Source organism: Tripterygium wilfordii, chromosome 1 (genome assembly GCF_013401445.1).
Source record: "Tripterygium wilfordii isolate XIE 37 chromosome 1, ASM1340144v1, whole genome shotgun sequence".
In the NCBI taxonomy this organism is placed as follows: Eukaryota; Viridiplantae; Streptophyta; class Magnoliopsida; order Celastrales; family Celastraceae; genus Tripterygium; species Tripterygium wilfordii.
The window spans coordinates 9506943-9786063 of record NC_052232.1 but is presented as its reverse complement, the minus strand read 5'-3'; the positions used below and the strand labels follow the sequence as shown (position 1 = coordinate 9786063).

The following is a 279121-nucleotide window of genomic DNA, read 5'->3' as shown; positions in this document are numbered from 1 at the left end:
CGCAAACCCCCTAATGAGAATAGAAATTTGGACCTCAAAGTCCTGAGTAGATAATCTGATCAACCAGACTATCTCCCATTCTCCATGCACATTAACTTTTGTTTATACACTAAATAACTTGGATCTTTATTTTTTTCGATTAAAGGAGAGGTGACTCTCAATTCGACGATGATGTGCCGAACAACCCTCCAAGGCTTTAACAGATGTACTTTGTCGGCCCAATTATATATCGTCCTGGTTGTATAAGATGTCTCCACCAGAGGTAAGGTCCAAAGGCTTGGCCCGTATCCCAATATGAGTTTGAATTTCTCAACTCAGATCAATTTGTTGCTCTGGTGAATTTGTTATTGTTGACTTGTACGTATAAAATTTCATGTGCATTATGTGAGATATGTGAAACCCAAAAATTCACTTGAATCATATGTATTTATCTCAGTAATTGGGATAATTGGAATTAAAACTGTCAAAAAAGTCGTGTCAAACCGAATCAACTACCAAACTGATCAATTAGTCGGTTATTGTCAAATATATATTAGTGAAGACAGATTGAAAAATTAAAAAAAAAAAAAAAAACTGACTAAAGCAAAAATAACCGACCGATTGGTTAAACTGAATTAATTTATACCATGAACTGAACCAGGATCCAATCTTGCAACTTGTTCATTTATTTGTGGTTATGCAATGCTTGCAACTTGTTAGGCTTGCAAGATTACTCCATATAGTGTTGCTCACCAAGGTTTATGTAGACCTTATGGTAATTACTAGTATTACACCGTCGGATCATCACAAAAGTAGTCCAAGAGCTAGACAATCACAAAGTTTCTGGGTCTTGGAATTCATAGCCATGTGATCTGCACCCTCGATCTCCAGTATGTCTTGAACTGGGTTTTTTTGGATCATCCAACGTTGGAACTCTATTGGATGTCATTAGTCAACTTTGATGGCTGCCAACCTTCAACCTTGATGGCTGCCAACTTTGAATGTGTTCATTAGTCATTAGTCAACTTTGATGGTTGCCAATCTTCAACCTTGATGGCTGCCAACTTTGAATGTGTTCATTAGTATTGGATGTCATTAGTCAACTTTGATGGCTGCCAACCTTCAACCTTGATGGCTGCCAACTTTGAATGTGTTCATTAGTCATTAGTCAACTTTGATGGTTGCCAATCTTCAACCTTGATGGCTGCCAACTTTGAATGTGTTCATTAGTCATTAATTGTGTTCACATATCATTAGTCAGTAACATAGCTAGAAGTGCGGAGATGCATATGATCTTGTTACTATATATACTAGGGTTGTAATTCCATAAATGTTAAGAATACAAAAACACTTATTCTTCCATATCTTCCTTTTCTTCATGGTATCAGAGGAGGTCTTTTTTATTCTTCGTTTTGTTTTCTAAATGGCCGAAATCACTCCAATCATGTCCGACTCAGGCAGTCCCTCGGCCTCTCTACCTTCAAATACTTTTGATGTTCATACAAACCAACGATTATGTTCCGTTTTGTTGAATGAGTTCAATTATCTTCCTTGGTCAAGATCTGTGCAGTTAGCTCTTGGTGGAAGATCAAAGCTTGAGTTTATTGACAAAAGTACTGTTGTTCCTGATGTCAATTCTTCTCAGTATAAATCTTGGATTGCCCAAGATAAGATGGTGCAGACATGGCTACTTAATTCTATGGAATTACATGTTGCTGAAATTTTCAGTTATTATGAATCTTCTGCAGATTTATGGGATGCTGTTAAAGAGATGTATGGAAATCAAAATAACGCGGCACGAGTTTTTCAACTCAAAAGAGACATTGCATGTCTTCAACAGGAAGGTAAACCATTTATTCAATTTCTTGGTAGCATGAAAAGTATGTGGAATGAGTTGTCTGTTTATCGTCCACATACTACTGATTCTGCTGTCTTGCTAAAACGGGCTGAAGAGGATAAAATATTTCAGCTTTTGGCTAATCTTGCTCCTGATTACGAAGATCTTCGTAGTCATATACTTATGAATTCTGAGCTTCCTTCTCTAGGGAGTGTTTGTGCTACTATTCAACGGGAAGAAGTCCGAAGAAAGGTCATGAATTGTAACCTCAAAACTGAGGTATCTGAAGCCCGAGCATATATGTTCAATCATAAACGATCTGAAGAAAGAAGTTACAAGGGAAAGAGACCTGAGTTGAAGTGCAATCATTGTCATAATCTTGGTCATACAGTGGACCGATGTTGGGTACTTCATCCTGAATTGAAGCCTAAGTTTCCGAGAGAGAAAATGCCTCAGAAACGGACTCAACCTTCGGGATATAAGGCTAATCATGTTACAACCATGGCTGGAGATGGATTGTCAAGGTTCTCCTCAAGTCCAATAACTCTTATTAATGAGTTTGCTTCTTATCTTCAAGCAAAGCAAGGTGAATCTGATAACAATGGGAAGTCAGCTGCCTTACTTGGTCAATTTGCTGGATTTCTATCTGAAGATAAAAATGGTGCAACTGATGACACATCAGGTATTTTGAAAGCTTTCTCAATTGCGCTGAATTTAAGTAATGTGCATGATTTTTGGGTCATAGATTCAGGTGCCACTGATCACATCACAAATAATCCTACAAATCTGTTTGAGTTTAAGTTCTTATCTCCACCTTCCCAAATATGTGTTGCTAATGGTAATACTGTATCTGTTGTTGGACAGGGAAAGGTAAACTTACTTTCTAAGCACATTGCATCACCAGCTTTGTGTGTTCCTTCTTTTCCTTTTCAACTTCTTTCGGTTGGCAAACTCGTAACTCAACTAAATTGTTGTGCTATTTTCTCTCCTCACAATGTTGTATTCCAGGATTTGGTCACCAAGAAGACGATTGGTGAGGGATTTTTTTTTCAAGGCTTATATTATCTTCTCAAAGATTTTCACAAGGGATTTCATGTAAATGCCTGTTTAGCTTCCAAACACAAATTATGGCATCAACGTCTAGCACATCCCTCTGAGTCAATTTTGGCAAAGATTTTTCCAAATATTAATAAAAATTCAGTTGATTGTGACATTTGTCACTTGTCAAAATCTACACGATTATCATTTCCTTCTTCTAATTCTCGTTCAAATAAATTATTTGAATTGGTACATTCGGATGTCTGGGGTCCTGTTCTTGAGTCCTTTGATGGTTACAAATATTTTGTCACCTTTGTTGATGACTTTTCTAGATTCACCTGGTTGTATCTCTTGAGATCAAAAAGTGAGGTTGCTAGTGTTTTTCAAGATTTTCATAGTCTGATCAACACTCAATTCTCTTCTAAAATTAAGATTCTTCGATCAGATAATGGCACAGAATATATGTCTCATATCATGACACAATACTTGAGCATGCATGGCATCATTCATCAAACTAGCTGTGTTGGTACTCCACAACAAAATGGTATTGCTGAAAGAAAAAATCGCGACTTGCTTGAGAAAACAAGATCTCTAATGTTTCAAATGAATGTTCCCAAACAATTTTGGTCCCAAGGTGTACTCACCGCTACTTATCTCATAAATCGCTTGCCTAGTAGAATTTTGAATTTCACTTCTCCATCTGAGTTGTTGACAGGAAAGCAGCCGAATTTATCTCATCTTAAAATCTTTGGGTGTACTTGTTATGTGCATATTCAAGCAATTCACCGTGACAAGTTAGATCCAAGGGCAGCCAAGTGTGTTTTCTTGGGATATTCATCTACAAAGAAGGGATACAAGTGTTATGATCCCATCTCTAAAAAGCTCATTGTAACAAGGGATGTTAGGTTCGACGAAAACACTCCATATTATTCTCAGTCTCGTGGCAGTTCAAGTCAGGGGGAGTCAACTTTAATTCCACTACCAACTCTGGATATGTCTCATGATTGGTTATCTATTGTTCCACGGGTGGATTTTGTTGATCCACATGCAACATCTGACAGTGAACAAATATCCACTCCAACACCAGTCGTAGTAACTCCCACTGAGTCGGTTCTAGAGACTAATGTGGAAACTGATATGCAAAATTCTGATCTGTCTATTCGACGTAATCCTACTCGTGACCGACGACCACCATCAAAGCTTCAGGACTATGTGTCATACTCGGTAAGACACCCAGTCACTAATGTTCTTGGCTATCATAAACTGTCCTCTTCTCATGCAGCCTATCTTAGCAACATCCTTGACAAAACTGAACCTCAAAGCTTTTCTGAAGCTAATCAAAAAGAGGTTTGGCAAAAGGCAATGCAAGAGGAGCTTCAGGCTCTAGCTGATAATCATACTTGGAGTATTGTTCAACTTCCAAAGAATAAGAAAGTTGTCGGCAGTCGTTGGGTATACAAAACCAAATTCAAATCCGATGGTTCTATTGAAAGGCATAAGGCAAGATTGGTTGCACAAGGCTTTACCCAAACTTATGGAGTCGACTACACGGAGACTTTTGCACCGGTGGCAAAAATGACAACTGTTCGTACTTTGCTATCGATTGCTATAAATCATGGCTGGTCTTTATCTCAAATGGACGTGAAAAACGCATTCTTACATGGCAATCTCCTCGAGGAAGTTTATATGAAACTACCGCCGGGTCACCCTCAAAGCAGTAATCGACAATTGGTTTGTAAGCTTCATAAATCCATCTATGGATTGAAACAGTCACCCCGTGCCTGGTATGCCAAGTTGAGTATGGTACTTGAGGAACTTGAGTTCAAAAGGAGTAACGCTGATCACTCTTTGTTTGTTCTCATCAAGAATGGGGTACGATTAGTAGTTTTAATTTATGTTGATGACCTTATTATTACTGGTGATAATATTGCAGCCATCTCCAATATTAAAAAAGTTCTTCATCAAAAGTTTGCCATTAAAGATCTTGGGGTCCTTAAATATTTTTTGGGAATCGAAATGGCTACATCTCACAAAGGTCTTGTTTTGAATCAAAGAAAGTATGTGTTAGATTTGTTGTGTGAAGTTGACATGCTCGATTGCAAGCCTGCAAATACACCGTTGGACAGTAAACTAAACTTGGCTGTAGATGGTGAATCTCTTCGGTCGCCTCAAATTTATCAAAGGTTGGTAGGTAAGCTTATTTACCTCACCATTACTCGACCCGATATTAGTCATGCAGTCAGTATTGTGAGTCAATTTATGCACTCTCCAACCATTGTTCATATGGGAATTGTTAAACGAATTCTTAGATATTTGAAGGGGTCTATTGGTCGTGGTCTACTTATGAAGAACAATGGTCATACACAAATAATCGGCTACACCGACGCTGATTGGGCCGGCAACTCTCTTGATCGTAAATCCACTACTGGCTATTGTATATTTGTTGGTGGCAATCTTGTTTCGTGGAAGAGTAAAAAACAGCTCGTGGTTGCTCGTTCTAGCGCTGAAGCCGAATATCGTGCAATGGCTTCCACTGCTTCTGAACTTATCTGGCTAAAGGCATTGTTGGTCGATCTTGGTTTTCTTCATCCTCAACCAATGACTCTCTGCTGCGATAATCAAGCCGCCATGCATATTGCCTCCAATCCAGTATTTCATGAGAGAACCAAACATATTGAAGTCGATTGTCATTACGTCCGCGAAAAAGTTCAGTCTCAGTTAATTTCTACCAAATATACTCGAAGTCAAGACCAACTTGCGGACATGTTCACTAAGGCTCTTTCTTCAGCTCAATTTCATTGGTTACTTTCCAAGCTTGGATCAATCAATATCCTTGCTCCAGCTTGAGGGGGAGTATTGGATGTCATTAGTCAACTTTGATGGCTGCCAACCTTCAACCTTGATGGCTGCCAACTTTGAATGTGTTCATTAGTCATTAGTCAACTTTGATGGTTGCCAATCTTCAACCTTGATGGCTGCCAACTTTGAATGTGTTCATTAGTATTGGATGTCATTAGTCAACTTTGATGGCTGCCAACCTTCAACCTTGATGGCTGCCAACTTTGAATGTGTTCATTAGTCATTAGTCAACTTTGATGGTTGCCAATCTTCAACCTTGATGGCTGCCAACTTTGAATGTGTTCATTAGTCATTAATTGTGTTCACATATCATTAGTCAGTAACATAGCTAGAAGTGCGGAGATGCATATGATCTTGTTACTATATATACTAGGGTTGTAATTCCATAAATGTTAAGAATACAAAAACACTTATTCTTCCATATCTTCCTTTTCTTCAAACTCTATTGGTATTGTTTTATCTTCCCCGCACAGGACATATACTCTTTTCACTGCCCCATAACCTTCATTCGAGAACTTATTTGCCTTGGCCAAATCTGGTAGAAATAGTGATGATGGCCTCAACATTGCCAACTCGAGATCCTATGCAAATGACCAAAAAAAGAGAGGGTAAAGTGTGCAGTTAACTTATCAGTGTCGGGACTATGCCCCGCACGGATTTGTTCATGGGTTTCTACCCAAAAAGCTTCATACTAATGGAGATTTTGTCTACATTTATAAACCCACAATCTTTCCTAGGTTTGGCCGATGTGAGATTTTGATTTACACCTAACAATCAGAATAGATGAATTGGAGATGTACCTCAACAGGGGTTAGCTGATAGAGCTTCAATGACATGAACTTGGGCCCGAAAAGCATTGTCATGAGACCATGCCCCATGGCATGACCCATGCACTAGAACAAAATGCTTTTGTTTCATGACGTCTACCATTTGTTTTCATATGCGGTCTCTCCTGCGCCTGTGTGCACTTAACATATATACACCCAGAGACAGTTCTACTGTACTTTGTCTGGTGCTGGTGCATAGACCAAAAGGTTTTACAGTGGGCCCAAAATATGGTCAAGATTTCGAATTTTCAACTTTTGTATACTTGAGTGTCAGCGCATGTTACTGTGTGTATACTGTACACCCGGTTGGAGTGGGTTGGGCCACACGCTTCTACAATGCAAGTTTGATGGTATCGGACGAGCTATCAACTGGCGAAGATGTTAAGTCGCTTGTCGCACATCGTTTAGGAGAAGATGTAAAGTACAATATATAATAGGCTAAACTTCATAACTAGTAACAAACGTTTTTCCTACTCTCAAACTAGTATGAGTTGGTGTTGGGCTTGGGCATGGGAATACAAAGTTATGCGTGTCCGTATAGGCTGACCTAAAACGGACAAATTATTACTAATGCAAAGGGGTGGGCTGTCACCAATGATATTGGAGTTGAGGCCTCATGGTTTAAGGTGTGGCCACACACGGGCATGTGTGGGCCGCACAAGGACATGGGCCCTTAAGGAGAACACCTAGCTCGAGTGTGCGGGATCACAAGTCTCTGCAGTGTAACTTTGGTGGTGTTTGAAGAGCTACCGAGTTTGCGTGTCCTTTGTTTCTCGACTTCAACCATTTGTTAATTTTCCTTATGTGGTACTGCCTTTGGTATGCACCTAAATTACATACAAGATGGTATTTAAAGACACCAATGATGTGAAAGAAACCGACTTTGTTGAAGAAAACAGCATGTGAAGCTGCGCCTAGAATTATCGGGGGGACATGTAATTTGATGCGGGTAGGATTTGAACACTTGGACCGACCTCAATTAAGTGGGATGAATTTTACTACTTTAGATGTAAATTGAATCAGGTCAGGGATGTCCAAATTTGATTAGAATTGTCAAAGCAAGTTTGTTCCAACTTCCAAACATGTCACAGACGTCTACGGAAGGTTACAAATGTGCTTATCCAAAAAAAAAAGAAAAAAATAGGTTGCAAATGGTAGGGTCAAGAGTACCCTTCAATTACTTCCTGAGGAAATTCATTTCAAAGAGAGATAACATGTTGTATGTGTAGATTTGTCCACCACTAGCTAAAATTTGGTACTAGTATAGTTGGTGAATTTTTTTAGGATCAAATTTTATAGATTTGGAAGGTTCTGAGTTCGATTGGATTTTTGATCAATTTACCCCATTATCAAGTGAGAAACTTTTGTGTGTATGGATCGACAACCCAAGTTTAGGTCCATATCAAATGTTCAAAGATCAAATTTGTGAAAAATATGAGACGGATCGAATTTATATCCACATTAAATGTCCAAAAGGACAAATTTGTATGACACAACTATCAAAAACATGATTTTTTTTCCCGTTTCCTTGTATTGATATTTTCTACAATCAAACATGCCTAGTAGGCCAGTAGTTGAGGCTTTTTGTCCATAATTGAGATGGTAATGTAATCAACATTAATGAAGAAGAGCGAGAGACGTTTTTGTAAATGGAGCCAGCAGTCATGGTGCATGGTTTAAGCAGAATTTATTTATTTTTTTTTTATTTAAAAATGATACTGTTTATTCATATGACACTTATGTATGTAGTATCTCATAGAGGTAACTTAATAAAAAAAGGACATGTTTCTTACATGGGCTCTCAGTATGCTGGGCCATAGCCCAATTAGGAACACTTATGGGCTATCTCTAAGAGGTGACGAGAGAGTTGTTTTGGCTTGGAATTCATAGCCATATGATCTGCACCATTGATCTCCCTCACTTCTCTGACTGGATAATTCTGGATCATCCAGCGCTGGAAATCCACAGGAATTACTTTGTCTTCATCGCATACCACATACACCCTTGTTACTGCCCCATAACCTTCATTAGAATACTTGTCCCCCTTCGCAAAACCTGTTTGAAACGATGGTCCTGGCCTTACCAAAACCTTTGCCAATTCAAGATCCTGCATATATATCAGAATAAAAAATTACAAATAATTGAAGTACCTACCTCGACAGGGGAGAGCTGATAGAGGTTGGATGCCAAGAACTTAGGCCCAAAAAGTAATGACATGAGAGGTGGATCAGAGTTGCTGTAGTTTACAAATTGGGTGTCCTGCCAGAAATCTGCTGGGTCTGCTGGAGCCGTCTCCGCCAGCTTAATTAATAAAAAGAGGAAAACGTGACCATAAGAATTTCTGAAATAGAATTATGACCCTTTTTAATTTGCTTGATAGCACATTTTTTGTTATATCTCTAAGCTTAGAGCAGACACATGTCGCTAAGCATAGGAGTTTGAACTAGCTAGGAGTATTTTTTTAGGGTTTTCATGGTCTCGTAAACTTTTAGCCTACTTTCAGAGAGGGGTTAGCAACCTCATTTTCACCTGAATGGGCTTCAGCCTAATCTTATCAACGTGGTGTGAGCTATCCAAGATTCCAAAGTACATACTGGCTGGGTGATTCCTCAATTATTAAAAAAATAAAATAAAATTGCGAACTGAATATGAAATTAAGGCTACATGTAGTGTTTGACATACCTTATCCAAAACATATGAAGACTGATGTGTGGTATCAGGCATGAAGGCTGAAACAAACACAGCCACTGAGATCTTATGAGGGAAATAGTCCATGCCTAGAGCCACATTTAGACCTCCAAGGCTGTGTCCAACTAGTATAACCTTCTCGTCACTAGGAATTGATGCCAAGATCTCCAGCAAAGGCTTACTGTACTCATGAAACGAACCAACATCCTCGATTGACTGATTGTTTATGCCAGAGGCGGCGAGGTCGAAGGCGGTGACACGGTGGCCGGCAGCCTCTAGTTGTGGTTTCACCTTGTACCAACTCCAAGCTCCATGGCATACACCGTGCACTAGAACAAAATGGAACACAACACTTGCTGTATTCGCCATTAATTTGTTTTTCCAGCTTATCAATTTGTTTATCTATGCGTCTGTCTTTCGTTGTTGATATATAGAACTAGAGGTTCTACTTGGTCAAAACTGGCTATTGACTTTCAAAGAGTTTGAAATTTTGGATGGTGGTGTGACTTTGTGAGGTGATTACTTGTTCAGATTTGATTTGAATTCTTTAATTTTCGTCCAATCGTTTATTTACACAACAGATAATGATCAATTATTCCCGACCTCGATTAATAAATAGTAGTGAACATAAATTACATCCTAGCCGAACACTCCAAAATAGGTTTATGATATGTTCGGCTGAAACTCCCTTGAATACTTGATGTTCTAACCTTAAAAACGACAAAGATCAATGAGTTTATGGTCAATATTGGCTATCATTGACTTTTAAAGAGTTTGATATTTTCGACGGTGGTGTGACTTTGCGAGTTTATTTAGATTTGATTTGAACTCTCTAAATTTTCGTAAAATCATTTATTTACAACAAATAATGATCGATAATTCCCAACTACGGTTAATAAATAGTAGTGAACAAAAATTACATCCTAATCGAACACTCCAAAGTAGGTACCTGGTCGGTATATTCAACTAGAACTTCCTTAGATTCTTGATGTTCTAACCCTGAAAAATGACAAAGGTCAGTGAACCTGACGATTGTGGTTTAGCCGCAACACACCGACGCTCACGTTATTCTGAAGATTATGACCTACCAAATAATCATAAAGTATTACTTAAAAAATCACTTCAAGTATCTCACTTCCTTTCAAAATGAGTGGGTTAAATGTCAATCCCCCTTAATCCGGCCGGTCAATACAACTTTCTTACCAATAAAGACTTGACATCTGTCATGCGTAAAGGCACTCCCCACATAAATGAAAACTCATATCCATTGACTTTGGGCTCGTAGATCTTGACCAGAAAACAACGTAAGTTGGCAAATTCTATGACGTGTAAGAAGGGGGTACGATATTACAATGTATAGGACAAAAACCCATAGCTAATAATGTGCACAGTGCACTATGGAAAATGTAGGCTCCAGGGGATAATAGTTTTGGGCCTACAATTTCAAACGGCCCAAAATTGTCCTATTGTAGCTTCAGTTTGTACTACATCAAGATCCATGTGAAGGTCAATGGACCCAAACTAACTACCCAAAATACAAAGACAATGTAGAGCCCATTTGGAAGCCCAATGATTTGAATTTCAATTCATTATTCTTATGTAATTTGTCGACAAATATTGCAGAAATATATTAAGCTTCATAAGTTCATTTCAATATAAAAAGTTGCACGAAAAAATATGTCTATGACTAATTCAAATAGGATATAAAAGACACCATAAAAATAACAACCGTGGAATATTATTGGAAAATAAATCACTTAAGAATCCATTGCAGTTATGTGTTGATATCTCAGTTATCCCCGCTGCTAATTTGTACTCATAGGATTTGACATGTGAAACTTACAAATTCACTTGAATCTTGTGCATTCAACTCAACAGTTGAGATGACTAAAACAGATGTATGAGCCAAAAACCGTTGACCTGAATTACTTCGACATAAGTCGAAAGGCCCAATGAGACCTATGGTTAGATCGGCCAAAAATCCGTCAGAAAGTATGACTGGCCCAAGTTCAAGCGAAAGCCCAAGGCCCACGATTAGAATTGGTGCAATACCAGATATCTAAGGCCCAAGGCTTTAGGTGCCAAATGAGTCCTAGATTGGGCCACATACCCCATTACAGCCCAACGAAGAAGCTTGTTCTTACGGTCAACACGTGCTGACCACGTGATCTCAAACACTATAAATAGAGGAGGACACATTCTCATTTACTCTCTCAACTATCTGGTATCTCTCCCTCTCTCTCTAAAAGTCATTCGCTTCTCTCACTTAAATATTTCCCACCGTTGATTGACTTGACCGTCAGAGTTTGTTCAGTCGACACCACACCGATGTTCAAGTTTGGCGGTCAACCTTCCTTTGATCTTACAAGGTTGTCATAGGTCTCGCTCGACGATAACAAATTGATTACAGATTTTAAGATCTACAACAGAGATACCAACTGCTAAGATCTTAATCATTTTCGAATCCATCAACATTAAAAAATGAAGTAGCTAGCTCCCTTATATAAAAACAGAGCCTTGAAGACTCGCTCACATACAGGGCGGTAACCCTCTTTTATTTTTGGGTGGGTTAGACCCATCTTACAAGTGCACTCTTACGTGATATTTATAAGCTTACTTGCTCAGATGTTTTCTATAGTTTTCTACATCTTAGAACTAGCCACATATGCAACACACACGAGGCTCCGACAGATATCATATCACGATGCATTAGGAATACTTATGGGCTATCTCCAGGAGGTGACGGGAGAGTTGTTTTGGCTTAGAATTCATAGCCATATGATCTGCTCCTTTAATCTCCCTCACTTCCTTAGCTGGGTAATTTTCGATCATCCAGCGCTGGAAATCCACAGGAATTGCTTTGTCTTCATCGCATACCACATACACCCTTGTTACTGCCCCGTAACCTGCATTAGAATACTTGTCCCCCTTCGCAAAACCTTTTTGAAACAATGGTCCTGGCCTAACCAAAACCTTTGCCAATTCAAGATCCTGCATATTATTGGGAAAAAAATTACCAGGATCCTCCTCCACATAGATATCAAGAACAATAGAGAAAATAGAAATGGAGAATAGCACCACAATCACGACACAAAAATTTACGTGGAAACTCTTAAACCCGAGAAAAAACCACAATTGTTGTTGTCAGAGACAATCAAGAAAATTATCACTATGTGAAAAATTATTACAATCACACTCCCAGTATTTTCTCTCAGCCAGACTCTCTCTCTCTCTCTCTCTCGCCTGCTCTCCTTGTTCTATGTCTTGTTCTACATATCTTCTATGCAAATAACTCAGCCTATTTATGGAGTTTTTCAAACCGTGATACATCCCACTTTGGTCCACATATTAGGCTCCATCTCAAGGCAAATCCTTGCGCATGATTTGTATTAAATCTTATTCGCCCCATTAGCCGAATAAGCCTTCTTCTTTTTCAACAATATTGACTTACCCTAGCGCTCAAGCGTGGTAGCTATTCAATGCATGTTTTTTTTTCTTTCTTTGATCAATACTAACACCTATATGCATATGTATATATATAATTATAAATAATTAAAGACTTGAAGTACGTACCTCAACAGGGGAGAGCTGATAGAGCTTGGATGCCAAGATCTTAGGCCCAAGAAGTGCTGACATGAGAGGTGGATCAGAGTTGCTGTAGTTTGCAAATTGAGTGTCTTGCCAGTAGTCTGCTGAAGTCCTCTCCGTCAGCTTAATTATTTAACAGAGGACAATGTGACCATAAGAATTATGACCCTTTTTAATGAACTTGATAGCACAGTTTTTGTGAACTGAACCACAGAACAATACCTCAATTGGTCAGGGCAGATGCATGCAGAGCCGGACCTATAGTTGTTTCACTAGGAACCTAGGCCTCCAGTGAAATCATGTAAATATATTGTATGCATTGGGTAAAATATATCAGCCCCAATGAAAAATGTTCTAGGCCTCGTAAAAAATGTACCAAGCGAGTCAAAAAAAAAAGTACCAGGCGCCAAGACCCCATAAAAAATGTATCAAGCCAATGTTGAGCTTAATACTAACTCTTTTCAAAAGGTCGATTTTCCTGAAACCTAAATCACTTTAGTTCTTAAAACAATTTGAATTTGACTCTTTTTCCTGAGAAGCTCGCTTCGTAATTGTGATCCCTTTCAATTCGTGCCCTACATTCATTGGTAAAATTCACGCATCTCGATATCATTACTAATGCTATTGTAACAAAGCGTTTTTAGAATATAAAAACTTGTAGAGAACAATTATAATAAATCAAGATGTAATGTTTTATTTATCAAAAAAAGATGTAATGTTTTATTGCTTAAAACTATTACTAGTGATTATTTTATCTCATATAAATAATCCGAAAATTTTTTTCCGACATTACTGCTCCTGGACACCACTACTTAGTTGTGCCCCCAGTGAGTTTCGATCCTAATCCTCTTGGATACATGCCGCCAAGACCAAGAGTTCGAACCAGCTATGAGTATTTCTCTAGGGATTTCCTGGCCTCGTGGGCTTCAGTCCACTTCTGGAAAGGGTTAGTAGCCCAATTTTCACCCGCATGAGCTTCGACCTAGTCTTATCTGTCACCAACATGGTGTAAACTATTCTGACTGTTCGAGGTTTACGCCCACTCGGGTGATTCCTTCATTTCCCAAAAACAAAATATTTTTTGCTAACTGGATATGAAATTAAGGCTACAGGTAGTGTTTGACATACCTTCTCAGCAACATATAAAGACAGATGTGTGGTATCAGGCATGAGGGCTGAAACAAACACAGCAACTGAGATCTTATGAGGGAAATAGTCCATGCCTAAAGCCACACTTAGACCTCCTAGGCTGTGCCCAACTAGTATAACCTTCTCATGATCACTAGGACTTGATGCCAAAATCTCCAGCAAAGGCTTACTGTACTCATGAAACGATCGAACCTCCTCGATTGATTTATTGTTTATACCAGAGGCGGCGAGGTCGAAGGCGGTGACACGGTGGCCGGCAGCCTCTAGTTGTGGTTTCACCTTGTACCAACTCCAAGCTCCATGGCATGCACCGTGCACTAGAACAAAATGGAACACAACACTTGCTATATCCGCCATTAATTTGTTTTTCCAGCTTATCAATTTGTTTATCTATGCGTCTGTCTTTCGTTGTTGATTTATAGAATTAGAGTTTCTACTTGGTCAATACTGGCTACCATCGTCTTTCAAAAAGTTTGAAGTTGTGCATAATGGTGTGACTTTGTGAGTTGATTTAGATGTGATTTGAACTCTCTAAATTTTCGTCCATTCGTTTATTTACACAACATATAATGATCGATAATTCCCTACAGCGATTAATAAATAGTAGTGAACATAAATTACATCCTAGCCGAACACTCCAAAATAAGAATTTGGTATGTTCGACTGGAACTCCCTTGGATTTTTTATGTTCTAACCCTGAAAATGACAAAAGGTCTGTGAACTTAATGATCGTGGTTTAGCCGCGACACTCTGACGCTTAAGTTATTCTCAAGATTATTACCTATCAAATAATCATAAAGTATTACTTAAAAAATTACCTCAAGTATCTCTCTTCTTTTTAAAATGAGTGGATTAAATGTCAATCCCCTTAATCCGGCCGATCTTTCAGGATTACTTTGCCCATAGCTAATAATGTGCACTATGAAAAATGTAGGCTCCATGGGATGATAGGTAGGGGCCGAGTTATTGATGTTAGATGGGTCCCGAACAATAATAGTTTGAAGTCCAATGATTTGAATTTCAATTAATTAATCTTATGTAATTTGCCTCCAAATATTGCAGAAATATATTAAGCTTCATAAGTTCAATTCAATATAAAAAAGTTGTAAGAAAAATATGTCCATGACCAATTCAAATAGGATATAAAAGACACCATAAAAAGAACATCCGTGGAATATTATTGGAAAATAAAACACTTAAGAATCCATTGGAAAATGAAACACTTCATTCTCACACACTATACCAGGGCCGAAACCCTCTTATTTTATTTTGGGTGGGTTAGACCCATCTTACAAGTGCACTCTTACATGATATTTATAAGCTTAGATGTTTTCTATAGTCCACATATGCAACACACACGTGGCTCCGACAGATATCATATCACAAAGGCATTAGGAATACTTATGGGCAATCTCCAAAAGGTGACGAGAGAGTTGTTTTGGCTTGGAATTCATACACATATGATCCGCGCCTTTGATCTCCCTCACTTCTTTAGCTGGGTAATTTTTTATCATCCAGCGCTGGAAATCCACAGGAATTACTTTGTCTTCATTGCATATTACATACGCCCTTGTTACTGCCCCGTAACCTTGATTAGAATACTTGTCCCCCCTCGCAAAACCCGTTTGAAGCCTTGGTCCTGGTCTTACCAAAACCTTTGCCAATTCAAGGTCCTGCTTGATCATATGGCTCCACTAATTAATCATCAAAAAGAAAAGAAAACAAAAGATCAGCGTAGATTATAAACAATTCCAGTACCTCAACAGGGGAGAGCTGATAGAGGCTGGATGCCAAGAACTTTGGCCCAAAAAGTAATGACACGAGAGGTGGATCAGAATTGCTGTAGTTTGCAAATTGAGTGTCTTGCCACGAGTCTGCTGCAGTCCTCTCATTCAGCTAATTAATTCAAAGAGGAAGATGTGACTGTCAGAATTTCTTATTAATCAAAAATATTAATATTTCAATACTATATGTTGGAAAAAATGTCCCACATCGGTCAAAGAACTGGCAAAGTGCCTGTATATAGGAGCAAGCCTCATCTCCCCTCAATAAGGCCTTTTGGGAGGAGTTGGATAGGACCTAGAATTATTTACATGGTATCGGAGTAGGTGTGCACTCGTCCTCGATAAAAAGTCCACTCGTTGGGCCTTGGGCAGAGATACCCAGTCCACGAGTGAGGGGGGTGTTGGACAAAATGTCCCACATCGGTCAAAGACCAGGCAAAGTACCTGTATATAGGAGCAAGCCTCCTCTCCTCTCAATAAGGCCTTTTGGGGGGAGTTGGATAGGGCCCAGAATTATTTACACTATATGACATACCTTCTCCACAACGTATGAAGATTGGTGTCTGGTGTCTGGCATGTAGGCTGACACAAACAAGGCAACAGAGATCTTATGAGGGAAATAATCCATGCCTAAAGCCACATTCAGACCTCCTAGGCTGTGCCCAACTAGTATAACCTTCTCATCACTAGGAATTGATGCCAAAATCTCCAGCAAAGGCTTACTGTAGTCATGAAACGATCGAACATCCTCGATTGACTTGTTGTTTATGCCAGAGGCGGTGAGGTCCAAGGTGGTGACACGGTGGCCGGCAGCCTCTAGTTGTGGTGTCACCTTGTACCAACTCCAAGCTCCATGGCATATACCGTGCACCAGAACAAAGTGGAACACAACACTTGCTATATCTGCCATTAAATTTATTTTTTTTTTCTCTAGCTTATCAATTTGTTTATCAATGCGTCTGTCTTTCGTTGTTGATATATAGAATTAGAGGTTCTACACTTCTACTTGGTCAATACTAAAGACTTTGAAATTTTGGATGTTGGTCTTGTATGTTAACTCAAATTTGATACGAACTCTTTAATTTTCATCCACTAATATACTTACAAACAGATAATATATAATACTAACATACATCAACTCTTAGCGCATCCACAATAGCTAGCTATTGTACGTTCACCCTGTATCTTATTTTACAGGACGAAACGTCAAAAACTTCAATGAAAGCAGCCACAACAATCCCTCCATATTACAAGAAGGGGCCCATTTTTTTCCCATGACGCTACAGTGCTTGGCTAAAGATAACGGAGCACTGTAGCTCTAATAAGAAATTTTTTAATATTAAACTTTTTGACAGGTAATTTTTTTTAACATTAAATGAAAGGAGACGTTGCCTAATTGTATTCTATCCAATTTTTTTTCCTTTTATTTGACTTAGATTTATTTAATTATAAATATTTATTTAAATGGCCCTCAAACTTTAATAAATGGGTTGATTGAGCCCCTAAACTTTTTTTTGGGTCATTTGAGCCCTTCAACTTACAATTTTGATGCCCGTTAGCCCTTATAACAAATTTATGTTAAAAAAACACCTATATGGCAATTTTTTGCCCTTAAGTTTGTGGTGCGGCTTTTTATTTATCTTTTAACATTATCTGACGTGGAAATAATGTGGTAGTGACCATTTAGATTATGACATGTGACTTTTTATTTATCTTTTTACATTATCAGACGTGGAAATAATGTGATAAGAACACTCTACAGTTGGGAATGAACTTCTCTATCTAATTTGAAAAGGTACAAATTACGGTTCACTATAATTTTGAGAATAATATTCCACAATAGCTCTTGTATAAAATATAGTTGGAAAAAATTAAAGAAGAAAATATATTAAAAGTGATTGGAAAAAATGAATATTTTAAGGTATAGAAGATGGTTTAGAAGAGTTATTCTGGAGTGCTGTTGAATTGTAATTATGTGAAACCATAAAAAGACACATTTTTCTGTATTTTAGAGAATCTGTTAAGAGGAGCTGATGTGGATGCTCTTGCATCTTGAAAAGAAAACAACGAAAATTAATAGATTGTATAACGTGTAAGAAGGGGCCTAACTGCGATTAATAAATAATACTAACACTTTGATTCTGGTCTCTTAGATCTTGACAAGAAAACAAAGAAAATTGATATAGTCTATAACAAATAAGAATGGGCACATTTGGCCTATATGTTCATCATCATAAATAAATAAAAAGTACTTGGACAGAGACAAGATCATGAACAAGCCGTGTTTATATATGCAGAACTTATCATATCGTCAAGTGAGAAATTTTAATACGCGTAGAATTGACGGTCCGAAATTAAACTCATATCAAATGTTTAAATGATAAACTCGCATGATGTCGATATCAAGTTAAAAAATAATCACATTCAACATACATATATATATTGAGTTCCACGACAGTCCAATGAGAAACAAGTCTCATGCATGCAACTTTGTCCAGACATGATCTCCAGCAGGAAGGATCCTGTCTAACTTTGGTTTTGTCAGGTTTGAACCCCTCCCGCCATTGCAGCTACACACATTTCTCTAATTTGGCATTTACGGTAATTCACAAAACCCTAAGTGAAATTGAACTCCTGTATATATATATTACATTATTGTCACCGACACACTGCATCAGTCAATTGATTTTTGGTTTGGACAAGAAAATTTGTTTCGAGTGTGAAAAGATGACACACGTTAATTTGTCGCGTTTGAATGACAGTTTTAAGAATACTATATATTATATTTACGTCCAGTCAAATAATGGATTTTGGGTCCACCCTTCACAACTAATCTGAAATTCTACTTGTATAAAAAATTTCCATGATCAATTAGGTTTGTTCAAAATGAGTGAAAATTATAATCTTGAATGCAATACCATTATACATTATTATTTTTTTATTCGCGGTAATAATGTTTTTGTATAGAAAAAAAATGTCATTCGATAACTTTTGGGTACTGTTGAAATTCTCATAATCTTAACCTAAACACGTCAACAATATTATTCGCTTTTGATTTACCTATTCACTTTGGATACATCGATTCAGCACGACTTAATTCTTCCGGATCATCTCACTTAATAGTACTTGAGTTCAGAAAAGACCTTGTAATGTGTGAGGAGATGAACTTTACTTCTAAACCACTCGGTAGGATTATGCGAGACCAATTTGGAATTCTATTCTTGACACATACAAGCAAGACAAAACAACTAGAGTTAGTCATCTAGCCATTTTAATTCCATACTCAATCTATTAGAATTTTCAGCCCAATACACAATAACAATATTGTTCGTTTTATGTTGTTCATTTTCCGTAGATACATCAGGCCCGCACGGCTTTGCCTTTCCAAGAGGTCACCCATCACAATAGTGCTCTCGCAAAAGCACACTTAACTGCAGGATTGAAATTATTTATATATGTTAACACTCCATCGCACTTGTGGGTTGGGTATAGCAGACCCAACAAGTGGACTGTACAGGTTAGGATTACTTGTGGATGGTTCATCCATTGGACATTCGAAAGGCCCTACAAGTATCTCTCACTTGTAGGTGATCCGTCCATAAAGAAATCCGAAAGGCCCAACAGGTTACCCAAACTGGAGGAGCTAGCTCTGATACCATATTAGAATTTTCAGCTCAATACACATCAACAATATTGTTCGGTTTCCGTGGATACATAGGTCTGCACGACTTTACCTTCTCAGGAGGACACATATCCCATTAATACTCTCGCAGAAACACGTTTAATTGCGGAGTTACTACAATCAATTATTGATGGTTAGTAACTTGATTTATCTTATGTTAACACAATCAGTTATTGGAATAGTAGTTATAAATTCCATTGCGACAACTCATATATGTATAGATATGAAGGATAAGAGATATATATTCGACCATAGTTGATGACATAAAGTAATATACATATATAGTGGGAAACCGTACCCATGACATTATTGAATTGTCCAGCAAATTAAAGAAGACGTACCAACCCCACTAAGGAGAAAAAAAAGGCAATTGATGCTGGCTGGGTTAGTAGGTATGTTTTCAAAGAAATCATGGAGCAGTAGTGAATTGGCAAATGCCGCGTAAAGGAGGGACATTTGGGAGGGGTTATCACTTTCACATTCCAATCCATGCATGGTTGTCATGTCATATCATCCCCATCCCCACTACTACTCAATCACATTTTGTATACGATTTTTAATATATATATATATTGTTGCAAAACCGGTTCCCTCACTCGACTGGTACACTATGCTCCCCTCTCACATAACTTTTCATTTCCTCAGAGCTTTTAGGTACTAGATAATACTTCTAATATGAGTCATTATTTAACATATATATATATATATATATATTATTTTCTCTTGTTGAACCTCTGTTGCCGTATATATATATATTCTGTATATTCTCATGTCATATCATCCCATCCCCATTATTTCTAAATCACATATTGACCGATATCATATAAATTTGTTCTTTGAATTACTGATATAGACCTAAACTCGAAATGTCAAACTTTCCCACGCACACATATATCCTTATGGCCTAGCTCATGACAACAATTATTAATTAAGGATATATTCTTTTCTCTTGTCGGACCTATGTTGCCGTATATATATAATATTATGTATATTATTTGTTAGAGAACTTGGGCATAATATCGGTGAAAGAGTCCGCACACACTCCTTTGGATCACTCGTGACTAATTGTGAAGAATGGTCATGTCCATCTAAACTCATTGCTCTCTCTCTCTCTTCAATGTATCTCACATCCTGCTGTAAACCCTTTTCTTCCTCTACTAAAAATATAAATTCTTTGAAATTTTTTTTCCTATTTTAAAAATATCTCCGACATTTTTAAGTCAAAAAAGAACAAGAAAACTGTTTGTAGTTTGTACTGTGGTGAATTGTACACTAGGTTTTAGGTTTTCAGTATATGTGAAAAACCACCTGTGTTGACCAGTATTAAGACAAAAGAAAATACGATGAAGATAAGAGTCTAGAGAGAGAGAGAGAGGGAGAGAGAGAGAAAAGAAAGAGCCCGAAGATCGAGGGAGAGAGCGTTGATGGCGACTAGAAGGGGCCGGGCCTGCCGGGTGCCTTCCCAATCTGCCCAAGATTCGCACGAAAACAAACACGATAAGCTCCAGTCGCTGTCTTTGTTGCCCCACACAGTCACTTGCTCGTTCGGACCACAAATAGACCCAGTATCGGTCCACGGACAGGCACGCGCGGTCAGATGTATACGGTGTACCTTGGTACTACATATTTCACTGCAGTTTTCAAGAGAACAGAAAAATCAAGGAACCTACGTGAATGAAAGGGATCCCAAGTGTTTCAATTGCTTGCTGTACACTTATAATCTCATATCGGATTGGTATAATTTAATGTCTTGCACACATCAAACACATTTTCTAGATCTAAGTATTATGAAGATCGCGCAAGAAAACAAATCCGTACGAATCCATGGCACAGAGCAGACAATATTTACTTATGTGTGTTTGGCCTTGGATTCCTAACAATTGCGAGTTTGCAACCACCATTTGAGTGTTCCACCACCTAAAACATGAATGATTTTTATGTTGCTTCAAATTTCCTTTTAGCATTCATATTTCATTTTCATGCACATATATATCTCTGGGTCAAACCGTATGTACTCGAGAGGTTCTGAGTTCAATTTTCACTATTGAGGCAATTCATTGAATTTTGGCCCAACTAACCCTGTTATCAACTGAGAAACTTCTATACGTGTGAGTCTGATGATCCGAGTTTGGATCCGTATCGAATGACCAAAGAATTAGCTCGTATATATGTTGTGGTTCTCGGTTAACCAAAAAGACAAAATATAATGAAGCTTCCATTGATTTTTTATGGTACACGGAAAACCAATTGAGTGTGGTCTTCGGTTTCAACTTTCAAATGAAATTGTGGTATATGTTTATGATGATTAGCATGAAACCATTTGGATGATAGCCTATCGACGAATTTTTTAGGGGCCAAATCACATGAACTCGAAAGTTATTAAATTTGATTTTCACTTGGAGCAATATTCTTATGGTCATATAATGGGTTATGACCCAACTTACCTTGTCGTCAAGTAGAAAACTTATGTACGTGCAAACTTGACGGTCCGAGTTTAGACTCATATAGGATATGCATATATAGAACAAATTTGTATGATGTAGTGGTGTTAAAAAAGACACTAGCATGAATAAAATCATTTTGTTCGATTATGGTACACCCATAACTGGGTCCGCAATGTATGTATATCAGTATATATGATATAATTAGTTTATCCATCTAACTAGTCATCATGATTTATGAGTTGGTGAGATTCGAGTTGCCTAGAATTTCAATGATGAGGACGGAGTCATTAAACGTTATTCACCACATATTAATCTTATACTAATTGATATTAGTTTATTAATTAGTCTCCATATGCTGATGAAAATTGACTATTTGTTCCACATATTTGAGACGTGTGGACCCACATATATTCCTGACCCTATCCTTTATCTTTTCTCTTTTCTTTTTCTCACTTCCTTAATCTTTTTTTACCTCGCTAGTTAATTAGTTCCCATTATAGACCACAACAAGTTCATACTTTATTGTATTTGGATGGATTTTAATTTATAATATTTTTCTAAATTTTCTAGTATTTTCTAATAATTTACAAGTTTTATAATTTATTATGAATTTTCAAAATTTTTAATTAATTAAATCAAACCAACCGACAGGTTATCGATGGTCTAACGGAACGATTTAAAATCCGACATTTAAAACATTGGTTCACACTCATATTATTAAATTTTTTACTATTACAGTCTTAGTCAATTCGTCCGTCATTAAAAAAAAACAATGAGAGAGAGAGAGGAGTTGGATGATATTGACAAGCCCTAATCGATGCTTAAATAGCCAATAAAGTTTCCATAGTGGACGTCAATTTGTAATTTGTCTGATATGTGTAGTGCATGGTTATTAGGTGAAACGACAGTTCAAAATCATACCGTCTTAATTAGGTAGCTAATAATTTCTAAGATCAATGGATTAGGGAGGTCTGCAATTCATTTGAAATTATAGAATCTACAATTTCAATCTAATGGTTTGGAAGTATGCCACATCATATAATTTTTTTTGTTTTTTCATTTTTAAAATTTGTCTGACTTTTTTTCCACCATTAGACGTAAATTGTATACTCTAAAAAATTGCATAACCTCCAAATTGGAGATTCAATGGCCTAGCTAGGTCAATGAAATTCCTTAATAGTTAAAAAGTGCCTATCAAGTGTGACCAAATTAAGGTAATTAAGGAATCAAATCATATATGGGACCAATACATATATTCCATTGAGACCTTTCTTTCTTCTTCCAAAGTAGGCAGTGCATGCACTAATTTTTCCAATTCATCTAAGTGTGTCGGGAGTAGGTAACTTTTTTTGGTTTAACCGATAAGTCTTACCCTTACTTTTTGAGTCTTAATATTCTGGTGATGCCTGTGTTGGTTAAGAAAAAAAAAAGAATTCCAACGATGCAATCGTGCAAGTCTCCCTTGAATATTTTACATTTGTTGAGTTTTCAAACTAAACTACTTTAGGTGATAGTCTAGTCGTGAATCTCTATATGGTCAAACTGAATTTGATTCTCATATGTAACAATACTTTTGTGGTCATGCACTAAATTTTAACCTAGTTTATCCTATTGTCAGGAGAAAAACTTCTATGCACGCGAACCTAACAGTTCAAATATAGGTTTATATCGGATGTCCAAAAGGAGAGTGGTAGAATTGTTGATTAAAAGAGTTTTCAAAGTAAGTAAGAGGGACATATACCACTCACACGTGTTAAGATCATCATAACCTAAAATTTTCAAAATGACTAAATGTGTTACACACACGTGTGCATATACCACTCACACGTGTTAAGATCATCATAACCTAAATTTTTCAAAATGACTAAATGTGTTACACACGATGGCTATCATATCACATCTATGCAAATCCTACCAACTTTGATATAATTATGGGATGACCATTGACTGTTGTGGTGATTTAGGGTCACAAGTTTTTTAAAAAAAAAATTATGAATGTGTTTTAATTGGGTTTACGAATTTATTGTATATGTTTGTGAATTCAAAGCCATGAGTCTTGCTGGGACTATAATTTTGTTGTTGAGACGAGAAGATAGTAGGGACATTGGCTTTACACGTATTTCGACGCGATTAGTGTTTGCTTTGACGAGTAATGATTATTTTGAAACAGCATCTTCCAAAAGCCTCCAACAAAGATTTCTCTTTTGGAATACTTGATTGCTATTATCATTGTAAATTCTATGTGCTTTAGTGTACCAACACTTTTATTTAAGGTATAATTAATTACCTATAGGAACCAATTAATTCAATACCATTTCAAGAGTTGTTTAGGAGGCTCTTCTAGCTAGAGTGGCTGGGCTATAACTTTTCTATAAAAAAAAAGTTTCTAATTCTTCATTTGAAAAAGCTATGCAATTATAGAAATTGACCACTCACGTTTGAAATTTAAATTAAAGTAGGCAGGAGTAGGGGCTCGAACTTGAATATCACACCATTCAAGTATATGTCTTAATTAACTCGATTGAGAAGTCATATTGTTGGCCATCCTGGAATCCACTCTAACATGATTAACTCAGGAGCAGCAATTAATTTATGTTTCAAGTAATTTAACCCTCCCATGAGATTTCAACTTGAGACTGACTAACCATATGCACTTATGTATATGTGATTAGCTAGTTTAGAATGCCTTGACTAAAATGAAGTCATGAATAATGGCCAAAAATTAAAATAGTGTGGCTGAAAGGGAAAAAAAAAAAAAGAAGAAGATATTCATTTGAGTACTATTATATATGAAAATCAATATATCATTAGGGTAACAATAACAAGAGTTCACATCGAATATTAATTTGGACCTTATAATAAGAAGGGTAAACTAAGAAAAAACATATATTATATATTCTCTTCTCTCAACACAAATGGACTTGGGTCGGATTGAAGAACACCTTTCGCACAAGGAATGATCAAAACTGTGCCGGGATGTAACCGTACAGAAACAAACATGAGAAGTCAGAGGAAGCTAGAATTGAAAACAAGAAGGTTGGAGCTAGCACTCATCTTCAAACCAATATTGCCCTCAACAAACCACTTACATCCAAATTCTATATCGAAAACCACTTGTTTTTTTTTAATTTTATTTTACATTTGATAAAGTTGGATGCTTTATAACTTTAAAAATATTTAATTTTTATTATATGTTTTCCATTTTTTTCATTTTTTTCATTTTTTTATATGTCTAAACCCCATAAGAAACCTGGCCTACAAAGAAACCATTCAACCCCAACTCATCATCTTCTCTCTCAAGCACATTCTCTCTACTACAATAATACATACAACAAATCCTACTTTCTCGATCTCTTTAGCTAGCTTTTCGATCCACTAACTCAAAAAATACTTTGTTTTGCTTTTCTTGTTTTTGGATTGTTGTTAGATCAAAAAAGAAGATGATCCAAGAACTCTTTGGAGGTCATGCAGCAGCCCTAATTGGTGGAGAGAGGAAAATCTCCATTAATGGATCAACCCTTTTAGAACCCACTCCTTCTCCTTCTCCTTCACCCTCTCCATCTTCTTCTACTAAACCAACAAATACCACTACTACTACCACTACCACAACTTCATCTGATCAGAAAGAGAATTTGAGATGTCCACGATGCGATTCTTCAAACACAAAGTTCTGTTACTACAACAACTACAACCTCACGCAGCCTCGCCACTTCTGCAAAACTTGTCGTCGGTACTGGACCAAAGGCGGCGCCCTCAGAAATGTTCCGATTGGAGGTGGATGCAGGAAGAACAAGAACACAACTATCTCAACATCAATTTCAAAATCAAGTGCTAATGAGATAAAAACTTTAGCAACTGATTTCGGAATTGGATCATCGAGCTTTCGAGGGTTTGATTATCATCATGAGCTTGCTTCAAATCCAATTTCATTCTCTTCGCCGCAGAGTTCTCATCATCTTTTGAGCTTGTTAAGGCCAAACCCTAACCCTAACCCTAATTTTGTGAAGGGGGAGGGTGTAATGATTGGATCTCATATGATGTCTTCAGAGCCTGCACTCCTAAATGGTCAAACCCTAAGTTTGGATTCTCTTGGCCAGGCTCCTTCTCTTGGTCTTTGTAGCCCTTATTGGAAAAACAATAGCCAACAACAAAATGGGGTTATAGTTGGTCAAGAAGCTCAAGATAATAGTACTGGACTTCAAGAGCTTTATCAAAGGCTTCGGTCATCAACTAGTACTGGTTATTATACAGGTCAATCAGTCCCAGGTGTTCCAAGCAATGTGGGATCGTCGTCGGCATCTTCTTATTCATCCATCTTGGAGCCAAATCCGGCGGCAACTGGAAACCAATTAGGTTACTGGAGTAATAATCCAGCATTTTCCTCATCGTGGTCTGATCTTCCAACAACAAATGGTGCATATCCTTGAGTAACCTTAATTTGAGTTTTTTCTTTCTCAATCAATGTTCTACTGTTAAGTTGTTTCTATTGTGGGTGTTTGGGTTTGTGGAATATGGATATGGATATGGGAGTAGGATCACCATGTTCTTTCTTTTTCTTTTTTGCATGTGTGGTTGAAGTGTGTTATGACGATGTACCAATTAAGACCAAGAAGTGGTCGAAATCGAAACTGTACTAATGTTTGTTTTCTTAGTATATATTTGGGTTTACTTTTTTTAGTCAAAACGATTGAAAACTTTATTCAGAAACCATTATGGGGTAGGCAACCCCTACAATATTAGTCGTGATAAGATCATTACAAGAAGAAGGAGGAGTTAAAGAAATGATGGATACCCATAGGTAAACTAGAAGCAAGAGAAGCAAGATTGTCTGCACATTGCTTTTGTCAGACTTCTAATTCTACATCGCTTAGATAACACCAAAAGATGTCGTTTATAAAAAAATAATTCAAGCATCTCTCATTCAACGAGGTCCCATAATAAGGACAAGCTGTTAGGGTAATCCGATGTATTCACAATGAACCGAAACCCAATGAACCGAAACCCAGAGCAGCCAATATTGTTGCATGAGATGGTCAAATCTTCAATCTCCAACAAGACCTTTTTTGAGCCTTACATACCACATACGGAACGATCCAGAAGAACAAAGTCACGCATGCTAAGGCCCAAAGTGGACAATATATTGTTTGTAATGTTTCGGGTCGATTTTCTAACATCTTCTAGCTAGTACTTTATCAAACATGAAGGAGGTAAAATATATATGTGAAAGAATAAACTTAAAGCCAGAGAGATTGAGTATATCATCTCGGTCAATTCAACAACTTTAGTTAGAGTTTCTTTTTCATAAATTAAGTAGTGGTGCTAGTGGTGGTGGTGGTGGTAGTTGCTATATATATGTATGTAACTTGGTTGTGGGTGGCACATGAAGAAGATTCGTTATCAGTTTATGTTACGAGAAAGTAGTAAAGATTGAAGCTTTAAAGCAGCAGCAGCAGCAGCCTTTTATAAAGATGTTACTCAAACAGAGAATTTCACACGCAGTTTGAACAAGGATTCCATTTGCAGCTTTAATATGCCATTGCCTCTCTCTGGAACTAAAGCTTTGGTTTATTTCTTTTCATGGTATACTGCAAAATTTTTAAATTCTCACCACCTTTCTCTTTCTCTCACTAGTCACTAGTACTACGTACACTGACTACAGTGCTTTTTCGGGAGTCTCTTTTGCTAATGGGAGCCAGAATGCTTGAATGAACGTTAGAGCCAATGAAAAGGAAGCTTGGGGAATACTAAAAACAATGGTATCTCTAATGTTTGTGGAACTATATCATTTATAGATTTGAGCATATGCAGATTGCTGGATATATAAGATTTAATGAATTTCTCACATTCTACCCAAAGATAAATAGAAGAATACGAGGACTTATGGGGTTAATTGATAGAAAACTCAATCCAAACACTACATACAAATATTGTGTTCTTTGGCCAAAAACTCACATGGTTTTATTCTTCTTGGGTCGTCGGGCCTCGTCGCCTTTGGTTTGTAGGCCTGGAAAACGTGTTGGTCGCCATTGGTTTTTAGGCATAGAAAACGCATTAATTGTGTGAGAAAGATTGTATCTTTGCATATATATTACTGGGTTAGGTTATGCCAATCGGATATATATAGGAGAAAGTCTTGATATTTTTCCGCACTTGTAGACTCGATTATGCCAGACTCCAAAAGTGAAAAGGTAGAGGTCATGGCCAAACAAACCGAATTTTTACTCGGATCAAAAGGCTTGCAAAACTTTTTTTCTTAAGTCGTCGCGATTGATTCTTAAAAACCTAAATCCTAAATTTCTCAATTTAATGATTTTAACGCTGGTGCTCTAGAGCCAAGTTTGGATGCCCTCAAGTAGAACCTAGAAGAGCCAACTTTTAAATGGGCTTTAAAGCAGGCCATGAACTTCTGCTCGAACAGCACATTACATCCCAAATAGCGAGTGGGCCGAACTTGGGCCTTGCAATAGCCCATAATTACTATAACAAAACGGAAGGACATTATAAAATCCGTGGCCCACACTTGTAACTAATCTCATAATGGATGAGGGAACTCTAGAATTCTCCAGACTTGTAACTCTCTCGGAACAAATAAGAGAACTCTAGAATTCACCGTTTCTTGAATACCCACTATGTTAGAATATTCGTGTGGTATTTTTTCAGATTTTGCACGTGTGATAGAGGTTCCTTCTATTTGAGGAAAAATTGCAGGAAATTTCTTTCCTTGGCCCACGTGCCAATGGACCAAGTAAATCAATTTGTTTGAAGTTGACCCATTAGTTGCTTTTTGGTCATTGGACCATAAATTATTGATTGATATTATGGCAAATCTATATTAACTGGTATATATGTATAGGTGATTGTGGTGACTCCATAGAAGCGTTGCTAGATTTTGCGTTGGTATCGAGGTAGTGGTGCTGATCTCTTTGGCATCTTATACCCGGTCTGTTTGTAATTGATCTAAGAACGGACAAAGAAACTCTAGAATTCTCCAAAATCTACGATTCACATCCAAATAGAGAATTGCATAGCCCTGATCAACTTAAAGCATCACAAAAAAGCAAAACATGAACGTGAACGTTCGGTAATGATTCGACAAACATAAAGTAATTTTGTGTTCATTATCAATCAAATCAAACTGTAAAGAAATCTCACATAATAACACATGATAAATACTTATCCTATGCATATTTCCCCCTCTTTCTTTTTCCCAACAGTCACACCTTCGTAACTGATACTCCACTAAGAATAACAAATTCTAATCAGATGTTTAGATAATACAAGTAAATCAAACACAATAAATCCTATCCAGTCTTGGCCTTTCCGCACAGCAATGCATTGTCAGGGATTTCAAACTCTGTGAACGGACTCTGTTCATTGTTCGCAACTCTCACATACACTTGTTGTCCTAGATACCTTCTCTCCCAGATCGCAGACCTCAAGTTCCACATTCCCTTGTTGTCCAATGATACCAAGATTGCACTCCATGAATATGGATATACCTGCATTCAACAAGCTCATGATTTAGTATACAACACACAACTGAATTGATTTTCTGTTCTTTCCTGTCGCCAGCATGGAGCGGGCTGGATTGATTGCTCAGTTTAAAACTGGTACAGCTTGGGCATGTTACCTGAACAGTGTGTCTGAAAACTCCATCAACCAGATTGTATCGTCTCTTCATATCCGGTATCCAAGTACCAGAACCATATCTGGGGGAAAAAATGGTACAGTTCAGATACCAAGTAGTTAATTTATGGTTGATCTAGAACAGGAGAAACTGGATACAGAGTCCTACCCGACGACGAAGAAGCTAGTTCCATCAAAATGCCAAGATTGGACCGATCCCTCATTGTTCTGGAAGACAATTTCGACGTAATCATGAAGGGTTATTCCAAATACAGATGTGCCATATGCTGCTGGAACTGAAATTGGCTTGTCCTTGATGCTGTTCAAGGTAAATACTCCAGGGATGCTGAACCAGTCAGCGAGCTTTAATGGAGTGGATGGATCAACGTAGGAAATGTTGTTCACAGCGTACTGTAGCTTGCCATCAATCCTAGTCTCTGAATTTCCTAAAATGATTGTCCTCACAACAGGAATGGTACCGTAGTGGAACGATCCTTGAGGATTCGGTCTTGCTGCATTTGCTGTCAAATTCAGTCTTCCCAATCACAAAAACAAAAAACTAGTTAGTACCAGTGCCCAAAAAACTCAGATTCTGCAAAAATGATCGCTAGATACCTGATAGTCCTGGCTTGTTTCATGGACCAGTGAATATGATAGGTTTTCCCAGGAGGAATAGGCAAAGAGGGAGGGGTGTTAGAGCCAGCATAATGAAGAATGGCAGTAGCATTCAGAACAGTCCTCCTAGTGAACCGGGAAGAAGCAACGATGAAGTAGTCGCTGATCGATTGTTGTAAAGTAACCAGGACAGCAACAGATTGACCGACATGAACATCAAGTGAGTCATACACCTCTTGCAAAGTATGAGATCCTTCAACTTCCACAAGAGTCATGGTATGGTTCTGGATCCTGAAGTTGATTGAGGTTGCAATGCCCACATTTGTCACCCTGAACTTGTAAGTTTTCCCTTCAAAAACCACCAGACAGACAGGACTCAATATTTCTACATTCATACACTTTCAATACACAGTTGGTGGGGAAACATCAAACATACCTTTTTCACCAGTAAATGTAGCAGAGGTAGGAAGTCCATTTATAAGAATGCCATCAGGGAAACCGAGAGGACTACTTTGGTCCAATTTTTTCTGTAAATCCTGTGAACATAAAATATGATTGCTTGTCATGTTTGCCTATATCACAAGAAACACGTACACAGATTGAAAAGAGGTATGGCTAACCTTGTGATCAGCATTGTACCAATCACTAACGAGGAGCGTAAACTCTTTGTCCGGGATCGGGTATGGGATCGGTATCACAGACCTTGAGCTAATAGTTAGAGCCCCAAAACCCCCAGCAGCTCTATGCATTATTGTTGATGGGAAATATGAGAAAGTTCCAATCTGGTCCTTTGTTTGAAAATGGTATGTCCAGTTTTTCCCTGGAGGGATTGGACAATTAGTCCCCAGAACACCATCTTGCCATGATGTCTTTCTCTGTTGAATACCATTCCTAAAGTCCAAAACAAGCTGATTAGGTTCCGAGTTCTGGTCGAAATCAAAGAAACTAATAAATCAGGGATTCAAGAGTTAAATACACTAACCAAGTAATGAGAAAAGGCTCGTCAAGCTCATTAAAGACATTGACAATAATGTTGTCATTGGTCACACTGTCAATTGTTGGACCTGGAAACTGTCCATTGATGAGGATCCCCTGCATGGACCAAAAAGAAAGCTTAATCACTGAGCCTCTAAAATGGGATCATCAGTAAGTTAATTAATCTGAAACATGAAAATTAACAAACCCTTTTAGGGACACCAAGAGGAGAGATGGTTCCATATGTGACATTCCATGTATAAAATCTATATGCGTCCTCTGCTTCCACCAATACCCCACTCAGCAACACCAAGACTCCAAGAACAAATTGCAGAATCTTGGCACTTCTCATCTTCTCTTACTACTTACTCTCCGATATCCGATTATCTACATTAGAACCAAATAAGTAAGCTTCAAAATAAATTGTAAACAAAGCAACATGAAAACTCAAAATGAGCTGATGATCATTCATAAACTTTGAACCAAAATGGACAGAGATAAGAGTGTATGTACCAGACAGGGTACCGGATTGATTTCGGAGAGAAGTACGAGGGAATGATGAAGTTTATGTACTACTTATACAAGTGAAGATCCCAAAGTTGAATAGATTAAGCATATGAAGCTGGTTTGCGGCACACTTTATGCTCAATTCACAACTCAATTTGGGTTCTCTTAGATCATTAAACCCCCCCCCCCCACCACATGCATCATCGTGCCTATTTGACTATATATTTATTTTTTTTCCTGTTATTAAACCCCTGCAAGTAAATTTGAATCCATGGATATGTGTTTGTTTATTTTGTTGAAGTTTGGATATGTATCTGGTGATGGCGGGAAGGAAGGAAGGAAGAAATATCTTAAAGAAGTGAGAGCGGCTGCGTGGATGACGGATCACCGTTAGATTTGAAAATTCTATTATGGGTTGACTTTTTTATAAAATCTTAAATTTTTTTAAGATAAATCTACACAAAACGCGTATAGAGTGAATCTCAGATAAAAAAACATAGAGATAAATACTAGCCTGGTTAATAGGGTTTTTTTTTTTTTAATATTTGTTACTTTCTCATTCAACCAAGTATGTCAATACTATTGTGTGGGCTAGACAATACCAGTCCAACATAATACTAGGGTTTCTCGAGCTTATCCCTGATTAGATTCTCTGCATCACTTGGGCAAAGAAGCATCGCATTCGCTCCTATTTTCGTAGTCAACCATGTCCAATTCAATCAATTGCAAAGAAATAAATACGGGATACACCCCAACAAATAAGCGTTTAAATTGCGGAAGTTAAAGTTTGAAACTAAGATGTCTCAGTACGATAACATGTTAATATTCATTACTTTGTCATTCAATCCAATAAATTAATAAATCTTTAAAATATTTACATTGGACTCTACATAAGCTCGCAAATCAAATCAAAGAGATGCATGAAACAATACCATCGAAGAAAAATTATGTCGAGTCCAATCGATCAATCAAAATCAGCTTCCCAATAGTTAAAAAAATCACAGACACAAACACAAATAATACGCACATACACTATCAGGTTAACTCCCGAGAAACAAATCAAGATCAGCTTGGTAATCCAAAACATGATGAAAGCACATACCTGATTTTATCTTTTTTCCCAGACTGTTGTCATAAAAATATACAAGGGTTCTTCTTATATATATATATATGATTAGCTTCATAGTAATATAGAATCATTATTTATTTAAAATAGCTTTGTAAATCAGTTGTGGTAGAAATCTACCAGTTAACCTCTACGAAATTATCTTAAATTAATATATAGTAGTAGAGTCCTTATCAAATCATTATCAGTTTTCTTTTTCTTTTTCTTTTTTAAATTATTTTTAGCTAAATGTTTTTTTTTATGGTATGAGAATACATGCATGGATCAAAATGAGATTTGTTGAACTTGACTCTACAGTTTTATATCTGAAATTTGTATCCACCAGTTTATTTAGAAGGTGTTCCATATCACACTATCATATTTTTTCTATACCACATCATTCCGTCATCATATTATTTCTATTTCTGCATAGTACGTACTGTTAGATGCGAATTTCAGAATATCGAATTGGATAGTTAATAATTACTATCACATCCCTAAATTTGTGTCGTGTATGGTACGAGGTCGTAGAAGTAATTGCTGCCAATAACTTTGGCTATTATTTAGTCAATTAATTATAGCAATTAATTCGAAAAGAGTTTTGGTCAACTAAGAAGTGTTAGTTGACACACAAGTTTATAAGGTTACTTAAAAGTTTCATCCCCTAAATGCATCCCAAGAATAGATCTCCTAGTCATAGAGATACCAAGTAGAAACTACATAAGCATGTGCTACATGTGCAATACGGCAAGTCTTCATTCCAAAGCACGTGACATTAAATTCTCCTCATATGCTTCATCTCTTCAAGTCAATATTAATATCTCACATTGAATTTGTATAACCTAACCGAATTTTATATATATATGTATATATAAAGGCCTCGCATCTCTCACACTATCACGCGTTTTATGGGTTTAAGAGGCGACAGCCTATAAAAAAAACAATATAGCCGAAAGCAAACAATGTTATTAATGTGTTGGATTTTCAATAGTAGTTACAAGAAATGTTAAATGAGTTAGTTATATTCTTTATTGAAAGTGATTGCTCGAAAAAAGTTGATTACACTAACATAATTAGTGATTTTACATTTTAAAATGTTACAAGATTCATATTTTTAAGTAATATGCGACAACAATTTTTTTTCAGATGGCCCATTTTTAAAAGTCTGCCTGAGACCCCGGAGGACTCAGATACGCCATTGCGCGTGGATAGCCGATTCTAGTTAGGGCCAAGTTGCAGACATGAATCATGTCAATTAGTTAGGTACGTAATTCTTGTTAAACTCTCTACATATAATCATTCTAGAGGATTTAGGATTTCAGGTTCAACTCTCCACATCAACATTGTACTTGGAAAGATTGGACGATTTAAGTATCCGAGATTTACGTACACCAAATACTCATGGTTTCTCATCATAAAAAAATAAAAAAAAAATTCAATCGTGGCATAAACGATTAATCAATCCTCGCATAAAACGATTAATCATATTGGCATCTGGGTGTTTATTCTCTGTACAGCTAATCCTGAGTTGGATGAGTCGTCGTCGTGGTCTAGTGGCTTGGCCGCTTGGCTACCAAAAAAAATCCTACTGTGAGCTCCAAAGTGGGCTGAACTTAAGTAGGCCGAACTGAGATAATACTGGGCCTAGTTTTACATTCGACTTGGGCTTTCGCTGATTTGCACTTACATTACCACACTTATTGGGCCACTTTTTGGATTCTTTGGTGGGCTTTAAAGGTCAGCTTCTTTGTATTGATTTGGCTACTGAATCATAGATATGAGGCACAAGAAGTCCAGGTTGCAGGCTATTGTGAATGTCCAACAATAAGCCTAGGGACGAAAATGGGCCAGGCCGAGCCAGGTTTGACAGGCCCTAGGCTCTGGCGCTCAGCCCTTTCCAATTAAATGAGGCCCAAGCCTTAAAGGACTCTAAACACTCGAGCTCAGGCTTATTAGACCACCCACAGCAGTGACTGGGTATTGAAACTGGACTGCAAATGTAGAGTTTTTGATAGAGTTTTTGATAAAAAATGGACTCCATCAGCAACTGGAAAGGAAACGGTAGATGAACAAATGCTACAGGAAGACGGTACATGCACCGGTCTCCTGTAGCAACTGGTGACTATTTTAATAATAAAATATTCAGTATTTATTTTTTCTTTTGATTAAAATAATCATCGCGATTTCTTTCCGCTCTCTCGTCATCGCGATTTCTTTCCAAGTCCGCTCTCTCGTCATCGCGATTTCCTTCCAAATCTATTTCTTCTCCGCTCTCAACGTCGAACGAAAGCTATTGCCGCGATTCCTCCTCCTCTCTATCTCGGTGGCTGCCTAGAATAGCTCAAAATCTCCGGCATTGATAGTATGTCTTCTTCTGTTTGCTTCTCAATTTTGATATGTTGTGTGAAAATCGTCAGATTAAGCTAACGAGTTTTGGATTCCAGATTGAACGGTCGGTTCCTTCGTTATTGTTTCATAGTTTTTGTTAATCTGGTGTATCAGTTGATGAACTGAACGGAGATTCAATCTCTGTCTTCTACCCTAATCTCTGCTATGGCTGAATCAATGAAATTGTTACTGCTTAATAGGTTGTTTGTATATCCTTTGCTTTGATTCTATTTCTTTCTTCAATTGTTGATTTATAATGCTTTTGTAATTTTAATGCTCATCCCTGCATCATGTGCTCTGAACGTTTTCACTGGATATCAGGTTCTTCTCTAATTTTATGCTAATTAGGAAGTTAATTTGACAGTGATGAGGAAATCTCATCTCTGAATCGTCGATGATTCAGCTATTTGGTTTACTTCCTTGTGTCCTTGATCATATTATTTTCATACTTCCAGTGCAATGATGCTTATTTCAACAAGCTTAAGGTTTATGGATCGATCAAGATAAAACATTTCCTTTTGTAATTTCAAGGGAGTGATGTTTGGTTTTTGTCGTTCATATTCGTGCTAACAAGAAGAAAATAGAAATTACTGTAAAGAAGATGAATGTACGATATGAAATTATGAAATTATCGAACAAGCTTACCTATCTCTGCCATGGTGAGATATATCAGAATTTTAAATATTGCTCTGGTCCATGACAAAAGTTGGATGCTGATGGGTCATATCTTGTTTGATGACCAATTTCTTGTAGATTTTGTATTGTTGCTGTTGATTTTGATTGCTTGAGGATTTAAGAGAAGAAAATGTTGCCGGGGCATTGTCTGTGTCTGCGTGTGTGTTAAGTCCTTCAAATTTAATAAGTCCCTGCAAACATGCTCTATGATTTGATTATATTGAATTGGTTAGATAACTAGGGAATTGATTATTTTGCCAATTATCCATGCATTTGAAATGTTAATTTCTTGAATATATCTGTATGTGATGTGAATAAAAGAGAACCCATTTCTGTAATCTGGAATCTGTGGGCTCTCTGTTTTATTATATATCCAGACTTTGTAAAGTATATTTAGAGACTGCAGCTCAATAATTTTTTTAGGAATGGAAGCTGTGATTTAAATTTCAATATGTATCTTCAAATGATGAAACAGGAATGGAAGCCCAATTTGAAGATTTTGAGCCATTCCCTGATGGAGAATCATACACTTCCCAGAATGTTCAAAATATGAGTTGTTGTGAAGAAGCACCAGTTCCTAAAAAGAGACGGCTAGCTGGCGTCAATCGTGGAGGTAACTTCTCAATTGAGGAGGATAAAAATATTGTCTCAGCTTGGCTAAATACAAGCATAGACTCAGTGCAAGGTACAGATCAAAAGGCCAAGACGTTTTGGCAAAGAATTGGAGCAACATACAATGCGAATAAAGGCCCTAATCATATCGAGCGAACTGACCGATCGTTAAGTAGCCGATGGGGAGCCATTCAACTTGCTGTCAACAAGTTCTGTGGATTCCTATCACAAATAGAGGATTCCCGACCATCCGGTACCACCGAGATTGACAAGGTAAAGGATTCCTATCTTTTAATTGGAAGCTTGGAGTTTATTACATTGAATATGTTAGAGGTATGCATGTATTCTCTTTATTTGCCACTAAGTTTTGTGTTCTTTTTGCAGATACAAATGGCTAAAGAAATGTACCATGAGATGACAAATACACACTTCGTGTTTGATCATTGCTGGAATTTATTGAGGCATCAACCAAAGTGGAACTTGCATATGGGACAATCTTCATCAAAAAGAAAACAACCTGGTGGCAGCTCAAACAAGGTCCATGATACAATAAATTTGGATGCTGATAACATCTCATGTTCTTTTTCTGTTGATATAGAGAGACCAATTGGTCGAAATGCTGAAAAAGAACGACGAAAGAAAGGGAAGGTAGATCACAAAGACCTTACGGAGATCGTTGAACAATTGACAATCAATAAAAAACAAGAGCACGTAGAGAGAATGGCATTGGCTGAAGTTGAGAGGGTTAGAGCTGAAAAAGAGTGGCAAGATCATTTAGCCATTGAAAATGAGAGGCTTAGAGTTGAGAAACTCAGAGCAGAGGCTGAGATACAGAGAGCAGAAGCTGAGAAACATAGAGCATGTGCAGAGATGGAGAAGGTGGAGCAACAAAAGAAGGAGAAGGAAAACAATTCAACCACCAATAAGGTCAAAAAGAGTTGAAGATTTTTAGCCACTCAACCCAACAACCACAAAATAACCACACAATTCAACCACCAATTCATAACCATACAACCCAACAACCATATTTTTAGCCCTTCAACCCACCAACCACAAAATAGCCACACAATTCATCAATTTTTTTTTTGAAAATTCAACAATCATATATTATTAAAATAATTATTATAACTATTAAAATTAATGTCAATCAATTATAATTTAATATAGTAATTTATTATGTTATTATAATTGTAAAAGGTATTAACTTTAAATTAATAAAAATTGATTGTATAAATGAATATTTAAATGATTTAGAGTGTTTGTTGTGTGAATTTAGAGTGTCTGCTGTGTGGTGGTACTGTAAAAGAAACTGTAAATCTGTGAAAAGTGTACTTTTACTGTAAATTTAGAGTTTTTGTTAAGAGTTTCTGATGTGGATGACCTTAGAACGAAAATGATTAAGAGCCCTGCATCCCAACTGTTGAGTTAAATACACAAGATTCGAGTGAATTCATGTGTTCACCAACTGGGATAAATGAGATACCAACGGGCTCCTATGTGCGATCTCTATCATAACTGTAGAGATTAACGTGTATACAAAACATTTCACCATAGACGACTGTCATATAGATCATACAAGGCAATAAAAATATAATTAAGAAACTTTTCAAATGTACACAACCATCTACGCCAAACAATCAATAATGCTCTCTCTTTTCCTATTCTTTTGTCATCTCATCAATAATGCAGTCATACCGTCATGACTGAAAAATTGGCCTGTAACATTAATGTCCCGCTGCTTTGCCACAAAGAAGGGCATTAGAAGGAATGTCGTATTCATTAGCGAGGTTTTTGACGGGGTTCCAGACCCTGAGATAGAATTGCTGCCCAAGATACTGCCTTTCCCATATTGCAGACCTCACATTCCACATACCTTGGTTGTCCAGTGAAACCAGTATCGCAGTCCAAGAGTTTGGATATACCTGCAAGAAAATTCCACACATTTAGATGACGATTTTAAAAACAGATCGATAGATGGAATGAACGAAGCATGCTGCTATCGTTAGATTTTTTTGCCCACGGACTTGAACAAAATGGTGATATGGACTTATGTGACAGAAGCAAATTGAAAGGTGTGGTAGCATAAAATGATGAGCAGTTTGTTTAAAGTTCAAGAGAAGTGATTATCTTAGGCACGCCAGAAATCAAGACGCGACAGATTAAATCAGTGAATATGGGAACTTGGGAAGACCAGAATTGCTTTGAAGAAATCCAACCAGATACAGTATAACACAGTAACAGCAAACTATCTGAATTTCCTTGAATGATATATGATTTTCCTTTTACGATCTTAGGTTATTCGTGTTACCTGAGCAGTGTGTCTAGTAAGCGCGTCAACTAGATTGTAACTTCCTCTCTTCTCTCGTGCCCATTGGCCAGAACCATAACTGTACAAGTTACAAAAGAATGTTAGAAACTAATCAACTTCCAAAAGTTAGATACAGCCAAGTATAATGACTTACCCAGCAACCCAAAAATCATAACCATCAAGATGCCAAGATTGCATAGTGTTTTCATTGTTTTGGAAAACAACTTCAATAAAATCATGGAGGGACGCCGGTATGACGGAGCTAGCTATAGTTGCAGCACCTCCAGAGGGAACGCTTTCAATGGAATTTAAGCTGAAAACTCCAGAGATGTTGAAATAATCAGCAAGCTTTAGCGGGGTATCAGCATTGACATAGGAGACCCCGTTAACTGCATAACGCCTCTTTCCATTTATCAGAGTTGCGGAATTGGCCAGCTCAATAAACTTAGTTGGTGTTATCTTTCCGTAGTGGAATGAGCCCTGAGGATTCGGTCTGGCTGCATTTGATGTCAAATTCCACCTTCGAGGAAAGGTAAATTAATCGATATGAATCAGTTGCAAGAACTTAGAAGCAAAAATCCAAGGCCTAATCATTTTAGCATGGAAAACAATGTCAAAAGAACCAAATCTCTGAGAGGCTTATGACATTTAGAAGTCATTGCACTTTGTAGAACGCATAGAAGAGCCGACATTCTGCTTTCAAAGACATTGCAGGTGTGGTTTCATATGAACTATAATCTGTCTGTTGAAAGATTAATATTCAAAAACAATCTATACCTGTAAGTTCTGGCTTGCTGCATTGACCAGTGAAATTGTAAAGCGGGAGGTGGAGGCAATGGTCCAGACAAGGGGGTGTGCGAGTTTGTGTAGTGTAACACTGCAGTTGCTGAAAGAACCTGCTTTGTAAAACGTGTCGATGCAACAATGTAGTAGTCCTTTGGAGCCTGATTTAAGGTTACTAGTACAGTCACGGATTGGCCAACATGCACGTCAAGGGTATCATAAATGTTCTGAATGGTGTGTGATCCTTCAACCTCGACAAGCTTCATTGTATGGCCCTGGATCCTAAAGTTCAATGTGGTTGATAGACCAACATTTGAGATTCTGAACATGTACGTTTTACCTGAAAGGAAAATAAAAAAAACATTGTCGATTAAAGCAATTTTCTTCGGGAGCAACATTGGTCATAACGGAATAAATCTATATTGAATATCGGAAGAACCTTGGTCGCCGCTGAAGGTGGCGTGAGCTTGGCCGTTTATAAGAACTCCGTGAGGAAATGGAAGAGATCTCCCTGAGTCCAAAGTCTGCTGTAAAATCTGCAGGAACATTTATAAATCATGCTCTTATGAATGAAGTCATCATCATCGAATGACATTTAAAGCATAAATGGAAGAGTAAAATGCTCTCTAAGGTCTGAACAATGTTCTGGTGTATTAGTGGCAAACTATGGTTTAACTTTATGAATTCTCTATTTAATTGCCAAGATACATACTCAAAACACTCAACAATTTGTTCTCAAATACGCCTTATATAGGATTTGAAGTCCACATATAAGTGATATATTTTGGTCAAAAATGGAGTGCAAAGGCACAAAAGAAAAGCAACAGCAGATAAAGATAATTTGCTACACATCCCACTGCTTTGGCTTATGAAATGGAATTATGAACATCTAAAAGCGGACATATGGCCCGGTGATAGAGTTGCAAGGGTGCAACCTAGATATAGGTTCAATTCTTGGAAACTTCTCTACATAATTTGTGGGGTTAAGGTCTGCATATATCTTCCATGTCACCGATCCCGTCCACTACAGGAGCCTCGTGGAAGGGTGTTGTTTACCTTTTTACCTATAGTAAAAAGCTCAACCAAATTTTCTTACTATCAACACTATGCAATTATTCATGTCACCTATAATAAGATCTAAGCTAAAAATAACAACAATAACAATGGTGAAAGAAGCCTCAAAGAATAAAGAACAGGACATTTCTTGCTCACCTTATGACTGGTATTATACCAATCACCAACAAGTAATGTGAAATCACCATCAGGGTTCGGATAAGGAATCGGGATGCGAGGCCTCGAGTAGACATTGAATGCACCATACCCTCCAGCAGCCTTGTGGAATAGAGTTGATGGGAAATATGTGTATGAGCCTATTTGGTCCTTGGGTTGAAAATGGTAAGTGTAGTTAGAGTTTGGTGGGATGGGGCAATTGGTTCCTAGCACTCCATCTTGCCATGAGTTTTTCCTCTGTTTAATTCCATTCCTAGTATTAACAGAACAAATTATTACCAGATCTCAAGTCTACGAGCCACAATCAAATTAACATGTATTGAAGAAAAGAAAACCCCATATACCCAATACACATGAGCAAGTTTATAATCCATTTCACAACCTTTGACAAGATCCAGAAGCTTAGATTTCTCACAAGAATCAACCGGAAAATGACAGATTTAGAAACTAACCAGGTCAGCAGAAAAGGCTGGTCCAGCTTGTTGATTAAGTTAAGGACGATGTTGTCATTAGTCACCACATCAAGACTAGGACCAGGAAATTGACCATTGATGAGAATCACCTTCCAAAATAAAAGCAAAGGCTCAGTCTTTGGAGAGACCCACAACAGTAACAATGCCAAAAATGATGAATAAAGGAAAATGTGAGATTTTTCTAACCTGTTGGGGCACACCCAGAGGAGAAAGAGTTCCATAAGTCACAGTCCATGTATAATACCTATATGGGTTATCTGCTTTCACCTCATAGCCACTCAAAACAGCCAAAGCTACGCAAATCAAGTGAAGCAAAGATGGCTTCACCATTGGATCTGGAAATGCAGTGAAGCCAACACCGAGAGAGTAGTAGATTTTTCTCTTTAGGCGCAATGTGGGATAGAATTGACAGTCTGGTGAGCCTTTAAGTAAGGATAGGGCGGGAAAGAGAAACTTGTTGGTTGGGGGAGGTCTATCCAGTAAAAGCTTCTTGAGAAACTAAAAATTGTTAATTGTTGTAAATCTTAAAGGTTTTGATGATAATATCCGGCGCTAATCACGCATCATCATAATTTCTTTAAACCGAAGGTTTTTTTCATCTTTTGACCAAAAAAAAAGTGCAGCTGTTATCGCTTCTCTTTTCTTTTATAGTACTTTGTTTTCTCTTTTTTCTTTTTTCTTGATCGTGGGATTAGGTATGTGTAATAATGAAGAGTGCTCTAATTATGGAGGAACTAACTATCATCTCTAGCTACCACTTGCAGGACAGAAAACCCAGTTTATCTACTTGCAAATTTGGGTTATTTATTTATTGAAAGCCGTGGTAATGCCAGTTGTTAAAAATATCCGTTATAATAGGGATCAAAACAGTTGGTATATCTCAATTATCTGGTTAGTGTGTGCATTATGTAGTTGATATATCTCAGTTATCTGTTGAGTTGTGTACATTATGTGAGATATGTGTAGTTTATCTATTGAGTCGTGTGTATTATGTGAGATATGTAGAGCTCACGAATTCATATGAGTATTGTGCGTCCAACTCAACAGTTGAAATAACTGAGATACTAACTACTATTGGGATTGGGATTGGGATTGGGATTTTTAATCTTTTATCATTTCCTATAAAATATTTATGTTTTTGCATTCTTTAGAGACGTATTTGGATCCAGCTAGAATGTGGTGGAGGCAGTGTTTGGTGGAGCTAGTGCTGATTATGACTTGTTTCACAAGTCAAAGTGATAAGTACTGGTTTTTAGGCACAATTTGTGTAAAAAACAGCATGATACTGTTGTTCAATAACATGCCTTGTTGACATAATGAGGTGGATAATGCCAATGATGGGAAACCACATGATGAGCGGTTGGGGAATGGGAGAGCTTTAGACTTCCACACAAGTAGTGGGTACCACACGGATTGCCAATGCGCGTGAACACAGTTGTGATTGCCATCAATGAATGAACGAAGACACGTAAATCTTTCATCTCTGCGGTGAATTATGTGGTGCAATAGATTTTTTTAAAAAAATATTTTTTCAATATGAATTTGAAGAATTATATCAAAAACTATATTCATGTTGGATTGACGTCAGATGTTGTTCTCGATGTTAAAGATGATGGCCTCCATAAGATAACATGTAAGTTAAGAGGACTTTTGAGTAGGGATGGCAATTTGTGTCCGACTTGTCCCGCCTCATCCCTCGCAGATTTTCTCTGATCTGAGGTTTGTGAGGGAAGGGACGGAGGTTATGGGTTGTAACGGGGTGGGTATGGGATTAAATGTTACCCCATTGCCATGCCTACTTTCGAGTGTATGCTCGGGAGATCTCTTCGATGCTCAAATAAATAGCAGCTATCAATTGGGAGTGTTTGGAACTCTCTAATAAAGTGCAGGTATCAATTGGGAGGTTCCCTTTTAACAATCTTATGGGCCGAATTATGGTCTTGAGCCCAAAATTTGTACCGAATATCAAGCCACTAACGAAATGGTCCAACTTGCAAAAAGCCCAAGTGTAGATGACTAGCGACAAGCCGACAAAGCAGGCCTTTTTACTTTTTAGTCCCACATGAATGGCCTTTTATGCTTGAGAGGCGCACGGTATCCATTCCGTCCAATATCATGGGCAGAGGGCAAATTCTGGAGCCCGAAAAGCTCACCAAGTCACTAACGATCAAAGGCCAACGCACGGCTTGTTATCGTACTGGACCGAATATGGGCCGCTCTGGTTTGGCGGTGCCAGGACGGCCCATAATTAATTTTGTTTCCAGTGGAGCTGTGGAGATTGATACATGAATTGAAGGTTTAATTCCGTGGGTGTAATTTATTTTGGTTCCTGCAGAGATCCGCCAGACTTGTATAGACTACAAATTACAGAGGAACAAGCTATGGTGCTAGCGAATTCAAGTCGAGAATCGATTGAATAATTTGTGAGAAGGAAGTTTAGAGTGAATGCTGAGGGAGATTGGTTTGAATTTGCTAACACAGTAGCTGGGTGGTTGTTATCTCCTATGTGGGCAGTTTCTCTGATCTCCTCACACTTCTTTACATAGGTATTTCTAAAGGAATATAAATTAGGTGCTACATAGGGGTCAAACTATATGAATTCGAGAGATCCTGAAATCGTTTATCTCCCGAGTTTGATTTTTCAATGGTTGTAATATTCTCGTGGAGTCCGATAGACAAACTTGTATGATAGTTGTTTTCTATTAAAGAAGTAATAATCATGTATGCGTCTTTCCCTGCATGCAGGATGCAGCAACAAAGCCACAAAGGTACTAGGATTCAACATAAATATAGAGAAACGTACAGAAGCAGAGGTCATAGTATACATACATGCTTATGTCCAACCAGAACCAACACTGACAGACAGAACAGAACTAACTCAAAAATTATACATAAATAGGGAATGTATTACAACCGACTCTCTACCAGTCACTAAACAAATTCCTCTAGTCTAGGGTATAAATCCTGCAAACTGTTACACCACATATTTTCAAAGAAGCATATGCCGCTCTCAGCAATCAGCCAGATACTCCACCACACGTCCTGTGAGCTACAAAGATGCATGTCCTCTGATGAGTATCACAGTGCATATACTATCTCCCCACTGCTGTCCACATCCAGATCGGATTCAGAATCAAAGTCGTCCATGTCATCGTCCATGTCAAGATTGTCTGTCAAGTAATGGTCAAGAGTGTGGATTCCAGCTGCTGGTATGGTAGCCTCCGCAACAATCTGCATGACCAAGTCATCACTCTGCATGGGTTGATCAGGCTCTTGAAAGTTGTTACTCATCATATTTTCATCCATTAAGTCTGCTGGAAGATTCCTCAGAAACCACGGATGGTTCTTGATTTCAGGCATTGTAATCCTCTGTTTCATTCATACATTCAAAGGCTTACAAAATAATCATACTGGTAAACGAATGAGGGTGAGGGTGAGGGTGAGGGTGAGAGTGAGAGTGAGAGAGAGAGAGAGAGAATTTACTCACAGCAGCGGGATCAGCAACAAAAATCCTTGAAATCAGTTGGCGACACTCCTCAGATATTTGAATACCATCTGGAATGGAATACTGAACACTGAGAACTCTCTGGCATAGAAATAACAACAGAACGTTGATTATTAAGCATTTTAAGTACATAAATGGAAATTGACAACAAAGATAATTTGTTTACTTGTATTGTCCTCCGGAAGTCCCTTGGTTCATCAGGATCCTCGAAAGGATATGATCCCACAAGCATCACATACAATGTCACTCCACATGACCACACGTCTGCAGTCTGTAAGTAAGAAATATCAAAGGTTAAAATGACAAAAGCGGCATATCCTTTCAATAGTGATATAGAATTACCATATATTTTTTATTGTACAACAAGGGTGGAAGGGATTGGAACCCTCGCCCTAGGACATGGTGCTAAGGATCTTGACCACTCAAACTAGTGGTGCTCTTCAAAAGCAAAATATAATTGAAGTTATTAAACTAAGACACGGAATGCAGCAAGGATCGACCCCCTTCTCAGGTTACTAATAATAACTATAAAAGAATGACTTATCAAGAAAAAAGAAAGAAAGAAAAGAGACAAGGCAGGCAGCTAAATAAAAAGTGATAAAAAAATGTTAAGACACACAACAATAAAGATGCTGATCAACTAGGTGAAAAAAAAAACAGAAATTTTAAGACTCGAATTTATATATGGCTTCAAACACTCACAATGTAAGAGAAAGTTTTAGGAGAACAAAGCGAATCAACAGTGTGAATCACTAATTAACAATGCGTCTTTTTCAATTTTCTTTTCCACATTGCAGAGGACTATAATTCACTTGAAGTATTCGATGTGCTACTACTAGGCAAAAAACAACATATGTTCCGACTTACGATAACAGAACTTAAATGATTTAGTGAGCTGGAAAGAAATGACCAGCTATAGTCTTTTGTGTCATTGCATTTTCAAAGAAGGTTAACAGCTTGCCAAAACTAGGGACAAAAAAAAAAAAGAATTTAGCGATCATCGACTAAGAAGAACAAAGAGACAGTATGCCCGCAACCTACAAACTCACATCCTCGCTTCAACCAATCAAAAGCATAACATGTAAGTATGTAACAAGTGCTAATGTAAAATTGTATGAAGAATTCAAATATGCATGAAGGGAAACTGAATGAATTAACTAGACTTCCAATCAAAATACCATGTACATGTAAGCCATGTATAATTACCTTGCCATCATACTCTTGTCTCAATAATACTTCTGGAGCAATGTATGCAGGAGTTCCCACAGTAGATTTTGGTTGTGAATGAAGCAATGAAGACTAAGAAAACAACCATAATCAGAAAATGAATAGTGATAATAGAAAATGTTTAGATAGTGGATTACTAAAAGTGCAATGATGAAATTAAATCAAATTTTTTTTGTAAACCAAAATAGGCAAGAAAATAACATTAACAGCACATTCAAGATTATACCATAACTAAGACAAGAAAACAATAGACACCACCTAGATCTTGCATATGCAGAAGACAGAAACAGAAGTGAAAACATGTCCAATAAAGGAGATAATAACTTCATGAAAATCTACGCAATGAATGGCTGTCATATTAACTCTCTAGAACTCTTATAGTTAGTATGTCCCTAGAACTGCAAGCTCATTTTTCAAAATTCTCACTCCAGATAAAAGATGTGAGAAACTTAAGAACTTCAATTTCTCGTCTATTTCAAAAACTATTGCAAATATATTCATTTTCTTCTATATCATCACAAATTATACAGTATCCCAGATGAGGATAGTAGACTCATAGGTCTAAAATGGAAGCAGCAACTATATGCCATGTCGTAAATTAAACAATTCACACCAGAATTTTATTGCTTCTAACCAACTCAACCAACATATTGCTGACTCTTGAACCCAAAAGCAGGGCAGGGTGTGGCGGAAACTTATCTTCAACAATAATAAAATCATGAACTGACAACTAGAAAGGTAAAGAAAGATAACCAGTACCTTGGAGTACCCAAAATCACAAATTTTCAACCGAGGAGCTGGGCTTCCATCCAACAACGTGTTTTCCAGCTTTAAATCCCGGTGACATACTTGCTTCATCAAGTAAGAAAATATCAGAAATAAATCATTAAATAAACCAGATACTGAGAAATTTTCCGTTTTGAATGGAAATGAATTGCTTTCCAACAGCCCCAGGAAAGAAACTTCTGATGACTGAAAATTGTCAATTACCATTGCGTGGCAGTAGCTGACTCCAGATATAAGTTGTTGAAAGAAGAAACGAGTCTGCAACACACATCATAGTCAAGATACCATAAAATTACATGCCTAGGAGAAAAAGGAACTCAAGAATCAAGATGCTTAAGTCATACCTCATTTTCACTGAAATGCCCAGCATTGCTTATTCGCTCAAAAAGCTCTCCTCCAGATGCATATTCCATGACTATGGCCAAGTGAGTAGGTGTTAAAATGACCTAGAGTAGGAAGATAGAACTAAATTAGAACATCCGGGAATTAGGGGTGGGTCCTTCGTCCTTCCCCTTCAAACGAAATAAAATCTCAGAAAAGGTTAACAATCATCGAACCTCTTTAAATCTAACAATATTTGGGTGCCTTAACGACCTGTGATTAATAATTTCTCTTCGAACATTTTCATCTATCTGCAGCATTTGGGACAGAAAAAAGGAGATCAGAAGTGCATCAAACTCCTACTGCTCTCATTCTCAACCTACTTATGCAAATGCCAAAGAGAATACAAATATAAAGGGTCATATGTGATTCTTGTAAGTTACAGTTTCAACCCGGAAAAACTACTTTTAATTCTTTTTCATCTTTTAGAGTCACTTACAAGACACTGGGCAAAAATAAACTTCTTGATGAGTCACCTTCTACAAACGAGCACCATAGTATACACAATTTCATATTTGAAATTCGCCATCCTTTGCTACTCAGATTAACATTACAGCTTAAACGGTCATCTATGCTATCCATGAGCAAAAGTGAATATATGAGTACATCAATAAATAAACCAAGAACCTCAGAAGACAAATAAGCAAATACTTATTGTCCTAAACTCATGAACAATTTTCTTTTTCTATCCCTTGGGCATTTAGGGGTGAGCCGGTGGGGGAAGCTGAAGTCATGTTCCTGTAATTTTTTCGGCAACCAAGTAAACAGATAATTCTTGAATTCCAAAACTGATAATCAATCTGCATTTACCGAAGGTAATTAATCGGTGAATTCTGTAATCTGTAGTATTAGTAAAAGTTCCCAAATACATAACACTAAAAAATCTAAAATGCTGATGATAAACAACATAATTAGCAAGCATCTTCCCAGCAAACAAGATATTAGCAAAGCTAAACATTAATGATTATTCAAACAACATTTATACCTAAAAATACGAATTTAATATCAAAAAACGATACCAAATTCGGTAAACTACAGCAATAAGAGAACCATCAACAAACTAAAAAAAGGCCAATTAATAATTTCCATAAATAGACCACATAAGAGCAGTAATTATATTTTTTTAAACTGACCCTATCGCCTCTCTCGATATACTTTACAGCAACAAGCTCCTTGGTGACCTTGTCTCTCATGAGCCTCGCTACACCAAAATTTCCCGCTCCGATATCGCGAACGAAGTCATACCGGTCGCCATCGTGCATAATCGGCATGTCCATACCAGACCCACCAGTAATCGGCGCCCGATCCATTTTCACTATCCGAATATCCTTCAGCAAAAACTCGATGTCAACAATAGAGCTATAACGACACCATTTCTTCACTCAAATCTCATATCAACGCAGGACGCTAAACACAGGCCCCTCTGACCGCCGTATTGAACTCAGGTGGGCCTCTCTCTTTCTGATCGCCGACGGATTAATATCTTCAACAGTGAATGTGGACGACTTTGGGGGGGGAGGAACTGAAGAAGTGATATTGCCAAGGAAGATGCTCGCTTAATAGAATATTAGTAGAAGCCAGAAGGTGAATAGGACAAATGCGGCGTCGTTGCATGCGGTTGCTTTCCGTGCAACAGCTCTGAATTGTTTGGTCGTCTATCTGTATTTGTCGATTATTGACCTTTAAATCTGCCAGAATGACTGAAATAGCCCTACTTTGGATAATTTTAGTTGCCACGTTATTTGGGAGGGTGTTTTTTTTAAAAAAATGACACATTAGAGTTTAAGAGTTATAAATTAATATTTAATATTTACGACTTAATTTTTAATGTTTAAGGTTTAAAATTTAAAATTTAATATTGATAATTTTTAGATCATGAACATTAAAATACTTAATCATATATTGAAAATTCTTAATTTGGTTAGGTTTTGATTTTGGAATTTTGAAAACGATTATTTGTCATTTCAAAATAAAGCAATGAATTATATATTTTGTAAAATAAAGTAATTTGTATGTTTTACGGTTTCAACCCGAAAATAGTATGTTATCAGTGTCAATTTCACACAATTTTATGAATTTGACAAGTTATTGTAGTGACTTCTAGTGCATGGAACAGCCGAACACGGTCCTCGTCCGGAATTCAGTGCTCCAAAATATATTCGAATAAGGGGACCTATCAATTGATTGACGGTCACCAATCGTGGATCAGACATTGACTCTGCGGTAGGTGGAAACTTACTTTATACGTTAGGATGGGATGAGCGAGTGCTATTGTTTTACACGGAATTAGGGGGCAGTTCGGTCATTTGAGACTGATGATACCGTCCGATAATTGACAGAGCCTTGTGAACAAAGGCAAGTTTCTGACTGGCAAACAGTATTTTAACCAATAAATAAATGAGCACATGATGCGGAGATGATTCCAAATATTTTAAAGCACAAATATGAGCCGTCGATTGGATTTAATTAAATCATCACTTTTTAGGTCATAGGATTCACTCGAGTGCGCTTACGACATCTTTGTCATCATCACCGCGCATTGCATTGTGGTCATCTTCTTCTTTTGCTCTACTACTATTGGCTAAATGTGAAAGGAAGAAAACGACATCATTTTGAATGGACTCATATTTGCAATAATAATTGGTCAATGTTCGGGAAGTAACCTATGACAAACTCTTAGAAAAAGTTATCTTCAAGAACAAAAAAAAAAAAGGATCTATACTCATCGAGATAAGTGGATAAGTAGAAAATACGTAGGGGAGCGAGATAACCCTCTTTAAGAAACATGTCAAAATAGTTCTGTAACTTTAAGAGAATGGGTGCCTCTTCACAAAAGATTTGTAATAACTAAGCAGTTGGGCGATCGTTTATGAGAGACATTTTTCAACGAAATTGTAAGATCATGTATGGGGATTGATGTTTGCCTAGTGCATAAAGGTCCGGATTATAATCTCTAATAAAAAAAGATAGTTGCATGAGCAAAAACCACTTGTCATGATGAATCATGCAATATACTAGTGATGAGTATGTAATGCAACTTGAAGACTAATGTATTGCGCTAAAAAGGCATATGCAAGTAAAAGGTACATGTGTTAAGTTATCAAAGAAGTAATATTCCCTAACGAAGTTAGACTAAGGCCTAATTGAGTCATTGTATGGGAACCATCTTGATCCAGTCAAATAGGTATGACTAAAGCTTGATAAGTTAAAATTGATTAAGATGCCCACGACCTTATAATTAACATACGGGGATCTGATCACCTTGAATTGGGTCACAGCCCGTATCAGGTACTATAACTAAATTATCATACTTTTACATATTCATCATGACATGCACGTGCATTGATCCACTGCCTCAAAGACAGCTCACGTTTGTCACATCACAACTTGATATGCTCTTTTTGCCTCGACCTTAAAGTCACCTCCACTTACAATTCGACCTCACAAGCGAGCCAATCACTGGCAAACCTTAGGCCTTACACCTATTCCGTCCCCACAACTTGGTCCTTTCTTAAGCCGGATTCGTCAATTGTGCGGTGCACCTTTCTTTTGGCGATGAGCCGCACTTTTGGACATTCTTTTCGCCAACCAATCACCAACTCTCCTTTTAGTCGGGACCTCTGACCCACTTTGAAATCTAAGACCTACCTTAAGACCTACATATGTCTCATATAAGAGGGCGAGTTGCAATTCCATGTTTTTACTTTACCAATCAATCACGTCAGACTTACCATTGACCTATCTCCTGAGTCATCCTCGAAACTTGTTCCCTCATAACTGATGGTCTCTCCTAAAGATCTTTTCACTTATTTATAAATACCCGATTTTCTTCTTGAAGATGGTAAATCCATTACTCATACGAAAATCCAAGCTCTTGCTTTTGTTACCCTTGCTAAAACAAACTAGATCAAAGTTGTCCCCATCGGACTTTCGATCCCCAAACACTATCTTCCGCAAAGCCTTCAACCAAGGTCAAACCCCCCACGTGCACTCCCGCACATCTTTTGATCTTCAATTTTACTAACTTGACCGTTGAAAACTCTTTGGCCGACACCCTCCCAGTATCAAGAGATTTCCAATCATCCTTGCTCACGTATCATACAAGTCGATGATGACCTACTTTGATTTTTCTTCTATTATAGTTTGACCACCTACAGTGATATTGATTAGTAATTCACCAAATAAAGTCGTATGTGTATTTTCTGTAGAAAAAAATTCGCTGGAATGTTCGTTTCGTAGAAATACAGGTACGATATTATGCTCTCATTAGCCTTTTGCTTCACTTCAAACCTTTTTGGTTCGCTTTTCTTTTGGCAATAAATGCAATTAATTATCTTAATACGTAGAGTAGTAGTTGGTATTTGACAGAGACATGTATATAAAGGCGTATTTATAAGCAATTTTTGTGGGTAGACAATTTTGATTGGGCCACGCTCCCAAGCCCAAATAAATCGCAAATATATGAACCAATTTCGTCTCGTTTTAGAAGCGTTGGGCCCGGTCGACCGACCCAATTGAGTAAGCCACCAATAATAATAGATAAAGGTGCTCGATGTTCTGTTGCGGACGCAATCGTGAATCGTGTCGCGTGGCGTATACAGTGCTCGTCATACGATTCTCTCTATCTTTTAAGCACGCGAGGCAAACCCACATGTAACGTCAATCACATTCGGTAGGTGAACGGCCATCCGTCATTGAGAAGATTTTTTTTTAACGCGAATATATTGCCAGATGCGGGGATCTACTGTAGTGACATTCATTGTATTTTGGAGTCGGATCTACTGTAATCTATAGTACAATCATTTGGTGGGAAAAAATGTTGTAAAGCAAGAGATTACGTGCCTTGAAACACCACTGATATGGATGTCTGGTGGTCTAACTCTCAAGTCTTTTTGGTCTTTGGTTTTTAGTCATTGGTCCAAGCCCATCCATTTTATTATCCGCACTCAATCGTATTTCAATTTTCAAATCATCCATCAAACAGCTAACCTAAAATTCTTAAAAAATATATTAATATTTATATAAGTTCCACATGCACTAAACCGAGCATCATCACCTTGAAAACTCTTGGTCATTGAACACAAAACGAAACCAATAAGCCTGAAGGAGTCCGATTCATATCATGAAAAGAACTAGGATGGGATGTATCATCTTGAAAATCCGTCTAAGAATGATGAAGGGAGAGATCTTCCCCCACCATAACTCGAATACTCAAGTCACTATAAATAGGAGTTTCCACGTCAGATAATTATAACTTTTGCCTCGTACATTTTTTATTTGCTAGTCTTGAGAGAGAACTCTGAACACTCCCAAAGTCCCAATTAATAACATTTCAAATTGAATAGAACGTCTGAGAGACCTCCCGAGGATCACCTCATGCCCCCTAGCTCACATTTCCTCATGTGTAAGAAGTCAAGGATAGCTGAGCAATCACCTCTGACAACTAGTCTGACCACCTAACATGTTACTAAAACCGAACTAGTTTTGGACGTCATCAACAACGGACAATTACAACTATAACCCACAAATAGGCCAAGAAATGGTCTCAATTTAATTTTGTAGTTTTCGGTTTGAGACAATTTAGCAAGAGCCCAACCCAATTAACCCCTAACAGTAACTATATTTTCAAAAGATACACACAAATCGAACGTGGATAAGAAGGTGGGCTCGAAGCATGGGCCCAGCCCGATCTGGCCTTTCATTACCTCTGGTACTATGGGAGTATAGGGATTGATTCATTTCTGAAGCGGACGAGTGACTCCTGTGGGGCCTTCACTTTCACTCTAACGAGGAACGAGAAACAGGTGAGAGAATCTTTCCTTTCATTTCCGCATTTGTCCCTTCACCTCCTTCACTCCCCTAATCCTCACCAGGATTTGATTCTCTTTCCCTCGCAGTCGCTCGACTCATTGAGCCCAGCCGACTTCCGCTAAATCGAACCCTAACGATACTATAGAGACGAAGCATCGGCGACGAGGAAGGAAACAATGGTGTCGGACTCGGAGCTTATTGACCGGCTTCGGGAGTTTCTTCGAAATTCGGACTTGAACACCACGACGAATGCTATCGTGCGCCGAAAGCTGGAAGAGGATTTCGGTATTGATTTATCCGATAAGAAGGCGTTTATTAGGGAGCAGGTGGACTTATTCCTCCAAAACGAGCTCGAGAATGCCGAAGAAGAAAACGAAGAAAGTGGCAATGATGGTGATGATGATAATAAGAAGGAGAAGGTTAAATCAGAGGAAACCGGCGGCCCTGAATCCATGGAGGAGGTTATTGACGATGAGGAAAAAGATGAAGGCGATGAGGAAGAAGCAGATGAAGCTGGTGAAGAAGAATCGAGTGACGGAAAACCTGCAAGAAAAAGACGGTCAGTTATAGCTAATTATAGTATATGCAAATCGTTCGTGAATTGATTGTGCTTTTATGTATTTCTGCTTATTTTGTACGTTTTATTGAATCTACTATGCATCTGCACATGCTAGTATAGTATATGCACATGCTACTTCTGTTCTAATTTCCACCCGAGGGCAGTAAAACTATAATGGAATTCACGTACATTTCCTATAGTATATGCACATGCTACTTCTGTTCTAATTTCCACCCGAGGGCAGTAAAACTATAATGGAATTCACGTACATTTCCTTTATACGCTCATTTATATACGTATTTCTTTCCTGAATTTATTGGTTTATTTCCCTTACGGCTTTTAAGCTTTGCAGCATCATTTAGCTTTCTGGTAAAACTTGCCTTTTGTCTTGATATTACCAGGTCAGGAAATCAATTTTAGTAATTTGATGATACTTTTGGAGAAAGTGATGTAATATTTATGTCCATATAACCATATGTGTTTTGTAAGTTACTGGTAAAGTGACGTGCATTAGCGGTTTCGTGGAGGCCTGCAACAGTCATTTTGGCTTAATTTGCCCATTCATGTTATTCTTTGCTTTAGCATACAGCAGATTCTAAGGCACTTTGTGTTCTGTTTTATATTTTTGCAAGTGGAATTGTTTAATTTGATGATCTATCTAAATAAAATGCTGAGGCTTTTGCCTTCATCCTAAATGCAGGGATGGAGCTTTTGAATAACACGCATTGAGATTCTATTTCAATTTGAACAGGTCTCAGTTCAAACAACTTATTGTCTATCAGTGTTTTGGAAAAGATTTCTGTTTACTTAACTGCTAATCTTAAGAAAACACAATTTGGTCAATTAAAGTTGCTTCTCTTTTCTAATTTCCTCTCTTATAGTTTTCATATTTGGCTCAATGATTTTAAAATATGGTATAGTGGTAAATTTGATAGTTTGTGGAAGGTGAAGATTTCTTCCAAATGTACAGTTTCTTGTGATTTCATTACGGGAAACATTGCTCATGTTTCTTCAACTAGCGTTGGTCTTTTCATTCTTCCAGTCTTCCTCTTTTTCAGGGATATTCTTTTGCTTGAGGACTTGTTTGTCTTTGTACACCCAAAGCTTATGTTATCTAGAAAATAATCATGTTGATATATATATATATATATATATATCTGTTTGAAAGGGGGCGTTTTCTTGCCTTGTGGTTGTAGGTAATTCGATGTTTAGACTTGTGAGTTGTTGTATTGCAAAATCTCCTAAATATGTATTTCTGATTCGTCTAGTTAATATTTTGAGATCTTTACCAGTGATGTGCTTAATACGAGCATGTTTTCTGATCTTTGTTTGTGGCTACGAGTTGTATTGTGTTGTCAGAGGGCATATTGGTCCAACTTCCTAGGTGGTTGATGAAAACTTCATGTAATTATGGTATTCCCTGATTGCTCTCAATATATATACATATAACTGCATGGCTTATCAAAAAAATCCTCCAACTGCTCTCAAATGCGGTTCCTTAAGGAAAAACTACAACATCCTATGTTCTTGTGCTCATCGAGGATCTGGCTACTTAGGTATTAGACTATTAATTATCTACTTCATTTTGTGATCGTTGTGAAGCACAAATCCTTCAATGATACGTTTGTCCCTAATTCCGGATGAAGCAGACGGATCATTATCATCATCATAGCCTGCATCACCAAAAAAAATTTGGCTACTTGAATCCATAAGAGAAGTTAGTTGAAGTTAGACGTGACTGTAGGAATCCTCATCTACTATTCTTTCCTATTCTAAGAGCTTAATTTACACGATTGCTGAAGATTTTGGTACTGCATTATAATTAATCGTTACTTTGAAGTTGCATTGTTCCTACTTTCTTTCTGTAGTTAATTTTACTCGTGTTTAACCCAATAAATTGTATGTATTATGTAAGAAAACAGTAACTCTTTGTAATAAGAAAAGACTTCCCTATTTCAAACGTTGAAGTGATTGTATTTGAGGTATTTTCATGCTCTTCTCTTACTTTAATCAAGAACATTTGCCAATAATAACTAAACCATTACTTCACTCTGTCTAGTTGTAATCCTGCAAATTATTTTCAATTGATTTTCATGCTTGTCTCTTACTTCATCTCATATGCTGCAACAACCCTTCTACGTTTCATTGTTTTTGTATCTTTAAGGCAGGATCTTCCAAGATATTTTTGATAATTCACATTCGTTTTGCTTGTAAGGATTTATGGACTTCTGGTTATAGGCTGCAGGCTGGACTTAGTCATGCATATAATTGATCTATCTTGCAATTCAGGTCTGGGAAGCTCAATAATGAGCCAAAGAAAAGAGGGGGTGGTTTTTGCAAATTATGTAGCCTTTCTCCACAACTTCAGGAATTTCTTGGGGTGCCTGAAATGGCTAGAACTGAGGTATGTATAGTCTAGAAAGTTCTGGAGAACTTATATTTTATTAATTTAAGAACCAAGGAATTGTTTTAATTTATGATTCTTTATATCTTGGTTTTAGGTTGTCAAACAATTATGGAATCATATCAAAGAGAAAAGTTTGCAAGACCCAAGCAATAGGCAAAATATACTTTGTGATGAACCACTGCAAGCCCTTTTTCGTGTTGACTCTATCAACATGTTTCAGATGAATAAGGCCCTATCAAAGCATATCTGGCCGTTGGGTTCAGATACTGGTATACATCTACCATGTTCCCTTTGCTGTGTATTTCTTGTTATCAGTGGTTTTGTTGTCAATATGGTGCAAACACCTCCAGTGACTTAATTTTGCATTGTTTTAAAGGGTGAAATAGAATGAAGTACACATTTTAATTTCATTTTTTTAATTGTACAGTTATTCCAGTCAAGTCAATACAGAAGGAAGAGCAACAGAAACATGAGAAAGAAGAAGGTAGAAGACTCAGTTCAATGTCGAAAATTATTTTCTAGTGTATTACAGAACTTGTTTCTGTTAAAACATGGATGACATTTGCGCTTGTCCTCACCCTTTGCATGCTGATGACCTGTGAGAAGCTTAATCTTAGCTCTTGTATTTTGGTTAAGATTCAGATTTATGCTTCTCAATTTCTGTACTCATTTTCATATGGGTTTGACAAGGTTTTTCACTGGCTGTTTACTTGACACAATATCCTCTCTTACCTCGAGGTGAGCTTGACCTTAGCCTTCTATCTGGATTTAGATTTGAAACTCTATGTCTCCGTTTTCAAGACTCTTTATTTCACACTCATTAACCTGGGTGTTTTACTTGTAGTTTGCTTTACATATTCTCGTCTTGTAAGACAGAGACTTCCTGGACTAGCTGTTAACATAATGACGATGTGTCACCAATATGCACTTATTGGTTCATTATATGAGACTCCCATCAGCTTTTTGGCAAGCAGATGTTATTACTTGATTGAATTTCTTCATTCAAAAAAGTGTGTTGAATTTCTAATTAAAATATCTTAAAAATCATTTCAGATCCAGATGAGCCAAAGAAAAAGGAAAAGCGGCAGAAAGGTGAAAAATCTGGCTTTCTTGCTCCCCTTCAACTTTCGGATGCCCTAATAACATTCCTTGGTACTGGAGAAAGTGAACTATCACGTACTGATGTTGTAAAGAGAATGTGGGAATACATAAAGGAAAACAACCTCCAGGTTTGTTGTCACTCCTCTCATTGTCTGTCTAATTTCATTCCGACTTTAGTTTCCTCCTTTTTTTTGCTAAAAATTGTAATGAGGAATTATTTTTAATCCTAAAATAACTCCGATAATATTCTTCTCTAGGATTTTGAGATTATATGTCTCGTTTAAGTGATTAGATTTCATAATAGCTGAGCTCAAAACCGTTTTAAGAACATGCAGAGGCAGTTACATGAAATTCTTGTAAGGCTGCATTTCATCTGGAGGAAGGAGAACACTTGGAAATGATGAGAGCATTTTTCTTTCATTAAGGCTCCATTTGTTTCGTGGAAAATCAAACTAACATATAGTGAAGCTTTTTTTTGAAAAATCTACTATTGTGATAGGGCTTGGCGTTTGGAATTAATCCAGGTGATTAATGAACTTAATGGTATTTTATGAAGATTCTAAAGTTATATAAAGATTCTGTAGACTGCATTATCTATATACTGGCTATACTAGCATGCAGCTAATTAGTCATCTCTCAATGGCCTTTTTTAACAAGTTTACTTTGTGCATGAAGGATCCATCTGACAAGAGGAGAATAATATGTGATGAGAAGCTGAAAGACCTCTTTGATGTAGAATCCTTCGTTGGCTTCACTGTGACAAAACTGCTAGCTGCTCATTTTTCAAAGACCTAACGTGAGATGCTCGTTCTGTCGTTCTTGTTAAGCCCAAGAGGAATTGGTGTTTTGTCTGCAACCAAAGACCTAACATGAGACACATTCTGTCGTTCTGGTTAAGCCCAAGAGTAATGGGGTTTTTGTCTGCAACCCTCGGTCTAGATTTCTTACTTCTTCCTCTTCCGGTTCCGGTCTGTGTTGAATCTATCCTTTTGGTCCTCTTTTTACGTATGTTTTTGTCACACTCTACTAACAGTTGAATAGAGAACTGAAAAAAAAAAATTCCTTCCTTTTCTTAGCATTTCAATGCAACTCTTCTTTTAAGACTTTATCTTTTTTTCTCGCCACAATGATGTTTAGGATGGCCTTCTTTGGTTTAAGAATAATAATTGCAGCCACTGCAATACATACCCCGACACCGCTCAAGTATACGACTGAAGGTACTGAACTTTCCTTCTTTTATCTTGCCTTTGTTCTTCTATTCAAAGGAACCGATCTACCATGATCTATTCGCACTAGTTTTTCTCTCTACATAAATCCCCGTGTTGATTTCTCTTGTTTTCCTGTGCTTTTATTCTATTGTTGTTTGCATCATGTTTCACTGCAAGACTCCAATTGGCATCTTATCGGGTATGTTAATGAAGTTTTTGTGGAATTTGGCTCATTTAAGGGTGTTGTCCGGACAGCATGAAAGCTAGTCCGGACAGCATGCGTGCATTTGGAGACAGATTAGAATGTGTCTGGACAGGCTTGAGAGCTGTCCGGACAGATTAGCAGATCTGCACTTATCGGGACAGCCATTTAAATAAGATTTGTGGGATTTTTGATACCCAACTTGGAGAGACTAGAGAGCTTTCTTCTGAGAGAGAAGCGAGAGAGCGCACTACTCAAGGGTAAACACTTGTGAGAGAGTGAGGGGATCCAAGAGATAGGCGAGCGAGCGGTTCTTGGGATTCCGATTGTCATGTGTGGGTTGGATTCTTGTCTTTGTAATATTCTCCTTTTGATTTCTTGTAGAGAGAGCTTAAGAGAACAAAATAGCATCTATAGTGAGCTTGTTCTCCTTGTATTGGTGAGTCTCTCAACTTGTAACTTCTCCAAATATAGTGGATACTGGATCTCTGCTGCCCGTGGACGTGGGTTTTTTGTCAAACCACGTATATCGTTTGTGTTTTTTTACCATTTTGATTCATTGATTCTCCGCATTATTTAGCTTGGATTGTTTGATTCATTCAATTGATTTGGTGCTTAGTCTGTGGGTTTGGTGATTTTAGTACAGCTGTTTGAATAGAACTACGAGCTGAAAACATTTGGAACGTGACGACTCAATGGGGTCGGATTTAGATTCCCAAATCAAAGAGAATATTTAGATTTCCAAACCATGTATATCGTTTGTGTTCTTTACCGTTTTGATTCATTGATTCTCCGCATTATTTAGCATGGATTGTTTGATATATTCAATTGATTTGGTGCTTAGTATGTGGGTTTGGTGATTTTAGTACAACTGTTTGAATAGAATTACGAGCTGAAAACATTTGGAACGGGATGACTCAATGGGGTCGGATTTAGATTTCCAAATCAAAGAAAAGATTTAGATTATTTGAATTAGTACTTTCCATTCTGATTTGATTCCTCACGAACAAAGCAGGGTCCTACTATGATTGTTAGTCATGACTGTTGGGAATCAGAACCCCTGTTTCCTTGTATCCTGCGAGGTTACTTTCCTAGCCTCCATTGCCACATTGTAAACATATCCTCACCACCAGCTATATTATGAGCCTTAAAATGTCTTGATCAGCAATGTGTGATAGGACAGCACCATGACAAATGATGTTTTGCATCGATGGGTCGCACGAGAATCTGATGTCTTTACATAAAAGCTAAACGTCTTAACCTCTGGATCACGATAAAGGGAGATATGCTTATCAAGTATGTTCCACTAACTACACTACAAGTTTGAGAATCACAGTAGTTCAGAGGATCTTTATGTGTGTGGTATCTCGTCATTTGTGTAGTGTCTCGTTGAGAGTTAAATGTCTGACAATATTTTTTTTGGGGTGGTAGCTTAGGAGAAATTCCAAGTAGGGTTTGAATGCACAATGAAACGTCATCATGCTATTTGGATGTCCAAGAGAATAAGTCAATTTGCCTTGAAACTTGTGGCAAATGAGGGGAGAAAACGCAATTTTAATATTAATTATCATTTCATAATATCTAGTATGACTGTTTGAGTGTGCCTCACTCTAATCTTACTTGCCTTTAAACATCGAATATACGTCTAAATTCATGAAGTCTGCTCTGAAAGATCTCCCTTTTGCTAGATTATCCTAAAGTAATCATAAAAAAGTTAAACCTTTCAGGAATTTTAGACCAAACTTTGGATAAACTTTGATTCTCAGCTAATCCAAACTCTTCAATATATTTATTGTTAGAAATATCCCTAATCTCATTGATAACAAGTGGGACCAAATAATTCAATCGAAGTAGTTGTTGAACCATGCCATACCACATAGCTCCAACAACAACAACAAAAACTGCAAATGTTTAGGAATTTCTCAAATAATGAGGGGGTAAATTGGGTCGAAATTCAGCGAATAAAAAAGAGTCAAGTCGGTTCCTAAAGTTGTGATAAAGAGACACCCAACCAACGGTTGTAAATAGTTGTCATTGAGCACTAAAAGCATCTTTGGCTGTTCCAAACTTGATCAAATTAAGACTAAGACAAAAGGAATCCTTATCTCTAACCAATACTCATCGGGTTGTATGTGGAAACCCGATTGCTTAATTAACACGTGTCAGACAATGACAGAAGGAATCTGGGTTATTTTTTTGAAGTCAACAATTGTGTAGAAGAAACTATTCTTAGTTGTAACGGACGACTCTAATAATACCAAGAATCTAACCATTCATTAAAAAAAAAATGTCCCCACCACGTGTCACAGCATGGTGGGAGAAGACAAAAACCCATTTCGTATTTTTTTTTCCTGAGAGATTCCTCATCCGAGATTGTACATGCCAAGAAACAAATCTGAACCATTCATCAAAGTTGTCAGCTTTTGCTGTCTGGAATCTTTTACCTGTTGCATGATCTGCACATTGACCATTCTGCCCTTGCTTCCTAGTGGTGAATTGTTTCTTTTCTTTTTTTGAGTGAATCTTATATGGTATTTATATTTTTGTCACTTTTTAAATATCCATTTTAATATAAACTGTAGGAGATATTTTGGTAAAAAAAAACGTTACCCTTTTGTTAGCTAATATTGCCATTATTCCTACTTCTGCAACGATAGATTTGCACTTTTATCCAATTTAAGAAGTTGTATCCATTGATGAATGGTTATACAATGGTCGTATTATGAGCTAATTGTTTCACTTCTTACTTGGCCTAGCTTGTTACATAGGTCGTAAGTGAACTTGGTTTCCCGTTTTGATATGCGATTTTGGATTGTTGTTGCATATTCAACTCTTGTTGCAATTGTTACTCTTGTTTTCTTAATCTATCCAATACTAATAGACCAAGGAAGTTTTTTATGATGATATGCATTTAGGAATAAAAAATGTTAGGGATCTCAGTAAAAAGCATCACAATCATCCTAGTAGTGGATCTTGTCCCTTGATTGATGTAAGTGTAGGGGCTCATAAAACATTGTGATTGAATTAATGAGTGACACATCCAGTATTAGGATGACTGAAATGTTTTTTTATTGTAATCCCTATCACTTCTGTTTAATCTCTTGTACTTTCAACTATATGTAAAGTTGAACACAAGATTCTATGCACCCATTTCACATGTTAGGCCTAATTTTATATTTATATATATATATATATATATATATATATATCATGTTACATGCAAATGTGAATCACTTTTTGAGAATATAGATGAGTGAAACGATAAGTGAAACCTATTATTTTGAATCTTATATATTTTAAATTAATGGTGAAAACATTAGTTGGTATTTTAAGTGGACATAGAAAAATTCATGATATATATAATTATGTCAGAATTGAATCTATGGCCCACCTTTGGATGAGAAATTGAGAATCGCATAATTACAGTTGAAAATACCATATTATCCCTACTCTATAACTGGAAGTAATCGTTACTAAAAGTCTCATCCATCTTATATTTACCTACCGAAAATCTGGAAAAGGAGAAAAAAGGAAATTTTATATAATTCCTAGATAAGGAGGAAAAAAATTCAACTCGCCGCAAGAGCACGGAATCCCAAGAGATTCCGAACGTGTAGACTCGCCGATTAATATACGATTCACCGAGTTGTCTCAAATACGCGACTACCCGAACGCGAGTCTACGAATCCTCGCGTCCCCTGAATCTGATTTCTTTCCTCTTCTATATATATATTCACACCTACGAGACTCACTCTCCATTTTTTCCTGCACAATTTCAGTTTCTATGCTCAAGATACAGAGAGAGTAAACACAAACCAGTGGAGAGAAAATGGACCTGAACTTGGATTTGTCTCTGGGTTATGTTCCCAGAACCATCAGTGATCTTCTCAGGGAAGTTTCAGCTACAACAGAGATTTCGCACAAATTGTCAAGGCTTGATACGTATGTGACAGGATTGGAAGATGAATTGAGAAAGATCGAAGCTTTTAAGCGTGAGCTTCCTCTTAGTATGATCCTCTTAAACGATGGTATGCTATCTGTTTTATCTGTTAGAATAATCTGAATGAGATCTTGAATATTTTATACCCATTTTTTTGATTTGATTTTGTGGGTTTTGTAGCTATTGTGAGATTGAAGGAGGAGGCAATGCAGTGGAGGGAATTGAATGATCCGCCTCCTTTGACGGAGGAGATTCGGCCATTGAAAGGTAAACCAGTTGAAGATGGAGGGGTAATTTTGGAAAAGAAGGATCAGAAGAACTGGATGAGCTCTGTTCAGCTATGGAGCACTGACATCAACTTCGATCAGAGAAAACTTGCACTGGTAAAACCCAAAGTTTTTGTTTTTCTTCTTTCTTTTGGTCTTTGCCTTTTCATCGTGGCCACAGTTGATGTGAATTTCATTTTCGTGGACAGAGAAGCGAAGATGACGATCAGTTAGGTGCTGGGAAGGTGACCCAGTTATGTAATAATGGAAGCAAGGGAGGGGCTTTTGTGGATTTTCAAGGGATTGGGAAGGCGATTGCTCCACAAGTTCCTGCTCGTTCTCTCATGCCACCATTGTCTTCTCCACTTGTTCCAGTGAAGATACAAAGTAAACAACAAGACCCCCAAGAGACACGGAGGAAGCAGAGGCGGTGCTGGTCACCGGAACTTCATCGCCGATTTGTCGATGCACTTCAACAACTTGGAGGTTCTCAAGGTTAGACCTTATTATCAAAATTAATTGATGCATTGAAAGAAGTTTGGAGTTTGTGAAATTCTGATATTTTAGATGGTATCGGAAATTTGCAAAAATCTTAGCTAGACAGTGAGCAAAAATGTGCAAAAATCGAATTGTTTGAATCAAAGATGTGTTAATTATTAGTTGATTGGTTTAATTTGTGTTGCAGTAGCCACTCCTAAACAGATAAGGGACCTTATGCAAGTGGATGGATTAACCAATGATGAAGTTAAAAGCCATCTACAAGTAAGTGTTTGATGAAAGTCCTCCTATTACATTCTATCTTTCTGATCTTTCTTTTCCTATGGATATTTGTGCTAAATGCTTCTACTACTTGTGCAGAAATATCGACTTCATGTTCGGAAACTTCCATCTTCTGTATCTGGTCCTGAAAATGGCTCATCAATGGAACAAAGCCTATGCAAAGACCACTCAGAAACAAATGGCTCTCCACAGGGTCCCCTCAATGCAGGTGGCTCTGGCTCTGGAGGAGACAGTATGGAAGGGGAGGAGGACGAGAGATCGGATGGACGAAGTTGGCGAGGTGTGTTACTCAAATTGGAATAAATTGATGTACACTGCGAAGTACTGATCCCCCATGAGTTTTGCAGATAAGAAATGCATGGGGAATCGAACTGTAAACATGAAATTCATCTAACAGATGGAATTAAGACTGGAGTTGGTTCTTTTTTCGAAAGTGGAGCTTAACAGACTAGATAGGTTGTGAGATTTTGCAGAACAACATATATTAGGCTTTGTTATCTATGACAATAAGATTATGTGATGATGCCCATTTCTCATCTATAAAATCAACATAACATTTTTGGTTTATGAAGTTGTTCTGTTTCGTTTTCGATATGAGCCTTGGTTTGTCATTTTTGTTCATTGTTTGCTCTGCTGCAGTTTACACAGTCTCTTTCTGTCAAAGAATTTGAGAGAGGGGAGGGGAGGGGAGGTTGCATTTATAGGGTCTATGTTTGTTCATGTTCTATGACTTCTTTTGATCTTATTTGCAGCTCTCTTTGTGCAGGGAAGATGTTGAATAGGAAATTTGGATAGTAATCCCAAATCACTTGTGTCACTGTTAAGACTAAAGCATTCCACTAATAATAGATATCTGAAGCTCCCATCATACATGCCTTATTGACCCAAAAACAAAGATAGATAGATAGATAATATTAAATACTTGACGTTAGCTAAGGAATTGGAATCTGACCTATGAATTTGTAAGAGTTTATACGTATAGCTGACTGTCTTTGTTTATCTTATCCATTTGTACTCCATTAAAATGTGAGAATTCTTATGTGTGTGTGTGTGTGTGTGTGTGTGTCAAAGCAGTCGCTTTCCTTGTGAAAAAACTAAAAGCTGTGAATTTCAATTCAGGGGATATGGTGAGCCCACCTGAAGATTTTGTTTGGAAAAAATGGATGAACCTAAGCCAAAGCGTTTGGTTTTTTCTTTTTCATGTTTAGAACTGTTTAGCATCTTCAATTATCTTCTATAGTGCAAGCATCAAATCCCTGGTGCATGTTTTACGGAAGGACTCAGAATGGGCTTAAACTCGGTCTGTCATATCCGCGTATACAAAAGTTTCTCACATAATGATAATGTAAGTTCAAACAGATTCGCCAACAAGGTTGTCACCCAAATGATTCCGATGTCGATTATGTGGGAGATACGATTGGCTAGGAATGCAGCTAAGTATAACGTGGGGCATGGTGCAACCTAATTGTGTGGTTCTCAAGGTAAACACGTTTGCTTAATGAAATTACAGTTCCGTTACTCATTCCAGCAATTAGGATCCCAGTTGCTGAGGTGTATGGAGGAGATTAAAAATGCAAGTGGGGTCCATCACTTGCACTTTTAATCTCCTCCATACACCTCAGCAACTGGGATCATTGGGATCCTAGTTGCTGGGACAAATAGCTTTTCGATGAAATTAATTCCATCATTAAGCCCTCCAAAAAGCCATTAACTTTGGTGGTTCAATTGCCTTACCATGCCTTTACATATTCCCTTTACTTCTGTTAGTGTAAAAAAAACCTGTTCTTATTAAATGGCTAGCCCCTCCTAGTGAAAGCCTGAAGTTCAATGTAGATGAATATTCTCTTGGTAATCCAGGATCATCTGGTTGTGGTAAAAATCTTCAAACAGATTTGGGGAGCCTAATTTTTGGACTTTCCTTTTCATATTGGGAATGGATCAAATAATTTGACAGATATTAAGTACTCGTTTGGTTTGCGGATTTGAAGATGAGAATGGAAAGAGGATCATAGTGTTATTCCTTGCCAAGGTCGGAATCATAGCGTCATATTACTTTTCTGACATCATTGGTTTCATTTGTTATGTTTGGTAATATTTTTAGATTATCGAAATAAAATTTAAAAACTAAAAAATGAATTTTTTTTATTTTTATGTAATTATATTTAATCAATGAGAAATGAAATGATATAAAAATGACATATGTAAAATACAAATCCTAGAATCTGTGGATTATAATTGTAGAATATTGTCAAAATTAAGTATTTTTCTAAAGGATATTATATTTATTTAATTAAAAATAAGTGAAGATTCTATTTTTAGGAGGAAAGGAGAATCCTTTATTTGGGATGAATCCAATTTTTCTTGAACTTTTTAGATTCCAAGTATTCCACCAAACAAATATAAGAATTATTGACAAAAGAAAAAATTAAAGGAGAACTCTTTATGTGGAAGGAATCCAGCTTTACTTGAAATTTTAGATTTCAAGGATTCCACCAACCAAACATAAGAATTATTGGGCAAAGGAAAAAAAGTGAAAGGAGAATTATTTATTTGGGAGGAATCCAACTTTCCTTGAAATTTGAGATTTCAAGAATTCCACCAACTAAACATAAAAATTATTCAGAAAAGGAAAAATGAAAGGATAATTCTTTATATGGGAGGAATCTAGTGTTCCTTGAAATTTTAAATTCTAAAGATTTCACCAACCAAACATAAGAATTATTGGGAAAAGAAAAAATGTTATTCGTAAGAAAATGGATTCCGCGAATGAAATCAACCCTAAAGATTTCATCATGGCTTGCAAGTCAATGGTGTTAACTGTTCAACTCTGAAGCCCAATTCTGCTGGCACAAGGTCAAAGAACCGTTTGGGCCCAATATGGGCCTAGTCGTAACTAATCTGCGGGACAATCTAAAAGGTGGAAGCAAAAGCCCAGCCCAACCTATTAGGAAACATAGACAAACAAATATGGGCTTGGTGCAGAGAGTTACACTTACTAATCAATGGGCTGATCAAAATTCTGAGCCCAGCCCAACCTCAATAGATTCTTATCGGGTCTCCAGCCCTATCCAAATCATTTACAAGTAAACCCAGCCGGTTTTTTTATTTTTATTTTTATTTTTATATTTTTTTTGGCTGAATGGTAGATGGATGCGATTGCTAACATGAGGCCCTGACGTGATGATAGGAATATTCATTATTCATTCCCACAGCCCACCAAAGTGCATAATTGACAGAAGCCTCATCCCAACAGCATTTAGTTAATGAAATTGGGGCAAGCCAAAAGATAATCCGTGATCTTATGGCACTAGATAAAGGTGAAAATATGTACTGAAATCTGAAAAAAAATATATTAAGAGCTATAACCTACCAGTGTTTGAAACTTTTTTTTTTCTCTGTATAACAAACAATTTCTTCAAACAAACAACTTGCAGATGTATTGTAAAGTTTCGACTTTAAAACCTGCACGAGTTTGTTATTTAAAGTATCCACTATAATTTAGAAGAGTTGGGTATTTACATAGAAAACACTCTTATCTTAACGCTCCCCTCACTTTCGAAAGCCCAATAAGCAAAATATTTTTGCGAGTTGGTTAATCCTTCGACCCATCATGTCATTAGGGACAGGAGAGGTAAGTAAACGCGACATCTTAGTTGAAACTACTCTATACCATGATTAAAATCAAAATCTAACCCAAACTAACATGGTACGGTTTGGGTCTTAAAGCCCGCATGAGATTGTCCTTAAAAAGCCAGCTAAATCTAAATAACAATTAATCTAAGTCTAAATAACAATTAATATTCTTACTTTTTGTCTACGGGATTTATTGACCAATTCAGTCCAAATAGCATTAATATTCTTACATTTTGTCCCTACTTAGACACACCAATGTTGAGAAGAGACAGAACTCCACATGAGGCACAATCAATTCTAAACATCTGATGACTTTAATTACGACAGTATTTGCTTGCTTTTTAAAAAAATTATGAGTATTTAATAACAGTAATAAATAGCTTTTTTTTTTTTGATTTTAGTAAAAAATAGCATTAATATAATGGTTTCCAGTATAAAAATGATATATACTTGATGAGTGCACATGATCATCAAAGCCATTCCATGAAATCTATGAGCTCTTATGCCAAGACAAAAAAATAAAATAAAATATTGAAATTAATCCAGGATGATGAGTCAACAAGATCCAAGGATTATTCAAGGATGATGAGTGTTGTAAAGCTAGTCAACTCTGAATTTATAATAAATACATAAAAAAAACCCAAATGCTTGTCTTGAAATAACTTAAAATACAAACTAAAATGTCAATCAATCACAACCATCATCCTTGAATAACTCCAAGACCTGGGCACTGTTGAACTACGAAATTCCAACGACAAAAACAAAAATAACAAAAATAATCATATATATAGAACCAATTAATGTCATTTACCAAGCCAATAATGATGATTCTAAGTGCAATTGAAACGAGGAAGCCAATGTGAAAGACTAAAAGAACGGTTCAGATTTTTACAAGTAAAATAATCAGATTCAAGCGCAAAACGTTACTCAAAAATAAATATTTTAAAATGAATCTCCCAATAAAGTCTCTTCTCAAAACCCCAAAAACTGTGCTGGCTTTCAATCTCTATTATCTTCTTTAACTAGTATCAGATGTGAGCTGCAAAAAAAGAAGGAAGAAATAAAAGGCTTAAGAAAATTTGACCATGTATATAATAGTGTTTTCAAGAGTTCTGGTGTGATTAAGATATATGAAGATAAAATTATAAAAATCTCAGCAGTTGGTATCTCAATTATCTCAGCTGTTAAGTTGGGCGCACATGATCCAAATAAATTCATGGACTCCATATATTCCACATAATACATCTAACTCAACCTCTAGGATAACTAGGCCAAATGACAATTGCTTAGATTCTTATCATAATTGAAATTATACATCGAGTAAAACTGAGTACTTCAGGTTTCTTTGATATTGAACAAGTAATTACATCAAAAAGTGCAAGATACGTACACTATTACCACAGAAATCAAGAAATAAATTAATATAACAAAATTCCAATGACACCTACTATAGCTATTTACCTAACTCTATGTGAGCCATTATCTGCAAATATAGTGATTTCTAATTTTTAAGAATCTTTTAGGAACAATTATCAAACATATCGCCTAAAGGTGGTGGGGGCTAAAAATCGGTACTAGCCGTCTTGGCTCAATAAAAGAACATGCCAGTCCAACCACTAGTTGCCAGAGAAACACAGTAAAAATTAGATAGAGAGAAAAGAAGAGGAAGGATCATGAGTCCCAGAGGATAGTATTTGTAAGCAAATCCTGTTACTTACGATGAAAAGGGTTAGCCATTCCAATGAAAAGACAGTAATTCTCTTAAATAGCCCTATCGCTACGACCACTCCGATTTTGCCCAATCAATGAAAAACCCAAGATACATTACACGGAAATGGCATAAAAGCATTCATAAATCCAATCCTCTCTAGTCTCTTGCAGCAGCCAGGGACACTCATTTCACACACATAAGCAAAAAATAGCAAATAAAACCAAGAGGCAATGGGAAAAGGAATCCATACCTAGAATGGAAATTTCTGCTTCAATGGACATGTAAGGAGGGAAAATTAGCTGTAATATTACTTCAAGACAGTCCGCCAGTACTTCTACCCTCATCACTTCCAGACCTCTGTTGTTGCGGTGGTTGTAGTGTTTGTTGTGGTTGTTGTTGCTGTGGCTGAGGAGGCTGCTGTGTCTGAAACAAGAGTTGTTCTTGGAGTGGATGATGCTGATGCTCTGGCTGCTGCGGCTGAATCTGATATCGGTTATCAAATGTCCCTAGAGCCAGAGAAGGAGACATGGTGGCAGCATTCATCTGATTAAAGCCAGTGGCGGTAACTGAACCTGCTGCACCCTCAAACCCACTTTCATTAAACCCAATAAGTTCCTGGTTTTGTTGCTGATGCTGGTGCCGTTGCTGCTGTTGTTGCGCCTCATAAACCCTTAACATCTCCTGCTCTCTTGCTGCAACCACAGCCGCCAATTGTTGAGCTTCATACATCTGCTGTTGTGGATGTAGGTGCTGCTGCTGGGGCTCCCTAATCACCAACGGAGCACCATGTGTTTGAGCAGTAGGAATCCCCATCATGGGCGCATTCATCACATTCATGAAATTATTCGACGAAGATGGATTGCCTAAATGTTGTTGCGGCATAAAAGCATGATTTGGTTGTATCATAGGAAGAAGCATTGCCTGGGGCCCTATATAGGTTGCAAGTTCTTTCTTAGCATTGAAGAGATCACTCTGCACTTGCCTAAGTTTGTGTTGAAGGACCGAGATTAATCCCACACATCCATAAACCGGATCTCGAAGACGCGCTTCAGCTTCGTACGCCAATGACTCCACCGCATCCTTCCGCTGCGCCACATTGAGTTCATTAAGCAGTTTTGCGACGTTACTTGCACCAAACACCTTATGAACACTCACGAATTTGTGCGGATCATCGGACGGGAAATAGGGAGCGAAAACACACTCGAGAGTACACTTTCGCCTCAGAAACTTGCACGCGGCACACGGTGAATTAGAGGAGGACATTGTTTTAGCAATCTGTGCTCTGAACCAGAAAATCAGAAACTTGAGAATATATTTAAAACAAGGAACGAGAGGAGCAGAATCAGAAGTGAAAAAGGCAAAAATCATTGGCGAAAAATATTTCCATTATTGTAAATTCAAAAAACTTTTGTAGCCTAATTTATCTTCTGTAGAGAGAGAATGAGCAGAGGGAGACTGTATAGCAGATAACAGTGATGCCGCAACTAACCTGTGTAATTTAGCACAAGCAAGAACCAATAGAAATGTTAACAAGAAGTACCTCCTCTTGTTCCTCTCTCTCTCACACTTCACCGACTTCGTGAAATGCAAGAAACTCTAACGAATCAAAAGATCCTTCTAGATCTGTTTTCTCTTCATGAAAATCTTTTGTTTTTGGCAATAAAAATCAAAGGAAAATTTTCTCATCTCCCAAACAACAAAATCTCGAGATTTTCTCGGAATCAAAACCAAAAGAAAAGTAACACAGAAACACACGCAGTTTCGAGATGAAGCAATACCAACCTCCAAATCTCATCGGAAGATTATCTACGAGTAGTACTCGTTCAGATCACAGTCTCGATCTCTTTCCTCCTCGCCGGTGTCTTCTACGTCCATACAACAGCACCTGCAACAAAACGTCTGCGAGAAACGACAACGTCTGGATTGGAAGAAGATTATTGCATTGGATATGGCGTGACGGACCTTTTAGAAAGAGCGGTCGATCGGATCTTCGAATTTCACAATATCCCAAACACAGATTGAAGAACGAGTAGTGTTGAATATGAAAAACAGAAGATCAGTAACAGAATTGATAGAGGAGGCACAACTATATCTATATATATATACACACACACCGTTCAAAGCATTTTCTATACACACTGTAATGCCTGCCGTTAAGATTTAGAGGGAGATATTGTAGCCGTCCGATTATTATTGAAAAGGTAAGTATATCACTTTGAAGAGAGACGTCCCCTCTGATTTCTGAATTTCTGAGCTGCAAATTGAATGCGTCTCTGAGTTACCCCTTTGTTCCTTGATTGTTTCCCTGTAATGCCGAAACTACCCTTTAAGTGTTGTCATTACTGTGCTGCCCTCCACTTTGTTTCCAAAATTAACATATAATTTATTTGATTAACATATCGCTGACACCATACAATCTTATTCTTTGAATATCCGATATGAATTTAAACAGGGCCATTAAGCCATGCACATGGAAATTTTACAATTGACGAGAGGGTAAATTGGACAAAGACAATTGATGCTAATGTGTTTAATTGTGATTTATAGACTGATTCTTCCTTATATTGAGATTACCATAAATAATCAATCATTGATCAGTTAATAAGTCAACAAGAACAAATGATGATCAAGTAGTGAGAGATTTTGTTTTTTTTCGATAAATCACTCGAAATCTGGTGATTGATTTGTTATCCACACAATCAATCTGTCAACCAGAGGTAATATCATAATTTCACAAATTGATATCCAATTTGTGAGGATGCAAGTATCATTAAGTTATTAGGTTAATTCAAAAATCATAACAAATCGGGCATTTGAATGGTAAGATTTTGCTTGTTATTTAAATGGTGAAAATAAATATGGTTTGTAAAATTATTAATTTCCTTTCCAGTAGTAGGTAGATTTTCAAGAATCTCAATAAAAAAAATTATAGTGAGATTGATTCGTATCATTTTTTTGTCTTATAAACATCCATCCAATTTGAGTTTAAGTATTATAAACGACGGTTCCAAAGAATAAAATTGTACGTTCTCATGCTCAAAGTGGTTAATATTAATATAAGAATGATAAGGGCATATCCGTACTTGTGCAAAGACTCAGTCAGGGCTAAGGGCATGCTCATTAAGTACTGTACAGTGTACAGCAGTTTCAGCTGTTAAGTTCCTCTGCAAGAGTGTGGACGAGTACGAGAGACGAAGGAAGAAGAGAGCTTTTGGGAATGGATGTGACCTGTTATTCCCGGTCGGACTGCATACGGAAGGCTGACCACAGTCGTTTTGAAGTGACTTAACCTTAAGCTTACATCAACAAACTGATGGGTCCCAATACCGGCAAGTCACTTCACCGGTTAACTTATCAGCTTATTTAATACTTCTGACTTTGCCGGTTTGTAATTTCGAGGAATTCCAAAAAAATAAATTGTAGTTGAGTTGCAAAGCAACAAGTCAGGCATGTGAACCAAGTAACCAACGTGGTTCCAAGTACAACTTTGTACGTGCTGTTATGATTTATATATACATCTGGCAGGATGACAAAATTATGTCTGGTTTGAATGATCGAATTTGTCCGATTCATATTAGACCAAGTTTGAATATAAGTTATATCTCTGAAATTTGGGTCTAAACACAAATTTTGTCCGTTTAAAATCGAGTCCAAGTACAAACACATAAATCTTGTCCGGACCCTAATTCAGATTAAATTATTGTTCGATTTACTTGTCTGGATTCAAATCAATCCGGGTATTGTTAATTAAGTACGTTCGAAATTAAATCCGGATTAGGGTTCAGACATGTATATATTTTGTAAACAAGTGAAGTTGTCCAACCCGAAACCGATATTTTGTCACCCCTATATCTAGGTAAACAAAGTTCGTATTTTCTCTGAGCACAGATTCATACGGATTTGTTCTTCATGATCTGTCGTCATTGATTTTTAGACCCAAAAAATACTCTTTTTTTGTGAGTGGTACAAGGCTTTCGATTGAGTTTATGTCAATCCAAGGTGAGATAGTATTGAAGCTATTATTATTAACATAATTATAATACATTATAATAATGGTGTCCAATTTAGTGTAATGTTTCATTGGCTGCTTCGAGAAGTGTTCAATTTTTTTTCAAATTTAGGGTGCTAACACGTCAATTACTTATCAAGATTGGCTTAAGAAAATAATAAAATATTATTTGAGAAGATCATATGTACATTTTTGCACACAATATATCTTGACCATGATAGGAAACTTCTTATATTTTACCTACTCAGAGGGCCTACGGTGCAAATTCTACAAAATCTAATTAATTTGCATGAATTTTGAGAAAAGTTCTTTTCCCACTATAAAATAATATTGGAGGGCAAAAAGGACAACTTAAGAGTACAGATGTTAGCCAAGGGAGAAGACAGGTGGAAGAGGAGAGACAGTTCTCTTTTCTTTAACGGGACGCGAGGAGGTGGGACGTGAGCCACAAGCGACGGTGGCGTGGAGGAAAAAGAAAGCGTGCGTGGGGGACCACAGGAGACAAGAAGTGAATTGAGGATCAAAGGAGTGAGTGCGTACGTGTGCTTGTCATTTATTTTCTCTGTCACTGCGTGGTCTGTCCGTGCGTGTGGTATGGTCTGTGCGCGGTGTTACGGCCACTGACTACCAGAACAGAGATGCAGCGTCTCATTGTGTTGGCTCGCAATTGCGTGTGCAGTGGTTCATTCCATTTATTGTGTCTCCTCCTTGACTAGACGAGTACATTTTCTCTCAAGCTCGTCTTTGGATAAAATAGTGAACCACTAACTGGAGTGATTAATTGATCCGTTTGGGAATCCGTTGTGTTTTAACCTTCAGTAATAAATTGAGATGAGTTTCGAAACTATAGTGAGGTGAAGTGAGTTGTGATTGGTGGTGGCAAAAAATCAATTATGGATCGGACAACACAATATTTATATATCTGAACCCTGATCCGGATTGTATTTTTGATGTATTTAATTGATCAAATCTGAATTGGTTTAAATCCGAACAAGTAAATTGAATAAAAACCTAATCCGGATTAGGGTCCAGACAAGTAAATTGAACGAAACTTTTATCTTGGACTCGATTTTAAACCGGACGACCTGAATTTCGAACATACGTGTTTTGATGTTGTAAATACGGTCAATCTCATTGTGTCTAAAGTGAAAGCAATTCCCTACAACCTCAGCTTCGAATCATCCTTGTGAAGTGATATCCTAACACGCGGCTGGCCTACTAATGTAAAAAAAAGGGTTTAATGTGATCTTTATTTCTTGATCGATTTATATTAGGCAGGCCCAGGTGACGCACTGACGCTGCATGCAAATCACAATTTTGTTTCATTTGGCAACGCTTTTTCCAAAGTAACTATCTGCAGTTGACTTTAAATGATTCATCACGTGCATGGATTTGACAAACGACCCCCCCATCTAACCTTTTCAACATGTAATTATTATATACTATATTAATTAGTGGATCCATATGAATATTCTGATACCCCCCAGGCCCCCACTTTTGTGATTCAACATTGAAATGTTCACCACCTGTGAAAACTGAAAAGGAGGGAGGGGAAGAAATCGAAACTGTTTTGGTAAAAGGGTGGAACAGTTTATGGTTATTATACACAGTCAAATGAGATACTAAATCTGGATAAGGGGTTTGAACAGGATTGGTGATTTTACAGAGTCAATGGATCTTGAATTCTTGATGCTTGGCCACAGTAGGCTATTGCGTGGCACTTTAAAAAAAACAGAACAGACAAAAGAGTGTGTTGCATTTGGCAAACATTGCAATGCCGTTGAGGATTCTGTTTGATATTTGTTAGGTAATTGATTAAGTCAGCTTGAAGAAGATTTAGCAGTTGCTTCAAGGATTATAGTGAAAATGGCTTATTTTGATTTTCACTTATCAAATTAGTTCATTTACTACAATAGCACGTTTTCTATTCTTGTTGAGAGGAAACTTTATCAACAGACCAAGTAAGCAACATCTAAGCCATTAATTGAAGTGGTAAGGATAGTGTGTATCATCCTCGTGATCAAGGTTCGAATCCCCCCTCTCCCGTTTAAAAAAAAAGACTACTTAAACAGTATTTAATTCAACTAATTATGAGCTGTGAAAAAAGAGTTATGAGATGGGTTTTTGGTTTTGACATTCATTAGTGATTTACCAAACATAAACCTAAAGACTGACATGTGAAAAATTTCCGTGCATGGTTGTGTCAAAACTCATTTTTAAAACACTGTCCCAAACACAATTTGCCAAACTCATTAATTTCTTTGGTCGACTGGCCATGGATTATCGACAAGAGAGGAGCCGTAGTGGTCTCTCGGACTGCTGGGATCCCACGAGTGAATAGAAAAACCAACGTTCCTTTAAAGGTTTTATAAGCGACCTTTGCGCCCAAAAAATTCCTACATTTTGGCCCATTAAAACTTGAAATAGAAAACTGTGGACAAAACTTTACATGTCGGGAACCCAATGGGTATTACTTTAGAGAAAGATGGGGATTCATCATGACTGCACAAGTCGATTGGGTTGGGCCCTAAAATGTGTAGGCCGAAAAATATTCGCAACTTTGAAACCCATGGCCCAAGTGTTATGGACCATATTAGGCCCAATCTATTTAAAACCCGGGCAATAAACGAACCTTTCAAAACCCTCGCTGTGCGTTTTGCGTAATTTCGCAACCCGTTTAGCACGGAGCAGACCACTAAAAGTATGCCGAAGCGGTGGTGCGGCCTGAGAGCGGTGGTGCACGGGGCCAGGTTTCCTCCTCCGGCATCCCATTCTCAAACTTCAAAGTTACCACACCGTCCAAGCAATACCAAGAGAGTGCACGGGCAACCGGGTCTCGGCCCGGGATCGGGCTCAGGGGAGAATTCCCGCCGTCGTTTTTGCTCAAATCCTCCTCGACAAAAACCCTAGCTCCCGCTCCCTCTCCAGGAAGCAGCTATTAACGTCGGAGAGAAAGCAGATTCAGTGTATTCTCAAGTCTGTCGATCTCCCTTTCTTCTGCTCGACCACATTCCCGCTCCAGATACGCGCTGGGTCTGGGTCATCCGTTCTCCTTGAACCCGGAAATGTCCTCCCTGTCAAGGAAATTTTTTTTATCATCATTATTTTAAAGGTTCTTGTTTCTATTTGAGTGAAGGGGAATGTGTGGTTTTACTAATTTTTATTTGTGCTTGTTATAGATTCATAGGGATGCAGAGACAGGGAAGATACTGAATTTGGTGTTTGTTTGGGCGGATGAGGGAACAGAGTTGAAGGTTGATGTCCCTGTTGTATTCAGAGGACAAGAGGATTGTCCTGGTCTAAAGAAAGGTATTTTGAATTGCTTATCTACATTTTTTAATGTCATTTCTTTGTTTTTGCTCTTTTTATTTTTTATTTTTTTATCCTTACTGCATTTGATTGCCTTATTAGAGTTGTTAATAATGTCTTGCACCCTTGGGGGTGGAGGTGGGGATTCACTTTCTCAAAAATAATGTTTTGCAACCCCAGCCACTATGAGTACGAATGAAGTAGCTTTTGTCTCTGTATTCAATATTCAAACAGTGAATTTACTTATTGTGAAATTCATTAAAGATGCCTATGATAAAGGAAGATAGTCGTGATGTAAAACATGTTCATAGTCTACGATCTGAGTACATGGTAAGATAATTGAACAGAAGTAAGGTTCTTTGTGTTCACAAGATTTTGAACTCACATGGTTAATTTCTCACATTTGTTCCTACTTTTACGTAAGTTGTACTATATTCAGAAGCTTATTTGAAGCTATGATTAAACTCACTTTATGTGCAGTATTTTAAATCTTAGGTTATTTTGAAACGTAACCTTAAATGAGTGCCCCTTGCAACTTCTTGAGTTTTACAAGCAAAAATGTATGTTCTGTTACTCTCTGGGGATCTCTTTGTTGACACCTAATGTTTTATGGCTACCAATCTATTTGCATTCTGTTTATTATTTGGATTTTTTAGCGGGTTCTTTAAATTATAACGGAGTTTGCAAATCTATTTTGGTTTTGCATATACAAAACAAAGGATGATGTTGACTTGCAAAATCTCTGAAATAGAAAAGTTGGAACTGAAGAAGAATGGTTTACTAGGTTGTGCTTGAATTTCTTATTCATCATTGATAAGACTCCTGGAGAAACGCAAATTAAGTGAAGATGGCCTGAAAGTGTGTATATTCTTTTCTAGTCGATAATTATGTTGACTTATAACAGGAAGAATCGATGTATTATCCATATGTGTGTGTACTTATAATTGAAGTTGGCGATAATCAAAATGAAAATTGTTACAGAGGTCTATGCGTTTAGGATGGGTGACCGATTTTTGAAGGAGAACTATTCAAGGCCAGGGTTTTTGTGAATGCTTGGTAGACATGCTCTGGCCAGTCATATCTAATATGAAAGATATGGAGGAATTCATGTTAATTGGGGTATGGTATTGATCTAGCTGCAATTCCAAGCAGAAAGCTGTTTCTTGTAAAGGATTGAAGTATATTCTGAAACTGGAAAGCTTTGTTCAGTTGGATGAAAATAACTGTTTCAGTCTGAATTGATATGTAGGATAAATAGACATGCTTTTCTAGCCATTTCTACTCTATAAATTGGGGCAAGATGTGGATGAAGTTTTCCGGCAACAAATCCAAGTGGAATTCCTTATTTTCTTAGCTGCATGCTTTTCAATTTCACGTCTCCTTTTTTCTGAATCCTCATAACTTTTGCTTTGGTGATTACTGATTAATTAGACTAATTCTGCTTTCATGGTGAATCAGGGGGTGCTCTGAACATGATAAGAACTAGTCTAAGATTCCTTTGCCCAGCGGAGTATATTCCTCAAAAAATTGAAGTGGATGTCAGTAACTTAGACGTTGGAGACAGAATATTCATGCGTGATATTGAGATTCATACATCTTTGAAGCTTCTGAGTAAAAATGAGAACATGCCTGTTTGTAAGATTGTGCCAACAACTTTAAAAAATGCCGAACCTGCAATTGAAGAGGAACTAAAGCATGATGCTGGTAACACTCTGGCAAATTTCGTGTGCGACTCAAATCTTGTAGCGACCTTATTAAGGGACTGCTAAGGTTTGGGAAGCATAAGCAGACGAAGGGAACTGATGTTTTAAGGTAGTAAAAAATACGTCGAGCCCTCTTTGTAGTGTGCTGGTGCAGTATTGAGTATATCCCTCCATCTGCATTACTTTAGCAGGCAGAAAAAATGTTACAAATATCTATATTTTTGTTTTTCTTCATGGTTGTATTTGGTGGATGTGATAAAACTTTGTCAATATTTTGTTTGCTAGAAATTCGTGAACTCTTTAGGGTTGCTCTTGATTTTCATTAGCAATGAAGAGGATTATGCTTATAACATCTGTTTTAGCATTTCTAGAGGTGGTCGCATTTCATTGTCAAAATCATATTTTTTTTCCATTGAGGCGACGTGAGATGGAGGAATGACCAATCACCTTTTACTAGAGGACTTTAAGCTATCTCTCCTCCTCAAAGACACACATCCTCGCATGATTCCTCATACATCTCCATATGTTCTCTGTGACTCTACGTACATCTAACCCGAGACGAACTCTACATGCATCTCACTCGGGTATTAGTTTTGATATCAAACTGATGCAAACTCAGGCTATTAACACGTTGTCCGTTTTGAATCTCACACCTGTACGACTTTAAAATGGGTCATGCTAAGGGAATGAGTGGACTTTGACCCTTTGACTTCATGTTAATGTCAAGGACTCAAGGGTGTGAGGAACTAGAAGCATAATTTTCCCTCATACTTTTTTTTTCCTTTCCCTTTTTAAACTTTCCTTCATACTCGATCTATCCTTGAAAGCTCTACTGAATATTCTTTCCAGTGTTGATGCATAAAAATGGATGGTCAGTCAGTCAATTGTGGTGGGCTAAATTAATATGTCTATATCCCTTTAGTGGGTCACATCTGGGGGCAGTTGTCTTGGGAGCCTGGAAATGATGGGCCGCTAAGAGAATATGATGCTGGACAGGCAGACACCCTGATTCGGTGCACCTGATTCCAGCGGAATATTTCTGATTGGCAGTTGAAAGCGGAAATGAGCTCATTGCGCAGCTGGTGCATAAAAGAGCAGTTGCGCCTTCCTTGTTGCTCTTCTTCCTGGTCCCTTCCCAGTAACTTCTTGCATGTATGCTCCAAATTTTGTATTAAGAAGGTAAGACATAGAGGAGCTCAGATCTCAAACTCCACTCGTCGCCCAACTCAGCAACTCAAAATGACTGACTCGTCTTCCTCCATCGCTGATTTCGATTCCAGGTCCGTCTCTCCTTCGTATCTCATCTTTGATTCTTTTGTTCTTATTAATATTGTTGATTGAATTTAGATTGTCGAATTTGTATTGGACTTATTATCCAACCTAACAAGTGTTGTATCACAATTTGATTTGACTTTTTTAATCGGATGCAGCTACTACGTCGATCCAATGTGTGCTGAGATTATTGTGGTACGTCACGGGGAAACCGAGTGGAATGCTGATGGAAGAATTCAGGTTTCAGTGTTGGTCTTTTTAAATTTTTTTTTTACTGTTCTGTTCTAAGAGATTATTCAGCTAACCTCTTGAAATTCTCTATTAGTTCAGTTATGGCATAGAATTCCAATACTAGAAGTCCTAGATTTATGTTGGAATTCTAAAATTGTTTAAATTATGTCCACATATATGAAAAATATGCCATATCAAACTTAGATCATAAACGTAGACGTTACATCATATAATATGTGGAGATGCCGTTTCTAGGAATTAAACTTGTGATATTTAGGTTGCACTCTATAACTTTACCATTGGGCCACAACCTTGTCTATTGTAAACAATTCCCGTGCACAAGACTCCCGCAGTGGGCGGAATCAGGGATAGACAAGATGTATGCAGGCCTTATCCTCACATATATGTGGATAGACATGATGTATGTATATCTTACCCCCGTATTATATGTTAGAAAGCAAAATACAAAATTGCTGTGAGTACTATGCCCTCCAATTTTGCAATTAAATACCCTTAATAGTTGAATTATCTCTATATAATTTATTCAGAGTTTTTATGGTTAAATTTCTGCTTTTTGTTCATTTAATATATATGTTTAAGCAGGGGCATCTGGATGTTGAATTGAATGAAGTTGGGAAGCAGCAAGCAGCCTCGGTATGTTCTGATGTGGATTACATGCTTATAAGTTATATGCCTTTTCTCATCAAGTGCCTGAACTTTGCCTTTTTCTTCCTTTTTAATATCGTTTAAAGGTGGCTGATCGGTTATCCAAGGAGCCTAAGATATCTGCTGTATATTCTTCTGACTTGAAGCGAGCTCTTGTGACTGCAGAGATAATCGCAGCCAGTTGTGGTGGGCTAGAGGTGTGCCTCCTTAAGCAAAATTTCCATAGGTTGCATAGATATTTTACTTGGTTTTTCTACATTGAAATGTATCCTCCAAGAAGTCGTGCATATAGAAGCAATTCAAAAGATTATTTCCTCCTGGTAAACAAATATACTTTAAGTGGGTAGTAATGTTGGCTATAAAGTCGAGTGAACATACATATCTGCTGCTTGGCTATCATCCATTTGGCGGGGAGATTCTGATATTGAACCCCTGAGCATCTCCCATCATAGAAAATAAAGAAGATTAAGATTTTGATATGGCATAACACAAAAGTACTTGATTTCATTTCATGTTGTTTGGAACTCCCAGGTAGAGGTTCAATTCTTTGAGCTCTTAAATTATTTTCTTCATAAAGGTAAATGAACACAATTCCAAATTCTTCTCTGGCACAACGTGGTGGCTATAACCTTGCACTGTTTGTTCTACCTATGGTTCGATACACAATGGAAGGGGATACTCTCTTTTTGTCTCTTAGACATGTTGCTATTGCTGCATCCTTTCTTTGTTCTCTTTGTTTTTTTTTCCTGCCACCTGTTGTTGCAAGCAACCTTAACAAAGTAGATGAGATGCATGGGTCCTAATATGAGATGGATACAACATGATACAAAGGAGCTTTTGCATTATCTAGAAGCAATTTCAATGATCATGGCTTAAGTGTTCGTTTTAGTCTATCGTCTAAAAAACTTAAACATATTTGCATACAGTTGAATACATTTTGTACCGAATTTAAATTTCAGGTTATCAAAGATCCGGAACTGCGGGAAAGACATTTAGGGGATCTTCAAGGCCTTGTGTATCGTGAAGCAGCAAAACTTAGCCCAAAAGCTTACCAGGCCTTTACATCTCACAAGACAGATCAAGATATCCCAGTGAGTTGATGTTAATTTTTGACTTACTGAGGAATAATAAAACTCATTTTCTTGGAAGGGCAATGTTTGAATTTCTTGCAGTGGACCCATAGAAAGGGTAGTTCGACGCCACCTGAGAAAAACTTGTTTAACTCTTTTGATGGGAACCCCAAGCCCTATGCAACTTCTTGTTAAAGTGGATTTTAGTGTAAGATTAATTGCACAAGTTAAATAAGATGGAAATGTTGAGGCAGACCTCTCATTTGCTTCCAGTTAAGTTGGTTCTAAACAATTACCAAGTGGCTGTAGGTCTCAAACAAAATGCTGAGTGGTAGTCACTTTGGCAAGTTTAGGGGCATTTATTCAGGTCTCACATTTTGAGGAAAGCAGGTTCTTAAGTAGTATTTAATTTAAATAATAAGAAGAAAAGGAAGAAGAAGTAGAAGAACTCATGATTATACTTGATTTTCCAGCTAGCCTTTGTCTGTGAGGAAGGGCTTTTGACAGCGACTTTGTAATGCTCTGGTTGAAAAACAGCTTAGATTAATAATGTAACTGCCAAGCTCTCTTCAATTTCATGAGTAAAATGATTACCCTGCCTAGCTATTCAATTGTAGTCTCTTTCTATGCATCGGGCTTTTGGTCTCTCAGTAACCTCTGGTGGCCTGTTTTTGTGCTGGGTGATGGATTTTCTGGCTGACTACTTTAGTTTTTCTAACCTCTGGGCTGCTGTCCGCATATGCCTGCAATCTAGCTCGGGCTTTGGCTCTTGACAAATACAAAAGATGGCCTCTGCACGTATGTGTGCACTCACGCCCATGCCCGTGTATGTCAAGGATTTGATATAATATTAGATAATTGAAATACTATACTATTTCTGTTTGTTGTCATGTTCATAGTTGTTTAATTCACACTGTCTGTTAATTATCCATTCGTTAGCTTAACCTTTGGCTACTTTTTGAGGGGAAAAAAACAGAATAAGAAAAGAGAACAATATGATGCTAATTCTGCTTTCATTCACATATTCAGGGTGGTGGAGAAAGTCTCGATCAACTTTATCAAAGATGTACATCGTCATTGCAGAGAATTGCTAGGAAGCACAAAGGTATTATTTTTACTGTCCTATCTGTTACTGTCAGAGATCAGCTTAAACTTCCACCGGTTGACGTAGCTTGTAAACCCAAGGCTTACAGGATACCAGTGTGAATTCGAGTGTTTCAAATATGCTAGTTGCTATAATGTCTTCCAGTCAATATGGTCATCGATTTTTTTTTCTTCCTCCAACAGGAGAGCGAGTTGTCGTGGCCACTCATGGAGGTGTAATCAGAGCACTCTACAAGCGGGCTTGCCCGAATGGAAGACCTCTAGGGAGGGTACTGAATACATCTGTCAACATATTTCACCTGTTTAATGGGGACAAATGGACCATAAAAACGTGGGGTGATGTTAGTCATCTCAAACAAACAGGATATCTGGAATCAGGTTTTGGTGGGAGTGCGACTTCTGGTTAGTTCACATGATGTTAGGCACCATTTTTAGCGATTCTTGATCTGATTTGGCATCCAGGGGGTCGAGAATTTCGCGAGCTATCTCAACATTGGCTCAAATTCTGTCTTCATTATCGAAATGAGTAAATATGACCAGTACAAATGGTTCGTGTGATTGATGAATGATTTGGTTTCGCTAACTTTATATTCTCACATGCATAGTTAAATTTTCAGAAGCATAGTGAGTAAAGTTGCTCACCATTGAATGGTAAGATCTGGTGGACTCAGCATCTATTGCTTCGTTTGAAGTTTGTTTGAGATCAAATATCATTGCCTGTAACTGTAAGGCATGGTCCCTGGAAAGAGAATTCCTGGAGAGAGTTGGCATAAAATGACGCATACCATAATGAGGATAGGAATGCTAGCAATCAAGGATGTGATATGTACTTGAATTATTTCCCTTATTAAATGATTCATTCATACTATCTTCTGCACTTGTGTCTTTCTTTATCTTTGGATTTACAGAGCTGATGCTGAGTGTACTGCCACGAATATTATACAAATGTCCAGTCGCATTCGCCAACAGATTGGATCAGGTTCACCAGCTTTAGTGGCATCAAATTGGTCCAGAAACGAGGATGGTATACAGTTTATGCATTGCATACTACATACTACTTGTCTAACTTAGTTGGAAGCCTTATGTACAAATTGTAATCAACTACTTGGGGTGATAGCGTGGTGAATTTCTCTGGAGTAAAACCGTAAGTTCAATACCCTTGTGGCTACATGTCGGTTTGGGTCCAACTTATCATGTCATTAGGAGAAACTCCTGTACGTGCGGGTGTGACAATCCGATTTTAGTCACGCATCAAATGTCTAAAGAGTAAAATGTAAGGGATAATGAAATTGATTTGCAGTTTGAGTTGAGGAATTATGAGTAGTTGTTTTAATGGTCTCTCACGCATGGGGGACCAAATTGAAGAAAAGACCCACTGCACCTAACTTAGTGCGGAACTATGAAATAGTTTACCAAAACAAATTCATATTGTTTGCCACTCCCCAAACATAATGCATGCACCATCATAACAAAGCCCAAATTCATGAATATATTCATTGCACTTTGTGTCTTTAATAAGTTCTATGTTTGGTTATAATAAACATATAGAGATCTCAATACAAAATGATAAGGTTCCCAACAATAGTATATTTGTTCACTACAAGCCACCCTTTTTGGTTGAACTTATTCCTGTTTGCACTCAATTTTAATTTGGTTGACCATTCCATATTATTTTCCCTATTCAAGTAGGCACTACTAGTCCACTCCTACATCATTCATTGATTAGGCAACCATATTTGGTGGTAGTTGGTTCACTTCATTTGAAATAATTATCAAACCTAATAAGTGCAATCTAAAGTGGACAAGACATGTAGTGAACTTAGTTGAGTATACAAACCATTAATTCAATCATTTATGGAAAAAATAAACTAAGATTTATTTTGAAAGAATAACACTAATCAAACTAAGATTATAATAAGCTAAGGCATTAGCCGCTCTATTACACACACCGACGGTACAAACAAATATTAACAGAATCGTGCCATGTGGAAAATCGGCTGTACTATTAATGGACCACAAGCATTGGGCCTATACCCTAACCCAACCCAAGAAAAGCTGACACATCGTTTTCATTTTAATCTATAATTAATTAATAAATATTAATCTTTTCCATCGCCGTTCCCTTTTTTTTTTATCTCCATCTGTAGATGAAGATCCCCTCCTGAACCTTTTCATACATTTTTTTTTCCCTTCACAGAAGACGAACTTGGCATTTTCTTACTAATCGAATTCGAGAAGTTGGAACCCTACATTTTCAAATCCATGATAAGGATGCTTTGATTTTCGTAATTGAAATCCCAAACACGATCTGTTTGGGGAGGAAGGTTTAACAAACGATGGGTATCTGCACCTCCAAACCCTCCTCCCCAAGCTCACCCAATCTTTCCCCTCCTAACCCTATATCAGCCAAGAGTGACGACAATGTGAATAATACAGTCCCGGTTAAGGATAGCCGTAAACCGCAATCGAGTAATGTTAACGTTAGTGGCGGGAACTCCGGCGACGCAGATGATGAGGACAGCAAAGATCTTAGTAAAGATTTGGAGAATGTAAAGAAATCTCCCTTTTTTCCATTCTACAGCCCCAGTCCAGCGCACTACTTCTTCTCGAAGAAATCGTCGCCGGCGAGATCTCCGGCCACGGGGAATGCGAGCGCCAACTCGACGCCTAAGAGATTCTTTAAGAGGCCATTCCCGCCGCCTTCTCCGGCGAAGCACATAAGGGCTGTGCTAGCGCGAAGACATGGAACGGTCAAGCCGAATGAGGTGGCAATACCGGAGGGAAGTGCGGTGGAGGGTACGGGGCTTGACAAGAACTTTGGGTTCCCGAAGAACTTTGGGAGTAAGTATGAGCTCGGTGAGGAGGTTGGAAGAGGGCATTTTGGGTATACGTGCAAAGCGAGTTTTAAGAAGGGAGAGCTCAAGGGGCAAGAGGTAGCGGTGAAGATTATTCCAAAAGCTAAGGTGTGTACAGTTTCAAGACGAATTTAGTTAATTTTGGAGAGTTAATCACTTGATCTGTACAAACATGTGCATTTTTTATGATTAATTGATGTTGAAGATATCTAGAGACTGCAACCTCGTGATGGCTAATTTTCAGTTTTAAGTAACGATGGGCTTCTATGAGGCCATGCAAGAATTCATATAATTGAGCAGACATTTGTACCTTTGGGAATACGTGTGTCAGGGACGAAAGTGTGTAGAGGTTTTGGGATGATACCGTTTGGTTGAAGTTTGAGTTATTAAAGGAATCTAGCTGTATGAGTTTAGTTGACATTTTTTATCTGTCTAATTGTTATATTGCAATTCTGAATTGGGCTTTTTTGTTTTCATATGTAGTTATATAGTTGCCTCATTTCATTAGGATTCAATTCTGATCATTCACAGTAGTTATGTATTCTGCGGTTCTTTTCTTCGAACATCTGTATTGATGTGAGAGTCATTTGTGAAGGACAAACTCATATGTTGCATACTTGCATTTGATGGCATAGGCAGATGTTTTGTCTATTGTCTTGTGCTCTCTCTTTACTTTCATGAAACCTACCAGTTAATTCACAGGTTAGGAACATGAATACCGTGATGAGGGAATGGCGGCAAGACAGATAGTTAGCTTGAATTTATTGAATGGGACTTTTCGATTTTGTTCTTTGTTTTAATTACTTAATTGTTTCCGTACATTGGTTGATTTTTTTTTTCCGGACGCTAGCGCAGTGCATAGATTCAGTGTTGTTTTGAAGATTCCTTTTGTATCATGGACCTTTCTTAATATTGTTTTATATGTTTCTTTATTTCCTTGATTTGTTGCGTAAACTAGTTTATTTAGCATGCTTCCTGAATTTTTTGTCCTTTTGTATGCTTTATTCACAATTTGGTTACGTGTTTTGGCTAAGATGATGTTTTAGCTGCTGACTTTTCTTTTCCCATTTTGTTGCTTTCTGTTAGATGACCACTGCTATTGCCATAGAGGATGTGAGAAGAGAAGTCAAGATATTAAGAGCTTTGACTGGACATAATAATCTTGTACAATTCTACGATGCATATGAAGATCATGATAATGTCTATATAATAATGGAGTAAGCTCTGGTCAAGGCTTTTACTTTTTAATTTTGGAATGAAGTGCTGTTCTAATCGTTAGTTTACTAGATGGATCATATTCTCATTTATCTTTTTATGGATTTCATATGTCATATTTCTTCTAATTATTTTGATGAGAATTGTTCAGGTTGTGTGAAGGAGGAGAACTCTTGGACAGAATACTGTCTAGGTATTTTTTTTCCTATTAGTCTTATTTTGGGGATGGAGGACATTCGTTGACAAGTTATTACATCAGCTGCTAGTTTCCATGAGGTGATTCTTTTCTATCTTTGCAGGGGTGGAAAATACACAGAAATCGATGCAAAGGCTGTCTTGATCCAGATTTTGAACGTTGTTGCATTTTTCCATCTTCAGGGTGTGGTGCACCGTGATCTAAAACCAGAAGTAAAATCTCTCTCCCTCTCTCTCACTCGCTCGCCCACTCACAAATGCTCGACCGCGCATGCGCACACACACACATGAAAGTGCATCATGTTGGAATCTGCCAATACCTCACTAGCATGCTTTGATATTGATTCTAGATTGAGATTAAGGTTATTTATCTTTGACATCTAGAATCATGCATTCGGGGGAGTAATGATCCCAAAGTCTGTATTTGCCTTGAGCCTGAATGCCAAAGTTCCTGATTGAGTCTGCGTATATGAGAATTCAGCATGTGCATGAATGCTATTGCTTCATCATTGATTTTCAGTCACTATTTTAGACCTTTATAATTTTTACAGCTGATGAACTCCAATATTGCTCAACAAACCTGTGATGGAGTATTTAGTAAGAGTAGTCTTCTTTGTCAGAGCCAAAAGTGTGAATCTGCACTAATTTATTGAGTCGCTTCTCCTAAAAGGTGATTAGTTTCTTTGGTCTTGGGAAGTAGGATTTAGGTGTGATATGGCTAATGTTTCCATTCATTTGTTTGGATCAATGACTCTTTCAACAAAAACCTGTACAGTTACACTCAGCAGCCAATACGCCATTGTCACTCATTACTTCTGTAGCTATCTAAATCATCTGGCCATTTTACCAAAACATTTTCCTTTCTATTTTGTTCAGGGGAATTTATAATGCTCCTAATCACCAAACATCTGTTTTCTTTAGAAGTATGAGTAGTTGTTTTCTTGCTGCGTGTACTACTAGGAATTATTGATAGTTTTATTCATATGTTCTTATCAAGTGTAGCTCATTGCTGGATCAGAATTTTTTGTTCATGTCGAAGGACGAGAACTCGCATTTGAAGGCCATCGATTTTGGCTTGTCAGATTTTGTGAAACCTGGTTTGTCTGAACTTTTTACCTTAAGCTGCATTGCTCTCTCTCTCTCTCTCTCGACTTGTCTCCTTGGGTTTGGTTTTTAATTTCTCATTTTCTACTTGGTTTTGTAGATGAAAGGCTCAATGACATTGTTGGTAGTGCATACTATGTGGCGCCGGAAGTTCTACATAGATCTTACAGTACAGAAGCTGATGTATGGAGCATTGGTGTGATTGCATATATTTTGTTGTGTGGCAGCCGTCCATTTTGGGCCCGCACTGAGTCTGGCATCTTTCGGGCTGTTCTAAAAGCTGATCCAAGTTTTGAAGAGGCACCATGGCCTTCTCTATCATCTGAGGCAAAAGACTTTGTTAAGCGCTTGCTAAATAAAGATCCAAGAAAAAGATTGACTGCTGGTCAAGCTTTAAGTGAGTTTCGTTTATGTTGTCATAAGCTCTCTGTTATTATATTCCTGAACTGCTAATGAATAATGATGCCTCATGAATTATTTGCAGGTCATCCATGGATAAAGAATTCTAATGATGTAAAAGTGCCTCTGGATATACTGATATTCAAGCTCATGAAGGCTTATATGCGTTCTTCAGCTCTTCGGAAGGCTGCCTTAAGGGTATGTGATATGTATATGCTTTTTTTGAAGTGCGAGCATGAATGAGTCATGCAGAGGGTTCATTCTCTAAAGTAAAATGTGGCTTCTCAGCATGGATTCAATGACAATGTGTTGACCTGTTACGAAGAATTCTCTCCAATTGTTAATGCCTACAAGATTGATGTTTCTTAGTTTATATATATTTTATTTTTTTATGATGAGGAATCATGGGCCCTTGGCCCAGGTAAACATCGCCCCACTCACCCCAACTACTTTGGCATGTCGCGATGTCCAATTGCAAGAGAGTTGAAACGTGGTTTTCCCAATTGGAAGAATTCATTATTGCTATTGAAAACTTTAAAATCTAGTGATGGGTTCTGGAGATTTACCTAGTAGTTCCTCAATAATTGGGTTGTAGCACTTGTGTCACTAAGTGATAAATTATTAGTTCCTTTGAACTTATTACATTTGGTTTGAAGTTTTGGTGAGTGAGCACGGAAATTGCATTTGGTGTTTCCTTTTTCAGTGGTTTGGTTAACTTGTGATTTCAGTGATTTATTGAAATCTGTGTCATTTTCGCTTGGGCCTTTATCCCCCAATTAGATAGGCTCCTTTCTTTTACTTAGCTTTGTGCACTTGTAACTTAATGTTTCTCATCGCGATTGTGACAGGCTCTATCTAAAACATTGACGGTAGATGAGCTATTTTATTTGAAGGAGCAGTTTTCATTATTGGAGCCAAACAAAAATGGAACTATAAGCTTAGAAAACATTAAAGCGGTTGGTTTTAAAATCATCAGTCCAAATTTTCCCACCTATATTGCTCTTAGTAGTTTTCTGAACACTTTTGTTCTTGTCAGGCCTTGATGAAACATGCAACAGCAGATGCAACGAAAGATTCTCACATTCCTGATTTTTTCGCTTCAGTATGTGCTTTGACTCTGGTTCAAGTTTTAAAGTTTGGGGAATTATCCAATTTACTTATTCTGGAAACTATGCCTGTTGTAGCTTAATGCACTTCAACACAGGAGAATGGGTTTTGAAGAATTTTGTGCAGCAGCACTAAGTGTCCATCAGCTGGAAGCACTTGATCGATGGGAGCACCATGCTCGTTGTGCATATGAGCTTTTTGAGAAGGACGGAAACAGGGCCATTGTCATCGAGGAACTAGCTTCTGTATGTATCTCTCCTGTTCTTAGTCTTTGTGTGTTCCATTTTGCTCGTGTTTTTGGTTGAAGTATGTTAGTGATTAAAATTTTACCGCGAGAAAATAGAATTTAGATGGAAAGGACAGAACATTTGGTGGACTGGAAGACAGAAAATATGTTTCCTTTACCAGTGACCCGAAAAATATGAAAATACTTATCTGCGTAACGATCAAACATTTTTTTTTCCTAATTAGACTTTTGGAGATTTAAGATGTTTTAAAAATATTGTGATTTCCCTATATGGATAATGTGTACCTTTTACTAGTGGCAAGGTCGCTTCACCACATCCTAGAAGCCGCAACTCGCAAATTTAAATCCTGGAATTGAAAACATCATTTCTACCTGGTGGCTATGTACATTTAATACTATGTACAAATTACATTTTCCTGACCCCGCCTCTATTAAGGGAGTCTTTATGCCTCAGAGTTGTTTACCTATATACATGTGCTTCCATATGTGGTGGTATAAATGTAGGGGAGATTTTCTGTGTTCACACTAGTGTTGGATTTCATTGCTATTGGGCAAGTTAATGTCCTAGTATTCTGTCACGTGGAAAGTACTAGTCAATTATCATGTGGTTAGAGTTCTTTAGTTGCAAGGATTGGGATTAAGAAGTATGCTGTTAATTTATTATCAGCTATCCTTGCGTTACTGCATTCATGCCACCGAGGGTTACATGTTTATTCACAATGTTAATGCATTTGATATCAAGTTATGTGCTTGCAGAGGTGCAATCTATAGGTCACATGTTCAATTTCTGGAAACAGCGTATCCACATATTATGTGAGAGTAACTGTGTACAGTGTGCATGTTGTATGTCCCCGACCCCGCCCATTGCGAGAGCATTGTGCATGGGTGTTGTTTACCTTACTCTTTCAATAAGTAAATTTGATTTTCATGTGCATTGGGGCAACGTCTTGTTATTTTGTAGATGGTAGTTTAATTTGGTGAACATTGTTTCAGGAGCTTAGTCTAAGCCCTTCTGTACCTGTTCACGCTGTTCTACACGATTGGATTAGGCACACTGATGGGAAGCTGAGTTTCCTTGGGTTTGTCAAATTGTTACATGGTGTCTCCAGCCGTAATCTCGCTAAAACTCAATGAAGGTTAGAGAATCATCGAGATGAGTTGGTCAATCTTAATCTGTTTTGGCAAATAGAACTGCTGGCTAGGGATGGCTTATAAAACTTGCGGACAACGGACGCAATTTCCCTTGGACATTCATGCCCACCTTAACGAGTATAATCTGGCAGCATTTTCCTCATTCGCGGCGTCAACTTCATACACGTATAATTGGAATTATGTAAACCTTGTCTTCTCGACTTGATAAAGCTCCATCACTCTTTGTTCCCATTGCAAAGCTTTATCTAGATGTCATAGATGCAGTGAGAAGGTTTATTAATCTGAGAGGAGCTGTTTACTGGACACTTGGATTTTCTGACCTTCTGTACTTGTTTGGATACTTTCTACATTGATTGTATCATATATGTTCTATGGTCTAGTGAAAGTTCTTGTGTTCTTCCTTGATAGTACGTAGTGGCTTTCCAAGTTACTAGAGTTTCTTCCAAGTTCGTAGGGACTCGATCTGATTTTCTTTCGTTCAAGGTACAATATGGGAGGGTAAGAATACAAGGTGAATTATGAGGTATGGCATATGCTGATGACAAAAAAAAAAAAAAAAAAAAATCGGTTTTGTTAGGAAAATATCATGTGTTTACAAAATATTTACATGTTTAGATTTTTAATTGGATTTGATTCCTAACCTAATTGAGTTAGGGTTCGGATAGGTCAATCGGATAAGATTGTTGTGTTTGAAAATGAAATTGGTTTTAAATCAGACAAAAATTTTGTAGTTGGACTCGGATTTTGGACATATGACTTATATACCTTGGTTTAATTCAGATGAAAAAAACATCTTGATTGGATAGAGTTTTGCTACCTCTAAATCTAACCCTAACCCTCCCAGGGCCTCCCTGTTGCCAACACTAGGGAGCACCATTTTTTTTTCTACAGGATTATTATTTTGGCCCAAACGAAAAAGAAGAACTAACAAAAGCCGTGTCAAAATATTTTCATTTTTATTTTCCCTCTCTGCCTGGTTTATGCTAGAATTACATGGCCGATCGTGGAGAACTCACTTTGATTTGTCTCTCTTCCTCGTCTGATGAAGAAGAAGAAGAAACTGAAATGGAAGTCGATCGTGGAAAACGTACTTTGATTTGTCTCTCTTCCTCTTCTGATGAAGAAGAAGATACTGAAATCGAAGCCGATCATGGAAAACGTACTTTGATTTGTCTCTCTTCCTCGTCTGATGAAGAAGAAGAAGAAACTGAAATGGAGGAAGACGACGACGACGAAGATGAGAAATATGAAGAAATCGACGAGGAAGATCGTAGGGATTCGAATTACAGGTATATGCCAATATAAAATTGTCGCCAATTTCATTTTTCTGGTTTAATTGTTCGCCACTATTGCGTTGGTCGTTGTTTCTGCTATCAGTGGTGGTGGGAGCGATTGTAATGATGATGGTGATAGAGAGATGGAGGATGACGATGATTGTGATGATGGCCATGATGCCGGGGATGACGATGAATCTATTTGCCACAGAGTCATATGCCTTCTCAAAGGTCCTTTTCTTTCCAGTTTTTGTTTTTAGGGTTTCTTTGCTTAATTTTTTTGCGGTATATACCTTATCGGTTCTATTGATTTTTGGAAATGCATCATAAAGAATAGTTCTGTGTAGGAGGTTTTTCTTTCGTTCCTTATATCTTTTGATTCCTTAAAATGAACAAAATTATGGAAGAATTGATGCAATCACTCAACTGAAGATAATGTACTTAACATCTAGACATTACTAGTAAGTATTATGATTATTGATAGGAATTTTTGATTTTTGATATTTCTAGTGTGACCATTGATAAACTTTTCCTACGTATCTATTGCTCTGGCATTTAAGATATCTCTGTGCCTTGTGCCAAAATTTCTAGTTTTTTATCTGCCTTTTCAATCTTCTAACTCCTGTCAAATATTGTTTGGTTAATTATTAATTTTCTTTCTCACTTACCTGGAAAACAATGCGAAAGGAAAGATGAACTGCATTTGACTGTTAAAAAGACTCACTGCTAAAAGAAGAAAGAAATTTTAGACTCATTAGGATCTTCATCATAAGCTTAAGCTTTTGGCACATTTGGTGATTTAACATTGATTTTATTGCTAAGTAACTGCCATCTTCTAATCATTTGATGAATTCTATGTGCAAATTCTTAATTATGGTATTGTTTGCTCCTTTATGTGTAGCTCTTGAATTTCATGTTGTTACTCGTGATCTGCAGATGGGAGTGACTTAGAAGTTTTAAATCTTAAAGAGTGCAAAGTGTATTTACGGAAGCATGGTCTTAGGTTATCAGAGCCAAAGGAAGTGTGTATACAGAGAATTAAGGAGCATTGGAGGTATATGGTCTTAACAACCAAACAGGTTTCTGGGTTCAGTTGGTAGAATAGATACTGTTTTTTTTCCATCTACCAATACATTTAGTTTCTTTGGGGACATCCGATAAAATCTACTTGTACATTTAAATGGAGATTCCTGGTTCGGTATTTGGGATTGATAATTCCAAAGAAGATATGTTTTCTTCTTTTTTTTTTACTGTTTTCTTGGTAGAATGTGGCCAAGGGACATAGTGTCATTCGTAGAGGCACTCGTAAGGGTCATGAACTCGTTAACAACAATTGTACCCTATGGGAGCTTTTTTAAAGAAAAAGTGGGTTTATTGAGAACTAAATTCTGATACTTGAGATTATGCAGTTGTGCTAAGCATTCAAGGTCAACCTTTAATTTAATTAACCCAACTGGCCCTAGAAATCATGTTCTAAGCTGTTTATTCTCATTAGAAGTTTCAATTGAAATTAATTCAGAATATTCATGCTTTAAGAACGGTAATTATTCCTGTGGTTTGTAACTTTGTATGGTAGTTGTCCTGTGGAAATCAGTGGTTTATTTATTTCTTATTGTCAGGTTAAAAGATAGAAATGGTGAAGTCCTTTATCCTAGATCATCCTTCGTCATCAATTGCACAGGTAGTTTTTCTGTGCCGGGTTCATCTATTTTGTTAATTTTGTAGCACTGCCACTAAACATTTCATAGCTTAAAACAGGTGATGCCTGCAAGGGAGATGTTGTGTTGTTCACTCAGTAAGTTTGTCAGAAGTACACACTTCTCTTGGTTCTTTCAAGTCTCTTGTTTATGGTGTTAATTGTTCTTGCTTTGTAAACTGATTTTGGGCCTTAAATGCTTTTGCTTTGTAAATTGTGGATTCAATTTCAAATATAGGTTTCATAAAGTGACTAGGCATGGGGGGCTTTTAGGGAAAAGAACTATAGCTGGGAGGGTTGTTAACGAAAGCTATGGTGGAGCCAAACAACAACATACATTTACAGTAAGTCTGAGAAATGAGGACACTATGTGGGATTTTTTTCCTTTTTTTTTTCCTGCATTTTTAATATTAATAGAGGGGGTCTACAAGCATCAATTTAACACTGTCAGAACCGTGAACAGAGTATGCTGCTTAATGTATCTGATTCGTCTGATCAGTGTCTCTGGTGTTTAAGGTTGAAGTGCTGTGGAGCAAGAGCAAGGGACTTGGAACATTGCCTCCCCTTTTTCCTTTACTTGTGAAGGGTCGTAACCTTTACAGATTCAAAACTTACAGACAGGTAACTGGTTGCTCAGCTAGGATGTGGACATTCCTGGTATTGTGTCATAAGAATGTTGGTTATCTTATGGACTCTCTTGTTATCGTTTTAGCGTTGGGACGATGAAGCTGAAAGACTCAAAGTGCTTTCTGAGAAGCACAAACGGGGTGCAGAAGCAAGACATAAAAGAGCAATGAAGAGAACCAGGATGAGGCCTTATTCAAAAGGTAAGGAGAGGGATATTTTGCTTCTGATTTTCATACTTCCAAGCATGTCGTATTTAAGTCATGCTTCATCCTGGATGAATTAGGAGCCAAGAGACAGAAATATTCTAATCATACAGTACCGACCACAAAGGGAAAGGCAATTGAAACTAGAAAGACTAAACATTTAAGTATGCTTGGAAAAGCTATACCACAACATCATCAAAGATCAAGACAACTGAACTTCAAAAGAGCCCCAAGATCATACGCCACCAATTTTTCTGGGAGAAGTCAGAGATTCAAACATCACAACATAAATGATCGTCCAACTTTTCAGCCATATTTTAGATGTCCCAAGCCTCACCAATCTCAGATGAGGTTCTATGACGGCAGGGCACCATTTTACTTTTCTAGTCATGACATGGCCTCCAATTCAACTATGATGAGATTGCCACCTTTAAGGTCTGATGCAGATCCATTGCCCACTTTATTCTATAATTTGTACAATGGAAATCATTCTCGTCATGCAGGCAAGTTTAGGATGGGACTGCATCCGAAAGTAGTGGGAAAATTCGCCACCACTAAGACTACATCTTATAGAGAGGTTATGGAGTGCGCACGGATGACAGAAAAGAGCAACATGGACACAAAGAAATATTATGCAGCGACTAGGCCACAAAAGAGGGGTGAATCTTCTTCCTCTAGATCTGGAGGAGAAAAGAAGAGGAAGACGGCTCAGAGTTCAGAACAGATGCCTGAGCAGAGGATTGATAGGAGGCCTGATCGGAGGGACGATCGGGATTATCGAGCATGTGGCTGTAGGGGTAAGGGATTTTGGAGAGGAGATAGAGATAGGAATCCTAGACAGCCAATAGTGGCGTGTTTCAACTGCGGTCAACTGGGACATCGCTCCAATGAGTGCATTGATTGGAATCGCGGCGTGTGTTTCTGGTGTGGTCAGCTAGGGCATCAACTTAAGGATTGTCTGGTTAGGAGAGGTTTTGGACATCAGGCACAACAGGAGCAGCATACCCTATTACCAGCTCTACAACAGCAGAGAGCGCTACATCTTGCGATTGTGGGACGTATGCATGCACTACATGCGCCAGCGCCACCAGTTCAGCAGCACGGCGCACCAGGCAGAGTTTTTGTTTTGGGTTATGAGGCAGCTCCCGCGGATCAGCAGGGCATCGGAGGTACTTAGTTTCTTTTCGTTTTAATTTTTTTGAACTTGAGTAGTGATTGATTTGTCGATTTGCATTTGGATAATGTCGTTCTTTTTGTTTGAGCGCTACCCTATCGGGGAATTGTTTATTGTCGAGTCCCTGTAGGGATGAAATTGTTTGTTAGTAATGGTCATTATAGTATGATTTGCTTCATAGATGGGGAGTTCGAAGTCGATTTTTAGCGATAGAGTTTGGTAGTTTTAACGTCTTCCACGGGATGCACTAGGTATTCAAGGTTCGGAAAGTATCAGAACGCTGTGAGAAAAGAGTCGTTTTGGTGACATCTCAGAGACTAGTTGTTCGAGTTAGAAGGATCGATGTGTGTTATAGCATTGTTCCAATTAGACTACCTAGGAGTTGGAGTTGGAGTTAGAGTTGGAGACACGGGAGTAATAAATGACTCTTGTTGACGTATTGAGGACGGTTTAAATTTCAAGGATGAAATTTTATTTAAGGGGGGTAAAACCCCAACTTTTAGTGTGGGGACGTACTTGAACAAACAAGAAAGTCAAGCTGGAGAAAAATGAATAAATAAGGAATTATAAGGTTAGAAAAATGGAATTTCATAGGAATACCTAAACATGCATGTATAAATACCTCTCATTCCTCCTCCACTATTTTGCGTATCTAAAAAAATATACAACCCTAAACACCAGCTGCATAACGTAGTTAGTCTCCAGTCAGTAGGATATTGTCACTGGATAGGTAAAGCTATTTCTCTTTCCCTTCTTTGAATTCTGGTTGTGTATCAACTAGGGGATCTAACATGAAACTTGTTTCATGCACCGACTAGGGCTTTGATTGGAGTTGAATGGTTACCTAAATCCAAAATCTAGGGGTGACAACCATTAACAGAGGAAAGACACATTAAGTTTTCTCTCTCTACAATCTCTCTAGTGCTTCGGTTGCCATGGCAACTCTGTGTAGACCACCAACAGACCACTGGGACATCACCATCATGATGACCAAACCAGCAGACAAACGGCCACTCTCCTTTGCCGGAATGGAGCCGAAATAAGGTGAGAGAGAGCCTTGCGACTGGCAACCACCACCATCATGGTCGCAGCCCCATCTGCGACGGCGCGGCTCGTCGCCATCGGGTGTGGCTCTCGCCAAGTCACATATGTTGAGGTTTTGCGAATTGTTGTTTGATAGTAGTTAGATGTAGTGGTTGGCTACTTACAGTGGTTGTGCTAGGCTACACACCACTATGAGAGTGATCACGGTCTGAAATTATTTCCCCTTGTTTGTTGCTACTCGCGTGATGGTACGGGGTATTGGTTGACCCTTGGGGTATACTTTTTTGTGACTTGGCATGATCTTACATATTGTTTCGTGCTGATTGGTTATTATATCTGTAGACTTTTGTTTCATAGGTATCTGGCTTCTTGACGGGTATATTTACCCTTATTAGACTATTTAGCTCACCCTATTCTTTTGCTTCCCTTTTCAGGTGAGTTCGTAGAGGACTACCAGCGGCGTGAGCGTGATATGCCATGGATATTTCAATTGTGAGTTTATGGGTAGCGTAGTTAGGGTTTATTTATTGCTTTGAAACTTTCGCATGTTTTCTTTGTAGAAACATATTTAACTATGGCTTATTTGTTACTAGTTGAATTTGATGTAGTGTTAGATTGAAATAAATGATTTTGGAGAATTTTGCATGGAATTTTTGCAGTTGGGGTTATTTTAGTAGTTTTGCAGACCCTTCCAACACGGGTCGTTACATACTTAGCCGTTGCCGTCTCTCAGCAATTGGTTACCATCTCTGTGGGGCGAAATTTTCAGTCTTTCAGCTTGTGGTATGGTAAGCATTAAAAGGTCATGTGCGCTTGCAGGGCCTGTTCGGCTATTCCTTCACCATTTGACTGAGGTCTAAGCATGGACTAATTTGCTGGCATAACTTACTTGTTCCCTATTACCCTGATGATGCCGCAATATTGAGTATTCTGTAATCCCTCCAAGAATGCTCAACCCATGCGTGTCAGATGCAAATTTAGTGCCTAGTAGGTACGTAGTGTTATTATTATTTCGTTTGCAACTGTATATATGAGTTTTGTCATCTTTTTTTTTCCCTCCATTTTTTTTTTCAGTTTTTCTTCTCAATTGCCATCCACAGTCAATATCTCAATGGCTGAGTTGGACGCGCATGATTCAAATGAATTCGTGAGCTCTAAATTCTCACATAATACGTATGAAATCTTATGCATACAACTCAGTTGTTGGAATAATTGGGATAGATGATGTGTATCATACGCTCTTTTTTTTGCATGAAGGTCTGATAAATCCTGTTTCTGGATGTTCTGGTATTAATTGAAGCAATGATTGCTTTCAGCAGTATATACATCATTCTCGAGAGAATTTTGTTGCCTCGGTGATTGTTTAAATTGTTGAACACTCATCTGAACCAACATTTTAAGCACTTGATGCTGATTGTAGAGCAACCTACTTTCCTGTACCTCAAGTAAGAACATCCCTGACCATGGTACAAGTCTAATCCGTCATCAATGTGGTGCGGACTGTTCTGACGGTCCGAGATTTGCACCCACTCAATTGTTCGAAGGGAATGTTAGGTTGGGTGATCCTCGGCTATTAAAAAAAGATGTCATTGATATAATTGAAAGAAATCGTCAATACTATCCCAAAACTGATTTAGTCAAACAAGGATAATGTTACATACCTTCAAAATGTGACCCTCAAATTTATTTGGTATGAAAATGGTCAATGATTAAAAATATACATGTAGGATCCACTTAACATTCGACATTCCACATTAATCAAGGGTTTTTGGGAGTTGCTCTTTGATGGTGACTAGATATATTTGCGCTATTATATCTATAAAGTTATAAGTAACTCTAAAGTGGATGGAACAATGCCTTAAATGACAACTTTTCGGTGGTGTAAAAGCATCCTCAAACTAGATGAAGAACATTTTTGACGATCGTGAACGTTTTCTGATCATGGGATGAAGCCCGTGTTTTTTTTGGTTGATGATGAATGTATATAGTAGGGGTAGTGATGTAACTGATATTTTTATGGGTATTTATGTGTTCATATATTTTTTAAATGTATCTAGATGCCCAAAAATCTCCTTTGGGTACCGGTTTGGAATTGTCCCTAAAAAATAAATGTAAACTAAATTTAAGCTAACCCAATTCTGATGGGCCATTAAAGTGCAAAAAAGATAAAGTAGCGGTGATCTTTGGGTACCTTTCTTTGTTGGGCTAGCTTTTAGGCCCAATATTGAGCTTTGGGTTCTATTGGTTCAAAGGAAGAAAGCCCCATAGTTATAAGATCCATGACGCTATGAATAACTGAATAAGTTCCAAACCAGAACGCATGAGTAAGTTGGGCTCGTTTCAGGCCCACTGATTTTTTTGGCCCATGCCTTTTGAATTTATTAGCACCAATGAGTTTCCTTTTAAGAAAAAAATTGACTTCCTATTTTTTATTTTAAAATCAACTGTTTTTCAAACATTTAACATTGGTTAAATATTTTTTTTTAACACGCGAATATAGTTGGAAACCAAAAAATAGTGGTTACTTTCAATTAATAGCATATGGAATTGTAGAGTACTAATACTGCAAATTGTGAGGAGGTTAGGTGAGATTATCGTGATCTAATTTATGCAAGTGCTACATATTACACCTAATATACAACCATCGATCGATCTCAAATATATCCTCCACCAGAATTAGCATATTCCCCATAATGATATATGTTTACATCATGACTAAAATCAATTAGTCAATTGTAAAGCACTATATATATATATATAGTGAGTATATTTGACTTGAACTACTTTTAAGTGATCAGCATATTAAAAAGTGTGATCATTTCAATAGGACGTACAAAGAGTAGCCTTTAAATTATTAGCTAATTAAGTATTTGTATATTCGCATGCTTCAACTTAGGCAACTTTTTATTAATTTATATAATTGAATCCACGAGCCATTGTCTCTCTATGATACTAAATCCCAAAATAGAAAATAATTTTTTGAGGCCTTACCAAATCACCTTTTATATAGAATCATATATATATAATTAAAATCTTCCTTTTAATTAATGATCACGGCACGACGTTTTATATATCTTTGTCGTCATTAAAAAATCCAAAAGAAGCAATCAAAGTGGGTGGTGTCAATTTTTCCTGGATCTTCTTCTCCCATGACCTTAAAATTAACTAACTTAACGACCACTATCACACTATCATGCATGTCTTAGTGCTTGTGGGACCACACAAAGTTCTATTTTCATTTTTGATTTTCTTTCCATAAACAAAAATGATGGGCATCCCAAATTTTTGGTATTCTAAATGTCCCAAATATGATGTGTCAAACAATGAGTAAATTTGTGTTGACCCCTTGCATCTAAGTTGATAATAAAGTAAATAATTTATTGTATGATACATCATATTTAGGATACTTGGGGTACTAATTTTTGGGATCGCTATCGCTATTGATTTTGTGAGTCTGAAATCAGCCACATTTCAACCTTACTCGTCCGAACCGGTTTAGTGATTTGCTCCATTTAAGGTGTTCTTGTGATGATAACTCTTGCATTTCTTGCACAAATGAGGCTTCAAATGCCTTCCCTCAACGTGCACCACTACATGGAACAAAATCAAGACTAGAAGGAAAGCAAAAGCACATACTTGCCTCGCCATGTCTATGGAAGAAAATGAGTTAAAGAGGCGTGTGGGAAGACTATTGCATATGAGGGAGTCCTAGTGAAGTTGACTGTGGTAACTCCTTGTAAATGTTGGAGGTCGTAAGTTCAACTTCCACACTCAGCAGTTTCAGCGTTATTTCCCGAGTAGACTTCGATCCGGTCTTACCTGTTGTCAGCGTGGAGCAAGCTGGGTTGGCGGCCCAAGTTTATAGCTGGTCCAATTGTCCAATGAACATGTTGGATTGAAAAATTCTCGATTATCTAAAAGAAGATCCTCACTAGTGGAAAGATTCCACACCATTAGAGTAGGAAAAAGAAAACATTGGACGGCTTACAGTGAGGGTTTAAGGCCAACCTCTCATGCAAACCAAAAAAGCAATATTGTGCAAACCGTCCAAAATCAGTTCATAGTTGTTCATATTCTCTTTGTCCCCATAGCACCTAATAAAACAAAGCTTCTACAAAACATTCATAGATATTTAATTATAATATCATGTAATAACCGCATGCATGGCCTTTCAATCCATCTTTGACAGTAGTCCTAATGTTTAAGGGCCTTTCGAGGAACTCAAAGGATTGTAGGTTTAATTTAAAAATGAAAGGGAGTGTAGGTACAAATCCTAGGCACTTTTCATGCCCACCAGTACTACCACACACCCCGGCCACTAACCATAATAACGTGAGAACAGTTTTAGTGTTAAATTACAAACCTATCTTTACAACCAGCCAGAGAGAGCTAGATAATATAATTATAAACATACATGATTATTAGCTTCCAAAAGAACTAATATTCTTTTGCATTTAATGGAAAGACATTAAAAGAATAAAACAGATGGATGGTGGTCTCTCTAGGTTAGGGAGGTCCCGGACGGTCAGGCCCTTAATACTTCTTAGACAAAATTTAGTGGAGCTCGATCGGTTAGGTAGTCACTCCTGTCCATATTTTGTTGAAAGAGACACTATATATTGATAATATCAAAATACCTTCCACTCAACAAAGGACACGCGGCAGTCATATTACATTCCTTACGAAGACTACCTTAGTGAGATCCGAGCTAAAGAACACTTCAATGTCCATACCTTGGATCACTTATCTCGGAATATCCAGCAGGGCTATCTCGGATAAAATCAAGAGGAGCACAATAAGTCCAAAAGGAATGGAAAACCTTAGGAGGAATCCTTCTCCAATTCAAAGACCAAAAAATGTTTTTTCTTAGCAGAGCTAGAACTTCCTTAAAACAAGAATCGTACCCTACAAACGAAATAGGATTTATTCTACCTCTATAGAAGGCACCTCCAAACAACTATAATTTACGTACTTGATAGTTCCGACCTATGAATTCTCAATATCATGCTTTCTCATGATTTGATTTAAGTATCAGAGCATCTTTCTCGATGAACACACTTCGGGGGATTTCTTAACTTAGGTTCGTTTCTCTCACTGGAAAACATTCAGTGTCAGCGGCATTCGAAGAACCTAGTTTAACCATCGTGATACGTTAGCAAACCAAGCAAGATTTGCACATCATTATATATATATATATATATGTATATATATATATATATATATATATATATATATATAATATGTATATATAATTTAATTAATATCTTTATATATTGTGGACTAGGTGAAGATTTTTATTGACTGACATATCAATTGAATTAAAATTAGACGGGTTCTACCTTCGAGAGTTCCTTTATAACTAGGGTTTAGGACCACTAAATTTTCCATTTAACTTTATATATATATACATATTTCAAATTAATTATTGTAGCCTTATATTTTTAACAATATAGAACTGATATTTGAGCAAATATATACGATTTCATATTTATTATAGCTAACTCTTTTTTTACTAACATGGATCCCGCAACCATTACTCTTCTGGTGTGCATCGGATAAACCTATCAACCCACGCAATAGCCTGTAAATCATCGCGTGACGGAGTGCATAATGCAATTACATTACATCCGGTCTAGGTTTTTATACATGGGGTATATTGGTTTGTTTGACTCAGCCATTTCATAAGCAATCGTCTCTTTACATGGCCTACAAGTATTTATTTTTCTTTGAATATGGAACTTAACTTTGCATCGCAAACAACACAGTGCTTTCACAGCATGCATTTTGTGATTCACTCCTTCGCATGATCCCACATTGAACTAATGGCCTGATAATATGTATGGAGGGCTAAGAGTAAAAATATCAGGATTTTAATAGTGTTTTACCATGAAACTTCAGCTCATACACGCACTGCGAGTACCTAATTATATAAAATATCCATGCACGTACATTTTTTTTTTGTGTATAATGAATGCAGACGATTAATTATAATGAATGGAAAGTCAGGAAAATATATATACAATCTAGATACGTAAAATTAAAGTGAAACTTATAAAAACATAAGCTTTATTACTTTAACATACGCATTAGAACAAGAAAATTAAACATTGTCCTTTTTTTTTTTTGCTGGGAATACAAACACTCTTACAAAGAACTAAGATATATACACACAACCCACACGTTCTAAACATTAAGATGAATGCAGAACGAAACCCTAATAGAGAATGATACATCATGACTGTTTATCTACTAGCAATCACCAAACTATATATTACTAGTACCATAAATCGATACACACACACACACATGCATATATATATATATATAATGGAAGTCGAAACCCTAGTCGTGGATGGAATGACCAACACCAGGACTATGGCCTGGAGCTGTAGGTCGAAAGGCCTCCACAAGTCCTTCGGAAAGATTGATGCCATGGTGCAAGTAATGCTTTGGGCTTCCCACGTTTTTTTTGTTCGGGTCTCTTGGAACGCTATGCCCATCAGGGCTAAAGTATTCGACGTCCTTGGCCAAGTTTTTGGTTAGTTTTCTTCCTTCAAGGGAACCATATTCATTTGAGAATATCACGATTACAACAAGAAGCAAACAGGTAGTGTAAGTGACACTGGCCATATTATAGTACTTAAGATCTCTATGCGACTATGAATAGTGAGTGAAAGATAGGGAGAGAGAACAGTGATAGAGATGTTAGGTTTTGGTGTACTTAGAAACCCTCACTCCCTTGGTATTTATGGACTAAGAAACCTAAAGCATGTGATTACAAAATTCTCTCAGCCAACAAGAAAAAAAAAACAATAATTCAAGAAAAAGAGAATAGAATAGAAAAAACTAAAACAAGGTTGAAGCGCCAAACAACGAGGAAGCTAGATTCCACAACAAGGTGGCCTGTACCTACCATATTCTTTTAAGTACATAATAAACAAAGGGTATAAAAACATAACTAGCTGGCTTCCATACATTTTGGGGTGCCCTAGACAAAACCATGCATGTATGCGTTTACAACTTATGTCGTGAAAATATTCAATTGTCCTCGAAAGCTATATATGTCTTACGCTAATATGAATTCGATCATGGGTGGTTAGAAAACAATTCAAATTTCATTTATAAACTAATTTTCATTCCAATCACATATGATTTTGCCTCATATCCCATAAATTGTCGTGATTTTAATTTTTATCGATCCTAGTACACCACAACAACATATGACATGATATATCACGACCATCTCCTAGTACACCACAACAACATATGACATGATATATCACGACCATCGAATATTTGATTATTAAGAAATCATGTATGGTAGATTCAAAAGAAATATTGTGCAACTTGGTACATGCAGAACATCGCACGTGACAAAGTGCATCCCTTTTTTTTAACAATATATAAAAACCACCGAAAAATGAGAGACCCGAGAAGGTGGGGAAATATTCGAATCTGCCATATCTAACTCTTAAGTCTCCTCGAATGTGGGGGCCTTGGTAGGTATATCGCATGTTCATCGGCTGTTATACCTCCTTCATTAGATTCTTTGTCTTCAATAAATATATAATAATAATAATACAACATAATATTACCAAAATAACTCAGCCATACCTGTAAAAGTGTACTGCAACTTGTAATTACAAGTGCTTCTGCACATGCACGATTTTTTAACTCTTTCACATCTTGTAAATAGAGAAAAAGAGCTTCACGTTAACAATTGATAAATATAATCTCTGAGCACATATATATAAGAATGTAGCTAGTTCTCTAAGACGGCTATTCTGTTGGATTCCATGGAATATCCAATTTTTCTAAAATTGCGGCTACCCATCTTTGGGCCTAATATATAATAACTGAAAACTACGAGGATGGTTAGAATTTTATAGAGTATAAGTCCCGACTAGCAAATAGTATCTAATGATAGTACTCCAAATCTCCAATTAATTATTCATGAAGTAGTTGGACATCCAAATATTGAAATATATGCAGTGTCCCACATTGATAGTGAATGGGTTGCAAGCATGGTTTATAAGTGTGGGCAATCCTAAAATTGGCAAATCCGTTTTTCAGTGGTTAGTTAGGCCCAACTTATAGCACTTGAACAGACCCATGTCCTGTGTGGGCTGTATCGTTCTTGGGCGTGGGCACTTAGCCCCTCGATCTGTATGGTTGTGGAGGCGTCTCGCTGCATCATTTGGTGTTAGTACCCATGCGTGTGAGATAATGGAGTACTTTAAGCGATCACCGAATCACTTGGTTTCAATCTAGTGGTGAATCTTTTTGGGATTAAATCATATGGATTCGGAAGGTCCTGAGTTCGATTATCATTGGGAGTAATATTACTGTGGTCATGCACTGGTTTCAGCCAAATTTACACCATCAAATGGGAAAACTTATGTGCTCATGGACCTGACCACCTGTGTATTAATGTTAGTGAAGTGTCACACTATTATATATGTGTGTGTGGTACAGTAACTTATTTTATTGTTTGTTTTGGAATTTTATGAGACAATGAGTTTGACTTATCACTCATGTTCTTATTATGCTGTTAAACTTTTGGTATTGTTCAATTCATTGTGATTTGTGGAGACTGAAGAGTTGACACTGGTGATGTTAAGCAGCTTAAAATCGAATATTTGCGACTTTGTGTTTGTCTAATTTGTTTGATTTACTTATGAGTTATATTAACTGTCGAATGATATCTTATTTTAACTTTGGAGTATGAAAATGATTATTTGTAGTTTATAAAATAAAGTAATGAATTATATTTTTACAAATAATATTTTGAACAATAAAATAGTTTTGTCTGTTTTACGGTTTCAACCCGAAAAACCAAAACCAAGACGGAACCGATCCTCAATAATTTGGTCTTGTTTTAGTTGTAAAAGGATTTGGTTTGATTTTTATTTTTCTCAAACCAAAAAAATTTTAGTTTTATGAAAACCGAACCGCCAACTCGTTTGAACACTCTTAATAATGACGAAACCTGTGTCAATATTTCAGTTGGAAGGATTCATGGCTAGTCAATTTTGACAAAACTCAGTCTATGGTGAAGTGGATAAATTACTTTGTTTTTTCATGCTCCACATATGGTGCTAATAATAAGTAGAAGCAGATAAAAACTGACTAAATGAGCAATGCCAAGCTCAACTTCTAAGTTTGTTCTTGTTGGTCCTGGAAATTAATGCAATCAAGTCAAACACCATATCAAGGTAAACCATTATAATTAAAATTATATGCATGAAGCTTTAGTCAAAGGGTGACTACCATTCTAATGGATACAGATTACTTGACTGTTCAACAATGAAGAAGGAACAATGAACATAGAATAAAGATCTTTATTTCAACAACATACCTAGAAATCTATACACACACAACACACACACATATATATATAAGCATGCATGCATGCACGCACCTAGCATGCAAGCATATTATGTAGTGACCATATATATCATCTAGTCTTATCAAATACTGAAACAGGGACACCTTAATTACAATGTTCACCAAACACGCACACATGATCAATATTATTTATGGTTGAAGATTCCTGTTTGGATATTAGAGATTAATGATGACCAATACCAGGGCTGTGACCTGGGTCTGTGGGTCGAAAATCATCCTTTGCAATAGCAACAGTATGTTTTTCCTGTTCCACCTTATGACCCACACCAGGGCTGTGTCCAGGTCCTGTTGGACGGAAATCGTTTTCGGCTCCTCCTGTCACAAAAGCCCTAGAGTGGCCAAGACCAGCCTCTGTGGGTCTTAAATCTGACACGTTTTCCTCGTCGTCTAATTGAAGAGAACGATGGCCAACACCAGGGCTGTGTCCAGGTCCTGTTGGACGGAAATCGTTTTCCGCTCCTCCTGTCACAAAAGTCCTAGAGTGGCCAAGACCAGGACTATGACCAGCCTCTGTGGGTCTGAAGTCTGACACGTTTTCCTCGTCGTCTAATTGAAGAGAATGATGGCCAACACCAGGGCTGTGACGAGGTCCAGTGGGTCTGAAGTCTTCCTTGGCTAGTCCTGCAACTGAATTATGACTAGCACCTTCTTCTTCATGGCCTGCACCATGACTGCTTCCTAGTTTTGTTGATTTTATCGGTCTTCCCTCACAAACTAGGATTTCCCGGGATGCAAGTATTGCAAGAACAATGACACATTTATACATGACTTGCTTGGTTCCAGCAGACATAGCTAGCTAGAGAAGAAGGAATATTAAGTGAAATTAAGATTGAAAAACTGAGATAGCTCTAGAGGAAAGCTTGCAATTCAGTGAGAACAAACGCTGGTCTCCTCAGGTATTTATAACCGTAAGGGTATATGCCTACTGTGAATCATAACCACTGATTATTTAATTCATGAAATGATTTGTCTGGCCCAGTATGGATCCCCAGACTGGACGGTTATCATGTCAACGTTATTCTTTAATGGGTTCTGCAATGGAGAATCACGAGTAGTCAGATGATAAAATTTATGTATGTGTCATGTCTCATAGAAGTCTCGAGTTCGAGCCTCCACATCCCCTCCCATATAATAAAAAAAATGGTTCTACAATGTTAAAATAAAGATCTAATGAACATGTTATAAGCACGAGAGTTTTCTTGACTTAGTAAGACTCATTTTAAAGCATTGAGTCTTGAGAAGTCCTGGAAACCATGTGACAGTGTAGGGTTGGACTTGGACTTAGGAAAATGGACAATATTACATGAATAATAGTCAAGTTTAGGTAGGAGAGTCCGTTGATATTTCCTAACACCCTGTTCCGCCTATCTCTATATATTAATGCTCATATGATCATGAAGATCTTTCTCAATATCTTCTGTCGCTCGTTATTCTTCTCTGCTTGACCTTGCCCTGTTAAAAAATTAATTATTAGTACATAACTGCAAACTGATCATCCCTGACCTTTCATTATGCTTAAGTGCTACTTTTTCGGTTTAAACTTTGAAATGCTTGTAGAGCAACCACAATGGTAAGATTTTAATGGGCCAATAAAAATGTATTGGATTTTATGTTTTGTTGATGTGACTGTATTGAGATTTTATATTTTGATGTAGTTTTTGTTGGGGACAACATGGAGACATGGAATGTTATTGGCCTCCATGTTGGGTAAGAAGGGATAATGTATAAGAATTTGTGTTTTGTTGATGTGGCTGTATTGGGAGATGTGTTTTGCGGATGTGTATGTATTGCGATACGTGTTTGACTTGACATTTTATATAATAGAGGTGAGATTTTTGTTGGCCTAGCAAAAATGTCCTAGTACATTTGCAGGGCGACAATCTTTGTAGCCAGTACAGATCCCAAATTAAATGCTAAAATAAAAATAAAAATAATAAAAGAAAAGAGTGAGGAGGGATTCCCCTGTTCTTTCCATTACACAATTATAAAATAGTACTATATATATCAGAAATTCTCTTATGAGGACACTCGCAAGTGATATTAACTTATGCACCTCAATCTCACCATTAATTTGAAACATGTGGCACCCAAACCAGTGGACCCCACTTGTCATTACACTTTTGAAAACACTTAAAAAGTGAAGTGCGTAAGTTACTAAGTTGCGAACGTCTGCATAAGAGAATTTCTGATATATATATAAGAAATTCTTTTATGCGGGTGTAAAATGCGGACTAGTAATGTTTAACCGTTAATTTAGAACATGTAATTCCCAAAATAGTAGACCCCACTTATCATTTCAATAAATTAATAATGAAAAAGTGGTCTTATTTTACACCACGGAAAAAATATATATATGTTTGTGCTGCTGGCTTCTAGCCATCTACTCAAGCTCACAACTGTAATATGTGGTCGACAAATTGACGTGAAACACATCTGTCCTTCCTCTCCACATTTGGACTTTTGTTGTCCATACTACTGCACCGTTTGAACCATCACTTGGCCCCCACTGAAAGTGATGGTGTAGATTCCTTTGACAACTAAACTAACCAAATTAAGTTTTGATTTTCTTCTATCTCACTTTTTAAATATTGCACGGCCACCGACACCAACCAAGGTGGTTGTTAAAGACTTATGCCTAACGTAGGTCATAAAGCGAATACTCGAGAGCACCGTATAAATTCAACCCAAATAACTCGAAGTTGTATTGTCCACTCCGGACTTAATGCCTGTATGGTTTTGTGCTTAGTTGAGAGTAATTGGATCTTTACATATAAATCACATCGATGACTTATATCTAATTGATTGTGATATAACTCTTAACACTTTCCCGCACTTATAGGCTCGATTATGCGAGATCCAATAAGTGACCGGACACGGGCATAGGTCTTTTAGGATCGAGCCTCTACTCCGGTAACATGTTATAAATTGGATACTCATGAAACACCGCATAAATTCAACCCAAATAACTCAAAGAGGTATTCTCCTCTACACGGTTTTTATCTTTAAAGGAGCTCTGTTGAGAGTGATTAGATTCACTTTATCCCAAATGACTTTCGACTGTTCACACAACTATGTATGAATCCAACACAACTTTAGACTCAAGGAACATTAATGTTCATTGAAGTTGGTTTTTTACGTAAATTATGCTTTACCATAGATCTTGCTAGTTTCTTCGCTTGAATGTATTGAATCTGTATGTGGCCATAGTTACAGCTCGAATCATACAGTTTCACTTACGCATTGCTTTGCATCCATTGTTTTTGCTACGCATGCTAGTTTTTAATTAACACCACTGTTAGTGCCACTATAACAGCAGAAATTTGACTGAATCTCTCCAGTGCTATGACTGTGATTTTCTTGATTTCTTATATTCCTCATTTTGACCCTTTTTGAGTAACCAAAATTAGTATATTATTGTAAAGGTTTGACCCTACGATATTGGGTTCCCCTAGCTAGATTTTTTCTGTCACATCATGAATATATAAGTCCGACAACACCATTCTAATTGCATTGAATATATATGTGGAGATAAATTCTATGATCAACACAAAAGTCGACTATTATATATATATATATATATGCATATTAATTGACTCTACACAAGTTAGCTAAAAGATTCATGGGGTGGCGGCAGAATTCTTACACAACCATTCGTATCGATCAATTTTTTTAGGTATTATAGCATTTACCTCAAAATTTTCAACTATAATGCAGTCCACATGTTCGGTTACAGAATTAGTATTTTGTCAGAGTTACTATTAGTTACAAGTTACAACCATTTTCGTTCATTAAAATATTCAAAATAGTACAGACCAACCACTTATTGCCGCCATGTTCATAATAAAAATTGATGGTCAAAACCCAAAAGTTAAAGTCAAATGCACCAGCACCACACCAACCCCCTATGGTGTCCTACCACTGTATTTTGTCAAGAAAATAATAAGATTGTTTTCTTGGTTGTCGTCTGAATAAGTCAAGGGAAGCAAATGATGAGCTCCGAATTTGAGTGCCGCCCTTGGTTTTTTCATATTCATTGGAAATCATAAGAAATTCAACGAATCCTTTGTAAAAGAAAGTCCAGCAACGTGCGCTTCCCTCCTCGATTTGAGGAAAGCCTGAATAGTAGGCCCCACACAGACTCTTCCCACTAAAGCATGGCGCCATTGATTCTCTGTTGGTTTCTAGGGCCAGGGTGTTGTGCACGAGCATTAACTTTCCATCGTTGATAGCTACTATTATTATAAAATGATGACAACATGCCACGAAGTAGGTAGAATTACAAAGGATCTTCCCACGTTGCATTTACTTGTCAACTTATTAGGTACGACAAAACTCAGGTCACAAGTGTAAGGGTATCAAGACTATCTCCTACACCAGATTGGTATACTTAATCCAATTGAGTAGTATTTAAGTAAAATCCTAACACCTTTCTCACATATGATGCATTATATGGATTGAAAAATTAATGAGGACGACTCACTAAGAACAAATCCTTACGAACTCGTGACCCAGAGTTGATAATATTCTTGATGTGTTTGGTCTTTGATTTTTAACGTTACTGTTGATACTAAAAACTTTGCAATATTAAACCTTTGGGTGTTTAAAATGCACAATCCCTAGCGAGAAATTATTCAATAGTTATGGCACACTATATCATACATTGATGTGGTGTGCTAGGATTAATGGGACTATGTCAATTCATAGGCAGTTGGTGCATTTTTTAAATTTGAATTGCAAACAACCTATCTCAATTCTCCACTGCCAATATATTGTCATCAAAAGCTTGCGAATTGAGACTATCATATTGGTTCTAGTACACCACATCAACATATGATATGGAGCATCATTACCTTTGAATAATTGTTTCATCACTAGTTGGTTTAATTCAGATTTTGTCGTTAAAGTCGATGGTTGAGGTGGATGGCCAATGGCTTCGAGTCATGCTGACCAACTAATGAACGACGCATGTTTACCCAAACTAATGCCATAGCTGAATTTTCCATTTTTAAGCGCCTAAGAAAATATGTTGTTGTTTAAATTGGTTTGAAATTTGAACAACGTAACATCCCATTTTCTAACCCTAAACAGAAGTGATAAGGATCCAAATCATCCCAATGACTGACATGTCTCTCTCTGGTTCAATCACCATGTTTTGTGGGCCCTTATACTTATATCAATCAGGAGACAAGATGAATTACTGGGATGACTAGGATCCGATTTATTGGAATCCCTAATATTTTTGAACCCTAAATTTATGTTTGTAATAATAACTATTGATCAAAACTAGTAATTTTTGAAAGTAAATGGGAATCTTTTGTGCTGTGCTGAGAGAATGAGCATCGTTCTTTAATTAGAGGTAAATAATGTTCGCAAAGGTGGCGGCCAATGTGAAAATCAGCACTTGCGTTGGTCACATGATATTTGATCATCAATGTGTACTCATATGTGCATGCGTTTGATGCTAGCAAGCTAGGTTAAATTATATATATATATATATATATATATATATATATATATATATATATATATATATATATTACAAGTACTGCATGGGAAGTTACGGCTTTGCAGAGATAATTAATTTGTTTTATGTTCACCAAAATTAAGAGGTGTTACACAAGCTATGTTTTTCCTCCATTACTCAAAATACATATTCTCATACACGATCTTGGAAGATATTGAGTAAATGATTGGTTTCAACTTTCCATTGAGACCATTATTATCATAAAAAATGAATCACAGACCGTATATGGTGTGTACACGATCACGATGACTTGAGTGATGTTCTAGTTGTGATTTTTCTGAGACTAAATCATATGAATTTGGAAAGTTCTGAGTTCTACTCTCACTATTGGCAATACTCTTGCCGCACGCGTTGGGTTTTGCCCCAATTTGTCCTGTTGTTTGGTGTGAAACTTCTAAACATGGGTGCCTAATGGTTCAAATTTATGCCCATATTAGATGTTAGAAGGGTAACTTGTATGGTGTCGTTTCCGGTTAAAAAAGAATAATGTGGAAAACGATTATAGCGAAGATATTTAACAGTCAATGAGAAATTTGATTTCACTTATTCTTTCTAGAAATTCAAAGGTTAATTCAAAGATAAAATCTTCTGCAAATCTGCACAAACATTGCATTCAATAATCGAAACTTCAGTCATGTATGCTTGAATCTGAAAGTAGAAAGTACATTACAACATAATAGCTTACACCATTGTTTTTTTCTTCTTCTTCTTCAAATCAGCGAGACTTGAACTTGAAACCATTACTGGTTATCGGCCTTAGTTTTGGATGGAATGTCCAACACCGGGGCTGTGACCAGGGGTGGTGGGTCGAAAGTTTTCGACGCGGCCTGGTGTTGGTGGAGTGAAAGCAGGCACAGCTGGTGCCGTTGGTGGGGTGAGAGCCGGCAAAGCTGGTGCCATTGGCGCATTCGCATCATCAGCATTAACAGTAGCACTACTAATGTCATCACCATGCAACTTACTACTCTTGTGTTCAACAAGCTCTCTCAAAGCTCTTAGGGACCATGATTTTGGCAACTGGTTTTCTATACCAAACTTTACTAGGCGTCTTCCCTCAATAGAATGAATTTCGTGAAAGAAAATGAGTACAAGGAAAAGAAAAGTTGAGAGGGACTTGATTTGAGCCATAGATAGGTAGAGTGGGATATTGAGATAGAGCTTGGGAGCAAGAGAGGATCAAGAAGGGAATGGAGAGAGTTTGATGCAGCTAACAAGTAAGTATTGAAGCAAGCAAACTCTTGGTGTGTCTTTCCCCTCAGTATTGGGAGCTATATATAGAGCAAGCTGCTGAGAGATCTTAATGTTGTTTAGGATAAAAAGTACAAATGGGATAGTGAATTACTAGTTACTATGTCAAAAAGTCATCAAAAAATGACCACATTGACATTGCCCATTATATATGTGTGTGTGGGGATAACCATTTGAGTGATAATCTAGTTGATGAATTTCTCTGGGGTCAACTCATATGAACTCGGGAGATAGAGTTCGACTCCCATTGGGAGCAATACCCTTGTGATCATGCGCTGAGTTTTGGCCCAACTTAATCCTGTTGTCAAGTGTGCAACTTTTGTACGCACGGATCTAACGACACCTGAGTTTAGATCCATATAAAATGTTCAAAGAGTATACTTGTATAGTCGTTAATTGCTTACCCCTCCCTTTCTTTTTCTTTTTTTCACTATAAAATAGACGGTACCTCCAATATTCATTAAAACTCTCATTTATGATGGAAGAATACCGTTATTACAAATCATTAATTAAAAATTATGACCAAGGATTGCAAGAGATTAAAGACCAACGTTATAAAGAAAGAATTCTGATAAAACACAAACAACAAACTATACCCGTCTCTTTCTATCAGCTAAAGAAGAATGATGCCCTAATTGTTGGCAGTATACATTATCATGCGTAAAAATGGAAGTCATTAATTGGTAATTGCATGAGCTGTCGTATGATATATAATTAATTATTTTTGTAATAACGTTCCCATCATTCACATAACATGCTTTGAATCTTTTGTAGCATCTCTCACTAGTCTCTACTTTAACTAATAGCATGTAGTTTAAGCCAGACAAGTTGGTCAGCTTTTTCTAACCAAACTGAACCCCTGGCAGTGCTGAATCCCATTATGTTTTTGTTTAGTGTTTTGATTCTTAACAGTTTTTAATGTTAACCCTCCCACGCCCGTAGAGGCCAACCTAACTCCTTGGAAAAATTGATTATATATAAATGAGTATGTATGTTGTTTTTTGTAATTGAATACTGAACATGAGCTCACTTCTAGAAAAAAGTCAAATTAAATAAGTTAAAATTATGAGTTTGTGTTACCAAATTAATGGGTTTAATTGATTACAATATAATCCTTGCAAAAGTAAAAAAAAAAATTATAAATTTAGCCAAATACATGTGAAAAAAAAAAACAAAGAAAAAGTTAAAATTATGAAAAAATTTATTGATTGCGCTAGAAGGAGGGCTTGAACCTCCGACCTTGTGGTTAACAGCCACACGCTCTAACCAACTGAGCTATTCCAGCTTCTTAACCAACTGAGCTATTCCAGCTTCTTGATATGTTTGCATTTCCATCTATAATTTTCGATTATCATAATTATATTTATTTATGGTGCCCTGTCTCCCAATGATAAAAATGGCCCACTATTTCTGCATACTGGACCAGTAAAACAAAGCCCATGTATAAATTGGGCCAAACCAACTTATGGGTAAATGGGCCTTCAACTAAAACGTTTGGGTTCACCTGAAGAGGATGAGGGTCTCTGCTCACTCTGAATATTTCCATGGCTGACGTGAGATGATATGTTGACTCCATGCTCATTGGATTGTATAAACATCAATGGCACAGGCAAGAATTCAAACATGAAACCACTTTATATACTTGAAAAATTGTTTTCCTTCACCAGGAAAGTGGATTAGCTGACATATATATGTGGTCTATATATGATCTATAAGATTAGAATTTAGAGCAAGGATACAATTACTCAACAGGAAATTGAGTAAAACCCAAAGATACGTGCCTGGCATGAAACCCACATAGCATCCAAAACCAGAAGGCTCGTATCCTGTCAGCTCTGTGATAAAAAGATTAGTTGAAGTTGGTATACGCAGCATTCCATGAGTTACCGATAGTCGGTATGGAGGAACCTCTCGTATATCGTTCCGTTGAGAGTCTTGCTCACATCGTCCCAGTTCTTAATGTGCATCGAGAGGGGACCTTTGTGTATTTTGACCTGACGGCTTGTTAACTCCATTACTGGGAGTCTCAGAAATTTTTGAACATCCTTCAATATCTGCAACAAGTGAGCAGAGACAATAATCATCACAAAAAGCACAATTGTTGAACAGGTTTACATTAGCGAGGTTCCAAATTTTGAGTAAAATACCAAAACAGTTCTTTTTCACTGGAAATAAAGTACTTCAAGATGAGAAACCATTAATGGAATTTGATAACTTCAGAAGTTTCAGATATATGGCAGTGGACGAGACTTCATTACTTCTGTAAAGAAACACAATAGCCCAAGTACAATAGCCTAAGTGCTTCTAAGTTCTAATTAGTAGCTTATCAATTAGGCTTTCAAATAGTTTCATAAAACACATATATCCTTACCGTGCGGTTCTTGATGAGATCCTCGTAGTACAGAACAATGTGCCTAGTGCTATTGAAGTACTCTAAAGCCTTGGCAGTTGTAAACTCGACTTGCTTCAGATCATCTATCAATGATGTGGAATTGATCGAAGGTTTGTATGTTGAAAGTATATCAGCCTACAAAACATCACCAGCTACGAGTTCAAGATCGAGTGAGAGTGAGGGTGAGGGAGTAGAGAGAGTGGGAAACAGAGAGAAGAAATGACCTCTTCTGGTGAATGCACATGAGACTTGTGAGTTCCGTTCAATAGTTTAGCATATCGATCATGGGAATTTGCAATAACTGAAACCATTCGACACAGCAGATTTCTTCGAAATAAGAATATTACAGAAACACCCCTTCTACTGAAGTATTCACTTACTGCTTCATGGTGAGCCATCACTCCCTGCAGTGACCACAAATATAACATGAATTCCGCAGCGTTGTTCCTCGAAAGAGACTACATGGTTGAGCTATATAAGATAACAGTACTATGCCAGTATCTTTTCACAAAATTCTGTTATCAAAAACTTCAAATTGCACAAGCATGTGGTCTATTGTATATTTCTACACGAAGAGTGTGTGGCATTCATTTTTTCCATATTACATAAGGTACTGCCGCCACTTTATGGTTGCACCACAGGTCCACAACTGCTTCACTTTTCTCAGGTACGAGGCCAGGCTCTCTATTTCATATGCTTTAGGAAACAACACTGAGCTTTACATACTCCTGATTTCATTAGCAATCTCCCCTATGTAAATATTGCACAACAATATAGCACAGTTATGCTCCAATCTTAGAACAATTTCCACATTTAATATTTTAAAATTTGCTGACAAGTGACAACTTTGCCTGCATCCAGGGCCTTATTTTATCCCAGAAAGTCCCAAGCCAAGGGATGGGAAACTTTGATAAATGAAAAAGTGACTTGAATTCTAACTCATGTAGCGGACCCCAAACTTATGGAATCAATGTCTAGAATAATTAGTAGCTTTTTTCAGAATAATTAGAAACAAGCAATTAGCAGAGAAGTCTCAATGAACAAATGCTTTTAATAGCCCAGATTCAGATAAAATATATACCTGATTAAGCATCCACTTCAAGCCAACTGCAGCAGAACACTGATTCTTGGAAGCGCTACTCAACCAGTCCAAATTGTAGACTTGATCTAGAGTATCTACAATTGCAGATGCATTTTGCCTTCTCTCCAATTTAGAGAATATCTCCCCATTTGAGCTTACATTAGTGTGACTATTTAACAATGTCTCAAACCATCCACTCCCTGACCTCTGCATCGACAAGATAGCAAAGAATCGTACAGGATTGTGCACACATTCGTCCCTGAAACACAACCAGCACGAAAGTAAAAACTCAATTGACCAATCTCAATAAACTCAGATTCAAGCAAAATACAGAAAATCCCCAATTCACCTGCTAAAAGTTTGTGGTTCTGGGTAATGCACCCGAGGAATACCCAATTGCTCAGGGTTGATACCATGAGGAGGCTTATCAATTACTTGGATATCTTGTAATTTAACGTTGGTGTTAGTGTTTATCTGCTTTAAACAAATTGAGCTTATCAACACCCCACATAGCATTGCAAGCAACAAAACTATCATCATTAACAAGATGGGCGATTTCTTACAAGGCTTTACAATAAGAGTATCCTGTCACATAAGCAAGATAAACATGAGGTCATTGAAGGAATCAAAAGGAAGGAAAAACTGATTAGGCAACAAACTCGTAGTTCCATATTCACATGAACCATGCAAAACTTAGTCTTGTACACATAATATGCTGCTGTGCCAAAATCCCTCAGAAAAATAATAATAATAATAAATAAAAGCAAAACAAAACAAAATCTTGCCGAATTCAGGATAATGCAGATGCAGTATTGGGTTCAATAACATAAACACAAAATAAACCCACAAAGCCCCAATCAAAGAATTGATTTCTCATAAGCACTATACCCAGATCGGAACACCTCTCTCTCTCGCACTCACAAATCTGAAACAGAACTGTAAGAACAACTGATAAACAGCTTCTCCGTCACCACGGAAAACAAACCAAACAAAGGCATTGTCCTCTCAAGCGCAGCTCAACTTTGTCGTAACCCATAAACTAAAAACTTAAAATTTGAAATTTGTTTAAAAGAATCTCAGAACAAACCATGAAAAAAACTAAAATCCATTATTTGAATCAAAACCCACATATCGAAGAATGGAACTCGGAAAAAAAAAAGGTACCTTGATGAGGTCATAGAAAAATTCAGCCATTGATGTTGCAGAAACTAAGAATAACCCGAAAGTAGGAGTCATATAGAGCTCAAACAGTACTGTTCATCCCAACCTCGTATCCTCAGCCACGAACACTCTTTCGTCAAAAACTAAGGCAGTAGAAAGATAGATAAGAGAAGCAGCCAAGGATGAACTGCGTGAGTCTAGAGCTATTTTTGTCAAACAGCCTCGTGAAAAACAATGGGAGTTTAGACCAACAGAACGCTCCTCCTAGTCGGTTTCACTATAAAACTCGAATCAATTAATGAAAACCGAATTAATTTCTTCTAGGGTAAATCGTCGTTGTGTCATGTCGGTATTATCTGTTTTTTTTTTTTTGGGTGTTTTTGTGGTGGGTCTCGTACGTAGACGCAGAGATGCCGTAATAGGAAGAGAGTAAAGTTTCTCCAGCTCTGAAGAGTGAAGTCACAAGCAAATACAAAGACTGGGTCACGGAGAGGCAGTCATTGATGGAACAAAACACATGGCTATATACTTTGACTTCCGTTTGATGACGATGCTTTGTATTAATTGTAGTTTTAACTTTTAATTAATGATGTCTCCGTTTTTTTTTTCTGCCTTGGTACGGGGGTCGTGGGCCCATCGGAGATCCACGGTCGCTTCAATGTCGCCGGACTCAAATCTGAAGAATAATTAATCTCGAATGATAAAGAAGACGACGATAGTGAAGAAGAAGAAGAAGGAGAGTACAGCGGAGATGAAGAAAGCTCAATAACATTACTTGATGTAGTCTATTTTACTCTTGTTGAATCAGTTTCCACCTTCAATCCAACTTTGTCCTGATGGCTTCACCAGTCCCTTGTCCTGCATTTTCTTTCTCATCCTTACAGCATCATCCCATCTTCCAGCTCTTGCATATATGTTTGACAGTGTGATATAGTGTCCAGCATTTTCAGGTTCCAAATGGATTAGTTGTTCAGCAGCAAGTATTCCAACGTTAACATTTTGGTGGGCACGGGAGGCAGCTAATAAAGCCCCCCATATATGCTTATTAGGCTCTGAAGGCATTCTGGTGATAAAATTGACAGCATCTTCGAGCCGGCCAGCGCGTGCCAGCATATCGACAATACAAGTGAAATGTTCTATTCTGGGGGTGATACCATGATCCTTCATTATGCTGTGAAAAATTTTGAGCCCCTCATCCGCAAGACCTGAGTGACTACAGGCTGACAGAACGGAAGTAATAGTCACAGAATCAGGAGAAAGCCCTGAATGAATCATCTCATATAGAAGCTGAAGGGCATCCTGGCCAAGCCCATGCATTCCAAACCCTCCAATCATTGTGTTCCATGATACTAAATCCCTGGTGACCATGTTCGAAAATACGCAGTATGCATATCCAATATGTCCACATTTGCAGTATAAGTTAATCAGAGCATTCCAAACCACAACTGAATCAAACAAAAATTTCCTGATGTAGGCATGAATTTGCTTACCAGATTTCAGATCACACGCAGGCAAAACAGTAGATATTGTTGTCTGATCATTCTTGAGACCCATTCTCTGCAATTTGCTAAAGTATTCAAGTGCCATATTTGTGCACCCCAAATCAACAAAACCAAGAATCATTGCATTCCAAGCAACAACATCAGATTGGTCCATTGATTCAAAAGTATTAACTGCATCCAGAAATCTACCACACTTGGCATACATTGGTAACAAGGCAGGACCTGCTGATTTGTAAAATACAATCCCTATGTTCGTCTTAATCCCATAACCATGAATTTCTCTTCCATTTAAAGGAAAATTCAAATGACGGCAGGAAACAATAATACTAGAAAGAGAATCTACATCAGGGATGACCATTCCCTTATACATCATATCCCTAAAGATTTCCAATGATAATTTATGTTTTCCAACCCTTGAATATCCTGAGATCAAAGTAGTCCATGAGATGATATTAGGCTCCTTAATCTGTTCAAATGTCTTCCATGCCTCTTCACAGAGCCCCAGTCTGCAGTAAGCATCCATTGTCATATTGAGAGTAACAATATCAGGCTCAAACCCATCTAATCTCATATGAAAAAAGTACTGCACAGCTTCTTCAAGCAACCCATTGTAAACAAGCCCTGAAATCATTGAATTCCAAGACAACAAGTCCCTCTCCACCATCTCATAAAAAATCTGTCTAGCACCCCTCACATCCTTACATTTCATGTACATATCAATCAAAGAATTAGAGACCTCTAAATTCAATTCAGACCCACATACAATCACATCTTTATGAACCTGAACACCCACTTCCAAACAAACTACTTGCCCGCACGCCCTTAAAATCTTTGGAAACACATAACTGTCAGGTAGAACAGCATTAGATTTCATCTGCCCGTACGCTTTTGCACAATCTTTGTACATTCCATGCCTCGAATAAAATGCTAGAATGGCAGTCCATGCATACACATTTGGGTCAGGCAATCTGTCGAACAGTTTGTCTACCATTACCAAATCGTCGCTGTCCGCGTACAACTGGACTAGTTTGGTGACCATGAAGGGATTCTCGGCTGCCCCGTGTAGTATCATTTGTTGGTGAACTTGTTTGACTTGCGCCGCTGCTTTTGAATTGCTGCATAGTTGAAGGAGAGAGTTGAATTGGGAAGGAGAGAAGCGTTCGGGACTGTGTCTGCATAAGGAAGAGATTGCTCTTTGCGAACGCATAAGCTCTCATATCATTCGGAAGTCCTCGTCGGCAAAAGTTGGGCCCGGTCTATGTATACGTACAAATGAAAACAGATCAAACATCGGGCCAGGCCAAGCTTGGGCTGGGCTTTCGAATTGTAAAATTTTAATTGTAGCGAGCTGATCAAATATCGGGCCAGGCCAAGTTTGGGCTGGGCTTTCAAATCGGTTTATTCCCGTCCTTCCTCTTAGACTTTGCCAACTGTCAAGTATGTTAATGTTCAATGTCTTACAAATTTGTGTCTTACTATAGCATGATTGAAATTGGTTATATTTTTTTTTTAATATAGAGGAAGGGGATGGGGGAGGCTCGAACTCGAGACCTCTATGAGATACCACACACATGAGTTCCATCTGAACTACTCGTGATTCCCTGAAATTGGTTGTATATGTTATGCTTCTATCACAATTGTATGAAATTGAGGCACCAGGAAAGCTAAACACCAGTTGTAAACCACACTACTTGTGGGTATTAAAATATTATGTTCGTATTTATGGATACATCTATTTTATTGAGAAATAGGGTAGATTTATGTTTTAGGATTAGAGTCCAAATATTTTTATAAATTGTTAATTTGGTCAAAATCCTTTCCAAATCAAAAACATAATAGTCTTTTACTTTCTTTGCATCTTATCCGTTAATTTAGTGAAGCATAGTAGAGTAATGTGTACGACATTGACATTCATTCCACACAAAAATTGCACCAAGTCTAATTCTTTGTGGAAAAATTGACCCGGTTTTATCGATGTTACTTGACGACACCTCTTGCGCTTGAAAGAACATATTTCGAGGCGAGTCACAGTTCCAACAAAGTGCATAGTTAGAGAAAAACACTGAAAAATTTTTACTTAGCGTGTGTTTGGATTGAGGGATTTAGAGGGAAGGGAAAGGAAGGGAAATAGAGTTTCCTTCCAATTCCCTTGTTTGGATAGTTTATTAAAAATTAAGGGGAGGGATTTGAGGGGATTTGGAAGGAAGATTTCATTAAATTTTTGTTAAAATTCTTTCTCTCCAAAATAGAGTCATTTGGAGGGAAGGGATTACTAATTAAGTCATTTGTAAGTTAAATATATATTTTACCCTTGTACATAATATTTTAACATAAAAATAAGGATAAATTAGTAAATTAAACAAATTTTCCTTCCTTTTTTTTTTTATCTATCCAAACATGGGAGAGGGAAAAATAATCCCCCTTCCCCTCCCTTCCCTTCTCTCCCCCTCCCCTCCCTTCTCTTCCCTTCCCCCCAAATCCCTCAATCCAAACACACTCTTAAACGCGTTGATGTAGTGACCAAATTCTGCAAAATGATATAATAACAAGCCAATAAAGTTCCCCGAAGAATGTAATAAGGAACACACTATTTACAGGGGCGGACCCATGCGTTGGAATGTGGGGTCAATTGACCCCACTGAATTGTTTTTTCATATATATATATATATATAACAAATTTTATTTTGACCCTACTAATATTTAGTATAGTCTTGTAAATTATTAGTATTATTTTAAAAGCTCATAACTTATTCTTTGATACATTCCTAGTATTGTATTTTAAAGACCAATAACTTATTCTTTGATAGAAACATAGTGCCTATTTCATAATAGAGCCTTTAAAAAAAGTCCGATAATTCACTGTCAAAATATAAAAAATTGTCGAAAATATTTGTAGATCAATTTCAATTACTACTTACCTTTGTCCTATAATATTTTGATTTTTAGTGTTATTTTCCATACTTTTAAAGACAAAATTAATAAATAACCTCAAAAAACCCGACCCCATATGCTCGGGAGGTTGAGTCCGCCCGTCAGACCGTCACTATATACCTAACCTAACCTAAGTGGCTACAATGTTCAGGCAAGTATTGATTGACATTAAAGTGGTTGTTATTGGAGAAAACGATGCATTAAACGGTGGGTTATGGTAAATCAATTCAGTAATAAGTTAACGACAAACAAAAGCATATCCCCCCACCACACTACTCTACCATGAACCGTACTTGAGATCTCACATGGCTCTACGCATATTGCGGGCCTTCAATCAAAGTCCTGGTTTTTTGCGTTTATATCATGTAATTTGGTACACATTTCAATCTTTGGACAACCAGGATTATGAAAATCTACTATAGTCTGCATGGCATTTGCTTTAAACAGGAGCTCTAGAGTTCCCAAGCAGAGGATGGTGAAGGGTCAATCAAATTTGGTACAAAAGAGTGGATAAAAGCTTTGAATTTTAGATTATAAAGTGTTCATTTTATTGCACAAATCTTCAACATCCGTACCCTACCCTGCTTATTCCAATTGATACTGAAATATCTCAGAACTCAAACACACAAAAAAAAATAAAAAAATTACAAAGTTACCCATAGCCCAAACTACCCAATATGTTCCTACCAACAGGCAACAACCAGACAGCCACTTCATGAAGCTTTCTTTTTTTTTTTTTTTGTTTACATCAGGTCCCAATCCCATGGGGCAAATGCCAAACCCCGACCTTTGAGAAATACTCCTATCCCCACCCACATGGAGTTTGAACTTTGAACCCCAAGACCTAAGATCTTGGGCGGGATAGCTGAAACTGTTGAAATTTTCACTCCAAATACATCAATAATATTGGTTTCTTTGGGTTATAGATGGATCACTGTGGATATATAGGTTCACACTCAATGTTTTGTTCTTCATGGGCCGTCGTCATTAGTACTTGGGCCTAGAAAACGCACTATTAATGTAAGAAGATATGAGCTTTGCTTATAAGTCACTCGACAGAGTTATGCTAAACCGACATGGGATTACAGTCTTGATAGAAACGGAAGCTTAATCAAGTTGTAAGACTAAAAATTAATTATTAAAAAAAACACATGTCTGAAGCAATATGGTGTACTATTGACTTTGAAAATACCCCAAAAAAAAAAGCCACAAAAGTTTCACTTTGTAAGTATGGCTAGAGCTGGGGGTCATAAAAATGTGAAATGAAAGGCCTGACATTGGAAAGAAAAAGGAATGCTTTTTTTTTTGGGGCAATTGAGAGATCGGGGACCAATTTACACTGTCAAAGGAAGAAAAACATGCTTTAGACATGAAATGAAAGCAATCACTTTATCTTTACACATTCATCACCTTCTCTTTTATTTTCTCTCCTTCACACCATTCGCTAAAACTATTCACTTTCTTTTCCGTTTCTTTTGTGAAATATTGTGATCAAGTCTTTTTACTGTTTTAGTGCCATAAAGAGATGGCAAACCCTAAAGTTGTTCAAGTCCTTTTGGGTTGTAAGTTGTAAACATGGTAATGTAAAGTATGGCAATTATGGCCTCTTGGATCCACCATTACCTTATAATATGTTTGACTTCATTATCTTGTGCTCTCGGGAAATGAATCATCGATCATTATATTGTCATCCAATTTGGGAGTTTTTATCAATCATGCATATGATTGTTGTTACGTACCTTTGGTGCAGCAGCAGAAAATACAGAACTGTATATATATATATACATATATCTCCTTAATTAGGTATACCGTGAATGTTGCATTCCAAGTAAGTGTGAATCAAATATCTAAGAAAATCAATATATATAACAGAAGCAGTCAAATAGAATAAGTCTTTGTGAAGATTAAAACACGGAGCAATAGCTCACTTGGTTATACCTCTACATTTAGGGCAAATGGTTGCTTTGGGATATCGTTAAGGTTGAGAGTTCGAAGCAGTTAAGAGTATTTCTCTGTGACTTTTTGGTCACGTGGGCTTTAGGGTTCACTTCTAGATAGGGGTTAGGAGCCTCATTTTCACCCGCATGGACTTCAGTCTTATCTGTCGTCAGTGTGGTGAGGACTATTTTGGTGGCTCAAAGTTTATGCCCACTCGACTGTCTGAAGGACATGCTGAGATGGGTGGTTTCTCAGTTTAATAAAAGTGTTGCGAAGATTAATCAATTAAAATTGGAATGAATAAAATAAGTAAAAAAAAAAGGTTCTTAATAAATGAAATAAACAGAAAATAATAGTATGGACAAATATTGAGGAGAGTGGTTATTAGGGGTGACAAAATTTTGGTTTCGGGTCAGACAACATCATGTGTTTATGAAATATTTACATTTTCGGATCATAACTCGAATTGGATTTCGGACGTACTTAATTGACCAAATCCGTATTGGTTTAAATCCGGATAAGTAAATCGGATAATAATCTAATTCGAATTAGGGTCCGAACAAGTAAACCGTTGTGTTTGGACCCAAACCGGATTTTAAACCAGACAAAATTTTGTTTTTGGACTCAGATTTTGGATTTATATATAACTTATGTTCAAACTTAGTTTATTCCGGATCGGACAAATTCGATTTTCCAAATCGGACAAATTCGATTTTCCAAATCGGAGAGACTTCTTTCACCTCTAGTGATTATTACTTAGTAGGGAATATTTGGGTAAGGTCGTCCTTAATCATTCACATCTAAGTAACATTATCAGATAAAGTAATATGCAAAAGCTGGCTTAAGCATTCTCAACAGCCCCAAAAGCATACTAGATAATAGCGAGACACTTTACGTGACTGCCCCACGAATTATATGAATAGAGTTCAAAATTTGTTATCGTTTTCTGTGCCCACCATTTGCCTAAAAGATTCATGTGATTTTATCTATATATATAATTAATATATCTTACTTGAAACCAAAGGAATCTTACTTTATATTTTTCAATTTTGATTTAAAGGGTCATAATGAGAGTCATAATGCTTTCCCACACTTCAATTTGAACCAAACATCAAACATTCGCTTCTGTTGCAAGTATATATATACATATACATATACACACAAGTATGCAACTGATCTAAAGAAATATAACATAAAGTCTATTCTAGTAGAGGGTGTAACTTGAACCCTTAACCTCTCATTGAAGGAAGAGAGTAATTATCACTTGATTTAGGGTGCGAATTCGAGCCAAATGACCTTAATTTTAAGTTTCAATGAAAAAAATACTCTTGTAGTTATGCGTTGGGTTTTGACCCAATTTATTCTATCATCAGATAAATTTTTTATGATGTCATTATTGGTTAAAAAAATTTCCTTTCATTTTAGTCATAGTTTTTTTTTTTTTTTAAAGGCCCACAGGCCACACACGCTAAGCCATGCCTGAGAGGCATGAAGGCCACCACAACGGATGGAAAACTACCCAAACCCCAAACCCCCTGGTGAGAATAAAACCCTGGACCTCAAGGTCCTTGGTAGATAACCAGACCAACCAGACTATAAAGCAAGTGTGCATTTGTGAACATGGAAGGTATTATTGCATGTCATTGTACTTTTGAGACCCTTTTTTTTTTACCGACCACAAGGACATGGCCTCTACCACCACGTAAAAAAAACAAGACAATTGGAGAGTACATATATATATATATATATATACTCAAAAATGTGAAAGCTAGCCTTAGATGAGAATCTTTCTCTATCCATTAGTTCTGAAACTAAGAGAGAAAAAATGACCAGAGTCTAGTCATTTCCTTCAAAATCAAACCCAAACCAATAGTGTTAGATGTTCCAATGATACCAGTTTCTGAGGTGTATGGACATCATTTAATTGTCGTCCATACACTTCGTCAGAAACTGAGATCGTTGGAATCTCAATTGATGGGACGAATATCTTTTTCTAACCCAAAATTGCTCTTCCACTACATTATTGCACAACTGATTATATAACTCTCCAGCTCCATATGCACACATATATACGTCTTGCCATCAATGCTGGAGAGCCAAATTTGTTCTCAAGAAAGAATTCATTGAAGAGTTAACGGACCTGCCCTTCCTAATCAAGTCATATTGATATAGGGTTGCACTTGCACATACCGTAAAAATTTTGTGGTGGCAACCTAATAAAACTCCAGAAGTGATAGGGATCCCAGTAAAAAAACATCTCAGCCATCTCAGTAATGGATGTGTCACTCTCTGGTTTAATCACAAGGTTTTGTGAGCCCCTACACTTGCATCAATCAAGGGAAGGGATAAAATCCACCACTAGAATAACTGTGATGCATTTTACTGAGATCCCTAACATTTTTGATAAAACCCAACTCATATTAATTAAGCTTTTATTGAGGTGGTCCATATTGCCCTCCATTTCGACTGCCCAACAAATAAATCAAGCCCCACGTGTGGTTGTACGTGATTGTGACAACCATATCGATCGATCGATCTCAAACGCATTGGGGATGTAAGATAGGAGTATATCCCAATTTTCTTCATTAATTCCTACACTTACCTCACCAATAATATATATTCCGTTATGGCCCTAACTTAGATGTTCATGTCGCCATTTTAATTGTTTTAAGACTAAAAGAGTAAAAGTCTCGCATCGCTTGATAAAAATCGAGTAATGTAATTTCGTTAGAAATCTAAACACATCAACAAATATTGTTCGTTTTGGATCACGAGTTCATATGAATTTGTTTTTTGGATCGTCTTTGAAATACTTAAGTCAATAAAATGCATTGATTTTGTGAGAGATGCTTGAACTTTATTTATATGCTAGCCGATTGGATTATGCTTATGTGATATGAGATCATAAATCTTGATAGGTTTTATAAGATGATGCACTGTCTCAAACATTTGAGGATCAATGACAAAGTCGTACGGGCCTTAGGCCCAAAACGAATAGTTCCTCAACTAGTTCGGGCTTAACTTCTATATATCTCAACTCCTTCTACTTCTCTCTACTTTCTTCAAATAATAACATGAACTTACAACACTTTCATGTTATTTTTGGGATTAATTACACTAGAAGGATTTGGGATTAATTACACTTGAAGGAACCCATTTACACATTCTAGAGTAGGAGTGGCAGAACTCTACCAGGTCCGGATGATCGAATTTGTCTGATTCGGATTAAATCTAGTTTGGATAAAAGTTATATGTCCAAAATATGGGTCCAAACACTAAATCGTTGTCCGGTTTAAAACTGGGTTCAAGTCTAAACGCATAAATGTTGTCCATGTTACTTGTCCGGACCCTAAGCCAAATCATATTATTGTTTGGATTTAAATCAATCTGGGTTTGATCAATTAAGTACATCCAAATCTAATCTGGATTAGGGTCCGAACATGTATATATTTCGTAAATACGTGATGTTGTCCTACCAGAACTGACTCGGAATTGATTTTTTGCCATCCCTAATTCTAGGCGAATGACATGGCGTATTCTGTAAGGGTAGATAAGTAATTTCATGGACACAACAATCATGCTTATGACCAATTCCCCACCAAACAGACATCTAACCACCCAAAACATACGTACCTTTCCGCCCTTTTTTCCTGTTCTCTGATGTTTTTCCCGTTTGTAGAAACTACCTCCTCTATTTTGTCCTCTCTCTACGGTGGTAAGCTTACCAATTACATACAGTTATCTATAACGACGTGAGTGTTTACACGTGTTGCTCACTAATTGGCCTAAAAGTCGGCAAATTAATCAACGGCACGATCTCCCTAACGGCGCCGTCAAATTTGGCGTTGCAGATTCCCTGTCACTATTAACGGGTCCTGGACCACACCACTAGAATTCCAGAATACGCGACCATGGCCCCCTTAAAAGCCTAAACCAATCCTCACCGTTAAGGTTTTAACCGACTCATCGTCATCATCACAATCAGTCAGTGGCTGATCTCTCTCTCTCTGAGCACACAAATTCTAGATGGTGAGGAAGTGTAGGGGAATTACAGAGATTTCAGTGATGGAGGTAGCTCAGGTCGGCGTTAGAACACGAGCTCGAGCTCTAGACATGGCGGATGCCAGCTCAGCATCGAGAAAACGAAGGAAGGTCAGCAATGGAGAAATTCAGATATCGACAACTTCCTATTTTCAGCTCGGTAGTAGTAGTACTACTAGCGGAGGCTTCGTCGTGAAACCTGAGAATTCAGCCACGTCTGCGCCGGAGCAAAATTCTGGCCGTCCAGCGGTGGAAGATGTTAGGTGCTTGAGCCCTAGCTCTGATCATGCATCGATTTCTTGTTGTTCGAGTAACGGATCGAGCGAGAGATTTAAAGACGTGGATCCGGAGGTGAAATTCGTTTCTGATGCGAATTGAATTCGTATTAATTCCGCTCATCATTATGAACACTTGAATTTCAAGTTTGTGGCGCTATAATGGCATTGAATTTGAACTTGTTTCTGCCATTTTAATTTTTCTTTCAGGACGAAAGAGCAGAAGTTGAAACATCCAGTAACAGTTGCGCAGAGAGGTTTGCTTCTCAGATACAAAATTATTGTAAATATTGCTTTAGGTCACGCTCCGAGAGTTTGAAATTCAAAAGGACTGAAACCGTTCAATTTATATTTTTAAAATTCACACTCACTTCTTTCTCTTTGATATATATATATATACACTCTACATATCGTATATCTGATGTTATCCTTTCTTTCAAACGCTCTATCTTCGCAGAGAGACGACGCCTACGAGCGAGCTTCCTGAAGAATCAGGCGACCTGGATTCAACGGCTAAGCCGTACAAGGCGAATTCTCGCCCCAGATCATCGGTGGAGAAGATGATGCCACCGGAGTTGGAGCTGGAAGAATTTTTTGCCGAAGCCGAGAAGAAATTGAAACAAGAATTCACCGAGAAGTAAGCATAAATTGAATACGAATTCCTAATTGTGATGTTCTGATCGGTGACTAAATTGTGTGAACCATGGCAGGTATAATTTCGATGTTGAGAAGGGGGAGCCCTTGGTAGGACGTTACGAGTGGGTCAGAGTAGACGAATGAAGCCTATAAAAACAACAAAAATGGCTGCATTATCTGGTACTATCTGTTAATTTAGGTACCATTACTTTGAATTGTAGTTCTTTATTTTGTACATCTCTCTTTCTCTCCCTCTCCTCCCTATCCTTCTCAGTACGAATTAGAATCTATGTTTCTTATTTGCTCATTAATCGCACAATTTGTGATCTATTGACACAAAATCCTTGAACAAGAAGGACAAATGGAAAATTTGGTGAAAACTACATTGATTCGATGACTTGGGAATTACCCATTAGTATTCTTGCTTTTTTATTTTTTGAATATGGGGGAAGAGGATGGAGGAGGCTCGAACTCGAGACCTCTATGAGATACTACACACATGAGTATCATCTGAGCTACTTGTGGTTCTCTAATATTCTTGCTTCTTGTCCTCCCATCCAAATGGGATTTCAAAAATCTCTCAAGTATATTTATATTTGATGAATAGAGCATATGATAGATTTTGGTATTTGAATTTATTTCACTCGCACACACATATGTTTCATGCATGTTAACATTGCATGTAGTACTACTTCATGTATCAATTTCTACTGCTTATCAAAAAAGAAAAAAAAAATCGTCCCATATATCATGCAGCGCTGAATACTACTGAATACTAGAGTCGATCGACCTAAATCTTTAGATTCCCTTTTTCATGAAAATATCAAATTTTGAGTTGCTACTCGCTAGTACAATTTACATATTGTATGATTAGTTGCTGCAGGATAATTAGCAGCATATAATATATGCCCAAAAGAATCTTACTAGCTAGATTGGATAAAAAAAATTCAAAATGCGCCAACATGGTGGTAGTGGTCTAATATACCATGTTCATGTGGTAAATTTCTATGCATGCATACATGACAATCCGCGTTTAGACTAATTTAAGATGTTTAACGGACAAATTTATATAGCATCATTACAAAAACGATGGTTTTGGCATTGTATATCGCCACATCCGTCAATCAGACTCGTAAAGACCAATTACAACGGCATTTGAGAATATGCATGGAAGGTACTGTGAAATTAGGAATTTCACTTGAAAACCACCCACATGGAATGTTACATACATGATCAATTGATTTTAATGACATGAATGATCACGACGTGCATGTGGTCTCTCTTTATCAACACATACGTACACTTGCAATAGATATATATATGTCTGCGTAGATGTTTATAATGGAATCCAATGAAGATGGGATATTTAATAGTTGTGTAAGTTTTTGGCAAGCAATCACGTAGCGGAGGTAACGGGACTTTGTTTGGGTTGACATGAGCATGAATGAACGAATGAATGAATTGGGGGAGGAGAGAGAAGTGTAATTTTTATGGATGGCGTCTGGTGACTTCTGAGATATGTAGCCTAGCAATCCCTCTTGGATCCCGTGCCCGTCTTAAATAACATATCAATTTTTGGGTCCGTGGGTCCCACATGCATTTTTATTTCCCAAATGAAAGGGGGCTGCAATCCATTTTCGCAATGTAAGAAATCTTTTTAATCTAAACCATCCATTTCATCTGATGGTTTTAGAGATGCCAACTCAACATCATATTAAAAAATAAAAAAAATTTCTCGGTTTAAAGTCGGAGATAAATGCTAAGCTTATTTGGTGTATTTTCAATAAGAGTGTGCTGGGTAAGAGCGTCGGGTTCTTTGTTACAAACACTTTAGTTACTAGCTTGTTGGAAAAAAACCTTATTTGGGATGAGAACTTCATCTGAGGATCCATACCGATATGGGGGAGCTATGGCGGTAGCTTTTCTCCAAGAGTTCGGAGCAAGAAAGCTAAAAGCCTCTGGAATATTCAAAATCATGAATGGAGCGACTCCGATGATGATTGAGCACCCACCTCCACGTCAACCTCCACGTCTTCGTCGGCGACCATAATGATAAGGATCTCCTTACAACCAAAGCCCAACCGACACCCACCTAATGGGCCGGCTGTAGCCAAGGCCTTCACGCAGGCAAGGGGCCCGTTCCTACCCACGCATGGGCTGCCCAATCCCTTGTGAAAACCTTGGTTGCAAGGGGAGGCCCAACCTCCCCCTTATATTCTGCACTTCACTCCCACATCTGGGCGATGTGGGACGTGCACGTAACATACCCCCGCTCTTACAAGGCCAACGCCCACGTTGGCCCACGCTGTCCCTAAGACAGGTCGCCCCTTCCGCGAACGCAGCCCCGCCCGGCCCATACCGGGACAGAGGAGCACGTACACATCCCACAGCCGCCCAGCTGGGTGGCTCCGATACCAAATGATAAGGATCTCCTTACAACCAAAGCCCAACCGACACCCACCTAATGGGCCGGCTGTAGCCAAGGCCTTCACGCAGGCAAGGGGCCCGTTCCTACCCACGCATGGGCTGCCCAATCCCTTGTGAAAACCTTGGTTGCAAGGGGAGGCCCAACCTCCCCCTTATATTCTGCACTTCACTCCCACATCTGGGCGATGTGGGACGTGCACGTAACACATAACTCGCCCCATTCCGACCCAGTTGATACCGATCGCAAAATAGGAGTTGAGAAAACAATGACAAAATAAAGGAGAGAGAGTGTGGTGTAGATCTAATCGTGTGGTTTTTATGTGTTTGATGAAATGAATGTCTTGGATTAAAAAGATTTCAGATATTGCAGCGAAAATAGATTGCATTCCCTCAATCCCTCTATTTTCCTTCATTTTAGCACTTGCATCCAGTGACGTACCTGAGTTTATGGGGGTCCTGGGTAAACTCTAAGAAAGGAGCCCCTTAATTTTTTACTCCCGTTATTATCATATAGTTCTTAAAAGTTTAATAATATTCTATATACAATCCATGCATTTGAAAAATTACCATCTATTGTTTGCAAATTAGTTAGTATTTTGATAGGTTTTTTTATTTCTTTAGGTAAAATGTTACACAAAACTTTGAATTCTAAAACTAAATCTCTTCCATCAATATCATAAAAATTAAAAAATGTCACACTTCAAAAAGTCTTTTGATTTTTTTTTTCTTATTTTCTTTATAGACTGGTCTAACTTCTAAGAGTCTAAAACCTAAAGTGGTATTTCTTACTTTCTAATTGGGTTAGACCCTACTTTTATTAGTTTGTTTTAATTCTCAATTCCTTTTGAGCTTTATAAGTAATATTTATGGGTTTTAAAATAGGTTGAGATTGGTTTTAAAATAAACTCTCTTATAAGATTATAACTAAAAATTTTCAAAATTTGGGGCCCTAAAAAATTGTGAGCCCTGGGCAAGGGCCCAGCTCGCCAAGGCCCAGGGCCGCCTCTGCTTGCATCAAATTCTCTTAACAGGTTTTATATTTTACTTACTCAAATACCACTTTTTCACAATTCAACACCTCTATTCAAGAACAACAACATTAGTACCTCAATCATAAATCTCTTCAAAAAAGTGAAATATTACTTGTTTACATTAAAAATTAATAGAAAATTGAGATAGTCCATCTCACTTTCTTCTCGAGTAATCTTTTTTGGTTGGATGTGATATCAGCATTTTTTGTTATATATGAGAGACATGGAGACATGGTTAGGCCGGTTGGTGGGTGATTGAGAAAGCCCAAGTACTAGTGGAAACTGGAAACTGGAAACTGGAAAGTTTCTCACATGGCCCCCCAGAGTTATGAAATGTTGAGGAAGCTCTATCAGCCCACAATTGAAGCCATGAAGGCCCAATCTAATATCTTGAACTAACCACAATTTACTATAAATGGACAAGAATCAAAATTCAAAAGGGATAATGCAATTGCAATCGAACCATTTTCTGATAAAAAGAATATGTATGTCCTACATCACATGCTTATGGGTGTGGTAAGTGAAAGATAATAAATAAAGCAACTTATAATAATGTAAAAGATTCTATACAAGTAAAATAAGACTAAGATTGTGTTTGGATTGAGGAATTTAGGGAAGGAAAGAGAGGAGAAGGAAAAAAGAAATTTTAAAAATGAGGGATTTGAAAAGAATTTTGAAAATTCATCAAAATTTTGTCAAAATACTTCATTCCTAAAATGGGATAATTGGTAGGAATGAGAGAGTTAAGGGTTTTTTCTTTTTTTTTTGTTGACAAAAATGGGAGGAGGGATTTGAATCCTGATCATCAGGATTCGGGTAAGTTAACTTATCTATAATTCAAAAACCTATTTTACTCTTATGCATAATACTTTAATATAAAAAGGTAAGGATAAATCAATAAATTAAATCAATTTCCTTTCTTTTCTTATAAATAACAAATCATTTCTTTTTTGTGTCTAACTATTCAAACATGAGAGAGCAAAATTTATTTTTCTCTTCCTTTAATGAGTTTCCTTCCCCTTCCATTCCATTCCCTCAATCCAAATACAACCTAAATTGAATCACTCCTACACACTCTCAATGGAGGCAACCGATCTCATGGAACCGGATCTGTGAGAAACCTCCTTCTCCATGGAGTATGAGATTATAGTCTTCACAACTTGGCGAAACCTCCTCCGATATGTTGGGAGCTTCGATACACTTCTAACCATGCCAGTCATCCTGCCAAATATCCTTATTATATCAGAATACACTTCATTTTGAGACAATCCAACAGTAACATAAAAGCTTTTCTATTTAAGCTTCAATGTGCAGTTCCTGTTCAAGCAAGGATGCAGTACCTTATGATGGGGAAAACCCATCTGAATAATGTCAACTATGCAAAAAGAATTTTCTTTATGTTTGATTCTCAAATGGGATTTGAGTGTTTCAGAAAAATTGTTGCTTTAATGCATAAATAAAAAGGATCGCCTATTACCTTCTACTGATACCCTGGATTTGTGCAGCTCTAAGAGGATCTTGAGGTAATAAACTTCCATTGTCCCAAGCCTCCATGCGTCGTGTGTTGCTTCCGAAAAGAATCACTTTCTCCAAGAATCTTACCTCGTTGTCTCCCAAATTTATGGCCCGAATCTGTTCCTTAAGTACCATTACAGGATTAAAAAACCAGTCGAGCAGTTTGTCTTTTGGCCTGTTGAAGTTGGTTACTTCAATACCATCAACTAGCAGCAAACCATTAGAAGAAACTTTGATGGAGTAGAGGACAGTCTGAAAGAGTGAATAACAAGGTAACCCAACTCCTATAATCACTGAATCATTGCCGTCTTTCCCTTTTGACCATTCATAGAGGTCGGCAGGTGTTAGTACATTGGTGTCCAATAGTTCCTTGCCCCTAATCTCACAGGACCTCATTATACTTTCCCATATCTGTTGAGTTAGACATGATAAACCACATGTTCATTTTCAAACTGAAGAAAGTAGTACTCAATGAGCATAAGAAATTTACAAACACGAATCTGTCATCGAAACATCGAGAAACAAAGGTATATATTTGATCTAGGAAGGCAAAGTATATCAGAAGTTGTGAGGATGTTATAAGTTATAACCAGTATAGGCCAAGTATGATCAATAAAAATCTTGAATCAACATAATTCTGCAGAGTTTCATTCTTAAATAATAGCATTGGAAGGTTAGCACATACCTGCAACATTTTCACTTCTTGTATTGCCTCTCTAACTGATCTCGAGTGAGCTAAGCTTGGCACAAGCATTGCAGGTGCTTCAGCAGAACCGGTTCTGCTTCCAGCACCATGTTTTCCGTCAACTGAAAACTCAGATGATCGAGAGGCCCTTTTCTTTCGATAATGGGGCCTGGCTGTGGACAACATTAATCTCAACTCTTACAAATTAAGCATACCACATGACAAGAATTTATAGAATTTTCATCTAAAAGGACTAAAGCTAGGCAAAATTTTCAATTAGGCAACAGAAATAATTACTTTGGAAGGAGAGTCCCCTCTCTTAAATAGAGCCAGTCGTTTGTATACTCATCAAATTCTGCAACCATCGTAACAACGTAAGCAAAGCCTCTTCGGAAAGATCTCTCCTGTATCCATGAAAACACTATAGCATGAGCTTGGTCATAAGGGGCAAAGGCCTACGACATCTTGAAGGTATGAGCTGACCTGATATACTATTACTGATCCATACAATCCGATGAAAACGCTAGAGAATACAGCCACTATGATGCTCCCAACAACAACAATTGGCCATAAAAGAATGGTCAAACCAGCAATTGGGATGCAAGCGGTCTCAAGGAATGGGCCTTCTCGGCTAAGCAGATCGTGGATTAGGCGAAACCAACCCTTGAATAACATAAACGGACTCTTAACCACAGCAATTGCAGTATAAAGAGGAACATCCACAATTAGTCCCATAACCCCAATCATGATGCATCCAGGCACATGAACTAACCTACAAAACAGGTGAGTTCCAAGTTAATTGTTTGCTTTGAAGTATGAGAACCTCAACAACCAAAAGGCAAAATTTTCATTAAACTAATACAATTTTGACTCTGTTAAATTACAATCTTCAAACATAGTTACATGAGTAAGAGCACAGTTTTGCAATCTTTTGGATGATCCTTTTTGTCCATTCCTTGGTCCAAAGAACAAAATTATTCTCTAGAGAAATTCTCCTACCCATTATTGCCCTGCCTATGCTGGCAACCTAAGAGCCACTAACAAAATAATTATAGTTGACATTACCAGCAGAAGCACCAGCATACCTGAGAGGTTGAAGCTCATTAGAAGCAGGGGACTCATGTAGCTCCTTTAAGTATTGAGGGTATGAACTATGACACATATCTGCGAAGTCCCTCACTACAGTACAACTTCCTTTAACTGTATCCCATGTTCCATCCTAGATGTTCATAACAGTTGATCAACGTAAGCCAAAAGTTCAATTATGCATCAAAAAGAGGGCCATATCAGTAAGCCAAAATTTACCACAATACAGTGTATGAATCTCTTTGATTCATTCTCATGTCTGAAGGCCTCAAAAGAAGCAACCCAAGGATTGAAGAATCCATATCCAACTCCCGCAATAACACTCCCAACAATGCTTAAACCCAACCAAATTCCAAATAAAGCAGGCAAGGCAAGAAGGATTGCAACTTTAAATGGTTCATCAAATCTGTTAGTCCTGCAATTTCCGAATCACTTCCCTATCAGGTCATAAAACCTTAAAAATAGATAAAGTTGTGATAAAATTGTCTTTTTTTGAAGACAAATGAAACAGTAGAAGGAGAAAAAACTGAAAAGGGAATTGTAAAGGTAGTTACTTTACAAGGGTGTAGACTGTCCAATAGACATGAGCAGGAAACAATCCAAGAATAATCCCAACATTCCCTATTATCAGTATCAGCCCGGCAATGGGACCTATAGTTACAGCTGCAACATCCGATGAATTCAAACAATCAGAATCTCAAAAACCCAAAATCAATTTCACAAGCACTTTTCATGAAAACATCGAATACTGCAAAACAAGAAAACCCATCACCAACCACGTCAAAAGATGCAACCCCAATAAGAAATCAAAACAAAATTTCAAAAAAATACAAGTCAAGAGAGCGGAAGGAGAAGAAAAAAGGTACCTTTAAGACCACCCAGAAAGAGAGCACAGCAGAAGGCAAACACCACAAACAGGACATTCAAACAGTCTTGCAGATTGTTTGAATCTTCCATAACAGATAGTATGATAGAGATATAAAATCACTATAAAAGGGTTTGTAAACGAAAAACATAGACCGATTTGTATGAACCAAGCAAAAAGAGAGAAACTTCACAGCATGTGTTCAAAGAAGATGACAAAAGAAAAGGGGGAACAACACCCGAAAAACCAAACAAAAATGGATCACCCGATATGCTTGGAGCCAAATATAGGAAAGCAGAATTGCAGAAAGAGAACGACCAAGCGAGACAGTTGTTGCGGTTTTGTTAACTTTTGTTTGGTTCCAGGGAATAAACAGCCAATACATCATTCCACGTCATCATAAACGGAGGCGGCACGGTATTGCCATGGGCCCATGGCCTAGTCAGGGAACGTGATTTTTTGAAATACCACTAACAAGTATCTTTCTACTTAGAATCGAACTTTAGGCACACCTGTCAATATTAATCGATTGTCAATCGAGTCACCTCTTATTGATAGTCAGGGAAAATGATTTACTTTAATAGGATAGTATAATACATTTTTTAAAAATTCTTTTATGAGGACTTAAAGTACCAATCACTAATTAAAAGAAACTCAAAATAGGATTTTCATTTGTCATTTCAATTTTCACCCCTCACAAAGGAGTCTACATAAGAAAATTTCTCTATGCATCTCAATACATTCAATAATAAATCTAATTAATCACTAAGGCCTAAGGGGTGATCGAGTTGGCTATGAATGACTCAAGTTTCAACTTTATACATTAGACACCCTATAATTTATTAGGTACTTGGAAGAGAGTCGGACAATCTAAGTATTCAAGATTTACATGACCATGTACTTCCTCTCCGTCTTTGGTCAAACCGACTGTTTTATATTTTATCTTTAATCCAGGTGTCAAGCAACTAATTAATTCATTTATAATAAATTTTTGTTTGCTATATCATAATCATCGTCCCAAAATGAACTTTCACAAGCCAAATTAGCAAATACAGGGCCCACGATAAGTTATAAAACAGGTGACTGGGGAACCGGCCTTATGTAGACTGAAACGTCGTCGTTAGGCTTTATGGAAAGCCCTAGTAGGAATCGCGAACTCGCCACAACTCTGTCTCCCCCGATCTCCCGCAGTCCCGCTCCCGTCGCTCAAGCGCCCGTCTTCAACCCTGCAACCGCCACCTGTCAACCAGGCAACAGGTTTGTGACTTTGTGTCTATTACTTTGATTTCACTCTCTAGTTTTGGTAATCATAAGAAAATTTCACATCTGGTCTTAGCTAGTCATTTTATTGCAGAAGGCCAGAAGCACATACTGAAAATTGGGTTTTGTTCTATTCCTTACTTTTGGTCTGTGACTCTTTAGTTTACTTTTTTTATTAGCCCTTCACAAAAGTAACAGACTTTTTCGTTAAAAAATACACTGTTGCCATGCCCTGTAAATTCAAATACACCTTATAATGATCAGCAATGACTGAATATTTTGACCATCTTGTTTATGTGGGTATATTAGGTCTTAATTATTGGTTATTAATTTCGGGTGTGTTTTTAATCAACTGGTTGTGTTAGTAGATGTAACTTGTGTACTTATTATGATGTAACAATTGGTTCAGCTCATACATTATATTGTTGACTGCTTGGTGGTGTAGAGTGAATTCCCATAGTAGCAAAAACCTTGTGTTGTCAAGTTATATTTTTTCCTGTCAGAAGCATAGTGTGTAAATAATTTTCCTTGTGGCTCCTACGCGATTCAACATGGTATTACATCATGGGGCTGCAATATCTTGTACAAGAGTTGCCTCACTCCTACAAGCAACTCAAGTATCTGTGTACACTGGTGGTGGCTGCAAGAATCACGAGAGAAACCTTAAAATATTTTCTGTTTAGGTCTATCAATGGAAGAAGGGACAATTAAGAAAACTTGTCAATTGTGTGGTACTGTGGTAAACTGGTAATGTTGGCATGTCTGATGGATCAGATGGCTTCTACTACTGCCTCCAGTGTGGGTCTCAGGATGATGACATCCATGATATGGGCGTTAACGATGAAGACTTAATTGACCATGGCCTCAGGGCCCTGTACCAGAGTAGTCAACGCCGCACTCTTTATTCATCTGCTGCAGCTTAGGCTTCACAATGCCCGCCACTATCTCAATCATATTGGTCCCAATTAACCCAAGAGGATGCTGCAAATTTAACTCAAAACAGTATGCGGATAGAGAGAGAGCAGGAAGAATGGGATTTTGATGGGGTAGGACCCACAGGCCCTGAGGATTTTGGGTCTTTAGGTGGGTCAGTGGAGCCTGGATATGAGGATTACTATAATGAGGTAAGGGCAAGGTATGTGACGGGTTTGCAGAAGATGATTTAGTTACAATGTGAGGCTTTGGTAGACAAGTTCAATGTGACTCCCTTGATTTTTGGGGTGCCTGGCACCATTTGGTTGCAGTTCGAGGCCAGTGCAGAGGTTTTCAATGATGAATGGGCTGATGAGGTCATTCAGGACTCCGAGTTTTAAAAATCAGGTGGCTTTTAACCTATTTTATTTTCATTGATTGTTTTTTCTACGTGTAACTTTTAATATATGGTCTGGGGAACTTTTGGAAGATGCGGTAAAGAGCTAGATAACCTTGTGGTACTATGTTAGTTCTTTTAAAGTTCAGTGTTATTGTTGTTATTGCTGCAAGGCTTGTGAGTTGTCTATGTTGTGGAATCTTATAATGGTATGGATGACAGCCTCCTAAGGAGGATGCAATTTTTTGGTTTTGCTATACTGATAAGCCAGTAAAGGAGTTTATAACTTCCGGACTAGTTAGTTGTAGTTGTGAATCAGTCGAGGTAATGACTGTCAGTACATTGCTATGTCAAGAACAGACCTTAAGATCTTTGTCAAGGATATGACTATGGTAAACAAGGGGAAAGATCGCCCTATATAAGAGTGTAATTTATTACCTGAATATGACTACTGAAAAGACATCTTGTTTTTTTTTTTCTAAATTTAGAATTGCAGAATAACTGTTTTAACATGGTCAAATTATCCATTAATCTTTGTTCACTTTTTATTTTTTAAATATAGGTAACAGTGCTGTTACTCTGAATCATTGGTTTTGCTGTCGAAATGATTGAGGCTGTTGGTGTTTTTGATATTTTACCATGACATAATCATCATTTTTATAAGCCATCCGTGAGCACTGATAGTGACCTTCCTAATATTTGGGCTTCATAATAAATCATCCTTGATTGTAGGTGAACCCAAAAAGCCTCGTTCGAAGTACAGAGCAGAGCCTCATAATTTATATGGACAGCGAGCAGTGATGGTTTGGTGTAGGAATTTGAGAGAGAAGATACCATTGTCATGTTCTTTAGCTGTTTCTTTTCTGGCTTGTCATGTTGCTGGGGAAGCAATATTGCCTACAGATTTAGTGAAGTGGTCAACTGAGGGGAAACTTCCTTTTTTTGCTGCTTGTATTGAATTCAAAAGGAAAAAGAATTTTCTCAGTCTTCATGGGCCTGTCCTATAAGTTCAAGTTTTATGTTCAGGCCTTCTCAATCCCTCCATGCACAAAAGTTGGAATCTTTTGCTGCATCAATTGCTCAAGCCATAGGCATGCATTTGCCTTCAGTTAACTTCCGTGGAATAGCTTCACGGTATATCCAGCAATTATCTCTTTCCTTGGAGAAGATGCTTCCTCATGCATGCCGCATATATGAGTGGTCAAAGCCCCCCGAATTATGGTTGTCAGAAAATGAGTTGAGGCTTCCTACTCGTGAATGTGTAATGTCGATACTGGTTGTTGCAATACGAAATCTATATAATATACATGGTTTTGGGGCATGGGAACGGAGTTTGTCTGGTCCCCAAGAAAGTGACAATGCTGAGAAAGTGTCTGGTTCTTCTTCCAAGACTAAAGATGGTTTGCGTGCAAAATCTATGAGAAACTTCTCCCTTGCAAAGGAGCTAGATTTGGATGCTTCAGAGCTCCTGAGCAAACTTGAAGCAAGATATAATGCGAATGTTGAAGCCTATGGTGAGTTTTTCTTTGGTTGAGATTAGCAGTGACATTTCTTAATCGCTCTGTCCTATAATATTATTTCGCCATCCTTACCGACAAATCTGCCATGTGTTGGCAGATTTTTCCAAGGACTTGCAAATATTTCTCCAGTTCTGTGGGGACACGGCATTCCCTGGGTACAATCCCTCAGCTGACAATCATGAAGAAGAGAAGTTATCAAAAATGTTCTCAGAATTCTAGCAGAATATGACGGTATTTAAACTGATTGAATGCTGTTGTTATCATTTCTTAGCTGCTGTTTGTTGCATTGAAGTTTGTGAAACCTAGTTTTGTGGAAGCCTCCTATCTGTATTGGCTCATATCTGATGCTTTTATGCTTCTACTTCGAAGTACGCTTTTGAAATGACCATTAATTTAATCTACATTTCTCTGTAAGTCATAAATTTGAAAGCTTTTTTGATCCCTTGCTGGATTTTCAAGAGTCAGAACAGAACTAATAAGTAATTATCTCCAGTTATGGTTCAGAACAGTTGAGTAATTTTCTGGCAAATGAAGGAAATATGAGAAAGTAAGATATGGCTGTTATTATTCTAGGAAACTGCATTCTAGGCCTAGTTTGTTGTGATTGTACTTTTTTGTGCTCAAATTTCTGCCACTAGGTACTTCATTTTAAATACTACTATATCTTCAGCGAGACCCGTAACACCGGTAACACATGAAATAAGTATATCCTGTCTGTATTTGGTGGACATTGCAAATGAACATCTTTTTGATTTTGGAAGATTGGGAACATAGGTTGTTCTGTCAATGGCAAAGTTCCAATAATGGATTGTGTTTTACATGGTTTTCACATTCTATTTTTACTATCACGTCGTCTTTATATAATATAATTGATACACTCATGATATGATTTTGTTCGTCGCGCAATTCACAGGGCAGTCAAAATGCAAATCCTGTTGTCGATGATACTTCGCCCGAGATTTTCCAAAGTAAAGCCATCAGAAGACTGAAATTAGACATGGAGGAGCATAGGTTCTGCTATATTCCTTCAAGGAGCAACGTTAAGTTACTTGATCACCTTCACTATGTTCGGAAGAGAGATGATGGTGCCTTGACATATGCTGCGCATGCAGAATTACTACATATTGCTTCGTGCTTGTGCTCGGGTCACACAGGTTGACATTCGAATTATGCATTTGGGGGTATTGAGTTTTGTGATGAGACTCGTTCGGTTGGACAATATGACTGACTACTGCTTGCAAATGACACCTCCTGATGTCAGTCGTGATTCCTGTGATGGTCAAGAATAGGTTACAGATTCATAGATTAGCCAAGTTTTCTAAAGGGTTTCTGTTGTTGCCATACAAGCCGGATTAGTGGATGATGTCCTTGATGACTTTTTTTGTATGGAATGCTTATTGTTAAGAATTTATCCCAGATCGGATTGACGTAACTCAATTGAATGGTATATAAATAAAAAATCTCTTCTCTCACATAAATGTCTTAAGAACTAGTGATGACGACCCGTATCGGTTTTTGGCCCAAAGTTTTGAAGAGAAATTAGAAAGTGTATTATGCATGGAATTCAAAAAGTTTCGTAGTATTTCATACATATAGTTTTAAAAATCGTACCAATGAAAAGAAACCGACTAGTTTGGCAGTCACTTGTACGGGTAGAGGGTCATGAGCGAATAACTAACTGCTTAGGTTGCGTTGGGTCAAAATGTAAATAAGCAAAAGTGGACAACAAACAGACAAAGAAGCCATCGGTTTTTTTTTTCCTTCTCACACTGTCTTCTTCCAAGTACTACGCTGCTTGGTTTCTCAGCGGCGCACGTTAGCGGTTAGACCCGACCTTATTATATTGTACGCCTTTGGAGGTACGCACCTTATACTGCACTCCTCTCCTTTCGTTTCTGACTTAGTGACTTCTACTACTCGAACACTCCAAACCCTAATTTGACCATAAAACGGAGTTCTTCGTTAATCGTTACCATACAAGATTTCAATTCGTAGAACCTGTGTTGAATAATATTGGATTTTTTGCTTGATCAGGTCCAGAGAGTTTCTAGGGTTGGATTTCGTCATCATCATTTTGCTTTGAGATCTGTTTTTAGCAATAAAGGGGAATAACAGGTGAATTCGTTGTGGCGGATAAGGAAAATCTAGGGTTAGGGTTTCTTTGGATGCGTTGGCGGGAATCCATATCCGTCAAGCGGGCTAAAATATTAGTCCTGGACCTGAGATGGCCAATCCCGGAGCCGGGAACAAGTTCGTATCTGTGAATCTCAACAAGTCCTATGGCCAACAACATCACAACCACCATCCACATCATTCCAGTGCTTATGGGACGGCCTGGACCCGACCTGGTAGTGGTGGAGGCGGAGGTGGAGGAATGGTTGTGCTTTCAAGACCTCGCAGCTCACACAAGACTGGGCCGAAGCTTTCTGTTCCACCCCCCTTGAATCTGCCGTCGCTGCGCAAGGAGCATGAACGATTTGATTCATTGGGATCCAGTGGCGGGCCAAGTGGAGGTGCCCTGGGGAGTGGGCCGCGCCCCACTTCATCCGGTGTGGGGTGGACTAAGCCAGCTACAATCTCTTCACAAGAGAAGGAAGTAGTTGATCATCACGATAATGCTGATCCGGGATTGCAAATTAAGGTTGATGGTGGGAGTAAAGGGAGTGGGAACCTGTATACACCACCAACGGTTCAGTCAGTAACTGTAGGAGCTGCAGTTTCTGGTTATTCACAATTGGGTAAAGCAACGGTGTTGAGGGGTGAAGAGTTTCCTTCCTTGCGTGCAACTCTGCTTGCCACAGTTAGGAATGAAAAGAAGCAGAAGGATGTTTTGAACCAGAAACAGAAACAGCTGATTAGTGAGGACTTTTCCTATGAGCAGAGGAATAGTTCTCAATTGAGCAGTTCACATGTTGACATGCGGCCTCAGTTTCAGCCATCCTCACGCAATGGTGGGTTGAATGCAAACAGTGGTCACGGTAATGGTTTGGGTGGTTACCGTGAGCATGTTAGGAAGCGGGATGAATACTTTTTGGGGCCATTGCCACTGGTCCCTTTGAACCCGAGATCTGATTGGGAAGATGATGAGCGTGATACTGGTCATGGTTTGACAGATCGGAGTAGAAACCATGGGCTTTCGAAGACTGAACCATATTGGGTTGGAGATTTTGACATGCATAGGGCTAGTGTCTTGCCACTCAAACCAGCCCATAGTCTTTCTGATAAATGGGGACAGCGTGACAATGAAGCTGGGAGGTTTTCTTCTAGTGAAGTCGCTAAAACTGACCCTTATGGGAAAGACGTCAGAACACCTAGTAGAGAAGAACGTGAAAGAAACTCATGGCGAGCACCTTCTCTTTTAAAAGATGATCTCGATGCTCAAATTGTTGGAAAGGACCGGAATGATATTGGTGCAAGGCCCTCTGGTTTGAATAGAGAAACGATTACAGAGAATAAATATGTTTCATCCTCTTTTCGAGAAAATACTCAAGTTGATGTTGGAAGGAGAGACTTAGGGCATGCACAGGGAGAGAGACAATTTTGGAACAGCTCAGTGGATTCACGTGGCAGTCGACGGGCCGAATGGAATACACAAGAAGGATATGGCAGTGAACAATCAAACAGATACAGAGGGAGAGGGAATGCTTTTCAGAATAGCACAGCATCTAAACCATCACATTTGTCTGATAGTAAAGTGCCTCTTGCCAATAATCCCACACTGAATTTTGGTGGGGAGAAACCATCCCTCAAGAGTGAAAAATCTTATCTGGAGGACACATTTATGAAAGACTATGGTTCTGGTTTTGATGGAAGGGATCCCTTTTCTGGAGGTCTTGTTGGGGTGGTTAAGCGAAAGAAAGATGTGGTGAAACAGACTGATTTTCATGACCCTGTAAGAGATTCCTTTGAGGCTGAACTTGAGAGAGTTCAAAAGATGCAGGAGCTGGAGCGGCAGCGAATAATTGAAGAACAGGAAAGAGCTATGGAGCTAGCTCGAAGAGAGGAAGAAGAGAGACTTCGACTGGCAAGGGAAGAAGAAGAATTGCGGAGAAGGTTGGAGGAAGAAGCGCGAGAAGCTGCATTGAGAGCTGAACAGGAGCAAGTCGAAGCTTTACGAAGAGCTGAAGAGCAGAGGATAACCAGAGAAGAGGAGAAACGCATGATGATTATGGAAGAAGAAAGGAGGAAACAGGCTGCTAGGCAAAAACTTATGGAACTGGAGGAAAGAATTACGAAGAGGCAGGCTGAAGTTGCAAAGGGGGGTGGTAGTACTTCGTTACTACCAAATGTTACAATGCCTGGGTTGGCAACAGAAAAAGAAGTATCTAAAGGGGCAGATGTCAATGATTGGGAAGATGGTGAAAGGATGGTGGAGAGGATAACATCTTCAGCATCATCTGATTCCTCGGATCTTAATAGACACTTCGAGATGGGTTCTAGGCCTCACTTGTCTAGAGATGTTTCTTCAAGCGTTTTAGACCGAGGTAAGCCTGTGAATTCATGGAGAAGGGATGTTTTTGAGAATGGCAATGGCTCTACCTTCACTCTACCTGATCAGGATAATGGTCATCATAGTCCTGTGCGAGACACATCTTCTGGTGGAAGAGCCTTTTCAAGGAAAGAGTTCTACGGAGGAGCTGAATTCATGCCTTCTGGAATTTTTCATAAAGGAGGGATTTTAGAGCCTCATGCTGATGATTTCTCTCATTTCAGGGGTCAGAGATGGAATATTTCAGGGAATGGGGATCACTATGGCAGACACGCAGACGTTGAATCTGAATATCATGAGAACCTTACTGAGAAATTTGGTGATACTGGATGGGGACAGGATCGATCTCATGGCAGTCCTTATACTTCATACTTTGAAAGAATGAAACCTAATTCTGTGGCTGATGGCCTCTACTCCTTTGAGAGGTCACGGTATTCCATGAGGCAGCCTCGCGTTCTACCTCCTCCATCTTTTACTTCAATGAACAGAAGCCAATATAGAGGCGAGAATGAACTCACTAGTACTTCAAATATTGCTGACAATGAGATGCCTTATAATCATGGAGCAAGAAGCGAAGATACCATGCAGACTGGAAGTGGTTATCAAGGGACTATTGGCCAGGCTGAAATAGCTGATACCCAGCAAGAGAAAACTGAAGGTGTGGAGAAGAAATTGGGTAAGAGCACTGTAAGGTGTGACTCACAGTCCTCTCTATCAGTTACAAGCCCTCCTGATTCTCCAATTCATTTATCACATGATGACATGGAGGAATCTAGAGATTCTACAGTGTTATCTGCTGCTGAAGAGGGTAAAGAGTTTGATTTGTCTGAACCGGGAGCTGTAGGATCGTCTACTGAGGCTGGGAAAGAGAATGTCATGAGTGCCTCTGCATCAATTGGTGATGATGAAGAATGGACCGTAGACAACGATGAACAACTGCTGGAGCAAGAGGAGTATGATGAAGACGAAGACGGATACCATGAAGAAGACGAAGTGCATGCCGTAGGTGATGACCTGGTGCAGGAGTTTGAAAAGACGCATCTAGAAGAGAAAGACTCATCGCAGGTGGTGGACAACTTGGTACTAGGCTTCAATGAGGGTGTTGAGGTTGGGATGCCAAGTGATGAGTTTGAAAGAAGTGCTAGCAATGAAGAGACTGCGTATGTGATGCCTCATATGTCTGTTGCCACTGTTGACGAAGAGGGATCTTTTAATGTCATGGATCACAATGGACAAGTCCTTCCATCTGTAAATGGTCAGTCGCAAGTAAGTGTTGATAATTCTTCCAGAATTTCCCATGAAACTGAGAAAGCAATGCAGGATTTCGCTATTCAGCCAAGTATTGCTCTTAAAACATCTGCATCATCAGATCTGATGGATCCCGTTATAATTTCTAATATGGCGGGTTCAACTCAGCAGCAGTCAGTCTCATCTTCGTTCGTTCAGACATTTGTGTCTAACTCAAGTTTTGCTTCTAGTCAGACAAAGGTACCTGTCCAGCTTCAGTTTGGGCTGTTTTCTGGTCCTTCTCTGATACCATCACCTGTTCCAGCAATACAGATAGGTTCAATACAGATGCCTCTTCATCTGCATCCCCAGGTTGGCCCATCACCAGCCCATGTACACCCATCACAACCTCCTTTATTCCAGTTTGGTCAGCTAAGGTACACAACTCCTATTTCTCAGGGGGTACTGCCATTGGCTCCTCAATCAATGTCTTTTGCTCAGCCCAATGTTCCAGCTAGTTTTTCTTTTCATCAGAACCAGGGAGTTTCTCTGCCAGGTCTACCTGCCCAAGACATAACAGCTGAAAATCTCGTCAAGAATGGTGTCGTGTCTGCATTGATGGATAACCAACCAGGTCTTGTTCCTAGGCCCCTGGATCCATCTCACGGAATAGGTGTGTTGAATGGGTATAACTCAAATTCTGCAAGAGAAAATTCAGAAGTGATTCAGCAGGATCGTAAAGAGACATCTCTTATTGTTGGCAGCAGTTTATGGACTGAATCAGAACTTCAAGCAGAAGATTCAGTTGTGAAGAACCTGAAAGCCATAGCCACCAAAGATTTTGGAGGGCAGCCTAAAACTGGTGTGGCATCATCTAAGTCAGTAGCCAAAGAAAAAGACACAAGCACATCAAAGGGACAGGGCCTGGCATCAGCTGGCAGGGGGGAAAAATACATCTTTGCTGTGAAAACTTCAGTCTCAAGATCATCTCTTTTGGCTCCTGATGCCTTCATCTCAGATTCCAGTGGAATTCAGAGGAGGCCTCGTCGTCAAAGAACCGAGTTTCGAGTTCGGGATAATGCTGATAAAAAGCAATATACTGGTATGGTTCCATCAAACCAGTGTGGGCTGGATGATAAGTCCGACACCAATGGAAAAAATACCGGAATTTCCACAAGAATTGGGCCTCGGAAGGTGGTGGTGTCGAATAGACCATTAAAGCAGTCATTTGATTCGGAAGCCTTGATGCCAGGTTTGATTAATTCACAAGGTATAGATTCACCGAGCAAGCCTGATAAGGGAGGTGGAAAAGATTCATCCGCGAAGAGTCGTAACGTTTCTCACTTTGCAGATGGAACACTTAAAAGAAACATTCGCTCTGAGGAGGTTGTTGACACTCCCATGCAGAGTGGGATTGTGCGTGTGTTTGAGCAACCTGGCATAGAAGCTCCTAGTGACGAAGATGATTTTATTGAAGTGCGGTCAAAGAGGCAAATGCTGAATGATCGGCGTGAACAGAGGGAGAAGGAAACCAAGGTGAAGACTCTCGTCACAAAGGTTCTTATTTACTTTCAATTCAATCTTTGCTTTGGTACTTTTTGTTGTTTATTGTAGTTAAAGGTTGTGTTTTCATTTGTGGCACACTGGTTTTTATCGCAGACACCAAGTAAACCTTGTTCTTCATTGCAAGATACTACTGTTTCTGGCACCTCAAATAAAGTTTCCACACCGATGATAGGAGAAGGAGCAAGCAGCATTTGCTCTGAGTCTGTTGCCTCTGAGGGGCATGGCTTCTCAAACATTGAAGTATCAGCAGGATTTAGTAGCTTAGTGTCCCAACCATTAGCTCCAATTGGCACTCCTGCTGTAAAATCTGATATCCAGTTTGATATAAGATCCCAGCCAATCAAGTAGGCATCATATCAATTAAATCTCATATTGGCAGAAAATATATATGCGTAAATGTGTACACTAATATTATATGTACTCTTGCAGGTTCCTCGAGACAAGCCCTCTCCCTGTTGGATGTAGTGGCAAAAGGAATCTTGCTCCAGCATCAAACAAGGTTTTGGATAATGTTCAAACGCCTCTGGGTTCTTGGGGGAATTCTCGGGCTACTCAACAGGTATATGTTGATCTTTGTTAAAATCTCTTTTTATTTTGCCACTCATGTCTTCGTGGTTTTGTACCACAAGATAAGCACACTTTTTTCAGTTGTAAAATTGTGTGGTTTGGGATCAGTCCCAGTGATTGTATATTTATCTGCGAGTGCTTACCTTTTTCGTTTCTTTTGGGAATAGGGCTTACAGATATAACATGTTTACTACACGTAGTTTTATTTGTTGAACTCTAATGTACCAATTTTCTCAGATTCGGTTCTTTTATTGTTACTAGTATCTCTCTCGTTTTCGCTGTGTGCACTTACATGTTTGCATGTGCTTCTCTTTTTTGTGCTGTTCAAGTTTATTATATTGTAACTTCATACTGGTATTTTCTTTTTTTTTCCTTGGGTATTGAGGGTGATGTACATTGTTGTTTTTTCATTTACTATTGTACTGGAATTGATTGTTGATATTCATGTGTTCGTGTGTGCTTCTGGCTAGTATTTCTGGAAACTTCTGGTAACTCTTGGGTAAAGCTGATTTCAGTAACATTATTGATTAGCCGCGATTATTTTTTATCATAAAGATGTATGATTAATTGAACTATCAAATGCATGTAAGCCTATTGTGACTATTTTATGTGGTGTAATTTCACTTAGCCTGCAGAGATTTTGAAATTATTTCGGTCCTCACTTGTAGGTTCTGGCAATTTCACAAGCTCAACTTGATGAGGCTATGAAGCCTGCAGAGTTTGATTCAAGGGCTTCTATTTTGGATCATTCCTGCTCAGTAAGCAACTCTAGTATGTCGTCATCATCAATTTTGGCAAAGGACAAATCTTTTCCATCTACTGCTAGTCCGATAAATTCATTGCTTGCGGGAGAGAAGATACAGTTTGGTGGGTAAATACTTTCCATGCACTAATGTATTCTTAGATTTGTGTTTGTGTAGCTTTTGAGGAATATTGTTTCTCATACTCAGGTGCAGTCACATCTCCGACAATTCTCCCTCCTAGTAGTCGTGCTGTTTCTCATGGGATTGGTCCTCCTGGTCTTTGTCGATCAGACATTCAGATTTCCCGTAATCTTTCTACCACTGAGAATGATTGCTCTCATTTCTTTGAAAAGGATAAGCATTCAAATGAATCATGTGTACGCTTGGAAGATTCTGAAGCTGAGGCCGAAGCAGCAGCATCAGCCATTGCAGTCGCAGCAATAAGCAGTGATGACAGTGTTAGGAATGGGCTGGGCACTTGCCCCATAATTGTTTCAGATACCAAAAGCTTTGTGCATGCAGAAACTGATGGAACAGCAGCAGGTTGTGAAAGTTTCTTGACTATAGTTGTGATCTTGTACTCTTCCATAATTTTATATTATTTTTCTCTTTATCAAGGGAAATGGTTTATGTTATGATTTGATCTCTTGCAGGAGTTGCTGGTGATCTGCAATCAGGAAGCCAATCTAGGGCAGAAGAGTCACTGGGTCTAGCTCTTCCTGCAGATCTTTCAGTTGAAACCCCGCCAATTTCATTATGGCCTCCACTACCTAGTACACAAAATACCTCAAGCCAGATGCTTTCACATTTCCCTGGAGCCCCACCTTCTCATTTTCCATTCTACGAGATGAATCCCATGTTGGGGGGTACATTTTTTGCTTTTGGACCACACGATGAAACTTCATCTAGTCAATCACAGTCCCAGAAGACTAGTACATCGGTTTCTGGTCCACTTGGCACCTGGCAACAATGTCATTCTGGTGTAGACTCATTATATGGTCCTTCAGCAGGATTTACTGGTCCTTTCATCAGCTCAGCTGCAGGCATACAAGGTGTTCAAGGCCCACCACACATGGTTGTCTATAACCATTTTGCACCAGTTGGACAGTTTGGACAAGTTGGGTTGAGTTTCATGGGCACCACCTATATCCCATCAGGAAAGCAACCTGACTGGAAGCACAACCCTGCATCTTCGGCCATGAATGTTGGTGAAGGTGGGGAAATGAGTAATTTGAACATGGTTTCAGCTCAGAGGAATCCTAATAACATACCTGCTATTCAGCATCTTGTCCCCGGGTCTCCACTTCTGCCAATGGCTTCTCCTTTGGCCATGTTTGATGTTTCTCCTTTCCAGGTAAAATTTGATTATTGATCTGAAGCCTAAAAGTTAATTTGCTGCTTAGATGACTCGCTCCCTTTTATACATACTTTTTTGTTGTTTGAGATATAATCATTTTCATGGAATGTTTTATTATGAAAATTCATTGATTTTGCATTTGCAATAAAATATTCAAGGAAAGGGGTTTAGTTGATTTCCTCACCTTGACAGTAAGAAACGACTTGTATGGTAGGAAAAGAAAAAGGTACATATAATGCACATAGGGTATGGAGCTGGATATTTCTTAAGGTCACTTTGCTATGAAAACTCATAGTTTTGTCGTAATTTCTTTTAGCTTCAGTCTTTCATCTGGGATTTGAGATGTGGGCACTTTAGGTTGATACCTCTCGGGGAAGATTTGCATTGCATTTGAATTCTATTGCTTTTATAACTTTGTTCTGCAGTTTTCTGTTTCTCTTCCTTTTTTTGTTGCTTCGCTTCTGTGCTCCTTTTCCAAAGTGATAATTTCCCAGGACATTTTAGGGGGAGTTAGCATCATTCGGTGTGCTAGTGTGGAATGACCATCTATTTTGATCACTCTCAGACTTCAATTGTTTTTATACCTGATATGTTATTATCACCTGCATTGGATCCTTCCAGCGGTGTACCATGTAAAATTGATCATTTGTGTTTTCTTTTGGCATAGCTAACAATCAAAATAAAATTCTTGTTTCCAGTCTTCACCCGACATGCCCGTTCAAGCTCGCTGGTCACATATTTCTGCATCACCTCTTCAGCAGTCTGTTCCTCTGTCAATGCCATTGCAGCAACCAGCTGAACTACAAATACCTTCTCAGTTTAACCCAGTGCATCGTCTTGACCAATCGTTGAGTACCAACAGGTTTCCTGATTCTCAGACATCAGTCCCTTCAGACAACACCCGGAACTTCATAGTGTCAACACATGCAACAGTAACCCAACTGCCTGATGAACTGGGTTTGGTAGACCAAACAAGCTCCACAAGTGCTGGGCCCTCAACACAAAATGCGACTGTGGGTGCCAAGGGATCCTCCATGGGTGGTGCCATGGATGTTGGCAAGAGTGATGTTCGGAATGGAAGCCGCAGCAACAGCACTGGCCCGTACTGTGGCCCACAATACGGCAATTCCTCCGGGTATAATAATCAGAGGGGAAGCGGAATTCCACAAAGGAGTAGTTCTGGGGGAGAATGGTCCCACCGCCGAATGGGTTTCCAAGGGAAAAATCAATCTTCAGGTCCTGAAAAGAGCTTTCCCCATTTAAAGACGAAACAAATTTATGTAGCTAAACAGACCCCTAGTGGAACATCAAAAGCATTGTGAAGAGGGTTCGATTGATTTTTCAGAATGAGTATTTTGGTTACTTTTTGGCAGAAGATTTACAGCTGTTGTAGGATAATTTTGAGTGTCTTTGGATTTTCCAGTTTCCACGGATTGGATATACTGGTCTTGATAAGATAGTTGAGAGAACTCCTTGATTATTTTCCCTATTTTGGTTTCTTTCTTATCTTTTTATTTTAGCGAGGAAGGGAAGGAATTTATAATATGAGAATGAGATGGCCTGGTAGATGCCCATCTTAATGTATTATGATTGTTGTATCAAGATGTTACCTTTATGTTTTTCTTATGTTCGTAATGAAAAATTGAGCTTTGGCAATACTCTTCTCCCTTTCATTAAAATTGTTTGTGAATTGTGAGGAATACAACTAGAGAAGGTACCACCCTCTTTCAATAACTGTCATAACTGTAACAACTGTTTTGACTTTTGAATATATATGTGTGCTTTGACCGCACAAGAACCTTCGATTGCTCTCCTCATGGATGACGCACGCATTTTAAATCATGACTTTTCAAATGCTTTCCCTACTAAGCAAATAAAGTTTGACTTTTGACTTTTTTTCCCTTCCAAAACCAGTGAAAGAACGTTCTAATATCCATCTTTAATGTTTAAGCTTCGACTTAATTATTTCATTATCCTATTAATCTCACTCTGATTAATCTATTGCACTCAATCCATCATCATCATCTCAGCAAAATGCAAATATATCTTCATCTGATCTCGGATTCTGCTCCTCCCTCTGTTTTTGCTCTGCCGTGCTCTGTTCCTTGTAATTCATGATAACACAGCGCGCGGATGTCCCTCCTCCTCCAAAATTATCAGTCTCCATTGATTTCGTCTCCTTCTTATTCTCACTGGTTTTGTTTTCATAGATTTTAATCTCATTTTTATACTCTGATAATGGGAAATTGAGCTTCGCTTTCTCTCCTCGGAACATTACATTTTCTCTATCATAAGCTCACGCTGCCTCCTCCGCCGTGCTGAACGTCCCAAGCCATTTCCTCTCCGCCTTCCACGGGTCCAGAATCTCCTCCGCCCATTTCCCCCACGGGCTCTGCCGTACTCCTCTGTACGGACTCTTCTTCCTCTCATTCTTGTTCCTCTGTATATTATCTCCTTCGGTTGGCGGGAAGACGTTGCAGCCCAAACAGTCCACATTGCATACTTGACAAGTTTCAGTGAGAGGTAACATTATGGGTTGTTCGTCGGTGATCCCACTCGGTAAGGACGTGCCATATTGGAGTAATTCTGCTTGGCCAGTGATTACGTCCTTGAGTGCAGAGACGATACTGGCCTCCTCCTTTTCTCGGTTTAAAAGATGCTGCATTGCAGAGAGTAGTAGAGTCTGGTGTTGGGGAGAGGGTTATTTTGGGGAAGTTGGATGTGTAAGGTTCCGGCTCTGGGTCCGGGCACCCTTTTTCTCGGCATCATAAGGACCACAAATCCTTCGTCTTCGTTTTTGGGTTGTGGCGAATGCGGCTGAGGGTTTTATAAGGGAGGGTAGTACACCAGGTTGCCAACTGTACGCAGTTTACACGGTCCGGTGAGATGTGTTTCATATTTGTTTCACGTGGCGATAGCACCTATCGATTTTGGAGGAGCTTCAATTCTTAGAGTATGTTTGGATGGAAGAATTTGGGGGAAGGAAAAAGAAGGGAGGGGAGGGGGAGAGAAGGGAGGGGAGGGGTAAGAAAAGAAAATTTGTTTAATTTACTAATTTATCCTTATTTTTATGTTAAAATATTATGTACAAGGGTAAAATAGATATTTAACTTACAAATGACTTAATTAGTAATCTCTTCCCTCCAAATAACTCCATTTTAGAGAGAAAGAATTTTAATAAAAATTTAATGAAATCTTCCTCCCAAATCCCTCCACTTAATTTTTAATAAACTATCCAAACAAGATAATTGGAAGGAAACTTTATTTCCCTTCCTTTCCTTTTGCTCCAAATCCCTCAATCCAAACACACTCTTAGCTACAATTTTTTCTCAAAAATATGTTAAATAATGATTTTTTAAAATGTCATATTAAAGCTTATGAGTTAGTAATTAGTGTTTAGAGTTTAGAATGTAATGTTTATGACTTAAGTTTTAATGTTTAGAGTTTAAGGTTTATAATTTATGTTTAAGAGGTTTATGGTTACTAAGAATTTTTTTAAAAAAATCTATTATATTCTAACTTTTTGCATATAAAAAATATTCAATCACATATTTTAATTTATTATTTAATATAATTTTGTGAGAAAATTGAAGATAAAATTGGAGGTATGAATTGGAACTCCTCTCCCCATAGACGATGGGGACATGCTTTGTGGCTTTTATGTACAAGAAAATGTTGTTGCAAAAGTAGGCCAGCTGGAGGCCATGGCTTACGTCAATACTGACTCATGGCTTACGTCAATACTGACTCATGGCTTACGTCAAGTCATGTCAAAATCAAAAGAAAACGCGACAAGGTCAAGCGTTTGGGCAAGTACACGACCTCGCTGGATATTTTGCTGACATTTATAGTGAACAAATGAGAAATGTACATATCAGAAATTCTCCTATGTGGACCAAAAGTGTGGACCAAGTTTGTGGACTTGTTTTTCAACCATAGATGTGGTGGGCCCCATAATAAATGTGTGGCCCCCACTTATGTTGTGATTGATTACAACCATTGGATTTTGGTCCACAAACTTGGTCCACACTTTTGGTCCACATAGGAGAATTCCTGATGTACATATGTCCCAAGTTTAGATGGCACCTAGATGACATGCTTAGACAACATGGAATGAATTGTTGACATGGTACACAATTTTGAAAATCAAATTTTCCTCCTCTCTCTCACTCCTATGATGTTTAAAATCTGAAAATTAAATATTCTCTTTTATTTTCTAATTTCATTTTCTCTTCCACTTTCACGATTTCATCATCTCTCATTTAAGTATAAATAGACAAGTAAATCATTCATATTCACGGATTATATTGAAAAGGAATGTGTTTACATTTTTTTTTTGTATAGAGACATACGATTACATTATTTTTTGTCATACAGACCTACAATTATATTTTTTTTATCACAAACATGTTATTACGCTGGTTTTTTTCCCCACAACATGCGCTTACATTGGTTTTTTGCCAAAATTTCAGAATAATGTAAATTGTCGAATATATCAAAACAATGTAATTTTCAGTTTTTGCCATATAAAGCTGGAGAAAAAATAATCTACATATTAGTCAAGAATAACAAAGTAAAATAAATTGTCTCAAAAGCATATTTTATTCAAACGGATGTCAAACAGAGCGTTACATTATTTTCGATACAGTGCAACTTTCAAAATGTGAAGCAATATAAAAATATATATATATATATTCAGGCTTTGACCTGGCAAGACACTTTGACCTTCGAGATTAGTCTCCTCATGGAGGACGCGCGCATTTTAAATATTTCCTAATGCTTTCCCTCCTAAACAACTGGAGGTTTTTTTTTTTTCTCAAAAACAGTGAAAGATCCTTCTAATATCCATCTTCAATGTTTAAGCTTTGAATTAATTATTTTATTATCCTATTAATCTCACCCTTCTTAATCTATTGCATTGAATCCATCATCATCATCTCAGCAAAATGCAAATATATCTTCATCTGATCTCGGATGCTGCTCCTCCCTCTGTTCTTGCTCTACCATGCTCTGTTCCTTGTAATTATGATCGCGCAGCGCGGATGTCCCTCCTCCTTCAAAATTATTAGTCCCCATTGCTTCCTTCGCCTTCTCATTCTCAATGGTTTTCTTTTCATAGATTTTAATCTCATTTTTATACTCCGATAATGGGAAATTGAGCTTTGCTTTTTCTCCTCGGAACATTACATTTTGTCTATCATAAGCTCTCGCCGCCGCCTCCGCCGTGCTGAACGTCCCAAGCCATTTCCTCTCCGCCTTCCACGGATCCCGGATCTCCGCCGCCCATTTTCCCCACGGCCTCTGCCGTACTCCTCTGTACGGACTCTTCTTATTCCTGTTCCTCCGTATATTAGTACCATTATCTCCTTCGGTTGGCAGGAAGAGGTTGCAGCCCAAACAGCCGTCCACATTGCATACTTGACAAGTTTCAGGGAGAGGTAACATTATGGGTTGTTCGTCGGTGATCCCACTCGGTAAGGACGTGCCATATTGGAGTAATTCTGCTTGGCCAGTGATTACGTGCTCAAGTGCAGAGACGATAATGGCCTCCTCCTTTTCTCGGTTAAAAAGGTACTGCATTGTTGCAGAGAGTCGTCGTAGTCTGGTGTTGGGTCCGTCCGAGAATTCGGGCTTTTGAGAGGGTCTTTACTCTTTACTCTTTTCTGGGGTTTCAGAAAGATAACACATCGAACGAATGTGGGCGAATGCAGCTTGGGGTTTTAAAGGGAAGGGAGTACACATGGCTGCCAACCGTACGCAGTTTCCACACGGCCTAGTGAACCAAAGTGTCGAGGAGTTTCATATTTGTGTCACGTGGCGAAAAGTGGGTGGGGACATGCTTTGTGGCTCTTTTGCTCCTGAAAATGTTGTTCTGCAGGTGGGCCAGGTCAGCTGGAGGCCAAGCTGGCAGTTTCAATGACTCGATGGCTTGGTCAAGTCACAAGTGTTTCTGTGTTCGGATAAGCTGGCAGTTTCAATGCCCTCGCTAGATATTATGAAAAGACATCGTTCAGACACCTTGACCCACTGTATCTTCCATAATGGTCAAGATCACATTTCACAATTTTCTCGTCTCCCATCAATCTCCATTTCTCTCATACCCATGACCTTATTGGCTTAACCGTTAGAGGTTCTTCGGTCGGCACCCCATCATTGTCAAGAGCTTTCTAACGATCACTTTTTATGTGTCTTGGAGGTTGTTGGTGGATCACCTCGAATATATTTTTGGTTGTAGATTCGAACACCCATATCAGAGATCTTTATTTTTACATAAATTATGAAATTATATTTTTAATTATTTGAGTGAAAAAAAAATTTTCAACTTTGCTCATGTGTAAATACTAGGGGTTCGCCGGTTGTCCATGTCATATTAACCATCTAGGCATCTATTAATGAAAATGGGGGAAGAACTTATGTGCATGGGCGTAGGGACGCCAAAAAAAGATGATCCAAGCACTATTAATAGGGTACCCGATCCATTTAAAACCCGAAACCCAATCTTATAGGATTTGGAAGTGATTTTGGTTTTGATTTTCAACCCCGTCACGGTTTAGGATTGGGTTGGGTTTGGTTTTTGATGCCAGGTTTACGGTACCCAAACCATTTAATAAAGAAGTCAATTATAGTAACAATATTATATCATCTATATAAAGGTATATTATTGGGATGCTATACAATAACATGATAAAGCATATTAAAACATATACATTTATAGAATCATACTAATAAAACTATAAAATACACTAATTTGAATTGCCCAAATGATACAGCATTACAAGATAAATCATATTTAGTATTAATATAATCATAACTAATTATTGGTTTTGTTATTTTATTCTATTTTTAATGCATGATTTGGATTTTGCATTTGAGTTTGAGGTGGGTTAGGTTTTAGATTTGCAGGTTTAGAAATGGTTATATGACAATTAGTGCAAATTTTTTAAAAAATTAAAGTTAAATGATAAACAGGTGCCCAATGATAAATTGTTATGAAACAGTTTCGATTTTGGAAATTTAAATGGTTTTTGCATTGAGTATCTTAAATGAAAACAATTTTGGTATTTCATATTTGGAAGGGTACCCGACCCGTTGTCGTCCCTACATGGGCAGAGGGATGTAGGGACGGGGGCCCTAAGTTTTTTTAAAAAATATATAGGTATAATATATTAAGTCATTGATTTAAGAGATTAGAAGTGGGTAACAAGAGAGGATTATCAGAGTAAGTTCTCTTGAATCAATGGTCATCACGTGTTTGATATCTCTCTTTGTGGTTTAACCATGTAATTTCTATTTATTTTTCCAACCCTCGAAAACATGGAGTCTATGAAAAAAGCAACACAACACTAAACTTTATGTTTAATACTTTATGAAATTTTTTTGCATATACATGATCCGAATCAATGGATTCAACGGTGGTGGTTATACTTCTTGTAAATACATGGTTTTTATGCATTTAATGATATTTCTATTTTTCACTTTGATTTTTACCAACACGGGCATTCGTGATTGGATTGTTTGTCTTGCGCATTTACACATAAATTCACATACATAAAATATGTCTTGTCGATGTCGTTTAACAACCCATCATGATTGAATTACTTGCATCATGGTTGAATTGCTTGCATCATGATTGAATTAGTTGATAAACTTGTGCAGGAAAGGTGGAACTTAGAATTGATGTTAGGGGAGGGATGCTATTGATTTGTCCAAAAAAATTTAGTTGGGTTCCGGGGCAGCGCTCCCTTTTCTTTTTTTAAGGTTATTTTATAATAATATAATTTATTGAAATAAAATTATCGATGAACATTCATCTTAATATCTGGTTTCATAAAGTAACTCCAAAAAGTTAACATAGATACATATTAAAATTGATGGAAACTATATAAAAACATGTAAGATGAAATAGTATATAAATGAGTGAAGTAAACTTTTGATCACTGAAAGATAATCAATATTTCATTTTCATTACCCAAAGATCAAACGTTCCAAATTGGTCACCCAAAGATTTTTTTTGTTACACTTTGGTCACTCGGACAAATTTTGACTATTTAGGGGCAGTCAATGGTCTAACGTGGCAAGTTGACCTTTAGAATACAATTGTTTTTTGATTATGTGGCATGGTGACTCAATTCCCAGTGCTGAAGTAGCATAAAATATTTTTAATAATTATTATCAATATCTGATTTTGATCGAATGACCATCAAAAATAAAAAATTTTAAAATTATATATGCTTTCTGCAAATTCGGCCTCTGCTCCACCACCACTGACTTCAAAGACGACACTAGAGGAGAGATTGGTTTGTGCCTTTGTGGTGTGTTTCCAGTCTCTGACTTCAAAGACAGCACCCTACGGCATCTGCAGCAAGCAACGATCTCCAGCGAGACGAATAGCAAAGAATAAAAAATGGCATCTTGACGGCTCGCATTTATGCTCCCATGGTGAGTTCATTTGTCTAGAAGTTTGATTCGATATCTGCCTCCTCTTTTCGAGTTCAATTTTGAGCTTCGCAATGAATGATTATTGCGTAGTTATGCACATATATTTGCTTGAAAGTAGTAATTCTTCAAGACCCACCAGATTTGGAGAGAGGAGATCAAGAAAGATTGGTGATGTTGAACAATATCAAGCTACTTTGGCGTCGAATGACTAGAGCTTCAATAAACCTGGTAGATCCGTCCAGTTCATCACTCTCGAAGGTCTTCCCCCTTACACTTGAGAGCTAATTTTGTGATGGCGTCGAATCGAGAGAACATATAAGGAATCAGGGAGAGGAGCAGATCAGCTTGAGCATTGAGAGAAAGACGATGGCCGCTTTGCCCTTCGATCCTCATCCATCGCTTACACACCAGAGAGCAACGTTCCCGGTCGTCGGAGGCAAGTGACTGGAAAATGCAGGCCAAACACTCGTCGGGTAGCTCGAAGATATGAAATCCCCAATTTTGTTATTTGAGTTATTTTTGTTATTCTATTAATTTTATTATTTTAATAAAATATTTTTTATGCCAGTGTACATACAGTCTTGACACCGTCAAATCACGTTGTCGCTAATAGTCAAAGTGACACGTTAGACTAGAAGTATATTTACACATCAAAATATGTATACAAACATATATAGGAATTCTCTTATGCGGATACCCACAAGTTATATTAACTTACGCACCTCAATCTTACCATTGACTTGAAACATGTGGGACCCAAAACAGTGGACTCACTTGTCATTTTACTTTTGAAAACATTTAAAAAGTGGAGTGTTCAAATGATTAAGTTATGGACGTCCGCACTTGAGAATTTTTATACAAACATATATATAGTGGTACTCCATATTTTTTAAAAAAATTTAGGGGGCTACAGCTAGTACTGCCTCGCCTCTGTGTGTTGAGCGAAATGTGAAAAAAAAAAAAAAAAAAAGGAAATTCCGACCAAAATATCTCAAAAATACGAAAAGACCAAATCCAATCTCATGGTCTGATCATACGCAATTAATATCATTAAAAGCGTCACAAAGCCGGTGCGCATCGAGTGTTCCCAAATGGTTGGAGGAAAGTTCGGAACCGTAAAGTGGAGAAGCACAAAAAGACCATTTTGACCTGTCATCTGGACTACCACTCCTTGACTTGCTTTTAAAGCAGATTCCAATCTTGGAAGCCGTCCTTTTATAAGAGCACGTGCTGTACGGTCAGCGTTCCCATAATCCATAAAACCGTTGTGATGCCCCAACAATTGTGGGCGCAGCTGGAAACTAATCTGCAAGTGGTTTCTTTATTCAATGTATTGTATTGCTGGCAATCTTTTGTCCTCGTCACAAGACAAGACACCAGTCTCAGTCACCCAACAACCCATTCATTTTGGGGCTTGGGTTCAATTTGAATCACTCGGAATGCTCATAAGAAAATCCTCAGATTAAATTATTTATGTTACCAGTTCAAGAAAATCACTCGCAGAGATGACTATTTCTTGATAAAAGACTGAAACCTGGTGGTTTCTTCAACTGTCTCCCTTCCAAATGACCAACTCCTGATTTTATCAGCAAATCCGGCCGTACCTTCCAACTGCAGCATAGATGTTATATATGAAGTACAGGATTTTCTGGGTCCATTTCAAAGAGCATGTCAGCAACTTTTTCACTAAGTTCGATGTCAGAGTTTCTGCAAGCACCCAACGAAGATTCAAGTAGGCTTTATTGAAGAACTAGGAAAGGCTTAGAAGTTACAAGGTTTGAGAATGGTTTATATTGTATTGGGTGGACCTAGATTCTTAAATCAGGACTTTTGAGTATTGGGCTTCCATCAAATGCTAATGGACATGTAACGTGGGCTCTCCCAGAATCTAAAATGTTGACATGGTATCAAAACTCACGTACAGTATGGCTCAAATGGCCCATATGGTAAGAGGTTCAATGTGGCCCGTATGGTGAAGGGGGAGCCCGCAAGGCCTAAAATGTTGACATGGTATCAGATAGGAGACATTTACCAAAAAACAGTTGGAGCAGAGGGCATTCGACCATGGTGAAGGCCTTTGTGACCTGTATGGTAAAGGGTTGAAAGTAGCCCATCGGGTAAGAGTCCAACGAGAGGCCCGATTTGATGGGATCGTGTGCAAGGGAAAGTATATTGGACTATTGGAGATGTAAGTCTCCACACAATCCCACATGGAGAAGTAACAAAGTTTGAGAATGGTTTATATCGCATTGAGTGGAATCTAGACTCCTTTTTTAAGTTATGGCTTTTGAGTAATGGGCCCTCATCTAATGCTAATTAACCACCATATGTTGGAACCATGTAATGTGGGCTCTTATCTAATGCTAATGGACTACATGTTAGAACCATATAATGTGGACTCCCCCAAGAGCCTAAGGGTTTGCTTGGATTGATATCTTAGAGAGTTAAGTTAGGAGGATTAAGGAGAGTGGAGTAATTCCATCTTGCTTGGATTGTAAGATGGAGAGTTAAGTGGAGCTAAGAGGGGAGAACTTTCCCCCTCACTTAACTCTTTAACTCTACATTTTGTAACCCCTCAATTTGAGGGGTTTGTGAGGTGAGAGACAAATTTGTTTAGTATTTTCCTAAATCATCCCATTAACTCACATCTCTTACTTCTCATTATCTCTCACTTACTCTACCCTCTATCCAAGTAAGGGTGAGTGAAGGTAGTCCCCTGATAGACCTATTATTATTAAAACATATGAAAATAGGAGGAAGCGTGGCAGTGTTTAATTGGTCCATGTGTTGTCCCTTTACTGGTTAATCTTTCTGAATTGTGTTGTTGGTTTTGCATATAGGTACAGACTGCAGAGTGGGCGAGCTTCTGGATATTTTGTTGGTTTGTCTCTCTTGAGAGAATTGGGAGGTCCTAGCTCTCGAAGTCTAGGGTTTATCATTTCCTTTGCTGTATTTCTTTTTCTTCAGTTGTAATAGAACATCACAGTTCAGTAATATAATCGATAATATTTAGTTACATTCCCTGCTTTCTCTGTTTCTGCTATCAATTATATTGGTGTCTATCAATTGGTATAAGAGGACCATCACTCAATAACCAAGCCCCAACCCATCCATAGGCCATTGGGCCTGGCCCAGACCATGCAGTCCAAGGCCCAATGGGGGTTGTAGCCAGACCCTTCTCTGGGAAAAGCCTGGTTACTAAGGAGAGGGAATACCTCTCACCTATATACAACACTTCCTCCCCTCTCCTAACCCCCTCTCCTAACCGATGTGGGACTCTATCAATACCCACCCCTTCAAGACCAACGTCCACGTTGGTCGAGCACCTTGGCCTACCATGGCAGGGTACTCAGACTCAGGACTCGGGACCCTTCCATATCCCTATCCTTTCGGCCCCATATAACAGAACACCAAGGCCGGCCACTCCACGGACGCGGCCCCAAGGGCCAGGGGCACAAGGCCCATGGATACCAGAGCTCCCCACAGGGCAGGAACGAGGGCTCCGATACCAATGATAGAGTAAGACCCACCCCTTCAAGACCAACGTCCACGTTGGTCGAGCACCTTGGCCTGCCATGGCAGGGTACTCAGACTCAGGACTCGGGACCCTTCCCTATCCCTATCCTTTCGGCCCCATATAACAGAACACCAAGGCCGGCCACTCCGCGGACGCGGCCCCAAGGGCCAGGGGCACAAGGCCCGTGGACGTTGGTCGAGCACCTTGGCCTGCCATGGCAGGGTACTCAGACTCAGGACTCGGGACCCTTCCCTATCCCTATCCTTTCGGCCCCATATAACAGAACACCAAGGCCGGCCACTCCGCGGACGCGGCCCCAAGGGCCAGGGGCACAAGGCCCATGGATACCAGAGCTCCCCACAGGGCAGGAACGAGGGCTCCGATACCAATGATAGAGTAAGATGACCATCACTCAATAACCAAGCCCCAACCCATCCATAGGCCATTGGGCCTGGCCCAGACCATGCAGTCCAAGGCCCAATGGGGGTTGTAGCCAGACCCTTCTCTGGGAAAAGCCTGGTTACTAAGGAGAGGGAATACCTCTCACCTATATACAACACTTCCTCCCCTCTCCTAACCGATGTGGGACTCTATCATCCCCCTTCCATAACTCCCCCTCCATTAACTCTACTATACTCTTCATTTTTCAATCCAAACAAGCCCTAAATGTTGACAGTCTCCTTCACAGTTTCATAAGCTTCATTCATAGTTTCCGCAGGCATAGTGCTCCTTAGTCCAAACTTGGGGATACTTAACAAGCAAGGATTCAAACAGCCTTTCTGCCTTTATAATACTTCCACATCTTGCATATAGGAATAGTATACAAGGGCATTGCTAACTGCCATGTCCTTGTCAAAGCCCTCACGAATTACATAAGCCATTACAGAATCAGCAACATTAAGGTCATTGAGTTGAACACATGCTGCAATCAAACTTGGATATGTAGTAATACTTTCCGTCTTTTTGAAGACCAGAAAAAACAGAGAAGAAAATAAATTTCAACTACTGCACACCTAATCCAGGTGATCTTTCATTAATCCTAAAATTTAATCCCTTATGACCATATAGGCAACCATAATTTGGTGCCTCATACACCATAAAACTCCCTAATCACTCCTACTACTCTCTCAGCTACTTCTGGCCCAAACAACCTAGGAAAACTAGAGCCAATGTCAATCTCAACAGTCTGGCTTTTAATCAACTTATCTCTCTTCTCCAAACAAGCCTTTTCGGTCTCTCCCACTTCTCTCTTTCCGCAAGCACATTGATCCAGCCAGATTCCCAACACTTCCTTTGCAATAGGATCCACATGATCTTTTATAATCTCCTCCATGCGTTCTGGCTGCCCTGCCTTGGTTTCTATACGAACCATAATTGCAGTGGGAGAACTGAGACAGCGAATGTAAAGCGACGATGAGAAGTAGGGTTGAACTTCAGGGAGCTTTGCAAGTGATTGCCTGCGGCTTTCCAACTGGGTGTTTTCATAGAATGTTTGAAGATAGTCGGGATAAAGGACAAGGTCCTTTCGAGGAGGCAAATCAACGATGAGGACTACTGATGTTGGGCTACTTCGAATTAGCTCAAATAGGAAATTCGGTGCATCTGTCGAAGCACTCAGATAAGCTGAAAGGCTTGTGATGTTCAATGCTCCTCCTGTTGGCAGGTCACAGTGTATCCAACTTCCCAGTATGAAGTCAACCTGACAAATACAACAGTTACAAATACACACAAACACACCCGTGCTCTTCAACCATTGAAAATGAGATGTTAAAAGCCTAAAGCTATTACAACCCTTCATAATTATTACTTTCCATAAATAAGCACCTCAAAAACATTAAACAGAAGATCACTCTATGATGCGGTATGATGCAGTTTAAGCTAATCGCTATCCCTGCAGTTTCCTCATTGAAGCAATGAAATGCATACGGAAAGACCAAAATTAGTTCTTTCACCTTAGAAAGGAAGCAATAGCAATACTTGTATAGTAAATTTCCCTACAATCTCACAAGTCGCAATCTTATATTGAGCACAGCCATCCCATCCACAGCCTTGAATACTTGCTCTTAAACCCAGTTATGTAATTTGACCAACGATGAAGAGATGAATAGAAATAATATCCGGCTAAAGTTTAGAAAATTTTGGTACAACATCATATGACCTAAAAAAAAACTGGTTTTCAGAGCCACATTATTTCTGTCCAGATACCAAAGAAATGACAGGTGAGGTTCATCCTGTTCCTCGCTTTACTTGATTGACTAACATTCCAGTGAATCAGACCTCGGTAAGTTTCAAAATTCTAACCTGCATCAGGCATCTAACACTAGTCATTCAAGACACAACAAAAACACCAATTCCACCAGAGAAAATGGAAAGCCAGTGATGATCCCGCCACAAACTCATATTCCAAACTATTATATTGTGAACAAAAAGATCCAGTCTCTATAAAAGTGCCCCAAATTAACTATATCTACATGCTATTTTAACAATTGACACCAAATTAACTAAGCAAACTAAGATTATGGTTTTGAAGACATTGGACTCATACCAGCGAGGGTTCGATTCCGGATCGGATGTACAGGGAGGCTTGGGCTGATCCACTAGGGTTCTGGTAGTGTTGCACGTCAAGCGGGAGGGTACAAGTGTGGAGCTGCGAGCCCAAACGATTCTCGACGGTCGATACAAGACCAACCATCAAATCCTTGTGCGGGGCCGAGACGAAGGGGAACTCTATGAACTTTCTGCTGCCATCATTGTGCTGCTCCATGGAGGAAATTGCAGAGATTTTAGGTCTTGAGGATTTAATCGAAGGAAGAGAAGCAGCAGGAGCAGTCAGTGAGCAGTGAAGAGAGTGGCAGAGAATAAGGGCCATCCGTTTGCTGTCATCATGAACAGCTGACTACTTGTGAACTGTGGCCATATTATTATTTCACTCCCAATGTAGTACGCACCGTTTCAGTCTTTAAGAGAATGGGCCCGAATGGCCCAAATAAGACTGAGCCTGGTCTTGTATTTTAGGCCTCTGAATTAGCCCAAGTCTAGTCGTGCAGGCTTAAAGGTTTTATTCTAACCTATGGCCTTATACTGGAAGCCCAAACCATCTATAAACGGGCTACTGAACCCCACACGATTGCTTATCGTGTGAGATTCACTCAATTTTTAAAATTTGATAAACCAACCGAAGTCTGTGATGGTCACTACAATGATTTCTATTACAAGAACCCTCGTCCGTCAGTTGTGAATTGCCTGTAAACCATGTAAAATAGAAATAGAATTAGAACTATCAAGTCAAAAGAGATGCACTACTTGCCTGGGAAGGCAACCTTTGAGCAGAACTCAAAGATTGGGTCGGTTTGCATTGCTTGCATTTATGAATTTCTGTCCACATACTTCAACGATACTTCTCATAGATCAAGTAGGTGCAAGTAAACTACTGTGGCTTTTATGACACTTCTTGTAACCACAATGGAACAGCCATTGAACAAACATACAAGTTGATGGTACCAAAATAGTCCATCCAATAAAATGCAGACACGTAACACATAAGATGTCGAGGAAGGGCCCCAAAGACCCAATAGTTATCATCGAAGAGTTAGCACAGGTGAACTCGACCTGACAGGATACCTGAGGAGATCCCACAATACCAACCCGAGAAAACACCTCAGTATCGAACAGGGGAGGCATCTCGATAATCCAAAAATTTGTATACCAAAAGGGCAAAAGGAGACAAACCCTAAAGGAGTCTAGCTTGTATTAGGAAAGAAATTCGGATGGGATCTATTCTCAAAAAATCTTCCTGAGGAATCTACTCCTACTATAATTAGATCTCTTCAATTCATATAAAAAGGGGATCTCAAACGCTAGAGAAACCATTTTTGAACTATGTAATTTCAATTGCCGAGCATTCCTCAACAGCAAAACATTGTATTAACTTGAGCATAAGAGAGGTTCCTTTGAGCGTACCCTCGATATCCCCATAGCTCGTGTTTTTCAACTGTGCATGTAGACAATCAATCACCCGAAGAGGCTGGTATGGTCAACTGATTCTTTAACTAAGGTCAATCCTTCTATTCGACATTATCCCAAGCATTTTTTTTATAAACAACAAAAATATTGAAAACAAGAGTAAGAATAACAAGACATCAGATAGGATGGCTTGAGACAACACAAAGAACAAGAATTCAAACCACAATCATAACATAAGCAAGTAAAAACTTAAAGCTTGGCATGCTAGTGAGCTCCACACCATAAGCGACATGATGGATTTGGTCATCTCAAGCATTTGTGAAATGCCAAAAGCAATTTAACTACATTGCATAATGCTTTGTAACAACTGTTTAAATAGGCAGCATCTATTTATAATGACTGAAATCAACTTCGTTGATGGGAAGGAGGCTAGAGACCCATTTGCCTTTGATCCCCAACTCCCACGAAAACACCTGATAAACCAACCTAAACTCAAAAGTTTTCATCCTTATTACATTTACTACATAATGGACAAAATAAACCTTAACGTCTGTTGCAATTTAGGGAACCCTTTTGTCTCCCGCTACCACTGACTTTGTCTATATCTACCATTCATTAGATATTTCCCATTGATGGTCAGTTGCAGACCTTGCTGCTCTTCATCAAGGGAGCATGGAATTCCACATTCTTCTTCAGTTCCTTGGCGTGGGGGCCGGTAAACCCAATATTCTCATCACGGCCCCTCTTCTTCTTTTCCCCTTTCAACCAAACCCCAAAGATTTTGAAATCCTCACCCCCATCCTCTTCAACACATTTTTCATCATTATCGCGATCAGCAACCAACGCATCATGGGTGGACTCACAGCTTCCTTGCCTCATGATTTGATTGATCTGTTCAGGACCCACCTTCAAGTACTCGGTCAGAAACCCAACCAGCTCCTCACACTGCTTCTTCGTTCGAGCGAGCTCTGAGCTCAGAACCTCATTGTCCTTCCTCAGTTTCTCGTTTTCGCCAGATAAATCAGCAAACTGTGCAATCACTACAGTATCGACGGATCCCGGATTCTTTGAATCCGGTGAAGAAGTGGAGGTTGAAGCCTGGTCTTCCCCAGAATTGGAAGACGAATTGCCACCAGCACCAGATGTCTTTCCCGCAGTAGTCGGAGACGGTGTTGTTGTCACCGTTTTCCGGCGTCGTATCTTGGAAAGAAGCTCCTTCTGTCCCCGCCGGAAATGTTCATTGGCAAACTCCCATTTGTCAGGAACAATCTTTCGAAAGCCCTGAAATAGATGAGCATTCAAGAACAACACTCTTTAACACATTCAAAAAATCATCTCTTTTTTTTCTTTTTGTTGAAGATAAGTAAAAGTCATAGGTATAAGTATAACCCAATGGTTTTGTGGTTTGACAAAAGAAAGAAAAATAGCCGAATAAGACATTGAATTTTGAAACAAAGGGGTTGGCTGGAAATGGCATTCCATGAAACCAGAGCCGTATGCATTATGTGGGCAGTCAGCAAACGACCGAGATCATTCAATTTGAGAGTATAAGCACGATACCATGAAATAAGATTCGAAACCTCTCGTCAACACTTTGAGAATACATATCTAGATAAAATGCCAGGGTATGGTGCACCATGCACGTACCAAAGGACCATGACCTGACTTGTTGAGTTTCTCACGATATTTTTAAAAATAATAAAAAAAAAGAACTGAATTTTAAACATGAGAAAGTAGAGGATTTAGGATCGCCAGTCAAGTTAGAAAAACGGAGCGCATTGAATGGTTTGCAAAGTTGTGATTGTATACGGCAACAAACAAATATAACATGATGTGCACGTTGCGCTGTTACAAAATTTTAATTGGGGGCCGCAGACACGATTTTTCAGTATAAAGAATTGGGAAGAAGTTTCCAGATCTTCACGCAATTGATTTGTTTTGCTTATGAAATTAATTGATAGTCCAGTGGGACCTGCCTGTACAGCTGTAGCTCATTCAGGTTAGCTAGATGTAGCTCTCCGTACAGTATCCTTGCCTTTAAAATACCACAATCACCCCTCACCTAAACTTCCTTCCTCTTTTATTACTAATAATGGATAAATCCTCCCACTAGAATATTCTCCTAGGTAGGGTGACAAAAAATCAATTTTTAGTAAGATAACATAACATATTTACGAAATAATATTTACATACCCAAACTCTAACTCGTATTGAATTTCAAATGTATTTAATTGATCAAATTCGATCTATCTAGTTTAAATTCGAACAAATAAACTGGACAATAACATAATCTGAATTAAGATTAAAACAATAAAATCAAACAACATTCTTGTATTTAGACACGACCCAGACCCAGTTTTAAATCGAAAAAAAATATTGTATTTAGATTCAAATTTCGGATATATAACTTATGTTTAAACTTAATTTAATCTAAAATCGAACAAAATTTTACCACTCTTACTCCTACGCCATCACCCCACAATGGCGTTCAACTTTAACACTGTTGCTTCATAACCGGACAAGACTTTCGTTTTCTTGTGCTCGAATAACAAAAAAAAATCCAATTTCCACAGGTTTGATTCTGTGGAGTAATATTTACATCTTCCATGATCATGACAGTTGATTTGAACAGATCATACAATCAAAATTTCATACTAAGAGACCACCATTTCTGTAACTCTATGGATCCAAACACGATTCATAACTTGAAAAGCTAAGCAGATTATCCAAACACAATATGATTAGGATGGAGTATGGAGTACTTACATAGGTGTTGAGTTGGCGGACAAAGCTGGAGAAGTTGTTGTGCTTGAAATAATTAGGGAGTAAATCCTTAGCGAAATCGGCGTTCTTCCACACCACGAAAGTTGTGCCGCTCTCGTTCCACGAAATCACGTCGTCCGTGATCGGATCATCCACCAGATCATACGTCTTCGTCAAAAACGGCGCCGGAACAGACCTTTGCGCCATTTCTTCCCGATCTACCCCTCTCACCAACCCCTCCCTAAATCACCAATCACTACCCCTAAAAAAGAAAAAGAAAATCTGGACTACAAAGAAATTTAAGGATTAAAGTGTTTGTTTGTTTGTGTGTTGCGATTCGATTCAGCAACTAAAGAGCAGGAGAGCGGTCAAGAATTCCCAGTCCCAGCAGTAGAAACCGGAGAGGAAGAAATTGGAACGGAGGAGATTATCGGAACGCATACGCCTATCTGTTTCCATGTGTGATGAAAATTCTCAGAATTGCAACAACAAAGACCATAACTTTACCTCCCCAGAAGCACCGCACCAGTTGATTCTATTTTCTTCTCGTCGATTCGTGTCCGGGAACTCTTTTTTATAAGGGAAAGATGAAGATTGTAAAGAAAGCGACGTTGGTTCTATTCTCTCTTTCTTTCAAATGAAAACAAAAATAAAAGAGACGCTTTATTTTCTCTTATTGATTATTTTCTCGAGAAAAATGAAGAGAGAGAGAGAGAGAGAGAGAGAGAGGAGATGTCTTTTCTTTGAGGGAAGCTTCTAATGCATTTTCAAGGGTGGAAATTGTGTGCATCTACGCGTGAGCTTCACCTTTTAAAATAAAAATAGTGGAGAAGAAGATTGACGAAGCAATTGAGGAAGGTTTTCTTTCTCAAATTTGGTTGATATTGTGGTTAGTGGTGGAAAAAAAATCGGTTTCGTGTCAATTTTAGGTCGGACAACGACACATGTTTACGAAATATTTATATGTCTTGATCCTAATCCAAATTGGATTTCAGACGTACTTAATTGATCAAATTAATATTGGTTTAAATCCGGACAAATAAACTAGACAATAATTTGGGTTTGGGTCCGAACAAATAAAGCGAACAAGATTTATGTGCTTGAACCCAGACCCTGTTTTAAACCAGACAAAATTTTGTATTTCGACCCAAATTTTAGACATATCACTTATATCCAAACTTGGTTTACACTGAGTAGAAAAAATTCAGTCATCCAGACCGGACAGAGTTTTGTCACTCGTAATTTTGGTTACCGTATATGTCAATATTCATACCCTTCTTGGGTTCATCTTCTCTATTCGATTCAATGTATCATGTATATATATTAACAATTAATATTTGTTTCTTTTTAGGCGTACTTATAATTTGTTACTTTGTCATTTAATTATTTTTTTGACTCGTCGAATTGAGACATTGAACATCGTTTATAATATATTCTAACACTCCCCTTACGTGTTGGTTAGACAATCCGACGTTTGAATACATGGAAATTCAAGTTTTGTTAAGTGATAAAAGCTCAACATATGACCCAACTTCTCATTGAGTACCCAACATGTGAGAAATAAAAAGAAATAAGAGTTTATAAATTGTGGAAAGTTAAAATTCGAACACAATAACTCTTGCTCCAATACCATATTATAATTTGTTACGCGTTATGTCTCATGCCTTTTGAAAAAAAAAAGCTGCATACCTCTCAAATCTAGACTAGTCAAAGCATTTGTGTAGTCTTTAAAAAAAAATATTTATGTAGCTCTCCAACATCTTTTGGAGTGTCATTCTCTCAAGGTTCATATTAATTGATATCAGGGCGTACATCACGTTTCTTAGTTGCAATCGTACGGCACGGATGGGGATGTCGGTGTAGCAGTGTTCGTCTGAGACTAATTAGTATCAAGCAATAAGGGTGGTGACGTCGATTCTCCTGGGCCAACTAGTGCAAAGCCAGTCCGCGGAGCATGGTGGAATGTTACGATTGCAGTTGCAAGGTATGGGATGGGTCCCAAATTGAAAGTAAGAGATTTTGGTGTGGGATTTATATAGGCATTTGGCTCTCCAATTTCACAAGCTAGTTTTTGGACAATGTTAGAGACCCCCAAAATATCACCCCCAAAAGTCCCTCAAATCTATGTGGCATTAAAATAATCATTGATTAAAAACACACATGTATGACCCACTTTACATCCAACACTCCACATTAAATGGGGGTCTTTTGGGTGTCATTTTTTGGGGATCTCAAGCATTATTCCTAGTTTTTAGGGTATGGTTCTCCCATGTCTCGTATGGATAGATTTGTGAGACAAATATAACATATTTCGTGGACAAGCATATTATCTATAGAAAAATGTCGTGTTTAACATCATCGGTTGTTTAGACAAAGTAGTCAACTGCACCCAATCCCACCCTGTTTCCCTATCCAAAAACCAACCCTACTGAATTTTTTTCTAGAAATATCACACAACTGGGGCCATCACAAGTTAACCATCATGAAATTCAATGGTCATCAACTACTAACTTACAGATGGATCCAACCATACATATATGTCTTCTTCTTCAAAATTTACATATTAACCTTCGTCTCATTAATCTCTGCTAGCTTGTTTCCCCGCTGCGTGTAATGTCATGAGTTATGACCAATTCCTGCCTGAATTTCGTTGAATTTTAAGCAAATGTGTCGGAATTTTATCGCATTGAATTGACTTTATAATCTATAAACTTATTATATATATATATATATAGTTTATTCTGTGTTTTGGAATTGTCAAATTAAGACTATTTAGAGACCAATCCTAACATTTGATCTATAGTTATTAAAATTTAGAACAGTCAACCATGAAATATGATGGCTATATACGTGTATATATATATATATATATATTTGATTAACTTATTCAAAGTCTGACTTTTTATGCAATTTTTGTTAATCCATTTGATGTAATTTACAAATCCTGACTACAAGCAATAGGCAGAGTGGATAGTTCTGTTAATCAGGATATGGTCACTTTTCAAGTGCCCCAGTGCAATAATCTGTGATTAGTAGAAGATCATGAATCACAGGGGAAATAATTGACGAGGTTAATCGAATATAGTAATAGTCAATTATATTTAATCATCAAAACTGTCTTCTGTCTTGATAACGTATCCGACGGTAAAGATGGCATCATATGTTGTCCTCGTTATTGTTTTAAGACAACAACTGGGAGTGCTATGTGATGAGAGCTCTCTCTCTATTAACAAGTAAAGTGTAGGAGTTCATAATTGTTTACTTGTAGCTTAATTAGGATGCCCTTTTATATGAGATGAGTTATAGTCTTCGTAGGAGTATATCTCATTTCCCTAATCTTAGGCAAATTTACAGTAAGACGAATCTTATCATTATTCATTTTCTAAGTGTAGTCGAACTCCTTTTAGACTATTGATTTTCCTTTGGTGTTGGCCAGCATGAGTTATTGAGGAGTGATGCCCGGTATATGTCGAGGGACCATCTCGATCTCGTCAAGAGACTCTCTCCTCGGTTACAATGTCATATATGAACTCTTCGGATACATTCTCTTCAGTGGGAGTCCTCGGCTCTACCTTAATTGGTCAATGGCCGAGGAGATTTCTCATGAGATGTGTTAGCTCGGTTATATATGCCACATGTCAAGATCTTAATGGAAATTATTTGGGCATTATCAAATGTAATTATCACATCCAAGTCTAATTTTCATACTAAAATGTCTAGTATTTCATTTTATGTGTTATAGGTGGTGATGTGATGACAAACGAGTATTAGCGCATAAATTTGAACATTATTACGTGGTTGATTAACATCACAGTACTGTTCATTTCCACACCCTAGAAGTGCAGCAGCTATCACATATATTATAAATCATGAGCTTAGTCTTTCTATTGTCAATTGAATCGTTGAGAAATGTTGAATGTATCCAAATTTAATGGAAGTCATTTTCACTCTTTTGCGTTTTTCTCCACCAGAAACCAGAACAAATTTAACAGTAAGTCAGCAATTCAACAATGAAAGTTCCGTTTTATTTTTATGTTTAGGGTAAAACCGAGAACAACGTCGTATAAGCTTATCATTTAATTTGGACATTCAATATGGATCTAAACTCGGACCATCAAGTACATACGCATATAAGTTTTTCACTTTATGACAAGATGAATTGAGACAAAACCGAGTGTGTCGCCACGAGGATATTGCTCCTGTGAGCGAGCTGATAATTGAAATTGAAGGAGGTTTCTCTCAAAATTCTATAATATAGCAGTAAAATAAAGTCTTCAAGAAAGAGATATGCAACCCTTTTGTTGGTGTTGTGTAGAAATTTCTTGGTAAGTAAGGGTCTGTTTTCTTACCATTTAACAAACTATCTTTTGTTTGTAGATGATTACTGATTTACTGTTAATTATCTTCAATTCCCGTTATTAACAGTTTAAAACCAAAAAAGAAAGTAGACCCTCTATGGACTATGGACTAGGACTTTAAGTTATGGGCCTTCAGGCGCGAATGGGCCACTACCTTGGTTTGTCAAATATCAGGTTGACGTAGTGGATAAAAACGGTCCAAGGCCAATCAATCAGGTATGACCAAGCCCAGTCAACTACTTCGACTAACGGGCCCAAAGCCCATAAATTGTACACAAGAATATGACCCAACATACTAGTTTTTGGCTCCGAACGAGTGTGTGATCAACGGATAAGTCCATGCCCTACCACAGGTATGACAAATAGGACTCCTACCTTTATCAGCTTGTGTCACAAGCATGTCAGGGCCTTCTGCCCAAAATGGCCGAATTCAAACTTGTCACCCAACTTGCTCCCCTAACTTTGCCCTCATCATTCGTTTGGGGTACGATCTTGGTATCGACTCTAGGATCAACAATTCATAGATCATCCATTGACTATAAGGGTGCTTGGTCAGCTATCTCAAGAAATTTCGGAGACTCGTACTCGTACTCGTCCTATCTTAGATGACGAGTTAGGATAAGGGACTTATTCATTTATTTACCAATCATATCCTCCCTCCTTTTTCTGGCACACACCTTTGCCAAGTCATCTTTGAGATATATCTTTGCATAGCGTGACGTCATCCCTATTTACTTTGCATAATCTATAAATACCTCCCCTTCTTCCCGAAGAAGGGGGCAACACTTTCAACTCTCTGGACATACTCACCTATAGTACCTTCTCTAAGAACTTCCACTAAAGCTTCCTTTCTTACCACTTTTAGATCCTCCAAATATTATCCCCGTTGTGCATTCCTCTACGATCAATGTCACCCCACGTGTATTCACTATACTTTTCTTGGCTTTCTATCTTATTGACTTGACCGTTGAAACTTCTTTGGCTGATATCCTCTCGGTATCAAGGGTTCTTCGATTATCTCTCGCTTATGCATCTTACAAGTTGTTGATGGCCCCACTTTGACAGTGATTGTAGTTCGAGCACTTAGAGTTGGCATGAGACGAGATTTTTGTATATTTTTAGAGGGCCCGCGTAGAAAAACCAATGAAATGTTACCGATCAAATTATTCTCCCCTTAAAAGTTCATTTAGTGGAAAGGTGGAGCCTAACAATGGACCATACTCTCTTGGGCTTATAATTACGGGTCCCAAAGGTGTAGGGCTAATGGAGCAGGGCCCATTTTGGCCCACTTAGGACCGAATTGGGTCAAAAATATCAAATCTATGGCCTACAGGGAGCATCGCACTCGGCAGTCCCGCACTTGACAAGATAGTGGTTATGACATTTATATTCCAATACCTTAACCTACACGAAAAGGAAAGGACCAATCAATCAAGCTAAAGACAGATTCTTATTCCGGCAAACTTTTATATCAATTTCAAAGCAATTCTTACGCTATGTTTCCTTGTATTTAGCTTTCTTAAATTCAATCAGACAAGAAACAACTTTCACTTTTCCATCTTTTTCAAATCAGCATTCATACATGCACACATATGCATATACATATATATAATGGGATCTCTCCATGGATTTTCATTCATTTTGTCATTTTGTCGTATTTCGCTCAAAAGGGTTGAAAGGAGATAGTGCATCAAGATGTTCCCAAGAACCAACTTGATCCTCTTTCCCCAAGAATCCCATATGAGGGAATCCTAGGAAAGCCGTCGACTCCAATTATTATCGTTCATGTACTATCCATATATACTAGATCTGATCAACTGGCCATCCCACTTCCTCTACGTTCTTGAGAACCCATCTTTGTGTGTGTATATATATATATTTTTTTATATTTATATAGATCTGACTACAAACAGGGAAAAAAGATGCAGTAACATAACAACTAAGAAAAACCAAACATGCAATCCAGTTGTCGTCCACCTAATGTATATTATTATTTTTACATATAACATATTAAGTCGGTTGACAAAATCATAACATATCACATATATATCATATCAGCCAAGTTGATTTCTGGTTCTTGATCACTTGATGTTGATGTTTGGTTACTCTGTTAACGTAACCCAACCCTGGTTGAGTCCATCACTAACCCTGATTATTATATTATAATCAGCCGGAAAATTGCTTCACCGAGCAACCAACCGCCTGTGCCCAATGCCTCAACCTCGTCTTCACCGTCTGTGGATTCTCACCTTCAATTACACAAAATAAAAATCAGATTTTCTCGTTCTCCATACAGGGTGTTAGTGATTACAGAATAAGAAATTTAGGAGTTGTGTACCTGGACCGAAAATGGTGTGGGGGCTTCCGAGGGGAGACGGAGTATCGTACTCGGATGCCGTCGAGGAAAACGACGTCGTGTTCGACGATTTCGAAAGGGTATCTACGTACTGTTTGTTAACGGCGTAGTAGAGCCCTAGAGCGGGTAAAGTATCGGACAATCGTTGATCTATCTCCGGCGAGTCAAACCCGAAACCTAACTCGATACAAGCCTTGAGCTCATCGAGGTCCTCATCCGTGACGCTCTTGCTTCGCCGATTCTTGCTGTTTCCTTTCCGCTTGAGCCACGCCTCTTCGCGGTAAATGTCCGGAGACCATGAGTGCTGCTTATACAGCGACAACGGAGCTGGCAGATGCGTCTGTGGCTCATCCGATTGTTGTGGGGGTGGCGCGGGGTGGTGGTGCGGTTGGGACATGGAGTTTTTGGGTCCGAGCACAGCCCCGAAAAATGGGGTGTGCGGAGGTCGGGGGACCTCGCGCGCTGAGGCGCCGTGAAGCTCTATGGCTTTAGTTTTGCGGTTTTGGATGGATTGGTTGGAGAGAACGAAGGCTATATTGGCTGGGGAGGAGGTGGGGCCACACAACTTGGTTTTGGTTGGTCGGCGTCATCATGATCTGTATTTTCTTATTTTCTCATAAAAAAATATATTTAAAATATTAAATAAAACAGCTAGAATTTAGTCTGGTTGCATAAACATCTAATCCATGTGTTAAAAATTATATTTGGAGCCGTCTAGTTGGCTATAGTACGAAAATAATTGGATTCTGAAACATGCCACGTAAACCGGGCTAACTCGTCAATTCAGAAGTCTCCTCAGCCACTGACCACGGTAGAGCTTAGGACTCCAAGTCTCCAACCGAGGAAAGAATGCATAATAACCGGGGGAGAAAGCATCTCGGCAAGACCGAAATGCCCCCTCGACGTATTAGATACCGAGCATCTATCCTCTATAACTCGTGATGACCAAACATTTAAGGAAAATCAAGAGTCTAGAAGGAGATTGACTCCATATAGGAAAAGGAATCAAGATCAAATTCATCTTCATGTAAATATGCCTAACATCAAGGAAAAATATCACGGAAAATAGATATATTTTTTATCAAAATTAGAACTCATCCAACCCATATAATAGGGAACCTCCAGTTACATATAAATGTTAATGAAACCTGCACTTTACTAGCTACTAGAGAGATATTCGAACACTCTCCAATTGATAGCTTATTCACTTATGCATTAGAGAAGTCCTCTAATACGTCACCAAAACTGAACACTTTTTTTGAACGTTATCAATTATTTAGAGATTAAAATTACAAAAGAAAAAAAGTTATACTTTAAAAGAATTTTATTAAATTAATGAATTACATTTCTTGGAAGTTATTTAATTATTTCCTTGATTATCGGAGGAAATATTGAAAGTAAAAGGTGGGCAAAGCTTAGAACGTACTATAAACATTTTATTATATAATTTTGGTTGAATAAATTGTGCCGTACATAAATACGATTTATTATAAAATTGTCAATTTCTACTAAATTATTGTAAATCGCAAAATTGTTGAGCAAGGTTGGCCACCAAAAATGATTCATCATTGACATGGTTGTTTAAGAAAGAACCAGGACATTACATAGGCGCATGCAGACAAGTAGACAACCAATCATCTCTCTTGTTCCTAGTCATACATACATCAAATTGTTGGTCTAATTCCAACCAATCTAAGACCAGAGTTATAGTCTTTAAAGACTCCATTTCAAAGTTAATATGTGCGAAAGAATGACTCAGCTTCTCTTTGTCTTCTACGCAGAGTTGGCATGTTAAGATATTGCCTAGCTGCCAAGTCTCTTCATTTGAATACCAAGAATATACAATAAGGATGCCACCCTTCTTAAATTAAACAAGTGAATACCTCATCACCTTGCAACGTCATATCCAATATGGAATTATATTAAGCAAGAAATCTAAGTTTGATACTATGTTCTTGGAGAACAACTCCGACTCTCAAGTTCGTATGCTATCAATGGGGGAGTGTTCCGTGCTCAGAGCTCTCTCTATATCATGTAGCTATTAAGAGTGTAGGGTTCAAGATCCTTTACCTGGTGTTGAATGTCCCCTTTTATATAATTGGAGAGTTCTAGTTTTCGTAAAAATAGATCTATTCTCATTGGTTCTTAGGCGGATTTATAGTGAAGTGAATCTCATCATGATTCATTTCCTAAATGGAGTTGATACCGAGGAGAAGTACTCGGCTGGTACCAAAGGCATCTCCGTCTTGTTGAGATGCTCTCTCTTCAGTTATCGTGTCTTATGTGGGACTCTTCGGGTATCTTCTCCTCGGTTGGAGTCCTCGGCTTTACCTTAGTCGGTGGCCGAGGTACCTTCTCGATTGATGTGTTAGTTCAATATCTTGTGTCATGAGTCAAAATTCTAGTGGATGGCAATTTCAGCGTGGCAAATGAAATAGTAGCATATACATGAAGTGGTTCATGATGTCATAGGTCACCATGTATTGTGCTTATGCTTATTAATGTCTTGGCAATTTCCAAGCACTAGTAGCAGCAACAGTCGGCAGAACCCAATTAGTGGGGCGGCAAGTTTAAATTTAGCAGAAGCAATCACCTTCCCTTCATAATTATAAATAATTAGAGACGTTTTTTTTTTTTTTTTTTCTCTCTTCCACATTGTTATCAATGTTAGTACCCCACAATTGCATCATTAAATTGTGTATGAATAATGAAGAATGTCGTTGGAAGTTCAGCTGATTTTCTATTTGATTTTGGTTGAAGAATGTTGTCAACAATGACCAAATGTTATGGGCTCTCACGATGCCCTACCTGGGCAACAGGGTCGTTTCCTTCAACAAGACCCAACCTGGTCAAGAATTTAATATAAGAACGGTATCACTACATATCCATGATGAAATCATTCATAAGGGTACATAATCTATATGGAATGCTTACTAAGTAAGATGACATCACATCTTTTTACTTTTTATTTCTTCAACGCAACTTCAAAATATTTTGATCTTAAAATACATGTTAGATTTCAAAAAAAAAAAAAATTACATATTCGGATTCAGCATGTAAAACTCTTTTTAAAAACACTCATTATCGATAGGTTTAACCTGAGCGTTCTTAATTACATTGTATAAAAATCAGCAACACTTAAAATAATGTAATTACGTACAGAGAAGTGTAATAAGATATTGTTTTAGTCAAAAACCGTGTTAATCAGAAACAATGTAATAAAAGATTGTGTTAAAACAATGTAATTACCACATGATTATAAAAAGTTATGTATGAAAAATCCTATGAATATATATTATTTCCGATATTTGAATCTGCGATGATTATGTTCACTGGGCCTAGAGATATTGGCCAGGTATCAGAGACTCTTACCTAAGTGCCATTGTGATGATTCTTTAACTAGACTTCAAAATTTAATTGTTCATTGTTATTTTCATTCGGCTGTTTACTTTTCTTTGGGCTAAAACGCCAGCGATGGCCTTTTTTGTAATAGGGCTGTATTTGACATCTTGACTGGGCCATAAGGCCCATAACTTATACAAGTGAGGTAGGCTGTCCATATACAGAAAAGTCCTTGAAAAATATAGAAGCCCAAGCCCAAGCCTTTTAAATTGCTACACTTTTCATAAATATTTTGAGTTTATATGGAGTCTTTTCCTTGTTCTAAACTAATTAATACGGAGTCTATACAAAAGCTTTTAAAATTGTTTATTTATAATTGAATTTTGAAGGGGCGGGACTAAAGCTTATAAGTTATAACTATCCAGGTAGAAGTTGCTTCTAGCTTTATGTTGGTGGGCTTTATATTTTCCCTTCTGGTTTCAAATCGATTCACATTCGACTGCGAAAGAAAATCAAGAAATTGTTCTAAGCTCACCTTGTAATGCAAATGTTGAAATCCTCAACCCTAACACATTGAAGATATTATCCGCTCCGTGTCATAGGTTCACACAAATTTGTTTTTCATGAGCCGTCAATATTGACATTTATGCCCAAAAAACACGTCTCCAATGTGAGAGAAATTAAGTTTTGCTTAAAAACCATTCGTTAGAGTTATGATAGACCGATGTTGGAAAATAAGGTCATAACTCATATGTCATTGTTCTTATGCTGACAATAGTGACGCGCTCTTGTAATGGTAGACCACACTTGGATTAAAGGAATTCTTGAAACCGAAAGCTAGCTAGCTTCGCATTCTCTAATAAAAAATTCTTCCCTTTTGATAATCAATTATCAATTAGGGTTGCTAGCTAGCATTTTTTTAATTTCTTAAGCAATTAAGCAAAGAATCAACATCTTTTTGGGTATGAAATTCGAGTTAGGCTTTACCCACACATGATTCCTACAAAGCCTACCCAAATCAACTTTTGCTTTTCTTAGTACTATATAATTAAGTAGAATATTATTTAATGAAGCACATCGGGCGGCCTATCCCTCTTGGAATATTTTAGCATATTGTTAAAAGTATGATATTTAATACAAAGTGTATAAAATAAGAATATGAGTAGGTTAGATCGTTTTGTCCCTACAAAATGATTTGGTTCTCCTAAGCATGCATTGCAATTAGTATTTAGTCTTACAATATTTTATTTGTCTTCATAATCACCTCTACCAAGATCTTTATTAGCATCTAGATCTTACATTTTAATTAAGAAAAACTTATGACTAAATTGAAGAATGAAGATTGAAATTATGAAATTCAACTATTTGCGGACTAAATATTGTTTTAATTTCTCATTCTTTTTTTAACCGAGCACTACACCGGACAAATTTATCCTTTGAGCAGATAACACGAGTCTAAACTCGAGCACCAAAGAAGCTTTGGATGGGATGATGAATTTGACTATAATAACTCCTTGCAAATGCGGGAGGCTACAAGTTCAACTCTCACGCCCAACAGTTTCAACGTTATTTTCCACACGGACTTCGGCTCGGTCTTTCCTGCTGTTAGTACATGTAAAGCAGGCTAGGTTGGTGGTCTGAGTTTAGCATTGGCCTAGTTATATAATGAACATATTGGGTTGGAGAATTATAGAATATAAAAAAATGGGTCTAAACTCGGGCCATGAGGCAGCACACGCATAAATATTTCACCTGACGACAAGATAAGTTGAATAAAAAACCCTACGCATGACTACAAGGATATTGTTCCTAGCGATAATTAGTACTTCATATGGTATTGCTCTCACACGCACATAAATTTCTCATTCGAACAACACTTTTGTTGGCTTTTAAGATTATTTGAACACGTCCAATCATAATTCAACCAAACTTTATAAAAAATTTGTAACAACGTTCGCGGTGATAACTATACTTAACTTTATAGGTTAGGGACTTACTTTTTGTATAGATTGGTACTTGTTTTTTGCGATTTCTTTTTATAGGTTAGGGACTTACTTTTTCTATATGATCCATGCTATATATGTCTATAAGATATTATCAAATAAAGGTACAAAGAAGGCCACTCCTTAAAACATGCACATTCACACAAACCAAATTCATTGATTTCTCCACCGATCGGTTAAACCATAGAATACTTGTATGAGCTTTCAAAATAATTAAGAAGTGACAATGGCAACGTGCCATGCCATAGCTTTCGTCCTTACACATCTATCTTTAAACGTAATAGGATTTGATGGGTTGACTAATCACTGTTTAAGTTTAAGGGAACATAGGGTAAGATTTATAACCAAGCCAAGCAAGCAATATAGCCCACTACGTCCACTTGGGTGCATTTATATCAATAGATGATTTTGTTGGTCTAACATGGGTCACCACCTTGCCTTGTATTTTCAATGGAGAGTGGCCCATTGGTTCCACGATCACATAACAAACTTGGTGACTTAGATAGCTTGTGCTATGCTCGAGTGACCATCATGGTTGGTCCAAGCTCCCTCATCAAACCCTACAAGACTCTGATACTCCGAAGTCTCACAGATGAATCCAAACCTTGCTTTCTTGTCTATTTAAGTTGCTTCAATTTCTTCTGACATGTATATAGCAATAATGGTGGTAATAATATTGGGCCATATATATGTACTCACCCAAAAAGTCCAATAGATTAGACTTTCATTAGTGGAATGTGTGGTGTTGAAGTTACCTAGTAGTGGACATTGTGCTTTCTAAGCTAGGGCAAATGGGTTTTGTAATCCACATATCATATACTGTTATAAAACCGGTCCGAACCATCAAAGCAGTAAACAAAAAGAAGAACACAATGAATTACGTGGTTCGGTAAGATCGCTAAGTTAACAGAGTCTGCGATTATTTAATATAGGAATTCTAGTACATTTGACTGGGGTTTATACCATTATACACCAACTACCTAGGTATCCAAAACTACAATTATACCAAAGCTCCCCTCTCGCACAACTTTCCATTTCCTTAAAGTTTTTAGGTATTAGATATTTCTTTTAATATGAACCATTATTTAACATATGCAACCAGTGACTATAGAATTCAATCTAGTTAAAGTATTGTGTGCTTTGAACCCTCCACGAATCCGCACATTTATTTCAGAAAATACTTTCGTCTCCCCCACTCGAAAGTATTTCTTTTAATATGAACCATTATTTAACATTTGCAACCATTGACTGTAGAATTCAATCTAGCTAAAGTATTGTGTGCTTTGAACCCTCCTCGAATCTTCATATATCCCTTTAGTTTAGCATAGTGAGTACCCAAATTGTGAACAACCAAGATGGCTTCCAACTTTAAACTCACTCTTTGCATTAATAATAGACGGTGAAGTTCTAACTTCTCAACTGTATGTATCTTTCTGACTTTATGGAGCTCCCGATTAATTCATTCATGCCCGGGCAGTTCGTGATTACACTGAATCTTCACGAACTGCATGTTTCGATGTTTTCAACTTTTCCACAATATTTTTATAGGCTTTAACCTCTCTCAAGAATTAAAGGTAAACCGTTGCATTTGTTGTGAAACAGTTTCCTCACAGACAATCATAGATTATACAACAATATAGAGAAACAATAAAAAATATAAAGTGAGAAGAAGAACACAAGATTTACGAGGTTCGGCAATTTGCCTACGTCCTCAGGATTTGCAGTTGTTTTCAATTTGTAACCCTTATATATCAATTACCTAGGGCTCGACTACGCTCCCTTCTCGCTCAACTTTATCTTTCCCTTGAGCTTTCAGGTACTAGATAATACTTCTCATATGAGTCATTATTTTAACAGTATTCTCAATCTGAAATTTGGTAAGCAGAATTGAAAGATGTGATTATTATGTTAGAAACATTTTCTTGTTCCTTAATTAGCAACTTAATTAGGAAGAATGAAAAGTAAAGATGATCAAATTGGTGTTGGCTGATGATGATTAGTTTAGGTAAATGAAAAAGATGGTCTATCTTTCTTGAATGGAGCGGGTGAAAAAAAAAAAAAAAACCAGTTGAACGTTATAAAGATGCAACAACAATGTGCCACCATGATTGTCTGCTTCGCTTTATCTCCTCAGCTGTCAATAGATTCATCATATCTTATGGACCATTTAACATTAGTTTTTCATTTTTTTTACTTGACATAACCAACTAATTAACAAACAACTCCCCAACCAGATTAATTTTGTCGTTATCACAAGAATATTCACCGCCAAGAGACGTTGTGTGCAACAGTATTGGAGTTTTGTTATGGATCCGTTTGGGAGTGTTGTGTTTTGACCTCTTACGGTGACGTGATACGAGTTTCGAAACAATGGTAAGGTGAGATAAGTTGCGGGTGACAAAATGTATTTGTAGTGTCACTAGAAATAATGTGGCAAGGTGAGAGTAAAATTAGATGTTTTTCATTGATATCAATTAATTTTTGATGAATTTAATTTTGTAAAAATATAAATGGAAAGTAAAATTGGAAATTTTTTCATGTTTTATCGTAAAAAATGTGGCCAATCACGTTGCATGGAGAGCTGAAGTAGCTCCTTATAGTTTCAACTTCGAACTCACCACAGTGCGGTAATACCGTTCGCAACACTCTGACAACATTTTTTTTCCAAACGCGGTGCATTCACACAAAAAAGGGTACTTTTGGCAAGAACGCACCATATATATAGGTCATGACTAAGGGTGACAAAAAATGGGTTCTAGGTCAGATAAGTGCATGTGTTTACGAAATATTTATATATCCGAACCTTAATCCAGATTAATTTTAGACATACTTAATTGATCAAATCCGGAGTGATTTAAATACAAACAAGTAAATCAGACAATAACCTAACTCGGATTAGAGTCCAGACAAAATTTATGTGTTTAGACCCTGACTCGATTTTAAACTTGATAAAAATTAGTTTCGAAACTAATTTAATTCGGATTGGACAAATTCGATTCTTCCGATCGGATAAAGTTTCGATACTCCTAGTCATGACTGGATGACACCGGTCATTTTAAGCACCTCCAGGGGTACTATAAGAAAAACACAGAAAGAAAATCTCAGACAGTGGGGTCCACTCTGTAACAGCTTTATATTCCAAACGTTGCTTTACAGAACAAAAAAGAAAGCACTCTCACACTCCTCCTACTCCTCTTGTTTAGCTTTTCTCCATTTTCATACAAAAACTCTCTTTTCGATCATTTCATTTTCCAAACAGTCCCTAAAAGCTCTGTTTGGTCTTTTTCTCTCCACAAATTCAGTGACTTCACAAAATCTCCAGCCCACAATGGTCGACGTTGACCGGCGGATGACCGGTCTCAATCCCGCGCACGTCGCCGGACTCCGCCGCCTCTCTGCCAGAGCAGCTGCTCCATCGACTGCTTCCTCACTCCCTGTACGAAACGGCCTTGATTCCTTCTCTTCGCTGGCTACTAAGGTCATAAACCATTTGAGAGATTCAGGTATTCAGGTTCAACCTGGTCTGTCTGACGCGGAGTTCGCCCGTGCAGAGGCGGAGTTCGGATTCTCATTCCCTCCCGATCTTCGCGCCGTACTTTCCGCTGGTCTTCCTGTTGGTCCTGGATTCCCTGACTGGCGTGCTCCTGGTGCTCGCCTCCACCTTCGTGCGTCTTTTGATCTTCCTATCGCCGCCATATCGTTCCAAATTGCACGGAACACACTCTGGTCCAAATCGTGGGGCCCTAGACCATCAGGCCCGGAGAAAGCACTACGAGTTGCGAGAAATGCACTAAAGAGAGCGCCACTGTTGATACCAATTTTTAATCGTTGTTATATCCCCTGCAACCCTTCTTTAGCAGGAAACCCGATTTTCTACGTCGATGAGAACCGGATCTTCTGTTGTGGGTTGGATCTATCCGATTTCTTTGAGCGTGAATCCTTGTTTGGGAGCTCCGAGTCGGACCTACAAGTTCACATAAAGCAAAGATCCGTCAGTGAAAGATCGGCCTGTTCGTTATCAAATTTTTCTCGTAAAAGCCTTGATGCGGGTCTTGCTGGTGCAAGGACACCGAGATGGGTGGAGTTCTGGAGTGAAGCAGCGGTAGACAGGAGGCGGCGAAACTCGTCTTCATCATTTTCCTCATCGCCGGAGCGGTTCATTGATATGCCGAGGTCCGAGGCTCCAAAGTGGGTCGACGAGTATATCCAACAAATCGGGTCGGTTTTAAGAAATGGTGGGTGGGACGAATCGGACATATCGGATATGATCAACGTATCGGCATCCGGTTTTTTCGAGGGAGAGATGGTTTTGTTAGACAATCAAGCGGTAAGGGACGCGCTTCTTTTGAAAGCGGATCGGTTTTCGGATTCGCTCCGTAAAGCAGGGTGGAGCTCCGAGGAGGTATCGGATGTATTGGGATTCGATTTTCGACAGGAGAAGGAAAGGAAACCGGTTAAGAAGCTGTCGCCTGAGCTGGTAGAGAGAATTGGTAAACTGGCAGAATCGGTTTCCAGGTCATAAATGGGTTTCCGTTTTAGTTTTTCTTTTTTTGGGTCTCGGGGTTTTAAAGTATCTATTTTTGGGGCAAAGAATTTGAAAATACATGGGGAAACGCGTTGTACTATGAAACGGAGAGTATAGACAATAGATTACTAAAAATATTAAGAAAAGAATTTATAAAATCTCAAATTACATATTGAATTCATATATTTAACGACTTTTTATTAGTTGCTTCAGCTGTTTAACAGCTCAATTTTTGAACTTTTATTTGGGAGATTAAGATTTTTTTTAACCGATATATGTATAAACTCGGATATTGCATAAACTCGGATTGTTGTACAGAAATTTCTCACTTGGAGACGTGGTAAATTAATCGAAAGTTTAGCCACAAGTATATTTTTTTCTAGTGGGAATACTGAGATTAATAAACTATTATTGTTGGGTGTCTGAAAATGCTTAAAACTGGCTCAGGTTGCTGAATCGACAACCGTGCACGTGTGTTCTCTTTTTGGGTCCCACATTGGCAGCTGAGCTCCAATCAAAAATTGAGAGTGGGTGGGGTGGGGCCTGCCGCTGCTGGGGGACAGCATGCAATTGAAATTTGAAACGGTGTCGTTTAAGTAATCTCATAGACTCATACTGTAAGTTCGGAGTTTCTGGGAGAATAAAGTGGAAATCCAGCAGAATTAAGAATCCAATTTCACTACTTTTTAGAAGAAAAGTGCAAAGGTGAGAGAGAAGGAAATATTTCTACTTGTATTTCTTAGTTATAGGAGTAGGGATATATAGATAGAACTTTGAAGAAATTAAGGGGTGGTCAGTGACAGCGGTGGTTCCGTTCACACCTGATTCTTCAGTGTGGCAGTCGTTCTTTTAAGAGACACAACAAATAAAATAGGCGTGCGAGTGATTATCGGGTGTGAAAGTGGTATTTTTCTTAAGAGCAATGCCAGTCTCCAAAAATTTTGTTTCATTTTTAACACTCAATTTCACGTGGCACGTGCGATAATTAATGATTATGAACATAGATGTAGAGGCTCTCAAAACAGAAGTGATTTAGGGATCCCACTAAATCCCGATGACTGACATGATACTTTTTTGTTCAATCATCAAATTTGTGTACCTTTACATTTACATCAATCAAGGGATAAGATGAATTACTGGGATCCCTAACATTTTTACTCCCAAAATATTAAACACTTCATATGGAAGAATATTAAAAAAAGAGGTAAAAAATTTGTGGGGGAGGAAGCATACATACATATATATATTAGGTTAAAAACATCAAGGGTAGTTTTGGAAGTTTGGGTGGGGGGGTCCAATGGTACTTGGGTTTGGTTTGTCACATTTGGGGGATGCAATCTAAATGCAAGGCCCACATTGATACCTGATTTTTTTGGGGGGTACGTTTAGCGTTTAACATAGGGAGGAGTCTGGATTCAGTGAATTAGATTAATTATCATGATTTCATTCACCTTTCCTTACCTCTTTTTACTGGGTATTAGTGCATATATGTACTCATCCCATTTGGTAAATGATGACGATCCAGCATGAATCAATTTCATGGGGTGCGCGCGTGATGGTTAAAATTGGTTCATGTTGGTATTGGGTTTACGCACACTTTCTATTCACATTAACATCCTAATCATAGATTCAATGCAATGCAATGGAAACCCATAAATCGTAGGGCCAAATACGATCGACGTATTGATGGGTCTTAACATTAAGATATTGGGTATTTATTTCAGAAAATATTTTCGTCTCATGCACTATATACCCATGTGCAAGGGTTGGATTTCTTCTAATTTGTTTGATTTCATATAATGAATAATATTAATAATCTGGTAGAAAACACAATCATTTGAAGAGCGCATCCCAAGTAGGCAAAGTACATGCAATTAATTCTCCAACGGTTTCTGCCGCTACCGGATATTTTTGACCGTTACTTCTTTCCTTCACATGTCATTCCCACCGACTCTCTGTCACCAGCACATGCAAACAAAGTATCACAAAACTGTTGACATTTACCGTTGGAAAACTAGAAAATGTTAAAAGCTAAATGGGCCCAATCAGATTAAACTAGTAAAGGTATGGGCCTAAGCCTGCTGGCTACTTCTCTACTGGTCTTGTCTACTTTTTTCGAGGCAATCTGAGGAGTGTTTTCTCTCTCAGACTATGGAGTCTGGAGTCTGGACCAACCTAACCTAACCTAACCTAACACAACAACAGCCTCTATTGGGTCCTCGTCGTTTTCTAATCAATAGTCATACAAGCTGACAATTCACATTCTAAAAGCTTTCAATTGTGTGGATCAAAGACTACTTGATAATAGAGATAGAGATTGATGTATATATATAGGTTTGTACCTTGTCTAGTTGAGAGTAAAGATGGCCTAGCTTGTGCTGCTTTTGTCAAACAAAAGGAGACAGTGCCACTTGATGTGGGTTTCTCATGCTGGATAGTATTGAATTCAAGTTGGGAGATTGTCAAGAAACTGTGATAATGACCACACTTTTTACAATTATAAGGGCCAGGACAGGACACTATAGATTACTGTAACTAAATTGTTAGGTACATTATCCATTGTCAATGGTATCGTTTCATATTTATTGCTCTTACTGTGTTTGCATGTCTTTCCGGATAGGAAAACAATCTCTCAGTAATGGCAAGACAAAGACTAGGTATTTCTGCCTTTTGTGATAGGGGGGATTGGATGACTGACATGAATGCAACTGTAATTGGATGGGATGATGATCTTTAAGACTTTCATGGACAATCATGTGTTCAGGTAGGTATTCTTCTGAAATGAATGGAAGTTGCCATAATAACTTCAAGCAAGGACAAAACTTTGTCCACTATGATCCTGTATTTCTATAGACAAGGTAAATGTTGCTTCTCCAAATGACTTCTGTACAGATGCTTCTGAACTCTCATAAATAATCTTCCACAAAAGAGAAGAATATGGTGATGTTCTATCTCCTTAACTCGAAACACCGCCCAAATAATCATTTAGAGTGTGTTTGGATTGAGGGGTTTGGGGGAATGGAAGAGAAGGGAGAGGGATGGAAGAGAAGGGAAGAGAATGGAATGGAGAACACATTTCCTTCCCAGTTAAACTTCAGAGGCAATGGAAGTTTTGAAAGACTAGCCTTTGTTATCTCAGTATGGCCTGAATCTCAAGTCTCCCCTAGAAGGCCTTCCACTAGGCATTCCATTACCCCCACACTGCAAAAAAAAAACGATTCATTACTTAGCATACAGATGGAAAGATTGCATTGATATTTCACATTCAGAGTACACAACCATGGAAATGCTTTACATCAATACATTTTCTCTTCCTCGTCTAAAACACCAAGAAATTCAACTGATATTTATAACTACACTCACATCATCAAATTCCATGCTTCCATACATCCTGCCAAAGGTACGCATGGGACCACCATAACCCCCACAAGATTCAGGAACATTCATCATGAAATTTTCACTGGGACCAGTGTCTCCAACAGGTGTGGCAGAATCGAGTGCAACCTGCATGAAAAATCCATGAACGTCATTTTTGGGGAGGCATTCCAATTTCATCAATTGTTTTCTTCCACTGGAATCCATCATACAGCATTCACATGTCATAATTGACAAGGGGAAGAAAAGAAGAGAAAAATCAGCGGACAATGATACTGTAAGAGTGTCATGAAGCGGGTCAAGAAGGGTACCGGCAATGACAGGGGTAACGGCCAAGGTACATAACCTCATCCTCTATCACAAAAATCCGTTTCTGTAGTTTGAAGTTTGAACATTGTGCTGCATAGATCACAATGAAACAATAGTAATATTGAACCAATTGCTTCTAACTAAAAACTTCCATAAAGAAAACTTTCTTTTTCATGATTCTGCAGACAAAAATTGAACCAGGCATTTCTATAAGTAAACAAACTATCCTGACATTGAACTAAGCTAACAAATTTTATCCTTCATCTAAATTCTTATCTCATCTAATTGAAATTAGTCCACACTCCATTTAACAAAGTCAGTAACTAGTTAAGCTTAACTCATTTAAGTTCTAAATCAATAGCATCAGTACAACGTTTATTACTATTATTTTTTTAAAAAAGATGGTCTATTACTAATTATCTGAAATGTATATTCTGTTCTTTTTACTAGAAAAACAATTGGTCATGATCAACAAACATTTAACTTTGCTACAGAAAAAGCAAAAGGAAGAAAATCCTTCATTTTACCGGCTGTCCTAAAATCTCATGAGATCTTCGAGACACACGATCTGCTACGACTTCTTCTGCAAATGTTACAAATCCAAAACCTCTGTGACCAGCTTTCAGGGATCCTACAGAGAGAAGCATTCAGAATTTCAGATGTTCATAACACGCATCAGAGATCTTTGAGACACACGATCTGCTACGACTTCTTCTGCAAATGTTACAAATCCAAAACCTCTGTGACCAGCTTTCCTAGGATCCTACAGAGAAAAGCATTCAGAATTTCAGATGTTCATAACACGCATCAGATTGATTAATTTATACACTACACACAACTGCTGTCCCACCTTGGATACATAAACATCTATTATACGGCCAAATCTACCAAAATACTGGTGAAGGTCTTCAGTGGTTGCCTCAGGAGGAAGTCTGCCAACAAAGATCTTTTTACTACTCATTCCTCGAGAAGATTCTCCTATCCAACAGAAGAAGAAAAAATGAGAATGATTGGCTGTTTAATAGCGCTCCGGTTAGTGCACAAGTAAAAGATCGGTGATAAAACTTACTTCCAAAAACAAACCTGGATGATCATATAAGGTAGGAGCATCAAGTGCTGCATACCTAGTTGCTGCAGATAAATAAGCGTTGTCTGCCCCATATCCTCCCTGTGACATTCTGCTTACAGGCCGGAAGTCATCTTCCTAAAAAAAATAATATTACGTAATGTATAGATGAAATCAAGTTCAGCATCCACAAACTTAAAAATGTTAAACATATAATTGAATAAAAACAAAAGATAAAATGACTCAGATGATATTTTAGCCTAAATAACTTGATGCAATTGTAACCCCGGGTTAACTAACCCCCGGGGAGAAAGGACTTTCATCGAGTAAGTAATAATTTAGACCAATCAAAGAAAAAAAAAGTTATGAAGTGATAACTTGCCTTAGGTGTTGCCCGCTCAACGACAACAGTTGAGCCTCCCAATTCGTGAGTGTCAGACATCAAATTATTGACGGATTCTGAAAAAAAGGACAAATGTTCAATGCCTCTGACCTCCCTTTTCGTATAGAAAATTAATAACAGCCGAAGAAGTTAGCAGCCACACTGTCCAGAATCCAGTATCGCAATACTGGGAGAAATTTTTGCAACCAGAATGACAAAGAAAACCCAACTACAGTGCCATTAGCTTGTATGAAACCAGGTTTGACCAAAATTTGAAAACAAGGCATGCTTACACAAGCAAAATCAAGGCAGACGATAAAAAGATCATGATATTTCTTTATTAAAAAAAGTTAAAATCCGATGTTTGCTGATTCGCTCCAATTTCCAAACAGTTAAATCTCATACCTAAATTCTCCAAGCCACTAGTAAGTAATAAATAATAACGTCATCAACACCACTAAGCTTATGCACTGCTTTACTCGAGTTCTACGTCTTCCTCAGGACAGCATGGGAAAAAAACATTCAATAGGGGAAAGAAAATTAATCTATTTAATGTTAATTTGAAAGGAAACATAGGGCTAACACTTTCGCCTCACTTGCAAAATTTATGAAACTCGTTTCAGGTCCTTCATTCTCAACTCCTACTGGACACAACGTTCAACAGAAACTTTTGAGAGAAAGTCACAATTTTTTTTCTTCACAAAAACACAAAGAAAGTAATTATTTTTTGCGTGTGCTTGTGCCTGCTCGTATGTGTTGGTGTGGAGGGAAGGAGGATAAATAGTTCTGTGAATTCCACATGTGCTTCGAGCCATTAACTATGAAGCCCACAAAAAAATGTACAAGGAAATATAAAAAATCTCATCTTCATTGCAATGCAATCCTCCAAGTCCCTGAATTTGCCCATGTATTTCCTCAAGCCATCATAATCAACATCCCATGGAATACCCACAACCTATAAATGCGACTAAAGTATATCAAAGCCAGAGCACTTGAAAAAATCTATCAAAAACGAAAAAAAAAAATCCAGAGAGTCACAAACTAACCACCAGCTTTCGCTCCATAGGGAATTCTGATATTTCAAGCTACAGAAGGCACCGAAAGACGCAGAGTGAAAGCCCAACACTCAAAAGAAAAACATTGCTCTCAGCCCTTGACGCTAGCTCTCTCGGCTCTCGCGAACTCACCACAACACTCTCTCTTAAATCTCTCTCACACTCCTCTTTGCTCTCGGCACACAACAAGCACACCTCTTTCTCACACACAAACATCATCATCGTCGTCGCCATTATCTTCATCGAATACCAAGTCAAACCCACCATTTTCCTCCACTGAATTCTAAGCAATTATATTCAATTTTTTTTGCTACTCAGATAAAATTAGAGATTATTAGAAAGATAAAACAAAATTTGGGAGATTTACACGCTCACTGACCTCTGAATCACTGGGATTTTCAAAACCCTAACTTTTCGATCTCCCTCTCTCTCTCTCTCACCGTTATAGGTTCTCTCTTTCGCTCGCTCCCTCCCGCTCTGAACCAACTGGTATTGCGTCCCCTCCGCCTGTAAGATGGGCTCTGCTGGTTTATAGGGGAACGTAAAACGATCAGCTCATTAGGAGAGACTCCACGTCACTTTTCCAAAACTGCCTATAATGTTTTTTATTTTTTTAAAGTGGAAGGATAACAGGCCGGTGATACCAGGGCCCAAACGATTTTGCAAGATGGGCTATAACTAACGTAGCCGGAAACAGGCCGTTGTTACCAGGGCCCAACAATATTGCTCCATGGGCTATAACTAAATGGAGTGTGGACATTGGACAATGAGCCTCCATTTAGTAGGGGTGTACACCGGGCCTCCAAACCCGGACCGACCTGACACTTACCGGGGAAAAAAACTTCAGATCCAATGGATTTCGACGACGGTTCTCCATACCACCGTAACCGTTGGACTCCCCTCATTGAAGTACACAATGTCCAACCAAGTACGGCCCAAAACGGCCATCGGATATGGTCGTTTTAAAACAATAGCATTGACCAGTAACATTGGTCGGTCAGTGTTACTATTTGGGAAAAAAACTTCAGATCCAGTCGATTTCGAAGACAATTCGCAACACCACCATCACCATTAGACTCCCCTTATAGAGACGCATTATGCCCATTCATATTTGGACCAAAACGACAGTCATAAAAAGAGATGAGAGAGAGAAAGATGTAGCAAAGAGAGAGATGTAGTAAGGAGAGAGAGAGAGAGAGAGATGGTAGGAGAGAAAAAGTTGTTGTGATGAGAGAAAGTTGCTGTGATAAGAGAGAGATGCAGTAGAGAGAGAAATGTAGTGAGATAAGAGAGAGATGTAGCATATAAAGAAAATAGCAAGAGAGAAATCATATTAGATCTAATCATCTTTTAAAAAAAGACAAAAAATGAATCATATAAAATTTAAATAATTTAAATATTATAAAAAATAAAAATAGACTTATGTGGGATACAATTTTTTAGAATGAACCTAAATATTCAATAATTTTAAAAATGATATTAATATGTCATTTTCCATTCAATAATTCACCCAACTCCATTGTGGAACTCACCATGTCGTTATCAATATTTGAATGCTGTAGGTTTTAATCAACACCTTCATTTATTTACCCAATCATTGATATGAATTCGTTACTTGACAAATTTTATGATCAGATTAACGTCGCTATTGAAATTTAAAAAAAAAAAAGAAAAAGAAAAGAAAACCAAGAAATCATACTGTTCTATCATTGATTAAAGCTTTTAGTGCATGCATTTACTATCCCTTGCATGGCAGGTGGTAGTTATCCCGTTATCATTAGATTCGTTTTCCCCATTCATTTCATTCATGAATCATACATTCATCACCGCCTACTCTCTCATATACAAATTCTCTCGTTCCTCCTCACCACCACACCGTTATCTCTACGTTGAACATATTCATAACATCTTAAACGATTTTCTCGTAACTTATCTTCAATAAGTGTTACTCCTACCTTAAATATAATAATATCATTTTTTTTTTATCTTTTCTTTCCTAGTGTGGTCATATATCCAAAGAGACATTCACATTTTTACTACATGCATTTTTTTAATATGTTCTCTCTTGATAACCCAATACTCGAAACCATACATCATTGCAGATCGTATGGCTAACCTATATAATTTTCCATTCAACCTTAAAGGGAATCAATACATTTTGGGGTCTCAAACATTATTCGCCCAAAACCCATTGGATCGTCGATAATTTACTCGTTTGGCATGTGGGTGGTTTGGGGCACGACGAACGTGCATGATAATGGACGAACATGCTAAGGCCGTGGCAAGGTGACCGGATCTCATCCGCATGATTCCAGCCGAGAAGACTAAGACTAGTGGGGGGGAAAAAAACTACGGCATTCACTTTCAAGGAGATTTTTAAATGTAATATTATGTGGCATCCCATGTATAGATTTGAAGGCTATTTATTTATATTCATTATCAATAACAAATCACAATTACCGAAGGAAAAAAAGAAAAGAGTTTTTTTATTACTGAATTGTCGAGTGTAACTTGACACAAAAAATTATAATACATAACTAGAGGTTGAAAGGTCATAATAGTGACACGAAAGCTCCGTTTGATATAATTTATTTTCTGTCAAAATAAATTAGTTTATAAACTATGAAAAATAAACTTGATTATAAGTTATGAAATAAACTAGTTTATAAGTTCTGAAAAGTTCTTTTACGTTTAGTTTAAAAGAAAAATAAAAAATTACACAAAAATATAATAACTGTATAATTAAATCACTCATTGTAGTTTACTATTTTATAATTTTTTGGTAAATTTCATTTATTTTTATTATTAAATTTAATTATAAGTCCAAACTTATAAATTATAAGATATTTTTATATAAAAAAATTGAAATAAATATTTAAATTTTTTATAATATTATATCAATAAAAACAAAGATGGAAGAAAAAAATATGAAATAAGCTTCAATTTTGAAGTTTATTTTGTAATTGAAGTTTATTTTTTAAAAACGTTTTGGAGTTCATAAATAAACATTTCTAGAGTGTACAACTTTTCTCACAATAAATTGTACCAAACAGCCGCCGAGTGAGGTTGACTTATGCTCCGTTTGTTGGGCAAAGAATCGCTTCTTGGAAAACTTTTTTCATAGGGTGTTTGTTTGCAGGAAAATATTATAAGTACAAGAAAATGTATACAAGTCGAATAAAAAAACTAATTAACATAAGGACCGGAAAATGACATCCTTTCTCCTTCTCCGGACGTTGTTTCTCTCTCTCTCTCTCTATATATATATATATATATAGTATGTTTTTTTTTATAGCTACACCATCTCTCTTTATATCTTGAAAAATATCTTTTACATCTGTAGATGTATTTCTCTCTCAATTTACAATGATATATATCTGATATATAATATATACATGCGCATGCATACAATATCAATGCAGCACGACACACGCACGCCACGAGCCCAAGCGAAGGGTGGCAATCCACAAAGTCTGAGCAGGCCCACACCAGAGGGAACTGGCAAACCAGCTCAGCCCAAACAACAACCGCCAAAGCCCAACTGACACCCATGCGAGTATGGGCCGGCTGTAACCAAGGCCCAGAGGGCAAATCCCCATGAAAACCTTGGCTACTAGAGTAAGGATTGCTCCTTACTATATACTGTGGTTTGAACCTATTCTTACCCGATGTGGGATTCCGCGTCATACTTAGTGTTGCTGCTACACACTTAGCTGCTGATGCTGTGAATATAAAGGCTGAAGTTCAAGAGAAGCTAGCCAAAACTAATTCCAGGTACAAAGCTGCTGCTGATAAACGTAGGAGAGTTAAACTTTTTAATGTAGGAGATGATGTGATGATATTTTTGCGGAAGGAACGATTCCCTGCTGGTCGATATAGTAAGTTACAGCCACGCAAGTATGGACCTTACAAGATCCTAAAGAAAATTAATGATAATGCTTATGTAGTAGACTTACCTGCCTCCATGGGAATTTCTTCAACTTTTAATGTGGCGGATCTGCACGAATATGTTGCTGATGGGGCACTGATAGGTATGATAATACCTATTGTTTTTGGTAGAAATATCCCCCTCTTAAGCTTTCTTTTGATAAATAATGAGTGTATTTATGTGTTGATTTGTATTTTGATAGGTTGATTGCGGTTTGGATGAAAAGCGACGGAAAAAGGGCTGAATTGAAGAAAATGTCCACCGACCTTCGTGTGTTCAAATAGTCATAACTTTCTGTCACGTTATTGGAATCGAGCGCAACAAAAGGCATTGGAAACTAGACATCTCAAGCTTTCCGTAGAATCTAAAATCATGCAAATCGGAGGTCATATGGAGAAGTTATGGTCATTTGAATCATGTGCCTAGGGGTAACGCGCCTAGGCGTGGAGCGCCTAGGCGCACAAATTGTGCACGCCCAGGATCACTCCTGCACGCCCAGCCAGAGAGTTGGACTTGAATTTGAAGTTGTGCACGCCTAGGATTGCGCCTAGGCGTGCGCCTAGGCGTGTGCCTAGGCGTGGTGCGCCTAGGCGTGAAAACAACGCGCCTAGGCGCAAAAAGCAATTTTCTGGGGTGTTTTAAGTCGCGATTTGTCCGAGCTGCGGGGACTTTTGGACCTAAAACTGATTTTCTGGAGAGCGAAACCAGAGGGGGAAGGCGACTCTTGGAGCTAGGAGGAGAGATTCTTCAGCTCAACTTGGATTTACTCAACTAATTGGGTTTATTCATGATTTTCTCATCTCTCCTCTTGTGTTTTTCTCTCATTATGTGTAACTAAACTTCTTTTGCCAAGGCTAGGTTGAAGCCTTGGGTTTGATGACTTTGTTTATGACTTGATTTACATATATATGAGTTGATTTGGGTATAAATCTTGTGTTTCTATGTTTGATTGCAATTTCTTCATGCTTGTAGTGTTTGGCCAACACTTTAGGTTTTTGGATGAAATTGTTTGGAGAATTTGCTTAGACAATAATATGTCAAGTAGATTATGCTTCTTGAAACATTTGATTAGGAATGTGTCTCCCTTTAATTAGGTGACAATTTGTATGAATTCTAATCTCCATAGAACTCCATGAATTCCTATGCATGTTTAGACCAATAAGATGGCTAGAATGTATTTAGGAATATCCGACCTAGACCAATAAGATGGCTAGTAATCGATTTTAGGGAGATTTGGCTTAAGTGCGCTAAAACCGACTTAGGTACGGATTCGTTATGCCCGAATTAGCAAATATGTGTGTGAATTTGTGTCATTGCAAGTCATTTCCCAAGGGGGATTCCAAAGCCTTGGTGTTCATCTCATTCATCTCACTTGCATTAGTTGCATCTTTATTCTAAGAAAATACCAAAAACACTTTGCTATTTGCTTGTCTTAGTTTAATTACCCAACCAAACAATCTTGAGTTGAACTTTACTTTTGTTTGCATTGTCCATACGTACATACAAATATACATTTGGATTAGATATAACACCATCCCTGTGGATTCGACCCTTGCTCATCATTGTGCTGTAGTCGCCGACTAGTACACTTGCTAGTAAGGTTAATTTAGACCCAACAGGCACTGTACCCTGAAGATGAATCGAGGACGAGTTCTTTTGAAGAGGGAGAGACTGATGTAGATCATTTGACTAGAAATTTGACGATCAACTGGTTGCTCAAGGGAAGAAAAAGCTTAAGAGGAGAATCTGAATTGTCACTCACTGTTTTGCTGTGTGGTTTGAGTCAGTTTATTGTCTAAAGGGTTAATTTACCATATTACTATTTAGTTAAGGCTATGTGTGTCTTTTTCTTTGTTGCTCTAGGGTTAATTGTATTAGGGCTCTCTGCAGCCGCAAACTTCTCACTTTTTTTTGGCTGATTATCTTTTATGAAATACTCTGATTTTTCAGAGAGAAATTCTTCTCTTGTTTTGTTTTGAGGGTGAACGTGTGGATCCCTCTGTTTCAATATCTGTTACTGCATCAGTTGGTATCGGAGCCAGGTTCGTCCCGTGGACTCGGGAGGCCCCCATCCGTGGACTCGGGTGGGTTTGTTGGCAGTACGGTCGCACGTGGACGCGCGAGTTCTAAGTGGGGAAGTATGATGCGGAATCTCACATCGGGTAAGAATAGGTTCAAACCACAGTATATAGTAAGGAGCAATCCTTACTCTAGTAGCCAAGGTTTTCAGGGGGATTTGCCCTCTGGGCCTTGGTTACAGCCGGCCCATGCTCGCATGGGTGTCGGTTGGGCTTTGGCGGCTGTTGTTTGGGCTGGGCTGGTTTGCCAGTTCCCTCTGGTGTGGGCCTGCTCAGACTTTGTGGATTGCCACCCTTCGCTTGGGCTCGTGGCGTGCGTGTGTCGTGCTGCATCAAATATACATATATATATATATATATATATTTTATATCCTCATGTATTATATATCCTTCTATATATAAACACATTAATAAATAAATAAATAAATAAATATATAAACAGATTATATCATTATATCTCAAATTTATGTTTTCCATCAAACAAACAATAAAAAATATTAGCAATTATTTTATCCAAACACTAAAAATTGGTTGTTTTATCATGATATACATTTTTCGTGAGAGGTTAATTTTCCTCAAAACAAATGAAGCATTAGTCAGCGTTTGGAAAACAAAAAAAATTAGTGCGATTAAATGCAAGGTATGGCTATCAACTTCAAATATGTCATAATTTGATTGCAGTAGAAGTTGGTAGATTGGTAGGCATTTATGAATAAGATGATAAAAAGATAATGCTTGAGACATCAAAAAAAGACCACCAAAAGACGCTCATTTAATATGAAGTGTTGGATGTGAAGTGAGCTCTACATATGTGTCTTTAATTAATAATTATTTTAATGTCACGTAGATTTAGGAAACTTTTGGAGGGCTCTAGCTTTCTCCTAATAAAAAACATGCATGCCCCAGTTACCCATCTCTCATAAATAAGCCTCGTGGAGGTAGTGGAGGGGGTTTCTCATGAGCTCGCATTCAAGTGTATCTCTGCTCTGCTAGCTGTAACGTGTCTAGCCAGCCTTGTTCATTATGGAATATGGACGTTCCATATTATTATAAATATATATATCAACATGGCTTTTTACGACTGAATGATCAAAGTATTTGTAAGTTGACATGCTGCTAAGGAATCCAAAAGCCAAATCTAGATATCTTGATTCTTTATGGAATAAATTTGTTGTTAAATCTAAGGAACAAATAGGATCATTATTCATTACCAGTTGGACAGCTCAGAAGATTATGAAACTAAACATGAAGTCCGCAAAAGAAGCATAGTTGATATTGAATCATTCATTCACCCAAGATCGATCACGTCTCAAAAGTCAACATTTTGCAAGGATATATATGAAGGATATATTAGGAAATATCACAACAATTGGAATCTCAATTATCCCTTCTGATGAATTATACGTGTAAGATTTCATGTAAATCATGTGAAAACCCACGAATTCACTTAAATCATGTGTATCCAACTTAGCATCTGGAATACCAATTGTTAAGAAGTACTTTATCATTTTCTATTAGAGTCTCAGATAGCCCTTATTGAGCATCCACATCTCTATGAATCATGTATGAACACCAACATTTCTAACAAGACTACATAGTAATTTTTATTTCAAATTCAATTTTAGAGAGACTGAAATTATGCAATAGCATTGTATTTTAAGCGTTTAATAATGACACACAAATTTGTCTCTAATCCTTTTACTAAACTTATTTTGAACATTAATTTAGGTTGATTGATAGCAACATAGGCAAATAAATCAAAGGTAATGGACAATCTAATTACTTGAAAGATAGAGAATATAACATTAATTTGATGTACATCAAATAGAGTACCCATTCCCGACAAAATAACTAAAGATTAATTGAAATCCTTTTCAACGAAATTATATAAAAATATCTTTAGCACCAAACTCATGCTAAACTTTGAAATCAATTTGTCAAAGTTTGAGTTGGAAACTTTGATTTCATGATGAGCTGTCCTCATTTATTATTGCAATTTGCAAGCCAGCAAAGAGATCGAGTGAGATAGATTTCTTCATTTCAAATGAAGATTTCAGAATATATAGCTCTATATGTATGTATATATATTCAAATACTAATTGCCGATATAATCTAATCAGTATTCAGTAGAGTAGCTGACATTATTACTAATTATAAAATGACCCATAAAAATTAATGAACGTCATTGAACAAATTACTGATATTGATTTGAGTCTAATTTGGGGATGCGAGGCAACTCTAGAATTCCTGAGATTTTACAATTCTAATCCAATGATAGAAAATAAGTCTAGCGGAGTAAACACAAAATTGTGATGTGATCTAACACACCTTTAAAACCATTAAATGAGAATTGTACGAGAATTACCAGCCCCTAGATCCTAATTTGGGAGGGACAACCTGAACATTTAAAAGTTAATCACATGATATGCCTGGGTTCTATCCCAATCTTTCTTTGTCTTCTCTCAGTTGACAAACCAAAACATCCTTTTCACACCTACGTATTTGACTTTTCCCACTATGTGCCTGTTTGGCACGGCGGCTCCCCAAAGCGGCTCCACGGTGCCAATCAAGCCACAAACGGCCAGCGGAATGGGAGCTTCTTTCTTCCGTTGCCTCCGTTATTTTTTTTTTCATTTTTCTTTTGTGGGACCTATCCATCATGATTTTTTTGACTTTTATATTATTTAATGTGGGTCCCACAACTTAATCATATATATTTAATATATTATTTAGTTTTATAAATATTTTTGCCAATAAATTTAATATTTATAATTAATATTATAAAAATTAATTTAATATTTATAAAACAAATAAAATACACATTAATGATCTTCATATAAAAACTTATTATTTTATTTATTTGACTAATTAAAATTTTCAATTTTGATAAAAAAAATTCTAATATACTTAAATTAATTTTAATAATAAATTATATTTATTAAATTAACCTTAATAAGAAAATAATTATTAAATTCAAAATAATACTTTTAGTCAACAGTTTTTCCGCTAACGTCAGTTTTTAATTCACCAAACACCTCACAGCATATTTCACAGCTTTAAGCTCAACATATTTTTCGCAGCATTTCCGCTAGCATTGAAAATCAATTTTTCAGCTGTGCCAAATGGAGCCTATGTGTATTTACAGCACCAATTCTGCTGCCCTCTTCTACATGATTTATATGAAAATCGTATGTATCAATCTCAACATTTGAAATAATTAGACAAAATATATTGGGATCCGGAGATAATGAAGAATTGCATGGTTGCCATCTTTGACTCCTTTTATATATACAAAAATATATATAGAGCAGATCTAGTTCACATGCCCACATGTTACCACCCCTGGAAGTCTGGATCCCCTTATAGTCTTTCTATAAATACCCATACCCTAGCTGAAGCAATCACCACGAAAAACTAATCTCATCAGCCATGGAATACACCACTGTCTTCTACTCATTCATTTCTCTTTTCTTCACCATTCTTGCACTCAAATTCTACCTCTCAAGAACCACAACCCACAAAGGAAAAAACAATAATCTCCCTTCCGGCCCACCTTCTCTCAGCATTCTTGGCCACCTCTACCTCCTAAAACAACGACCCTTGCACCACATCTTCCTGAAACTCTCTGAAAAATACGGTCCAATATTCTCATTAAGGTTCGGTTCACGCCGCGTTCTTGTGTTGACATCCATCCCCCTCATGCAGGAATGCTTCACTAAGAATGACATCGTATTTGCCAACCGACCTAAACATACCTTAAACAAGTACATTAGCTACAACAGCACAACCGTCACACAGTCCTCATACGGAGACCACTGGCGCAACTTGCGCCGAATCTACGCGGTTGAAATGTTCAACAATCAACGGCTCAACACGTTCTTAAACATCCGGCAGGACGAGGTGAAGCGGTTATTATTCAGCATGCTGTCACGTTGTTCTCAACATGATTTCGCCAAGGTAGAGCTGAAGTCATTGCTTTTCGAGCTGAACTTTAATATTATTATGAGAATGGTTGTAGGGAAGAGATATTACGGTGAGAATGTGGAGAATGAAGCGGAAGGCAGGAAGTTTAGGGCGATAATGAACGATATTTCGGATAATGCTGGACCGACATATCCAGGAGATTTCTTGTCCATTTTGAAGTGGACTGATTTTGGGAGGTATAAGAGGAGAGTGAAGGAAATAGGTCAAAGGTCAGATGCTTTTCTACAAGGATTGCTCGATGACCATAGAAGTGCAAGAGGAGGTTCAGAGAGTGCGAATTCAATGCTTGCTCGTCTGCTTTCTTTGCAAAAGTCACAGCCGGGGGAGTACCCAGATGATATTATCAAAGGAATCGTTATGGTTAGTAAAGTAATTAATTTCTTTAATTATGGCTTCTTCTTCTGACAATTCAAGCTAAGTTGTTTTCTTACGTACCACATTTTTTAAAACTTGTCAAATTGTCATGGCTAACATGCAAATATTTCTTGATTTTACCATCCAATTCAAAGCTACTTTCTCACGAAAAAGACAAAAATCAATGCACTTTGGTATCATAGTTATCACACAGCTATTGAGTTGGACGCACATAACTCAAGTGAATTTGTGAGCTCCACATGTCGCACAAGAAATCTTGTGCATACAACTCAACAACTTGAATAACTAGGGTACCAACTGTTGGGATGTCTATCTTTGCTGCTTTCTCATTGATTGTTGACACAAAATAAATTAACGAATAGTAATATGGAATGTGTCGTGCATGCAGATGATGATGCTGGCTGGAACTGATACATCATCAGTGATGATGGAATGGGCTATGTCCAATTTGGTTAACAATCCTGAGGTTTTAGAAAAAGCTCGAGCAGAACTAGACTCTCAAATAGGTGAGGAAAACTTGATGATCGAGGCAGACGTCTCAAAACTACCCTACCTCCAAGCCATCATATCAGAAACACTTCGGCTACATCCAGCGGCACCACTCTTGGCCCCGCATTTATCATCGGACGACTGCACACTTGGAGGATACCACGTGCCCGGTGGCACATTGTTATTGGTTAATGCATGGGCTATACAAAGGGACCCTAAACTTTGGAATGACCCAAGTAGTTTCAAGCCTGAAAGATTTATGGAGGAGGGCAATGAGAATGCTAAAATCATAGCATTTGGGATCGGAAGGAGGGCCTGTCCTGGAGCAGGGCTTGCCCACCGTGTTCTTGGGTTGGGTTTAGGGTCCCTTCTTCAATGCTTTCAATGGAAAAGGGTGGATGAGAGATTGGTTGACCTGGATGAAGGAAATGGAGGGGTCACCGTGTCCAAGTCGAAGCCATTGGAGACCATGTGTAAAGTCCGACCCATCATGCATAAGCTTTTCCCTGATGCTTTCTAACATGATTGGGGAGGTCATGTTGAAGCCCACGCTATCATGAATAAGCCTTTTCCACCATGTTTGGAGCGGTTATTATGGGGATCCTAATAACTGGTATTTCAGTTATCTCAACTACTAAGATAATTGAGATATCAACTACTGTTGAATCTTAATCATTTTTCATGTTTGGAGCGTGTAATTGGTATCTGTGTATTGTGTCGCTGCAGGTCTTCGTTATTGTGATATCATTCATTGTATTTTAGAGTGTGTTTGGATTGAGGGATTTGGGGGGAAGGGAAGAGAAGGGAGGGGAGGGGGAGAGAAGGAAGGGGAAGGAGAACTATTTTTCCCTCTCCCATGTTTGGATGGATAAAAAAAAGAAGGAAAGAAAATTTGTTTAATTTACTAATTTATCCTTATTTTTATGTTAAAATATTATGTACAAGGGTAAAATAGATATTTAACTTACAAATGACTTAATTAGTAATCTCTTCCCTCCAAATGACTCCATTTTGAAGAGAAAGAATTTTAACAAAAATTTAATGAAATCTTCCTCCCAAATCCCCTCAAATCCCTCCTCTTAATTTTTAATAAACTATCCAAACAAGATAATTGGAAGGAAACTCTATTTCCCTTCCTTTCCCTTCTCTCCAAATCCCTCAATCCAAACACACTCTTAATGTCTATGTGTTTTATTTAGGTTTGCCGTATTGGATCCTTGAGTTTGAATAAGTAAAACTCCCATCAGTTGCTTTCCACTCAAGCTTCCTTGTCTCGATGTGCTTTTCTTCCATTTTTACAGTGAACCAGAGCCGGTAAACATGTCTTGGACCATTTAATTTAGATTAATGATAGGAATCTCAGCAGTTGATATCCTAGTTATCCCAACTGTGGAATTGTACACACATTCATGATTTCATGTGCATCATATGAAATATGTGAAGCCCACGAATTCACTCGAATCATGTGAGTTCAACTCATCAGCAGTTATAACTGAGATACTAACCCCCTAGCATCTTTATCAATTTTCGTTTAATTTATGAACTTGGATTCACCTAATTAACCAGACATTTTGGTTCATTTTCTGACCCATCACCTTGGCCACAAGGGTGCATAATTGATGGGATTATTGCGGAATAATCCTGCCCAAGATCTCAATCCCAAATAAAATAGTAAGAATGGACACCAGAATTTTTACGTGGAAAACCCTTCATAGGGAAAAATCACGGGACCCTTAGGCCGCTTAAAAACTTTCACTATTAAAATAATGGGTATAACAATTCCACAGTAATACCACTACGGGAATACAAAGAGTGGAATACTAGTTTGGAATCACTCACCCAAACCCCAAATACACCCAGTGTATATACCTCACTCTTTTTCTCTCTGCACTCACTATGCAGCTATACTCTCTCTGCACTGCAGAACTTGTTTTTTTCTTGCACTCTCTGCACTTGCAGGTCGCTGTGCTTCTTGCACTCTCGTAGCACTCACTCTTTAGTAGTAATCTCTCTCTCTCTTGAAACCAGGCGCACCCTCTCTTTATAGAGAATTCTCAGCCGTGATAAGAACAGTATTACCATGTGTGGTCGCCATCCAAATCTTTGAGTTATCTACCAAAGATTTCTGCAAGACTTGTATCTGCATGGAACAAGGCTTACGCATGCAAACATTGCATGCTTAGAATAAATGCTATGGGACAATCTTATCTCTTGGCAATTAGTGTGAGACAACCAATTGGCTCTCCAATCTTCTCACCACACGATCTTCTTCCTTCATTTTGTTTTTGGCTTTTTCACTTGATATGGCAAGCCAAGTCAATTGACTTGCCTTTTGTTGGGGTGGCCCTCCACATGAGGTGTACCACCGCCCAACAAATTTACTGATGGAATGGTTGGACTAAGGGGTGGACCCAGAGTTTGCACTCATTGGGGGCAACTTTGAAGAAATAATAAATTATACTAAAAATCAAAAATTAATATTTAAAAGTTAAAACAGAAGGCTTATGTCGTGTCGTGATTCCCTAATTAGGTATTATTTTGATGGCAATGCATGGCAAACTTTTCATGATCAAAGCAATGAAGTAAAGTTCTTTATCAGTTTTTTTTTTTTCACATTGCCGGCCTACCCAAGATGAGCTATGCAAATCGACAGAAAGAGACTTCAATAATTGCCCCAAGAATTAAGAACAGATTCAAAAAGTGAAATGATTATCATCTCACCTCAATCCCTTACAGCCTTTGAGAGAGTCTGCCATACCTATCATCTTCTCTATATCTCTGGTGAATTGATTAACAACTGAGGATTGTAGGTGGAGTGGAGCTTAGGGTTTTTCATCTCTCTTCATCATGTGGCTCATGGTTATTCCCATATTGGTCTAGTGGTCAGTCTTAATTAGCTTGTGGATATGCATGGGCTCAAGTCAAGATAGACTAGATGTTTGAGCTGTGGCTTGTGGATCAGATTATGTGGATTTATTGTTCCTTTGATGATGCAAAAACCATAATCATGCACCTTATTGACCATGATGAGAATTGAGAAATAGAGAAAGACCTTGCACATTCACCAGGACAGACGCATATAAAAATACACATGTATTTCTATTTCAACTAGCTAGTACGAGGTACAAATACATTCACTTGGACAGACGCATAGAAAAATACATACATTTATTTCTAACTCGTACGAGGTACAAATACATCAGCTGATCCCAAAAGTGTGAGGTTCACATAATCTTGCGGGGAATGAGCAGATATGCCTGGAATCACCAATCCAATTACCCTACCCACTTTGAGCAACCAAGTTTCTCTGTAATGAAGTCCTTGTGTGTACCAAATTGTGAAACTCCTGATAAGCTCAAAAACTGCATTTAGCATCATTGGAATTACATGCCAAGGGGAGAAGTAGTTCTTATTGGGCTCTTCCAAAACAATCTGCATATAACCATCAATTTCTTTTAAAAATCATCTTAAAATGTTAAGGCTAAAAAAATCCCACATCGGATTGGCATAATCCAACCGAGTAGTTTATAAGTAAAAATTACATATTGGATTAACATAATTCAACCGAGTGATTTACTAAGCAAAGATTCACTCCCTCTCACACAACCAATACCTTTTGCTGGGTTTAAGTACCATAGGTGACAGCTCAGAATAATAAAGTCGTGCGGGATGTTGCACAAACAAATCAAGGATAATTGTTCAGTGTGGGCCACAATCCAGCACGGATTTGTTTTTCATGAACCGTCGACATTGGTTCTTAGACTCAGAAAATGCGTCACTTGTGCAAGAGCTGGTAGGATTTTACTTATATACTACTTGATTGGGTTATATCAATCCGATGTGGGATATAGTATTGACGATTGTAATTACCTTTCCCTCGTAGTGACGGTCATGGTAAACACAGGTGCCGAAGTGTTTGAACAGAAGTCCTTTGTAATCATAAGGAACCCTTGGAACCATGTCATTACAGTAAACAAATCTGTAATAATTGATACCATTCTCTCTAAACGTCTTCTCCATGTAATCCCCAAATTTACCATCTCCCACCCTTGGTTGTCCGAACGTGTACACTCCTTCCAATCTCTCCAACAACAATTTCTCCTCGTGAACCGCCAACACTGCTGGAAACAAAATTGCCAGTGCCCCGCCAAGGCTGTGACCAGTCACAATGAATTTTGTTCTATCATTTTCTTGAAGAATTTCTCTTAATATGTCTCTGATTGTGTAATAAGCTAAGGGTCCACCACCATTAACGTCTCTTTTGGCTTCTTTAGACCAACCTGCATATTTTTGCATGCCTAGAGCTTTCATGAAACCTCCGTGGATCTTCCCAACTCCCTGGAATTTATACCAAGAGAGATCGACGTCAGTACACCATGCATCGGCATCGAATGGTTCGGTTCCTCTAAATGCCACGACAATTGTGTCTTGGTCATTCGTCTTGTCGCGACAAATGAAGGCTTGTGTTGTGGCCTTATCTTGATACTCTGCAAATTTGTGCCATTTATTAATATTATTTAATGGAATTAATAATTTATTCATCAAATAATAACAAATTTAATTGGAAATCGATGGAGATACGAATATTTTACAATTAATTATATAAACTATAAATTAGGCCCAAATAATAATGGTTCATCCAAGTTGTCAAGTTGAACACTAAAATAGAAAGATGCTGCCCAATTTTTTACTAAAGATAAGACCCACCATTCCAAAAGTCATACGATCCCAAGAACTCCATCTGCAAATGATCAAAAACACCGATCGATCTTTAATTTTGATTAATTTGAGAACCAATTATTGGAATTTTAAGACGTAAGTAATCAAGATACGCATGCATGCATGGTTGTGTATATATATATATATACACCTTCCATTGATCCTCGACTACGGTTTGGATGTAGGCCTTGTTCTCGTATGAAACCTTAGAAGCCATAATTGATAGTGCCGCAAGGAACCTCATGCCATCTCCACGTTTGATGCTGCCATCTAACACAATTCGTTCGTCTGTATTTGCCACAAATGATTTGAAATTCGCTGATTCTCTGTCTGGCACCACTACCTTTCCTGTGTATACAACATTTTTTTACTCATTTTACTTAGTATGTGGAAATAAAAGGTAAATATTAGATTTAGTTTTCTGATTTTTAGAATAAGAATAAGGTTTGGTCCTAAGGTATTGACCCTAGTGGGATCGAATTCAGAACCTTCCGAATCTTTACGATTTTGTTTCAGAGAGATTCACTATTAGGCTTTCACCCAAGTGGTCGATTCATATTAGTTTAACAACCACCTAAACCATAATCATCAACACAAATAAATAAATAAACTAACCTCGTAAGACATTAAGAAGGAGAACAAGAATATTAGTGTTGAATGACAGAAGGTTGAGAAAAAATTCAAGAGTAGACCCAATAAAAGACAACGGCTTGGAGACAAATTGCAATAGCTTTTGAGCCACAATGGAGAGAAAAATGAGCCAACGAACGTCGAAGGTATCTTCCTTTGTCTTCCTTGCTTTGCTGTCGACAAAGTTCTTGTTGTCGATGTTAACAGAGAATAAGATGCGAAAGAGATCCACAAATCTAACTTCTTCGGGTCTCAAGTTCATATAACGCTTAGCAAACCCTTCATCACACTCCATGGTTGATATTCAAATTAAGAAAACTAATTAGCTAGCTAATGCAAAGTTTCTTTGTTATGGATTTTGTGCTTAACTTGGGAGCTATATTTATAGAGTTACCCAACAACACAAATATATAATTAAGGTCCGATTTTATTAAAACTATACGTTATCAAGTGTTAAAGATTGCACGTATATTAAACAACCCAAATGGCCGGATTGTCCATTTTATTTTTTTTTGAATGGTAGGCCACAAGAGTTGATTCTATTAGTAAAAAACCAATACAGAGTACCACATTCAGTGGTAATTTCCTCTACTCAATGAGTAGACAAAACTCGCCAAGACAAGATTTCATAATTAATTAAGAAATCTTTAATTTCATTTGATTTGATTCTACGTTATAAAGGAGTCGGTTTAAGTCTTGGAAGTGGGGTGTGTGTATTACTTTATCTCACGTTTAGTGGTTAGTCTTGTTTATCTAGCTGGCTGTTCATAAGTTTTGGCTTGTTTGAAGCCTCTTTCATTAATAATATCTCTTGATTTATATATATAAAAAAAACACTAATTATTTATACCCAATCCAATATTCTGGGGCCCACAATATCTTTATAAATATTTGATATGGTGGTTCTAACTTCTAACCAACACTTTCAATAATTGATATAATTTACAACTTTCTCATCTTTCTTTACATATATAAAATATTTTTTTACAACAACAGTTTACCCCAATCCAGACAGAGGAGGCTGGCTTTTATCCGACTAAATTTGCCATACACATTAATCTTTTAATGGAACCGATATTTATACACAGATTTAGACTTACCGCACACACTTAATTATACACCCAATTATTTTTTCCTAATACACACATTGAATTTACCAAAGTACCCTTTCAACATATTAATTACTTAATATTTAATATCCTAAATCCTACCTAAACAACCCCAAATTAACTTCGAAAGCAAAGGAGAACCTCTCCTCCTCCAGACAATCCTTTGCTTTTTGATCTCCAATTGTCGAGCTCGACCCAGCACCGCGGTACCACCAATGCAAGCATTGCAAAGGAGACTACTTAGGGGCATAGAGTCATTGTTTTGCGTTTTCTATGACAGATAGAAGAGCAAGAACCTTCATGCAGTTATATAGTATGTTGCCATATCTTCAATCAGGGATAAAAGAATTTTTTTTTCCCTCATTGACGTACAGTGAGTTAAATTCTTCTATAATCCAAAATATATTGATTTTTAGATAATCAAATATAAGGATAATTTAATAAATTTAAATTTTTTAAAAAAATTTGATTGTACTGTGTCTAATTATGGGGCAAATAACCGTACCCATCTTTTAATTATGCAATGGGCCCAGAAAAAAGCCCAACGGGTCATCCGTCGTTTTCCATGCGGTTCTTAAAACTTGTTTCATTTGATTGACCCACGATTCACGAGGGTGATAGATAAGCTGGAATTATTTTTTATTAAGACGTGTCGTGAGAGAATAATGGAAGAACATGCTAAGATCGTGTCATTTAATTAGTCAAAAGTTTAACAATTTTCATGTTGGGTTAATCATTTTAATTATGTTCTTTATCTTTGTATTATACTTTTTAATATTTTTAACTAGTCAATTTTATCATTTTATAATGGGAATGTTTTATTTTGTTTTTCTGAGAAGCTAAAGGGGCATGTGGATCAGACTTTTGCCGAGTTACTAGCGATAATTTTTTTTCTTTACGTGGATTAAAGGAGAGTAATTTTTGACAGTTTGAGATTGAGGTGGATTCGTTGAATGTTGTTCAAACTCCAATTTCGGATGATTACTTGGAGTCTCGAATGGACCATTTTGTACGGGAGGCTAAATCGTTTATGTCCATGCTTGGGGTTATTGGTTGTCATCATGTGGGTCATAATGGGAATTGTGTTGCTCATAATCTAATCTAGCCCAAATGGCTAGAAACTTGGTGGGCAAACATGTTTGGTTGAATCACTGTCCGATGTTTTTGCGTTCGCTTGTTGAAAGGGAATGTCGCCATGCTTCGTAGTGTTTTTTCTGGTTCTATGAAAGTTTTCTTTCTCAAAAAAAAATTATCATTTTTAAGTGCCTGAGAGGAACGTACCATATGAATATGACTTTTCTAATGATATTTTATTTTTATATCTATATTATGATAATGCATGATGCAAAGAGAAAAAGCTAAAAAGATAGAAAATTTGTACTCAAGAGCAATACTTGAATGGAGAACTAGGGAAGTGATTGCTATAGAGTTGGGATCTCTCCAATTACTAACTAATTGGAGGGTATCCAATTAGTCCATTTTGACACAGAAAACAATTTTAAAAAAATTTCATAACAATAATAAGTAACAAGTAGGTAATTTTAGTAATTGGAGGGGATCCGGATACATTGTCATATAAATCCACAAATCAATTACATGGATGTGTCCTAATTAGGTATTAATTTGCGGGCAATGCATGATTTACAATGTTTACCGTAATTAACTTTGTCATGTAAACCGGTGAAGCCTGTTATCAAACACCTTGTTAGAAACATATTGTCCCACATAGATTGGGACACCACTAATTGAGTGGTTTATATGGGCAAAGTCCACTTCCTATATACAACAAGACATTTTCCTAGACTCATGTGAGTTGGGTTTAATCCACTTGTTTGGGCGTAAGGAGGAACAAAGTCATGCCGGTCCGATGTATTCACGAGAACCGGACAATATTGTTGACATGTATGGGGGTGTGGATTTTTGATACATCTCATATACAATTGAAAAAACAGGCATATAGCCGACTCAGCTCTACCAACAGCCAAACTAACTCAACAGCAAAATGAAGCAACTGGACCCTAACTCACAGATAATAAATAGTAGAGAATTAATCTTAGTGTATTATTGACATTTATACTCGATGTGCTTCAGTTTCAGTCAGATTTAGACACGCTGGTCATGAGCATATCCTCTTTTTTGTTCAAGAAACCACTTACATCCATCATTCCATTGTAATGCCCCTGTGGTTGCTGTAAAAATTCATTCTTTTTGAAAATACCAGGAATGTTCCTATGTCGTATGCTACCAATATGCCACACTTGATGCTACAATCGAAGGCACAAGTGATGCTCATCGTTACGTCCTCACCCATTCGGTACGACTCTGATTTATGCAAGAAATAGAGAAATCGGGAACCTTGGTTTTTCACTAACTGTGCTGAATTTGATCTTTAGTACTGATATTTCGCTCGCTCACACTCCACCCAAGACAGTTGAAAGCAACCATAAACATCCTGTAGCTCTTGCCTTCCAATCTTTTTATGGTGATGACTCAAACTATCATTGCTGTGCTTGTGAAGAACAGAGAAATCCAGAGTACTCGTGTTTTACTATAGTGGGATTGAGGCTCATCTCAAATGTTTGAACGTAGACCCACGGATATTTGGGCTGAGATTTAAGCCCAGCCAATGGCTTAGGCCCATGGTTTGCAATTCAGTTTGGTTGGGCCACGAGTGTAATCACGGATCGCCATTAGCCTGACAAGAAACATATGTATTTCCACTGCCATTGGTGATAGTATTAGACAGGCTAGCTCCAGCTATGTTCTTATCATCTTGTGTTTGCATTTGTCTTAACTTTTTGTATTTTCCTCGTTATTTCGTGTGTTTTGTGTTGGTTGTTACTTGTTTATTCCACACGTTCTATAATATTTGACTAACGGTTATTGAACAAAAACATATTTTCAGAGAGTATATCTCATATTTGTCAAATGCTATCCAGTGTGTTTATGGCATCGATCGTCTAAACACATAATAGTGATACAAATTCATGAAAGCAAAAGCAAAAGCAAAAGTAAAAGAACTCAAGGATGAGCATATAAAAAATCCAAAGAACACAAAAGAAAAGGAACTAAAGGACAAATGTAACTGCTAAGTGTAGCAAAGTATATGTTCCTGAACCTCCATTACCTTTCTTGTTTGTATAGCCAACAAAGTTAAGCTTCAGACCCTAAACCCATCTGTGCGAGGAGAAACAGAGTATTGGAATGGAGATCCAACATTACTCTCACCAGCATAAGCTAACATTCTTAGGCAGTGAAGACCAAACTGATGGTGGCGAGAGAATTTATTGCCATCTGTGTTACGAACCAATAACGGCTGCAAGCTACAACTGCCGAGAGTGCAATTACTCCCTTCACGAGAGTTGTGCAAAGCTAAACGATAAGATCTGGCACCGTTTTCATCGACAACACAGGCTCACTCTTTGTCTAGGTCCCGGGACATGTCATATTTGCGCTATTAACAATTACCGAGAAAATAACCTCATGTATGTTTGTGATGATTGCGACTTCGGAGTGGACGTCAAATGTGCCTCGTTGTCATCAAAATGCGATCACCCACACCAATTTGTTCTTCTCATGAGGTCGGAAGCTATTAGATGCGATGTGTGTGGCATCGACTGTGACCTTGCTGATAGTGTATCACAGCCTCATATATGTACTGTGTGTCATCTTGTGGTCCATGCTAATTGTATATCAACACCACAAGGAATCTCTTTAAGACAGCATCGTCATCCTCTCGTCCACGCTTGTGTCATTCAAGAAAGTGAAGGTGTCAAGTCCCAATGCAGAATTTGTCGTGATGAGGTGAGCACGATTTATGGTTGCTATTATTGCTCGGAACCAGAATGTAATTTCGTCGTCCATGTGAACTGTGCATTACAAAATGAAGACCATGCGGTACAAAACCCAGTTGGGGACCAAGATGAAGATCAGCTGTTAATCCTTCCTAAACATAATTACTCAGATATGGTTCTCTCTTTTAGGAATTTGAAACCATTTCAGCCGCCTTGGTCCAAGAAGATTAAACCTGAAGAAGAAGATCACAAAGTACCCGAAGAGATCAAGCATTTTAGTCATCCCCACAACTTAACCCTCTCTGATGATGAGATTGATGTTCACAATAACAAGTACTATTGTGATGGATGCATTCTACCTATCTCAAACCCCTTTTACAGTTGTGCAGAATGTGACTTCCTGCTTCACGAAACCTGCCTTCAATTACCAACATTCGTTTATCCCTTGGATGGATCCGACATCTTTACTTTAAAAGCGTGGAGGGATAATGGTGGCATTTTCTTTTGTTCTGCCTGCCATAATCAAAGCCATGGCTTCATTTACAAGAGTAATGCGTTCGGCACCGAAATTTGTATTCGGTGTGTTTCAGTTCCGCAGAAATTCAAACATGCCGGTCACGAGCATATCCTCCCTCTGATTCAACGTACCAAGTTTCCTTGTAATGCTTGTGGTTCTCTTGAAAAATGGTTGTCCTTTGGATGCCCTGAATGTTTATTCGGCTTGTGCTACAAATGCGCCACACTTCCTGGTACAATAAAGCACTCAAGTTTTGGCGATCAATATGTACTCACCTATCATGACTCCATTGATAATGCTTATGGAGATGGTGAGTATTATTGTGATTTATGCGAAAAGGCTAGAGATCCAATGCATTGGTGTTATTACTGTGCTGAAATTGATTATCGTGCTCATCCCAAATGTGCTCTTGGTAAGTATCCGTATCTCAAACCAGGCCGTGAATACCACTTATATCCTTTCTCTTCCGTACTTGAAAGATCTTCGGAGCACAAACTGTGTGCCACGTGTAGTGCATTTTGCAAGCTAACACTTCCACCGAAGAAGATAGTTGAAAGCTTCCATGAACATGCTATTCACCTTGCCCATAAATCTTCTTTTAAAGAATCTAGCATCGAGTTCTTTTGTGATGCTTGTCTGGATCAGATAATAGAAGAGCAGCTGTTCTACCGCTGTTGGCAATGTGGATTTTGCGGTCATCTGAAATGTGTTCTTGGCGATGCCTTCATCGAAAATGCTCTTCACCATAAAGGTCGGATACTCACTTTTGTCCAGATGACAAGAAATGACCTTCCCTGCATTTCATGTGGCGAAGACTGTGAAGATTTATCACTGGCATGTCCCAATACCGAGTGCAGCTTCCTCATTCACTATGACTGCAGAACGAATCTTCCGTGGCCATTGTAGGTTTTGTATTGTTGGTGATAAATTGTACCGCCTTCATATGGGTTTTCAAGTTTGTATTATCTTTTCCTCTCAACAATGTTTACCGCAATTAACTTTGTCATGCAAACCAGTGACGCCTTTTATCAAACACCTCATATACATTGGAAAAAACAGACATATGGCCCATTAACAGCTCTACCAACAGCCAATCTAACTCGACAACAAATTGATACCAAACTGAAAACAATGACAATTCGTTACCATAACAATGACAGTAATTGTAGTTTCTCTCGTACAACTTGTCTTAAGTCAAGAAAAAAAATTTATAATTCTTTACTATATATAATACCAGAATTATATGCAACAACCACTATATAATACCTACCAATCATGGTCATCAAGTTTAGGTGATTAATGTATGAATTAATTAGTGTGAAATGAGATGTAATGGATATGCTAAACCAGAGAAGTCAAATAAGGTGGCTGTTGAACATGGACTATCAATTATATTTAAAAAACAAGAACAATAAGTTTTTTCTTTTTTGCGTTTTCTTGGCCAATTGTTGAGATTGAATGTACAAGTTTCAAGTGATCGAATTCATGGGTTTCATATGTCTGTTGAACATGAAATTCGATGCGTACAACTCAGCAATTGAAATAAGTAGGATACCAGCTGCTGGATCCCTATCATAACTGGACCAATAGATGGTGCTAGCTACAGCCTACAGCTGCGGTGCCTGTGATTTCTTCCTTGTTAATTTTCTCGCCATATGCATAGATGACAAGAAAATGATTAATATTAGTCATGGCATTTGGTATGCTGCTTTGTTAATTTTGTTCGCTTTAGTAAATTGGGCTGACAATTGAGCCCAGCCAATGGCTTAGGCATCACAACATATGACTGAACATTTGAAGAAAGCCCAACATAGAAAACGATGACTCGATGAGTGACCAAAATGAAACCCATTTAAGTGGGCCGAACAAACATGGTTTTGAACTTTTAGGGATGGCCCAATCAGGTGGTCCAACCCATCCCTAGCACAGTGGCATATTCCGACAAGGTAAGGAAGTCGGTCCATTTATGATATGGTGGATCTTGCGTCCTTTAGCTGCCCCTTTAAAGCCAGCACTCCTGCTAGTGTATATATTGTCCAACCGTAACCAACCAACCAACCTTTTTCATTTGTCACTACTCACTTATTTTAATTTACACATATGTTTATTTGTTAATTAATTGGTATTGTTATTTGACCTTATTTGCCCATATCTCTATTTATAGTCTCACCTTCTTCAAGTCTCCAATGGTAACAAAATCTATTTTGTAAATACCCACATCAACATTTTGTTTTTCGGATTGAAGTTATAATCTTTTAAATAAATATGTTAGATTTAACCGTCAAATATCAAAGAAACTTTGGTTGAAATGGAGAAATTGTATTTATCAAAAAAAAAAAAAGAAATGTTGAAATTGTATATTGATAACTCCTTACAAATGTCGAAATGTGAGATGTAGCAAATTCAAGCCTTACGCCCAGTAGTTTCGGCATGATTTCTCTCACAGACTTCTGCATGGTCTTAACTGTCACCAACATGGAGCGGACTTTGTTGATGACCCGAGTTTAGAGTTGACCTAACTGTTCGGTGGACATGTTAAACCGGAGAATTCTTTATTACCAAAAAAAAAATATTAAAGATTCACCATTCCTATCAGCTTAAGCTTTCAGGACAAGAAAGAATATGTGTGTGTGAGTGTAGGGCGGAAGATGAAATTCCATGCATGAGTGCATTAACTAGATGCTGTCACAAAGAACATGAGAAGTTATCCAAAAAGGGAAAGAAAGAGAGGTAGATGAGAATATAGATCATGAGATGATACTAGATTGGGGTTATTGGGTAGAAGGATAGAATGTGTCAGAGAGAGGTGGATTCAAATACAATGAACTTTGAGAAGAAAGTGCATGCGCTCCTAAATCTATATATGAAATCAAAGTCCAATGTGTGTGGGTATGTTGGGACCTCAGTGACATATCACACATGGGCTCTATTTACTTGGATGCATTTGACCAACTCTTTGTTTTTATTCTCTCTCTCTCTATATATATATAAAATCTTATACCCACCTTGGACGGATGTGATCTGATGAGATGGTTGTTTGTGAGTATGATTCTTGAGACATCAACACTACCATTATTCGATCCTGCCTTGGGAGGCAACCTACCTCTTTCCTCTATCATTTAAGTATTTTAGAGAAGAGGACAAACGATATATATATATATATATATAATTCTCTTTTTCTCTAGTTTTTAAAATGTTGTTATAATTGGTACAGTTCTATATTGCTTTATTTTAAAGAGAAATCCTAATATTAAATTAAATCTCCAGATTCAATTATCTTTATTAAACAAATCTTGTGGCTCCGTTGTTGAGGTGCTATTTACCTCTAGTTATAATTAAATATAATGAGCATACAAATTAATATCATCACACATATTTTTCTAAAATCATACAAAATTGTTCTTTTTTAGTAGTGTATTTGGAAAGTCAACTTGTAAGCTATTTTCGAAAGAGATGAAGGTTATTTTTTTTGAAAAAAAAAAGTCTTGCAAGATATAAAATCAACTGAACCGAATAGAGAATATGATCCATCTTGAGTCAAAGGGCTTACCGATATTTATCTGACATTTCAATCCTAAATGGAATACTTTGAGTTCGATTTCCCCGTAATGTTCAAATTAACAGTGAAATTGATCATAAAGTCTCGTAGGATGCATTTTAAAGCTGTAAGCCCTTTAAGATCCTGAAAGTCCAATGACGAGTTGAGCATAGACTTAGGAAAACAAATAGTATCTTACAATGATAATCAAGTTTGGGCAAAAGAATTTCATTTGTGTTTCCTAGTAGAAATATCTGTATGATGAGTCAAATATATATTTCCTAACTAGAAGGATTATATATCTTCCAAATTCGACTACGCTCATATAAGCTTACTAAATTTCCACTCAATATGTTAATATATAGTCTTGGAAGTTGGAGAGATGCTAAGCACAATAATACAATATTGCCTTTCGCCTATTACTTTTATTCCATTCTCATACCCTTTTTTTTTTTAATATTTCTAATTCCATTATCATGCTTGTGTGTTCCACATGTTTACATAATTACACACACTCTAACTCCCTATTATTACCAAAAACATAAAACTTGTCACTCGCTTTACAAATACAATAAGACAAGTGTCGACAAACCAAGCTTGCCTCAATCATTTTAATATATAATTCTATCGCTATTTGTGCGTATTACTCCCTCTTCCTTTCTCTTCCCTCTCCTCCATATCTCCAATGCGCACGGCAATCAAAATTGCCGTTTTTGGGGTTTGACTTTGACAAAATGAGATGCCAGTTTGGCACTTGGTGTTTATATAATAGATAAGGTTTTGGTATGCAAGGATAAGATAGGAAACTTTGCCTTAATAATAAGACCAGCTGCTACCGTCCGTGTGAACCGATTGAATATAGAATTTTTCATATGCTTTAGCGATAGATGCTCCACTGGTCCGACTTTGAGAGCTATTGACAAGTACGGGTAACAATTGACCTTTCATACCATATTTCATAACTTAATTCACGAGCTATCTAGAGGATCAATCAATCATGGATATGTGATGAGATTGGCCAATCGATCGATCCAATTATAACAATGTCGGTTGTCGTGTCACCTCTTCGTGTAGGTATACCTTTGGCTCTACTTTTGTTTTTTCTTTTTAATACAAGCTTATCTTTAGATATCCAATATAAACCTAAATTCGAACAGTCATGTTCACTTGATGACAAGGTAAGTTGGACCAAAATCCTATGCGTGGCCACAAGATCCTTAGGCTCTACTAGACAAAAGGGTCCGCAAAGAACGTACTTGCCTAATGATAACTAATTCGTTAATTGGCTCAAATTCTCTCTCACACTAATATAACAATATATAATAAAGAAAATATGATTTATGGAGAAGAAAAAAGAAGGACAATGGTATTTGTCAACTCTATATACGGTATACGGTACGTATATCCATGTAAATCAAGGTTAGGACTGAGGAGTGCATGAGTATCATTTTCCTACATATATCGATATATTTATACGTCGATTATGATAAGCACAAGAAACTTTCACAAAAATCCAGCCGATTGGCTCCTAATCATTATGGTTTCTGGCTAGCATCAATGCAACTAATTAAATAACCAAAATGATATATGTCCATAATTTTCACATCTATAAACTTACATAATTTAGGTGGTCTGCTAGATAGGCATGACACATAAATTAAAAAAAATAAACAAACTTTATTAAAGAAGCCACATAGAGATGCCACATGTTTAAATAAATTTATGAATTTGTAGTGTTTCCGATTAAATAAAGTCTCATGCATCCAATCTAGCTAATGAGGAAAATCGTACAACATGCCCTTTCTTTCATTGTCTCTACTCATTGAAACATAAAAAAGAATACGTACGTACATACATACATATATATACACACACACGCTTAAATTAGCCTCTGCTGAAAATATTTCGCTCATATTTTTATGGTTAAAAATCAAGAACCTAAAAAAACAAACGCACAAATGGACCAACTTTTCACTCAAATATCAAATTGACGATGAGATTTGTACTTATCTTCATTATGGGGCGTGGTGTTTCATGTATATATACACATATCAATTATGAATTTTATGATAGGTGGTCATAGCAGTTGATATTCAAATTATCTCAGTTGTTGAGCTTTTTTTTTATTATAAATGTGTATTATATTGATAATTAGACAGTACAAAATATGAAGAACATATCCCCAAGAACGAAGAAAGATAAAAGGGACACAATCCAAATATCAAACACTAGCCCAAGAAGGAAAGTGAATATGGGTCCCATGATGGATCATACCAACTGGGTTGTAGCACAAGATTTCATGTGCATCATGTGAGACATATGGAGCTCGCAAATTCATTTGGATCTTGTTTGTCCAACTCAGTAGATGGGATAACTGTGATACTATCTGTTAAGATCTTTACAATTTTCGTATACATATTAGCTATGCTCAAATGCGACATCAATTTAGTATTAAAAAATCATACTGAGTGCACAACATAACTTTACTATCACCACGCTAATAGTAACACTAAACATTGATCAATTAGAACTAAAGTAGAGGAATTGTCAACCCCATGAACACATACATTATAATTCTCAAATACACTTAACAAGTTTTTAAAAAAAGAGGACGCATAATCCACACTTTACAATGCTCACACAGTACAATTACAAAAGCCAAAAACTAATCTTGATCATCATCTAAGCATCTGCATTGAACCCACCAAATGACCCGGTTGTTGGTTGCTGCAACCCATCATCAAAGACGAGTAACCCAAATTTGCAGCCATTGAAGTTGCACCAGAGAACCCTACAACATGACCCGTAGGCGGCTTATTAACCCCAGCTTGTTCCAAAGACTGCACTTGCTTCTTCAAGAACTTAACATAATGTATAGCCTCATCCAGCATCGAAGCCGTATCCATCTTAGTCCCACCAGGCACAAGTCTCTGTAAAATCCTTATCCGCTCACTTATCCTTTCCCTCCTATGCCTTGCTGCCACACTTTGTGGATCCTTTGATATCTTCACGTTCCTTCTCTTCGGTGGCTTAACCGATTCCGGATCTATATGGATCGGCTGCATTGCCGCTATCCTGAATATCATCTCCCTCATTGCTGCCATTGAGTTCTTCTTCTCTACTGATGATATTGAGGATGACATAAGCGGGTTCGGATTAGGGAAAATCGGGTATTTGAATTTGGAGGTGGGTTGGGTCATGGGCTCTTGAATTCCAACTGGGTTGCCTAGGAATCCATTTGTATTTGTTGGGTTGTTAAAGATAGGGTTTGAAATGGTGTTGGAGAATTGAATTTCTGGTAGTGTGGAGTTAGTAGTGTTGGGGGTGAAGGAGTCATAGAATTGATGATGATCCATATGCATCATCATTGTCATCATGTCCATCTGATCATCTGATGATGATGATGATGTTGTTTTAATCATGTCAACATCCATTGATTCTGGCTGCCGTGAGAGAGATGTAGAGTGGAGGGAGGTATGGAAGGGGTATACAGTGAGCAGCAGAGGTATGGAGGAACAGAGAGAGAGGAGGAGAATTAGGGTTTGTGACAGAGATATATAAAACGGGTTTATGAGAAGTTGAGGAGAAAGAGAGAAGAAAGTGTGGGATATCTCAGAAACCCATCACCTATTACAGAATAGGAAGTCTTTATATAGCAATTATCAGCCTCATTTATGATGGACTCATCAATCCTGACAGTGACCGCCCATTTTGTAGGCAAAAATGATTAACATTCAAATAGTTGTATCTTAGTTATCCCAGTTGATGCATTAGACGCTCAGGATCCAAATGAATTTGTGGGTTCTAAATGCCCTATATGATGTATATGAAATCCTGCGAATATAACTCAAGCAACTGGGATAACTGAGATGTCAACTGTTGGGATCCCTATTATTATTGTTTTTTGGGCTAACACTCTATATTTACCATTAGATTATTATTAATACAAGATCAACGGTTCTAAGACCACTGATGCAAATGGGCTAATAAAGTGGAAGGTTTGGATTAAAAGTTTGCTTTCATGAATGAAGATGCATGAACCATTTCATGTACTTTCTTTCATTGGGGTTTGATAGATAGTGGTCTTTACTTTGGCATTTTTAAAATTTTTAACATGCCGGAAAAATAATACCATGAAACCCCACATTCACATGAAATGTGTCAGAGATAACAAATCTAGCGGGTCTCAATGCAAAGAACCTTTTGAATAATATATGTCCACCGGCTCCTGTTCCTGCGGTGGCCGCCGGAATAAGATTCTGGAAGGTCAGTGGCTGCCGGAAGCACAATGATGAAATTGGGTTTGGACGTTGGAGCCTTATTGTGGACCTACAGAGCATGCTCTGCCGGTTTTGGACTGTAAGCATTGCCGTGGCACACTTTTCAATGAGGATTAGGAGCTGATAGTGATGGTGTGATGCTGACCCCTACTGCAAGTACAAAATCTGATCATTTCCGGTACTAGCGTAAATTTCCTATGTTATTGAGTGGTGTAGTCTCTGGCCTCGCTGGTTTGGTGAATATTGTCCGGTTTGGGTCCACTCAGAAATATTAGCTCGTATGGATTTGTTATTCTGAATCATTTTGGCTTAAAAAATACATTTACCAAGTTAGGAGATTTTATCTATTATATTCTATACTTCAATGTTTCTCATGGGCGATATAGGATTTAGAGCACTAAGTCATTTCGTCACCTAGTAACTCGCACAACATTAGCTACATAAGCTTGCGGCCCCGTCCACTTGAGCCTGGTGTTATACGGTGAGTGGTGGAGCAGATAATAACAGTAGTGGTTCAGTAAGTGGTCCCAATACTCTCCATCTTGAACCCCTCTATAACTATTTGTATAACTCAGTAGGCAGTAGCACAAACCAATAGCTATTGCAGAGTTGTATCAGTTCTTGTTGTCTGGCTTTGATTTACGCTAATTGTCATGAACACGAAAACCTTTTTATTGAATTTCAACCTCTGCAAAAAGTGTGAAAAAGGTGAAGTTTCAGTAAATGTGTTAACTTTAGCATCAATTCATGCTAATGTGTTCTTCAATGATTGTACACTACTGGTTTCTCGAAGGAATTCAAGTGAGCACTAGAGTAATAACAGTTTCCTCATAAATGCACTGTCAACTCTGCCAATTTACTTTCAAACGCATTGATATGGATCTAGAAAGTTCAAACGAGTCAAATAGGTCCAATATAGAGGATAAGGGATGCTGAAATGATTACAGCTAAAATCATTGAAATCTGTAAATCTAAACTGTTAGATGCATCCAACGATTACATCATGAATCAACGGTTTAGATTTATAGATTTCAATGAAAAGGTTTAGATTTATAGATTTCAATGATTTCAGCTGAAATCATTCCAGTCCCCTATCCCTCAATATAGCACATCTTAATTTGCATAGAGAGGAATCTCTTCGGTGAGCACGGGTCTAACAGTCCAAGTTTATGCTCATATCCTATTGTTCAAGAGACAAATTCATATGTTGTGTTCTCGATTACAATAAAAAAAAAATTAATAATTAAAAAAGAGACGGGATTGTCATATTGTGAGATGATCCAGCCTATCAGATAAGTCGTAATGATTATGTGAATGCTATATGGTGTTGACAGACATTAATGCAACGTCTCCATTAGTGTAGGAGAGACCAGTTCTTTGTGCCAGAGCCCAGAGGAATCCAAGGCCTCTCACTGACTGCCTGAAAAGGAATATAAAAAGAAACAAATTTTGGACCCAAACATTGTTCTTCGTTTAAGGGCCTACAAGATGGGCTGTAGCCGCGGCACCCCAAATTCATTTGGAGGCCCGGCCCATGCTCCATAGTGATGAACTTTTAACGTTTAAGGGCTACTAATTAAGTAGAATGATTCAATGACGGGCCTTGGGAATAGCCAGGCCCAGAATCCTGAACTAAGATTGGGTCAACTCAACAATGAGTGGCAAACGTTGCTCGAGACTTTTCCATTGATCCACGAGGCCCGATGTAATAAGTTAGATGGGCTTAGGAGTTGGATTATTGCTAAGGTTCACAGGCATCAGAAATTCAGAATCCATGGAGGGAAACATTCGCCAAATTGGCCGGACAATATAGTTGACAAGAATGGGAGTGTGGATTTACAATATGATATCGGCGTAATTTAGTCCAATTGAACAATGATCTCTACTCCACTTGTGGGTCTGGCATAACTCAATTCATAAGTGCGGAGAAGTGTTAAAAAACCACATCGAAAGATGTTGGTAAAGTAACTCTCTTTATAACAACAAGTCCACCCTTAACTTGTTAACTAGGCATTTTCCCAAACCCAAGTGAAGGCTTTGACCCATGGGCTTCGGCACTTAGTAGCTGGGCTTGGGAGAAACAAAATTGTGTGGGGCTCAATGTATCCACGGGAACCGGACAAACCAAAGCGAATAATATAATTGACAATGATAAGGGTATGGATTTACAACAAGGCTTACTGTTTGAGAACTTCTAACAACATTCTCAACCATTTTCTTCTTGATTTTTAGCTCTGGTTAGATAGTGATCATAATCCTCCAGATCATTGGCTCGATCTTTCGTTATTCATTCAACAGCTACTTGGATCGTCTCATTCTCTGAAGCACCTGATAAATCGTAGGGTGTGTCAGATGTATACTTAAATCCTAATACCTTAATTTTCAAGGTCTGGACGGATTCTAAAAAAATGATATTCTTAAAAGAAATTAAATGTCATATCTTACTTAAATGATTTTAGAGACTCCTATAACACTAATTCAAAAATATGGGACACTGGGCGGTCGCCCATGTCACCCAACCGGGGACACCCCTGAGATGGGGCAATGATTTGGCATGCGCATATAGGTGGTATAAATAGAACTTCTAGACTTTTTGACCCTATTTTATATGGGGATTAGATCACACTAAACAAAAGCACTTTTTGGTCGCAGAAAGAAGTCAAGAACTCAATCAAGAATCTAATGAAGATTTAGGCAAATTAGCATCCCAATCCCAATCCCAACAAACCTAACAAAACCCGACCAGCGGCGTATTTTTAAGCAATTCGTCGTATCCCCCGCTTGTCTTATTTGGTCCCACGCCGCAGGCAAACAGTGAGCGCAGACCTCAAAGCTACTAAACATATATGCCATAGCGACTATTGATTTCGACACGTATTTTCTTAGCGGTGCTGCGTTGAAGATCTCAATTTGTAACAGTGAGCACAAACACACTCGATCATTTGAGGACCAATATGCACAAGAATCTATACACGTATATGACTGATCACTGCATTGATGAAAGTCACAGCTGTAACCCAATCACCTCCCTCTCCATGTGACTCTCTGTCCCCATTTCCCTCCCTCTCTGTACCAACGCCTTCAAATCAAAACACCACCACCCACTCCCCTGTGAGTGACTCTCTGTCATAAATTCTATTTCAGCCAGACAAAAACACAAACACCTACCGAGCCATTTTTCCTCCAATGGCGTCCTTCAAGCCCTGGAACTTCACTTCCGTTCTCTGCCTCTTAATTGTAACAATCCTTTCTCTTAGCCACAAACTTCAAGCCCAGGTAGTTGATGACTCGAAGCTGGGTCTAATGACAGACGCTCTGGAGTGGCCATTCTCGATGTCTCCGTACAGTGACCTCGACAATGTCGACGACTTGGACTTGGATATTGGAGAAGATGATGGAGTTGATCGTAGATCTTTGTTCTGGCAGAGAAGGCCGTACTACATTTCGTATGGCGCACTCTCTGCGAACAGAATCCCATGTCCGCCTCGATCGGGGAGGTCGTACTATACCCACAACTGCTTCAAAGCCAGAGGACCTGTGCACCCGTACACTAGAGGGTGTTCCGCGATTACCCGTTGCAGGAGTTGATGAATTAGTTCTTCGATTTGGTTTATCAGTATCTTATCCACCAATGTATGTGTGTACCTGTTTGCGGTTTTTCGCCAGTGTTGATTTTGTGGGCGGAATAAACACCGTGTCTGTGTGATTTTGGGTGCGGTGGGATGATATTTGAGTAATTTGTAGTCTGCTTAAACTAATTAGGGTTTAATTATAGACTTTGTTCAAGTATTGAATGTTAAGCACTGTGTTCACCAGTCTGCATCCTGGAATCACAATTTGGATCGTCAAGACTATAATCCCACATTAAGGTGACATAACCCAGTCGAATGGTTTATGAACAAAACTTTTACCCTCTTACATCAATATCGCGTTTTCTAGGCTTAATTTTTATTGTGAGATGCCCAAGAAAAAAAAAACTTGCGAGTCGGATATATCCTATATCCAGAGTGATCCAATCAATTCAAAGAGGACAATATTATTGGTATCTTTGATTGAGAATTTTGACATCGGTTTCAACAAACAATATAAAGTATAAACATAATCTTAGTAATTGAGTTATATCTTATGAACCTACAAGTGTTCTATCTTTGCAATTATTGATTTGAAGCCTTGAAGTTATCATTCCTTGTTTGCCCAATTGTGATGGAGCCTTAGAAACTACCTTTCAAGTTTCAACAACTTAAACATAACTCCTTCACCTGTGACAGTGGGAAGTATTTAATGACATTAGTAATTTTCCTTGAAGCTGGACCTTTCACCTGGTTCTCATCTTGTGGAACCCATGATGCATGACAAATAGCTGTATCTGCCCACACAATTGGCTGTGCAATATGTTACTACTCCTCTGGCAATGGGCTGTGGGCTTAACTCGTTCAAAACTTGTTCTGACCCACCTCAGTCACTTGGACACAATTGGCCGTGCAATATGTTACTACTCCTCGGGTAATGGGCTGTGGGCTTAACTCGTTCAAAACTTGTTCTGACCCAAGTCACTTGGACATTTGACACGGTTCTAAGCCCGGTTGTCTCTAAGATATTGGCCCATCCAATGGAACATGACTTCGTAGTTAACTGGGCCACAAACAACACAAGACCCAGAAATCCAGGCCCATAATATCCGTATTAGGTAACAAAATGTGATCCCAAATACCAAGTCTCAAGACTCCCCCTAGCTGGAAAAAAAATCAATGTTGATGGCTCATGGAAGCAAGGAGATCCTTGGGCGGGGATTGGATTCATCATTACAGATCATTGCGGTTGTGTTCATCTATCGGGGTTTATGCGTGTTCCGTCAGCTGGTTGCCCTATGATGATTGAGACTCTTGCTTTCCGTTTTGGAGTTCAACTGGCTATGGAGTTTAACTTGGATCGTTGCTGCTTTGAAATGAGATATCTATCCTCTATCGCCTCATGGTTTCGTTCTCGATGAAACTAGAGCTCTTTTGAATGAAATGGAGCATCAAATTATGCATGTTTCTAGGGACCGAAATAGGGTTACAGATGCCCTTGCATCCTTGGGTCGATCTACTAATGTCTCTTTGCCTAGTATTTTCATGGAGGACATTCCATTCTCCATTAACTCTCTTTATGTTTCTAAATGTTTTCCTAGTTGTTCTTAATTAAAATTTTTTTTCAAAAAAAAAAAACTCGACAATACTTAGAATTATGACCTTTTTTGGGCGGGAATCTACATGATTTTGACCTCCGAACGAGCCTTGCAATAGAGAAGTTACAGTTTTAATCACGGATGTTCGAGTCTATTTATCAAATTCAAAAAAATTATGTGATCACGCACTGGTAGAAGTAATGAACAACATATGTAACTAAAACTGCAGGGCCCTTAACCGCCTTTGACCTCACATTCTATCTCGCTAATTTATTTATTTTCCTTGTTAATAACACAAACGTTTGACCTATTGATTTTGAGATTTATTCAAGCAGCACATCCATTCAAGTTGCCTAAAAATAATTCCTGACCTTGCAATTTGAACATTATGCCGAATGTTCCAAAGTTGATTAGTTGACGGCCAGAAATATCTGAGGACTTGGTGCCATAAAACTATTTTATTTTCAAACCTAAATAAAAGAGTGCATTTATTCTGATTAAGAATGGACCAAACTTCCCCATATGAGACCAAATTGGATGCACAAGTTGAGTAGCTGACCCTTGCTTCCTGGAAATTCACCAAAATATGAACACTAGTAATTAAAACGTGGTCAACGTGAGGTTGGTCTTTTGCTATTTTGTGGAGGTGGAGACAGGGGCTGCTCGATCGATCGTTTGCTTGTTCTTTCACACACCTTAAACGCCTTCCTTTGCTGTCGTTTCTATTTGTTTCGCCCTCTCTCAAACATGAATGGCTGCAACAGTTTTTGGTACCTAACCCAAAAAATCTCACATCAAATTTTTTTATAGTAACATGTTGGGTCCCATTAATGCAATATAGGCCGTCTAAACAAGTCCTCCACGGTTGAAACAATGGTTCGGTTTGGGAGTGTGTTTTGACCTTATTTGGTGAGGTGAGGCGCATTTTGGAACTGTAATAAGGTGACGTGAGTTGCGGTGACAAAATGTGTTTCACACATCACTATATTGTGGCGAGATGGGGTGAAATTGAATAATTTTCATTGAAATCATTAATTTTTGATAAATTAATTTTCATAAAAATATAAATGGAATAATAAATTAATTGAGGGGAAAATTGAAATTTTTTTTCATATTTTGACCCAAAAAAATGCAATCTTTGCTTCAAGAATAGAGAGGCATCATTTTTGAATTTACTACAATGATACTGTAATGCACCACTTAACCGACTTATTTTTATTCGAAAATGGTGCGTTGAAGCTAAAAGCGGTGCATTTGGTAAACGCACCTAATGCCGAAAATCTTACCACAAATATGCATTGCAGCCAACATATGTTGCCCTTCCTTAGATGTTGACTTTGGGAGCAAACAACATGAGGCACGGCTGCCTCTGAATAGTTAGTGGGCCACTCTTAGTGGATCTTTGAAGCTCACATGAGGCCCAAGATTGTTCTCCCACAAAACGAGGCCGTATTGTATGTGTATATGTGACAGTTGAATACTGACCGACTGTTTACACTTACACCAGCTTAGACCGCACTTGGCGCGTGCATGTGGGCTCGACCTGAGATCGCACCTACGGTTCTCTGTATTTATTGATTCGGCGGTCACGAGGGCTGCTTTATCCAGCCGACAAAATCTCCTCATTTTTCCTCTGATTCGGGTTCGGCGAAAAATCTTTGTTTTGACGGCGACCCAGATTTTTTTGGGTGCAACTTGGACTGCAAAACTTTCTATAAATGTCAGCATGACCAGCACTAAATTTGATGTGCATTAATTTAAAAATATATTGAATTGTATATTTATTGTAAAGCAATATTATTTGTTATTGAACCGTGATTAACTCGTTTTAATGCACTAAATAAAGAGTATTTAATTTTCATAATCTTGTCGGTAACCTCATAATTCATACAACAAATGTTATAAAGGGATATCATATGTAGAAAAGTAAGATCACTGTGGGCTCCAAACATAAACAATTTTAGTGAGCCCACACACAAACAATTTTAGGAGATGAATCATTTGTGATTTTGGACGGACTCTCGTGCGAAAATGTTAATAATTTTGTATTTTTTTGTCTCGACTATCCCAAATAATGAGTTGAATGCATATGATTTATGTGAAATCGTGAATCTCACATGATCCCTATAAAATTGTGTGCATTAATTTCAATGTTTAGGATTACTGAAATAAAAAATGATTTGATCCATATAACTGTTAACTCTTTTGTCATGAATTTTACTTTTTGCTTCCATAAGTAATTCATTTCCTTAATTGGGTTACAGAAAACGGTTTTGTAGGTTCAAATTAATCATGTCAAGTAAATTAAAGTGCACACTTAGACTATGTGCGTTCAACTCAGTATACGGGATAATTGAGATGCCGATTGTTGGCATCTTTATCATTTTCGTAAAGAATTTTAGGAGAGAAATCATTTATGATTTTAGCATAGAACTCATTTTCGCTTACCTAATAAATTTCTTGTCCTTAATTGTGTTAGCAATAAAGGTGTTGTATGTTTTTGACCCAAATTATATTGTTGTCGGGTGATAAACTTCTAGTATGACAGTATGAATTTAGACTCAATATAAGATGTTCAAAGGAGAAGCATGTATGATATCATTATTGATTATAAAAAAAAAAAAGATTTCGTTGGTCCAAATTAATCACGTCAAGTAAATTAAAGTACCCCCACTCACGGGAGCGCGCCATCCCGAGAATGAAGGGATTGCAATTGGATATTCACCAATAATTACCTAATGACCTTATTCCATCAATAATACATGTAACCTAACACACACCCTTCTTTTCAGTATAAAGTCATTGTAATCAAGAGATCTAGGAATGTTGTCAAGGCCCCCAAATCCAAATAATATTCCTCCATCAACTCCTCTCATGCACGCTATACCTAACTTTATTGCATTACGTCACATGAAAAGATTTAAGATATATCTTCTAAATTACGATTGGGGGCCCACAAGAAGGTTTTTGGTGTTCAAGTTGGAAGGAGTGTTGGGGGTGGTGGTGGCGGTGACAGGTCCAAGTTGGGTTTGCCTTCCTTTCAGACCAAAAGATCGTTAGGAGCACGTGAGTTGTGCTTTGGTATTTGCGATTCTTAACTACCCAGAACCTCGTATTGATCCAACCTTCTAAAACCAAAAAAAGGGAAATTAATAGAATATGTTATAAAAAAAATGATGAAGTGAGTGATCCATTTGGTTGGGATGAATCTTTCTAGTCGAGAAACTAAAGTTCAACTCTTCATATCAATAACATGTATTACATCACGTACTTATCGAGTTGGTTGGGATGGATATTTCTGATCGAGAGACTCAAGTTCAACTCTTCTATCAACACCGTGTGATTTATTGGGTAATTAGTAGAGTCGCGATTTAAGTATACTATGTTTAGAAAAGACTATATAGTTCCTTGTCATTAAAAAATGAAGTAGGACCCAAGGAGATATAAATGGGGGACCCAATTCCAAGGCAGAAAAGGCGGTGCCATACAGGCTGATATATACAGAACGTGAGCACATGTGATGGCTGAGGTTGGCAAGCGATCAGAGTGGTCTCACACACTCTCTCCCCCTCTGGCTCTCACAGCTTACTGGCTGTTGGCACTGAGAAGAGTGACGAGTACAGTTTACTCAACACTAAAAGGCCTTTCTCAATATAGAAACATGACGTAGCTATATACAACATGCATCACCTGAAACTGAACTGAGTTCTCGGGGGCTGCTGTAGCTCTTTTTGGACTGTAAAATATTTTTATTTTTATTTTAAAAAATTATATATGTGTAGTATTCGGAGTAACGATTCCAACGATATATTTTTTGTTCGAAACAAAAATCAAATTTAATGTGAAAAATGCATAACAATTCTGAACCGTTGAATATAAACTCAAAACATTCGATGTTTCGATCGCGATGAATTTGATTTATGTTTCGAACAAAAAATATGTCATTGGAATCGTTAGACCGAATACTACACATATATAATTTTTAAAAAATAAATAAAAAATGTTTTGAAGCCCAAAAGACCTACAGCGGGGACTGCTGTAGTTATTACTACAGCAGCCCCCATGAACCCGACTGAACCTGATCAATCTGGTCCAGCCGTCCAGGACCTATTTTAAGGATTCGCAGTAAAGCAGCGTCCAGTCCACATTAGTATAATATAATATGAATGGCGGTAGTTTATTATAAATGTTTATGATAGATTCGCAAGTTGCAATACGATCTATGCGATCCCCAAGAAAGTGTGAGATTTTGAGGGAAAATAATACGCTTGGTATATTCGCATCGCGCGAGACCATTGCCTCATATTGCGTGAGCTGGTCTTACTGGACGACCATGTTTGCATAATACCAGGTTATATTGCTAGTCACTCTACCAGATTGTCCAAATTCGGGATCGATTATCATACACGCGGTGATAGCACGTGACACACGACATCCATGGATTTTCCGTCCAAAGAAAGCTACATAATAAGACACTTCTATATAAACGAAAATATTAGAAAATTAGTTGAGTATAAGAGACATTGAATTACATATCAACATAGCAATCTTTTGGCCAAACCACGTGTACTCAAAAGATACTGAATTTGATTCCCAACGTGAGTAATATTCTTGTGACGTCCACGTGGGTATTGACTCAACGTACTCGATTATCATCAGATGAGAAATTTATGTGCGTATTTGCCCTAATGCCCTAGTTTATGATGTCGTTATCAGTTAAAAAATATAATTTAATTACGTATCTTTTGCTTGATTAGATAGAAAAGCATAGTGGTTGGATTTTATTTATTTATTTTAATTTGTTTCACACCAATCACGTTTTGTAAAAGTGTCGGTTTTGGACACTGAGATGAAACGTCTCTATTAGAGTAGGACCAAATTATTTATTTTACGTAACACCACAACATCTTTCCAACAATATTACATAACTTTAAATAAGCCATATAATCACCTAATCGATTGTCAATATTTAAGAACAAAACAAATTAAGAAAGGCAAAATTAATTCCCATTTGTGAATATGCATGCATATGCATGGTGGTTAAACACCTTCCTAGTACGTACCCAATGCCATACCAAACTTGACCAACTTAGGGGAATAGAATTATAATGTATTATACTATTATTTCCTCTTGCACCCTTCAAGACAATTAATACATTGGAATGAAATATCAAATAGGGGTTGTACATCATTATCATAGGCACACACGTAAACATTTTGTTGATAAATGTGTAGTAGCAAACAACATTGTACCAATTATGAAATTTCATGGAAGTGAAGGATCAAACCAAGCATCCCCCTATGTCATTATATGGATAATTAAGTTGATTTAATTAGTAAAATAAAAGCAAAAGACAGATAATTTGAACAAAATTAAATAGGGCAAAAAAAATGAAGGCCAACAACCATAAGTAGTGGAACACCTCCCCCTGTCGGCGCTGTATTTAACTAATTTTTAATAGCAAAAATAAATAGCCTTTTGAGTGTGTAATGACTTAATAACCAAGTTTAGGTAGTTCTAATCCGTGTATGATTAGCAAAGATTCGGGATGGCAAAATTCAGCCCAGTTTGGATGATCGATTTTGTTCTACTTGAATTAAACCAATTTTGGACATAAATTATATACCTGAAATTCGGGCTCAAACTCAAAAATTTGTCCGGTTTAAAATCGGGTTTGGATCCAAACACAGAAATCTTGTCTGATTTACTTGTCCGGACCCTAACTCGGATTAGTTTATTGTCTGATTTACTTGTCTGGAACTTTGGATTTAAACTGATCTGGATGTGCTAAATTAAGTACGTCCGAAATCTAATCTAGATCAGAGTCCGGACATACAAATATTTCATAAATACTTGATGTTGTCTTATCCGGAACCGAATTTTTTTTCCACCTTTAGCAAAGATATTATCATAGTAGGGGCGGCTTAGTCATTTGGGTTAGCCTTGCAAGTAGTGTACTGGTGGTTGCTCAGTAGAAGTCTCAAAGAATCGAGCATATCCTACCAACAGGGGGTTGCGCTATCTTAGTCCATTTTTGGGAACAGGTCTTCGCCAGCATATAATTTGCCTATCACGTGCATTAATCACACAAAAAGATCAATTCTTTGTTAATTTTACAAACACTTGGTCTGCATAAATTAACCCAACCATTCTCCCCTTATATATAGTCATCTTGCGCCAACAGTTGCGATTGTGAAGTCGCGTCTTTTCTCTTACCTTCTCAAGGAATCAGAATTCCCTAATCCGGGTGGGAAAGAAGTTAGGAATCCTTATTTAAGTTGTTTATACCACACCCACAAACCCTTCAGAGATTCATCGAAATTCAGTATTCAATTTGTTCTGTTCCCATGGAGTGGGTTCGAGGAGAAGCAATCGGTCATGGCAGCTTCGCAACGGTTAATTTGGCAAAGAGTTGTTCCTGTCAGTATCCTTCAGTGATGGCAGTGAAGTCTTGCGATGTTATTGATTCGGATTGGCTCAAGAACGAGAAAGAAGTTCTGGGTTTGATCGGGAATTGCCCGCAAATCATCCAGTGTTACGGCGACGATTACAGTTCTGAAAACGGTGAGAGATTGTACAATTTGTTTCTGGAGTATGCAAACAGAGGCAGTCTGGCTAATCAGTTGAAGAAAACCACCGGTGGATGTTTTCCGGAATCCGATGTCAGGCACTACACTAGGTTGATTCTACTGGGGCTTAAACAGATTCATTCAAAAGGGTTCGCTCACTGCGATATAAAGCTTCAGAATTTATTGTTGTTGGACAATCGGGCAGTAAAGATTGCTGATTTTGGATTGGCAAAGAAGTCAGGGGAGAAACAGAGTGGAGAACAGAGCAGGGTACAAATAAGAGGTACTCCTCTGTACATGGCACCAGAATCAGTTAATGAGAACGAGTACGAGTCTCCGGCAGACGTGTGGGCTCTTGGGTGTGCGGTGGTGGAGATGGTGACCGGAAAGAACGCTTGGAATTGTGGGCCCGAAGCCAATGTTTTCAAGCTGTTGATTAGAATCGGAACTGGGGACGAATTACCCGTAATTCCAGACGAATTGTCGGAAGAAGGGAAAGATTTTCTTCGCAAGTGCTTTGTTAAGGATCCTAGAGAGAGATGGACGGCGGAGATGCTTTTGAATCACCCTTTTGTTTCAGCCGGTGAAGAAGTTATTTTGGTTAACGATGATGTGATGAAGGACAGTAAAAACTCACCGGCATCACCGAGATGTCCTTTTGATTTCCCAGTTTGGGTTTCAGTCTCTGGTTCCGAGGTATCTTCACCGGATACTAGTTTCTGTTATGAATTATCACATCGTTACACTTCGCCGGCGGAAAGAGTCCGGCAATTGGACAGTCTTGATGCTATGAGTTCTGATTGGTCATTCTCGGAAAATTGGTTCCCTGTAAGATGAAGCGAGATTACTCAACTAGTTGATTCTTTCATACCAATTTGATTGTAGATTAGGACACAAACTGTACTGTACATAACAATTTTGTTTATTAAATCATACGAGTTAAATCAATTGCAGTGATGCTTTTTCTTGGTCACTTTTTATTTAAAAAGTTTTTCTTTTAATTCTGTAAGATTGGCAGCTGCTCTGGGCCTCCGGCAAATGTTTTCTGTGTCATCTGTTGTGATTTTTGTTGTGGCATACATCAATGCAAGTGTGTAATCATCCTCAGTCTCCCCATGATGCACCTGACGACAGGGTAAACTAAGTCAAAACAGTATTTGGCCACAAGTGGAAAATGAAAATCGAACTCAAAATCTTCCAAGTTCATGTACAGTTTGGTTCCAAAATCGTCATGATAAGTAGAGTCAAAGTATAGTTTTGCCACAAGAATATTGTTTTGAGTGAGAACTGAATTTAGAACCTTTCGAGTTCATACGGTTCGGTCCAATATAGATTTATCATCCAAAATAGTTCTCCTGCACCAACATCATACAACAATCAAAGCTTCTTTTTTCTTTTTCTTTTTTTAAATTCAGTTTCACATCATCTTTTGCATTCTCATTTGTGATTCTCCTAATTTTGAATAGAATGTTGAATGGACCAAAATACTAAATAATTAATAATATTAGGTGTGTTCATTAACTTGCCTGCTAACATGAGCAGTTAATCGTTGATTAAGTTCTTATCAACAGCTCGACTAAATCTGAATTCTGAATAAATTATTGTAAAATATAGCACTTGATTCGTTCGAATACAATTTCAAGGAAGGAAGTGTGAATGATAGGATTCACATTTTCTCGTTGAAACTCATCTATCCATTACGACCAATTCCTATTATTGCTCATGCTAATTAAACATGTGTTCATATTATTGTAAACTTCAACGTGACCAATAATTCCTTTTTTGAGTTTTGACTCCTAATTGGTTGGTTTTGACCTTTCTTTTTTAATGAAGGATTGGTTTCACCTTTCACACCCATATTTGAGGTGCAATTTAATCTTTCTGCATAAAAACCGTATGGATTCAGGAGGTTTTGAATTAGATTTTACTTGGAGTAATATTTTTGTGATCACGCACTGGGTTTTAGTTCAACTTATCTTGTCATCATGTGAGAAACTTATGCACGCTCATATCGAATGTCCGAAAGGTAAACTTGTATCATATTGTTTTTGGTTACCTAAAAAAATGTAATGCATAGCAAAGATTGACATATATACCAGTTGTATGCGTTTAACCTGATGTGAGTTCCGTCGCAGGTTCAGTTATTCTACACAAGTTTACTTAAAATTAACAAACATTGCCTTTCGTTTGATCGAGTTGGTGTGTCCATTAACCTTCTTACATGTTCAGATGTGGCTGTGGAAGTGTGAAGATATGGATGAGAGGGTAGACAAATACCAGCTGTGATGATCAGAGAAGACCTTTAGGCATGGCTGGTAAGTAAATGTATGCCAAAGTAGGCACCATGAAGCAGAAGATTGTGAATACAAAAGCTTGAGAATTGGAGTAGCCATGAATGGAATGCTGGATGGTGCTCAGTATAGAAATCGCATCTGCAGAAGAATATCAATAATTCGGCACATACTGGTTTATTTGAAATTTTGTCATAAAAGGGGCATAAGGGCAAATGCAATAAGAAACAATTTACTGGGCCAACATTTTTGTTGGCCCGGTCCCACCTCTATTACACAAAAAGTCAAGTCAAACACGTATTCTAATACAGCCACATCAGCAAAACACAAATTTCTATACACTTTTTCTTCCCACACACTTTCTCTTTCCACCCAACCCAACAACATTCCATTCCTCCATATTATCCACAATAAAACTACACCAAAACATTAAATATCAATATATCCACATCAGCAAAACACTTATCCCAATACAACCACATAAGCAAAACACATTTTACAATACAGCCACATCAGCAAAAGACAACATCTTTGTTGGCCCAATACCACTTCACCATTGCATTTGCCCTAAGCATCTGCTTTTTCTTGAATTGTTCCCTGCCATGAAAGATAGCTTCCAATGGAAGCCTTCGATCGCCGATTATGTCAAAAGTCCAAACCACTGAAGTATTATTGAAAAAATCAATAATACTAATACGAAAACACTATTTGTCCATAATTTTGATGTTTATAATCTAGGTGGTATGAAGAGAAATGTGGGGGACTATCTAATACAAAATGACCTCCCACACTTCTGCTCATTCTACCTAGATTATGAACACCAAAATTATGGACATATATCATTTTGGATACTAATAATATCCAGCAACTGTTCTTCAGGGAAGCTTTTTACTTGGGGGGACGGAGATATAGGTCGACTTGGGCATGGTGACAAGGAAGCAAGTTTTAAGTAGGGTTCTTAGAGAAAGAACCTGTAATCAAATTCAAATTCAAATTCAAAGATCCTCAGCTTTAGACATTCTAGAGAGGCGGCTTGGTCTTTGCTCAAACGCGGTCCGGCGACGTTGTCGGTGGGAGGAGGGTCGAATCAAAAGGCGACAATCAATGCCTGCTTCTTCAACTCTTCTTCCACTCCCCCAATCATCACTAACGAATTCTTCATTGCCGATAATTCGGTGAACTGCTCTCCTTGTATGATGTCAACGATTATCGACACCAAGAAACGATTATCAGCACCGATAAATAGATATTTCTATAAATAATAATTGGTTCTACATATGACGTTTATCGACACCAAGAAAAGATTATCGATACCAAGAAATTATTATCGACACCGATAAATAGACAATTCTATAAATAATAATTGGTTCCACATATGACGTTTGTTAGCACCAAGAAACGATTACCGGTACCAAGAAATTATTATCGACATCGATAAATAGACAATTCTATAAATAATAATTGGTTCCACATATAACGTTTGTTGGCACCAAGAAACGATTGATTATTGGCACCAAGAAATGATTATCGACACTAATAAATAGATAATTCTATAAATAATAATTGGTTCCACATATGACATTTGTTGGCACTAAGAAATGATTATTGACATCGATAAATTGACAATTCTATAAATAATAATTGGTTCCACATATGACGTTTGTTGGCACCAAGAAATGATTATTGACACCAAGAATTGATTATCAACATTGAAAAATGATTATCTGCATCGGTAAATAGGCATTTCTATAAATAATAATTAGTTCAACATATGACGTTTATTGACACCAAGAAATGATTATTGACACCGATAAATAGACAATTCTATAAATAATAATTAGTTGCACTTATGACGTTTGTTGACACCAAGAAACGATTATCGATACCAAGAAATGATTATCGACACCGATAAATAGACAATTCTATAAATAATAATTTGTTCCACATATGACGTTTGTTGACACCAAGAAACGATTGATTATTGGCACCATGAAATGATTATCGACACTGATAAATAGACAATTCTATAAAGAATAATTGGTTCCACATATGACATTTGTTGGCATCAAGAAATGATTATTGGTACCAAGAAACGATTACCGGTACCAAGAAATTATTATCGACATCGATAAATAGACAATTCTATAAATAATAATTGGTTCCACATATGAAGTTTGTTGGAACCAAAAAACAATTGATTATTGGCACCAAGAAATGATTATCAATACCGATAAATAGACAATTCTATAAATAATAATTGGTTCCACATATGACGCTTGTTGACACAAAGAAATGATTATTGGCACCAAGAAATGACATCGACACCGATAAATAGATAATTCTATAAATAATAATTGGTTCCTCATATGACGTTTGTTGGCACAAAAAAATGATTATTGACACCAAGAAATTATTATCGACACCAAAAAATGATTATTTGCATCGGTAAATAAATATTTCTATAAATAATAATTAGTTCCACATATAACATTTATTGGCACCAAGAAATGATTATTGACACCGAGAAATAGATAATTCTATAAATAATAATAGGTTCCACATATGATATTTGTTGACACCAAGAAATGATTATCGACACTAAGAAATGATTATCGACATATTAGGGAAATTTGCCAATAGACTTTCCCAAGAAATCGAAAACTTTGCCAAGTTTGTGATGTTCAGTACCTGATAAAACTATTGGTTTTGGACAAAGAGAATCGTCCTCAGAAGATAAGATATGGAGCCATTATTCAAAGACTCCCAAACCTTGCTTTTCAGACCCCTTATTATGAGAGGCGGCAGAAATCATGCCGTTGCATCCCGCACACACCATTCGGATTGGCCTTGTCATTTTCGCCAAATCCCAGATAGACTAATTACTCCTCCTTCGCTGTTTAGCGGTGCCCACAGCTCTGTAGTCTGTACTCTGTTTTGAGTGTTTTCAATCTTCCGTTTCCTTCGTGGGTTGGGCCGATAGAGCTTCCGATGTCAAAGGCCCATGGTATGTCCATATCCTATCCGACCAATAATTCAGAGGCCGGACTCCAAAATAAAATTTTTGGGCTTATTTGAAGCTTCTTACCCAACTACGTCCATATCCTATCGGACCTATCATGTATTACCCCCTTTTATATGCATGTGCCTCATTTGGTAGAATTTATTTTTACGATTTCAACAGTAGCTTATAAATTGTGAAAAATAAACTAGTTCATACGCTGTGAAATAAGTTGTCAGGTATTTGGTTGATAAGTACTATTTTCTTTTATTTGATTGGATCCAAATATGTTTGGATGCTTGTTATTGTAGTTTGAATCTATTATGATTGGTTTTGGGCAATGTATTGCTAACCAACAACTAGCTATATTTGCACATTGTGGTGTTATATTTGATTGACATTATTTTGGAATCTATTATGGTTATTATTACTACTGATTTATAGAGTTTATGATGAGTTTGGTGCAAAATTATACTTTGGATGACGGTATTGAGACATTTATCATGCACAAACTATGAATATAATTGTTACTATAAATGTACGGGTTCCAATGTAGTAACTTGGACAAATTTCAACTTTAAATTAGTACGTTATAATATTTGAATATTCAGTGATCGAGTTGGAACGCGTCAAATCTTTCACTTTAAAAGCAACCGAATACAAAAATTAAATAACGGTTTGACGGGAACCACTATGCGAAAAATTCCGTTTGAATCATAACTACTACCCAAAGAACGAATCCGTCACCACAACCCGAACCCAAACATAGTAACATACTACCATACCACAATGAGCAAATATTGTCGAGCATTGCTTTTTAAACTTGCTATTCTAGTTTTGACCATTCTTTCATTCAAACTCCTAAGAACCACAACTCCTTGGGAAGAAACAACTCTAGAAAAACACAACTGTTTGACTTCTTGGCTACTATACGCGCGGTTGGTTCTTAACTAACGCCTATTCGGTTCTTCATAGAGAACAGGTCCTCATGCAAAGTATACGGAGATCGCGAAAATGAAGGCATGCATGGTCTTTCTTCAATTCATTCTCAAATTCTCTTAACGTTAGATTCTTGACACTATCTTTTCTCGTTTGTTTTTTGTTTTAAGGCATTGCAGGGATCGTGTTTCTTCTTTAATTTATACATCCAACTCATCTTCGTCTCTGTTTCTCTGTTCCTCTGTTCTTCGGGTCTCAAGGTTCCTTTTTCTTTCGCTCTTCAATTCCCATTTCCAATCAAAACGGTTAACTTTTAACGTGTTCGATGTAATTCTTTCCTTTTGAAACTATAGATCGGAGAGACTTGTTCCTCTGACAGTGTTTGCGATGCGGGATTACATTGCGAAACTTGCCCTGCAAATGGTAACACGCGGCCCAGATGTACCCGGATCCAGCCATTGAATCCCACATCGAAGGTAACCCATAAATGCATGACATCGGCAGTAATTATATTGATTTTTCTTTCTTTTTTACTTTCTTCGTAATCTGGTATTTAAATTATTGTATTTGGTTATTGCTTGTGCATGTGGGTTTGGTAATGTTTAGGTGAAAGGTTTACCTTACAACAAGTATTCATGGCTCACGACGCACAACTCCTTCTCTCTTGAGGGGGCGAAATCCGACACGGGTTCGTTTATGATCGCACCAAAGAACCAGGAAGACACGGTCACCAGTCAACTTAAGGTAATTTCGTGCTTTGTTTCCTTTCAAGGTTTGATTTGTATGTCATTCTAAGTAATTCGTATCAGAGTTCTCTGGTGATTGGTCAATTAAAGATATTGACTTGTATGCAAGGCTAGGAGTCTTCCGTTAAATTGATTAAAGAATGAAACTTCTACCGATTCAACATAAACCAACCTTATTATGTGATGAATTGTCAATCTGAATGTTCTGTGGCTTTTAATGGAATTGAATGCGCGTTGGAGTTGAATAATGAATTAGGGAATTGATCAGCGCTCACCAAGTGCTCGAGGAAAGGTCAGCATGTGCTTTTAGTTGAATTTGGAGTTAAAAATAATCGGTTCAAGCTAGCCAACTAGTCCCCTGGCCTCAGTCCCATTTTCTTTTCGGGACCGTAATTTTATTTTTTTCATGCAATGATTGAGATTGTTCTCTTGTGAACCTTATAAGAAAGCAAGCAATCATAATTCGTGTAAATGTTCCTGTGGAAACATACTCTTGTTACATTGTTTTTCCAGTTACATCTTGAAATTGACTTGATAACATGTCTCTCATAGAATGGAGTTCGAGGGCTTATGCTAGATACGTATGACTTCATGAATGATATCTGGTTATGTCACTCAACTGGAGGAATATGTTACAACTTCACAGCATTCGTAAGTCTATCACTCATTTGTATTTGAATTTTGATGTTATCTATGCTTCAAGGATGAACCTTATCATTTTATTCGACGGTTGATTTCACAAACTGCATTTTATCACCAGCAACCTGCAATCAAGGTGTTCAGAGAGATTCAGGTGTTCCTGGAAGCAAACCCATCAGAGATTGTTACCTTATTTCTTGAGGATTATGTAACATCCCCACAAGGCTTGACCAAGGTATTCGACGCATCTGGTCTCAAGAAGTACTGGTTTCCTGTGTCAAGGATGCCCAAGAATGGTGAAGACTGGCCCACTGTAGATGATATGGTCCAGCAGAATCAGCGGCTGGTGGTTTTCAGTTCCAAACGTGATAAGGAGGCTTCTGAGGGGATCGCTTACGAGTGGAGCTATGTGGTAGAAAATCAATGTAAGTAATTCTGGAACTTGAAAATTGTTATTTTAGGTAGTGTGGATAAAATTATGGAATATAACAAAAACTATAGTGTGAACCTCAATTAGATGCATCTTACTTGATTGCTGTTAGCATCATTTTTTGGGCTATAATATAATCTCCGAAGGTTGTTCATCGAGTAAAACTCTGATGGTGGAGGTCTTGGAGGCTATATGATTTTTCTTTGTTTATTAAATATTTGATAATGAAGTTTCCACATATTAGCTTATATCTGTTCAATTTCCTTCAGCGAGCTAGATTTCTTTATTTAATATGGTTTGTAATGATTTTAGCACCAATATTGATCCTAAATTGTATGTAAGAGTTGGTACTGACAGTGAGCTAGAAATTGCAGATGGAGATGGGGGAATGAAAGCTGGATCATGTCCAAATCGTGCTGAATCGCCTCCAATGAACACCTCAACAATTTCACTGGTTCTTCAGAATTACTTTCTTGATAATCCCAATGCAACACAAGCTTGTGTAGACAATTCAGCTCCATTGATTAGCATGTCGAAAACCTGTTCTGAAGCAGCTGGTAAAAGGTGGCCCAACTTCATTGCTGTTGATTTCTACCTGGTACTAATCTTACCCATATTTCATAATTATATTCAACAATGTTATGTAACATCTCCAACGCAAAACAAGTGTTGCATCAGAGGAAACAGAATAGAGTAACAGTTGCTGAGTTTATTGGTTTGTTGTTGCAGAGAAGTGATGGTGGAGGAGCCGCTGAAGCTGTGGATGTAGCTAATGGTCATCTCACTTGCGGATGTGACAATATTGCCTACTGTGTGGTATGTTACTACTACATTTTGCATCTTCCTCTGGGGCATTTCAAAGTTAGCCGGCTGTATAGGTCATGCTCTTTAGTTATGACAATATTGCCTACTGTGTGGTATGTCGTAGCATGTCTATTAGATTTTCGAATGCCGTGAATTAGGACCATCATGAAGGTCTTAAAGCACTTTAATGTTCGGCGTTATTTTACCTGCTTCAAGCGATGCTGAAAATTGCATTCGCTTGCAGTTGCAGGCATGGTAGATAAATGGGTGCATTCAGCTGCGGGCATGGTATGTTGCCTTTGCTTGCTGGCATGGTATATTGCCTTCGAAAGATTCAGATAAATCTAGGGAAATGGACTAGAGGAGAGGAGGGGAGGGGACAAAGATATACATGGGTGCATTCATTTTATATGTCTATACACACGCCTTGATATAATATGTCGCAAATACTTAATTTGGTATATATGAGCAACTGTGAGTGTACATAGTAAATAACCTTTTCTTTTCCTCTCACCCACACAAGAAGATAAGAAAATATGGTAATTAGTTGGAGAATGCTATTGGCTAACTCCTATTTTGAATTTTTTTTTGATGTTCTCAATGGTGAGCAGGCAAATGCCACATCTGGTACATGCGACGTCCCTCCAATTGCTCCCCCTCCTCCTGCCGCTGGAGGAAGCTCCGAAAACCCCCCATCAGCTCCTTCCAGCATTGCCTATTTGAGCAGCAAACCACTTCAGTTAAGCTGGCTGTTTGGAGTCATTTTGACTACTCTCTTATTATAATTTTATCAGCTCTGTCCCACTTATTTGTAGCATTCCCCTGTTTTTTGCATATATTCTTCTGAACAACAGATTTATTTTTCAGATGAAGGTACGGCTTACCTGTATTCTAATATTCCATCAGTGCACTTTCATACTTTGTAATAAATAAGATATATAATTCTCTGAGGTGATTCTTGTTTTTGTTGGAGAGTTGCTTTACATGCTGCTTCAGTTGGTTGATGGATGTCTACCATCATTAAAGGCTTCTGATATATGGTTTTTACTCACCTTTTCATTTCAGAAATGTAGTGCAAAAGGAATTCAGTTTTCATTTACTACGAGAAACTAATTCTGAAAAGGGAAAAAAAAAAGCCAACACTTGGTGCTTCTGGTAGGTGCTATGAGCCTGAAATAATTGACGATGGGCCAGGAAAAGAAACTGAGCTGTGTTTCGTGTTCGCAAAAATGGGCCAGGAAAAGAAACTTAGCTGTTTTTGTCTGCAAAATTACAACTGACACAACACGTTTTCTTAAATACAGACAGACAGAGAATGCGCCCTGTCCGTCCCCAACCCATCCATCCAGCGCAACCTCTGTTTCTAGCTTGCAAGCAGTGAGACTGGACTGTATTAAATATAACCTTTCATGTCAATCCAGAGGTGGAGTAACCCAGCCCGTTCCACGCTGGAGACAAGAAAGTCTGAGCCAAAATCTGTGCAGGAAACAACGTCGAAACTGTTACTGGGTGTGAGGGTTGAATTTATGACCTCCAAAGCTTCACCATACCAACCAAAGCTTCTTTGTTTACAACTTCTTGGACCCTAACCGTAAACGCCTTATTGATTCACTATTGAAGCTCCTTAAAATGTGGAGACTAAACCAACCATGCTACTAAAGTAACCTCAACATTATCACATCGTTTTCGTGTTGAATACGGTAAAAAATTGACATTAATTCACTGATATCTGTTCACATATTTATTACATCACTAGGTTTAATCATGTGCCACAATGGTGATTTTAACAATCCACGCGTGTTATTAGCAAAAACTGAACTCATTCAACAATTGTCGAGTTGAAGAAACAATAATGCAATGGGATACATGACAGACCTCACGCTCATTTCTTTTGGGGAAGGCCATGGTTACAATGATCGAACTGAATCTTCTTTTTCTTTTGAACGTGTGAATGGCAGATATAGAAGCTACAAATAATCTGAAAGAATGCTGATGTCGAATAGCAGCCGAGCATCTGGTCTATCCACTGAAAGATATGTTCTCATATGACGGGCTCAGTACAGCTTGGCTCAAGTGGTGATATCATCTTGACTCACTGGCTTGCCCACTATCACAACCACTAGGATCACCTGACGCTCCATCCTTCAAACCATTATGGTTTGAATGTCCTGCGTCTTTTCCAGCTCTATGATCCTGTAAAAGATATGCTCAAGCTTTAGTGAGTAAAGATATTGAACAGGCTATGTATAAATGAACTATTTTTGTTGTAACTGGAAGCAGTGATTATGATTTCAACCAACCTCAGTAAGAAAACCAACTAGTCTACGGAAACAAATAGATAAATGAACTGTGCAGAGAGGGAAAATGAAAATCATTTGGGCCAATTTTTTTAGTGGGGAAAAACAGTCTAAATGTAAAATCAATCAATTACAATTCCAGCTTGGCTTAGGGAAAAAAATTACACTCAATAGCTTATTTCTTTCTCTATATCCTTGACAAGATTTTACGATTGTTTGGGAATTTGAGTATACAGGCAGTATGTAAGGCAGTATTTAGCTCAGCAGCTAAATTCCTCTTCTTCTTTCATGAGTTCAGGATTTTTCTGGATGCCATATGTAAGGGCCATATGGGAGCATTATTCATGAAGGCCTTATAAATCTCTGATATGCATCAATGCTAGTAAGAATATATCCTTTGTGAGCTTGAATTGATTTTGAAATTTGAATAATACACTGCAAATGCATTTCATTGTGCATGGCATTCATCTTCGTCATCATCAAAGGCTTATTCCAAAATATTTGTCGGTAGGCTTATAGGCTATCCATAAATATAAGAAAGAAAGACCATACATTCATTGTGCAGCAATTACTTCTACAGTTCTACTTCAGTTTGAACTAAATGGTAAACAACACCCGAGCACAAGGCTAGGCTCCCACAGTGGGTTGGGTCGGATATAGACAAGATGTACGCAGATATTACCCACACATAATATGTGCAGAGACTGCTTTCAAGAATTGAACCTATGACCTGTAGGTTGCCCCTGCAACTCTACCAATGGACCACATGTTCACCTGTAGATCGTGGAGGCCTGTACTCTAGCTTGAACTGAATCAAGAGCGGAATTGTTACTTACGTCTTTGAATGGAGATACATCAGCTTCAAGCATATGTACAACATGGCCCATCTTTGGTCGCTTTTGTGCATTTGGGTCCACGCAACGTAAAGCTACAAGAAGAGCTCGTTTTAATGCCCTTGAAGTAGGCTTTTCAGGTAACTTTGGATCCAACACTCCATCTGGATTCCTATTAGTAACCATCTTCTTAATCCAGTCAACTAAGTTCACCTGAAAGTAGTGTACATTCAGTACAGCAATATATAATAGCAGAAAGAAAGAGATGCAACTTTCAGAAGAAAGAAATGCTTGAGGTAATTCAAATCTAATAGCAATTAAATAATAATGGCTATATAAAGCAAACCTCCTCAGGAGGGCGGCTATAATCAACTGGGTTCCTCCCAGAAATAAGCTCCATAATAAGAATCCCAAAACTATACACATCACTTCTTTCATTCAACATGCCTGTGCTTGCATACTCAGGAGCAACATAGCTACGGAAGAAGAGACAAATCAATTCTCATGAATATAAGAACACAAATATACACATGCACGGAGATAGAAAGACTACAGACCCAAAAGTTCCCATGACACGGGTTGTGATGTAGTTACTCTCAGAGCCAAGTAGTTTGGCAAGGCCGAAGTCTGAAACCTTGGAATTCCACTGTTTGTCGAGTAGAATGTTGCTTGATTTTATGTCCCGGTGAACTACTTTGGGTTCAAGTCCTTCATGAAGGTAAGTTAACCTATACAGTAGGGAAGCCATTATCAAGCAAAGCATTTTATGCAAACAGGACAAATAAAATCTCACAATGAATATTTGAATTCATTATTTTGATCATTACCCTTTTGCAGTTCCTAGGATTATATTCATTCGAATCTCCCAAGAAAGAGGACTGCAAGGCCCTACATCCCCATGAAGCCATTGCTCTAAGTTTCCATTGTTTACATACTCATATACAAGCATCCTGTAATCAGTCATGAGTATTCAATGTTTCTATTCAACATCTCTAAACACAATATGTTTACAGCACCAAAGATACAAAAGCATGAAAAATCAGGCAAGAACGGGTACCTATGAGCTCCTTCAGCGCAGTAACCAAGCAATCTAACTAAATTCTTATGCCGAACTCGTCCAATGGCTTCTACCTCTACTTTGAATTCCCTCTCCGCTTGTCCCCTGCAGATTAGCATGTAGATAAGCACACATTTTAACACACTACCAATTTACTTCGCACCATATATGCTTGACAATCAAACAATCACAATCATCATTCAATTGGTGAGAGAATCAGTTGTCAATGATTTTGCACAATCCAAAATAGGTGAACGTTGAACAGTGTAATTAAAGTTCAAAAATAGCACCTGTTGTTCAGCAAGTTTTTGACAGCAACGTCAGTGCTATCTGCTAATACACCATGATACACAATGCCATAACCGCCTTCACCTATCACATTCTCAGCAGTGAATCCATTTGTGGCCTCTTCAAGCTCACGCAGAGTGTACCAATGCCCCCAACCCAAATGAGAGACTTCAGGTACCACCATCGCCACCTGATCACCGCCACCACGTGACTCTCCACTCGACCCAGGATACGAAATCCGATGGTCCTTACCAATCTCTATCTGAATCCCGTGATATCCCATCGGGCTCTCCTCTCCTGGCTTGAGAAGCAACGCCTGCCGCTCAATTCCGGTCACCTGTTCCGGTTCAGGAAATGGGTCGGGCTGGGTTTCCAAATTGGTGTCGATTTTGACTTCTTGGATCTCTTTGGAGACGATTGGGATTTTTGGTCCATGAGATGACGAGTTTTGCTTCTTCGAACGCTTGGAGGCCAACCAGAGAGAGATAAGGAAGAGGAAGAGCACAATGGCGGCTCCTACACAGACACCAACAACAACCCATAAGCGAATGCCGAATATTGAAGTCGATTTCGAAAGTTGATCGCTCATCAGTCCAGTCGTTTTGTGATCAGACATTCTACTTCTCTAGTGAACACCAAGTGTTCGACGAATAGATTTAGCCATGAAACACTGAGGGTATGGAGCAGCTGGCATGACAAGACTCGCACGGCAACTGCCAAGAGCTTACGCAGCCAGGCACTAGACACTAGGTGTGGAATGGCTTTAATGTGTTTAGACTTTAGACTGTTTATTGAAAGCAAATCCAATGATAAAAGTCCAGGGTGTGTTATCCACGGTCGATTTTTTTTTTCTCTTTTTTTTTTCGTTTTCTTTCATAAATTTAACTGATAAATTGATCTATTATTAACAGATTAATCAATTTTTTTGGTTATTCAATTGATCTTTATTAATATATATTTAATAATAACCGATCAATCGATTGATTTGGTGTATTTTTTTTAGACAACCCTAGATAAAATCACTTTAAGCATCTTTTGAGCTATACAATGCCATTTTTGAACTCTTCTTATTAATCACTAAGATAAATTTATGGTTATCTTTATCAACCAAAATGTCCCATTAATCAGTAAGAGAAATCCATCGTTATCATCATTAATTAAAATTGTCCAACTAATCAATAAATGTACATCCTACAATTCTAGTTATTTCTGTTTTGCGTTTGGTTTTATACTTTTATGTAGTGAACAACAAATTTACAGAACCTTTTGGCCATAGAGCCTGAAGTCTCTCTCTACAGCTCTACTTGGTTAAAATCTCTTGCATATAACCATGTGAGTAGATAGCCCCCGTGTATAACCATTTTGAACTTGTTTCCGTCTTTGTATAATTGCATGTAGACGAGATGTTGAGTTTGATTCCTACCCGTACCTTTGTTGCCACGTCTTGTACTTTATCTCAACTTATCCTCTCATTATGTAGGAGTTTAGACTCACGTCGAATATTATATGACATCGTTCTCGGTCATCAAAAAAATTGTACACTAGAAGTAATTTGGTAAAATAATGAGATTATGCCTCCACAGCCACAAGACTCTCGTCTTTTAGAGAAAGTACTTGATGATTTAAACGGCTAATGCTGCCAAGAGAAGAGGGGGCAGGAGCTTTTGGTTGAATAACAAAGAGCATGTGTGTTTCATATTCACATGTCGTCTAGTTGAACAACTTGATGTACACAAATGGGGTCGATTGTGTTTTTCCATGATTGTTGTTAGTGGAATATAAACGGAATTATTAATAGTTGCCACCATCTAATCATTTTGTTTTGTCCCAACTACATTTTTTTTTGATAAGTTTGTCCCAAGTACATATTCTTCGTTTTGGGTCTATTTTGTCAAGTTACAAAAATACAACTGTTGGAAGGGATATTAGCTTTGCGGTAATATTTTTGTGGTCACGCATTGGGTTTTGTCCCAATTTACTCAGTTGTCAAGCGGGAAATTTTATACGCGCGGGACTTGATGGTCTAAGTTTAGGCTCATATCATATGTCAAAAGACAAATTTATATAGTGTCATTCTCAGATATCAAAAAATGCGAGATGATATTAGCTTGCTTGAAAAGGAGATTCTTTCAACGATGATGTCTATGGTGTTTGTTACACTAATTGAAATACATACAAAAGCTCACATTTGTCCTAGGATGCCCTTCTTTTTTGGTTAAAAATGGAGTGAGATGTTCTATGGAATAAATGTTAAAGGTGTAAGGAGTTTATGTTTCATTAATTATTTGAATGAAGAGTAGTTGTCTATAATAAGGTGGTTGTAATTATAAGAATTATGATTTTACATCGTTTAATTTGATTATTTTCAATTTTACCCCCTTTTTTGGTCCTTGTGCCCATTACCAAAGAGTTGTAATTTTAATAAAATAGCAACAGATTTTCAACGAGTAAATGGGTCCACTGAGAACGTGGACTCGATCCAAGTTCGTTACAACTATTGTAAGTGTGGGCTTTGGCAAATCAGCCCCCTGAGAGCTTAGACCCGATCCAAACTTGTTTCGGAACAACTCAATAAAGTTTTGAAGCCCACTGGACTTGGGCTGAAGAAATAGGCCCACTCACTGTATTTGAGCCAAACCCACATTATTTTTTCGCTATTCACGAACTGGAAATCATTGCATCATGCAAGGTAAAATATGAACTGCTTAACCGTGATCAATGATATGAGATACCAAGTGCTTCACTTTCTCACTAAAAAATTAACAATACCCGGTGCACAAAGCTCCAGCAGTAGATGAAATCGGAGATAGACAAGAAGTACGCAAATCTTACACCCATATAATACGTGGAGTGTGTTTTTGGCAATTGACAACCACTAAAATTTTCCCTACTCTAATAATATTAACTCTTGGGTCTGCCCTTGCTCAAGGACATGTTAGCTAACCATAGGACTCCCTTGATTTTAACTACTTTAAAAATGCAGTTGACTGAAAATTTGAGAATTTCTTCAACATGGAGAGAAATCAATCACAATAAAATTTGAGCAATCAATTATTCTATGAACTAAAGAATCCAATATAGATTTTATAAGTAGCTTGGCAGCTACATCAAGAACGTCAGTTCACCTGTATTTGTACACTGCTCCGTGCAACCTCCTGTTTAACCCCATTCTCACTGCAGAACACCAACTGGTGCCTCATTGAGCCATAAGAAATGGATGAAGTCGTACAATTTTCCACTCACGCTCACCTGCTTGCATTGAAATACAGACTGTCATAGTTGCAACAGCCGAAGATAACCTATCAGAGCAATCTGGGCATGATATATTTGCAGTACCTTATAGGGTGTTGGGTTAAGTCTCCTCATATGATCAGGCCGCATTTGCTCAAGCTGTCTAATGCATCGCTCTCTGATGTCCTTTAGAGGTGGCAACTCTTCTCGTGCTTTATCTTCAAGAAACAAAGAAGTTCAGATACTCGTTGGGAGACTCCTAAGACTAAATGTAAGCTGATTTAATATAAAAATGACCCTTCCTGTTATACAAACGTGCATGCGTATGAGTGATTAGTGTAACATTACGAAGGTTCTCGTGCCTAACAGATAATTTTTAGCGCCTATGTAGGAATAGTTGAGTTGGCCAGGAGTACAGCATTGGGAGACCCAATTTGACATGCCACGCAAACCCCCCACAACTTGCCTAATGTTTTGAGACAAGCACCTCCACGAGCACCCGGGGGAATTTACGTGGAGCCAAAGGCAGACAGATACTTCGTTAAAGAAATGAGAAATTTCAATAATGTGTTTTGTTTGCTCTCTCCAGATAAATGCAACATTAGACATCTTGCGCTTCCCGACTTTGCATCTGCTATGGGAGCCTTGAGGTTATTATTTACACCAAGTGCTTAAGCAAATTGTGCAAAGAGTTGATCATTTCCAAAAAAGTTCACACCATGACACTCATACCTGCGCTCCCAGGCCAATAACACTTCATAAGCTCCTCCACACGCTGAGGAACCACATAAGCTCTCTTCGACTCATTGAAAGGATGACGGCACAGGATTTGTTCTTCAACCTGTAGTTTTAACAAAAGACAACATATGACACCTCTCACCAAGTTATGTTTTATTTACTGTTAGGGGGAACTGTTGCCCCTATATAAGAAGAGCAAGTGCTAAGTAATGTATGCAAGAAAGAACGTATATGGTACACACATATGCTCACATCTATGACATGCAATTAGTTGTTACTGGAAATCCGTTCTTTATTTTCCCTACTTTCATGATATATATATGAAAGGCTTGAGAGGTAACCCCAACCACTAACCCACCACAGATTGGTAAGCATGTTATTTCATTACAAGGCATTAACTGAAGCAATTATGCCCACATCTCAGCTTGTCCGAGAGAATTAACAACTACAAGAGCCACGAGGTTGCTCATATACAGCCCATAGATTTGCTAGAATCAAATCAGAGTGCCAGGTCCCGAGAAAGTTGACAATTCCAGTCTTAGTACAGCTCAATATGATTGGAAGGGGAAGGCATTGTCCAATGACTAAAGATTTGCAACACAAAAGGAAAAAGAATCTGCACGCAGAAAGATTACCTTAGGAGACGGTTCATTTTCCCCTGTCATTATGTCCACAAGAGGGTAGCCTCCCCTGCCATACAATCTATAACACCGCTTTTTACATGGTATTGAGACCTAGAATCCAAAGAGAGGTTAAAAATTCAAAATATGAATGGGGAATGCGACTGAAAGTTTTCTTAGCTTTGTAACCATACCTTTGTAACATCTTCAGAAAGTTTGATGCGAGGTTGGTTGTTTATCTCGACAAGCTTGAAAACGCAACCCAAAGCAGCTTGAGCATAGCAAGTAACCAGATAGGTCCCTATTCCAAATGCATCTACTTCATGACCCTGCCAAAACAATCTAGTCAACATGTGGGTACCGTTAAATGCATGTTTTTTGCTTTTTCTCCCATTTATTTCTTTATCAAGAGCTTTAATCACAAAGTGCTACAGATTTGAATATTACTATCTTAGTTCCAAGCCATCTGCAAATCAAATAGACCATGACACTGAAAAAAGGACCTGGTAATGCAAGGACATTTGAGGACATGTTCTGCTAAATAAATGTATAAAGCTGTAGAAGTACAAGAATTGAGAATGTTAATGGTGATTTAACAATCTTACCTGTATCACGATTTTTCAGTAACTACATCTGAATATCACCTTTAAGTTGCTCTACGTGAATATGTTTTAGTCTACTCATTAAAATAGAGAAATCAGAACCAATTCTAGGAAATACACATCAACTCCTTTTGATACAATCTTAGACAAGGCAATGGCTTCTTTATCTCTTCATATTAAGGGAAAAAAGATCATTATATTCAATTGAACCCCGCTTTTTGTTTCCATTTTTTATTTTATGAAGGCAACTAGAGCGCAAAAAGTGTCAAACAATGGAACAAGCCTCTCAGCAAATAGATTTCCTCACCAAAAGGAAATTAAATATCTTAGAATTTACGTAAAAGCTTCATTATACTTCCTAGCTGAAAATTTTGATCCCACATTAAATTCTGAAGCGATTTCGTGGTTTAGAATGATTACCTGTTTGTTTAATGCATCTAAAGTTTCCTCATTCAGATCATTACTAGCAGTAATACTCATCTTGCCAAAATCCAGTACTCCAAATTCTCTTTCCATCATGCAAAAGAACTTTCGGGCCTCAGAAGACAAATATGCTAGGTCACCTGAGTCCAACCTAATGCCTACTGCCTTGTAGCTGCTCAGCACATCACATAAACAAAGTGACAAAAACTTAGCATAGCTCAATGTTTACATGCATCAGATCAACCAATAAGTTTCACAACAAGATGTCAACAGATAGGATCATACAACGAAGACAAATAAAAGGAAGGAACATTTACACAATAGTGGACCAAGATTGATAAATAATTAATGAAACATGAGATATAATAGCAAAGCTTCAAAAATGCACAGCGAGGGTATTATGTTTTCGTTGTTCACTAAGCTAGAGCCATTGCAAACAAATCTACGAGCAATCATGTCAGTATCGATAAACCGATATATCTCTATTCAACAATCGGCCCCACCATTGCCTTCATGATCATTATGATCATTTTCAGTTAATAAACTTACCTGGCCACAGTAAGAAAAGCATGAAGTACGAGCATTTCTCGTCATGTCTGATTTGTTATTGTTTAGTTTAGTGATAAGAGTCCCAGGCATCAATAACAGGGCAGGTTCAAGTATAGAGTGGTCACTGTGCGAAAAATGCTGAAGGTAAGGACTGGTTCCACAATATTTCAAGGCCAGGACTTCACTGTGCCAACACTAGATGATAGTCTTCTCATCACCATTGCAAATGCTACATGATAGGAATCTATTATTGAGTAAAAAGGCTTAGAAATGTCTAATTCTACCAGACATACCCCATATCATAGAGTGCTAGAGCAACTGCACAGAAGTTGGGGACTCCACTCCTAATTACCTGTTACCATAAAAGCCAATGTTCTAATGTAAGATAATTCCATCATAAACAAATCAATGATGTTCATACCAAAAAAGATACACACTAAAAAGTAGAGTACAATATACAATGCTCAAAATCACTGAAATTTCCACTTTAATTTTTCTCTGAGAAAACATACAATCATGCTAAAAAACTAGGAAACAAAATCAAATCTTAGCTAGAGATCGCCAAATGGCCCGCGGACCAAGGATCAGCCCGAGGACCCAAGCCCAAAAGGACATCGGGCCTGGGCAGCCCGGAAAGACTTATGAGCGGTCCTGGGCCTTAGTTTTTAGGTCAAGCCCGGCCCAAAGCCCAACCACTGGCCCAATACCTTCAATTACATATTTACATCACAAGCATGATGCATCTACTTATAAATGATATTTACATGAATTTGCTTGGATATTTGGCTTCATATAATAATGATCTGCATTCACTAGAAGTTCACTGTACGTTCCCATTTGTCACAATTCTCACCAAGTAAATCTTAACAAAAATCGCTATAAAAATTATAATTGCCTATCTTCAATGCCTAAATATTTCACTAATAAAAAGCATCGTGTTTAAAAAGTAACATGATGTTCAAAAGTACGGGGGAAGAGGGAAGCTTAGAGGAATAAATCCATGCTAATAGAACATTATTAGCAGTTATGAAAAATGCTAACTTACATCGTAAGTGTCGACAAGAGCTAAAAAGTTATTGGGAAAAGCCAACGCATAAGAAGTGAAAGCAGCTAGCTCGCTTTGATTGGTCTCACCAAAACTTCCGTGTGATGAATTTGCACGCTGCAATGCAAGTCTAATTAACCAACTGGATGACGTTGCAGATGAAAAAACTAGATAAAAGAATAGAAAACAGCCAAGTGAAGCAAGAAAAATGCAACAACCAAGAAACCATAAGACATGCAAGTAGTTAGAACTGTATTTATGAAATAAACAATACAGTGAAAAAGCATTTTGTGCTAATAAAAACCGAGCCCCAAGACTCATTGACTTCAGTTTCTATAAGAACGACATGACACATGTCACCTATAAAATGTTCAATAAAACCTCTAGTCCTCATCCAAATTATTATCATCCAACATGAGCTTAGCCACGTAAAAGAAACCCATAGGCCATAGTTCATCTTCTAATATGCACATGCAACTTACATGTGTGTTAACCGTGAAACGGTGCAAGGGGGTCGGTCCTTGTTTTCAGGTTATCGAAATTCACATATACGTATAGTAAGGCAGATCAGATACAAGGACTTATGTACACAAGTTCTTATGTAACAACATGGACTGACCAGAAACAGGAAAAGATATATTCAAATGATAGTAGAAGTAAAAAACCATAGATAAAAAATACTGAAAAGCAGATAAGCTTGCCCAACCTAATCTTCGAGAAGGTGAGGAAATGCTGGAAAGTAAAAAAGAGAGAGCAAACCATAAAGAAGCTGCCATCTATAATACAGCAGGCCAAAATTTCTTCAGAGCAAAACGGAAGGACATTTTCAACGAAAGTATGGTGAACAGCTGTCAATTCCATACCATAATAACATAAAGAATCAGTAAGGCTAGATTACAACACCTGAATCTTGTTTAACCATGTCTGAACCAAACTCACAAAATCTTCACAGCTACTTGAGCCATCAGAGCTTCGAAGCGTTTTCTCTATGATCTCATCAGGACTCTGCAAATCACTGGATAAAATAAGTAAAGAATAACTTAAACTCCACACATTAAAAGGTTGTCCAGTGCAAAAAAAATAAAATACGGCCTTTCTATGATCCCTTTAGGGCGATGACAACTTTTCATGGCATCAGTGAACGGATAATTGTAATTTTCACAACTATGAGGATACAGAATTTTTACTTTTGCAAGCATTTCAGAAAAGCAAGTTAACATTGTAAAAGGGAGTAAATCTTGAGCAACCTATGCATAAAACTTGCAAGAAAAGTGAGTAAACATTTCAGAAATCGAAATGAATTGGAGGTTACCAACTTACCATGCCTTAACGTTATCATAGCAAAGCCCAAAAATAATACAATGAAACATGTTAAAATAAAATAGAGGTAACAACAGTATTTGCCCAGGCACTGAGCCAAGGAAATGAACCCAACAATACACCTCCTTAGTCTTGAGGAGATTTCATGCATTCAAGAAACTGGATATACCCCTTCCAGAATATAATATGTGCCTATGCTAGTTAGCTAAACCAAAATACCCTTCATCCATCAATTTCCATATCAAGTAATGTCAGGTCATTGAACAGGAAGAGGCCATAGGTTGTAAGTAGGATTCACATAAACTTAAAAAGGAAGTAAAACATTGCCAAAGAACTAGTGGTCCTTATGGAAAAGCAACTTGAAAGATCATACTACAGGAACAGTGCTGCAGTGCAAATTTCAGGAATATGCAAGCACATCACAGATGCTACATTGAAGCATAATAGAGATACACATTCCAGATCTCAATTTTATGTAAACTGGTCGTCCCTTACAACAGCACATGTAGATGCAATGAAATTTCTGATGAGAATTACGAACCATAAATGAGCTAACAAATGCATGGGAATGTGTTCCACGAAGAGGTATCCCAAACAATTTCCCAGCCGCAACATTGCTGTCAATGCACAGCACAGAGCAGACATAAGTCAAGAAACAATTTTCTTAGATCAAGTACAAAAGCTACAAAATAAAACAACTCCCGTGCACCATCCCTGCAATGGGCAAGGTCGGGGACAGGCAAGATTGTTTCCATCCATTGAACTTGTGACCTCTAAGTTGCACCCCTACTACTCTACCATTGAGCCACATACTCCCGTGCACGACTCCCACAATGGGCGAGTCGGGGGCAAGCAAGATGTACAAAAGCCCCAGAATGATAAAAAAGGGAATGAATATGCTTCAACTGAACCTCATACTGATTAAAAGGCGAACACTAATGCCCTCACTTGACATCAATCACATCTGAGATGAATGCAAGTAACTAACATAAACAAAAACTAATGATGGTACAACAAAGCAGTAATGTGGTGCAGGAAGCTCTTAGCCATCACTTAAGTCCACTATTTCACCAGAACCACCAAGCAAATCTATTGTATCGCCCAGTACCATTGATTTACTTTAATTTTTGCGTATAATTTTTCTTTTCTTCATTATATATGTATTTGAATATATCAGATTATTAAAAGTATAGTCAAAACCAGTTGACACGATTCTGCCCTTTTCTGTTGTGTCTGGGAAAGGTAAATGGCCCCCAGCCTTCCCCCCACATGGAAGTAACATTCGTTGAAATAGCTATTTAAGGTGTATAAGTTTAGAAGATTACATTTGGTATAAGGTAAAAAAATAACTAGTGTAAAGGAAATAAAAAAAAATTATTACTATAATTTTCTAGAATAAGTTAAGAGAAATATAACAAAACAGAAACAAAATTTGGTTGAGGAGCTGTTAAGGCAAGGGCCCATGGGACAACGAATTTAAATCATGAAATGCTAACTTTCCCGGGTAATGTTATCCTGATTTAGAGGTAAACATTAAGCTTCCCTTGCCAAACATATTCAAAGGGGATGAAACATTGCTTCCACTAAGCCCAAAACAAGCACATCCTTAAATACGTGAAAATCAATCTAAATTAACTTTGCTAGCTAACTAAAGGAAATGTCTACCAATGACATATATTGATTTTCATGAAAGGAATTCAATGGTCAATACACAGTAGGGGATACCTTGTTGCATCAAAACCACCCATATAGCAGTATTTTGATGCTCCAATTCCACCATCCGGCCCCTTCATCCAACAAAGAGATCTTTTTAAATAATAACCCTCTACACATAATATAAACTAACATGGGTCCAAAAAAAAAAAGGAAATGGAAACCTGAGCTCGCCGAAGCCCAAACTCAAGAAGCATTTTGGATTTCCCAGCTACAAATCGATGTCGTGCTGCATTTGTTGCCACCAGTGATGCATAATTGATGAGATTCAGTAGTGGAGTTTCCAGCAATTGGACCACCTGAATTGAGAAAATAATACCTGTTAGAAACATTTCCTTAACACTGTAATGTAACATAACAGATGAATTTCAACAAAGACCACTAAGCTCCACTAAAAAGCGCAAAGAAAAGACCAGTTTGAGGGTACTCACAGCAATTGGTCCTTCAACTCTCAGAAGAGGGACCTTAGGGAAAACAACTGTTCCCTCTGGAATAGCATATACTTCAACATCAGAGCAATCCAGTCGCCTTAGGTAGTCGTAGAAGCCATCCTGAGTAGCCATAAAAATTAGTGAGACAAACATAAAAAGGTGAATATCATGCCCACATGTCTATATATATGTTGGGTGGAGTAGTCCTAGCCTGCTAGGACTCTGGATGATTAGATAGGTGGTTAACCACACCCTGTTTTGGAAACTCTTCAAGGTCCCCACACCAGAATCAGGACCTAACGCTACAGAGCGAACCCTAAATACTATCTACCACATACACACAACAATTATCAACGGTGCAACTGTGCAACAGTTGGAATTCAAAGTCAAGATCTTTGAATTTTAAGGCTGCCGCATAGCTCTCTTTCCTCTTCGCAACGCTACCTTAGTTCTTAAAAGAGTAATAATTTGACTAATTTTATGTTTGCATTTTCCTATGATTATGGTCATTTCATAATAGGGTAAATAGTGATCATTAAACACTTTGTGATAGACGTAGGTGTCTACTATCATTAACTTTTTGATAGATGTAGGTGTCTACAACAAGATGATACATATACACAAAATTTCTCTTCGTATCGAACTCTATTTGAGAGTGAGTACTATCAAACATGAATTCCAAACATGATCAGAGAACATAACTACACTTCAATATTTCAAGTCCTACTTCACTATAATTTTTTATTATTTTTTAGTTTGAAAAGAAAAAAAAATTAAATCAGAACAACCCAAAAAAATGTCTGACCAATTTAACTGGTTTGCCTTACCTCAGATGAACCAGGTAAGGATTCACGTATGAAAGAAATCTCATCCTTTTTGAGTTTGAAATTTGCAATGAATCTTATGCATTCTTCTAAACCAGCAAAGACTGTATATTCACCACCAAAAGGATTCTTCCGAAAATACAAATCAAACCTGAAAAACACGAAAAGTTACATTCAGAAAACATGATAAGACCACAGATACCCAAAACATTTATCCAAAGAATAAAATATTATGGGCTCTGAAGCTGCACCAGACAAACAAGACCAAATGAAAGTGAGGTTATTTAAAAGGTGTTCTTATGTGTGTGTACATATATATTTTTTTTCCCTTCTACCCTGGCATGAAGTGGCCACTTTTGAGAACTAAGACTAAACACTTGTGCTTGGTGGCTCGAGATTGCTAAATGAACTTGGATGATTGGGGTCTTTGTAACTAAGTAATGCCACAAAGAGTTAAAAAGCACGTCTGAAAACAAATGCTATCAAAACATATAAAAGGTTAGAATTTGCAACGGCAAGATGCTTTGCATTGCACCCTTGGCCACTGGATGACATACTATTTATACATTGATTAACTTCCTACCAATAACCAATACACTCTCAAAACATTACTTGTAACGTAATATTCTCATGGGGCTAAAAACTGTTTTCCATCATGAAATACTTGAAGAAATATTCAAGAGTGCAGTTTTTGATAAAACAAAAAGGAAAAAAAAACACCAGGAGAATCTAAAGTCCTGGAACTATCTTCCTGTACTCATTTTCCATAAAGGACCAAAGCATGGTGAAACAGAGGTTTTGTGTTCATAGGTCCATAGGGACAGTTTTTTGAACACAATACAAATTATTTATAATTTATGACAGGATAGGAACAGCGGTAATTGAAGAAAATTTCTGCATGGTCTGATGACAAACGGAAGAAACAGTTAAGTGCAAGTAATTTAATTCAACTCAGTGACTCTTGTAATTATATTTGTAGAGTTCAACTCATATCACTAATGCGAGTTAATATGATTAGAACAGAGAGACATGCATCCTCGCTATTAAACACTAATCAAACACCATTAAAGTACATAACAGATGAAAGAACCGTTACACAAAAACTGAATTAAATAAACAATCGAGAATAGTGAAAACTGAAAACTGAGTCCTGAGGCAAAACAAAATAATAGATCTATCATTATAAATACAAAGGTTAATTGAATAATTTGCTTATTATTTTCTTTCTTCCTCGTGATTTTGATTGAAACGAAAAGGGAGCGCAACTTACACAGCACGCTCGTTGTGCTTGCCGGCTTTCCAGTAAGCGTAAGCCATGGAGAACTGATAAAGATCCGTAAGCAGAGGAGTAACCATCGGGTTCGTCGGTCCGGCCAAGACCCGACCCGAATGATCATCAACAGGTCCATTCGCTGCCATTTTCGTTCCTTCGATTCAAATTCCTAGGTTTCTTTTTTCGCAAGACTTTCACTCTGACGGCCTTACAATCACCATATATAACCGTATTCAACGACAAAACTTGTGCCGTGACAAAGAGAAAAGACGGGTGGAAGAAGGGGGATGGAGAAGAACGTGTTCACATCAAATCGCTAGAGAAAAGCCAAAAAGGCTTTTATTTTTATTTTTTCCTTTCTTATTGTGACGTGTACTATTCGTCCTTCGGAGTTCGGACCACGTATTTATTTCCTTTTGTGAACTAACAAAAAATAACGGCCCATCCAATATATTATTGGAAGGATCATGGAAAAATGTTTAAATTCTATATGAAAATTAGGAAAAGAAACAAATATCAAGGAAATATGTTGTGTTATTGTATATCATTTTAATTTGAATTCCTTTTGAGCCAATTATTCAACTAAAATCCTTAAAACACCTGAGCCATTAATTGTAGTAGTAAAAATAATATGTACAACTCTAATGACTAGCGTTATAATACTCCCTCCCGTTTCAAAAAAAAAATATTTAAAATCCTTTATATTGCGCTTTCCAATTTTAGGTCAAAATTGGTTGGCAAATAATGAGATATTCTTAAAGGAAAATGTTTGAGACTTTAAAATGAAATCAATGCAGATGACTTTTATCACATTTTGGAATTAACTATAAAGTAATATATTCGTGAAATCATGTCTAACCATGACCACATCCTTACTTCACCTTTCCTTCATCATTAATTAGTGAGTCTTGAATCTTTTGATTGTGGTTTTTTTTTTTTGGGGTTTTCCAGTTCGAGGGGCCGATGGGGTTGTCAAATAAGTGACAGGGGATTGGAGGACATATCTTCAGCTAAGTGTGTGAGCAACCTGACATCCATATCCCTTTGGGGTATGATAGGAATCACAGACAAGGGTGTTGTTCATTTGGTATTCCTAATGTTGATTCTGATTCTTTGTGAAGAAATTAACATTCTGTTTTGTGGGTTTGCTTGAACACTGTTGTTTCCCATTTATCTGTTTATGGGGTTATGACACTGCAAATTTGGATAAAATCTGTGATGAGGAAATGGTGGGTGTTTCTCTAGGTGTTCTTTAGGCTTCATTATGCCATTCTAAAGCTTGATTTTCACTACTCAATCTGTGTTGTAACCTTGTATGTGTATATTGGTTTTGTGGTAATATGCCTAAAGCAATGCAGATGGCTTTTATCACCCATTAAATCGTATCTAGCATTTTCCTGGATAATGTTCTTGAATGACTTTACTTCAGGTATCAAGAGCTAATTCCTTGCAACACCTGAATATTGGGGGTACATTTATCACAGATGCATCTTTGTTTGCCATTGCAGACAACTGTCCGTATCTAAAGGTGAGTTATTTGAGCTTCCATATGCTATTTCTAAATCCCTCTGCGTTTCCAAAGGATTCTCTATATTTCTTTTTTTCTTTTAAGATATTGACGCAGTTCATACCTTTGATCCATTTCCATTCTGTGTTACTCTCCACTTTGTTTCAAGGCATTCACTCCTTGTGTTTTCTCTCTGGTTGTTGTGTTTATCGCAGAGTGTAATACTATGGAGCTGTCGACATGTAATCGCCGATGGCATCCTTGTTCTTGTAAGCAAATGTCGGAGACTTGAATCCATCAATATATGGGGAACCAGAATCTCTGTAGACTGCTGCATTGCTATGCTTACCATTCGTCCGCCTCTTGACATTAAGCTCGGAGGATTGCTCTAAAAATTTTCATAATGCAGAAGCCATTCTTGTGGTCAATTGTTTGATGTGTACATGGTTATGATTGTATGCATTAGTCCTCTTGAACATACTCATGTCTCTGTCTTTACATCCACAATTTCAAGAACTCTCTCTCTGTTGCACACAGGAATTTGACAATTGTAAGCCATGGCAGCATGAGTGCAAGTCATGCTGCCAATTACGTCCTTCGATGATTTGTACATACTATTATCTGATAATAATGAGAAACATACGTTTCATTATTCGAAAATGTCAAGGATCTCAATATTTTTTTTGTCCCAACTATCCCAATTCCCAAATGCTGACATTAATACACATGATCCATGTAAAATCGTATGCGTCTATACAAGGATAACTTGGAGAAAAAACATTGGGATCTGTAAGAATGTTGTTCATTCTTCGGGTTTCGTTCTTTAGAGATGCTAACTTTAGTTTTCTAATGGAATAAATGCTTCTGTCAAAAGGGTGCCTAACAAGCACATTCTAAAATGCAGGGGTTTTGAAGGTTGTCGGAGACAACTAACTTTCCAATTCCATTCTCCAAAAATGTCAAAACAATGCCAAATTTCCATATAAAAACATAATATGGTGAAGAGCAAATGCATCAGCCATCAAATGTAAGCTTCAAAGGAAAATCAGGGCAAAAGAAAAGGTACAGAATGTTAAAAACAACTACCAGGATAACATGTTGCACTTACATTCCTTTACTCCTATAACCTCGTACTGTGCCGCCACAAGAAACCTGTAAAACACAGAGGCGAAACGATAAAGTATGCAAGACCTCTCATTATGAGCTCCAATGGTAAAGTGCAGGAAAACTCGGCTAAATTGGAACTAAATGTAAGAGTCAACAAATTTGAATTCTCTCCCTCCAAATCCTCCAATATGGAGGATGATGTGAAGAGTCTCAAAGGAGGAGTGGTTAAACTATTCACAAGGCAATTATAAAAAATATTTATTAGAGGAAAAAAATCAAAGATAATAAGAATCTGTAATGGGAGAAAAAAAATTGCATTTGCAGTAGTACTTAAGCACTGTACATTAACACGCACATACCTGAGTACCTTTGCAGCACGCCTGCATCTCTTAGTCACCATCAAGCTCAGTGTTCCGCTCAACAGGCGTTTCTTTGCAGCATTTCTGGACCTTCCATTGAGAAAGATAGGTATGAAGTACTACCAGTTCTGGTTCTGGATCCAAAATTCGCTTATTGACATACTACCGACAGCTACAACAGTTTGGTCAATAATGTTCTACCTACTGATTTCTCACTACATTCATCATAACAAAAACACCACTAATGAATACTAAAATTAAGTAACTTGAAGAATGGACTGTTGAAGCTGAATTTGTGAATTGAACGGACCCAGAAACGTTTCCAGCAGTACTGGTTACAGGACTTCTATTCGGTACATCAATATTTTTGCAAGATCCAAAAGGTGCTCCAGCCTGTAAAATTCCATAAATGCAGTGGTCTCAGCAGAAAAATTAACATTTGGAATAGCACGCAGCAACAGTGGTTAGAAGTCCCTGACAAATACAAAATCTGATGGATACAAAAGCAAGCCTATTATATATTCCAAAACATCAATTTAACATCCGAAAATGTGGTCAATCAATGGAGGAATTCTCCTCCATCAAGTTAATTTTAAGATACTGGCGTAGGATGTAAAATCAGACTTTACTGGCTGACAGGTATTCGGAATCTTAAAATATACAGATATATGAAGCTTGACAGTTTTGTCTGCAAGAGAATTTCACAAAATATGTTTCAGTTCCTTTCCCCTCTTGCGTGCAAGGAGAAAATCAACAGAGTTTGGTATTGGGTTCAGATAGGAAACTCAAATCTAATAAAAGTAGAATTTAGTAGAAGAAAATTTGGATCTACATTTGAAATACGATATATTTGAGGAAGAGCTTTATGTCCACTTTGTTTCAATCTCGACCAAAAATCAAAGCTGGTACGTATAAGCATATGTACAAGTAATTTGGAACAAACCTGGCAGGCAGTGATAGTATTACAGCCACAGACAGTATGGCCATTCATTCTATCCAAAGCATCAAAAGCACCACCTCCATCACTCCTCTGCAACATTTTCACATAAGTTAGGATGCTTGGTTGTAGTCCTTGTATCATATACACAAGTTAACTTTCAGTACCATATAGAAGTTGACGGCCAAAAAGTTGGGCATCACATTTCCTGCTGCTTTATAACATGTACCAACCATCTCAGTGAGTGGGGTTGAATGCTCTTTGCATGCTTGATCTTCAACTGGATATGTTGGGAAATAATTCATTAGGAAAAGAGATGCACTTTTCGATGTAAGTGGCTTCGATTCTTTTCTGTTTGGACATGAGCCTGATTTCACCCCTGGATCACCGGCTAAAACCCAAAACAACAGGAAGCTGTTATTGTAAAATGTAAATACATATACATCCAAAGTCGGTAAAAGTAAGCAAGTTTATACATACACTCATTTTCCTTCATATACTTCCACTGGTAAGCAATTCCTTCCTCTGCTTCCTTAGAAGCAATAGAAGTGAAAACCAAAAGCCGGTAATTTGCTTGCACCATCTCATTCACAGTGGGCCAATCATCACCCTTTTTGGGCATTTTAGACACAGGAAACCAATACTTGTCCAACCCAGCATTAGCGAACAGCCTTGTCAACCCTTTTGGAGTGTGGACATAGTCCTCAATTATAATGGTGACAATCTCAGTTGGGTTTTGGCTCAAGAACGCTTCCACTTCCCTCAAAGTGTTAGTGGCAGGTTGCTGTGGACAAACCATTGGAAGCATGAAAAACTACTGCTTTAAAATGTGGATGTTAAGAATCAGAATTGAATTGCTAAACTGATGGAATGGACAGGTGGATTACAAAGGCAGTGAAGTTGAAACATTGCCCCCGAAATGAATGGCAGAGCCAGATATCATCCGCAAAATCGTACATATCCAACATCAGTCCCCTCACTCCATTCTAATCAATGACATCAACAAGAAAAGCAGAAATCTATAGTTAGAAACTAAAAGAAAGTCAAGGATAACACAATTTTGTCATAATCAACTATATTGCAAAATTGGACAAAAAATTCAACATTGGCAGTAGTTGATTGCAAAACAGAACAAAAGATCAAGAGCTCAGACCAGTCACCGACACGAAACGTAGCATCTACTTAAATTTCAAGCTGTAATTCACTATGAAAACAAAATGGGTAAGTGGGTATTTCACTTTCTTTTGCTCTTATTGTCATCTAGATTCTCCGGAAACAAATAGTGAATCAATCCGACCGAAGAAGCAGAAGCACATACGTTCAATTGATTGGTGACAGAGTCTTCTTGATTGTAAAATGTTAGCCTCTGGACTCCCGGCAAAGGCGGTGCATCCACAATGCTAAACGAATTATGAGTCACCAACCAAGTATACTTGTTGAAAGGCAACCCTCCAATCTGCAGAGTCGGAGAAGATAAATCACCACAAAGAAACCCACAAAATTAGCTTAAAGTGCATAAAAAAACAGACCAAATGCAGAATATATTTAACACCCATGATTAAAAACACAAAAAAATGTTCAAGAGAAACCTTACAATTGACGTGGGTGTGATAGCTTGGCCTCTGGTGCAGAGAGGCTGAGTCCTACCCAAAGCAGGGCAGTTGCCACAGTATAGCCCTGGACCACAGTCCGTGGCAGCAGAGCATGAGTCCAGCACCTACAAATTCTTCGCAATTCAGCACAGTATTGAACTCAAGAACAACAAAGGAAAGTTGAACGGATCAAGAATATGTAGAGAGAGAGAGAGAGATCACCGCCGCATTTGCTAGTCTGACGAAGAGGGATGAGAGTAACAGAATTATCACAAATGGGACTCTGCATAAGCTACGGTGAACCGCGGGACATGCCGACATGGACACTGCTTATACAGAGCTCGAGAAGCTAATGAAGAGAGAGAGAGCGCGCAGTAGGTGCAGTGTAGAGAATAGTGAATACAGAGCACAAGAGAGATGAAAATTGCAGGAATCGGTGATTTTTAGAAAAAACACCCCTTTTCCCCTTTTGTAAAATGTTGGTCGTTGTCTCCAGCCTTTAGACTTGGCCTCCACTTCTGGGTCTTTTCCGGTGCCTGTCACGTGGTGGGGTAGGTTTTTCGATGAAGACCTTTCCCCCCTTAGAATAAGCTGGGTTGGATTCTAAATAAATTGGTAATCCACAAGTCCAAGCATTTACAGATTTGTTCCTTCATGCTCAAGATCCTCGTTTAAGCTTAGAAAACCGGTCTTCAGGTTATAGATTCTCCTTATCTATTGTCATTTTATGTATTATCGCTCCACCCTCAATTTTTTCAATGTGGGATCTTATCATTCCATTCCTTTTGGAGTCTGCAAATTCTTAGTCTTTGTTCAAGTACAGTACCAATGATGAAGACCTTTCGCCTTCAGATAAGTTGGGTTGGACTCTAAATAGATTCACAGTGCCCACAAACCCAAACATATTAAGATATTGTCTACTCTAAATGACAACCCTCACGAATTTGCTTGCTCTGGGGGAAGCCCTCACCAATTTGTTTCTCCAAGCCCAACGTCATGGCTTAGTCAAATTCACAGAGTTTCCATCATTACACACGGCATATGTGGCTGAAATGTACAAGTTAGAGGCAGAAGAAACGGTTGGGAGTTATGTGACAATGAAACAAGTGGTAAAAAGTCTTGTAGAGTAGCTTCCTTTGCTTTGGACAGCTGAAAAAGACAAGAATATGCCCAAGAAGAAACATTTGTCCGGAATAAACATCTTAGCCTTATCCTCTCCATGTATGCAAATGCATTATCTTAAAAAGTCTCTGTTGCATTGATACAAATAATTCCAAACACCAAATGAACATTACAGATAAATTGATGAACAGGGAGTGGTCACATCACATGAGATCCACATTCCATAAACTTATTTAATACAGCATAATTAAATCACCACGTACTTAATGTGATACAGCATCCATGAACTCCATATCACTTCCCATGGCTTCCAATATGTCAAGTGGAAGAGAAGCTTCAATGTCCACACTCCCTTCCTCCGCTCCTGGCAACAATGTTAACTTGCCCCTGTACTTGTTCGCAGCACCGCTTCTCGCTGCAATTGGCTTTCCCCACCCAAAATCATTACCATAAACATTGAATCGTGGGGAACTGCTTGTAGCCAATGCATCAGTATATTTTCCCTCCATTGATAATAGCTTTGGATTTTCTACCCAGGACTGTAGAAAGTTCAACAACTTTTCTTCTTCTGCGTTCCCTGTAATCATCTTATTCACTGCACAAGCAACATAACCAATTCCACATTCAAGTATGTCTCCAGCTTTTAAAGTTGTGCCCTCGTATTGAAAAGCATTTCCAAAATATTGTTGGGGGATCAACTGATGCAATCTTGATCTACCTCCAATGGCTAAGAGGAGACTTGTTTCTAGATCTGCAGGAAGTTTACGACTGCGGATGACAGATCGCCATACATGAGCCAAAAGTGCTTGAAGAGAGGAGATGCTAGTAGCCCCAATCTCAGTACTGGCTCTTGATTTGAGTTTAGCGATTTTATCCTTACTGAAATGAAATACTCTGTCTTCGAAATGTACAATGGATGTCACGGAAGCATTTACATTGAGGCTCGAAAGAGGAATCCTAATAGGATGATCAGGAAATGCACGCGTAAAAGATGGAGGCTTGGATATTTCACTGAAACCACGAGAGATTTCAGACCAAGAGTTGACGAAATTCCATAATGTTGTGCCATCCGCAGCAGCGTGGTTGATGGTGAAACCAATAAAGATACCATCCACAAGCTCAGTAACTTGTACTCCGAGCAATGGTTTCGAAACACCCTCATAATTTTTTACTCCATTGAGCGGGAAAAACGAATGCACCAGACTCGGAACATAAATGGGATCAAGGATATCAGCAATAGTCACACCATCAGCTACAGCATGTAGAAAGTAGGCTCCAGCATTGTTGCAATCAATGTAAAAGGAGCGCGTGTTATCTTCATGTTCGACGATGGAAAAGCGACCTGCTAGCGGGGGAAAGAAGTTGAGTGTGCGGGAGAAGGATGTTTTAAGATGGTTGATCAAGCTATTCTCCTCTTGTGCAGGTTTGGGTTTGTGAAACACTAGTCCCTTTTGAATGCTCCCCATTAAAAGGATCTGGAGATCCCATGGAGTTAATTCGATCCTGCGATTTGGCTCTGTGATTGTTTCTGCTTTGACTGTACTTGTCGAGATCAATCTAACGCTTGCCATAGTTCTCCTCGCTCACAATTTCTTCCCCTGCCATGCCAACATAAAGTTATCAAAACTCCGAAGTTAGTATGTCATAAAAATTCAAAAATAAAGACTAGAATCTGATTGAGTTTTCCATCCTTCAATTGGTGCTGAAGTTTAGATGAAGGTAAAATGCAAAGTGAATTTGAACTGATGTTAGATCTAGTGATCCACATCACTAGATCTGAATCATGAGAGCCAAACCATCTTTCATTCTTGGATGATTCTGGTACTAAATTAGATCCGACTATAAATGTTAACTTGGGGAGTGTGCATCTCAATTGGCATAACCCGACAGATTGACGTATGAGAAAAGGCCAAGTATTTTGGGGCTAAGTACTGCGAGACTATAACGCAAAACAAATCTGTGCAGCCCGTAGTCAAAGCGGACAATATTTGTAACAGATGAAGTGATTAAGAATTGAAAATTTGTACTTAGGAATAGTAGCCTGAGAAACTAAGCAAAATGACTTACTTGGAGTGGATGCCAAAACAGGGATACAACCGGTTTAAGCAACAAGTGCTAAGCCAGGTGTTAGATTGGAGGACTATATAACGTTAGTGGCGAGCACAGGAAGCATGATGATTGGTGCTGTTATAGTTGATTAAAGAAAAAATGGGGTCAAGAAAGGGATGCCTACCGCTAAGGTATGTAACACATGGTTGAGGCTAAAGACAAAATATGGTTGCACTATTCCTTTGATGCTCCTCCATTTTTTAATAGGCAATGTTCATGTCAATAGAATAACAAATACAAAGAGAGAGAGAGAGCGCAAGGGTTGAGTGAGAGTAAACTTTGTGGGAAAAATTCTCTTGGGTCTATTTGGGTTCTAGGTGAGAGAGAAGATCGAGAGTGTGGTTGTAATAAATTTTCATATAGTGATCATTTCTCTGATTATCTATGACAATAACCATGGCTTTTCTTCGATTTTAGAGTTTCCACGTAAATTTTTGTGTTGTTATTCTTCATTTCTATTTTTATAGTATTCTTGATATTTTTGCAAAAGAGGATTCTGGTAATTTTCCTAATTGATGCCTCTTCCAAGAAAGAAGGACTCTTCTGACTTGTCAGGGTTTTAAGTAACTTTCAACTTTCAACTTTCAAGAGGGATCATGTGATGAGATCCCACACCGATTAAGAAAGGGAGGAGCAGCTATTAGGGGTTTGTCTGGGAGTGCTTTGTATTTTGACTAACCAAGGTGAGGTGTTATGAGGTAAAAAAACAATAGTGTTATGAGGTGAGTTCTGTTGACAAAAAGTGTTTAGCATGTCACTTAACAATTTTGTGCTGAGGTTAGTTGAGTTGATTTGCAGTTTAACATGTTTGGATGAACAAAATTTCGGTGAAGTGAGATAAATTATTTATTTTCTAATATTTGTATAATTTTTGGGGATTGTAAATCCATATAAATTATTTTGTGAATTTAATTTAATTAATTCTTATTTTTGTATGATGAATACGTTTTTTTAAGAGGATGAAAAAATCATCCTCCTTTGGTGTATCCTATCAAAGTGCTTTTTTTTTTTGAACATCGTGAACAATTATGACGATATTATAAAAAAAAATCATTTTTTTAATAAAAATAAAAATAAATAACTTTCTGTGTTAATGCTTTTGCTTACATTAATTTTTTATATTTTATATCATAATTGTTCATCATCATATCCAAGATATTTTATTGAGTAGTTGAGAGATTCAATAAGTTTCACGATTTCATAGAATTTTTTTTTTTTTGTCTATTCCTCAATCATTCATTAGAATCACTATTCTATATAAATCTTTTTTTTATTATTATCCACGATATTCCCGTTTAGAATTTAAATTTATGATTTGGACTTTTTTCATGATTTCATATCAATTTTGTTGTCTCTTCCTGAATCATTATTCTATATAAATCTATTTTTTATTATCCATGATATTTCCATTTAGAATTTATATTTATCATTTGGAATTTTTCCTAAGAATTTTGTTCATCGAATCTCAACCACTAAATAAAATATCTTGAATCGATGTTGAATTAGTAGGTACATTATCAATTCATGATGATGAAGAATTATGATATAAAATATAAAAATTAATGTCTAAATTAACTAAGCAAAAGCACTAAACCACTAACACAGAAGGTTATTAATTTTTTTTATTATTAAAAAAAGCATGATTTTTTATAATATCAAACACTCTAATTCCACATTTCCACCGTCTCGCTCGGCTAGCAAACGTCGACAATCTCGCCGTTGGACGGAGAGGAAGTTCTTCTAATTTCCAAATCTCACTGTACATCCACAGAAGACAAGGAAGAAGCAGAGCATGGAAACGAGGGCAACAGACTCTACTGCAGTGACTAAGTATCAAACTTGAAATAGGGCAGAAGAATAGATGATGGAAAACAACGAGGGAGTGATCACATGAGATCCACATTCCACAAACTTATTTGTCATACTTAATGTGATACAGCATTCATGAACTCCATATCACTTCCCATGGCTTCCAATATGTCGAGTGGAAGAGAAGCTTCAATGTCCACACTACCTTCCTCCGCTCCCATAAACATTGTTAACTTGCCATTGTACTTGTTCGCAACCCCGCTTCTCACTGCAATTGGCTTTCCCCAGCCAAAGTCATTACCATAAACATGGAATCGTGGGGAACCGCTTGTGGCCAATGCATCAGTGTTATTTTCCCACAATGTTGTTAGCTTTGGATTTTTTACCCGGGACTCTAGAAAGTTCATCAACTTTCCCTCTTCTGCGTGCCCTGTAATTATCTTGTTCATTTCACAAGCAACATAACCAATTCCACACTCAAGTAGGTCTCCAGCTTTTAATGTTGTCGCCTCATATTGAAAAGCATTTCCAAAATATTGTTGGGGTACCAACTGATGCAATCTTGATCTAGTTCCAATGGCTAAGAGGATACTTGTATCTTGATCAGCAGGAAGTTGACGATTGCGGATGACAGATCGCCAAACATGAGCCAAAAGTGCTTGAAGAGAGGAGATCCTATTAGCCCCAATCTCAGTACCGACTCTTGATTTGAGTTCAGCGATTTTATCCTTACTGAAATGAAATACTCTGTCTTGCAAATGTGGAATGGATGTCACGGGGGCATTTCCATTGAGGCTGGAAGAAGGAATCCGAATAGGATGAGCAAGAAATGCACGCGTAAAAGATGGAGGCTTGGATATTTCGCTGAAACCACGAGAGATTTCAGACCAAGAGTTGACGAAATTCCATAATGTTGTACCATCTGCAGCAGCGTGGTTTATGGTGAAACCAATAAAGATACCATCCACAAGCTCAGTAACTTGTACTCCAAGCAATGGTTTCGAAACACCCTCATAATTTTTTACTCCATTGAGCGGGAAAAACGAATGCACCAGACTCGGAACATAAATGGGATCAAGGATATCAGCAATAGTCACACCATCAGCTACGGCATGTAGAAAATAGGCTCCAGCATTGTTGCAATCAATGTAAAAGGAGCGCGTGTTATCTTCATGTTCGATGATGGAAAAGCGACCTGCTAGCGGGGGAAAGAAGTTGAGTGTGCGGGAGAAGGATGTATTAAGATGGTTGATCAAGCTATTCTCCTCTTGTGCAGGTTTGGGTTTGTGAAACACTAGTCCCTTTTGAATGCTCCCCATTAAAAGGATATGGAGATCCCATGGAGTTAATTCGATCCTGCGATTTGGCTCAGTGATTGTTTCTGCTTTGACTGTACTTGTCGAGATCAATCTAACGCTTGCCATAGTTCTCCCTGCTCACAATTTCTTCCCCTGCCATGCCAACATAAAGTTATCAAAACTCCAAAGTTAGTATGTCATAAAAATTCAAAAATAAAGACTAAACTCTGATTGAGTTTTACATTCTTCAATCGGAGAAGACAAGGCTAAACAATAAAGCCTGATTTGAGTTTTCTACAAGGAGAACAATAAAACGATGTAGAACTAAGATTTATGAACAGCACCATTAAAGGAATTATCAGATAGGACTGCAGACGCTATTCCAATGCACGCAAATTGAAAAACTTTCCAAAATCCTTTTATCCAAAACCTGCATGAAGTTAAGCTACCATTCCTATCTTGTACAAGTTTCCGACAATTCAAATCTTATGGTGCCAATTTAGCCTTGTGTTAGCAAGCAATAAGGTTTGGAACATTGGATGGAGGTAAAATGCAAAGCGAATTTGAACTGATGTTAGAGCATCAGTGGGAGGTAACTAGAATTGTAGCGAATCCGAATTCATGAATTCCATACCGTACTGGGTTGTTGAATAACATTTGATTTAATCACCAAGCCAAACCATCTTTGATTCTTTGATGATTCTGGCACTAAATGAGATCCGACTATTTAATATTTATGTCTATTTAGGGGTTGGCATCCGGCAGTCAGTGAAGTTATAAATAGGCTAACAGGAATATGAAACAAGCTCGTACTCACCATCAAAATTCAAAACGAACAGAGAAAACTAGTAATCCAAATATGCAAACATTAATGTCAAAACGAAAGATGAATTAAGGTCAAAAAAATGAATTTTAGTAACTTGAGAAACTAAGCAAAGTGGCTTACTTGGAGTAAAAGCGGCCAGAACAGTGATATAACCGGATCCAGTAACGAGGGTTGAGCCGTCGAGGGCTGAGGAGCTCTCAGCGGTCACTGAAGCAGCGGGAAGTCGGGCGGAAGCAGAGGATGATGACTCTTCCAAGAAAGAAAGAAGCTCTACTGACTAGTCCTGGCTTCATTTTTCAAGGGCCCATGTCTGAACTTCGAGATTGGGCCTGGGCTACTAAGCAGATAGTTTAGTTTGGGTTCAAGTATAATTGGGCCGACCCAGATTCGAGAGTGGATTGTTGGTTATTTGCGAAAGCCTGAAACGAAAAGCTTACGGCCGTGCGAAGGCAGGACCCAGGAGGGTTCGATCTCGGTGGGCCAAAACGGCGTAGTACTCGACGCTTCCCTTTGTAATGGACCAGTGCTGCAGCTATGGAGCTGAAGATGGCAATGGTAGCAGCCATTGGATTGAAAGACGGCACTGATTGAGAGTGCGAAGAGTATCAATCGTAAGACTGCCGTTTGAAGCGAAATCAAAACCGAAGTTAAACCCTAGATGACGGAAAGAGAGTTTTTTGATGGTCATTGTCAGAGAGAGGATTTTTATTATAATTGCACAGAGAGAGCTGGTTTTTACAATTGACTCAGTTCTTCCAGTCGCGCCAAGGAGCGGGAGCGGTTGCAGCTAGTAGATAAAAAGTTTCTGCAACCTAACACGGTAGTACGATATGATCGGTTTTTTTAAGTCTAAGTAAGGATGTTGGGCCTACAAAAGTAAAGTCGTGAAGGTTTCAGTCCAGGGTGAACGATATCGTATTGTTGTTGAGTTTATGGGCTACGTCGAATCTATCTGAATTCAAACTCAACTTGTCTTCATCACAATTGATGGGCACCATGGTGATTGACGTTTTTCAACCGATGGATGATAATTGTTAATAAATTACTATGAGCCAAATCCAAAACTTAGGGCATCTCCGGTAGATATATTGGGTACTTACACCCGAGTTATTAGTTGGAATAGTAAGGATGATGTATATAATTTTGGTGATCATAGTTCGAATCTCCGCTCTCCGTTTTAAAAAAACTAAAAATATAAATAAGTGATCATTTCAACTACCAAACTCATCAATTGTTCAGGTTACAGGTATATACACAAACAAGCTCTCTCTCAAATGGAAAAATACAAGCCTTATTGTCAATTGTTCAGGTTACAGTTGTATACACAAACAAGCTCTCTCTCAAATGGAAAAATACAAGCCTTGTTATTTAGCACTTCAGCGATGGAAGACGTGTTTTCCTGCCGTCTCCTTTCCTCTTTCTCCATAAAAGCTTTCTCCACAAACTCTCTCCGGACCCTTTTTTGCTAGGCACAATGGCCAAAGAATTCATTTTACCATCATTGTCTTCGTCCTCTATTCCATTTAAACCAAGGACCTTGTCAAGAGGTTCTGTTGATCCAATGGAAACCAAGGTAGACTTACCGTCACTTTTGCTGGCTTTAGGGGATGTAAGTGTCATAGCTTTAGCATTATCTTCAGCTAGCATCCGATCCAAGAGAGTGGATCTTTGGTTCGTGATCTTCTTCATCGAGGGGAGGATTAAGGCTGAGCTTTTAGTTGCAGTGACACTGGTGGCAGTGATGGCGGTGGTGTCTGTGTCAGTTGGGGTAGTAACAATCTTGTCAAAAATGGCTGCTTCCATAGGTGAAGCCAAAGCCTTTAGTTGCTTCCCTAGGTTTAGAATAGCCTCTTGGCACTCAGCCAACTTCTCTGAAGCTGCTGTGATCTCCCAATCCTGCAAGATTGACCGGCACTTATTGACTCATGTAATGCAGATGAATATTAACAATAATCATCATCAATGCCACCAAAATTAATGCCAACAACAAAATGTATTCTCAAAAAAAAAATGCATGGCCAAGATGTTGTGCACTTACGGTCCGGAGTTGTTTTTCCTTGTTGAGTTCATTGCAGTCATTTGGGTTCTGTACTTCTATTTCCAGAGATGAAAAATTTTCGCAAGCCACGTTGGATTCATCTTGGGTCACAATAAGTTGCTTGTCAAGATCTCCATTAATCAACTTCTGATACTCAGTGGTTTTCTCTGCTTCAGGAAGTTTATTCATCCGAAGCTCATCCTCTTCGGTGGCTGATTGGGGTTCCAAGTCTTTCTTTTCAATTTCTATATTAGCCAACCCATCTATTGCTGCTATATTTTCATCTTTTACAGTACACCGATGTTCTTCCTTTCCCCAAAAATTATTATGCCCATCTGATGCAGCAACCATTGGCAGACAATACAATTGCTCTATGGGAAGATGTAACTTATCTGCTTCTGAAAATTGACTAACTTCTTCACTCTCACTTCCTGACTCATCCCAATCAAAATGTTCTTTAATTTCATGCCTCATGCTTGAAACATCTTGAAGGGAAAAGCAGTGGTTCATAATCCACTCCAAAGAAGAAGATAAATCCTCCGCGAATTGGTTGATATCAGACTTTCCATTCCACAAGTCATGGCAAGCACGAATAAATTTCTGTAGCACAGCAAAAATTTCGGAAGATTTCCATTGGAAGACACGAACCACATAGCCTGAAGATGATTTCAAGTTCTTATGTAAGGAAAGACTTCCATCCTTGTGAGATAAGGTATCTGGGGTGCCATATTCTGGATGTGGTGGAGTGACTCCTTCAATGAGCTCAATTATCTTGCCAATTGATTTTTCAAAATCTGAGCGAGACAGTTGGTTCGTCTTCGCTGCCGCAGAGAAGGCAACATTAGCTCCTCCACTGGAATTGTCTGCCACAGAGGAATTACCAGTAGGTTTACATGCATCCGGACATTCTATGTTCTCCCTTGCATCAACAAGATCACCACTGTCTGGATCATTTGTATATTCCAAGGCTGCTCTGATATCCTTGAGTATTTCATCAGGTTTTCTTCTACTGACAGAGTTTTGATCCAAAATTACTTTCACAATATCCTGAAGCCAACCAGGGATTTTACCAATTATATGATTGGACTTGGACTCCCGGTTTCCAGAATGACATTCCGACACTGGTACTATTTGCCTACCCTTTGCCTCCGAGGAACAAGCACTCGATTCAGTTTCAAAAGAGGATATAATTGCATTAGAATCATCACAGGATACGTGAGGACTTCCAGATGATTTGTCAACCGAGATTATTGCTAACTTTTCCATTTCAACAAAGTCATCCATCAGATTTATGTCTGAACCTCCAACAGTGTAGACAGATGGCGGCCCCTTTTGTTTTCCATTCTTAAAGTGCTCTAATTCTGAAATCAAAGTAGAAGCCCAGGATTCAGAAAAACTAATCGTATCATCGCTTCCAATGACAGACATTAATGGCAGAGAGAGCTCATGTGACGCAAGATTATATTTGTTGCTCGTTGACTCAATGGGCGTGGAACCTTTCGATAATTCTTCAAGCTGCAACTCAACTTGTGATAATTTAGAAGCTGTGCGAGCATACATGACTCTTGAACATTGGAGTTCATTCGTATTTCGATTGAGAGCCTCCTTGAGAGTCTTGTTTTCTTCTTCTATTGAATGCAAATGTTTCATGAGGAAGTTAATCTTTGTGCTGGGAGTATCAGGAGTACTTTCAAACGAAGAGTTGGGCATTGCGCTAGAAGAACGAGAGCTCATATTTCTCCTCATCATTTCTACTGAGTCCCTTCCCATAATTTCAACTTCATTTTTCATTCTTGCAAGGGCAGCTGGACCTGGCAATCGCTTCCTGACCAGGATACGCAGCCTTTGACATTCTGATTCCAATTTTGCAATTTTCTTGGCACTCTCTAAGTGTTGCTTCTGTGATGCATTTGCTGTGCGACGATTAAATTCTCTCTCCTCATTCCGGATTTCAAGCTCCTTCTCAAGCACTCGAACCTCATATTTCAAGGAAGCATTTTCTTTCTCTGTCAGTTCTAATCTAGCAGACAGTGAATCAAAATCTGCCTCTACTTGAGTTCTTTGCTTATTCAGATCTTCCATTAGCCTTTCCTTTGCTCGGAGAACCCTGGTAAGTTGAGTATTCTCAATACCAAGTTTCGAAATCCTTTTACTGGCCTCTGAAAACTTATCTTCCAAAGTCTCTTGGGACTTTTCAAATTCCCTGGCAGTCTTCATCACTGCATCATGAATCCTATGTTCCTGCTCTTCCCGAACAAAACGGAGTTGCTGCATACATTCCTTGAGGGCCGCATCTAAATGAGTTAACCTTTCTTCCTCAACAACTCTCTGCTGCAAAGCTTCATCCAATCTTTTTTTAAGAGATATAACTTCTTCTTCCGCAGTCTCCCAGCCTGTATAGAACTCGTTCATTGAAGAATCTTAAATTGTCGAGCAAAGAAAACACTTTTCAACACTAATCGAAAAATTTACTCGAAAAATACCTTTAATGGCCTCTTGTGACATCTTCTCATGTTTCTTTACAATATCATTTTTAGCATCACACTCTGAGAGGATGGAAGAAAGCTTATGTTTTAAATTTTTCAGATCACTCTCCAGTTCTGCTTTCTCACTCAGACCAATCTGTACATGGAAATAAAAAAAATTTTAAAAAGAGTCATTGTCTATATATATGCATATAACTCAAGCATAAAAATAAGTTTCATAAATCGATTCTTGTTGAAGGTGACGTTTGTAAATCAAAAAAAAAAATTATGTTGTGTATCCCTGATTAATGCAGCCTCAGATGCTTCAAGTCAATTCTAGCATTGAGCTTAAGGTTACACCTATGGGTTATCTATTGGTCCTAAATAACGAGATATATATGTAAAAATGTAAAAAGCATGTTGGATTACACCTATTCCTAATCCTCACTAGAACATGATGACGTACAGATCCATATGTAAACATAGTATCTATTAAAATACGGTCGAATGACCCCTTCTCATAATGAGAATGTATCTAACCCTATTCCGATCCGACATGGAAGATCTTTGTTAGACCAAACGATTTAGGGGGGGGAAAAACTATTAGCTTACCTGGTCTTCATTTCCTTTCGTGAAGGTATTTGATCTGTCGGTTCCAACAATGATCTTCTCTGAAGACTTCTTCCGCCAAAGCCATGTCTTCTGATCCATTAATTCAACAAGTCCAGTTTGAAAAGCATGCAGAACTCAAAAAATAATACCTGAATCACAAAACAAACAAATGGGTTTTGCTTCTGTTTCAGCTCTGAGAGCATTCACATCCGATCACAAATGGATTCAAAAACACCAAACGCCCCAAAATTATCCAACTACTTAAGCAAATCAAAGTCAGTAACTCACAGTGAGAGGAGACAAATTGAGCTTGTCAATTATCTTTGACATTTCAATGAATTTTTCTCTAAGCATTCACTAGATCCACAATCAATATTTTTAGCTCCCAGATAAAACTTAAATCTTTCCAAGCAGCTCAATGAAACTTACTTAATGTGAATATTTCACAAACAGGATGTAAAATAATTGATCAGCTTGTTATCCATCTAACCTGCATTTTTCATTTCTCTAAAATCACTAGCTCTGACACCAGAGAGAAATACTATAAGGCATCAAATAGCATGAGAGACACAGTAAATTTTTTCCTGACCTTTGATACCTCACGGTGCATGAATCATCAGAGCGAAGAACAGGGCGCTTCGACTCACGGAAACTTGGACCAAAAAATCGAAACTGTGGAAATACGAACAATGTGCTACTCCACGGATCCCGCCGACAAGTACTTGCTGACCAATGACTTCGATTCGAAGAGCATCGGAAGATAAAAGGCAGAACTCTGAAGGAGAGAAGCTGAGGATCTGTTTGGTGAGGAAGGAAAAAAAACGAAGTGAAAAAGGAGTGTGAAATAATGGCGAGTGGACTCGGTGGGTTCGGAGTAGGTGGGTTCGAGTACTGCTTCGATGTATTAAATGCGTACTGAATTGGTGCGTGTGAGGGGAGTATTTGAGTGGACGATGGAAAAGTGTCGGCTCGGATCTGACAGTGAGGGAACACGTAAGCGCTAATTGGGGGGTTTTTGATCAGTTGGCGGTTTTTTTCTTTTTCGTGGTTCGAGTGCGGTGGTTGGTTCGGCTTTTGCTTTCGCGTTGATCCTACGGAGCGTTAGAGCGGAGGTCCTTCTCAAAGTCGATTATCATTTTGCTTCAATTTCTTGGTCTCCAACAACTGCCTTTTCTTACTAATCCATAACTTGTAATTTTGTTTCGTTTGAATAAAAATCCTGGAGCCCCAAATTATTCTAATGACATGCAAACTGACTCGATTCTGGTGACGTATCAGGTGGTTGAACTAACGTCAAGAAGTCTCTTTTCAGATGATCTGCACAGTAGAAAACGCGAATTATAAAGGGTCTAAGTGTGTTCTCAAGACCTCTCAAATGCTCAAATCAGTATATTATGAAGATATTTTGCCTAGTGTTCAAGATATTATACCTAGTGTTGGAGGTCTCCTTTCATAAGATGGTTCCAATTTTGGTAGAAGCAAATCTCTTCTTTCCTTGACTCTTAGGCGCATCTACGAGAAGGTAAATCTTATCATGATTAATTTCTTTGATTGGAGTCGATTCAGGAATATTGATTCCTTGAGGTGTTTAGTAACCAAGGGTTTTCTAATGATACTCTACTAGTGTATGCCGAGGTGGCTCCTCGATCTTGCCGAGCTCTATCCTCTCGGTCACATCACTCAGGGTAACTTGCTTGATGTCTTGGGCTCCTCGGTACCCGATATTATTATGATTGGGTCAACTGAGGTCAATTCTCCGTGTTAGTTGTTGTCATATCAATACCTATGAGTGACTTGGGATGAAAACTTGTTTCGTGGCATCATAGGTGACACATATCGTGTTCTTAATAGAGGGTATTTTGGTATTATTATGCTCAATAAGCCCTATTACACCATTCAGCAAAGAAATTAGATTTTCTTTTATAAGGCTTTTACTATTAAGTTGTTGCTTTTATCTGAATAGGATATAAGATGGCTGCTTTGCTTACTCTTGGTATCTCTCTTTAGCCTGTCTTTTAATCTAAATAATTGGTGATTTTGATTAAGGTAAGTGGCCTTGCAATTGGATGATTGATTAGTGAGTGGTCTCTTTTGTTGCAGGTATATATTCGGTTGTTAAGTGTCACTTATGTTTAATGATGAGGTATTTTCTCTTTTTAGAAAATCTAATTATACACTTGAAAATAGTGTGAATAGTTTGGTGAAATGTATGTGTTCCTAATTTCACTATTTCTACATTTACTTCATAGTCTTTTTATTACTTTTTATTACTTGTTGCATGTAAAACCAATTGCCTATATCAATTTATATATATATATAATGGAGGATCTAAAAGGCTTCTCCTCAGTGCCACGTGGATGCCTCTAAAAAAACTTATACAAAAAATAAAGGGACTTTTGGAGGCCGGTACACTTGATTATACTTAATTGTAAAAAAGTGCAATCACTAAAACATCATTTTAAAAAAGTACACTGAGATCATCTTTTACC

General features: G+C 37.9%; 40 protein-coding genes, 1 non-coding gene and 1 pseudogene across 57 annotated transcripts; 18 read left to right on the top strand and 24 right to left on the bottom strand.

The window, feature by feature from the left end:
- Positions 1-8202: 8202 nt before the first annotated feature.
- On the bottom strand, positions 8203-9643 carry LOC120015854 (salicylic acid-binding protein 2-like). The gene is made up of 3 exons (XM_038868379.1): positions 9223-9643; positions 8695-8841; positions 8203-8647 (listed from the first exon to the last, which is right to left on the bottom strand). Exons 1-3 carry the CDS (start codon positions 9595-9597, stop codon positions 8366-8368), a joined length of 804 nt encoding a protein of 267 aa, XP_038724307.1. The 5' UTR covers positions 9598-9643; the 3' UTR covers positions 8203-8365.
- A 2027-nt stretch (positions 9644-11670) lies between these two features.
- Positions 11671-14426, bottom strand: LOC119995074 (putative methylesterase 19). Its single transcript, XM_038841447.1, has 3 exons — positions 13945-14426; positions 12802-12939; positions 11671-12219 (listed from the first exon to the last, which is right to left on the bottom strand). The coding sequence occupies exons 1-3, from the start codon at positions 14320-14322 to the stop codon at positions 11938-11940; spliced, it is 798 nt and encodes a 265-aa protein (XP_038697375.1). The 5' UTR covers positions 14323-14426; the 3' UTR covers positions 11671-11937.
- Positions 14427-15120: 694 nt separating this feature from the next.
- LOC119981196 (salicylic acid-binding protein 2-like) lies at positions 15121-16695 on the bottom strand. Its single transcript, XM_038824279.1, has 3 exons — positions 16285-16695; positions 15724-15861; positions 15121-15638 (listed from the first exon to the last, which is right to left on the bottom strand). Exons 1-3 carry the CDS (start codon positions 16657-16659, stop codon positions 15357-15359), a joined length of 795 nt encoding a protein of 264 aa, XP_038680207.1. The 5' UTR covers positions 16660-16695; the 3' UTR covers positions 15121-15356.
- An 8445-nt stretch (positions 16696-25140) lies between these two features.
- Positions 25141-26552, top strand: LOC119987123 (dof zinc finger protein DOF2.4-like). Its single transcript, XM_038831940.1, has one exon. The coding sequence runs from the start codon at positions 25316-25318 to the stop codon at positions 26300-26302; it is 987 nt and encodes a 328-aa protein (XP_038687868.1). The 5' UTR covers positions 25141-25315; the 3' UTR covers positions 26303-26552.
- Positions 26553-28986: 2434 nt separating this feature from the next.
- On the bottom strand, positions 28987-31750 carry LOC119987059 (L-ascorbate oxidase homolog). Its single transcript, XM_038831822.1, has 9 exons — positions 31605-31750; positions 31300-31478; positions 31099-31208; positions 30737-31007; positions 30553-30652; positions 30117-30465; positions 29671-30036; positions 29506-29584; positions 28987-29374 (listed from the first exon to the last, which is right to left on the bottom strand). The coding sequence occupies exons 2-9, from the start codon at positions 31441-31443 to the stop codon at positions 29177-29179; spliced, it is 1617 nt and encodes a 538-aa protein (XP_038687750.1). The 5' UTR covers positions 31444-31478; positions 31605-31750; the 3' UTR covers positions 28987-29176.
- A 3170-nt stretch (positions 31751-34920) lies between these two features.
- On the top strand, positions 34921-37467 carry LOC120002296 (glutathione S-transferase T3-like). 2 transcript variants are annotated; one of them, XM_038851008.1, is made up of 3 exons: positions 34921-35065; positions 36242-36651; positions 36763-37467. In XM_038851008.1, exons 2-3 carry the CDS (start codon positions 36244-36246, stop codon positions 37318-37320), a joined length of 966 nt encoding a protein of 321 aa, XP_038706936.1. In that variant the 5' UTR covers positions 34921-35065; positions 36242-36243; the 3' UTR covers positions 37321-37467. The 2 variants fall into 2 exon arrangements, with proteins under 2 accessions (XP_038706936.1, XP_038706926.1); XM_038850998.1 differs by having other exon boundaries at positions 36242-37467.
- Positions 37468-37819: 352 nt separating this feature from the next.
- LOC120001559 (L-ascorbate oxidase homolog) lies at positions 37820-41652 on the bottom strand. The gene is made up of 8 exons (XM_038849943.1): positions 41359-41652; positions 41152-41261; positions 40682-40952; positions 39909-40005; positions 39464-39809; positions 38841-39206; positions 38687-38765; positions 37820-38300 (listed from the first exon to the last, which is right to left on the bottom strand). Exons 1-8 carry the CDS (start codon positions 41500-41502, stop codon positions 38103-38105), a joined length of 1611 nt encoding a protein of 536 aa, XP_038705871.1. The 5' UTR covers positions 41503-41652; the 3' UTR covers positions 37820-38102.
- Positions 41653-43902: 2250 nt separating this feature from the next.
- LOC120002219 (serine/threonine-protein kinase SRK2I-like) lies at positions 43903-48622 on the bottom strand. Its single transcript, XM_038850896.1, has 9 exons — positions 48205-48622; positions 47248-47322; positions 47035-47136; positions 46895-46948; positions 46664-46756; positions 45884-45976; positions 44844-44948; positions 44660-44758; positions 43903-44541 (listed from the first exon to the last, which is right to left on the bottom strand). The coding sequence occupies exons 1-9, from the start codon at positions 48379-48381 to the stop codon at positions 44251-44253; spliced, it is 1089 nt and encodes a 362-aa protein (XP_038706824.1). The 5' UTR covers positions 48382-48622; the 3' UTR covers positions 43903-44250.
- A 4133-nt stretch (positions 48623-52755) lies between these two features.
- Positions 52756-58879, top strand: LOC120003872 (upstream activation factor subunit spp27-like). The gene is made up of 7 exons (XM_038853014.1): positions 52756-52875; positions 52969-53441; positions 55731-55845; positions 55943-56117; positions 56276-56332; positions 56902-57077; positions 57625-58879. Exons 2-7 carry the CDS (start codon positions 53059-53061, stop codon positions 57742-57744), a joined length of 1026 nt encoding a protein of 341 aa, XP_038708942.1. The 5' UTR covers positions 52756-52875; positions 52969-53058; the 3' UTR covers positions 57745-58879.
- Positions 58880-61936: 3057 nt separating this feature from the next.
- LOC119999168 (transcription factor HHO5-like) lies at positions 61937-63934 on the top strand. 2 transcript variants are annotated; one of them, XM_038846764.1, is made up of 5 exons: positions 61937-62387; positions 62480-62682; positions 62775-63060; positions 63254-63327; positions 63424-63934. In XM_038846764.1, exons 1-5 carry the CDS (start codon positions 62189-62191, stop codon positions 63646-63648), a joined length of 987 nt encoding a protein of 328 aa, XP_038702692.1. In that variant the 5' UTR covers positions 61937-62188; the 3' UTR covers positions 63649-63934. The 2 variants fall into 2 exon arrangements, with proteins under 2 accessions (XP_038702692.1, XP_038702616.1); XM_038846688.1 differs by having other exon boundaries at positions 61942-62387; positions 63251-63327; positions 63424-63912.
- A 3811-nt stretch (positions 63935-67745) lies between these two features.
- Positions 67746-70986, bottom strand: LOC119999334 (LOB domain-containing protein 36-like). 2 transcript variants are annotated; one of them, XM_038846955.1, is made up of 4 exons: positions 70804-70986; positions 70472-70677; positions 68940-69971; positions 67746-68017 (listed from the first exon to the last, which is right to left on the bottom strand). In XM_038846955.1, exon 3 carries the CDS (start codon positions 69950-69952, stop codon positions 69002-69004), a length of 951 nt encoding a protein of 316 aa, XP_038702883.1. In that variant the 5' UTR covers positions 69953-69971; positions 70472-70677; positions 70804-70986; the 3' UTR covers positions 67746-68017; positions 68940-69001. The 2 variants fall into 2 exon arrangements, with proteins under 2 accessions (XP_038702883.1, XP_038702800.1); XM_038846872.1 differs by having other exon boundaries at positions 70472-70986.
- On the top strand, positions 70456-78071 carry LOC119996574 (50S ribosomal protein L25-like). The gene is made up of 6 exons (XM_038843266.1): positions 70456-70666; positions 71142-71185; positions 71825-71929; positions 75430-75780; positions 75878-76007; positions 77466-78071. Exons 1-6 carry the CDS (start codon positions 70456-70458, stop codon positions 77774-77776), a joined length of 1152 nt encoding a protein of 383 aa, XP_038699194.1. The 3' UTR covers positions 77777-78071.
- Positions 78072-78725: 654 nt separating this feature from the next.
- LOC120003692 (phosphoglycerate mutase-like protein 4) lies at positions 78726-82651 on the top strand. The gene is made up of 7 exons (XM_038852722.1): positions 78726-78990; positions 79141-79222; positions 79817-79867; positions 79966-80076; positions 80839-80970; positions 81979-82054; positions 82237-82651. Exons 1-7 carry the CDS (start codon positions 78773-78775, stop codon positions 82458-82460), a joined length of 894 nt encoding a protein of 297 aa, XP_038708650.1. The 5' UTR covers positions 78726-78772; the 3' UTR covers positions 82461-82651.
- Positions 82652-84180: 1529 nt separating this feature from the next.
- Positions 84181-90734, top strand: LOC120001385 (CDPK-related kinase 5-like). Of its 2 annotated transcripts, none has more exons than XM_038849699.1 (11): positions 84181-85016; positions 85995-86125; positions 86275-86316; positions 86423-86531; positions 87316-87415; positions 87523-87819; positions 87907-88019; positions 88670-88777; positions 88858-88923; positions 89006-89173; positions 90169-90734. In XM_038849699.1, exons 1-11 carry the CDS (start codon positions 84390-84392, stop codon positions 90307-90309), a joined length of 1902 nt encoding a protein of 633 aa, XP_038705627.1. In that variant the 5' UTR covers positions 84181-84389; the 3' UTR covers positions 90310-90734. The 2 variants fall into 2 exon arrangements, with proteins under 2 accessions (XP_038705627.1, XP_038705633.1); XM_038849705.1 differs by having other exon boundaries at positions 84182-85016; positions 87337-87415.
- A 473-nt stretch (positions 90735-91207) lies between these two features.
- Positions 91208-97158, top strand: LOC120001620. Its single transcript, XM_038850016.1, has 11 exons — positions 91208-91616; positions 91705-91832; positions 92538-92655; positions 93221-93282; positions 93360-93396; positions 93536-93641; positions 93814-93918; positions 94010-94124; positions 94208-95296; positions 96780-96837; positions 97005-97158. Exons 1-11 carry the CDS (start codon positions 91321-91323, stop codon positions 97135-97137), a joined length of 2247 nt encoding a protein of 748 aa, XP_038705944.1. The 5' UTR covers positions 91208-91320; the 3' UTR covers positions 97138-97158.
- A 16578-nt stretch (positions 97159-113736) lies between these two features.
- TRNAN-GUU lies at positions 113737-113810 on the bottom strand. Its single transcript has one exon. It is a non-coding gene; the product is annotated as a tRNA-Asn (tRNA).
- A 329-nt stretch (positions 113811-114139) lies between these two features.
- Positions 114140-119883, bottom strand: LOC119995025 (nodulation protein H-like). Of its 5 annotated transcripts, none has more exons than XM_038841530.1 (6): positions 117163-117967; positions 116348-116583; positions 115999-116257; positions 115142-115321; positions 114897-115052; positions 114140-114579 (listed from the first exon to the last, which is right to left on the bottom strand). In XM_038841530.1, exons 1-6 carry the CDS (start codon positions 117232-117234, stop codon positions 114409-114411), a joined length of 1074 nt encoding a protein of 357 aa, XP_038697458.1. In that variant the 5' UTR covers positions 117235-117967; the 3' UTR covers positions 114140-114408. The 5 variants fall into 5 exon arrangements, 2 of the variants coding, with proteins under 2 accessions (XP_038697458.1, XP_038697537.1); XM_038841609.1 differs by having other exon boundaries at positions 116348-116472; XR_005467604.1 differs by lacking the exons at positions 114140-114579; positions 114897-115052; positions 115142-115321 and having other exon boundaries at positions 116247-116257; positions 116348-116472; positions 116562-116583; positions 117163-119883.
- Positions 119884-127435: 7552 nt separating this feature from the next.
- On the top strand, positions 127436-128879 carry LOC120001536 (cyclin-dependent kinase inhibitor 1-like). Its single transcript, XM_038849921.1, has 4 exons — positions 127436-127922; positions 128057-128103; positions 128304-128483; positions 128557-128879. The coding sequence occupies exons 1-4, from the start codon at positions 127557-127559 to the stop codon at positions 128624-128626; spliced, it is 663 nt and encodes a 220-aa protein (XP_038705849.1). The 5' UTR covers positions 127436-127556; the 3' UTR covers positions 128627-128879.
- A 3969-nt stretch (positions 128880-132848) lies between these two features.
- LOC119989871 (uncharacterized membrane protein At3g27390-like) lies at positions 132849-136482 on the bottom strand. Of its 2 annotated transcripts, none has more exons than XM_038835650.1 (9): positions 136093-136482; positions 135781-135889; positions 135446-135641; positions 135226-135359; positions 134624-134912; positions 134438-134544; positions 134141-134309; positions 133418-133866; positions 132849-133161 (listed from the first exon to the last, which is right to left on the bottom strand). In XM_038835650.1, the coding sequence occupies exons 1-9, from the start codon at positions 136181-136183 to the stop codon at positions 133008-133010; spliced, it is 1698 nt and encodes a 565-aa protein (XP_038691578.1). In that variant the 5' UTR covers positions 136184-136482; the 3' UTR covers positions 132849-133007. The 2 variants fall into 2 exon arrangements, with proteins under 2 accessions (XP_038691578.1, XP_038691651.1); XM_038835723.1 differs by having other exon boundaries at positions 135786-135889.
- A 678-nt stretch (positions 136483-137160) lies between these two features.
- On the top strand, positions 137161-140623 carry LOC119997127 (annotated as a pseudogene).
- Positions 140624-141903: 1280 nt separating this feature from the next.
- Positions 141904-151787, top strand: LOC119997101. 5 transcript variants are annotated; one of them, XM_038843912.1, is made up of 8 exons: positions 141904-142039; positions 142215-147453; positions 147556-147806; positions 147892-148021; positions 148698-148896; positions 148980-149315; positions 149426-150126; positions 150828-151787. In XM_038843912.1, exons 2-8 carry the CDS (start codon positions 142405-142407, stop codon positions 151449-151451), a joined length of 7290 nt encoding a protein of 2429 aa, XP_038699840.1. In that variant the 5' UTR covers positions 141904-142039; positions 142215-142404; the 3' UTR covers positions 151452-151787. The 5 variants fall into 5 exon arrangements, with proteins under 5 accessions (XP_038699840.1, XP_038699865.1, XP_038699856.1 ...); XM_038843937.1 differs by lacking the exon at positions 141904-142039 and having other exon boundaries at positions 142069-147166; positions 147248-147453; XM_038843928.1 differs by lacking the exon at positions 141904-142039 and having other exon boundaries at positions 142069-147432.
- Positions 151788-151807: 20 nt separating this feature from the next.
- On the bottom strand, positions 151808-153053 carry LOC119997133 (ethylene-responsive transcription factor ERF109-like). The gene has a single exon (XM_038843959.1). The coding sequence runs from the start codon at positions 152792-152794 to the stop codon at positions 152426-152428; it is 369 nt and encodes a 122-aa protein (XP_038699887.1). The 5' UTR covers positions 152795-153053; the 3' UTR covers positions 151808-152425.
- A 1740-nt stretch (positions 153054-154793) lies between these two features.
- On the bottom strand, positions 154794-155826 carry LOC120002801 (ethylene-responsive transcription factor ERF109-like). Its single transcript, XM_038851634.1, has one exon. It carries the CDS (start codon positions 155707-155709, stop codon positions 155068-155070), a length of 642 nt encoding a protein of 213 aa, XP_038707562.1. The 5' UTR covers positions 155710-155826; the 3' UTR covers positions 154794-155067.
- Positions 155827-162982: 7156 nt separating this feature from the next.
- On the bottom strand, positions 162983-164974 carry LOC120011254 (red chlorophyll catabolite reductase, chloroplastic-like). The gene is made up of 2 exons (XM_038862362.1): positions 164631-164974; positions 162983-163784 (listed from the first exon to the last, which is right to left on the bottom strand). The coding sequence occupies exons 1-2, from the start codon at positions 164952-164954 to the stop codon at positions 163173-163175; spliced, it is 936 nt and encodes a 311-aa protein (XP_038718290.1). The 5' UTR covers positions 164955-164974; the 3' UTR covers positions 162983-163172.
- A 1342-nt stretch (positions 164975-166316) lies between these two features.
- On the bottom strand, positions 166317-169504 carry LOC119999524 (heat shock factor protein HSF24-like). The gene is made up of 2 exons (XM_038847139.1): positions 168815-169504; positions 166317-167329 (listed from the first exon to the last, which is right to left on the bottom strand). Exons 1-2 carry the CDS (start codon positions 169016-169018, stop codon positions 166685-166687), a joined length of 849 nt encoding a protein of 282 aa, XP_038703067.1. The 5' UTR covers positions 169019-169504; the 3' UTR covers positions 166317-166684.
- Positions 169505-175081: 5577 nt separating this feature from the next.
- Positions 175082-176037, bottom strand: LOC120000024. Its single transcript, XM_038847897.1, has 2 exons — positions 175508-176037; positions 175082-175418 (listed from the first exon to the last, which is right to left on the bottom strand). Exons 1-2 carry the CDS (start codon positions 175920-175922, stop codon positions 175336-175338), a joined length of 498 nt encoding a protein of 165 aa, XP_038703825.1. The 5' UTR covers positions 175923-176037; the 3' UTR covers positions 175082-175335.
- A 7965-nt stretch (positions 176038-184002) lies between these two features.
- Positions 184003-185598, top strand: LOC119985880. Its single transcript, XM_038830372.1, has one exon. It carries the CDS (start codon positions 184199-184201, stop codon positions 185390-185392), a length of 1194 nt encoding a protein of 397 aa, XP_038686300.1. The 5' UTR covers positions 184003-184198; the 3' UTR covers positions 185393-185598.
- Positions 185599-188098: 2500 nt separating this feature from the next.
- On the bottom strand, positions 188099-192128 carry LOC119990671 (RNA-binding protein Musashi homolog Rbp6-like). 2 transcript variants are annotated; one of them, XM_038836826.1, is made up of 8 exons: positions 191962-192128; positions 190528-190604; positions 190163-190283; positions 189930-190057; positions 189607-189842; positions 189082-189169; positions 188759-188899; positions 188099-188596 (listed from the first exon to the last, which is right to left on the bottom strand). In XM_038836826.1, the coding sequence occupies exons 2-5, from the start codon at positions 190585-190587 to the stop codon at positions 189735-189737; spliced, it is 417 nt and encodes a 138-aa protein (XP_038692754.1). In that variant the 5' UTR covers positions 190588-190604; positions 191962-192128; the 3' UTR covers positions 188099-188596; positions 188759-188899; positions 189082-189169; positions 189607-189734. The 2 variants fall into 2 exon arrangements, with proteins under 2 accessions (XP_038692754.1, XP_038692676.1); XM_038836748.1 differs by having other exon boundaries at positions 188104-188596; positions 191574-192128.
- An 8840-nt stretch (positions 192129-200968) lies between these two features.
- Positions 200969-203062, top strand: LOC120004182 (cytochrome P450 81E8-like). The gene is made up of 2 exons (XM_038853456.1): positions 200969-201932; positions 202336-203062. The coding sequence occupies exons 1-2, from the start codon at positions 201018-201020 to the stop codon at positions 202954-202956; spliced, it is 1536 nt and encodes a 511-aa protein (XP_038709384.1). The 5' UTR covers positions 200969-201017; the 3' UTR covers positions 202957-203062.
- A 2536-nt stretch (positions 203063-205598) lies between these two features.
- On the bottom strand, positions 205599-208080 carry LOC119996568 (triacylglycerol lipase OBL1-like). Its single transcript, XM_038843252.1, has 5 exons — positions 207771-208080; positions 207307-207503; positions 207144-207177; positions 206307-206923; positions 205599-205868 (listed from the first exon to the last, which is right to left on the bottom strand). The coding sequence occupies exons 1-5, from the start codon at positions 208078-208080 to the stop codon at positions 205611-205613; spliced, it is 1416 nt and encodes a 471-aa protein (XP_038699180.1). The 3' UTR covers positions 205599-205610.
- Positions 208081-212098: 4018 nt separating this feature from the next.
- LOC119996560 lies at positions 212099-214111 on the top strand. Its single transcript, XM_038843239.1, has one exon. The coding sequence runs from the start codon at positions 212099-212101 to the stop codon at positions 214109-214111; it is 2013 nt and encodes a 670-aa protein (XP_038699167.1).
- A 5257-nt stretch (positions 214112-219368) lies between these two features.
- On the bottom strand, positions 219369-220220 carry LOC119996680 (transcription factor HEC2-like). The gene has a single exon (XM_038843433.1). The coding sequence runs from the start codon at positions 220175-220177 to the stop codon at positions 219422-219424; it is 756 nt and encodes a 251-aa protein (XP_038699361.1). The 5' UTR covers positions 220178-220220; the 3' UTR covers positions 219369-219421.
- Positions 220221-224032: 3812 nt separating this feature from the next.
- LOC120001009 (protein RALF-like 34) lies at positions 224033-224872 on the top strand. Its single transcript, XM_038849226.1, has one exon. It carries the CDS (start codon positions 224210-224212, stop codon positions 224609-224611), a length of 402 nt encoding a protein of 133 aa, XP_038705154.1. The 5' UTR covers positions 224033-224209; the 3' UTR covers positions 224612-224872.
- A 7474-nt stretch (positions 224873-232346) lies between these two features.
- LOC120004861 (mitogen-activated protein kinase kinase kinase 18-like) lies at positions 232347-233740 on the top strand. The gene has a single exon (XM_038854226.1). It carries the CDS (start codon positions 232539-232541, stop codon positions 233595-233597), a length of 1059 nt encoding a protein of 352 aa, XP_038710154.1. The 5' UTR covers positions 232347-232538; the 3' UTR covers positions 233598-233740.
- A 5212-nt stretch (positions 233741-238952) lies between these two features.
- LOC120004716 (PI-PLC X domain-containing protein At5g67130-like) lies at positions 238953-242572 on the top strand. 2 transcript variants are annotated; one of them, XM_038854042.1, is made up of 9 exons: positions 238953-239069; positions 239159-239248; positions 239342-239464; positions 239595-239732; positions 240287-240385; positions 240495-240798; positions 241178-241401; positions 241533-241619; positions 242219-242572. In XM_038854042.1, exons 1-9 carry the CDS (start codon positions 239064-239066, stop codon positions 242390-242392), a joined length of 1245 nt encoding a protein of 414 aa, XP_038709970.1. In that variant the 5' UTR covers positions 238953-239063; the 3' UTR covers positions 242393-242572. The 2 variants fall into 2 exon arrangements, with proteins under 2 accessions (XP_038709970.1, XP_038710042.1); XM_038854114.1 differs by having other exon boundaries at positions 238965-239069; positions 239168-239248.
- A 724-nt stretch (positions 242573-243296) lies between these two features.
- On the bottom strand, positions 243297-246830 carry LOC120004588 (probable serine/threonine-protein kinase At1g01540). The gene is made up of 7 exons (XM_038853992.1): positions 246085-246830; positions 245795-245899; positions 245565-245687; positions 245295-245465; positions 245084-245213; positions 244741-244950; positions 243297-243800 (listed from the first exon to the last, which is right to left on the bottom strand). Exons 1-7 carry the CDS (start codon positions 246696-246698, stop codon positions 243690-243692), a joined length of 1464 nt encoding a protein of 487 aa, XP_038709920.1. The 5' UTR covers positions 246699-246830; the 3' UTR covers positions 243297-243689.
- A 2043-nt stretch (positions 246831-248873) lies between these two features.
- Positions 248874-259190, bottom strand: LOC120004433 (nicotinate phosphoribosyltransferase 2-like). 2 transcript variants are annotated; one of them, XM_038853817.1, is made up of 15 exons: positions 258849-259184; positions 257582-257729; positions 256755-256874; positions 256488-256622; positions 256336-256397; positions 255152-255227; positions 254194-254295; positions 253291-253407; positions 252539-252597; positions 251694-251868; positions 250866-251000; positions 250687-250785; positions 250046-250154; positions 249419-249531; positions 248874-249331 (listed from the first exon to the last, which is right to left on the bottom strand). In XM_038853817.1, exons 1-15 carry the CDS (start codon positions 258995-258997, stop codon positions 249254-249256), a joined length of 1677 nt encoding a protein of 558 aa, XP_038709745.1. In that variant the 5' UTR covers positions 258998-259184; the 3' UTR covers positions 248874-249253. The 2 variants fall into 2 exon arrangements, with proteins under 2 accessions (XP_038709745.1, XP_038709814.1); XM_038853886.1 differs by lacking the exons at positions 248874-249331; positions 249419-249531 and adding an exon at positions 249561-249944 and having other exon boundaries at positions 258849-259190.
- Positions 259191-259711: 521 nt separating this feature from the next.
- LOC119996550 (F-box protein At5g67140-like) lies at positions 259712-260973 on the top strand. Its single transcript, XM_038843229.1, has 4 exons — positions 259712-259752; positions 259803-259938; positions 260281-260379; positions 260574-260973. Exons 1-4 carry the CDS (start codon positions 259712-259714, stop codon positions 260748-260750), a joined length of 453 nt encoding a protein of 150 aa, XP_038699157.1. The 3' UTR covers positions 260751-260973.
- A 301-nt stretch (positions 260974-261274) lies between these two features.
- LOC120014317 (PI-PLC X domain-containing protein At5g67130-like) lies at positions 261275-264857 on the bottom strand. The gene is made up of 9 exons (XM_038866269.1): positions 264576-264857; positions 264356-264478; positions 264080-264217; positions 263649-263747; positions 263242-263545; positions 262929-263152; positions 262768-262854; positions 261825-262217; positions 261275-261510 (listed from the first exon to the last, which is right to left on the bottom strand). Exons 1-8 carry the CDS (start codon positions 264672-264674, stop codon positions 262026-262028), a joined length of 1266 nt encoding a protein of 421 aa, XP_038722197.1. The 5' UTR covers positions 264675-264857; the 3' UTR covers positions 261275-261510; positions 261825-262025.
- A 789-nt stretch (positions 264858-265646) lies between these two features.
- LOC120001951 (uncharacterized acetyltransferase At3g50280-like) lies at positions 265647-267258 on the bottom strand. Its single transcript, XM_038850482.1, has one exon. It carries the CDS (start codon positions 267044-267046, stop codon positions 265739-265741), a length of 1308 nt encoding a protein of 435 aa, XP_038706410.1. The 5' UTR covers positions 267047-267258; the 3' UTR covers positions 265647-265738.
- Positions 267259-269188: 1930 nt separating this feature from the next.
- On the bottom strand, positions 269189-272005 carry LOC120003807 (uncharacterized acetyltransferase At3g50280-like). The gene is made up of 2 exons (XM_038852905.1): positions 271638-272005; positions 269189-270844 (listed from the first exon to the last, which is right to left on the bottom strand). The coding sequence occupies exon 2, from the start codon at positions 270815-270817 to the stop codon at positions 269510-269512; it is 1308 nt and encodes a 435-aa protein (XP_038708833.1). The 5' UTR covers positions 270818-270844; positions 271638-272005; the 3' UTR covers positions 269189-269509.
- Positions 272006-272710: 705 nt separating this feature from the next.
- Positions 272711-277544, bottom strand: LOC119999281 (filament-like plant protein 7). Its single transcript, XM_038846768.1, has 5 exons — positions 277222-277544; positions 276633-276781; positions 276039-276177; positions 273556-275948; positions 272711-273413 (listed from the first exon to the last, which is right to left on the bottom strand). The coding sequence occupies exons 2-5, from the start codon at positions 276729-276731 to the stop codon at positions 272886-272888; spliced, it is 3159 nt and encodes a 1052-aa protein (XP_038702696.1). The 5' UTR covers positions 276732-276781; positions 277222-277544; the 3' UTR covers positions 272711-272885.
- Between the last annotated feature and the right edge of the window lie 1577 nt (positions 277545-279121).

Coding starts and splice junctions, on each gene's coding strand:
- LOC120015854 (XM_038868379.1), bottom strand. CDS start 9,597: ATGGCGAATACAGCAAGTGTTGTGTTCCATTTTGTTCTAGTGCACGGT. Junction 8,842..9,222: donor CTTCATATGTTTTGGATAAG/GTATGTCAAACA, acceptor TTATTAATTAAG/CTGGCGGAGACGGCTCCAGC. Junction 8,648..8,694: donor ATCAGCTCTCCCCTGTCGAG/GTAGGTACTTCA, acceptor ATATATATGCAG/GATCTTGAATTGGCAAAGGT.
- LOC119995074 (XM_038841447.1), bottom strand. CDS start 14,322: ATGGCGGATATAGCAAGTGTTGTGTTCCATTTTGTTCTAGTGCACGGT. Junction 12,940..13,944: donor CTTTATATGTTGCTGAGAAG/GTATGTCAAACA, acceptor TAAATAATTAAG/CTGACGGAGAGGACTTCAGC. Junction 12,220..12,801: donor ATCAGCTCTCCCCTGTTGAG/GTACGTACTTCA, acceptor AATAATATGCAG/GATCTTGAATTGGCAAAGGT.
- LOC119981196 (XM_038824279.1), bottom strand. CDS start 16,659: ATGGCAGATATAGCAAGTGTTGTGTTCCACTTTGTTCTGGTGCACGGT. Junction 15,862..16,284: donor CTTCATACGTTGTGGAGAAG/GTATGTCATATA, acceptor TGAATTAATTAG/CTGAATGAGAGGACTGCAGC. Junction 15,639..15,723: donor ATCAGCTCTCCCCTGTTGAG/GTACTGGAATTG, acceptor ATGATCAAGCAG/GACCTTGAATTGGCAAAGGT.
- LOC119987123 (XM_038831940.1), top strand. CDS start 25,316: ATGATCCAAGAACTCTTTGGAGGTCATGCAGCAGCCCTAATTGGTGGA.
- LOC119987059 (XM_038831822.1), bottom strand. CDS start 31,443: ATGAGAAGTGCCAAGATTCTGCAATTTGTTCTTGGAGTCTTGGTGTTG. Junction 30,653..30,736: donor GGTACAATGCTGATCACAAG/GTTAGCCATACC, acceptor TTATGTTCACAG/GATTTACAGAAAAAATTGGA. Junction 29,375..29,505: donor TTTTCAGACACACTGTTCAG/GTAACATGCCCA, acceptor TGTTGAATGCAG/GTATATCCATATTCATGGAG.
- LOC120002296 (XM_038850998.1), top strand. CDS start 36,244: ATGGAAGCCCAATTTGAAGATTTTGAGCCATTCCCTGATGGAGAATCA.
- LOC120001559 (XM_038849943.1), bottom strand. CDS start 41,502: ATGGTGAAGCCATCTTTGCTTCACTTGATTTGCGTAGCTTTGGCTGTT. Junction 41,262..41,358: donor CTCTGGGTGTGCCCCAACAG/GTTAGAAAAATC, acceptor TTATTTTGGAAG/GTGATTCTCATCAATGGTCA. Junction 38,301..38,686: donor TTACTAGACACACTGCTCAG/GTAACACGAATA, acceptor ATTTTCTTGCAG/GTATATCCAAACTCTTGGAC.
- LOC120002219 (XM_038850896.1), bottom strand. CDS start 48,381: ATGGATCGGGCGCCGATTACTGGTGGGTCTGGTATGGACATGCCGATT. Junction 44,949..45,883: donor GACAAGAGTATGATGGCAAG/GTAATTATACAT, acceptor TCTTACTTACAG/ACTGCAGACGTGTGGTCATG. Junction 44,542..44,659: donor TTGTTGCTGATCCCGCTGCT/GTGAGTAAATTC, acceptor TGAATGAAACAG/AGGATTACAATGCCTGAAAT.
- LOC120003872 (XM_038853014.1), top strand. CDS start 53,059: ATGGTGTCGGACTCGGAGCTTATTGACCGGCTTCGGGAGTTTCTTCGA. Junction 55,846..55,942: donor CTGAAATGGCTAGAACTGAG/GTATGTATAGTC, acceptor TCTTGGTTTTAG/GTTGTCAAACAATTATGGAA. Junction 56,333..56,901: donor GAAACATGAGAAAGAAGAAG/GTAGAAGACTCA, acceptor AAATCATTTCAG/ATCCAGATGAGCCAAAGAAA.
- LOC119999168 (XM_038846688.1), top strand. CDS start 62,189: ATGGACCTGAACTTGGATTTGTCTCTGGGTTATGTTCCCAGAACCATC. Junction 62,683..62,774: donor ATCAGAGAAAACTTGCACTG/GTAAAACCCAAA, acceptor TTTCGTGGACAG/AGAAGCGAAGATGACGATCA. Junction 63,061..63,250: donor ACAACTTGGAGGTTCTCAAG/GTTAGACCTTAT, acceptor TTTGTGTTGCAG/TAGCCACTCCTAAACAGATA.
- LOC119999334 (XM_038846872.1), bottom strand. CDS start 69,952: ATGTCCTCCTCTAATTCACCGTGTGCCGCGTGCAAGTTTCTGAGGCGA.
- LOC119996574 (XM_038843266.1), top strand. CDS start 70,456: ATGAAGCAATACCAACCTCCAAATCTCATCGGAAGATTATCTACGAGT. Junction 70,667..71,141: donor CGGACCTTTTAGAAAGAGCG/GTCGATCGGATC, acceptor GAATTTAAACAG/GGCCATTAAGCCATGCACAT. Junction 76,008..77,465: donor TTGTCCTGGTCTAAAGAAAG/GTATTTTGAATT, acceptor ATGGTGAATCAG/GGGGTGCTCTGAACATGATA.
- LOC120003692 (XM_038852722.1), top strand. CDS start 78,773: ATGAGCTCATTGCGCAGCTGGTGCATAAAAGAGCAGTTGCGCCTTCCT. Junction 79,868..79,965: donor GGAAGCAGCAAGCAGCCTCG/GTATGTTCTGAT, acceptor TATCGTTTAAAG/GTGGCTGATCGGTTATCCAA. Junction 80,971..81,978: donor AGACAGATCAAGATATCCCA/GTGAGTTGATGT, acceptor TCACATATTCAG/GGTGGTGGAGAAAGTCTCGA.
- LOC120001385 (XM_038849699.1), top strand. CDS start 84,390: ATGGGTATCTGCACCTCCAAACCCTCCTCCCCAAGCTCACCCAATCTT. Junction 86,317..86,422: donor TTGGACAGAATACTGTCTAG/GTATTTTTTTTC, acceptor CTATCTTTGCAG/GGGTGGAAAATACACAGAAA. Junction 87,820..87,906: donor GACTGCTGGTCAAGCTTTAA/GTGAGTTTCGTT, acceptor AATTATTTGCAG/GTCATCCATGGATAAAGAAT.
- LOC120001620 (XM_038850016.1), top strand. CDS start 91,321: ATGGCCGATCGTGGAGAACTCACTTTGATTTGTCTCTCTTCCTCGTCT. Junction 91,833..92,537: donor AGTCATATGCCTTCTCAAAG/GTCCTTTTCTTT, acceptor CGTGATCTGCAG/ATGGGAGTGACTTAGAAGTT. Junction 93,919..94,009: donor GATTCAAAACTTACAGACAG/GTAACTGGTTGC, acceptor TTATCGTTTTAG/CGTTGGGACGATGAAGCTGA.
- LOC119995025 (XM_038841530.1), bottom strand. CDS start 117,234: ATGACTCCTACTTTCGGGTTATTCTTAGTTTCTGCAACATCAATGGCT. Junction 116,258..116,347: donor GAACCACAAACTTTTAGCAG/GTGAATTGGGGA, acceptor GTTGTGTTTCAG/GGACGAATGTGTGCACAATC. Junction 115,053..115,141: donor ATGTGCATTCACCAGAAGAG/GTCATTTCTTCT, acceptor GATGTTTTGTAG/GCTGATATACTTTCAACATA.
- LOC120001536 (XM_038849921.1), top strand. CDS start 127,557: ATGGTGAGGAAGTGTAGGGGAATTACAGAGATTTCAGTGATGGAGGTA. Junction 128,104..128,303: donor AGTAACAGTTGCGCAGAGAG/GTTTGCTTCTCA, acceptor CTATCTTCGCAG/AGAGACGACGCCTACGAGCG. Junction 128,484..128,556: donor AAACAAGAATTCACCGAGAA/GTAAGCATAAAT, acceptor GAACCATGGCAG/GTATAATTTCGATGTTGAGA.
- LOC119989871 (XM_038835650.1), bottom strand. CDS start 136,183: ATGGAAGATTCAAACAATCTGCAAGACTGTTTGAATGTCCTGTTTGTG. Junction 135,890..136,092: donor CTTTCTGGGTGGTCTTAAAG/GTACCTTTTTTC, acceptor CGGATGTTGCAG/CTGTAACTATAGGTCCCATT. Junction 135,642..135,780: donor ACAGTCTACACCCTTGTAAA/GTAACTACCTTT, acceptor CGGAAATTGCAG/GACTAACAGATTTGATGAAC.
- LOC119997101 (XM_038843912.1), top strand. CDS start 142,405: ATGGCCAATCCCGGAGCCGGGAACAAGTTCGTATCTGTGAATCTCAAC. Junction 148,897..148,979: donor GGGAGAGAAGATACAGTTTG/GTGGGTAAATAC, acceptor TCTCATACTCAG/GTGCAGTCACATCTCCGACA. Junction 149,316..149,425: donor AACTGATGGAACAGCAGCAG/GTTGTGAAAGTT, acceptor GATCTCTTGCAG/GAGTTGCTGGTGATCTGCAA.
- LOC119997133 (XM_038843959.1), bottom strand. CDS start 152,794: ATGCAGCATCTTTTAAACCGAGAAAAGGAGGAGGCCAGTATCGTCTCT.
- LOC120002801 (XM_038851634.1), bottom strand. CDS start 155,709: ATGCAGTACCTTTTTAACCGAGAAAAGGAGGAGGCCATTATCGTCTCT.
- LOC120011254 (XM_038862362.1), bottom strand. CDS start 164,954: ATGGCCCTTATTCTCTGCCACTCTCTTCACTGCTCACTGACTGCTCCT. Junction 163,785..164,630: donor CCGGAATCGAACCCTCGCTG/GTATGAGTCCAA, acceptor TGTATTTGTCAG/GTTGACTTCATACTGGGAAG.
- LOC119999524 (XM_038847139.1), bottom strand. CDS start 169,018: ATGGCGCAAAGGTCTGTTCCGGCGCCGTTTTTGACGAAGACGTATGAT. Junction 167,330..168,814: donor TCCGCCAACTCAACACCTAT/GTAAGTACTCCA, acceptor CATCTATTTCAG/GGCTTTCGAAAGATTGTTCC.
- LOC120000024 (XM_038847897.1), bottom strand. CDS start 175,922: ATGTCCCAACCGCACCACCACCCCGCGCCACCCCCACAACAATCGGAT. Junction 175,419..175,507: donor CCACACCATTTTCGGTCCAG/GTACACAACTCC, acceptor GTGTAATTGAAG/GTGAGAATCCACAGACGGTG.
- LOC119985880 (XM_038830372.1), top strand. CDS start 184,199: ATGGTCGACGTTGACCGGCGGATGACCGGTCTCAATCCCGCGCACGTC.
- LOC119990671 (XM_038836826.1), bottom strand. CDS start 190,587: ATGTCTGACACTCACGAATTGGGAGGCTCAACTGTTGTCGTTGAGCGG. Junction 190,058..190,162: donor TACCTTATATGATCATCCAG/GTTTGTTTTTGG, acceptor TCTGTTGGATAG/GAGAATCTTCTCGAGGAATG. Junction 189,843..189,929: donor TAGATGTTTATGTATCCAAG/GTGGGACAGCAG, acceptor TTTTCTCTGTAG/GATCCTAGGAAAGCTGGTCA.
- LOC120004182 (XM_038853456.1), top strand. CDS start 201,018: ATGGAATACACCACTGTCTTCTACTCATTCATTTCTCTTTTCTTCACC. Junction 201,933..202,335: donor TTATCAAAGGAATCGTTATG/GTTAGTAAAGTA, acceptor TCGTGCATGCAG/ATGATGATGCTGGCTGGAAC.
- LOC119996568 (XM_038843252.1), bottom strand. CDS start 208,080: ATGGAGTGTGATGAAGGGTTTGCTAAGCGTTATATGAACTTGAGACCC. Junction 206,924..207,143: donor ATCGTATGACTTTTGGAATG/GTGGGTCTTATC, acceptor ACAAATTTGCAG/AGTATCAAGATAAGGCCACA. Junction 205,869..206,306: donor ACCGTCACTACGAGGGAAAG/GTAATTACAATC, acceptor GGTTATATGCAG/ATTGTTTTGGAAGAGCCCAA.
- LOC119996560 (XM_038843239.1), top strand. CDS start 212,099: ATGGAGATCCAACATTACTCTCACCAGCATAAGCTAACATTCTTAGGC.
- LOC119996680 (XM_038843433.1), bottom strand. CDS start 220,177: ATGGATGTTGACATGATTAAAACAACATCATCATCATCATCAGATGAT.
- LOC120001009 (XM_038849226.1), top strand. CDS start 224,210: ATGGCGTCCTTCAAGCCCTGGAACTTCACTTCCGTTCTCTGCCTCTTA.
- LOC120004861 (XM_038854226.1), top strand. CDS start 232,539: ATGGAGTGGGTTCGAGGAGAAGCAATCGGTCATGGCAGCTTCGCAACG.
- LOC120004716 (XM_038854042.1), top strand. Junction 239,249..239,341: donor TCTGTTCTTCGGGTCTCAAG/GTTCCTTTTTCT, acceptor TTGAAACTATAG/ATCGGAGAGACTTGTTCCTC. Junction 239,465..239,594: donor CATTGAATCCCACATCGAAG/GTAACCCATAAA, acceptor GGTAATGTTTAG/GTGAAAGGTTTACCTTACAA.
- LOC120004588 (XM_038853992.1), bottom strand. CDS start 246,698: ATGTCTGATCACAAAACGACTGGACTGATGAGCGATCAACTTTCGAAA. Junction 244,951..245,083: donor ATAGCCGCCCTCCTGAGGAG/GTTTGCTTTATA, acceptor CACTACTTTCAG/GTGAACTTAGTTGACTGGAT. Junction 243,801..244,740: donor ATGTATCTCCATTCAAAGAC/GTAAGTAACAAT, acceptor TATCTTTTACAG/GATCATAGAGCTGGAAAAGA.
- LOC120004433 (XM_038853817.1), bottom strand. CDS start 258,997: ATGGCAGCGAATGGACCTGTTGATGATCATTCGGGTCGGGTCTTGGCC. Junction 257,730..258,848: donor AAGCACAACGAGCGTGCTGT/GTAAGTTGCGCT, acceptor CGTGTTTTTCAG/GTTTGATTTGTATTTTCGGA. Junction 256,623..256,754: donor GAGTTGAAGGACCAATTGCT/GTGAGTACCCTC, acceptor TTCTCAATTCAG/GTGGTCCAATTGCTGGAAAC.
- LOC119996550 (XM_038843229.1), top strand. CDS start 259,712: ATGACCACATCCTTACTTCACCTTTCCTTCATCATTAATTA. Junction 259,753..259,802: donor CTTTCCTTCATCATTAATTA/GTGAGTCTTGAA, acceptor GGGGTTTTCCAG/TTCGAGGGGCCGATGGGGTT. Junction 260,380..260,573: donor ACAACTGTCCGTATCTAAAG/GTGAGTTATTTG, acceptor TGTTTATCGCAG/AGTGTAATACTATGGAGCTG.
- LOC120014317 (XM_038866269.1), bottom strand. CDS start 264,674: ATGTCGGCATGTCCCGCGGTTCACCGTAGCTTATGCAGAGTCCCATTT. Junction 263,748..264,079: donor CTGTCACCAATCAATTGAAC/GTATGTGCTTCT, acceptor GTCATTGATTAG/AATGGAGTGAGGGGACTGAT. Junction 262,855..262,928: donor TGGCCGTCAACTTCTATATG/GTACTGAAAGTT, acceptor AAAATGTTGCAG/AGGAGTGATGGAGGTGGTGC.
- LOC120001951 (XM_038850482.1), bottom strand. CDS start 267,046: ATGGCAAGCGTTAGATTGATCTCGACAAGTACAGTCAAAGCAGAAACA.
- LOC120003807 (XM_038852905.1), bottom strand. CDS start 270,817: ATGGCAAGCGTTAGATTGATCTCGACAAGTACAGTCAAAGCAGAAACA.
- LOC119999281 (XM_038846768.1), bottom strand. CDS start 276,731: ATGGATCAGAAGACATGGCTTTGGCGGAAGAAGTCTTCAGAGAAGATC. Junction 276,178..276,632: donor CGAAAGGAAATGAAGACCAG/GTAAGCTAATAG, acceptor TTCCATGTACAG/ATTGGTCTGAGTGAGAAAGC. Junction 275,949..276,038: donor GTCACAAGAGGCCATTAAAG/GTATTTTTCGAG, acceptor AGTTCTATACAG/GCTGGGAGACTGCGGAAGAA.